Source organism: Somniosus microcephalus, chromosome 2, assembly GCF_052327205.1.
Source record: "Somniosus microcephalus isolate GS21.2 chromosome 2, FLI_Smic_1.0, whole genome shotgun sequence".
Taxonomy (NCBI): Eukaryota; Metazoa; Chordata; class Chondrichthyes; order Squaliformes; family Somniosidae; genus Somniosus; species Somniosus microcephalus.
The window spans coordinates 250,619,571-250,907,928 of record NC_140988.1 but is presented as its reverse complement, the minus strand read 5'-3'; positions in this window follow the sequence as shown (position 1 = coordinate 250,907,928).

Here is a 288,358-nt window from a genome sequence, read left to right as displayed (position 1 = left end):
CTGAGGTGATCAATTCTTTGCTTTTGCGAAATGCCTTCTTACAGTTTTCGCTCCATTCCCATGGTACCCCCTTCTGTAAAAGAGCGTTCAGCGGGTGCAGTACCGTGGATAGATTCGGTAGAAACTTATGGTAATAGTTAATCAATCCTAGAAACGACCTCAACTGAGAGACATTATCCGGAGCGGGAGCCTTTACAACTGCCTCTACCTTGTCAGGAGACTTATGAAGCCCCTCCCGGTCAATGACATGACCACAGTACGAGATCCGCTTCTGAAAGAACTCACATTTCTGCTGATTAACTCGAAGTCCATACTCTTTCAGTCTGTTGAGCACCAGTTCCAAGTTTGCGAGGTGTTCTTCATCACCATCTCCTGTAATCAGAATATTGTCCAGGTAACATTGTGTGCCTGGAATTCCCTGTAATACCTGCTCCATGGCCCTCTGCCAAATTGCTGGAGCCGATGCCACTCCTAAAACCAGCCTATTATACCGGTACAAACCTCTATGCGTGTTGATCGTGAGGTACTGGCGTGACTCTTCTTCAACCTCCATCTGCAAGTACGCCTGCGCCAGGTCTATCTTGGTGAAGTGTTTCCCGCCAGACAACGAAGCAAAAATATCCTCAATCCGCGGAAGCAGATACTGCACCGTGTGAAGCACCGGATTAACGGTGATCTTGAAGTCTCCACAGATGCGAACCTTCCCTGGTTCTCCTGGCTTGTTGCTCGAAGGACGTTTCATAACGGGAACAATGGGCGTAGCCCACTCACTCCAATCTACCTTAGGCAGTACACCTGAACGTTCTAGCGCTTCCAGTTCCGCTTCTACAGCAGGTCGTATTGCATAGGGTACCGGTCTGGCTTTGAAAAATTTTGGGTGTGCATGTTCATCAATCTTGATGTTTGCCGTAATTCCTCTCAGTGTTCCCAGTCCCTGCTGGAACACCTCTTTAGCATCATCCAATATTCTGGACAATCGTTTAGGTTTGACATCTGTTTCCCCGGAATCTACCATTAGTGCCTTTAAGGAGTGCCAGTTCATATTCATTTTCCTAATCCACTCCCGTCCCAGTAGTGGTGGACCTCCTTCAGGTAGCACATATAAATCCATTACTTGGCTTTCTTTGCCCTTGTGGACCACTTTTACCTCTATCTTTCCGATGGGGTACACTCTTTGCCCCGTGTATGTTTTCAATATAATCTCCGTATCCCATAGGGGAATATGTTGGAATAACCTTTTGTAATCTTTCTTATTCATGACCGTCAATGCCGATCCAGTGTCCAATTCCATCTTTACTTGGACTCCTGCTATCTGAAGAGTGACCCAAATTGTCTGGAGATCTGCATCCTTACCAACGTTGTGTACTCTTAAGCTACCCAGTTCATTACTGCTGGCGTCTGAATCTGACTTCTGTTCGTTCGAACTGTTCTTTGTCACCTTGTGTACCTTTATGTATTTTCCTTGCGGTGACTTTTTGTTGCTTGTCTTCTTTCCTGACCGGCATACTTTAGCTATGTGGCCAAGCCTGCCACACGTTCTGCATTCTTGGTTTTTAAACCAACACTGGTTCTGATCGTGCGTTGTCTTTCCACAACGATAACATTTTACAGTACTCAAAACCAATTGATTTGTACTGAGTTCCGGTGACCGTAACTGCATTACTGCCGTGCCTCTCGCTGCGGCTTCGTGTGATGCTGCCATAGTGACCGCTTTCTCAAGCGTCAGCTCATTCTCCTCGAGCAGTCGCTTTTGTGTATCTTCTTTTAATAATCCACACACAAATTTATCTCTTAGCGCATCTGTTAGTCCCGTTCCAAATTGACAGTACTTTGCTAGCTTACGCAATTCCATTAAATATTCAACATTGCTTTCATCTTTCAGCTGCTTTCTGCTGTAAAATTTAAATCGTTCCGCTAGCATCAGCGGCGTGGGGTTTAGATGATTTCTCAGGACAGTAACAATCTCCTCGAACGTCTTCTCCGCCGGTTCATCTGGTGAATAAAGATGTTTCAATTGCTCGTATGTCTTCGCACCCATTAAGTTTAATAAAGTTAGTGCTTTCTCATCATCTGGGATTTTATTTGCTTTACAATAATTTTGTATGCGTTCTACATACGTGGCCCAATCTTCGATGTCGCTATCAAAGGTATTAATGTTCCCATGTTTAGGCATCGTTGCAATTTTTTTTTTTAGTGATTTCCCTTTTTCCAAGATGGCGGCTTCCCGCTCTTGTCTTCCTCCTCCGCCTACAAAATGGCGGTTTCCCGCGCTTGGCGGTCTTTCCCGCGCTCGCCTTCTTCACCCGCTGGCTGCAATGGCGTTTGGCGTGCCGCTGCTGCTCCCCTTTCCCAGCGGTTAGTAACTCCCCCGACGCTGTCTCCGCTTCACCGCGGCTCCCTCGGGCATTCGCGCTTCCCCGATGTCGCGCCTCGCAGCCCTTCTTGCAGCCCGGTTATTAGCACCGGCTGCGTTCGCCTCCACCGCGGCTCTCGCGCCTTCAGTCGCCCCAGACGCTGCGCCTTTTTGGCCCGAATGTGGCCCGGCCCTTATCACCAGCCGCGATCGATGTCCCCGCGTTGCGCCTTTTGGCCCGAATGCAGCCCGGCCCTTATCTCCGGTCGCGATCGATCTCACCGCCCTTATTCCTCCGTCTTCCCTCCCCGTCTGTACAGCCAACGCAGCCGACTTTCTGCTCGCGTCGCTGACCGGCTTACCCACCACCGAGGTAGAAGGAAGATAGCTGACTGCCGCTGATGGAAGCTTCGAGTTCAGGATATCTTCTGCACTCCGGGTTCTCGATGCCTGCCGCGCGACGTGTCTTCCAGCAGGGTGATGAGGGTGGATGCCTCTCTTCGACGCCCGTTCTGTGGACGAAGCCGCCGTGGATATAAACTACCGCAGGGTAAGAATCGGACTCGTCGCCACTGTTAAGTCTGTGTGTTCTAGTTGTATTTAAGATTAATTACTGACACAGACTACAAGAATAACGTTTCAACAGGTCTTTACTAGTTGGAGGTCAGGGCTATACTAACAGCAATATCACTACACAGTACTTATATACCGGTGGTCACCACCGGTATTATGTATACAGCAGCCAGAGAAAGCAGTACATCTCTTAAGGTGGAACAGGCTTAAGTTCTCTTAAGGTGGAACAGGTTACATACACCACAGGTGTGGTCACCACCGGTACTACAATATACAGTAGCTAAGAGAAAGTAGTCCATCTCTTAAGGTAGTCTCTTAAGGTGGTACAGGTTACATACACCACAATGACCAACATGACTACTGCTTTGCAGGGCCTTTCCTCCCAGTCCCCAGGCCTAACTAATCCCCAGAAACATAGGCCAAACAAGTTGCCTCAAATCTTGACCTGCAGTGCTCCCACCACAAACACAGTCATGCCAGGAAACCGGGATGTATCAATATACTCGTCCTACAAGCGTAGTACAATCAAAATCTGCAATGACTTCATAAATATTTACATGAATGCACTGTTTTTGAGAAATCAATAAAAAATGATGATGGAACAAAAGTGTCAGACAATCCAAGAAAATTAATAGATTTACTTTCCATCTGTTGTAATATCCATTTAAGTTCTTTAGAAAGTAATCGTCCCTCCTTTTTGGGTTTCACAAACTTTTGGCAAGTTTGCTTGTCCTTACTGATTAAGCCCTTCCTGACATTTTTGTCCATGCAGTTGAAAGAATTGTAGCCTTGTCTTTAATTGTAGTTTTGAGCAATCTGCAATTATGATTTAAGCATTATTTTTAATTGCTAGTTTAAGGATTTAGACAAAACAACTCCTTTCCAAAAGCAAAATACTGCGGATGCTGGAAATCTGAAATAAAAGCAGAAAATGCTGCTAATGTTTCACGTCGATGACCTTTCGTCAGAACTGAAAAAAGTTAGAGATGTAACAGATTTTAAGCAAGTGCCGAGACAGGGAAAGGGGGGAGGGGAGGAAAGTACAGAAGGGAAGGTCTGTGATAGGCTGGAAGGCAGGAGAGATTAAAAGACAATAGGGATGATGGTGCAAGGCAAAAGGGGATGGTAATGGGACAAGCAAAGGAACAAAAGATGGGTATAGAAGAGGTGTAAATGGGAATAGCAAAATCATCAACAGCTGCCATCTGAAAAAAATGGGGGCAGGTGTAAGATTTGCAAAATTTGTGCATTTCCCCGAAGGTTATTATCGATAAAAGGGACCCTGCGTGGACATTTCTTTTGAAATTAAATAGAGTACCCAAGATGGCGTCCGTGCCTCGTGGCAGAAAGCCTACGGGTCTCCAAAATGGATTCTGCAGCCCAGGCAGTTGAGGTAAATCAACTGCAGGTTGCAGGTTTCCTGTGAAAAGAACTTTGTGTTTTGGGACCCAGGCAACCTGTGAATTAGGCCAAATTAGAGGCAGATCTAAATTCAATGAGGCCTACAGTTAAAGCCATCAAACAGTCTGCATACATAATCGGAAACAGATTAAACACATCCATCGAGGCTGGACAAGCCCATGAAGGACTTTCAGGACAATACGAGTCAATTATCGGGCCGGTAGATGCAATTACCGGCCATCTAAAAACCATCAGTACAGATTGCTACCATTATTTTAACTAGCCCGCCAAAATTAAAACAAAGAACTAACCTGATTTGGCGGACAGATAAGGGTTTTCAATGAAGGTATAACTGAAGGCCCCCAGGTAGCAATCGAAGAAGAAGAAGGAACTCCTGCTCTGCTGCTGTCGGTACTGCCGCTCCCTGGTTCTTCGGCCCCTCGTCCTCGTGACTGCCGCTCTTCCCCCGTCCCGCACTTACCCCCTGGCCTTTGCCCATGCCCTCTCCAACACCGGGTCGGGCGAACACGGGCAATTCAGGCCAGGCGAAGCGGGACGCGACGAGGGGAGGAGGAAGACCACCCGGGGAAGGCCAACTGAGGGTAGGCTTCGAATCATCAGGCCTTCAGCCTCAGCCGACCTGCAAGTATCTTCATGCAAACTCAAGCTGTCGGCGAAGAATCATCCCTGCATGGTAAAGTACCCAAGCAGAGACTGTAACTTTGGGGTACTCGAACCTGGACAATGTCCTTGCAGCACCCGGAGCCCATGTGACGACGGCAGGCTCCAGAGAGCACGAAGAGCGAACCCCGAACCCAACCGCTGTTTTGACTCTAACAAACCCTTTTTGATTGGTGAGCATGAATTCTGACCCCTCATAGATTAACCTAGTTAGGTATAGGGGGTGGGATAAGATTAAGGGGATTGTTAAGATAGTTGTTTTCCCTCGATGTGCCATGTGTTCCCCATTCCCTGTATAAGTATAGTATTATTATGACTCTTTCGTAATTTTTGCCTGTAGAAGTGTACACTAGTAATTTTCCATAAGATTGTATCAAGTTTTTCCTCTTCAATAAAATCTTGGTTTTGTTTGCATCCAACCACCTGTCTACTCAAGTTTTCTCTGTATCGCTGCCTGTATCTAAGTCCGGTGTCCAGAACCCAGGGGGCGAGCGATTCGAACCGCTCAAGGAAGGTAGTCAGAGGCGAAGCTGACTGACCCGAACATGCCTGTGCAAAACCCCCTACACAGGGGTTATGATCTGAAATTGTTGAACTCAATGTTGAAGGCTGTAAAGTGCTTAATCGAAATATGAGGTGCTGTTCCTCGAGCTTACATTGAGCTTCATTGGGACAGTGTAGGAGGCCAAAGACAGAGAGGTCAGAGTGGGAGTGGAGCGGAGAATTAAAGTGACAGGCAACCAGAAGCTTGCGGACTGAACGGAGGTGTTCCTCAAAGTGGTCACCCAATCTGCATTTGCTCTCCCTTATGTAGAGGAGGCCGCGTTGTGAGCAGCGAATACAGTATACTAAATTGAAAGAAGTACAAGTAAATCGCTGTTCCACCTGGAAGGACTGTTTGGGGCTATGGACGGTGTCATTAAACCTGCTGAAAGGATGGCACTGTTGTTATTTAGCGAACGAACCTCTACTATGCAGAGGCTGAAAGCCAACTCTCTGACACCTCCTCCTACCTCTCCCTTGGCCATGACCCCATTATCGAACATCAAGCCATCGTTTCCAAAACTGTCACTGACCTCAGATCCTCTGGAGATCTTCCTTCCATGGCCTTCAACCTCATAGTCCCCCATCCCCACATTGCCTGCTTCTACCTCCTTCCCAAGATCCACAAACAGGGCTGCCCTGGTAGACCCATCATTTCAGCCTGTTTTTGCCCCACGGAACTGAATTCTTCCTATCTCGACTCTATTTTTTCTCACCTTCTCCAGTTTCTTCCCACCTACAGCCTCGATTCTTCCGACGCCCTCTGCCATTTTAACAGTTTCCAGTTTCCTGGCCCTAACCTTCTCCTTTTCACTATGGCCGTACAATCCCTCTACACCTCCATCCCCCACCAGGATGGCCTGAGGGCGCTCCGCTTCTTCCTTGAACAGAGGCTCAACCAGGCCCCATCCTCCACCACCCTCCGCCGCCTGGCTGAACAGCTTCTCCTTTGATTCCACTGACTTCCTCCAAATAAAAGGTGTTGCTATGGGAACCCACATGGTACCTAGCTATTCCTGCCTTTTCATGGGATATGTGAAACATTCTTTGTTCCAGTCTTACTCGGATCCCCTCCCTCACCTCTTTTTTCGGTACATTGATGACAGTATCGGTGCCGTTTCCTGCTCACCCCTGAACTTGAAAATTTCATTCACTTTGCTTCAAATTTCCACCCTTCCCTCACCTTCACATGGTCCAGCTCTGGCTCTTCCCTTTCCTTCCTCGACCAATATTCACGACAAACCTACTTCCTCCCACCCCGCTTCCTGTAAGGACTCTATTCTCCCAGTTTCTTCACCTCGGTCGCATCTACTCTGACGATACCACCTGCCACATCAGTGCTTCCGATATATATTCCTTTTTCCTCAACAGAGGGTTCCCCTCCACTGTAGTTGACAGGGCCCTTGACTGTGTCTGTATCGTTTCCCGAACTTCTGCACTCACCCTTCCCCTCCCTCTCAGAACCACGATAGGGTTCCCCTTGTCCTCACCTTCCACCCCACCAGCCTCCACATTCAACGGATCATCCACCGCAATTTCCGCCACCTCCACCGTGATCCCACCACCAAACGCATTTTCCCCTCCCCTCCCCTTTCAGCATTCAGAAGGGACCATTCCCTCCATGACACCCTGGTCCACTCTTCAATCACACCCAGCACCCCCTCCCCTTCCCCTGGCACCTTCCCGTGCAAGTGGATGAGATGCAACACCTGCCCTTTTACTTCCTTCCTTCTCACTGCCAGGGCCCCAAACATTCCTTCCAGGTGAAACAGCGATTTACATAGAAACATAGAAGCATAGAAGATAGGAGCAGAAGTAGGCCATTCAGCCCCTCGAGCCTGCTCCGCCATTCAATGCGATCATGGCTGATCATCCAAATTCAGTACCCGGTCCCTGCATTCTCCCCATACCCCTTGACCCGTTTAGCCTTAAGAAATATATCCAACTCCTTCTTGAATATATTTAATGAATTGGCCTCCACCGCCTTCTGTGGTTCACCACTCTCTGGGTGAAGAAATTCCTCCTCATTTCTGTCCTAAATGGCCCACCCTTAATCCTTAGACTGTGTCCCCTGGTTCTGGACTCCCCGACCATTGGGAACATCCTTCCTGCATCTAGTCTGTCCAGCCCTGTCAGAATTTTATAAGTTTCAATGAGATCACCTCTCATTCTTCTAAACTCCAGCGAGTACAAGTCCAATCGACCCAATCTCTCCTCATACGTCATTCCTGCCATCCCAGGTATCAGCCTGGTGAATTTTCGCTGAACTCCTTCCATGGCAAGAACATCCTTCCTCAGATAAGGTGACCAAAACTGCACACAATACTCAAGATGTGGTCTCACCAAGGCCCTGTACAACTGCAGCAAGACATCCTTGTTCCTGTACTCAAACCTTCTCGCTACGAAGGCCAACATACCATTTGCCTTCTTAACTGGCTGCTGCACCTGCATGCTTACCTTCAGCGACTGGTGCACAAGGACACCCAGGTCTCGTTGCACTTCCCCTTCTCCCAATCTACTGCCATTTAGGTAATAATCTGCCTTCCTGTTTTTGCCACCAAAGTGGATAACCTCACATTTATCCATGTTATATTGCATCTGCCATGTTTCTGCCCAATCACCCAACATGTCCAAATCATCCTGGAGTTTCTTGACATCCTCCTCACAGCACACACATCCACCCAGCTCTGTGTCATCTGAAATTTGGAGATATTACATCCAGTTCCCTTGTCCAGATCATTTATATATATTGTGAATAGCTGGGGTCCAAGGACCGATCCCTGCGGTACCCCACTAGTCACTGCCTGCCATTCGGAAGAAGACCCATTTATTCCAACTCTTTGTTTTCTGTCTGCCAACCAGTTCTCTATCCAAGTCAATACCTTGCCCCCAATCCCATGTGCCTTAACTTTACACACTAATCTCTTTTGCGGGACCTTATTGAAGGCCTTCTGAAAGTCCAGATATACCACATCCACTGGTTCTCCCTTATCTATTTTACCAGTTACATCCTCAAAAGATTCCAGTGGATTAGTCAAGCACGATTTACCTTTTGTGAATCCATGTTGACTTTGTCCGATCCTGTCACTGTTTTCCAAGTGCTCTGCTATTACATCTTTTATAATGGACTCTAGCATTTTCCCCACTACCGATGTCAATACCAATTCCCTGTTTTCTCTCTACCACCTTTTTTGTATAGTGGGGTAACCTTAGCTACCCTCCAATCCATGGGAACTGTTCCAGATTCCATCGAATGTTGGAAGATGATCAGCAATGCATCTACTATTTCTAGGGCCACTTCCTTATATACCCTAGGATGTAGATTACCAGGCCCTGGGGATTTATCGGCCTTCAGTCCCATCAATTTCCCTAACACCATTTCCCTACAAATACTGATTTCTTTCAGTTCCACCCTTTCATCAGACCCTATGTTCCCCGGCATCTCTGGGAGGTTATTTGTGTCCTCCTTTGTGAAGACAGAACCAAAATATGTATTTAGTTGGTCTGCCATTTCTTTGTTCCCCATTATAAATTCCCCTGATTCTGACTGCAAGGGACCTAAGCTTGACTTCACCAATCTTTTTCTCTTCACATATCTATAAAAGCTTTTAAAATCAGTTTTTATGTTCCCTGAAAGCTTACTCTCATATTCTACTTTCCCCTTTTAATTAATCCCTTTTTCCTCCTTTGTTGAACCCTAAACTGCTCCCAATCCTCAGGATTATTGCTTTTTCTGGCCAATTTATATGTCCTCTTCTTGGATCTTATGCTATCCCTAATTTCCCTTGTTAGCCACGGTTGAGTCAACTTTTTTGTTTTATTTTTATTCTTAACTGGGATGAACAAATTCTGTAGTTCATCCATGCGGTCTTTGAATGTTTGCCATTGCCTATCCACTGTCAACCCTTTGAGTGACATTCCCCAATCAATCCTACCCAACTCATGCCTCAGACCATCGTAGTTTCTTTTATTTAAATTTAGGACCCTGGTCTCTTAGTCAACTACTTCATTCTCCATCTTAATGAAGAATATTACGATCGCTCCGACCCAAGGTGCCTCGTACAACAAGATTGTTAATTAATCCTTTCTCATTACAGAATGCCCAGTCTAAGATGGCCTGATCTCTGGTTGGTTCCTCGACATATTGGTCCAGGAAACCATCCCATAAACACTCCAGGAATTCCTCCTCCACAGTATTGTTACTAATTTGGTTAGCTTAATCTATATGTAGATTAAAGTCACCCATGATGACTGCTGTGCACTTATTGCACGCTTCTTTAATTTCCTTATTAATGCCATCCCCAACCTCCGCCTTACTGTTTGGAGGTCTATATACCACTCCCACTAACGTTTTCTGCCCCTTGGCATTTCTCAATTCTACCCATACAGATTGCGCATCATCAGAGCTAATATCCTTCCTTACAATTGTGTTAATACCTTCTTTAACCAGTAATGCTACCCCACCTCACTTTCCTTTTTGCCCATCTTTCCTGAATATCGAATACCCCTGGATGTTGAGTTCCCAGCCTTGGCCATCCTTGAGCCACGTTTTCGTAATCCCAACCAAATCATATTCATTTACCTCCATTTGCGCAGCCAATTCATCCACCTTATTAGGAATGCTCCTCGCATTAAGACACAAAGCCTTCAGGCTTGTTTTTTTAACGCTCTTAGACCTATTAGAAATATTACTTACTGTGGCCACGTTTGATTTAAACCGTTGATTTCTCTGACTGCCACTTTTGTTTTTCTCCTTCCTATCTTTTGCTTTTATCCTCGTTTCCCTTTCCTCTGTCTCCCTGCTCAGGTCCCCAACCCCCTGCCATTTTAGTTTAAACCCTCCCCCAGAGCACTAGCAAACACTCCCCCTAGGACATCGGTTCCAGCCCTGCCCAGGTGCAAACCGTTCGGTTTGAACTGGTCCCACCTCCCCCAGAACCGGTTTCAATGTCCCAGGAACTTGAATCCCTCCCCGTTGCACCATTCCTCTAGCCACGTATTCATCTGAAATATCCTTCTATTTCTACTCTGACTAGCATGTTGCACTGGTAGCAATCCTGAGATTACTACCTTTGAGGTCCTATTTTTTTAATTTACCTCCTAACTCCCTATATTCAGCTTTTAGGACCTCATCCCGGTTTTTACCTATATCGTTGGTACCTATATGCACCACGGCAACTGGCTGTTCACCCTCCCCTTCCAAGATGTTCTGCAGCTGCTCTGAGACACCCTTGACCCTTGCACCAGGGAGGCAGCACACCATCCTGGAGTCTCGTTTGCGGCCGCAAAAAAGCCTATCTATTCCCCTTACAATAGAATCCCCTATTACTATAGCTCTACCCCTCTTTTTCCTCCCATCCTGTGCAGCAGAGCCACCCCTGGTGCCAGGAAGTTGGCTGCTGCTGCTTTCCTCTGATAAGCCATCCCCCCGAACAGCACTCAAAGTGGTGTATCTGTTTGAGAGGGGGATGTCCGCAGGGGACCCCTGCACTACCTGACTGCACTTAGTACTCTGCCTGTTGGTCACCCCTTCCCTTTCTGCCTGTCCAACCTCTACCTGCAGTGTGTCCAACTTCGTAAACGTGCTATTTACGACATCCCGAGCATCGCAAACGCTCCAGTTTGCATCCAATCGCAGCTCCAGCGCCGCAATGCGGTCTGTCAGTAGCTGTAGCTGGATGCACTTCCTGCACATGTAGTTGTCAGGGACACAGGAAGTGTCCCTGAGTCCCCACATATCGCAGGAGGAGCATTTCACATGGCCGGGCTATCCTGACATGACTTACCCTTTAATTATTTGAAATTAAATCAATCAATCCCACTAATTACACTACAGTTAAATGGTTTACCAACAGTCCCTGCTACACCAGAGAGACCTTAGAAACTATAAACCACAGAGTTAAAGTTTAAAAAGAGAGAAACACTCACCAACCAATCACCTACCTGCTTTCTGGTGACGTCACACTTCAATTACTTTTTACTTCTCTCCCTCCCTCTGAGCTCGGAGATTGGAGACTGGTACGCCTCACCTGAACTCTGGCGCCATTTTCAAACCACCGAGTCTCCCGCAGGTCCGCACTGCCGCCGCCTCCGCTGCTGCTGTGGGGTCTCACCTGAACTCTGGCGCCCTTTTCAAACCACCGAGTCTCCCGAGTCTCCCGCAGGTCCGCACTGCCGCCGCCTCCGCTGCTGCTGTGGGGTCTCACCTGAACTCTGGCGCCCTTTTCAAACCACCGAGTCTCCCGAGTCTCCCGCAGGTCCGCACTGCCGCCGCCTCCGTTGCTGCTGTGGGGTCTCACCTGAACTCTGGCGCCCTTTTCAAACCACCGAGTCTCCCGAGTCTCCCGCAGGTCCGCACTGCCGCCGCCTCCGCTGCTGCTGTGGGGCCTCACCTGAACTCTGGCGCCATTTTCAAACCACCGAGTCTCCCGAGTCTCCCGCAGGTCCGCACTGCCGCCGCCTCCGCTGCTGCTGTGGGGCCTCACCTGAACTCTGGCGCCCTTTTACTTGTACTTCTCACAATCCAATATACTGTATTTGCTGCTTACGATGCGGTCTCCTCTACATTGGGGAGACCAAATGCAGATTAGGTGACCACTTTGCGGAACACCTCCGTTCAGTCCGTAAGGGTGACCCCGAGCTTCTGGTTGCCTGCCACTTTAATTCTCCAGCTCCACTCCCACTCTGACCTCTCTGTCTTCGGCTTCCTACACTGTCCCAATGAAGCTCAACATAAGCTTGAGGAACAGCACCTCATCTTTCGATTAGGCATTTTATAGCCTTCTGGACTCAACACTGAATTCAACAATTTCAGATCATAACCTCTGCCCCCAATTTTTTTTTGGATGGCAGCTGTTGATGATTCTGCTATTCCCATTTACATCTCTTCTAGACCCATCTTTTGTTCCTTTACTTGTCCCATTACTATCACTTTTGTCATTTAATCTCTCCTGCTTTCCATCCTATCACGGACCTTTCCTTTTGTTCTTTCCTCCCGTCCCCATTCCCTGCCTCTGCACTTGCCTGACCCCTGTTGTAACTCTAACTTTTTTCAACTCCTTTCCAAAACTATCTGTTTCTAATAAAATTGACAAGCTCACTCATCATCCTAGAAAACACATCCTGAAGCCTCCAACTTCTTGAAAGAGGAACTTGACCCTGTGAAAGGATGGGTTTAACCCTGATGTTACTGCCATAGGTTTAATTGTTAAATGTCAGCAATGTCAGCAATATTAAAATAAAAGTAAAATACTGCGGATGCTGGAAACCTTAAATAAAACAGGAAATGCTGGAAAACACTCAGCAGGTCAGGCAGCATCTGTGGAGAGAGAAACAAAGTTATACTTTGGGTATTTCTCCTATAGTTACTGGGAAGGAAGTTCTTTCTGTGGAAAATTAAATGCACTCCATCAGATCTCTATCAACAGAATGTAAATAAAACCCTCCTGCCAGTTGGGGATTATGAGCACAATGACCAATTTCTTTGGAACAATCCAATGGTGCACATATTTCTGATGTGCAGCTTAGAGTAGGTATAAAACCTACAAAATCAATGGGCCAGAAATTGGTGAATGGGGCTTGCAGCCCCGTTTCTGCACTTACCCCGCGCTACTGCCGATCAGCTCCAGGGACGCCTGGAATTGGTGTTTCCAGAAGAAGAATCCCGGGCAGCGTATGACGTCACGCCGCCCAGGAGTGCAGCCAGCGCGAAGCCAGGAGCGTGCAGTGCAAGTGAGACACGCCCCTTGAGGTCTCAGTTTCACTGGACACGCCCCCAATGTTTCTGTCTTCTGCTAAGCATTTTTACATGCAAAGCAGCAGTTTAAATAGGTTTTTGGAAGTTTTTTGAAGATTTTGGTAACTTTTATAAACTTTTTAAAATGTTTACATTATTTTGAGTAATCTGAAGTAGTTTTAAACAGAATGAAAGCAATTTAAAGACTTTTAAAAGCCCTAAAAGAATTTTTTAAATTCCATTTATGTATTTAGCAATGTCGTCGTCATACGTGTCTTCACACTGTTCCCTTTGGGGAACTGTATGAAGTGGTGGAAGGATTTATGGCCATGATTAACGCTCATTCCGTGACCGTAACCATCTTTGAACCAGGCATTAGGGCGGTTAGTCCTATGGCGGGAGGGTTTTACGGGCTCCCACAAGCTATACAAGGAGGGGGGGGCCACCCACACCCACGGACGCAAATATCCCACTGGATGTCAACCCAGAATTTAGAGCCGGAGCTCCGACTCCACTTGCCGGGACTGTCTGGAGCGGGGTTCGAAACCCTACCCTGATCTGGCCCAGCGGCGGGGATCCTACTGCTATGACAAAGGCCCAATCCGATTAGCAACGTGAAATGGCAGCATAGGGCTCCAGTCACGGGGAGGGAAAAGGCACAGGAAACGTATGGGTGTCACCTTTTGTGCGGAGTGGGCCTTTTGCGTAGCAGTAAGCATCCCCGCCGCTGGGCCAGAAGGAGTAGGGTTTTGAACCCCACTCCAGACAGTCCCGGCAAGTGGAGTCGGAGCTCCAACTTTAAATTCTGGGTGGACATCCAGCGGGATACTTGCGTCCGTGGGTGTTGGTGGCCCCCCCCCCTCAGATGGGTTGTGGGAGCCCGTAAAACCCTCCCGCCATAGGACTAACCACCCTAATGGCTGGTTCAAAGATGGTTACGGTCACGGAATGAGCGTTAATCACGGCCATAAATCCTTCCACCACTTCATACAGTTCCCCAAAGGGAACAGTGTGAGGATACGTACGATGATGACCTCTTGCGCAATGCACCTCCTTGGACCCTCAGTCACAGATGCGAGGGGGCAAGTCGTGCAATTGTTAAATTTTTCATTTTAATGACATGTAAAATGTTGGCCCAGTAATTCCCTTCCAACTGTGCGAGTACGGTCGGGGTACTTACGCATCTGGCCGGATGAAATGCCGGTTTTCAGCATGCACAGTGCTTTTGGGGAAAACCAGCATTTCCTGTCCTCTGAACGAAGGGGTTCAGAGGCAGAACGCGTGCAACTGCACAGGCAGCGCGTGCGCAGTATAATTTGCCGCTTTCATTACTGCTTTCAGTGAGGTCAAGTCCTTACAACTTACACATGAAAAAAGCATGGGTACAGTTGCTCCAGAGGCTGCGGAGGAAGATATTTCTTATCGTGGAGCTTCTGAAAGTATGTATGTCTGTATATATTCCTTTGCGTGTTATGTATATATTCCTTTACTTATGTGTATGAATGTATTATTTAATTATGACTTTCAGAGAAAGTAACTTATTGGAAAATCATAATTAAAAACATACATTCATACACATTAGTAAAGGAATATAAAACATACATACATATACGTAAAGGAATATATGTGGACATACATACATAACTCATTCTCACATTCCATTCACACAGCCACAATTGCTCCTTCTACCTACCGTTCTGAAAACCCTTTAAAAAAAAAAAATTTTAACTTTAAAACTTACTTAAAATTTCTTAAAATAACTTCCCTCCCTTTCCCAAACAAAAATATTGCATTTCAGAAGCTCCACGATAAAATGTTTCTTCCTCCGCAGCCAATGAACCACTTTACACTTGCTTTTTTCAAGTGTAACTTCTGAGGACTTACCCTCACAGATTTCATGAATGAAATCTATGAAGTTCACTGCGCAAGCGCTGCCTGTGCAGTCGCACGCGCTCGAGGTCTGGAAATGCCGGCATTCCCCGCATGCGCTGTTCATGCTGAATGCCGGCATTTCCAACGGCCAGATGCGTGAGTACCCCGAGCGCATTCACGCCTTTGGCCGCGAATTTCTGGCCCAATGTATTTTTTGTACCCCAATCCTGCTCATATCCCAGGGTTCAAATTCCTCCCTGGCCAAGCCCCTCCCTATTTCTGTAACCTCTGTAACCCTACAACCCTCTGTATGCTTCCTTTTCTGGCCTTTTTGTACATTCCCGATTTCCTTCGCTCCATCACTGGTCCTAAGATCTAGAATACCTTATCTAAACCTCCCCGCCTCTCTACCTTTCTCTCTCCTCCTTCAAGACGCTCCTTAAAGCCAATCTCTTTGACCAAACCTTTGGTCATCTTTACTAATAGCTCCTTATGTGGCTCAGTGTTAAATTTTGTCTGATAACGCTCCTCTGAAGAGCCTTGGGGTGTTTTACTACGTATATAAATGCAAGCTGTTGATTTTGTCCAAGATACTAAAAAATTACTAGTAATCTTCCAAAGTTCTATGGACTCTGGAACAGTTCCCAGGGATTGGCGGGTAGCTAATGTAAACCCACTATTTAAAAAGGTGGCAGAGAGAAAACGGGGAATTGATAGTGGGGAAAATGCTAGAGTCCATTATAAAAGATGTAATAGCAGAGCACTTGGAAAACATTGACAGGATCGGACAAAGTCAACATGGATTTACAAAAGGTAAATCGTGCTTGACTAATCTACTGGAATTTTTTGAGGGTGTAACTGGTAGAATAGATAAGGGAGAATCAGTGGATGTGGTGTATTTGGACTTTCAGAAGGCTTTCGATAAGGTCCCACATAAGAGCTTGGCGTGCAAAGTTAAAGCACATGGGATTGGGGGTAAGGTACTGACTTGGATAGAAAACTGGTTGGCAGACAGGAAGCAAAGAGTTGGAATAAACAGGTCTTTTTCCGAGTGGCAGGCAGTGACTAGTGGGGTACCGCAGGGATTGGTGCTAGGAACCCAGCTATTCACAATATATATTAATGATCTAGACGAGGGAACTAGATGTAATATCGCCAAGTTTGCAGATGACACAAAGCTGGGTGGATGTGTGAGGAGGATGCATTGAAACTCCTGTATGATTTGGACAGGTTGGGTGATTGGGCAGATGCATGGCAGATGCAGTATAATGTGGATAAATGCGAGGTTATCCACTTTGGTGGCAAAAACAGGAAGACAGATTATTATCTGAACGACAATAGATTGGGAAAAGGGGAAGTGCAACGAGACCTGGGTGTCCTTGTGCACCAGTCGCTGAAGGTAAGCATGTAGGTGCAGCAGCGATTAAGAAAGCAAATGGCATGTTGGCCTTCATAGCGAGAGGGTTCGAGTACAGGAGCAAGGATGTCTTGCTGCAGTTGTACAGGGCCTTGGTGAGACCACACCTTGAGTATTGTGTGCAGTTTTGGTCGCCTTATCTGAGGAAGGATGTTCTTGCCATGGAGGGAGTGATGTGCCATCAATAACTCAAAGACAAGGGCCTAGAAATTCAGTTTGGGCCCGCCAGCTCGCTTGCGCCCAGAAGTTACCGCTGCGCGCGGAGCCACTTGCGCCCGCCGGAAATTCAGTTTCAGCGGCCCAAGTCGAAGCCGGCCGCTATTCAAGGGTGTGGCCACCCCCGCTTGGGGCGCTGAAACTGAATTTCGGCGCGCTAGGTGCCGCAGCGCCACCCGCTGCGGAGCGGCAGGCTGCGGTACTGCAGGCCTTCCTCCATCTCTTAAGGGGGAGGTGCCTGCAACAGCGAGATCGCCGCTCGCTAGTGCCGGCAAATGAGCCCGGCACCACGGAGAAGTGCCGGGCTCCCGGAAAACAGCCGGCAATGCCGCGGGGGGGGGGGTGGAGGAGGCCGGGGAAGGAGGTGCGGGCAGGCGGCCGCCGAAAAAGCGGCCGGCCGCACCTCCGCCTTAACTCGCCCCACTAAGGCTGCAGGACGGCCCCGTTTTCAGATCGCTGTTCGCGGCCGCTGCGGAAGAGGCGGCCGCAACTAAATATGGTGGTCGGGCCGGTAGCGGGGCGGTAGCGGGGCACTGCACACACCGATGACGTCATCGGTGGTGGCACAGCGCTACTGGCTAACGCCGCCATTACCGCAGCGCTGAATATCGGCGCAATCTCAGCAAGTGGCGCAAAAGCCCTCTTTGGGCGAAAACTGGGCGCAAAGCCTACTGAATTTCTGAGTTTAAAGGATTCAACTGAAGGCTTTTAATCACTAAGAACATTGCAGGTCTTTCCACATCGGGTTCGTCTGATAGAATGACCCATACAGCGCTTGAAACCTTTATATGACAAAAGACAGGGGCGTAGCCAATACACACAATAGGAAAAAGGGGGCGGTACACACAATACAAAGCAGGTAAAACACAGGGGCTGATGAAGGCATATATTTCATCACATTCACCCCTTCTACAGATTTAGTATGTCTGGGGGTGTGATAGTCCTTCCTGAACGCCGCAACAGTACCTCGGGTTCCGACCGGGAGTCCGTGGTGCCCTCCTGGGCATACCCATGTGTTGGGGGTGTTGCAGGTACTTCTGGGGGTGGTGGTGATGGGTCGTTGTCGCTTCCTGCCGAGGCGAGGTCCTTTATGGACACGGTGTCCTCACGCCCGTCGGTGTGCTTGACGTACGCGTACTGTGGGTTTGCGTGGAGTAGGTGTACTGCCTCCACGAGGGGATCCGTTTTGTGGCCCCTCACATGCTTCCGTAATAGGACTGTCCCTGGGGTGGAGAGCCACGAGGGTAGGGACACTCCTGAGGTTGATTTGCGGGGAAAAACAAACATCTTCTCGTGAGGAGTGGCGTTAGTAGCAGTACACAGTAGCGACCTTATCGAGTGGAGTACGTCTGGGAGGACCTCTTGCCAGCGGGAGGTGGGGAGGCCTTTAGACCTTAGTGCTAAGGTGACCGCCTTCCACACTGTCGCATTCTCCCTCTCCACTTGCCCATTACCCCGGGGGTTATAACTAGTGGTCCGACTCGTGGCTATCCCCTTCGACAGCAGGTATTGGCGCAGTTCGTCACTCATGAACGACGCCCCCCTGTGAGTGTGGATGTAGTTAGGCATGCCGAACGTGCAAAACAGGTTGCCGAGGCACTTGATGACCGTGGCACTGGTCATGTCTGGGCAGGGGTAGGCGAATGGGAAGCGGGAGTACTCGTCCACAATGTTGAGAAAGTATACATTGCGGTCGGTGGAGGGGAGTGGCCCCTTGAAATTTAAGCTCAGGCGCTCGAATGGCCGTGTAGCTTTGATCAGGTGGGCTCGGTCGGGCCTGAAAAAACGGGGCTTGCATTCCGCACAGGTGCGGCAGTCCCTGGTCATCGACCGGACCTCCTCGATGGAATAGGGGAGGTTACGGGATTTTATAAAGTGAAATAGCCGGGTGACCCCCGGGTGGCAGAGGCCATTGTGGAGGCCCTGTAGCTTGTCCCCCTGGATGCTGGCACACATCCCTCGTGATAGGGCGTCGGGGGATTCGTTGAGGGCCCCTGGCCTATATATTATGTCGTACTCAAATGTGGCGAGTTCGATCCGCCACCTGAGAATTTTGTCGTTCTTGATCTTCCCCCTCTGTTTGTTGTTAACCATGAAGGCTACCGACCGCTGGTCGGTAAGCAGGGTGAAGCGTTTGCCGGCTAGGTAGTGCCTCCAGTGCCGCACTGCCTCCACTATGGCCTGGGCTTCCTTCTCTACCGAGGAGTGCCTGATCTCGGGCCCTTGGAGGGTTCTTGAGAAAAAGGCTACGGGCCGCCCATCCTGGTTGAGGGTGGCTGCTAAAGCGAAGTCGGACGCATCGCTTTCGACCTGGAAAGGGATGTTTTCGTCCACTGCCTGCAGCGCGGCCTTCTCAATGTCGTGTTTAATGCTGTTGAAGGCGGCGTGGGCCTCGGCCGTGAGCGGGAAGGACGTTGATTTCAGGAGGGGACGGGCCTTGTCGGAATAATTGGGGACCCATTGGGCGTAATAGGAGAAGAACCCCAGGCACCTTTTCAGGGCCTTGGGAGTGTTTGGTAGGGGTAGCTCCCGTAGGGGGCACAATCGGTCGGGGTCCGGACCGATTTCCCCGTTTTCCACCATGCAGCCCAGGATACAGAGGTGCGTGGTGCTAAAGACACACTTATCCTTGTTGTAGGTGAGATTGAGTCTGAGGGCGGTATTCAGAAATCTCACGAGGTTCGAGTTGTGGTCTTGCTGGTCGTGGCCGCAGATGGTGATGTTGTCTAGGTATGGGTAGGTGGCTGTTAACTGGTTCTCATCGACCATGCGGTCCATCTCCCGCTGGAAGACCGAGACCCCATTCGTTACCCCAAAGGGGACTCTGAGGAAGTGGTAGAGGCGTCCGTTTGCCTCGAAGGCGGTGTATGGACGGTCCTCCGGCCTAATGGGGAGCTGGTGGTATTCCGATTTTAGGTCGATGGTGGAAAACACCCGGTATTGCGCAATTTGGTTAACCATATCCGCTATGCGGGGCAGAGGGTAGGCGTCTAGCTGAGTGTATAGATTAACCGTCTGGCTATAATCTATCACCATCCGCTTCTTTTCGCTACCCTTAACTACTACTACCTGGGCGCGCCACGGGCTGGTACTGCATTCGATGATACCCTCCCGCTTGAGTCTTTCTACTTCCGACGCAATGAACCGTCTATCCTCCCAGCTGTACCGCCTACTCTTGGTCGCTATGGGTCGACAGTTGGGTGCGAGGTTGGCGAACAGAGAGGGCGGCTTGACCTTCAGGGTAGCCAGACCGCACACTGTGAGGGGCGGCTGGGACCCACCATAGGTAAGCGTGATACTTTGGTGGTGGCACTGGAAGTCCAGACCGAAGATCACGCTCACACAGAGATCTGGCATTATCAATAGTTTAAAATCTCTGTAATCAGTGCCTTTTACCGACAACATAACCGCGCAGAAACCTGTAATTTTTGAGGTATGAGTCTTATCAGCCATGGCGATTTTGCCCTGTGTGGGGACTATCGTTAGTGAAAGTCGTTTTACCAGGCTAGGATGAATAAAGCTTTCGGTGCTCCCGCAGTCAATCAAGCATTTAACCTTGTTCCCGTTTACCTCTATGTCCATCATCGATTTAGACAACGGATGCGGCCTGGATTGATCCACTGTGATCGAGGCCACCAGTGGGTCCTGGAGGTCCGTATAGTCGGGGCAAGATGGTGGACTCCATGAGGGTGGACAAGATGGCATCCAAGATGGCCGCCCCCATGGCGCGCACGCGGCGGTGGTGGAGTTGGAGGCGGGGTTCCCTCTGCAGACTTTGCTGAAATGTCCTTTCTTCCCGCATTTAAAACAGGTGGTGCCCTTCGCTGGGCACAGATGCCTGGAGTGTTTGTCCTGGCCGCAGAAGTAGCATTTCGGGCCCCGATGCATCGTGGCAGTAGTGGGGCTCCTGGGTGGGGGCTGGGGCTCCGATGGTGCTGGGCTGGCCTGAGACCTGGGAGGTGAAGATGGCTTCCAAGATGGCGGCCCCCACGGCGCGCACGAGGCGGAGTGGGCCGCGTGGCCTGAGGAACAGGATTCAGAGTTCCTCTGGGCCATATCCAGCGATCGCGCTATGCCCATAGCCTGTTTTAAGTCCGTCCCTCCTTTTCAAACAGTTTCTGCCGAATGTAATTTGAACTGAGGCCCGCAATAAAGGAGTCTCGGGTCAGCTCCTCCGTGTACACGATGGCAGACACAACCTTACAGTTACAGTCTCTGCCCAGTACTTTTAGGCTTAGCATGAAGTCCTCTCGTGACTCACCATGCCGCTGCGTGCGAGTAGTCAGAAGATGCCTGGCATACACCTCGTTTATTGGCCGCACGTAGTCGGCCTTCAGAATGGTGCAGGCATCCCCGTAGCTGGTGGCATCTTGGATGAGAGGGGAGACCCGATGGCTCACCCAGTTTCGCAGGATTCCCAGTTTCACATCTCCGGTGGCGGTTGCGGCTGCTATGGCGGTGGATGAGTTTGCGATGAAAAATTCGAAGCATTGGAACCAGTGTCCGAACTGTGTGGCTGCGTCTGAGGCATGGGGGTCCAGATCCAAGCGCTCTGGTTTCAGGAGTCGATCCATCTTGGTGTTTTAGTGATTAAAATTGATGTGCCATCAATAACTCAAAGACAAGGAGTTTAAAGGATTCAACTGAAGGCTTTTAATCACTAAGAACATTGCAGGTCTTTCCACATCGGGTTCGTCTGATAGAATGACTCATACAGCTCTTGAGACCCTTATATGACAAAAGACAGGGGTGTAGCCAATACACACAATAGGAAAAAGGGGGCGGTACACACAATACAAAGCAGGTAAAACACAGGGGCTGATGAAGGCATATATTTCATCACAGCGAGTACAGCGAAGATTCACCAGATTGATACCTGGGATGGAAGGAATGAAGTATGAAGAGAGATTGGGTTGATTAGGCTTATATTCGCTAGAGTTTAGAAGAATGAGAGGGGATCTCATTGAAACTTATAAAATTCTAACAGGACTAGACAGACTAGATGCAGGATGGATGTTCCCGACAGCGGGGGAGTCCAGAACCAGGGGTCACAGTCTATGGATAAGGGGTAAGCCATTTAGGACTGAGATGAGGAGGAATTTCTTCACCCAGAGAGTAGTGAACCTGTGGAATGCTCTACCACAGAAGGCAGTTGAGGCCAGTTCATTAAATATATTCAAGAAGGTGTTGGATATATTTCTTAAGGCTAAAGGGATCAAGGGATATGGGGAGAAAGCAGCCATGATCTCATTAAATGGCGGAACAGGGGATGAATGGCCTACTCCTGCTCCTATCTTCTATGTTTCTATGTTTCTATTATATATTTCAACTTCAGCACAATTTTAAAGGGGCTGCTCAAGTGCCTCGATCAGTTGGGGGAGCTCTGTAGTATGTGCCAGCGCTGTCTCTAGATTAGTGGTTTCATACTGCATGCTGCAGAATTTTACCCTGTAGAAAGGACATAATATGGAAGGAAGGCAAGCAGTCTGAGAATCAAGGAGAAGCAAAAGATTAGGTGCTGGAATATGGTACTGCAGAACACTCTGCTACAGCAGCCAGAGACAACCACAACAAGCTAATTCTGGAATAAAAACAGAAAGTGCTGGAAATACTCAGCAGGTCAAGCAACATTGGTGGAGAGAGAAACGGAGTTAACGTTTCAGGTCAATGACCTTTCATCAGAAGATTTCTTTACACTGTAAATCAAACATCCATCATTACACTATCTGCTCCTAGCCCTGCTGAAGTACCCTGAGATAGGGAAGGTCATCTCATGAGAAGACTGCCAGTGGACACCCACGCACTATGGGTGCATCTGTGGCACCCATCAGAGGAGATGGGCCAGGAAAAGCAATATGCCAACTGGTGACATCCTGTTATAAGGAGGGCAATATCAGTCATTTTTCCACTATTTTCCAGAGGCTGTGGGGCCAACATCTGCTGTTCAAATGACCGGGTCACTGAGTTCATCCCAGCATCCAGGTCATTGGGCATTAGAGAGGTTGCTGCCATGGGCTGAACTTTTACTGAGGAGTTGGGTCTGGTGTGTGCGGGCCGTGTAGTGGGTCAGGAATGCAATGTTCTCCTCAGCGCATTCTTCAGGGCCACTTTAACTTAATGGCCCCACTTAAAGCAGTTTGTGCGTTTCCCGGCCCAATTAAATGGAGCGGGTATGATGACGTCATTGAATACTTGTTTCCAGTGCCGATATTTAAAGCAGCCTTGTGCTCAACTCATTTGAAGGTTGCTGGAGGAGGGTGGAAGCTGAAATACACAGCCTTGAGTACTGTTCTAAACTATCAATGATGGATAGTCAAAGGCAGAACGCTGCACCATGATTATCTGATGCACCCCTGCATACTCTGGTGGACAGTCTGAGAGCACGCAGGGAGGTCCTGTTATAGAGTCATAGGCCTAGAAATTCGGTATAGCCGCGTTTGGGGCGCTAGCCCTGGTGATGCACAGAGGCTAGCGCCAGGCACAATTTAGCACCACCTAGCGCGATATTGGGTTGCAGCGCCCCTAAAGGTGATTGCGGCGCTAAATCAGGCACTGCACGCTACTCTTAAGGTGCTAACCCGGCGGCACAACCCAATTTCGCCGCGGCGGGGCGCAGCGAGGGTGCTGTCAATAATCACTTTCCCTGAGACACAGTGGCGCCGGCCAGCTCTTAAAGGGGCAGGTCAATTGGCATCACCAGACACACTCACTGACTTGTAGGCCTTCAAAGCGGTGGGAGCCTACCTGTGGTGCACCAGCCTAGCAAGACATGGAAAGGGTGAGGCAGAGGGCGGAACGCCTCACTGATGGGGCATTGGATGCTTTGGTTGGCGCAGTGGAATCAAGGCCAAGGAAGATGGTCGGAATGTGATTTATGTTTTGGACAGTCTCCCGGGTGTGAGAGGCAGTTATGTGTCAGTGTATTAGTTTTGCTTTCTGTTGCCATAGCTTTCTCATGTTTGAAGGAACCACATTTTGTGTAATGAAACACTTTCTTCATTTACAATGGCCATGTCTGCTATTTACATGCATCTTGCCCTTCACAGGCTTGGGGGTATCAAACCGGTTCCATTCCTGTTCTTGGAATGGCAGCAAGCATTCCATGAGAGGGGCCTAGAAGCTACTTCTGATCAGCCTCTGATGCGTAGCCTGAGAAGAGCCGCTCACGTAGAAGTTCAGGCCAGCAGCCATCTTCTCAGCTGCCGACAGAGATGTCCTGCACCTTATCTGAGGCTGCAGATCTGGCTGAAGCAGTTGGCACAGCTCAGTCACCACCTCCTTTCTAAATCGCAGCCTTCTGACACACTGCTCCTCCGGCATGTTCATGTAGGAAAACTGCTGTCGGATAACCCTGCCAGTGTAAGGTCTGCTGTGGCGACGTCTGTTGGCCCTCCTCCGTCTGGCCATGCCCGCCCCCCTCTCCCTGGGTCTCAGTGCCCTTTCCAGATGATTCAGCAGCAGGACGTTCCCCTCCAATGCAGCCCCCATAATAAGTGCCCACAGGAAGGTTCCCCGTTGTCAAGGCTCACCAACAGCAAGGTGATGGTCAGAAGGCTGAAGATCGTCTGCCTGCGCTGGTTCAGTGGTCAAATGGCTCTCAGTGTGCAGCTCAGCAACTCTTTGTAGCTCTCGAGGAAGTTGTGATCCAAAAATGGCTGCCGCTTTTAAACCATACCAGTCCCCTTTAAATAACGCTCCTCCAGCCCGAGAGCGACTTGGTAAGGCCCAGGTAAGCTGTCACTATTAGCGCCAAGCGCTACGGAGGGGGGCGCCACTGAATTTCCGGTCCGGGGCACCCAAAAGGCGTTGCACACTCAAATGACGTTGACACACTCAAATGACACTCAGCCTGCGCCCATGAGCGGGCTCTAAGATTTAGCACCGGCGCTAAATGTATGCTCAATATGGGGCGAGGCGCTTGGCGCCTTGCACCCGCCCGGAAATTGGCTAGCGCCCCACTTCTCGGCCTCTTTAGGCGTTAATCGGTGGCGCTATCAACCGAATTTCTCCCCCATAGAGTTATACAGCACAAAAAGTGGCACTTCAGCCCATCGTGTCCATGCCGGCCATCAAGTCCTGTCTATTCTAATCCCATTTTCCAGCACTTGGTCCATAGCCTTGTATGCTATGGCGTTTCAAGTGCTCATCTAAATGCGTCTTGAATGTTGTGAGGGTTCCTGCCTCTACCACCCTTTTAGGCAGGGAGTTCCAGAATCCAACCACCCTCTGGTGAAAAAGTTTTTACTCAAATCCCCTTTAAACCTCCTGCCCCTTACCTTGAAACTATGCCCCCTGGTTATTGAACCCTCTACTAAGGGGAAAAGTTCCTTTCTATCTACCCTATCTATGCCCCTCATAATTTTGTACACCTCAATCAGGTCCCCCTCAGTCTTCTCTGCTCTAAGGAAAACAACCCCAGCCTGTCCAGGCTCTCTTCATAGCTGAAGCGCTCCAGCCCAGGTAACATCCTGGTGAATCTCCTCTGCACCCCCTCCAATGCAACCACATCCCTCTACAGTGTGGCGACCAGAACTGCACCCAGTATTCCAGCTGTGGCCTAACTAGCATTTTGTACAGCTCCATCATACCCTCCCTGCTCTTAAATTCTATGCTGCGGCTAATGAAGACAAGTATCCCATATGCCTATTTAACCACCTTATCCACCTGTCCTGCTGCCTTCAGGGATCTTTGTACATGCACACCAAGGTCCCTCTGATCCTCTGTCCTTCCTAGGGTCCCACCATTCATTGTATATTTCCTTGCCTTGTTAGTCCTCCCAAAATGCATCACCTCACACTATTCAGGGTTAAATTCTATTTGCCACTGTTCTGCCCATCTGACCAACCCACCTATATCGTCTTGTAGCCTGAGGCTTCCCTCCTCACTATTTACCACTCCACCAATTTTCACGTCATCTGCAAACTTACTGATCATACCTCCTACATTCATATCTAAATCATTAATGTACACTACAAACAGCAAAGGGCCGAGCACCGATCCCTGCAGTACACCACTGGACACAGGCTTCCAGTCACAAAAACAACCTTCGACCATCACCCTCTGCCTCCTGCCACTAAACCAATTTTGGATCCAATGTGCCAAATTGCCCTGGATCCCATGGGCTCTTACCTTTTTGACCAGTCTCCCATGTGGGACTTTGTCAAAAGCCTTACTGAAGTCCATGTAGACTACATCAACTGCACTACCCTCATCCACGCATCTAGTCACCCCCTCGAAAAATTCAATCAAATTGATTAGACATGATCTCCCTCTGACAAAGCTATGCTGACTATCCTTGATTAATCCTTGCCTCTCCAAGTGGAGACTAATTTTCTCTCTCAGAAATTTTTCCAATAATTTCCTTACCACTGATGTTATGCTCACTGGCCTGTAATTGCCTGGTTTATCCCTACTATCCTTCTTGAATAATGGTACTACATTAGCTGTCCTCCAGTCCTCTGGCACCTCCCCTGTAGCCAGAGAGGATCTGAAAATTTGTGTCAGAGCCCCTGCAATCTCCTCCCTTGCCTCACACAATAGCCTGGGATACATCTCGTCAGGGCCTGGGGATTTATTCACTTTTAAGCCCACTAAAACCGCTAGTAGCTCCTCCCTCTCAATGCTGATTTGTTCAAGTATATCACAATCACCCTACCTGATTTCTATGCCTACATCATCCTTCTCCATAGTGAACACAGATGCAAAATATTAATTTAAAACCTCACCTACATCTTCTGGCTCTACACACAGATTGTCACTTTGGTCCCTAATGGGCCTGTAAGGTTTTGCAAGAATTTTGAAAATCTCTACAGCTCCGAAGACTTTTTTTGATTAAAGGAAACGTGGGTGGAATACCTTAAAAATCCAGGGCATCAAAAAATGGCTGTCAGACCTCGTGGCAGGAGACAAAGGGACAGCCTGCTTGTGTGTCTGCAAAGGTTTTCAAAAAAACACCAGCCTGTGCGAAATGCATGAAGTACTTGAGACTGCCAATCAACTGCAGTTCAGGAAGTTTCAAACCGCAGGACAAAGGGGCTATTTGTTTACAGAACCCGCGACAATGTTGACAAAGGCTTAAGTACTTAAAGCTGTCAATCAATTGCGGTTGGACTAACAATGGGTTTGTTTACAAACCACTTAGTGCTATTGACTATTCGATAGATTTTCTGGCCCATTACAAGGCAACTTAAATAAGTATTAGGGGTGGGAATTAAGGGGAATTTTGTTAAAATTGTAATTTTAGTCAATTTTCCCTCGATGTGTCCATTTTCTCCTCCCCTATTAAGTTAAAAAGTGTGCTGCTCTAGGTAAAAGTGCTGTATCAAGTAAAAGAGTGTTGTACTATGCAAAAGAGTGCTGTAGTAAGCAAAAGTGTATTGTGTTAAGTAAAAGTGTGCCGCACTAGGTAAAAGTGCTGTATTAAGTAAAAGAGTCTTGTATTAAGCAAAATAGTGCTGTATTAAGCATAGGTGTGCTGTATTGATTATTTTCAATTTATTTCCTTTTATTTCAATAAATACTGGTCTTCTTTGCACCCATGAGTCTCGTTTTTTCTACATCGCTACTGAATAAGTCCGGCGGTCAGAACCAGAAAAGGGGAGCGATTTGAAACCGTATGGGGCTCTGGAGCAGCTCAGATACTTCTGACTGGCCAGAGGCAATAACCCCAGTTATAACCTCATTTCTACAAAATGGCGACCGTGGCAGGAGCGTCGGCAACAGTGTGTGATGTAGCAGATGGTGGTTTGAGTCTGGAGAGAGCAGCAGTTATTGGTTTTCTTTTTTCTTTTTATCCCACTGGTCTGTTTGTGGTTAGGTGCCCGCAGGCTTGGGGAAGTTACCCGCAGACTTAGGGAATCTAGAGCAGAGAGTTGGGATAGGGAAAGGGAGGTTGAAGAATACCAGGCCAAGACAGAGCGCCTGGTGGTCCAGTTTAGTGAGGGCAAAAGCCACACGAGGCACGAGTCAGAGTACCTGAAGTGCCCAGTGGCAGAGGCCAAGAGCAATGAGATGAGGGTGCGGAAGGAGAATGCCTCATACAAGAAGTAAAAGCGCAGGAGGAAAAGGTTAGGGAGGTAAAGGCAGCGTATAAGCTGGCCTGCGAGCAAGGGTTTGAGGAAGCAGATCATGGCCCCTGTAGGGAAGAGATAGAAAGCTTGAATATGGCTTTAAAGAGGGCAAAGGGGATGATATGTCTGATCAGCCCGAAGGCAGGTCAGTCGGATTTTACCGGCAACCCAAATAAAACCATCCCACAGGCAACACCCAGAACAAGGTTGGTCAGGGAATCAGAGGTCCCACGACCGCCACCCACAGCTCCGAGCTTTCAGGAGCTCTGGCAGCAAAGAGGGGTGGAGGATGAGGTGGTAGAGACAGGAATTTCCCCCGCCTCGGTCGAGTCACTATTGGAGGCAGTGCGGTCTCTTCTGATTGGCCAGGGGAGAGTAGCAGCCACCACCGGTGCTTTGATCCCATCTGCCCCATCCTACTCCCAGCAATGGCTAGAGCCAGCGCAACCTGTTGACCTGTGTCCCCGCGAAAATGCTGAGAGGAGCAGGCCCTATGTTAAGATGGGGGTGAAGACTATTAAATCCGTGTGTTAATGAAGACACGGAATGCAGGAGTTGGTTTAACAAGTCTTTACTGAATGGAGACAATCTGGAAACTGAAACTACAGAAGCCTGCCAGGGCCTTTAATACAGGGATGGTCACTGCCGGTACTGCAGTCTGAGACCAGTTATTCCCTTAAAGGGACATACACAACAATTCCTCCCCTTTTAGATAAACATTACATAACATTCATTTAACAACTAAATAATAACTAATTACAATAACAATTACGGTTGCTAGATACATTAGTTGAAGTTAAGCAATTATAAGTTCAGTCTTTGAGGAGGCTTCCTGATTCTGTCTGGATAACGCCTCTTTGGGATATCAGGTTCTTCTGGCAAGGTTGAGTCGGGATCAATGTCGTTGTTTGGTTCGTCTGCTTCCAATATCACCGATTCTGCGGTTGATGCAATTGGTACTTCGGTTTCATCGCCAGGTGTATCAGATCGTGGTGTGGAGTTGAGGTTTTCCAGTGACTCTAGAATCTGGTCAGCATGGCGTCTTACAATGCTTTCTCCAACGTCCACGGTATACATTAGAGGTCCTTGCCGTGCACAGATTGTTCCTGGCTGCCATTTCTCTGTGCGGTAGTCCCGGGCCAAAACTGGTTGACCTATTTTAAAACTCCTGGTCGGCCTTTCATTCATATTCTGAAACTGCCTGTTCTCCACATCTCTTCTGACGTTTGGCTTAACCAAATCCAAGCGGCATCGTAGTCTTCGATTGAAGAACATCATGGCTGGAGCTTGGTTGGTAACCGCATGTGTCGCATTCCGGTAGGCAAACAAGAAGTTATCCACCTTGTGTTGTAGGGGTATATCTTCATTACACATTGCCTTGATAGCCTTCTTGAATGTTTGAACAAACCTCTCGGCCAATCCATTAGTGGCTGGATGATATGGGGCAGATGTGTAATGCTTAACACCATTGTTCTTTAAGAACCTCCGGAACGCTTCAGACACAAACTGTGGTCCATTGTCAGAGCAAATCTGTTCAGGCAGCCCATTCCTGGCGAATATGGTTCGTAAGACTGTGATAGTTTTTCTGTGGTGGTTGAGGACATTTTTATTACCTCTGGCCACTTTGAATGTGCATCCACCGCAATTAAAAACATCGAGTCCATAAAGGGACCAGCAAAATCAATGTGCACCCTTTGCCATGGAGATGAGGGCCACTCCCATGGATGTAGAGGGGCTTGTGGTGGGGCGTTTTGGACATTCTTGCATCCTGTACAGCTCTTGGTCATCTCATCGATTTCTCTATCGATTCCCGGCCACCACACAAACGCTCTGGCTAAGTTCTTCATTTTTACCCCTCCCAGATGACCATCATGAAGCTCATTGCGCACTCTATCCTTCAATTTGGGTGGAATTACTACTCTGGATCCACACATCAAGGTTCCTCTGCACACTGACAGCTGTTCTCTTCTCGGCGAGAATGCTGGCAGCAATGGTTCGCCATGTGCTGGCCATCCCTTCACCGTTAAATCATAGGCCCAGGAGAGTGTCAGGTCATTTTGTGTTTCCTTTTCTATGTTTGCATTCGTCACAGGGAGACATTCGACAATAGTCGAGTGGAATAACTCCACTGGATCCACTGCCAGTTCTTCTTCCACCGTCGGCAATGGTAGGCGCGACAATCCATCAGCATTCCCATGCTGTTTAGTTCCTTTGTACTCAATGTCATATTGGTGTGCCCCTAGCAAAAGGGACCACCTCTGTAGCCGTCATTATCGGTACGCCCTTCTGAGGGTTGAAAATGGAGACGAGAGGTTGATGATCAGTTAGTAGAGTAAATTTCTGACGGTGCAGATAGTGATTGAACTTCTTCACCCCCCACACCAGGCTGAGGGCCTCTCTGTCAATCTGGGCGTAGTTACGCTCGGCTGAAGTTAACGAGCGTGACGCAAAGGTTATCGGCCTCTCAGAACCATCAAGGAATTTATGTGACAGTACCGCCCCAATGCCGTAGGGAGACGCATCACACGCCAGTCTTATCGGTAGTGATGGGTTGTAGTGAGCCAATACTTCTCTTGAAGTGATTAGGTCCTTACTCTTCTGAAAGGCCCGCTTACATTCATTGCTCCATTTCCATGCTACTCCCGTTCGTAGTAGGGCGTTCAGTGGATGCAGAATTGTGGACAAATTCGGCAAAAACTTATGGTAGTAATTCACCAATCCGAGGAATGACCTCAGTTGTGACACATTTTCAGGCGCTGGAGCCTTAACTACCACTTCAATTTTGCCAGGGGACTTATGCAACCCCTCTTCATCAATCACGTGGCCACAATACGATATCTGTTTCTTAAAAAACTCGCACTTGGGGCGATTGGCTCGTAGCCCATGATCTCTTAGTCTAGTGAGCACCTGCTCTAGGTTGGCAAGGTGTTCGCTGTCATCTTCACCTGTCACTAGGATGTCGTCCAAGTAACACTGAGTCCTCGGAATCCCTTGCAGGACTTGTTCCATCGCTCTTTGCCATATCGCCGGAGCTGATGCTACTCCGAATACCAGTCGATTATACTGGTAAAGACCTTTGTGCGTGTTTATCGTGAGATACTTCCTAGAGGATTCTTCAACCTCCATCTGCAAATATGCTTGCGCTAGGTCAATTTTTGTAAAACGCTTCCCTCCGGATAGTGAGGCGAAGATATCTTCTATCCTTGGAAGAGGATATTGTACTGTGTGAAGGACTGGGTTCACTGTCACCTTGAAGTCCCCACAGATACGAACCTTCCTTGGCTCCTCAGACCTATTGTTTAACGTTTTCTTCATGACAGGAACGATGGGTGTCGCCCACTCGCTCCAGTCTACCTTAGATAACACGCCTGCATTCTTCAGATTCTCCAGCTCTGCCTCGACGGCTGGGCGAATTGCATATGGTACCGGTCTTGCTTTGAAAAACTTGGGAATTGCATTCTCCTCTATTTTTATCGAGGCGGTTATGCCTTTAAGAGTGCCCAGTTCTTGTTGAAATACCTCTTTGGCATCAGCTAAGATTGTTGACAATAGTCCAGGAGTGACGTCGTCATCCTTTTTACCAGCCACCGTCAGTGCCTGAATGGCGTTCCAGTCTAAACTTATCTTTCTGATCCATTCACGTCCCAATAATGGTGGTCCACCATCTTGCAGAATGTAGAGATACAATTTCCGTATTTTCTTGCTGTTGTATTCGACAGGCACCCTTATTTTTCCTCTGGGGTATACTTTTCGCCCCGTATACGTCCTCAAGACAATGGATGTCCCTCTCAAGGGTATGTGTGAGAATAGCCGCTCGTAGTCTCGTCGATTCATGACGGTTAGAGCTGACCCTGTATCCAATTCCATTTTGACTTGAGACTCTGCTATCGTGAGAGTGACCCAAATGGTTCGGTGATCCTCTTTTGCGATTATGTTGTGAAGTTTGAGACAGCTTAGTCTCTTGTTCCCGGATTCACTACCGCTCATCTGGTCTTTGGAACTACTGTCCGTCATCTTTTGTACTTTCCTGTACGGTTCCTTAGTAGCCTTTTTATTGTCGTTGGTCTTCTTCTCAGACCTGCAAACTCGTGCAATGTGTCCCATCTTTCCGCATTGCCTGCATATTTTGTCCTTGGACCAGCAGTCCTTCTGGTCATGGTTTGTTCTGCCGCAGCGATAACATTTTGCAAATCCCCGTGTCATTTCGTGGGTGCCGTATTCCTGTGGCTTTTGCTGTATTTCCACAGCTCCCCTTGCTGCTGCTTCGTACGATACTGCCACGCTGAAAGCCTTATCTAGCGTCAGCTCTTTCTCTGAGAGTAACCTCTTCTGGGTTCCTTCACTCAGGAGCCCACAGACAAATTTGTCCCATAAGGTATCTGCCAGTCCTGCTCCGAACTGGCAGTGCTTTGATAGCTTGCGTAGTTCCGTAAGGTAATCACCATTGCTCTCATTTTTATGCTGATTTCTCCTGTGGAATTTTAATCTTTCTGCTATCAGCAGCGGTGTAGGATTTAGGTGTTCCTGTAGGATAGCAACAATTTCGTTAAAACTCTTCGCCTTCGGTTTGGCTGGAGTAATCAGGTCCTGCAATAGGCCGTACGTTCTTGCGCCCATTAAATTTAGCAATACCGATGCCTTTTTCCCCTCGGCTATTTCGTTTGCCTCGCAATATACCTCGACTCATTCCACATACGTGGTCCAGTCTTCTATTGCATTATCGAAGGCAGTGATATCGCCAGTCTTTGGCATCTTGAAAATCTAAGATGGCGTCTCCCGCGCTTTTCCTTCGTCCCCGATGGATCAAAATGGCGCCTCCCGCGCTTTTCCTTCTTCCCCGCCGAGTTAAGATGGTGCCTCCCGCGCTTTCCCGCCACTGCCGCTGCTGTCAAAGCCGCTCTCCATGGTATTTTTCTTTTTAACTGTTCCCGTCATGGAGCGGACCCTTTGGGACACTTCCCTCCCTCTTCTTAGGTCCGAACGCTGCCCGGCTGCGAAGCACCGGCCGCGCCCTGTGTGCTCCACCCTCTCTCTCGCTCTTTGCTTCCCGACTCGCTGCCCGGCCCCGTTGCAGAGCCACCCGATCGAGCTCTAGCCCGCCGCAGCCCAGGAAGGATCAGTGCACTACCTGCCATCAGCCCGATTAGCTGGGAAACCACAGACTGGGGAACCAAGCCTGGCTCTTGACAGTCTCCCCTGCAAGTTTTCAATCCGATGATTTGGAGGGCGGTTGCCCACGGTCGACGCCCATTTCTCGAGTTTCTTTGGATTTTTTTTTTTTCTTTTCTGGCTACGACCTTCAATAATGTCATCTGAGGTGCTGCTGAGTTGCAGGTAAGTTCGTTTCTTACTCGTCGCCAGTATTAAATCCGTGTGTTAATGGAGACACGGAATGCAGGAGTTGGTTCAACAAGCCTTTACTGAATGGAGACAATCCGGAAACTGAAACTACAGAAGCCTGCCAGGGCCTTTTATACAGGGATGGTCACTGCCGGTACTGCAGTCTGAGACCCCTTATTCCCTTAAAGGGACATACACAACAAAGATGGGGCAGGGGAGATATTCGGTGGACACTGGAGCCTCCAGCACAGTGGTCCACTCGGAAGACCTGACCAATTCACCCCGGTCTAACAAGGTCCCATTTAGCTTAATGGGACCCACAGGGAAACAGGCAGCTGGGAGTGAACCTGAGGTCAGAAATCCTCAGCCCGCAGCAGGTACAAGCTCACAGGCTGCACAGGCAGGTGCTGTGGCTTGTGCTAGGGGAGGAGCCATTCATGACCAGTGTAAGTTGTTCAAGCAGGGGGCAGGGAAGGAGAGTTCTGGGACCCCTGTAGAGCAGGTCCGGTAGCTGTAATCCGGGACAAGGGAGGCACACAGGGGATAGCTTTGGCCCCAGACCAAAAGCAGGTCCAAGCCCAAGATTCCGCCTTTAAGGCCGCCCTGGTAAGGGAAAAGGAGTTAGAACAGAGTTACTGACAGGCTGCTAGTCATATTAAACAATGCAGGTTGTTTGAGTCGGGGGCAGGGAAACAGGCAGCTGGGATTGAACCTGAGATTAGAAATCCTCAGCCTGCAGCACGTACGCACACACAGACTGCACACGTAGGCGCAGTCGCATGCATGAGAGGAGAAGTTCCCCAGCACTTGGCCCGAGCGATTCCCCCTCTCTTGTGGGACTCCGGGGAGGAGCCTGAACCAGGTTTTAGACCTGAAGGGGAAGGCTCTCAGCCACCGGCAGCCGGTGGCAAGTGATTGCCTGTCCCCAGCCCAGGTTTGGGAAGGGAGGGACCCGAAGGAGGAGGTCCCCAGCCAGCAAGGTGTGTGTCCTGAGCTAAGGGTCCGCTCGCCGGGATAGCCCCACCAGCGACACTCCCTAGGAGATCGCTTTGGGTACCCCAGCCCAAGAAAGTATGGTCATCCACTTTCCAGTGGAATAGGGCGGACTCCCGAGTCAGGGAGAAGCCAAAAGACAGAAGTCCCCAACCAGCAGCCATAAGCTGCGAGGGACATTAAGTTGGGATCAATCCAGCCATGCCGCAGGGAGCAGCCTGGGGCAGCCCAAAAAGGGATTAGGCTGGCTGCCCGGAGACGGGCGATGCTTGTATATAGCTTTGTTCAAGTAATGTGTATAAAGGATTAAGATAGAACGTGTTAATTTTAAATTTTATATTGCATATCGGTAGTGTTAATTATTAGAGTATAAGTTTTAAGTATGGTACCATTCCAGAAGTTGTATTATGTGAGCCAAGGTCGCGGGACCTGATCACACTCCCCCGAGCCAGGGGACCTGGCTAGATGCTTTCTTTTTAAAGTCTTCTTCAGAGTTCCGGAAGGTACAGAGGACCATCGTGTCTTTGGATGCTTGAGGAAAGGAGCACCCCTAGCCCACGATGGGAGGGGTCTGCAGGAGGCAGATGCCCACATCATTTAAACTGTTATTGGAGATCCCGATTAAGATTAAGAGTTTACAAAAAGCTTGTTAATTATTTTATATTTTGTATCATGTATTGGTCCCAACTCCAAAGGAAATAAATGTGTGAATTTGGTTCCTAACTGTAAGATTGTACTGCTTGTTTAGAGTTAATTGAACAAATTGCTTATGCCTACGGATTGTCGTGTTTGCAGATTGTAAAATTTGAAATACATTTATGGCTGTAGAATGGTGCCATTTATTAAAGTGTCAGGCTATTGCATTATATAAAAAAAAGGAAAAGGGAAGCTCGTTTTCTTCCATTTGTTTTTTTAACAGATATGTTTTGGCTTGGTGGTAATCCCATTAAAGATGTTGTATCATGTTAAAACTATGTCACAAGTGGTGCAGGGGCATTGGTCCCCTCCATGCTTGAATTATTGTAAAGACTCAGTGGTGCAGGGGCATTGGGCCCCCTCCGTGTTTGAATTATTTTACTAATCATGTTTTTCTGTCGATAGATGCCTACCGTGTACTGCTATTCTCTCTGGGTAGGGGAGATGGAGGTGTTGGGGGATCAAAGATAGATATAGATAAGTATAAGGGAAGGTTGTTTGTGGGGGTTCAGAAATTATTGCTCACCTTTGGACGGGATACTACAAGTAAGTTTTAGTATCCGATGGGAGACTGTAAGGTTTCACAAGAATTTCAAAAATCTCTACAGCTCCGAAGACTTTTTTTGATTAAAGAAAACCTGGGTAGAATACCTTAAAAATCCAGGGCTTCAAAAAATGGCTGTCAGACCTCGTGGCAGGAGACAAAAGGACAGCCTGCTTGTGTGTCTGCAAAGGATTTGAAAAAAAACACCAGCTTGTGCGAAATGCATGAAGTACTTGAGACTGTCAATCAACTGCAGTTCAGGAAGTTTCAAACCGCAGGACAAAGGGGTTGTTTATTTACAGAACCCTCTATAATGTTGACAAAGGCTTAAGTACTTAAAGCTGTCAATCAATTGCGGTTGGACTAACAATGGGTTTGTTTACAAACCACTTAGTGCTATTGACTATTCGTTTGTCCAGCACTTGAGATATCAATAAGACATTTAAACTGAGTGAATACCAGTTTAAACGAATGGGGTAATACATTGAAACTCACCACAGTCAATGGGGACAGATCGATTCCCTTCTGTATAGCCCAGATACATCCGGATTTGGGCGCGAAGACTACGGCTCCCAATTGGGGTATATAGATAGCCTCTCGGGCAGCCATTCTCTCTCTCTCTGCCGCCTCACCTCCGTGCTCTGCCTACAGAAGAACAGCTCAGCAAGCCCGCCCAAAAGAAGTGGAATACCAGCAATTATTTTAAATACTGGGGTATCTCTACTTCGGGGCAGTGAAGAATACAGACCACAGGGGCACGGAGCAGGCATTTCACTGGTGAGCATAGATTTTCTGGCCCATTACACGGCAACTTAGATAAGTAATAGGGGTGGGACTTAAGGGGAATTTTGTTAAAAATCTAATTTAATCAATTTTCCCTCGATGTGTCCGTTTTCTCCTCCCCTATTAAGTTAAAAAGTGTGCTGCACTAGGTAAAAGTGCTGTAGCAAGTAAAAGAGTGCTGTACTACGCAAAAGAGTGCTGTAGTAAGCAAAAGTGTATTAGAAACATAGAGATAGGAACAGGAGTAGGCCATTCGGCCCTTCGAGCCTGCTCCGCCATTCAATGAGATCATGGCTGATCTTCGTCTGAGATCATAGCTGATCTTACCAGTTCAGTACCCCGTCCCCGCCTTTTCTCCGTAACCCTTAATCCCCTTAGCCTTCAGAAATATATCCAATTCTCTCTTGAAAATATTTATTGAATTAGCCTTCGCAGCCCTCTGTGGCAGGGAATTCCACAGGCTCACCACTCTTTGAGTGAAGAAATTCTTCCTCATCTCTGTTTTAAATGATTTGCCCGCTATTTTTAGACTGTGGCCCCTGGTTCTGTGCTCCCCGGCCATTGGAAACATTCTCTCTGAATTCAGCCTGTCCAGGCCTGCCATAATTTTATATGTTTCGATGAGATCCCCTCTCAATCTTCTAAACTCCAGTGAGTACAAGCCCAAACTATTTAATCTCTCTTCGTAGGTCATTCCCGCCATTCCAGGTATCAGCCTGGTGAATCGCCGTTGCACTCTTTCCATGGCAAGAACATCCTTCCGCAGATGGGGCGACCAAAACTGTACACAATACTCCAGATGCGGTCTCACCAGCACCTTGTACAGCTGTAGTAAGGTATTCCTATTCCTATACTCGAACCCCCTTGATATGAAGGCCAACATACCATTTGCCTTCTTAATCGCCTGTTGCACCTGCATGCCCTCCTTCAGTGACTGGTGCACAAGAACACCCAGGTCCCTCTGCACTTCCCCATCTCCCAATCTATTGCCGTTTAGATAATAATCTACCCTCCTGTTTTTACCCCCAAAGTGGATAACCTCGCATTTATCCACATTATAGTGCATCTGCCACGTATCCGCCCATTCCCCCAACCTGTCCAAATCGCACTGTAGCCTCCTGACATCCTCATCAGAGCCCACCCCTCCTCCTAGTTTAGTGTCGTCAGCGAATTTGGAAATATTGCATCCAATTCCCTGATCCAGATCATTTATATATATTGTGAACAGCTGGGGTCCCAGGACAGATCCTTGCGGCACCCCGCTGGTCACTGCCTGCCACTCCGAAAACGAGCCGTTTATTCCAACTCTCTGTTTTCTATCCGCCAGCCAGTTCTCTATCCACGTTAATACTTTGCCCCCAATCCCATGAGCCTTAATTTTGCATGATAATCTTTTGTGTGGAACCTTATCGAAGGCTTTCTGGAAGTCAAGGTACACCACATCCACTGGCTCTCCCCCATCTATTTTACCAGTTACTTCCTCAAAAAATTCCAGCAGATTAGTCAAACACGATTTACCCTTTGTAAATCCATGTTGACTCTGTCCGATCCTTTCCCCATTTGTCAAGTGCTCCGCTATTTTATCCTTAATAATGGACTCTAGCATTCTGCCCACAACTGATGTAAGGCTTACTGGTCTATAATTCCCTGCTTTCTCTCTACCCCCCTTTTTAAATATTGGGGTAACATTAGCTACCCTCCAATCCACGGGTACTGTTCCCGAGTCAATGGAGTTCCGGAAGATGATCCTTAGAGCATCTGCTATCTCCATTTTAATTGTGTTAAGTAAAAGTGTGCCGCACTAGGTAAAAGTGCTGTATTAAGTAAAAGAGTGTTGTACTACGCAAAAGTGTACTGTATTAAGTAAAAGTGTGCTGCACTCGGTAAAGGTGCTGTATTAAGTAAAAGAGTGTTGTACTACGCAAAAGTGTACTGTATTAAGTAAAAGTGTGCCGCACTAGGTAAAACTGCTGTATTAAGTAAAAGAGTGTTGTACTACGCAAAAGTGTACTGTATTAAGTAAAAGTGTGCCGCACTAGGTAAAAGTGCTGTATTAAATAAAAGAGTCTTGTATTAAGCAAAATAGTGCTGTATTAAGCATAGGTGTGCTGTATTGATTATTTTCAATTTATTTCCTTTTATTTCAATAAATACTGGTCTTCTTTGCACCCATGAGTCTCGTTTTTTCTACATCACTACTGAATAAGTCCGGCGGTCAGAACCAGAAAAGGGGAGCGATTCGATCTGTACGGGGCTCTGGAGCTTTGGCCAGATCCTGCCTTATCATATTCAAATCGGCCTTCCCCCAATTTAGAACCTTTATTTCCGGTCCATCTTTGTCCTTTTCCATGACTACCTTAAATCTCACTGAATTGTGGTCACTGTCACCAAAATGCTCTACCACTTGCCTGGCTACATTCCCTAGAATTAGGTCCAGTACCGCCCCCTCTCTTGTAGGTCTTTCTACATGCTGGCTCAATAAGCTCTACTGAATGCACTTTAAGAATTCCGCACCCTCTAAGCCTTTCACATTCTGACTATCCCAGTTAATATTGGGGAAGTTGAAATCCCCTACTATTATTACCCTATTATTTCTACACTTCTCTGAGAACTGCCTACATATCTGTTCCTCTATCTCCCCCTGACTGTTTGGGGGCCTATAGTACACTCCCGCAAAGTGCTTTCCCCCTTTTTGTTTTTAAATTCTACCCATATGGCCTCATTGGAGGAACATGCTAAGATATCATCCCTCCCTACAGCAGTAATTGCCTCCTTGATTAATATTGTGACACCCCCTCCTCTTTTACACCCTCCTCTGTCTCGCCTGAAGATTCTATACCCTGGAATATTGAGCTGCCAGTCCTGCCCCTCTCTCAACCATGTCTCTGTGATAGCAACAATATCGTACTCCCATGTGTTCATCAACGCCTTCAATTCATCTGCCTTACTCACAAGACTCCTTGCATTAAAATAAATGCCACCCAGCCTTGCCATACTCCCTTGTGATGTTATATATTTGCTCCGCCTTCCAGGCTGACTTGTTTTTTCCTCTATATTTGGCTGTGCATCACCCCGTACTATAGCTCCACTCCGTATCCCATCCCCCTGCCATGTAAGTTTAAACCCCTCCCCCCCAACAGTACTAGCAAATCTCCCCACAAGGATGTTGGTCCCATTCCGGTTCAGGTGCAACCCATCCGACTTGTACACGTCCCACCTTCCCCAGAAGCAGTGTAGGGGGTGGTATTTGGGGTCAGCTTCACCTCTGACTTATGAGCGGTTCGAATCATTCCCACTCCCTTGCTTCTAGACCTTGGATTTATTTGGGGATTGTGATAAAAATGCAGCAGACAAACTGATTTTTGGTGCAAGAACTTTGATTTTTATTTGAGAAAGAAAATACAATGCAATAATAAAACTCTAATAAAATGGGGAAAAACTTCATAATCATAATCATCATAATCATAATCAACTTTATTGTCATTGTTAGTGCACAAGTGCAGTACAACGAAATGTAGGCTTGCGGCTCCCGAGAGTGTACATTTAGATTAAGACATTTAAACATTCAACATACATTTGGCTTGTAATACATACACGATGGAAAAATTACAGTAGACAAATCTCCCACCCCTCCCAATCCCACCTTGCTAGCTAAGTTAGTCTCTGAAGGACCAGGGATAATGCTCACCAAAACGACTCCTTGGCAGTTGAGCTGGTTCGTGATTTTGGGGTTCACTAGATGTGTCAGTTGGGGCCTGCCATACCCCGGATGCGGTAGAGGACTTTACCTGCGTAGCTGGTCAGTCTTCGCGAGTCCGCTGATGCAGTAGGGTGCGTATTGGATCTATCAGATGAGTACCCAATTTTCTTTGGTTAGAAATAGGGCCTAGAGTCTTTTTGGATAAAATCTTACCCAGGGGTAAGTCAGGATAGGTTGTAGAGTGGAAAAACTTGCGGATCTTCAGTTTCTTCCAAGTTGGTCGTGGTGGCCCAATATTACCCGGTTGGCTGTGGGTGATATTCGATTGGTTGTTTCATGGGGGCCTTGGTGCCGTGAGGTGTCCGTTGGTGTGTTACTTCTTCGAGAGAGAATTGCTTCAAAATGTTTGCTCCTCGATGGCTCTCCTTGAACTTATTTCTTCTTTTCTGATCGAACTGTGCTGTACTGTTCGACTCTGCCTTGCTGAACTTGAACGTACCGTTTAACTGTTGAACAGGCCCCCAATTATACTAATCGAGGCCTGCTAATCTACGCGCCAAATCTGTTTAGGTGTATTGTTAGATTTTGGCGAGCTTGTTAATATTAAGTTGTGTAAATTGTTTAAGCGGTTTCGGGGTGGCTTCCTGAGTTGTTGAAGTAGTTTGAAAATGTGAGAAGTAGTTTTGGGATGGTTTTGCTGAGCTGTTGAGCTCTTATCTAATTGTATTGAATTATCCTCAAGCTTTGAGTTTCCTGTGGGGCCTGACATTCTTTGTAGGTTGGTGAAATGATTTGGTTTATGCATGTTTTTGGAAGGTTTCTGTGAGGCTGTTCTTCCGTGGGTCTATTGTTAGCATATAAATTTCTTGATAGGGGCTGAGTGACGTTTACTGTTCCCCCAGACAGTTTGATTATCTCGAATACTCAAACTGTCCACTGCAGAGGTAGATCCCATTCTTTGTTGCAGCCTCTTCCCCAAACATGCCTGAACATGTCCCTTTAAAATGCCAAGTCTGTTTTCTGATCTTAAATCTCTGTGTTAGGCCCAACATGCCCTTTTATCAATGCTGAAGTTTTTAGCAAGGGTCCAAAATCACTTTAATAGGGTTTTCTTTTGTAATGGGGGAATCTGTTAATTTTGAGACTCCTACAGCAGACCCAGTGATCCAGAAAACTAAAGCCCTCCCTCCTGCACCAACTCTTTAGCCAGGCATTCATCTGCTCTATCCTCCTATTCCTATACTCACTGGCACGTGGCACTGGGAGTAATCCAGAGATTACAACCTTTGAGGTCCTGCTTTTTAATCTGCTACCTAGCTCGCTAAATTCTTGTTGCTGGAACTCATCCCTCTTTCTTACCCATGTCATTGGTACCAATGTGAACCACGACCTCTGACTGTTCGCCCTCCCCCTTCAGAATGCCTTGCAGCCGTTCAGTGACATCCTTGACCCTGGCACTAGGGAGGCAACATACCATCCTGGAGTCACATCTGCGGCCACAGAAACGTCTATCTGTTCCCCATACGATAGAATCCCCTATCACTATTGCTCTCCCATTCTTTTTCCTCCCCTCCTGTGCAGCTGAGCCACTTGTAGTGCCACGGACTTGGCTCTTGCTGCATTCTCCTGAGAAAACATCTCCTCCATCCGTATCCAAAACGGAAAATCTGTTGGAGAGGGAGATGGACCCAAGGGACTCCTGCACTACCTTCCTAGTTCTTTTACTCTGTCTGGCGGTCACCCATTTCCTGTCTGCCTGTGCACTCTTTACCTGCGGTGTGACCACCTCGTTAAACATGCTATCCACGAAGATCTCTACAGATAGGTGCAGGAGACCGCCAAAAGACACCAAAAGCGCTTGGCTGGAGATAGCAAAGGAAGTCAGCAGCAGGGATGTGGTCAGGAGGACCTGGATACAGTGCAGGAAAAGATTCAATGATCTGATGAGGTCAGGAAAGGCGCGTGCAATGCCACACTCACCTTCTTTCTGAGGTGCTTGTCACCCCAATCCCATCACTCTGCCTTCCCAAGCCTACTCCTGCACATCATTCCTCACACCAACATACCTTGCACTTCCACCCGTCCCTCTCTGTCTATGTACATACTCATATCCTCATCTGACTGACCACCCTTATCTTAATGCAATTATAGCAAGTAACACCACAGAAGGAGGCCTTTTGACATTGGCACCCCACTCCTTCATAGTCACCCTCTCCAGGTGTAACCCATCCATTCCTTACACTCTTTCCATCAGTCTCACACAAACTTCTCTTCTTTCCCTCCTTGCGGGAGAAAAGAGCCCAGAACACGCAAGAGAGACAGAGAGCCGGAGGTGGCCCTCCAGTATTCACCCAACTGACTCCAGCAGAGGAGGGGGCCCTGGAAATATCTGGAATTGCAGAGCTGCTGGCGGTGGGAGATGGAGAGAGGGGGACATCCCAGCAACCTAGTGACAGAATTACATCTCATACAGCCACATGGCATACAACAGTCACTTATGTGGTGACTGATGTCAGCAGCCAGTGAAATGCCATCATGTGCATAATGGTAACGTTACCCATTCCTATTATAACACTTCTAATTCACCTGTTTACTCTCCCACAGGTCCATAAAGTGACCACCCACCCCCACCCCCCACTCCACTGTCCAGCCGGAGGAGGAAGACGACTCCTCAGAGAAAGCTCCAGTCTCTGAGGGTGCACCATCAGCAGACCCAAGCGCACCCAGCACCAGCACAGATACGCACACCTCGGTGGGTCCTGTGCGCCATAGAGTAGTGTTGTCACCTGGTGTCTCACACTTCACAAGTGAGCAAGAGCAGGTGGTGTTGACAGGGACAGCAGTGGAGAGTCTTCACCAGAGGGCGCAGGGCGCTCCAAGCTCTGCTGAGCTACATGCAGACACTGAGCCTCTGGGGCCATCAAGAAAGAGGGTGATCTTGGAGGGGCAACAACAACTGCATGAGGCTCCTGCATCTTTTTCAGCCGCAATATCTGCAAATGTGCAAAGAATGGAGGAGTCCACCATGTCGCAGGTGATGCCGACGATGTGCCTGTTCCATGGAAAGGATGGCCACCTGCATGGAACAGGAAATGCGGCAGTCACATGAGCACATGCTAGCTGTGGACAACTAGGGGTGCCTTCATGGCCACACGTGTGCAGTCGATTACACCCTGCACCTGTGGGAAGTCAGCTAGAGCCGCAAAGCCGAGCGCCCGCTCAGTAACACTGGTGTCATCAGTGGCAAAGTTGATATAATTGGCTGACTTGTGAAACATGGCATTGGTCACCTGGGTGATGCATCTGTGGGCAGCCGACTGCAAGATCCCGCAAATGTCTGCTGCAGATCCCTGGAAGGAACGTGAGGTGAAGGAGTTGAGGGCGGTGGTGACTTTGACAGGCAATGGTAAGGCCTGTCCACCAGGCCCTCTGGGCAGCAGGTCTTGTTCCAGCAAGCTACAAATGTCTGCAATGACCTGGCATAATAGCCTGAGCCTCCTGAAGCACTGCTGCTCAGTCATGTTGAGGAAGCTCATCCTCTGCCTATATACCCTGTGTTGGAGGCATCGCCGCCTGCGAGGTACACTCCTGTGCTGACCACCTCTCTCCTGAGGAGCAGCAGGCTGTTGAGGAGAAGGCTGCAGTTGTGGTTGCTGCTGCTGGTGTTGGGGCTCATCTTGGTCCGATTCTGAGAACCTAGGTGAGATAGTATAGGCGGCACCCATGCTGATGTAATGGATGGCAGGTAAAGTGGAGATCACAGGGTCAATCCCTTAATGTTCTGATACTGAGTAGCAATGTGGTGAGAGTGGCTTCCGAGGTTCCAGAAATGGCCTGCACACTACTGACACCTAAATTGTTGGAAAAAATGGAGTGAGCAAGAGCCTTTCCGTGAGGCAAGTAATGAGGTGTAATGTTATGTATGTGCTCTTCCCAGCTCTCAATGAATGGGCTCACCAATGGCCACTGAGCTTCTGCCTCCCCTTCACAGCTGAGGCACCCAAGCTGCGTGAATCCCATGCTCCTGCAGTAAAAGTCAAAAGCTGGCGTTAAAAACCCTCTTAAGGGTCTCTTACAAGCAGTTAATAGCTTGAATGAGGTCGCCCGCCTCTGCCAATCAGGTCCATGTTACGCCTTCAAAGATGCCCTAGTTAAATGCATGAGGCGGTGGCTTCCCAACATGCTCACAATTTCCTTGATTTTTAATGCTGACCAACCCCCAAACGTGAACGCTCGGCAACGGGAAAATTCCGGCCTTGGTTTGGGGAACAACTGGAGATTTTTAAGTGATTTTCTTTGTTTTTATTCATTTATGGTATGTGGGCATTGCTGGTAAGATCAGCAATTATTGCCCATCCCTAGTTGCCCTCGAGAAGGTGGTGGTGAGCTGCCTTCTTCAACCACTGCAGTCCGTGTGGTGATGGTACTCCCACAGTGCTGTGAGGGAGGGAGTTCCAGGATTTTGACACAGCGACGTTGAAGGAATGGTGATATACTTGCAAGTTAGGGAGGTGTTTGACTTGGAGAGAAACTTGGAGGTGGTGGTGCTCCCATGCGTCGGCTGTCCTTGTCCTCCTACGTGGTAAAGGTCGCGGGTGATGGAGGTGCTGTCAAAGAAGCCTTGGCGAATTGCTGCAATGAATTTTGTAGATGGTACACACTGCAGCCATGGTGTGCTGGTGGTGGAGGGAGTGAATGTTTAAGGTGGTGGATGTAAAGTCTGTGGGTTGTATAGCGAAGTAATACACAGACTACAAGAGTAACTTAAACAGGACTTTACTATTCGAAGGTCAGGGCGAATCTGCCCAATAAATTCTGCCACAGCACTTATATACCGGTGTGGTCACCGTCGGTATTACAGTATACAGCATCCAGGATAAAGTAGTGCCACACCTAAAATAGTTCTCTTAAAGGTGGACGGTTACATACAATAGTTCTCTTAAAGGTAGAACAGTTACATACACTACAATCCTCCCTTTTTAGCTTACAACATACTTATTCCCCATTAAACATAACCTCCTAACATATATCCAACTTTATGTTAAAACAGTTCACAGATGTAATCTCTGCAGAAACAGTTCACAGATTCAGTCTCTGCGGGAAACAGTTCATAGATTTAGTCTCTGCGGGAAACAGTTCACAGATTCAATCTCGGTGGATGCGCCTTCCGTGCTTCTTGACTCGGTCCTGACAATGCCTCAGTGGTGCAGCAGTTCCCCGTGGTGTAGTCGGTTCACGTTGCTGGAGTGACTCATCCAATAGTCCTTCACTGGACTTAACAGCTTGAACTTCCGTCCTTCTGAACCAGCATTGTTGGCTTGTAAAACTTGAGTACCTTGGGAAGTTTTCTACTTCCAAACTGATTTGGCTCCGTTCGCAGGGACCCCGTGCGTGATCTAATAGTGATGATGATGGTCCAGATGATAATCATCTTCTGCTTCGTCTTTTCCTTTTCTGTGGTTCAGATGGTTATCATTTTCTGCTTCGTCTTTTCCTTTTCTGCTTCTTGGAGACTCTCGGGGCTCCATTGTCAGCTGCCAGCTGCCTGCACAGTTCCTCCCGTAGTAGCGCCACCATCTCCCGATGTTCCTTAGACTTTTTGTGATTCATCAAGGTTTCTGCACTTTGGGAGTTTTCATCACAAGCTGGGCAGAACAGGTCCTCGTAATATTCGGTGTCGCTCAACAGGTCATGGGAATATTCGGTGTCGTCCTGAGCTAAGCCAGCGGGAGGGTCTTCTATTTCCTCCTTGCCCAGCTGAACGTTAGCCGACTTTTGTTCTAAATCCCGACATCTGTCCTGAAGAGACTTCATCATGCGTTCAGCTTCATCCCGCTTTTTCTGGGCTTCCTGCAAGTCTTTTACTAATGACCTCATTTATGATTTCAATACTTCAACTTCATTCGGAGATTGATTGATCGGACCATTCAATCCCTCTACTGAAGTAGCTGTTTCAGCATTCTGTTGTTCTGCATTGACGTGAGGCAGCGTACTTTCGGCATCCAAGAGCGGCTCTGCTGCAGTCTTCTCAGTCTGTGTTGCCACCTCAGCTATTTCAATAACCTTTGAGAGTTCCGAACCCCTTTTCTTTGAAGATTGAGGCTCGTGTTCAAGTTTTTCCCATTTCAGGGTCTTGTCCCTCAGCATATGAAGAAGTTGGCTGACTGTTAACTCTTCTGCCATCATCCGTTTCCCATTAGCTGCAGGGCTGTTTATAAACTTGCCCTGGGGCTCCTTTGCTGTTTCTACTTTGCCATCATCCGCAGCCTCCACCATTCGAATTTCCACAAATGAATCGTCCGGTGATGCTGCACCCAACTTCAGTAGGAGCTCGGAAGTCATGTCGACCAACTCAGCTTTTTCTGCCTGCAACCTGCTAACAAGCGCCTTCAGTTGCTGCACATCTTGTTCCACCAGATTAGAGCACGCATCTTCAGAAACCGAATCAGCTTTGATTCGTTTGGCCTCCTCTCGCAGACGGTTTGTGTGCTCCTGCTCCCTTTTCTCCCTCAGCTGCTTCTGTTGTCTTTCCAGATTCTCCCATTCGGTGTCATAGAACTTTTTCATTGCTTTCATCTCTTGTTCGAGACAGCAACTCAATTGCTCTAATTGCTGTCGTAATTTGAAATAAGTTTGAGTTCGAGCTCGGTGTTCCTCAGTAATGTATATGCCTGTAAACTGAACAGACTCAGAATTCTCTGTCAAACTATGTTGTTGTTGTTCAGTGGAGTTCTGTTCTGAAACGTTGTTCTCCTCTGGAGCATAAGCCTTTATGCACGCCTTCGTTTTTCCAACCTTAGTCAGCAAGTCCATTTTAGCCTTGTCTTTCATACTTGGGCTGGACTTATCGTCATCCGTTTCAGAGTCTGAGCTGATTGTCCGCACCGAGTCCTCACTCGTTATTGCTTTTAGGTAGTGCCATTCCATGTCTATTTTCTTGATCCACTCCCGTCCTAGAAGTGGTGGTCCTCCCTCAGGTAGTACATATAAGTCCATTCCTGGGTGTTCTTTGCCCCTGTCTCTCACCTTGACTCTTATCTTTCCCATGGGGTATACTTTATGCCCCATGTATGTCTGCAATACGAACTTGGTATCTCTCAAGGGTATATGTGAGAATAGCCGGTTGTAATCCCTTCGATTTATGACTGATAGGGCTGATCCAGTGTCCAACTCCATTTTTACTTGGACTCCGGCTATTTTTAGCATGACCCAGATAGTTTGTAGGTCAGCTTCCTTACTCACATTGTGAATTCTCAGACTACCCAGTTCCTGGCCGTTTGGGTCTGAATCCGAATTCGGTTCATCTGAACTCTTCTCAGCCACCTTGTGTACTTTGTTGTACTTTTCCTGTGATGGTTTTCTTTGGTTGTTGGTCTTCTTCCCTGACCGGCATACTTTAGCTATGTGACCCAGTTTGCCACATTTTCTACATTCCTGGTTTTTAAACCAGCATTGGTTCTGATCATGTGTTGTCTTCCCACAATGATAACATTTCGTTGTACCCGAAGTAATTTGATCCACACTGAGTACCGCTGCCTTTAGCTGCATTTCTGCAGTTCCTTTCGCTGCGGCTTCGTGTGATGCTGCAATAAGAACAGCCCTCTCAAGTGTAAGGTCGTTCTCTTCGAGCAGTCGCTTTTGCGTTCCTTCCTTCGACAACCCGCACACGAACTTGTCTCGCAATGCCTCTGTCAGATTTCCTCCAAACTGGCACTATTTCGCTAATCTACGCAGTTCGACCAAGTATTCCGCGTTGCTTTCCTCTTTCCGTTGCGTTCTCGCATAAAATTTGAATCGTTCCGCCAACATCAGCGGTGTGGGGTTCAAGTGATCCTTCAGAACAGCAACAATATTATCGAAAGTCTGATCCGCCGGTTTAGCTGGTGATAGAAGATGCTTCAATAACCCGTATGTCTTCGCGCCCATCGAGTTTAGCAAGGTTATAGTTTTATCATCATCTTCTATTTTATTGGCCTCACAATATATCTCGATACGTTCTACGTACGTGGCCCAATCTTCCACCTCGGCATCGAAGTTGTTGATGTTACCATGCTTAGGCATCTTCACTATCTCCCACTATCTTTCTGCGAAACAACAGGATTTCTCTTTAACTTTTTAACTTTTTCTTTTTTTTTCCAAAAATGGCGGGTTCCCGCGCTTGTCTTCTTCCCCCCTACTGGCAAAATGGCGGTTTCCCGCTCCTGACTTCTTCCTCTGGTGGGAGGGGTAAGCTTTGCCCTCGGGCGACGACCGCTGGTTTACGGGGTTTGTAGCCTGTGCGCCGGCTTCAGTTTATTCTGAAGCGCGCGCTAGAAAAGCCGATCGCGTTCCTTGTTCCCCCCCCCTTCTTCTTTTCGGCAGGGGCAACCGGCGCTGGGGACAACCAGTTGGCATCGGACAGATCCAGCTCCTGGTCCTTCACGGCAGCTGCTGCAAGCCGCTGGCCGGAACCTCGCTCGGCCTCTCTCTCGGGCTCTGTCTCTCCCGCTCGCGCGGCTCTCGCTCGCTCTCTCTCGGGCTCTGTCTCTCCCGCTCGCTCGGCTCTCGCTCGCTCTCTCTCGGGCTCTGTCTCTCCCGCTCGCGCGGCTCTCCCTCAGCGGCTTTAAACGCCTCTCCCAGACCTCCCGCAGTCCGGTCCTTTCCTCCCCGGCTGCGGCTGATTCTTCGCGGGTTATTTAGTTATTTATTTATTGATTGCCTCCGCGCCTTATGATCCCGGTCGCAGCGCCTCGCGGCCTCGGTAGGTGCCCGGCCTTTTTCGCTCCAATCGCGCCTCCCAGTCCTCTCGCAGTCCGGTGCTTTCCTCCCCGGCTGCGGCTGAGTTCTCCGTGGCTTATTTATGTTTATATCTTCCCGCGCCTTACGATCCCGGTCGCAGCGCCTCGTGGTCGCGGTATTTGTCCGGCCTTTTTCGCCGTCGCGGTCTAGTCGTCTCACGACGCTCCCCAGCCCGCTTGTACCGCGGCTTCTGCTCCACGCTGCCCCAGTCTCAGCGCCTCTGGGCCCGACTTCTGTCCGGCTCCTTTCCCCCTCGACCGTGGTCGAGTGCACCGCCCTTATCCTCCGTTTATTTGTTTCTATTTTCCCTTTACTCACAGTCACCGTGGCCGACTTGCTTCTCGTGTTGATCGGCTCACTCACCACCGTGGCAGAAGGGACAATCCGTGCCTGTTGCTGATGGAAGACTTCGTGTTTGAAATCTTCCTCCTTTCTTGGTCTGCAGACTCGAGTTTTCTCTCAGCAAAACGACAAGGGCGGGTGCCTCTTCTCGACGCTCGTTTACTTCTTCAGAAGTATTGTTGCCGCAGGGTAAGATCGAACTCGTCGCCACTGTAAAGTCTGTGGGTTGTATAGCGAAGTAATACACAGACTACAAGAGTAACTTAAACAGGACTTTACTATTCGAAGGTCAGGGCGAATCTGCCCAATAAATTCTGCCACAGCACTTATATACCGGTGTGGTCACCGTCGGTATTACAGTATACAGCAGCCAGGATAAAGTAGTGCCACACCTAAAATAGTTCTCTTAAAGGTGGACGGTTACATACAATAGTTCTCTTAAAGGTAGAACAGTTACATACACTACAGTGGATAGGGTGCCAATCAAGCGAGCTGCTTTGTCCTGGATGGTGTCGAGCCTCTTGAGTGTTGTTGGAGCTGCACTCAACCAGGTAAGTGGAGAGTATTCCATCACACTCCTGGCATGTGTCTTGTAGATGGTGGAATGTCGTTGGGGATTCAGGAGGTGAGACACTCGCCACAGAATACCTAGCCTCTGACCTGCTCTTGTAGCCACAGTATTTATGTGGCTGGTCCAGTTAAGTTTCTTGTCAATGGTGACACCCCAGAATACTGATGGTGGGGGATTTGGTGATGGTAATGCCATTGAATGTCAAGGGGCAGTGTTTAGACTCTCTCTTGTTGGAGATAGTCATTGCCTGGCACTTGTGTGGCGTGAATGTTACTTGCCACTTATCAGCCCAAGCCTGAATGTTGTCCAAGTCTTGCTGCATGCGGGCATGGACTGCTTCATTACCTGAGGAGTTGCAAATGGGAACTGAACACTGCAATCATCAGCGAACATCCCCATTTCTGACCCTATGATGGAGGGAAGATTAATAATGAAGCAGCTGAAGATGGTTGGGCCTAGGACCCTGCCCTGAGGAACTCCTGCAGCGATGTCCTGGGGCTGAGATGATTAGCCTCCAACAACCACAATCATTTTCCTTTGTGGAAAGTTTTCCCCCTGATTCCCATGAATCTCAATTTTACTAGGGCTCCTTGATACCACACTCGGTCAAATGCTGCCTTGATGTCAAGGGCAGTCATTCTCACCTCACCTCTGGAATTTAGCTCTTTCTTTGTCCATGTTTGGACCAAGGCTGTAATGAAGTCTGGAGCTGGGTGGTCCTGGCAGAACTCAAACTGAGCATCAGTGAGCAGGTTATTGGTGAGTAAGTGCCGCTTGATAGCACTGTCGATGACACCTTCCATCACTTTGCTGATGATTGAGAGTGGACTGATGGGGCGGTGATTGGCCGGATTGGCTTTTTCCTGCCATTTGTAGACAGGTCATACCTGGGCAATTTTTCACATAGTCGGGTAGATGCCAGTGTTGTAGCTGTACTGGAACAGGTTGGCTAGAGGTGCAGCTAGTTCTGGAGCACAAGTCTTCAGCACGACAGCCGGGATGTTGTCAGGGCCCATAGCCTTTGCTGTATCTAGTGCGCTCAGCTGTTTCTTGATATCACGTGGAGTGAATCAAATTGGCTGAAGACTGGCCACTGTGTTGGTGGGGACCTCAGGAAGAGGCCCAGATTGATCATCCACCCATCACCTCTGGCTGAAGGTGGTTGCAAACACTTCAGCCTTGTCTTTTGCACTCACGTGCTGTGCCCCGCCATCAGTGAGGATGGGGATGTACATGGAGCCTCCTCCTCCCGTTAGTTGTTTAATTGTCCACCACCATTCACGACTGGATGTAGCAGGACTGCAGAGATTTGTTCTGATCCATTGGTTGTGGGATTGCTTAGCTCTGTCTATAGCATGCTGTTTCCACACTTTAGCATGTACGTAGGTAGTCCTGTGTTGTAGCTTCACCAGTTTGGCACTTCACTTTTAGGTACGCCTGGTGCTGCTCCTGGCTCCTACACTCATCATTGAGCCAGGGTTAGTCCCAAGCTTGATGGTAATGCCAGGCCATGAGGTTACAGATTGTGGTGGAATACAATTCTGCTGCTGCTGATGGCCTACAGCACCTCATGGATGCCCAGTTTTGAGCTGCTCGATCTGTTCTGAATCTATCCCATTTAGCACGGTGGTAGTGCCACACAACACGATGGAGGGTGTCCTTCGTGTGAAGATGGTACTTCGTCTCCACAATGACTGTGCGGTGATCACTGCTGCCAATGCTGTCACGGACAGATGCATCTGTGACAGGTACATTGGTGAGAACGAGGTCAAGTAGCTTTTTACTTAGTGTTGGTTCTCTCACCACCTGTCGCAGGCCCAGACTGGCAGCTATATCCTTCAGGTCTCGGCCAGCTCGGTCAGTAGTGGTGCTACCGACCCACTCTTGGTGATGGACATTGAAGTCCCCCACCCAGAGTACATTCTGTGCCCTTGTTAGCCTCTATGCTTCTTCCAAGTGGTGTTCAACATGGATGAATACTGATTCATCAGCTGAGGGAAGGCGGTAGGTGGTAGTCAGCAGGCGGTTTCCTTCCCATACTTGACCTGAAGCCGGGAGTGGGCCTTTGGCGTAGCGGTAGCATCCCCACCTCTGGGCCAGAAGGCGTAGGGTTTCGAACCCCACTCCAGACAGTCCCGGCAAGTGGAGTCAGAGCTCCGGCTCTAAATTCTGGGTTGACAGCCAGCGGGATACTTGCGTCCGTGGGTGTGGGTGGCCCCCCCCCTCGTATGGGTTGTGGGAGTCCGTAAAACCCTCCCACCATAGGACTAACCACCCTAATGGCTGGTACGAAGATGGTTACGGTCACGGAAGGAGCGTTAATCGCGGCCAGAAATCCTTCCACCACTTCATACAGTTCCCCAAAGGGAACAGTGTGTAGACACGTACGACGACCTGAAGCCATGAGATTTCATGGAGTCCGGAGTCAATGTTGAGGACTCCCAGGGCCACTCCTTCCCGACTGCATACCACTGTGCCGCCACCCCAGGTGGATCGGTCCTGCCAGTGGGACTGGACATACTCAGAGATGGTGACGGAGGAGTCATAGAGTCATAGAGTCATAGAGTCATAGAGTTTTACAGCACAGAAAGAGGCCCTTCGGCCCATCGTGTCTGCGCCGCCCATCCCTCCCTGTCCAGTCTAATCCCATTTTCCAGCATTTGGTCCATAGCCTTGTATGCAATGGCATTTCAAGTGCTCATCCAAATGCTTCTTGAATGTTGTGAGGGCTCCTGCCTCTACCACCCTTTCAGGCAGTGAGTTCCAGCTTCCAACCACCCTCTGGGTGAAAAAGTTCCTCCTCAAATCCCCCCTAAATCTCCTGCCCCTTACCCTGAATCTGTGCCCCCTTGTTATTGACCCCCCTACTAAGGGGAAAAGTTCCTCTTTATCTACCCTATCTATGCCCCTCATCATTTTGTACACCTCAATCAGGTCCCCCCTCAGCCTTCTTTGCTCCAAGGAAAACAACCCCAGCCTGTCCAGTCTCTCTTCATAGCTGAGGCGCTCCATCCCAGGTAACATCCTGGTGAATCTTCTCTGCACCCTCTCCAAAGCAATCACATCCTTCCTATAGTGAGGCGACCAGAACTGCACACAGTACTCCAGCTGTGGCCTCACCAGCGTTTTGTACAGCTCCATCATAACCTCCCTGCGCTTATATTCTATGCCTCTGCTAATGAAGGCAAGTATCCCATAAGCCTTTTTAACCACCTTATCTACCTGTTCCGCTGCCTTCAGGGATCTATGTACATGTACACCAAGGTCCCTCTGACCCTCTGTACTTCCTAGGGTCCTACCACTCATTGTGTATTCCCTTGCCTTATTTGTCCGTCCAAAATGCATCACCTCGCACTTTTCCGGGTTAAATTCCATTTGCCACTTTTCCGCCCATCTGACCAACCCGTTAATATTGTCCTATAGCCTGAGGTTTTCCTCCTCACAATTTACCACCCCACCAATTTTCGTGTCATCCGCGAACTTACTGATCATACCCTTTACATTCTCATCCAAATCATTAATGTAGATCACAAACAGCAAGGGACCCAGCACCGATCCCTGAGGTATCCCACTGGACACAGGCTTCCAGTCACAAAAGCAACCTTTGACCATCACCCTCTGCCTCCTGCCACTCAGCCAGTTTAGGATCCAACGCGCCAAGGCCCCCTGGATCCCATGGGCTCTTACCTTCTTGACCAGTCTCCTATGCGGGACCTTGTCAAAAGCTTTACTGAAATCCATGTAAACCACATCCACAGCATTTCCCTCATCCACACACCTAGTCACCCCCTCGAAAAATTCAATCAGATTGGTCAGACATGATTTACCCTTGACAAAGCCATGCTGACTATCCCCGATTAATCCTTGCCTCTCCAAGTGGAGACTAATTTTGTCCCTCAGAATTTTTTCCAATAATTTCCCTACCACAGATGTTAGGCTCACTGGCCTGTAATTCCCTGGTTTATCCCTGCTACCCTTCTTGAATAATGGTACTACATTAGCTGTTCTCCAGTCCTCTGGTACATCCCCTGTGGCCAGAGAGGTTCTGAAAATTTGTGTCAGAGCCCCTGCAATCTCCTCCTTTGCCTCACACAACAGCCTGGGATACATCTCGTCCGGGCCTGGGGATTTATCCACTTTTTGGCCTGCTAAAACCGCTAGTACCTCCTCCCTCTCGATGCTAATATGTTCAAGTATGTCACAGTCCCCTTGCCCGACTTCTATGTCTACATCGTCTTTCTCCATAGTGAACACTGAGGCAAAAAATTCATTTAAAACCCCACCTACTTCATCTGGCTCTACACACAGCTTGCCACTTTGGTCCCTAATGGGCCCTACCCTTTCCCTGGTTATCCTCTTGCCCTTAATATACTTATAAAACATCTTAGGATTTTCCTTTATTTTGCTCACCAGTGTTATTTCATGGCCCCTCCTCGCCCTCCTAATTTCCTTTTTAAGTATGCCCCTGCACCTCTTATACTCCTCTAGGGCTTCCACCGTCTTTTGTCTTTTGTAACTGCCAAAAGCCCCCCTTTTTTGCCTAATGCATTTTTGTATATCCTTTGTCATCCAAGGTTCCCTTTGCTTGTTGGTCCCACCCTTGACCTTTACAGGAACATGTTGGTGTTGTACTCTCTCTATTTCCCTTCTGAAAGCCTCCCACTGTTTTGATGTGGATTTTCCTATAAGTAGCTGCTCCCAGTCCACTTTTGCCAGATCCTGTCTTATCTTATTAAAATCGGCCTTCCCCCAATTTAGAACCCTGATTTCCGGGCCGTCTTTGTCTTTTTCCATGGCCACCTTAAATCTCACCGAATTGTGGTCACTATCGCCAAAATGCTCTCCTACAGACACTTCCACCACCTGCCCGACTACATTCCCTAGAATTAGGTCCAGTACCGCCCCCTCTCTTGTAGGACTTTCTACATGTTGGCTCAAAAAGCTTTCCTGGATGCACTTTAAGAATTCTGCTCCCTCCAAGCCTTTCACACTCTGACTATCCCAATTTATATTGGGGAAGTTGAAATCCCCCACAATTACTACCCTATTATTTTCACACTTTTCTGATATCTGCCTGCATATCTGTTCCTCTATCTCCCCCTGACTGTTTGGGGGCCTATAGTACACTCCCAGCAAGGTGCTTGACACCTTTTTGTTTTTAAGTTCTACCCATATGGCCTCATTAGAGGAACCCGCTAATATATCATCCCTCCTTACAGCAGTAATAGACTCCTTAATTAATATTGCAACACCCCCTCCCCTTTTACACCCCCCTCTGTCTCGCCTGAAGATTCTATACCCCGGAATATTTAGCTGCCAGTCCTGACCCTCCCTCAACCATGTCTCTGTGATAGCAACAATATCGTACTCCCATGTGTTCAACAACAACTTCAGTTCATCCACCTTATTTGCAAGACTCCTTGCATTAAAATAAATGCCTTCCAGCCCTGCCATATTCCCTTTTGCCTTCACATCTTTGCTCTGCCTTCCCTGCTGACTTGTTTTTTCCTCCTTATTTGGCTGTACATCACCCCCTACTATAGCGCCACTCTGTATCCCATCCCCCTGCCGAATTAGTTTAAACCCCCCCCAGCAGTGCTAGCAAACCTCCCCACAAGGATATTGGTTCCCCTCTGGTTCAGGTGTAAACCGTCTGACTTGTACAAGTCCCACCTGTCCCAGAAGCAGACCCAGTGATCCAGGAAACTAAAGCCCTCCCTCCTGCACCATCCCTTTAGCCACGCATTCATCTGTTCTATCCTCCTATTCCTATACTCACTAGCACGTGGCACCGGGAGTAATCCAGAGATTACAACCTTTGAGGTCCTGCTCCTTAATCTTGCCCCTAGCTCCCTAAATTCTTGCTGCAGGACCTCATCCCTCTTTTTACCTATGTCGTTGGTACCAATGTGGACCACGACCTCTGGCTGTTCACCCTCCCCCTCCAGAATGCCCTGCAGCCGCTCAGTGACATCCTTGACCCTGGCACCAGGGAGGCAACAAACCATCCTGGATTCACGTCTACGGCCACAGAAACGCCTATCTGTTCCCCTTACTATAGAATCCCCTACGACTATTGCTCTCCCACTCTTTTTCCTCCCCTCCTGGGCAGCAGGAGCGCCCCCAGTGCCAGGAAGCTGGCTGCTGCTGCCTTCCCCTGGTGAGTCATTCCCCCCCAACAGTATCCAAAACGGTATACTTGTTTGAGAGGGGAATGGTCACAGGGGTTTTCTGCACTACCTGCCTACTTCTATTGCTCCGCCTGGTGGTCACCCATTTCCTTTCTTCCTGTGCAGCCCTTCCCTGCGGTGTGACCAACTCACTAAACGTGCTATCCACGAACTTCTCAGCCTCGTGAATGCTCCACAACCCATCCACCCGCAGCTCCAGCTCCTCAATGCAGTCTGCTAATAGCTGCAGATGGATGCATTTCCTGCACACGTAGTCACCAGGGGCAGTGTCCCTGAATTCCCACATGGAGCAGGAGGAGCACATCACGGGGCTGGGCTCTCCTGGCATGACTTTCCCCTTAATAAATTTAAATTAATTTACTATCACCAATTAAAGATATCTCTAAGGCTCTTGTATAGTCTACCAACAGTACCTGCTACACCAGAAAAGACCCTAGTAACGATAAACTACAGAGTTAAAGTTTAAAAAAGAGAAATACTCACCAACCAATCACTTACCTGCTCCCTGGTGACATCACACACTGACTATTTTTTACCTCTCTCCCCGCTGCAGAGTTGGTAAGCCTCGCTGGTCGTGGGTTTTTATACCCGGCTGCTCCTCCTCTGCTCCGAGTGCTCTCGGGCCTCGCTGGTCGTGGGTTTTTATACCCGGCTGTTATACCGAGGAGTTGGGACATTGGCTGAAAGGTATGATTCTGTGAGTATGACTATATCAGGCTGTGGCTTGACTAGTCTGTGGGACAGTGAAATAAAGAATAGATTTGCCTTTCTAATCTAGGCTTTATTAACTTTAAAAATCCAGTAGCACATCTTTCAACACCAGTCTCCAACCATGACTGGAGAGAACTGAATTTAAGATGGCCACCACAAATCACCTGACATCCACTACCAATGAGTTTACAGCATATATCTCAAGGTAGAAACAAACAACCAATTACAATACTTCTTACTAACACAGAGAACAACCACCCCATTCACCAATCACAATACTTCTTATTAAACATAGGAAATAATCACCACATTCACCCCTCCTTTGAAAACATGCTCCAACCTAAAACAACCTTTACAATTTATAATTAATTTATTTACAACTAAAATACAAATATAATATTTCAACAATTTTAAAACATTACTATCAATTTAAAAGTCCATTTTCAATCGGTCGACCGGATATCTTGTTCGTGTCGACCTTCTTAACCTTGGTGAAATTCCTTGCCCTCCCACACCTGGAGACACCGAAGAATCTTCTGCAGGAAGGCTATCCATATCCCGATTATCAACGGTTTCCGGATTGGAAATCCCATCAGGAAGTAAACTAGGACGGTCATGAACATCCATCAAAGGCTGACTAATAGAAGTATAATTATCTGCAGTAGGATTGGAAATATTCGTAGTATCTGAATCGTGACTATTATTAGTATCCTCAGAAGAGGGCTGGCCACCACAAGGAGCCAAATCTTTAATTGAAACAGTACTTTCTTTCCCAGCTTGGAATCGAATATGAGCATATTGGGAATTTGCCTCCAACAGCTCCACCTCCTCCACTAAAGGATCATATTTTGACAGTCTAACATGGCGTCGAAGCAGCACAGGTCCCTGCATAGTAAGCCATGAAGGTACCGAGTATCCCGTAGTAGATCTCTGCGGGTAATTAAAGAGCCTTTCATGGGGGGTCACATTAGTAGCCGTTGAAAGCAATGATCTAATGGAATGCAGGGCATCAGGCAGTGCCATTTCCCACTGTGTATTCTTAAGGTTCCGGGATGTCAAAGCCAACATAACTGCCTTCCAGATCACCTCATTGTATTGTTCGCACTGTCCATTACCCTGGGGGTTATACGGGGTAGTTCTGCTAGTAGAAATTCCCCGACTCTGAAGGTATTCCTTCAACTGGGAAGACATAAAAGAACTTCCCTGATCCGAATGGATATACGCAGGCATCCCAAAGATGACAAAAAGTTGAGTCAGACATTTGATAACTGTAGCAGCTGATACATCTGCGCAAGGAAAAGCAAAAGGAAACCTTGAAAACTCATCCACAACAGTAAATATGTATCAATTTTGAGTCGTTGAAGGAAGAGGCCCCTTAAAATCAACGCTCAGACGTTCAAAAGGAGAAGTAGCCTTTATAAGATGAGTTCGTTGAGGCTTAAAGAAATTCGGTTTACACCGAGCACAGATAGAACATGATGAAGTCATCCACTTGACGTCTTCAACTGAAAAGGGCAAATTCTTACTGCGTACGAAGTGTATCATCCTCGTAACCCCAGGATGACATAAGGCATTGTGAAGATTAATAAGCGTATCTCCGTGAATCACAGAACAATAAGCCCTCGACAGTGCATCAGCAGCAACATTATCCTTCCCCGGATGATAAACTATATCAAAATGGTAACATGCCAACTCAATCCTCCACCTCATTATTTTATCATTTTTGATCTTTCCAAAATGTTTAACATCAAACATAAAAGACACAGATTTTTGATCGGTTACTAACGTGAAATGTCACCCCGATAAATAATGTCTCCATTTACGCAGTGCTTCTACTATTGCATATGCCTCTTATTCTATTGAAGAATGTCTTTTTTCACTATTGTTCAAGGTACGTGAGAAAAAGGCCACAGGTCTTCCATTCTCATTCAGAGTAGCCCCAATTGCAAAATCAGAAGCATCCATCTCAATCACAAAGGGAACCTGCTCATCAATAGAATGCACAACTGCTCCTAAGATATCCTTTTTAAAATTATCAAAACATGTCCTGGCCTCCCATGATAGAGGATATGTCGTAACCCGAATAAGGGGCCGGATCTTCTGCGAAAAGTTTGCAATCCAATTAGAATAGTAAGAAAACAGTCCAACAACTCGTTGCAAAGCCTTAGAATTAGTAGGATAAGGTAAATCGATCAATGGTCGCAAACGTTCTGGATCTGGTTTAATCTTATTTCCCGAGATAATATACCCCAGTAGATATACCTCAGTAGTCGAAAAGATACACTTCTCTTTATTAAAAGTTAAACCAACTTTTTCCGCAGCTTGAAGGAATCTTTCTAAATTAGAATCATGCTCCACCCTTGATTTACCACACACCGTGATACCATCTAAATATGAAAAGGTGTCAGAGACAGAGTTATCACTTATAAAAGCATCCATTGCCCGTTGAAAACAAGCAACACCATTAGTAACACCAAATGGTATTCGGCAAAACTGATACAGCTTTCCACCAGCCTCAAAGGCTGCATATGGTTGATCCCTCTTAACAATAGGAACCTGATGATAAGCACTCTTTAAATCAATAGTGCTAAAAAACTTATACTGAGATACTTTGTTGATAAGCTCATCAATCTTAGGCAAAGGGTACGCATCTAATTGAGTATACCTATTAATAGTTTGAGAGTAGTCTATCACCATTCGTTTCTTATGTCTCTCATTAGTGGTGACAACTACCTGAGCCCGCCAAGGCGAACAACTAGGTTCAATGATTCCTTCCAATAAAAGACGTTGGACTTCAGAATTAATACATTCTCTATCCTGACTGCTATACCTTCTTGACTTGGTAGCAATTGGCTTACAATCCGGCATCAAATTGGACAAAAGTGATAATGGAGAAATGGATAAAGAAGTTAATCCACAAATGGATAAGGGTGGCTTAGTCCCTCCAAACGAAAGACTGAGAGACTCGTGTAATTTAAGCACATCATGACCAATCAAAATATCCGCACAAAGATTAGGCAAAACAGATAGGCATATATCAGTATACATATTACCCAGAAGAATCATTTTCACAAGGCAACAACCAGCTACTTGTGAAGTAAGGGTCGTCTGAGCCATACACACCTGATAAGTAACAGGCAAGATTTTCAAACACTTTTCCTTCGCAAACTGAAGACTTATAAAACTCTCGGTACTGCCCGTATCTATGAGAGCCTTCACTTCTAACCCATTAACTTGGGCCATAACTATAGCTTTGTTTAGGCCATGAGCAAATGCAGCAGAAATTGATGCAATAAACGCCCTCTCTACAGGTTGAATAGTCACAGAAGAGGAGGTAATTGAACCTAATGATTTACAAACACGTGCATAATGACCTCTCTTTCCACATTTACTACACACAGCCTCCCGGGCAGGACACTTCAAACGAGGATGCCGGACGTTCCCACAAAAATAACACTTCTGAATCCTAGAGGCAACAGCCGCCGAAGTAGAAACTGTTTCAGAATCTAGTAAACCACTCCCATTAAGTCCACCTAATTCTTTTTCATCCGGAACTGCCGAAACCACAGTCGCAGGTCGATTAGAAAGAGCATAAGAATCCGAACTTCTCTGAGCCATATCCAATGTAGAAGCTTGCTCAAAAGCACTCTTGAGATCCAAAGTCTTATTTTCTAACAACCGCTGATGAATTGATCCAGACAGTAGTCCATTAATAAAAGCATCCCGTACCGATTCTTCCTTATATTCTTCGGCCATCACGGCTTTATAATTACAGTTAGCACTAAGGTGCCGAAGTGCTTGTAAATAAGTATCCAAAGATTCTCCCACCTGCTGCCTATGGGCAGATAGAAGATAACGTGCAAATACCTCATTCTTTGGTTTAACAAAAATCTTCTCCAATGTAGAAATAGCCAATTCGTAAGTTTTACAGTCCAAAATATACTTATACACATCCGGAGCAATGTAGTTGATCAGCATATTCAGCTTATTCAGAGACTCTTGTTCCAACACACCCAAAAAGTTTGTAAATGTACAATACCAATGTTTCCATTTATCATCCACTCCTGCAGAATTAGGGTCAGCATTGAATCGTTCTGGTTGAAGATATCGCTCCATTCTGATAAAAAGTTAATAAATTGAAATAAAGAATAGATTTGCCTTTCTAATCTAGGCTTTATTAACTTTAAAAATCCAGTAGCACATCTTTCAACACCAGTCTCCAACAATGACTGGAGAGAACCGAATTTAAGATGGCCACCACAAATCACCTGACATCCACTACCAATGAGTTTACAGCATATATCTCAAGGTAGAAACAAACAACCAATTACAATACTTCTTACTAACACAGAGAACAACCACCCCATTCACCAATCACAATACTTCTTATTAAACATAGGAAATAATCACCACAGACAGCTCTCCCAATTTTAGTGGGGGAGCGTCTACCAAGGCCGACATAAGCCGTGGCCATTTCCATCTTTGAGATTCTTCTGCCCCTTTACGTGTAGCAGTGGAAGTCATCTCATTAGAAGACTGGCAGTGAACACCCAGACACTATGGGGGAATTTTAACCCCAAAAAAACAGGTGTGTTGGGGTCGGGTGGGAGGTTAAAGAGTTAAATATCTGAATCCCGACCAGAACTCGCCTCCACCCCGCCCTCTTCCAGTTTTAACGGCGGTGGGTTGGCACTTTAAATATTATAATGAGGCTCCGTGCCTCATTTAGAAGCACCATTTTAAATTTAACTCTGGCTGGCCGGGTTTTCCAGGCCTCGGGGAACCCGCCAGCAAAAGGAAAGCGAGGAGTGCTGGATCCAGGAAGAAAGTGCCTTTCCACTTAACTACTGGATCCAATGTTCCTTCCTCACCCAGCCCCCGCGATTGGACACCCCCTTTACCCTTGCAACCTCCCCTGCCAATCTCACCCCCCCACACTGAGAGCGGTTTGAACAGAATGCTGCGAGTTGGTTGAGTCAGGGAGTCTTAACTCGTTGCTAAAATCAAACTTATGTTTGTTTCACATTTACTGTTACTGTTTAAAATCTAAATTTCCCAGCTGAAAGCAGGGTTACAAAGGGATATACAAGGCCTACAATTCAGAGCAGCGGAAGGCAGTTAATTAGGGAAACTAGATTAAACTGGTTCTCCTGTAGCTGGGCTCAGCAAGTCTCCTTTGTTTCAGGGCCTATAAAACAGGCTTTGAAGTGTGATTTTGCACGAAGAGCAATTTGAACAGAGTGCTGTGAGCTGGGTGAGTCAGGGGGTTAGGTGTGGAGTGGAAGGAGGAGCTCCCTTGCTTCGCCTTAGTTTTTCCTAACTTTTCACCCTGTAGGAATTGGTTCTTACTTTACACCAAGGAAAGAGTCCGAGAGCGGGAGCAGTCAAACAACAACAACTGTGAAACCGCTAAAGTGACATCACAACCAGGGAAAGAGCTGATTGGTAAGTAGGACCTGGTGAGTATTTCTACAGTCCAGTCATTAAAGTAAAAGTAAGCTCTCTAGTTTAGAGTAAGTAGGCCTAGAAATTCAGTTGCGTTTGCGCCCAATTAGGGGCGAAAGAGTGGGTTGTGCCGGAAGTTGCGTCGCGCCCGAAATTAGGTGGGCCCTAACATCGGCGTTAGCCGGTAGCGCTGCGCCGGCACCGATGACGTCATCGGTGTGCGCAGTGCCCCGGGACCGCCCGAAACCACACCGATCCCCATCTTCAGTAGCAGCCGCCTCTTCCGTGGCGGGCGCTAACAACATCGGGAGACCGGGTCCTTACTGCAGCCTTAGCGGCGCAAGTTAAGGTGGAGGTGCGGGGCGGCCGCTTTTTCGGCGGCCGCCTGCCTGCACCTCCTTCCCCGGCCTCCTCCACCCACCCCCCCGCGGCATTGCCGGCTGGTTTCCGTGGAGCCCGGCACTTCTCCGTTGTGCCGGGCTCTTTTGCCGGCACTTGCAATCGGGGCTCCGGCCGTTGCAGGCACCTCCCCCTTAAGAGAAGGGGGAGGCCTGCAGTACAGCAGCCTGCCGCACCGCATCGGGTGGCGCAGCGGGACCGGGAGCGCTGAAATTCACTTTCAGCGCCCCAAGCGGGGCGGACACACCCTGTACCAGCGCCCGGTTCCGCTTTGTGGCGCTGAAAGTGAATATGGGGCGGGCACAACTGGCTCCGCGGCGGGCGCAAAATTTTCGGCGCAAACGTGCTGGCGGGGCTATACCCAATTTCTAGGCTGTAGTGTTTAAAGGGAAGTAAGGTCACTAGTGTATTTAATATTCTTTAATTTAAAGGAAGTAAAGGGAGTAAATTAAGGGTAGGACATGGCAGGGCAGCTCGGCACTGTGGAGTGCTCCTCCTGTGCTATGTGGGAAGTCAGGGACACTTTCGATGTCCAGGGCGAACACATGTGCAGGAAGTGTCTCCAGCTGCAGCTACTCAAAATCTGCATTTCGGAGCTGGAGCTGCGGCTGGAGTTACTGTGGAGCATCCGCAAAGCTGAGATCTTCGTAGTTAGCACGTTTAATGAAGTGGTCACACCGCATGTAAACAGTGCACAGGCAGACAGGAAATGGGTGACCGCCAGACAGAGTAAAAAGACTAGGAAGGTAGTGCAGGAGTCCCCTGGGTCCATCTCCCTCTCTGACAGATTTTCCATTTTGGATACTGCTGGGGGAGATGGTTTCTCAGGGGAATGCAGCAAGAGCCAAATCCGTGACGCTACGAGTGGCTCAGCTGCACAGGAGGGGAGGGAAAAGAGTGGGAGAGCAACAGTGATAGGGGATTCTATCGTAAGGGGAACAGATAGACGTTTCTGTGGCCGCAGATGTGACTCCAGGATGGTATGTTGCCTCCCTGGTGCCAGGGTCAAGGATGTCACTGAACGGTTGCAGGGCATTCTGAAGGGGGAGGGCAAACAGTCAGAGGTCGTGATTCGCGTTGGTACCAACGACATGGGTAGAAAGAGGGATGAGGTCCTGCAACAAGAATTTAGGGAGCTAGGTAGCAGTTTAAAAAGCAGGGCTTCAAAGGTTGTAATCTCTGGATTACTCCCAGTGCCACGTGCTAGTGAGTATAGGAATAGGAGGATAGAGCAGATGAATGCGTGGCTAAAGAGTTGGTACAGGAGGGAGGGCTTTAGTTTCCTGGATCACTGGGTCTGCTTCTGGGGAAGGTGGGACCTGTACAAGTCAGACGGGTTGCAGGTGAACCGTAACGGGACCAACATCCTTGCGGGGATGTTAGCTAATACTGTTGGTGGGGGTTTAAACTAACTTGGCAGGGGGATGGGATATAGAGTGGAGCTATAGTAGGGGGTGATGCACAGCCAAATATAGAGGAAAAAACAAGTCAGCCTCGAAGGCAGAGCAAATATGTAATGGCACAAGTGAGTATGGCAAGGATGGATGGCATTTATTTTAATGCAAGGAGTCTTGCGAGTAAGGCAGATGAATTGAAGGTGTTGATGAACACATGGGAGTATGATATTGTTGCTATCACAGAGACATGGTTGAGGGAGGGGCTGGACTGGCAGCTCAATATTCTTCAGGTGAGAAAGAAAGTTGTAAAAAAAGAGGTGGTGCCGCAATATTAATCAAGAAGTCAATTACTGCTGTAAGGAGGGATGATATCTTAGCAGGTTCCTCTAATGAGGTGATATGGTTAGAACTTTAAAACAAAAAGGGTCAAGCACATTGCTGGGAGTGTACTATAGGCCCCCAAACAGTCAGGGGGAGATAGAGGAACAGATATGTAGGCAAATCTCAGAGAAATGTAGAAATAATAGGGTAATAATAGTAGGGTATTTCAACTTCCCCAGTATTAACTGGGATAGTCAGAGTGTGAAAGGCTTAGAAGGTGATTCTTAAAGTGCATCCAGGAGAGCTTTTTGAGCCAGCATGTAGAAAGTCCTGCAAGAGAGGGGGTGGTGTAGTGATCAATAGCATGTCATTCTATAGTGGACACTAGGTGGAGCCATAGAGCTGTATATAGCTGTATGTATAAGACTATACTACCCAGCTATATATCATATTAAGACTACATTACCCATGAGGCTAGGCTACCCACAAGGCAACAGTCAAGATGGAAGCCTCTACAGATACTGTACCAGTCCACATGTGCTCAATAAAGGTCTAGCAAAAGCTAGCTGTGTTCATAATAAGAATGTCTATTTATTAATGAACATAACATGGTACCAGGGTGGTGAAGATCTGCTGAAAATTGTGAAAAGCGACATGGAGAATTTGAAGCCACCAGAGCGTTTGAATCTCACAGAAAAAATCAACTACAATTGGCAGACTTTTAAACAGCAATTCGAACTCTACATTGCAGCCATCGGATTCGGTACGAAGCCAGATGCAAGGAAGATAGCATTGCTGCTTACGGTTGCAGGCCCACAGGCGATAGAGGTATTTAATACATTTGTATTTAATCCAGCGGAGAACAGAGAAAAATGAGAAGATGTGCTAAAAAAAATTGATGCACATTGCTCTCCCAAAAAGAATGAGACGTATGAAAGATACATCTTCCGTTCTCGGACACAGCAACAAAATGAGACTTTTGTTAGCTTTATAACTGATCTGAAACTGAAAGCACAGACATGTAATTTCTCTGAGCTCAAAGCATCCATGATTCGTGACCAAATTGTGTTTGGTATTCATGATAAAAAAGTCAGGGAACGTCTGTTGAGAGAAACCGAACTAAATTTGGAAAATGCAGTGAAAATATGCCAAGCCAGTGAGCTAGCTCGAAAACATGCGAAGACTTTCAGTGAAATCAATAATGATGCGATTGTAGTAAGTGCTGCTGTCGGTGCTGTGTCCTACAAAGGGAAGAAACATGGGCAGGACAGAAATGCAAAGCAATCGGAGGATGAAATTTTTAATTGTAAACGCTGTGGTTATAAACACCAGTTAAGACAATGCCCAGCATTTGGAAAAATGTGCACAAAGTGTAATGGAAGAATCACTTTGCCAAACAATGCTTTTCAAAAGTAAAAACAACGAAAGGGCAACAAGTTAATGTGATTGAGGACACTGATTTAAGTGAGACATTTTTTGTAGGAATGGTGTCATGTGACGATATCAAAAAAGATACAGAAAATGTGCAGCCCTCAGAAATGGACAATGCTGAACATAAAGTCAATGCAGTAAAAGTGGACAAATGGATGATCCCACTGCAGATAAATGGAGCATTAGTTACATTGAAACTGGACACTGGGGCAAAAGCAAACTTAATCAGTATGAGTGACATAAAAAATATGAAAGAAAAGCCCAAAATACAGAAAAAGTCAGTACTACTGAAGAGCTATAATGGACAGAAAATAGATAGCTTAGGTGTATGCAGACTTAAAGTGACAGTCAAAGACAAAGTGCATCATCTCATGTTTTCTGTTGTGGCTGAAAGACTTGATTCGATACTAGGTGACAAAGCTTGTGAAGACTTAGAACTGGTCAAGAGAGTCTACCATATAAACTGTGCCATAAGCAGACCAGATGACTCAGGTGATGAAGCAGAGAGCCCATCAAGGATGAAAAGGCCAAAGGGTATCCATGTCTTCAAAAAGCCTAGTTTCTCCAAGAAGAAAGAAAAAGACTTCAAGGTCAAAGAGAAGCCAAAGGAAGAAAAGCACAAAGAGGAAAAACACAAGGAGAAAAAGTCCAAAGATATAACCGCAGCAGATGTTGTTAAGCAGTGGAAAGAGAAAAAGAAAAAGAAGAAGCCTGCACCAGAGCAGGAAGCAGTTCCGGTGGATACTCCTTCTTCCCTCAGGCCAATCTTTGGTGTTCCATGAGCCGAGGCTGCTGAGAGGACTATGCTGTATGATGGGATCCAGCTGCCAGCAGTTTTTCGAGAGTGCATTGATTACATTGAGAGTTATGGCATGAAGAGTGAAGGAAACACTGAAACCCTCTCCAAGCAAAGATCGCAAGGAGACCTCGATCTATACAAGAGCAGATCGATGACAATGCCGCAACTGCATCTTGTCTTTCACCGCCAGAACAATCTCATGAAGACACATCAGACTTACTCGTGTTGAGAAGACCCACACGTGAAGTAAAAGAGCCTGATAGACTTAATCTTTGAGTACAATGTAAAGCTTTGAAAATGTGTTGACTGTTTTGAAAATGTTTATGTTTATAGAGCACTAACAAAAGTATTACTGATATTATCTTTATTGTTTTCTTGAAAGTTGATTGATATTGATTTTGTTAAACCTCAAAGAAAGGGGGATGTAGTGATCAATAGCATGTCATTCTATAGTGGACACTAGGTGGAGCCGTAGAGCTGTATATAGCTGTATGTATAAGACTACACTACCCAGCTATATATTATATTAAGACTACATTACCCATGAGGCTAGGCTACCCACAAGGCAACAGTCAAGATGAAAGCCTCTACAGATACTGTACCAGTCCACATGTGCTCAATAAAGGTCTAGCAAAAGCTAGCTGTGTTCATAATAAGAATGTCTATTTATTAATGAACATAACAGGCGGTACTGGACCTAATTCTAGGGAATGTAGCTGGGGAAGTGGTAGAAGTGTCAGTCGGAGAGCATTTTGGTGACGGTGACCATAATTGGTGAGACTTAAGGTAGTCATGGAAAAGGACAAAGATGGACCGGAAATTAAGGTTCTAAACTGGGGGAAGGCCAATTTTAATATGATAAGGCAGGATCTGGCCAAAGTGGACTGGGATCAGCTACTTGTAGGAAAATCCACATCAGAGCAGTGGGAGTCTTTTAGGAAGGAAATAGAGAGAGTACAGCGCCAACATGTAAAGGTCAAGGGTGGGACCAACAAATCCAGGGAACCCTGGATGTCAAGGGGTATACAAGAATGGATTAGGAAAAGAAGGGAGGCTTTTGGCAGATACAAAGGACTAAAAACAGTGGAAGCCCTAGAGGAGTATAGAAAGCGCAGGGGATACTTAAAAAGAAATTAGGAGAGCGAAGAGGGGGCATGAAAAAACACTGGCAGGCAAAATAAAGGAAAATCCCAAGGTGTTTTATAAGTATATTAAGGGCAAGAGGATAACCAGGGAAAGAGTAGGGCCCATTAGGGACCAAAGTGGCAATCTGTGTGTAGAGCCAGAAGATGCAGGTGAGGTTTTAAATGAATATTTTGCATCTGTGTTCACTATGGAGAAGGACGATGTAGGCATAGAAATTAGGCAGGGGGATTGCGATATACTTGAACAAATTAGTACTGAGAGGGAGGAGATACTAACAGTTTTAGCGTGCTTAGAAGTGGATAAATCCCCAGGCCCAGGCGAGATGTATCCCAGGCTGCTGTGTGAGGCAAGGGAGGAGATTGCAGGGGCTCTGACACAGATTTTCAGAACCTCTCTGGCCACAGTGGAGGTGCCAGAGGTCTGGAGGACAGCTAATGTAGTACCATTATTCAAGAAGGGTAGTAGGGATAAACCAGGAAATTACAGTCAAGTGAGCCTAACATCAGTGGTAGGTAAAAAATTGGAAAAACTTCTGAGGGACAGAATTAGTCTCCACTTGGAGAGGCAAGGATTAATCAAGGATAGTCAGCATGGCTTTGTCAGGGGGAGATCATGTCTAACCAATTTGATTGAATTTTTCAAGGTGGTGACTAGGTGCATGGATGAGGGTAGTGCAGTTGATGGAGTCTACATGGACTTCAGTAAGGCTTTTGACAAAGCCTCGCATGGGAGACTGGTCAAGAAGGTAAGAGCCCATGGGATCCAGGGCAATTTGGCACATTGGATCCAAAATTGGCTTAGTGGCAGGAGGCAGAGGGTGATGGTCGATGGTTGTTTTGTGACTGGAAGCCTGTGTCCAGTGGTGTACCGCAGGGATCAGTGTTGGGTACTTTGCTGTTTGTAGTGTACATTAATGATTTAGATATGAATGTAGGAGGTATGATCAGTAAGTTTGCAGATGGCACAAAAATTGGTGGAGTGGTAAATAGCGAGGAGGGAAGTCTCAGGCTACAGGACGATATAGACGGATTGGTTAGATGGGCAGAACAGTGGCAAATGGAATTTAACCCTGAAAAGTATGAGGTGATGCATTTTGGGAGGACTAACAAGGCAAGGGAATACACAATGAATGGTAGGACCCTAGGAAGGACAGAGGATCAGAGGGACCTTAGTGTGCATGTACATAGATCCCCGAAGGCAGCAGGACAGGTAGATAAGGTGGTTAAAAAGGCATATGGGATACTTGCCTTCATTAGCTGTGGCATAGAATATAAGAGCAGGGAGGTTATGATGGAGCTGTACAAAATGCTAGTTAGGCCACAGCTGGAATACTGCGTGCAGTTCTGGTCACCACACTATAGGAAGGATGTGATTGCGTTGGAGAGCATGCAGAGAAGATTCACCAGGATGTTACCTGGGCTGGAGCGCTTCAGCTATGAAGAGAGACTGGACAGGCTGGTGTTGTTTTCCTTAGAGCAGAGAAGGCTGAGTGGGACCTAATTGAGGTGTACAAAATTATGAGAGGTATAGATAGGGTAGATAGAAAGGAACTTTTCCCCTTAGTAGAGGGGTCAATAACCAGGGGGCATAGTTTCAAGATAAGGAGCAGGAGGTTTAGAGGGGATTTGAGGAAAAACTTTTTCACCCAGAGAGTGGCTGGAATCTGGAACTCACTGCCTGAAAGGGTGGTAGAGGCAGGAACCCTCACAAACTTCAAGAAGCACTTAGATGAGCACTTGAAATTGTTGTGTATGTACCTTTAAGAGAAGAACTGATTCTATACTGCAGTACCGGCAGTGACCACCCCTGTATATAATGCCATAGCAGGCATCTGTATTTCAGTCTTAAGTTACCCTCTGTTCAGTAAATACCTGTTTTATTGTTCTCCTGCAGTCCGTGTATTATTAAGGCGCGGACACTGCAGAAATACCATAGCAGACAAGACTACGGACCAAGTGCTGGAAATTCGGTTTAGAATAGACAGGGCTTGATGGCCGGCGCGGACACGAAGGGCTGAAGGGCCTCTTTCTGTGCTGTATAACTCTGTAATTCTATGACTTCCGACACCCTATCCAAACTCCATCCCGCAGCCTCGCTGACGATCCACAGCCCCTGATCTCCCCTCCAATAATCTGCAGCTACCGACCTCCACTCTAACAATCGAATCCCCGACCTCCCCTCCAAAAATTGAATCTCTGACCTCCCCCCAACCATCGAGCACCCGACCTCCCCTCCAACAATCTAATCCCCGACCTCCGCTCCGACAATCTAATCCCCGAACTGCCCTCCAACAATCGAATCCTGAACCCCCCCTCCAACAATCTAATCCCCAACCTCCCCTCCAACAATCGAATCCTGAACCTCCCCTCCAACAATCCAATCCCCGACCCCCCCTCCAACAATCTAATCCCCGACCTCCACTCCGGCAATCTAATCCCCGACCTCCACTCCAACAATCGAATCCCAGACCTCCCCTCCAACAATAGAATCCACGACCTCCCCTCCAACAATCGAACCCCCGACCTCCCCTCCAACAATCGAATCCCCGACCTCCCCTCCAACAATCGAATCCCTGACCTCGCCTCCAACAATTCAACCCCCGACCTCCCCTCCAACAATCGAATCCCCGACCTCCCCTCCAAGAAAAGAATCCCCGACCACCCCACCAACAATTGAATCCCTGACCCCCCATCCAACAATCGAATCCCCGACCTCCCCTCCAACAATCGAATCCCTGACCTCGCCTCCAACAATCCAACCCCCGACCTCCCCTCCAACAATCGAATCCCCGACCTCCCCTCCAAGAAAAGAATCCCCGACCTCCCCTCCAAGAAAAGAATCCCCGACCTCCCCACCAACAATCGAATCCCTGACCTCCCCTCCAACAATCGAATCCCCGACCTCACCTCCAACAATCGAATCCCCGACCTCCCCTCCAACAATCGAATTCCCGACCTCCCCTCCAACAATCCAACCCCCGACCTCCCCTCCAACAATCGAATCCCCGAACTCCGCTCCAACAATCCAAACCCGACCTCCCCTCCAACAATCGAAACCCCGACCTCCGCTCCAACAATCCAAACCCGACCTCCCCTCCAACAATAGAATCCTCGAGCTCCCCTCCAACAATCCAATCCCTGACCTCCCCTCCAACAATCGAACCCCCAACATCTCCTCCAACAATCTGACCCCCGACCTCCCCTCCAACAATCCAATCCCCGACCTCCCCTCCAACAATCGAATCCCCGACCTCCCCTCCAACAATCGAACCTCCAACCTCCCCTCCAACAATCTAATCCCCGACCTCCCCTCCAACAATCGAACCCCCAACACCTCCTCCAACAATCTGACCCCCGACCTCCCCTCCAACAATAGAATCCCCGACCTCCCCTCCACCAATCGGATGCACGACCTGCCCTCCAACAATCCAACCCCTGACCTCCACTCCAACAATCGAACGCCCGACCTCCCCCCAACAATCGAACCCCCGAACTCCCCTCCAACAATCTAATCCTCGACCTCCCCTCCAACAATCGAATCCCCGACCTCCCCTCCAACAATCGAACCCCCAACCTCCCCTCCAACAATCGAACCCCCGACCGACCCCAACAATCGAACCCCCGACCTCCCCTCCAACAATCGAACCCCCGACCTCCCCTCCAACAATCGAACCCTGACCTCCCCTCCAACAATCGAATCCCCGACCTCCCCTCCAACAATCGAATCCCTGACCTCCCCTCCAACAATCGAATCCCCGACCTCCCCGCCAACAATCGAACCCCCGACCTCCGCTCCAACAATGGAATCCCCGACCTCCTCTCCAACAATCGAACCCCCGACCTCCGCTCCAACAATCTGACCCCTGACCTTAACCCAACAATCCAACCCCAACCTCCCCTCCAACAATGGAATCGCCAACCTCCCCTCCAACAATCTGATCCCCGACCTCCCCCACAACAATCCAACTCCGACCTCCGCTCCAACAATCCAAACCCCGACCTCCCCTCCAACAATCGAATCCTCGACCTCCCCTCCAACGATCGAACCCCCGACATCTCCTCAACAATCTGACCCCCGACCTCCCGTCCAACAATCCAATCCCCGACCTCCCCTCCAACAATCCAATCCCCGACCTCCCCTCCAAAAATCGAATCCCCGACCTCCCCTCCACCAATCGAATGCATGACCTGCCCTCCAACAATCCAACCCCCGACCTCCCCTCCAACAATCGAACCCCCGACCTCCCCTCCAACAATCGAACCCCCGACCTCCTCTCCAAAAATCGAATCCCCGACCTCCCCTCGAACAATCCAACACCCAACACCCCCTCCAACAATCAAATCCCCGACCTCACCTCGAACAATCCAACACCCGACCTCCCCTCCAACAATCGAATCCCCGACCTCCCCTTCAAAAATCCAACTCCCGACCTCCCCTCCAACAATCGAATCCCCGACCTCCCCTTCAAAAATCCAACACCCAACCTCCCCTCCAACAATCGAATCCCCGACCTCCCGTTCAAAAATCCAACTCCCGACCTCCCCTCCAACAATCGAATCTCCGACCACCCCTACAACATTCGAATCCCCGACCTCCCCTCCAAAAATAGAATCCTCGACCTCCGCTCCAACAATCGAATCCCTGACCTCTCCTCCAACAATCGAACCCCGACCACCCCTCCAACAATCGAATCCTCGACCTCCCCTCCAACAATCGAACCCCGACCTCCCCTCCAACAATCGAATCCCTGACCTCTCCTCCAACAATCGAACCCCTGACCTCCCCTCAAACAATCGAACCTCCGACCTCTGCTCCAACAATCTGACCCCTGACCTTAACCCAACAATCCAACACCGACCACCCCTCCAACAATGGAATCGCTGACCTCCCCTCCAACAATCTGATACCCGACCTCCCCCCCAACAATCCAATTCCGACCTCCGCTCCAACAATCCAAACCCCGACCTCCCCTCCAACAATCGAATCCCCGACCTCCCCTCCAACAATCGAGTCCCCGACCTCCCCTGCAACAATCCAATCCCTGACCTCCCCTCCAACAATCGAACCCCCAACATCTCCTCCAACAATCTGACCCCCGACCTCCCCTCCAACAATCCAATCCCCGACCTCCCCTCCAACAATCGAATCCCCGACCTCCCCTCCAACAATCGAACCTCCAACCTCCCCTCCAACAATCTAATCCCCGACTGCCCCTCCAACAATCGAACCCCCAACATCTCCTCCAACAATCTGACCCCCGACCTCCCCTCCAACAATAGAATCCCCGACCTCCCCTCCACCAATCGGATGCACGACCTGCCCTCCAACAATCCAACCCCTGACCTCTTCTCCAACAATTGAACGCCCGACCTCCCCCCAACAATCGAACCCCCAAACTCCCCTCCAACAATCTAATCCCCGACCTCCCCTCCAACAATCGAATCTCCGACCTCCCCTCCAACAATCGAACCCCCAACCTCCCCTCCAACAATCGAACCCCCGACCTCCCCCCCAACAATCCAATTCCGACCTCCGCTCCAACAATCCAAACCCCGACCTCCCCTCCAACAATCGAATCCCCGACCTCCCCTCCAACAATCGAGTCCCCGACCTCCCCTCCAACAATCGAATCCCCGACCTCCCCTCCAAAATCGAGTCCCCGACCTCCCCTGCAACAATCCAATCCCTGACCTCCCCTCCAACAATCGAACCCCCAACATCTCCTCCAACAATCCAACCCCAACCTCCCCTCCAACAATGGAATCGCCAACCTCCCCTCCAACAATCTGATCCCCGACCTCCCCCACAACAATCCAACTCCGACCTCCGCTCCAACAATCCAACCCCCGACCACCCCTCCAACAATCGAATCCTCGACCTCCCCTCCAACGATCGAACCCCCGACATCTCCTCAACAATCTGACCCCCGACCTCCCGTCCAACAATCCAATCCCCGACCTCCCCTCCAACAATCCAATCCCCGACCTCCCCTCCAAAAATCGAATCCCCGACCTCCCCTCCACCAATCGAATGCATGACCTGCCCTCCAACAATCCAACCCCCGACCTCCCCTCCAACAATCGAACCCCCGACCTCCCCTCCAACAATCGAACCCCCGACCTCCTCTCCAAAAATCGAATCCCCGACCTCCCCTCGAACAATCCAACACCCAACACCCCCTCCAACAATCAAATCCCCGACCTCACCTCGAACAATCCAACACCCGACCTCCCCTCCAACAATCGAATCCCCGACCTCCCCTTCAAAAATCCAACTCCCGACCTCCCCTCCAACAATCGAATCCCCGACCTCCCCTTCAAAAATCCAACACCCAACCTCCCCTCCAACAATCGAATCCCCGACCTCCCGTTCAAAAATCCAACTCCCGACCTCCCCTCCAACAATCGAATCTCCGACCACCCCTACAACATTCGAATCCCCGACCTCCCCTCCAAAAATAGAATCCTCGACCTCCGCTCCAACAATCGAATCCCTGACCTCTCCTCCAACAATCGAACCCCGACCACCCCTCCAACAATCGAATCCTCGACCTCCCCTCCAACAATCGAACCCCGACCTCCCCTCCAACAATCGAATCCCTGACCTCTCCTCCAACAATCGAACCCCTGACCTCCCCTCAAACAATCGAACCTCCGACCTCTGCTCCAACAATCTGACCCCTGACCTTAACCCAACAATCCAACACCGACCACCCCTCCAACAATGGAATCGCTGACCTCCCCTCCAACAATCTGATACCCGACCTCCCCCCCAACAATCCAATTCCGACCTCCGCTCCAACAATCCAAACCCCGACCTCCCCTCCAACAATCGAATCCCCGACCTCCCCTCCAACAATCGAGTCCCCGACCTCCCCTGCAACAATCCAATCCCTGACCTCCCCTCCAACAATCGAACCCCCAACATCTCCTCCAACAATCTGACCCCCGACCTCCCCTCCAACAATCCAATCCCCGACCTCCCCTCCAACAATCGAATCCCCGACCTCCCCTCCAACAATCGAACCTCCAACCTCCCCTCCAACAATCTAATCCCCGACTGCCCCTCCAACAATCGAACCCCCAACATCTCCTCCAACAATCTGACCCCCGACCTCCCCTCCAACAATAGAATCCCCGACCTCCCCTCCACCAATCGGATGCACGACCTGCCCTCCAACAATCCAACCCCTGACCTCTTCTCCAACAATTGAACGCCCGACCTCCCCCCAACAATCGAACCCCCAAACTCCCCTCCAACAATCTAATCCCCGACCTCCCCTCCAACAATCGAATCTCCGACCTCCCCTCCAACAATCGAACCCCCAACCTCCCCTCCAACAATCGAACCCCCGACCTCCCCTCCAACAATCGAACCCCCGACCTCCCCTCCAACAATCGAACCCCCGACCTCCCCTCCAACAATCGAACCCTGACCTCCCCTCCAACAATCGAATCCCCGACCTCCCCTCCAACAATCGAACCCCCGACCTCCGTTCCAACAATCGAATCCCCGACCTCCGCTCCAACAATCTGACCCCTGACCTTAACCCAACAATCCAATCCCAAACTCCCCTCCAACAATGGAATCCCCGACCTCCCCTCCAACAATCGAACCCTGACCTCCCGTCCAACAATCGAATCCCCGACCTCCCCTCCAACAATCGAATCCCTGACCTCCCCTCCAACAATCGAATCCCCGACCTCCCCTCCAACAATCGAACCCCCGACCTCCGTTCCAACAATCGAATCCCCGACCTCCGCTCCAACAATCTGACCCCTGACCTTAACCCAACAATCCAACCCCAACCTCCCCTCCAACAATGGAATCGCCGACCTCCCCTCCAACAATCTGATCCCCGACCTCCCCCACAACAATCCAACTCCGACCTCCGCTCCAACAATCCAACCCCCGACCACCCCTCCAACAATCGAATCCTCGACCTCCCCTCCAACGATCGAACCCCCGACATCTCCTCAACAATCTGACCCCCGACCTCCCGTCCAACAATCCAATCCCCGACCTCCCCTCCAACAATCTAATCCCCGACCTCCCCTCCAAAAATCGAATCCCCGACCTCCCCTCCTCCAATCGAATGCATGACCTGCCCTCCAACAATCCAACCCCCGACCTCCCCTCCAACAATCGAACCCCCGACCTCCTCTCCAAAAATCGAATCCCCGACCTCCCCTCGAACAATCCAACACCCAACCTCCCCTCCAACAATCAAATCCCCGACCTCACCTCGAACAATCCAACACCCGACCTCCCCTCCAACAATCGAATCCCCGACCTCCCCTTCAAAAATCCAACTCCCGACCTCCCCTCCAACAATCGAATCCCCGACCTCCCGTTCAAAAATTCAACTCCCGACCTCCCCTCCAACAATCGAATTCCCGACCACCCCTACAACATTCGAATCCCCGACCTCCCCTCCAAAAATAGAATCCTCGACGTCCGCTCCAACAATCGAATCCCTGACCTCTCCTCCAACAATCGAACCCCGACCAAACCTCCAACAATCGAATCCTCGACCTCCCCTCCAACAATCGAACCCCGACCTCCCCTCCAACAATCGAATCCCTGACCTCTCCTCCAACAATCGAACCCCCGACCTCCCCTGCAACAATCGAACCCCTGACCTCCCCTCAAACAATCGAACCCCCGACCTCTGCTCCAACAATCTGACCCCTGACCTTAACCCAACAATCCAACACCGACCACCCCTCCAACAATGGAATCGCTGGCCTCCCCTCCAACAATCTGATCCCCGACCTCCCCGCCAACAATCCAATTCCGACCTCCGCTCCAACAATCCAACCCCCGACCTCCCCTCCAACAATAGAATCCCCGACCTCCCCTCCAACAATCGAATCCCTGACCTCCCCTCCAACAATCCAACCCCTGACCTCCCCTCCAACAATCGAACCCCCGACCTCCCCTCCAACAATCGAATCCCCGACCTCCCCTCCAACAATCCAACCCCTGAGCTCCCCTCCAACAATAGAATCCCCGACCTCCCCTCCAACAATCGAATCCCCGACCTCCCCTCCAACAATCCAACCCCTGACCTCCCCTCCAACAATCGAATCCCCGACCTCCGCTCCAACAATCTGACCCCTGACCTTAACCCAACAATCCAACCCCGACCTCCCCTCCAACAATGGAATCGCCGAGCTCCCCTCCAACAATCTGATCCCCGACCTCCCCCCCAACAATCCAACTCCGACCTCCGCTCCAACAATCCAACCCCCGACCTCCCCTCCAACAATCGTATCCTCGACCTCCCCTCCAACAATCGAACCCCCGACATCTCCTCCAACAATCTGACCCCGACCTCCCCGCCAACAATCCAATCCCCGACCTCCCCTCCAACAATCGAATCCCCGACCTCCCCTCCAAAAATCGAATCCCCAACCTCCCCTCCAACAATCGAACCCCCAACCTCTCCTCCAACAATCCAATCCCTGACCTCCCCTCCAACATTCGAACCCCCAACATCTCCTCCAACAATCTGACCCCCGACCTCCCCTCCAACAATCCAATCCCCGACCTCCCCTCCAACAATCGAATCCCCGACCTCCCCTCCAACAATCGAACCTCCAACCTCCCCTCCAACAATCTAATCCCCGACCGCCCCTCCAACAATCGAACCCCCAACATCTCCTCCAACAATCTGACCCCCGACCTCCCCTCCAACAATAGAATCCCCGACCTCCCCTCCACCAATCGGATGCACGACCTGCCCTCCAACAATCCAACCCCTGACCTCCTCTCCAACAATTGAACGCCCGACCTCCCCCCAACAATCGAACCCCCGAACTCCCCTCCAACAATCTAATCCCCGACCTCCCCTCCAACAATCGAATCCCCGACCTCCCCTCCAACAATCGAACCCCCAACCTCCCCTCCAACAATCGAACCCCCGACCTCCCCTCCAACAATCGAACCCCCGGCCTCCCCTCCAACAATCGAACCCCCGACCTCCCCTCCAACAATCGAACCCTGACCTCCCCTCCAACAATCGAATCCCCGACCTCCCCTCCAACAATCGAATCCCTGACCTCCCCTCCAACAATCGAATCCCCGACCTCCCCGCCAACAATCGAACCCCCGACCTACGTTCCAACAATCGAATCCCCGACCTCCTCTCCAACAATCGAACCCCCGACCTCCGCTCCAACAATCTGACCCCTGACCGTAACCCAACAATCCAACCCCAACCTCCCCTCCAACAATGGAATCGCCGACCTCCCCTCCAACAATCTGATCCCCAACCTCCCCCACAACAATCCAACTCCGACCTCCGCTCCAACAATCCAACCCCCATAACTCCCCTCCAACAATCGAATCCTCGACCTCCCCTCCAACGATCGAACCCCCGACATCTCCTCAACAATCTGACCCCCGACCTCCCGTCCAACAATCCAATCCCCGACCTCCCCTCCAACAATCCAATCCCCGACCTCCCCTCCAAAAATCGAATCCCCGACCTCCCCTCCACCAATCGAATGCATGACCTGCCCTCCAACAATCCAACCCCCGACCTCCCCTCCAACAATCGAACCGCCGACCTCCCCTCCAACAATCGAACCCCCGACCTCCCCTCGAACAATCCAACACCCAACCTCCCCTCCAACAATCAAATCCCCGACCTCACCTCGAACAATCCAACACCCGACCTCCCCTCCAACAATCGAATCCCCGACCTCCCCTTCAAAAATCCAACTACCGACCTCCCCTCCAACAATCGAATCCCCGACCACCCCTACAACATTCGAATCCCCGACCTCCCCTCCAAAAATAGAATCCTCGACCTCCGCTCCAACAATCGAATCCCTGACCTCTCCTCCAACAATCGAACCCCGACCACCCCTCCAACAATCGAATCCTCGACCTCCCCTCCAACAATCGAACCCCTGACCTCCCCTCCAACAATCGAATCCCTGACCTCTCCTCCAACAATCGAACCCCCGACCTCCCCTGCAACAATCGAACCCCTGACCTCCCCTCAAACAATCGAACCCCCAACCTCTGCTCCAACAATCTGACCCCTGACCTTAACCCAACAATCCAGCACCGACCACCCCTCCAACAATGGAATCGCTGGCCTCCCCTCCAACAATCTGATCCCCGACCTCCCCGCCAACAATCCAATTCCGACCTCCGCTCCAACAATCCAACCCCGAACCTCCCCTCCAACAATCGAATCCCCGACCTCCCCTCCAACAATCGAATCCTCGACCTCCCCCCAACAATCCAACCCCGACCTCCCCTCCAACAATAGAATCCCCGACCTCCCCTCCAACAATCGAATCCCCGACCTCCCCTCCAACAATCCAACCCCTGACCTCCCCTCCAACAATCGAACCCCCGACCTCCCCTCCAACAATCGAATCCCCGACCTCCCCTCCAACAATCCAACCCCTGAGCTCCCCTCCAACAATAGAATCCCCGACCTCCCCTCCAACAATCGAATCCCCGACCTCCCCTCCAACAATCCAACCCCTGACCTCCCCTCCAACAATCGAATCCCCGACCTCCTCTCCAACAATCGAACCCCGACCTCCCCTCCAACAATCGAACCCCCGACCTCCGCTCCAACAATCTGACCCCTGACCTTAACCCAAAAATCCAACCCCGACCTCCACTCCAACAATGGAATCGCCGAGCTCCCCTCCAACAATCTGATCCCCGACCTCCCCCCCAACAATCCAACTCCGACCTCCGCCCCAACAATCCAACTCCGACCTCCACTCCAACAATCCAACCCCCGACCTCCCCTCCAACAATCGTATCCTCGACCTCCCCTCCAACAATCGAACCCCCGACATCTCCTCCAACAATCTGACCCCGACCTCCCCGCCAACAATCCAATCCCCGACCTCCCCTCCAACAATCGAATCCCCGACATCTCCTCCAACAATCGAATCCCTGACCTCCCCTCGAACAATCGAATCCCCTACCTCCCCTCCAACAATCGAACCCCCAACCTCCCCTCCAACAGTCGAACCCCCGACCTCCCCTCCAACAATCGAACCCCCGACCTCCCCTCCAACAATCCAACCCCTGACCTCCCCTCCAACAATCGAACCCCCGACCTCCCCTCCAACAATAGAATCCCCGACCTCCCCTCCAACAATCGAATCCCCGACCTCCCCTCCAACAATCCAACCCCTGACCTCCCCTCCAACAATCGAATCCCCGACCTCCTCTCCAACAATCGAACCCCCGACCACCCCTCCAACAATCGAACCCCCGACCTCCGCACCAACAATCTGACCCCTGACCTTAACCCAACAATCCAACCCCAACCTCCCCTCCAACAATGGAATCGCCGAGCTCCCCTCCAACAATCTGATCCCCGACCTCCCCCCCAACAATCCAACTCCGACCTCCGCTCCAACAATCCAACCCCCGACCTCCCCTCCAACAATCGTATCCTCGACCTCCCCTCCAACAATCGAACCCCCGACATCTCCTCCAACAATCGAATCCCCGACCTCCCCGCCAACAATCCAATCCCCGACCTCCCCTCCAACAATCGAATCCCCGACATCTCCTCCAACAATCGAATCCCTGACCTCCCCTCGAACAATCGAATCCCCGACCTCCCCTCCAACAATCGAATCCCCGACCTCCCCTCCAACAATCGAACCCCCGACCTCCCCTCCAACAATCGAATCCCTGACCTCCCCTCCAACAATCGAACCCCCGGCCTCCCCTCCACCAATCGAACCCCCGACCTCCCCTCCACCAATCGAACCCCCGACCTCCCCTCCACCAATCGAACCCCCGAGCTCCCCTCCAACAATCGGACCCCCGAACTCCCCTCCACCAATCGAACCCCCGACCTCCCCTCCACCAATCGAACCCCCGACCTCCCCTCCACCAATCGAACCCCCGTCCTCCCCTCCAACAATCGGACCCCCGAACTCCCCTCCAACAATCGAACCCCCGGCCTCCCCTCCAACAATCGAACCCCCGAACTCCCCTCCAACAATCGAATCCCCGATTGGTTGGTGAGTATTTCTCTTTTTTCAATACAAGCTTGAATTCTGTGGTGTTAAAATTCTGTGGTGTAGTGGGGATAGTTGGTAAATAAAGCGCCCTAGAGCATACCTGTAACTGGGGTATTGAATAAATTTTAAAAATTAATTAAAGGAGTAAGTCATGGCAGGAGAGTTCAGACCCGTGTTCTGCTCCTCCTGCTCTATGTGGGAAGTCAGGGATGCTGCCAGTGTCCCTGACGACCATGTGTGCGGGAAATGCATCCAGCTGCAGCTACTTGTAGACCGCATTGTGGCGCTCGAGCTGCGGGTGGATGAATTTTGGAGCATGCGCGATGCTGAGAGGCTCGTGGATAGCACGTTTAGCGAGTTGTTCACGCCTCAGGGTAGGGCAGCACAGGGGGTGATCATCAGGCGGAGCAACAAGGGCAGGCAGGTAGTGCAGGGAACCCCTGCGGACATCCCCCTTTCAAACAAGTATACCGCTTTGGATACTGTTGAGGGGGATGACTCACCAGGGGAAGGCAGCAGCAGCCAACTTCCTGGCACTGGGGGTGCTCCTGCTGCCCAGGAAGGGGGGAAAAAGAGTGGGAGAGCAATAGTGGTAGGGGATTCTATAGTAAGGGGAACAGATAGGCGTTTCTGTGGCCGTAGACGTGAATCCAGGATGGTTTGTTGCCTCCCTGGTGCCAGGGTCAAGGATGTCACTGAGCGGCTGCAGGGCATTCTGGAGGGGGAGGGTGAACAGCCAGTGGTCGTGGTCCACATTGGTACCAACGACATAGGTAAAAAGAGGGATGAGGTCCTGCAGCAAGAATTTAGGGAGCTAGGTGAAGGATTAAAGAGCAGGACCTCAAAGGTTGTAATCTCTGGATTACTCCCGGTGCCACGTGCTAGTAAGTATAGGAATAGGAAGATAGAACAGATGAATGCGTGGCTAAAGGGATGGTGCAGGGGGGAGGGCTTTAGTTTCCTGGATCACTGGGTCTGCTTCTGGGAAAGGTGGGACTTGTACAAGTCGGACGGTTTACACCTGAACCAGAGGGGAACCAATATCCTTGCGGGGAGGTTTGCTAGCACTGCTGGGGAGGGTTTAAACTAACTTGGCAGGGGGTTGGGGTACAGAGTGGAGCTATAGTAGGGGGTGATTTACAGCCAAATACAGAGGGAAAAACAAGTCAGCTGGGAAGGCAGAGCAAATATGTGAAGGCAAAAGAGAATATGGCAGGGCTGGAAGGCATTTATTTTAATGCAAGGAGTCTTGCAAATAAGGTGGATGAACTGAAGTTGTTGTTGAACACATGGGAGTACGATATTGTTGCTATCACGGAGACATGGTTGAGGGAGGGTCAGGACTGGCAGCTCAATATTCCGGGGTATAGAATCTTCAGGCGAGACAGAGGGGGGTGTAAAAGGGGAGGGGGTGTTGCAATATTAATTAAGGAATCAATTACTGCTGTAAGGAGGGATGATATATTAGCGGGTTCCTCTAATGAGGCCATATGGGTAGAACTTAAAAACAAAAAGGGGGCAAGCACTTTGCTGGGAGTGTACTATAGGCCCCCAAACAGTCAGGGGGAGATAGAGGAACAGATATGTAGGCAAATCTCAGAAAAGTGCGAAAATAATAGGGTAATAATAGTGGGGGATTTCAACTTCCCCAATATAAATTGGGACAGTCAGAGTGTGAAAGGCTTAGAGGGTGCAGAATTCTTAAAGTGCATCCAGGAGAGCTTTTTGAGCCAACATGTAGAAAGTCCTACAAGAGAGGGGGCGGTACTGGACCTAATTCTAGGGAATGTAGCCGGGCAAGTGGTGGAAGTGTCAGTAGGAGAGCATTTTGGCGACAGTGACCATAATTCGGTGAGATTTAAGGTGGTCATGGAAAAAGACAAAGACGGCCCGGAAATAAGGGTTCTAAATTGGGGGAAGGCCGATTTTAATATGATAAGGCAGGATCTGGCCAAAGTGGACTGGGAGCAGCTGCTTATAGGAAAATCCACATCAAAACAGTGGGAGACTTTCAGAAGGGAAATAGAGAGAGTACAACGCCAACATGTTCCTGTAAAGGTCAAGGGTGGGACCAACAAGCAAAGGGAACCTTGGATGACAAGGGATATACAAAAATGCATTAGAAATAAAAGGGGGGCTTTTGGCAGTTACAAAAGACTAAAGACGGAAGAAGCCCTAGAGGAGTATAAAAAGTGCAGGGACATACTTAAAAAATAAATTAGGAGGGCGAGGAGGGGCCATGAAATAACACTGGCGAGCAAAATAAAGGAAAATCCTAAGATGTTTTATAAGTATACTAAGGGCAAGAGGATAACTAGGGAAAGGGTAGGGCCCATTAGGGACCAAAGTGGCAATCTGTGTGTAGAGCCAGAGGATGTAGGCGGGGTTTTAAATGAATTTTTTGCATCTGTGTTCACTATGGAGAAAGACGATGCAGACATAGAAATCGGGCAAGGGGACTGTGACATACTTGAACATATTAGCATCGAGAGGGAGGAGGTGCTAGCGGTTTTAGCAGGCCAAAAAGTGGATAAATCCCCAGGCCCGGACGAGATATATCCCAGGCTGCTGTGGGAGGCAAAGGATGAGATTGCAGGGGCTCTGACACAAATTTTCAGAACCTCTCTGGCCACAGGGGATGTACCAGAGGACTGGAGAACAGCTAACGTAGTACCATTATTCAAGAAGGGTAGCAGGGATAAACCAGGGAATTACAGGCCAGTGAGTCTAACATCTGTGGTGGGGAAATTATTGGAAAAAATTCTGTGGGACAAAATTAATCTCCACTTGGAGAGGCAAGGATTAATCGGGGATAGTCAGCATGGCTTTGTCAAGGGTAAATCATGTCTGACAAATCTGATTGAATTTTTCGAGGGGGTGACTACGGGGGTGGATGAGGGAAATGCTGTAGATGTGGTTTACATGGACTTCAGTAAAGCTTTTGACAAAGTCCCGCATAGGAGACTGGTCAAGAAGGTAAGAGCCCATGGGATCCAGGGTGCCTTGGCGCGTTGGATCCTAAACTGGCTGAGTGGCAGGAGGCAGAGGGTGATGGTCGAAGGTTGCTTTTGTGACTGGAAGCCTGTGTCCAGTGGGGTACCTCAGGGATCGGTGCTGGGTCCCTTGTTGTTTGTGATCTACATAAATGATTTGGATGAGAATGTAAAAGGTATGATCAGTAAGTTCGCAGATGACACGAAAATTGGTGGGGTGGTAAATTGCGAGGAGGAAAGCCTCAGGCTACAGGACGATATAAACGGGTTGGTCAGATGGGCGGAAAAGTGGCAAATGGAATTTAACCCTGAAAAGTGCGAGGTGATGCATTTTGGACGGACAAATAAGGCAAGGGAATACACAATGAGTGGTAGGACCCTAGTAAGTACAGAGGGTCAGAGGGACCTTGGTGTACATGTACATAGATCCCTGAAGGCAGCGGAGCAGGTAGATAAGGTGGTTAAAAAGGCATATGGGATACTTGCCTTCATTAGCCGAGGCATAGAATATAAGAGCAGGGAGGTTATGATGGAGCTGTACAAAACGCTGGTGAGGCCACAGCTGGAGTACTGTGTGCAGTTTTGGTCGCCTCACTATAGGAAGGATGTGATTGCTTTGGAGAGGGTGCAGAGAAGATTCACCAGGATGTTACCTGGGATGGAGCGCCTCAGCTATGAAGAGAGGCTGGACAGGCTGGGGTTGTTTTCCTTGGAGCAGAGAAGGCTGAGGGGGGACCTGATTGAGGTGTACAAAATGATGAGGGGCATAGATAGGGTAGATAAAGAGGAACTTTTCCCCTTAGTGGGGGGGTCAATAACAAGGGGGCATAGATTCAGGGTAAGGGGCAGGAGATTTAGAGGGGATTTGAGGAGAAACTTTTTCACCCAGAGGGTGGTTGGAATGTGGAACTCAATGCCTGAAAGGGTGGTATGGGCAGGAACCCTCACAACATTCAAGAAGCATTTGGATGAGCACTTGAAATGCCATTGCATACAAGGCTATGGACCAAATGCTGGAAAATGGGATTAGACTGGACAGGGATGGATGGGCGGCGCAGACGCGATGGGCCGAAGGGCCTCTTTCTGTGCTGTAAAACTCTATGACTCTATGACTCTATGACTCTATGACTCTATGACCTCCCCTCCAACAATCAAATCCTCGACCTCCCCTCCAACAATCGAATCCTCGACCTCCCCTCCAACAATCGAATCCCCGACCTCCCCTCCAACAATCGAACCCCCGACCTCCCCTCAACAATCGAACCCCCGACCTCCCCTCCAACAATCGAACCCCCGACCTCCCCTCAACAATCGAATCCCCGACCTCCCCTCCAACAATCGAACCCCCGACCTCCCCTCCAACAATCGAACCCCCGACCTCCCCTCCAACAATCGAATCCCTGACCTCCCCTCCAACAATCCAACGCCCGACCTCCCCTACAACAATCCAACTCCCGACCTCCCCTCAAACAATCCAACGCCCGACCTCCCCTACAACAATCGAACCCCCGACCTCCACTCCAACAATCGAACCCCCAACCTCCCCTCCAACAATCGAACCCCCGACCTCCCCTCCAACAATCGAACCCCGACCTCCCCTCCAACAATCGAACCCCGACCTCCCCTCCAACAATTGAATCCCTGACCTCTCCTCCAACAATCTGACCCCCGACCTCCCCTCCAACAATCGAATCCTCGACCTCTCCTCCAACAATCGCATCTCCGACCTCCCCTCCAACAATCCAACCCCCGACCTCCCCTCCAACAATCCAACCTCCGACCTCCCCTCCAACAATCCAACCCTTGACCTCCCCTCCAACAATCGAACCCCTGACCTCCCCTCCAACAATCCAACCCCCGACCTCCCCTCCAACAATCCAACCCCCGACCTCCCCTCCAACAATCCAACCCTCGACCTCCCCTCCAACAATCGAACCCCCGACCTCCCCTCCAACAATCGAACCCCCGACCTCCCCTCCAACAATCGAACCCCCGACCTCCCCTCCAACAATCCAACCCGCGACCTCCCCTCCAACAATCCAACCCTCGACCTCCCCTCCAACAATCCAACCCTCGACCTCCCCTCCAACAATCCAACCCTCGACCTCCCCATCAACAATCTAACCACCAACCTCCCCTCCAACAATCGTATCCCCGACCTCCCCCCAACAATCGAACCCCCGACCTCCCCTCCAACAATCGAACCCCTGACCTCCCCTCCAACAATTGAATCCCCCGACCTCCCCTCCAACAATTGAATATCCGACCTCCCCTCCAGCATTGCAGCTCCGAACTGCGACGCGATCCAGGCCTTCCGACCGTTCCCCCTCTCAGTTCCTCCCTCCCTCATCTCTGCAGCTTGTGCTGCAGACCTACCCACCGAACAGCCAGCCAACCTCTCTATCTGGCTGGCTGCGGGCGGGAAACAGAGAATCAAAATGCTAATCAGGCCCTACTGTTAATTTTTTAGGGCCTTTGGGAAATCCATTCTCACTTGTGTCCCAACTGCTTTCCCACTCCCTACCCGCCTCCAAATTAAATTTCCGGTATGTGGGTGCATCTTGGCACCCAGCACAGGAGACGGGCCAGGAAAAGCGGTACTCCAGCTGGTGCCACCTCTGTATGAGGATTTCATTGAATGGGTACAGGACATTCTGCGAGGGGAAGGGGAACAGCCAGAAGGCGTGGTCCATGTTGGAACCAATGACAGAGGTAGGAAAATTCTACAGGCAGACTTTCAGGAGCTAGGAAAAAGATTAAAGGACAGGACCCCAAAGGTGGTAATCTCTGGGTTACCCCCAGCACCACATGATAGTGAATACAGAAACACGAATATACTGCAGGTGAATGCATGGCTGGAGATGTGATGCAGGAGGGAGGGTTTCAGATTCCCGGGGCATTGGGACCAGTTCTGGGGCAGGTGGGACTTTTACAAGCTGGAAAGCTTACATCTGAACAGGGCTGGGACCAAGTGTCCTCATGGGGAGGTTAACTCGTACTGTGCAGGAGGGTTTAAACTAATTTGGCAGGGGAGGGGCACCAGGACATAGCAGCAGAGAGGAGAGACAAGGTGCACAGAAAACTAAGAGGGGCAAACAGCAACAGAATAAAGAGTGTAGAAAGAGCAGGAATTAGATGGAGGAAAAAAGCAAACCTAACTAGCATGGTGTTAGAATGCATGTGTGTTAATGCGAGGAGTGTTACAAATAAGGTAGATGAGCTACAGGTGCAAGTTGCCACGTGGGTTATAATATACTGGCTATAACAGAGACCTGGCTTAAACATGGGCAGGAATAGAAACAAAATATTCCTGGGTATAATGTATTGAAGAGGGATGGGGAAGGAAAAAAGACATGGGTGGGGCAGTTTGATCAAATATAATATTGCAGTTCTACAGAGGGATGATATACCAGAGGGTTCAAAAACTGAATCTTTGAAGGTCCCTGAAGGTGGCAGGACATATTAACATAGAAACATAAAAACATAGAAGATAGGAGCAGGAGTAGGCCATTCGGCCCCTCGAGGCTGCTCCGCCATTCAATGAAATCATAGCTGATCATCCAAATTCAGTACCATGTCCCTGCCTTCTCCCCATATCCCTTGATCCCTTTAGCCTTAAGAAATATATCCAACTCCTTCTTGAATATATTTAATGAATTGGCCTCCACTGCCTTCTGTGGTAGAGAATTCCACTGGTTCCCCATTCTCTGGGTGAAGAAATTCCTCCTCATCTCTGTCCTAAATGGCTTACTCCTTATCCTTAGACTGTGACCCCTGGTTCTGGACTCCCCAGCCATCGGGAATATCCTTCCTGCATCTAGTCTGTCCAGTCCTGTTAGAATGTTATAAGTTTCAATGAGATCCCCTCTCATTCTTCTAAACTCCAGCGAGTATAAGCCCAATCGACCCAATCTCTCCTCATACGTCATTCCTGCCATCCCAGGTATCAGTCTGGTGAATCTTCGCTGCACTCCCTCCATGGCAAGAGCATCCTTCCTCAGATAAGGCGACCAAGACTGCACACAATACTCAAGGTGTGGTCTCACCAAGGCCCTGTACAACTGCAGCAAGACATCCTTGTTCTTGTACTCGAACCCTCTCGCTACGAAGGCCAACATACCATTTGGGCCTTCTTAACCGCCTGCTGCACCTGCATGCTTACCTTCAGCGACTGGTGCACAAGGACACCCAGGTCTCGTTGCACTTCCCCTTCTCCCAATCTATTGCCATTCAGATAATAATCTGCCTTCCTGTTTTTGCCACCAAAGTGGATAACCTCGCATTTATCCACATTATACTGCACCTGCCATGCTTCTGCCCATTCACCCAACCTGCCCAAATCATACTGGAGATTCTCGGCATCCTCCTCACAGCACACACGCCCACCCAGCTTTGTGTCATCTGCAAACTTGGAAATATTACATCTAGGCCCCTCGTATAGATCACTTATATATATTGTGAATAGCTGGGGTCCTAGGACCGATCCCTGCGGTACCCCACTAGTCACTGCCTGCCATTCGGAAAAAGAGCCATTTATTCCAACTCTTTGCTTCCTGTCTGCCAACCAGTTCTTTATCCAAGTCAGTACCTTGCCCCCAATCCCATGTGCCTTAACTTTACAGGCTAATCTCTTATGCGGAACCTTATCAAAAGCCTTCTGAAAGTCCAAATACACCACATCCACTGGTTCTCCCTTATCTATTCTACCAGTTACATCCTCAAAAAATTCCAGTGGATTAATCAAGCATGATTTACCTTTTGTAAATCCATGTTGACTTTGTCCGATCCTGTCACTGTTTTCCAAGTGCTCTGCTTTTACATCTATTATAATGAACTCTAGCATTTTCCCCACTACCAATGTTAGGCTTACTGGTCTATAATTCCCCGTTTTCTCTCTACCACCTTTTTTGAATAGTGAGGTTACATTAGCTATCCTCCAATCCATGGGAACTGTTCCAGAGTTTATCGAATTTTGGAAGATGACCAGCAATGCATCTACTATTTCTAGGGCCACTTCCTTAAGTACCCTAGCATGTAGATTATCAGGCCTTGGGGATTTATCGGCCTTCAATCCCGTCTATTTCCCCAACACCATTTCCCTACAAATACTGATTTCTTTCAGTTCCTCCCTCTCATTAGACCCTATTTTCCCTGGCATCTCTGGGAGGTTATTTGTGTCCTCCTTTGTGAAGACAGAACCAAAGTATGTATTTAATTGGTCTGCCATTTCTTTATTCCCCATTATAAATTCCCCTGATTCTGACTGCAAGGGACCTACGCTTGACTTCACCAATCTTTTTCTCTTCACATATCTATAAAAGCTTTTACAGTCAGTTTTTATGTTCCCTGCAAGCTTACTCTCATACTTTATTTTCCCCCTCTTAATTAATCCCTTTGTCCTCCTTTGCTGAATCCTAAATTGCTCCCAATCCTCAGGTTTACTGCTTTTTCTGGCCAATTTATATGTCTTCTCCTTGGATCTTATGCTATCCCTAATTTCCCTTGTTAGCCTCGGTTGAGTCACCTTTTTTGTTTTATTTTTATGCCAAACAGGGATGAACAAATTCTGTAGTTCATCCATGCAATCCTTGAATGTTTGCCATTGCCTATCCACCGTCAACCCTTTGAGTAACATTCCCCAATCAATCCTTCCCCACTCACGCCTCATACCATTGTAGTTTCCTTTATTTAAATTCAGGACCTTAGCCTCTGAGTCAACTACTTCACTCTCCATCTTAATGAAGAATTCTATCAGATTATGATCGCTCCGACCCAAGGGGCCTCGCACAACAAGAGTGCTAATTAATCCTCTCATTTCATAATACCAAGTCTAAGATGGCCTGATTTCTAGTTGGTTCCTCAACAGATTGGTCCAGGAAACCATCTTGTATACACTCCAGGAATTCCTCCTCCACAGTATTATTACTAATTTGGTTAGCCCAATCTATATGTGGATTAAATTCACCCATGATAACTGCTGTGCCCTTGTTGCACGCGTCTCTAATTTCCCGTTTAATGCCATCCCCAACCTCCGCATTACTGTTTGGAGGTCTGTATACCACTCCCACTAAAGTTTTCTGCCCCTTGGTATTTCTCAGTTCTACCCATACAGATTCCACATCATCAGAGCTAATATCCTTCCTTTCAATTGTGTTAATCCCCTCTTTAACCAGCAATGCTACCCCACATCCTTTTCCTTTTTGCCTATCTTTCCTGAATATTGAATACCCCTGGATGTTGAGTTCCCAGCCTTGGTCACCCTGGAGCCATGTTTCTGTAATCCCAATCATATCATATCTGTTTACCTCTATTTGCGCAGCTAATTCATCCACCTTATTATGAATGCTCCTTGCATTAAGACACAAGACCTTCAGGCTTGTTTTTTTAACACTCTTACACCTTTTAGAATTATTATTTACTGTGGCCATGTTTGATTTAAACCCTTGATTTCTCTGACTGCCACCTTTGTTTTTCTCCTTCCTTTCTTTTGCTTCTATCCTTGTTGCCCTTTCTTCTGTCTCCCTGCTCAGGTTCCCAACCCCCTGCCATTTTAGTTTAAACCCTCCCCCAGAGCACTAGCAAACACTCCCCCTACAACATCGGTCCCGGTCCGGTCTTAAGCGAGTGGTTAACAAAGCATAGGATCTTGGGCTTCATAAATAGAGGTATTGAGTACAAAACTAGAGAAATTACGCTGAACCTTTATAAAGCGCTGCTTAGGCCACAACTGGAGTATTGCGTCCAGTTCTAGTCACTACACTTTAGGAAGGATGTGAAGGCCCTTGAGAGGGTGCAGAGGAGACTTACTGGAATGGTTCCAGGGATGGGGAATCTTAGCTACAAGAACAGGTTGGAGAAGCTGGATTTGTTTTCATTAGAGCAAAGGAGGTTGCGGGGTGATTTGATAGAGGTGTACAAGATTATGACGGGTTTGAATAGGCTAGACGGGGAAAGGCTGTTCCCACTAGTTGATGGTACAAGGACTAGGGGACACAGATTTAAGGTTTTGGACAAGAGATAGTGGGTAGGTGAGGAAAAACTTTTTTACGCAGCGAGTGGTGAGGACCTGGAATTCACTGCCGACGGAAGTGGTGGAAGCGGAGACACTCTGAGGGAAAAATTTGGTTGCTTTGCGCCTCCCGTTAGAGGGCGCTAATGGGGCACAAACAACTAGTGCCCGGGCGCGGCGATGTTTGCACCGCTCGTGAAATTGACCAGACATTTTGCGGCGGCACTAAACACTACTGCCACGATCTCCTGCGCCCGCAGATCGTGATGTCAGTCGTGCGTGCAACACCCCGGTACCACCCCAGACCGGATTTTGAGTGGCATTCCCTGCCTTACCACCTGCCACTAGCAACAACAGGTTGAGGGAAGCATTTTGCAGTTGGGAAGGGACTGCGGGAGTGCTATTTAAAGGCAACTGCTTGCTGCCTTTTTTTGTCGGCAACATTTTTGCACCATGCATTCTGAGAGAGAGAGAGAGAGAGAGAGAGACTTCTGGAGAGATTCAACACTGTGTGAAGGGTTTGACCTTCCTTGCATCGATTTTAGAAGAGGCTATAGGGGCTGCACTCTGCGCTCTGTCCCTGGGCCTATCCATTGTTCTTTCCAGCAGATTTGATGTACAGGTCTCTCCAGGCCCAGATTCAAGGCTGCAATGAGTAGGGTGTGGATGGAGAGCAAGATTAACCCTCCCCTTTAAGAACTGGCCAGCACCAGTGTATCTGTGTTCCATTGCTGACTGACATCACATGAGCTTCGCCCATGCTCTGAGTTAGCGCCTCACTCCTCGACCTTTGTGCCTTAAGACAGGTGTGTAGCACCTGATTTAGTGCTCCAATCACCTCCAGGGGCGTGTAAGGGGTTTTAGATCGCAGAGGTTTCTCTCTCTGGAGGCCTCTCTCTCTTACACAGTAAAACCTTGAGTGGTTCGACCCACTCGCCCCTTAGATTCTGTACTCTGGACTTTGGGGCAGGAACTACAATGTAGAGAAAACTCTTGCAGACCAAGTTTGATGAAAACAAAATGAAATTTTATTGCATATGGAAAAATAAATCAAATGCAAGCAGATAAGAGAGTACATGGGAGGGAAAAACACAAACAAATCAATACTAACTAAGGCAAATACAGGCATCTTATACTCTACAAAAATCATCATGAAATAAGGAAACACACGGAATATCGAGGGACAACAACTCATGTTAACTGTACCCTTAAATCCACCCCCTTAAACCTATCTAGATCTGATTGTGAAGGGCCAGAAACATGCTCACCAATCCAACTAGGAAGTGCAAGGTTTTGAACCAGTCTGCGTTTGATCCTTTCAGGCGTTCCGTCTCCATGTGGATCGTGGAGCCCCAGCGAGCTGCGCCACACCTCTCTCCTGAGGTGGGGGTCGGGGGCGGCTGGACACCGGCTGGTTCTGGCTGTCGGCGGGGTCGGGGATCGTCGGCTCGACCCCGGTCAGAGGAGCCTTGGGCTGGCTCCCTTCGTTTCTTTTGTTTATTTTTGTCTCTCCTCCCGAGTTGGGAGAAGGCCTCTCGTCTTCGTCAACGGCCCGGGGTTGGTCGATGATCTCCCAATGTGTGACCCCAGGGCGGGACGCCGGCTCGAGCGGTCTTCTTGATGGCAGCTTAGTCTTCTTCGTTTTCCACCGATAGTGGAGAGGAGTTCGCTGATCTTCTCCCAAACCAGCTCCTCTTTACCCAGCTATTCTCCAACAACTCACCTGGCCGACGACTGCAACTGTGACTTCACTCCAACTGTCTCCGCAACTCGGTAACGGTACAACTCCAACTCCTCCAATTATACTTTTCCTTCAGGAGCCTCCACTTCCCGCCCAAAATCAGGTTAGTCTTTGTTTAACTTTTGGCGGGCTGCGAGCACAACGGGGTAGTTATTATATTTTTTAATATTTTAGATGGCCGGTAAAGGCCCATCTCTGGTCTGGAATGACCTTCATTGTTTTTACTGTCCTACTGATCTCGTTATCTAGTCCTGGGTGCTGTTCTCATGAATATGAAATTGTCCCCTTTTGTCTGGGTCAACATTTAGATGGCCTCTGTCTCCAGGCCGATCTTGACTGGATCTGCATCTAATCCATATGTATATGTGTGGGTCTGGTTTCGTTCTCTCAGAAACGGCTTCCAGAACTTACTGTGGGTTGAATCCACAATGCTGTCTGAGGTTTCGCAGGAACCATTTTAAAATGTCCCAATAAGCCGGTCACATGGTATGGCGGCAATTTTGTATGCCCCTTTTTTTCTGGGCTTATTTTAAAACAGTCTTTAAAATCATGGCCTCTTCTGCCATTTGACCCTTTATAATATAAAGTTCTATTTTGCGAATCCTACAGGCGATAAAAGCCAAGTTTGCAGTTGGAGGTGATAATTAGCGCCAAGCGTTAAACTTTGCGCCTGGCCGATAATTGCACCCCAAACAGGGTGATACAAAATTTCTTCCCCAATGATTCTATGGGCTGGATTTTGTGAATGGCGGCGAGTTGGAGGCGGGACTGCTGCATGTCGTGTCAATGTCCCGCCTCCATCCTCGCCTGACCAACCAGAGGGATATTCCCCTGATTGAGCTTGTTAAGCCCACCCTGTGGGCTCAGCAGGCCAATTAGGGAGGAAGTCACTGACAGAGCACGTCAACATCTGACATGTTATCTGTCAAGACTTCTTGAAAGAAGAAATGTCAGCGTTTGACAGCTCTGTGAAGCTGTCAAACACTGACATTCTCCGTAGTTTGATGATATCTTTTGTTCAGGACTCATCAAACCTTTCAACTTTGTTGATTTCACATGGCTGTTGGTTCAGAGGATCCAACAGCCAGTCTGTGAAATCGACAAGGAGGATGTCGGGTCTCCTGATCCAGTGCGGCTGAAGGCTGTAGGAAGAAAACAAGGTAAGTGAACATTTTTAACACTTATCACTCACCTTCCATACTTACCACTCCACACTTGCACCCATCACTCACCTCTACATCTTGCTTCCAGGTGCCTCTGACCACCGCAGACCTCCTTCACATCTCCTCCAACCCAGCGAGGTTCTCCGAGGTCTGGAAGCCTTCACCTGTGAAGGTAAAATGGCACTAATCCTTTTTTCTGCCTGTTAATTACCTGTGCAGGAAGTGTCATCAGCTGGAGGAGTTCAAGCTCCGGGTTTGAGCAGCGGCTGGTGTCACTACAGTACAACCGCAAGGCTGAGAGCTATGTGGATAGCACGTTTCAAAGGTGGTCACCCTGCAGCTTAAGAGTGTACAGGCAGAGAGGGAATGGGTGACTTTCAGACAAACAAGGAGGACCAGGCAGGTAGTGCAGGAGTCACCTGAGTGCATCTCAATCTCTAACCAGTATTGAAGAGATCGCAAAGTCTCTGAAGAATGGATTCAGTCAAGAATATTTTTTTGTGGACTTTATGGGGTTTTTCTGTGGGTATTTTCCCTGTTATGGGATTGCCCTGTGCAGATACGTGAAAGACTGGTTTTGTTAAAACTCCAGAGAACACATGGCAGTTGGCTGTGACAAAAGAACTCATCCAGTATGTATCGGTCCGGCCGACAATCCTGGAAAAAGGAAGTGGGCCATTGAAATAGATTAGAAAAACCACTCTAATATGCAAAGCACTTCTCACCTCCATCTCACAAAAGAAGCAGAACAATGAACCCACTAGCTCACCCAGCAAAGACCAAAAGATATGTCCCAGACTTAGGGCCATTAACCCAATACGTATGGGTCTGAGGAGGACTCATCACAGATTTAGCACCGGAGTGCTCAGAAGCAAATGGATTTTTAAGATTGGTGGGAAAAAGGAGCAGGCAGACTATCTATAAAGAGAGACTCTTTTCCAACATTCTCTCTCTCTCTCTCGCTCCTGCTCCAACAAGACAAGACGTACCAGAGAAAGCCGACGAGCAGAGCAATCGAAACCGGGGTAAGCAAGGTCTCTCAGAAGTGACGTTTTCGGGCTATTCCAAGGGGGGAGCTTCGTTTGGTTCAGCCAGGCGAAAGGGGTTTATGCGACTGGGTAATTCGTTGGTAGGGGTGGAATTATAGTCCACCATAGCAACAAGGGAATTACTGCTTGTTATAGTCTCCAGTTTTGTACTGTATGTATGTTGATTGTAATCTGTTTTTTTTATTCTCCACAGGGACAGTGATTTCGTTTAGTAGTGCATGTTTTAGCCAGTATATGTTAGACCAAATAAATACAAGTTTTATTTTTCACCGAAGCATTCCTGTCTGTGACTTATTTCATTTACACTCTGAATAATAATTCCCGGGTATAGAACTTTCGTAAGGCAGGGGGCAATTCGAACCATCCGTCTAGCAATTGGGCTAGGATCAAAAACCGCTTACATCTCTTGGCGACCAGCGGCAGGGTCTGAGTTAAAGGACCTGGGTTAAAGGAGTGTAAAAACCGCCTACATTGCTTGGCGACCGGCGGCAGAACCTGGGTTAAAGGAGTGTAAATCAGTCACAGACAGTGCTTCTGGCGAAAGATCCCAAATGGAGGAAAGGATTTCTTCTTATGTGTTTAAGAAGGTTAACATCACTAAGAATGGGTGTTAGGCTTGTTGCGTGCTGAGTGTCCGGTGGACGCAGCGGCAGAATGGACGGAAGGCAAGGAGCATAGGCGCAGCATTGAAAAGGCGATATGGCTCGTCTGTCTACAAAGACAAGTGCAACTGCTAGATACGCAGGTTGCTAAGTTGAAGGCAGAGCTCAGGGAGTCCGAGGCACAGTCAGACGCAAGGGCTGTAGTAGGGAGCAGGTTATGCACGGAGCTAAGAGATGAGAAGCAGGGGAGAATAAGCCAGGATGAAACCTTCCGTAACCATAAGAAGTTCCTGCAATGCCAGGTAACTGAGGCAAAGGGGAATGAGGGGGTGGTTAGGGAGGAGAATGCTCGCTTGTCGAGTGAGGTAAAGTTGCTGGGAGAGCAGTTGAAGGATATTCAGGTGACATACAGAGTCGCCAGCACTAGAGGGTTCGATACGGGTAATCATGGTCCTTGCCAGGAGCAAATCTGGAATTTGACCGATGCTCTATCTAAGGCCAAAGGGATGGTCTGCTTGGTAGCTCCGGGAATGGCCCGGGTAGATAAGAAAGAGCAGGAGGGAGATAAGGAGGACTGTAAGGCAGAGGAGGACGCTCGACCACCGCCCGAAGTGCTGGGACCAGGACCCATGTGCCCTGTCCGGCAGCAGAAATACAGTGCGCCCGTAGGTGGTCAAGAGCAAGGAGCACTGCAGAGTGACTTTGTGGTCCCGTATACAACCCCCCAGCTGCAGGCAATGGTCTCTAATCTGACCAAACTGACCAGCACAGGGGACCCAGCTGTTCATTTTACGGGTGTGGAGCAGGTGGGGGGGATCAATAATTGTAACGAAGCTGAGACAGCCAAATTACTTTTATTTTCCCTGGATAAGAGGTTGTACCAGTCGCTCTCAGCGGATAGCAACAGGGGGCAGGGTACGTATCCAAGTTTGCCAATGATACAAAGATGGGAGGGAAAGCAGTGAGTGAGGAGGACATAAAAAACCTGCAAAAGGACATAGACAGGCTAAGTGAGTGGGCAGAAATTAGGCAGATGGAATATAATGTTGGAAAGTGTGAGGTTATGCACTTTGGCAGAAAAAATCAAAGAGCAAGTTATTATCTAAATGGACAGAAACTGCAAAGTGCTACAGTACAAAGAAACACAGAAGGTTAGTGTGCAGGTACAGCAGGTAATCAGGAAGGCCAATGGAATCTTGGCTTTTATTGCAAGGGGGTTGGAGTATAAAAGCAGGGAAGTCTTGCTGCAGTTATACAGGGTACTGGTGAGGCCACACCTGGAATACTGCGTATAGTTTCGGTTTCTATATTTAAGAAAAGATATACTTGCTCTCGAGGCGGTTCAGAGAAGGTTCACTCGGTTGATTCTGGAGATGAGGGGGTTGACTTATGAGGAAAGGTGCAGTAGGTTGGGCCTCTACTCATTGGAATTCAGAAGAATGAGAGGCGATCTTATCGAAACATATAAGATTGTGAGGGGGCTTGATCGGGTGGATGCGGGGAGGATGTTTCCACTGATGGGTGAGACTAGAACTAGGGGGCATAATCTAAGAATAAGGGGCTGCCCTTTCAAAACTGAGATGAGGAGAAACTTCTTCACTCAGAGGGTAGTAAATCTATGGAATTTGCTACCCCAGAGAGCTGTGGAAGCTGCAACATTAAATAAATTTAAAATGGAGATAGACAGTTTCCTAGCAGATAAGGGAATTAGGGGTTACGGGGAGAGGGCAGGGAAGTGGACGTGAGTCTAGATTCAGATCAGCCATGATCCTATTGAATGGCGGAGCAGGCCCGAGGGGCCGTATGGCCTACTCCTGCTCCTACTTCTTGTGTTATGTTCTTATGCACTGCCTCCCATGGTGGAATAGCCCTTACAGTGTGAAGCCCTGATCTTAGCTGCACTGCTTCCCATGGCTGAATAGCCCTTACAATGTGAAGCCCTGATCTTGGCTGAAGAATGGATTCAGTCAAGAATATTTTTTTGCGGACTTTATGGGGTTTTTCTGTGGTTATTTTCCCTGTTATGGGATCGCCCTGTGCAGATACGTGAAAGACTGGTTTTGTTAAAACTCCAGAGAACACATGGCAGTTGGCTGTGACAAAAGAACTCATCCAGTATATATGGGTCCGGCCGACAGTCCTGGAAAAAGGAAGGGGGCCATTGAAATTGATTAGAAAAACCATTCTAATATGCAAAGCACTTCTCACCTCCATCCCAGAAGAGAAGCAGAACAATGAACCCACTAGCTCATCCAGCAAAAACCAAAAGATATGTCCCAGACTTAGGGCCATTAACCCAATATGCATGGGTCCGAGATAGACTCATCACAGATTAAGCACCGGAATGCTCAGAAGCAAATGGATTTTTAAGATTGGTGGGAAAAGACAGGCAGATTATCTATAAAGGCAGACTCTTTTCCAACATTCTCTCTCTCTCTCTCTCGCTCCTGCTCCAACAAGACAAGAAGTACCAGAGAAGCCGACGAGCAGAGCGATCGAAACCGGGGTAAGCATTGTCTCTCAGAAGTGGAGCTGTTGGGCTATTCCGAGGGGGGAGCTTCGTTTGGTTTAGCCAGGCGAAGGGGTTTATGTGACTGGGTAATTCATTGATATGGGTGGAATTATAGTCCATCATAGCAACAAGGGAATTACTGCTTGTTATAGTCTCCAGTTTTGTACTGTATGTATGTTAATTGTAATCTTTTTTTTTATTCTCCACAGGGATTGTGATTTAGTTTAGTAGTGCATGTTTAGCCAGTGTATGTTAGACCAAATAAATACAAGTTTGATTTTTCACCAAAGCATTCCTGTCTGTGACTTATTTCGTTTACACTGAACAATAATTCCCGGGTATAGAACTTTCATAAGGCGGGGGCGATTCGAACCGTCCGTCTAGCAATTGGGCTAGGATCAAAAACTGTTTACATCTCCTGGCGACCAGCGGCAGGATCTGGGTTAAAGAATCTGGGTTAAAGGAGTGTAAAAGCTGCCTACAGTATTCACTACTGATGGTTCCTCTGGGGAGTACAGCCACAGCCAAGTCCACGGCACCACTGGTGGCTCAGCTGTACAGCGGGAGAGGAGGAAGATCGGGAAAGCGATAGTGATAGGAGATTTGATAGTTAGGGGAACAGACAGCAGTTTCTGCGACCGCAGACATGATTCCAGGATGGTATGTTGCCTCCCTGGTGCCAGGGTCAATGATGTCACTGAGCCGCTGTGGAACATTCTGAGGGTGGAGGGTGAACAGCCAGAGTTCGTGGTCCAACGACATAGGTAGAAAGAGGGATGAAGTCCTACAGGCAGGTTTTAGGGAGCTAGGAAAGAGATTAAAAATCAGGACCTCAAAGGTAGTAATCTCCGGATTACTCCTGGTTCCACGAGCTAGTGAGCAAAGAAATAGGAGGATAGAGCAGATGACTGTGTGGCTGCAGAGATGGTGCAGGAGGGAGTTTTAGAATCCTGAGGCATTGGAACTGGTTCTGGGTGCAGGTAGGACCTGTACAAGCCAGACGGGTTGCACATCAATAGGGCTAAGACCAATATCCTTGTCGGGGAGGTGGGGTGCGGGGGGGGGGTTTGCTCGTGCTGTTGGGGAGAGTTTAAATTAGCTTGGCAGGGGGATGGGAACCTGAGAGTGGATTCAGAAGGGAGAGAAGCAAAGCTGGAAATTAGTAAGTGAGTTTGGAATGAGAGGAAACAAAGGCTAGAAAATAGACAACAAAGAGGTTTGGCAGTGCTTAATGTTATATACTTCAATGTAAGAAGTCTAGTGAATAAGGCAGATGAGCTGAGGGCACAGATAGACACGTGGAAGTATGATATTGTAGCTATTACTGAAACATGGCTGAAAGAAGAGCAGGAATGGCAGCTCAACATTCCTGGTTACAGGGTTTTCAGACAAGATAGAGAGGGGAATAAAAAAGGAGGGGGGTCACAATATAGGTTAAAGAAACAATTACAGCTGTGAGGAGCGGTGATATGTTAGAATGATCATCAAATGAGGCCATATGGGTTGAACTGAAGAACAAAAAAGGGGAAATCACACACTGGGAGTTTACCATAGCCTCCCAAATAGTCAGAGGGAGATAGAAGAGCAAATATGTAGGCAAATTTCTGAGAAGTGCAAAAACCATAGGCAGTAATAGTAGGTGGTATCAACTACCCTAATATTAACTGGGATAGAATCAATGTAAAAGGTATACAGGGTATGGAATTCTTTCCACCACTGGGGAAAGCTGGCGAGAGAAACAGAGTTAACGTTTTAGGTCGATGACCTGAAATGTTAGCTCTATTTCTCTCTCCATAGGTGCTGCTTGACCTGCTGAGTATTTCCAGCATTTTCTGTTTTTATTTCAAATTTCCAACCTCCACAGTATTTTGCTTAAGATTAAGATGTATCCTCACAGCAGTAAAAACTGTCTATTAGACAGCTAACTTGAGAGATCTAGCTATAGATGGTGAGGCTATATTCACAGTGATAGTAGTTGCATTCTTGTTATTTTTCATAAACTGAGGAGCATAGAAAATTGACTGTTCTTACGGAGGAAACCCATATATTTTTCATTCATGTATTTATATAAAACTAGCTGAAGTGCCCGGCAGTGCCGAGGGTTTTTTGAGGGCATTTTGTTGTTGGAAGAGAGAGAGAGAGCGACTGGGGGGAAGAGAGAGAGTGACTGGGGGTGAGGGAGGGAGGGAGGGGGGAGAGGAAGGGAGGGAGGGGGGAGGGAGGGGGCAGAGAGAGGGGGAGAGAGAGAGGGGGAGAGAGGGTGAGGGAGGGGGCGGGGAGAGAGGGGGAGGGAGGGGGCGGGGAGAGAGGGGGCAGGGAGAGAGGGAGAGGGAGGGGGCAGGGAGAGAGGGGGAGGGAGGGGGCAGAGAGAGAGGGGGAGAGAGGGGGAGGGAGGGGGCAGAGAGAGATGGGGAGAGAGAGAGGGGGAGAGAGAGAGGGGGAGGGAGGGGGAGAGAGAGGGGGAGAGAGAGAGGGGGAGAGAGGGGGAGGGAGGGGGCGGGGAGAGAGGGGGAGGGAGGGGGCGGGGAGAGAGGGGGCAGGGAGAGAGGGAGAGGGAGGGGGCAGGGAGAGAGGGGGAGGGAGGGGGCAGAGAGAGAGGGGGAGAGAGGGGGAGGGAGGAGGCAGAGAGAGATGGGGAGAGAGAGAGGGGGAGAGAGAGAGGGGGAGGGAGGGGGGAGAGAGAGGGGGAGGGAGGGGGGAGAGAGAGCGGGGGAGGGAGGGGGAGAGAGAGAGGGGGAGGGAGAGAGGGGGAGAGAGGGGGAGAGAGGGGGAGGGAGGGGGCGGGGAGAGAGGGGGAGAGAGGGGGAGGGAGGGGGCAGAGAGAGATGGGGAGAGAGAGAGGGGGAGAGAGAGAGGGGGAGGGAGGGGGAGAGAGAGAGGGGGAGGGAGGGGGGAGAGAGAGCGGGGAGGGAGGGGGGAGAGAGAGAGGGGGAGGGAGGGGGAGGGAGGGGGGAGAGAGAGAGGGAGGGAGGGGGGAGAGAGAGAGGGGGAGAGAGAGGGTGAGGCAGGGGGAGAGAGAGGGGGAGAGAGAGAGGGTGAGGCCGGGGGGAGAGAGAGGGGGAGAGGGGAGAGGAGAGGGGGGAAGGGGGAGAGGGGTGCGGGGGGAGAGGGGGGAGGGGGGAGAGGGGAGGGGGGAGAGGGGAGGGGGAAGAGGGGGAGGGGTTGGGAGGGGGGAGGGAGGGGGGAGAGGGAGGGTGGAGAGGGAGGGGGGAGAGGGGACGGGGAGAGGGGAGGGGTGGAGGAGAGAGAGACAGAGGGAGAGAGAGAGGGGGAGAGAGGGGGAGGGAGGGGGCGGGGAGAGAGGGGGAGGGAGGGGGCGGGGAGAGAGGGGGCAGGGAGAGAGGGAGAGGGAGGGGGCAGGGAGAGAGGGGGAGGGAGGGGGCAGAGAGAGAGGGGGAGAGAGGGGGAGGGAGGAGGCAGAGAGAGATGGGGAGAGAGAGAGGGGGAGAGAGAGAGGGGGAGGGAGGGGGGAGAGAGAGGGGGAGGGAGGTGGGAGAGAGAGCGGGGGAGGGAGGGGGAGAGAGAGAGGGGGAGGGAGAGAGGGGGAGAGAGGGGGAGAGAGGGGGAGGGAGGGGGCGGGGAGAGAGGGGGAGAGAGGGGGAGGGAGGGGGCAGAGAGAGATGGGGAGAGAGAGAGGGGGAGAGAGAGAGGGGGAGGGAGGGGGAGAGAGAGAGGGGGAGGGAGGGGGGAGAGAGAGCGGGGAGGGAGGGGGGAGAGAGAGAGGGGGAGGGAGGGGGAGGGAGGGGGGAGAGAGAGAGGGAGGGAGGGGGGAGAGAGAGAGGGGGAGAGAGAGGGTGAGGCAGGGGGAGAGAGAGGGGGAGAGAGAGAGGGTGAGGCCGGGGGGAGAGAGAGGGGGAGAGGGGAGAGGAGAGGGGGGAAGGGGGAGAGGGGTGCGGGGGGAGAGGGGGGAGGGGGGAGAGGGGAGGGGGGAGAGGGGAGGGGGAAGAGGGGGAGGGGTTGGGAGGGGGGAGGGAGGGGGGAGAGGGAGGGTGGAGAGGGAGGGGGGAGAGGGGACGGGGAGAGGGGAGGGGTGGAGGAGAGAGAGACAGAGGGAAAGAGAGAGAGAGGGTGAGTGGCCCGCGGCCGCAAATGGAGCCAAGCCCCAGGAACGGGCGTGAGCCGGCTTGAGGCTGTGAGAGACAGCCGGGCCCGGTTGCTGGGGTAACCCTTCCCCCCCTTCCCGAGACCCGCCCCCCACCCTCCGGCCTCCTGAGCCCCACTCGCCGCCCTCCCGAGCCCCGCCCTCCCGAGCCAGCTTCAAGACCGCCGATTGCGGCTGGGTCTGCGCTGGAGCCAAGCCCCGGGAACAGGCGTGAGCCGGCTTGAGGCTGTGAGAGAGGGCCGGGCCCGGTTGCCGGGGTAACACTTCCCCTCCTTCCCGCCCTCCCGAGCCCCGCCCCCCACCCGAGCCGGCTTCAAGACCGCCGATTCGCTCGCGCTCCGGGCCGACGTTGACTAAGATGGCGGTGATGGCTACGCTCGCCTCAGTCCCGCGCCGCCAGCCTTTAGAAAGATGGCGGCGATCGCGGGCCGCTTGTTGAGCGGGACGGGAGGTGCGTAGCTCGGGCGTGGCTGGGCAACAGAGGCCCAGGCTTCAAGGCCTGCCTGCAAAAATGGTGAAAGGTAGGAAAATTATAGAGGTTAGAGAACAGATTTACAAATTAATTAACTTTTTTTAAAAACAATTTGTGTTTTAAAAGCAACTTTTTTTTTTGCTGGAAATCTAGATTTGAAAAGAAACACGCAGAAAGTGGGAAAAAGAAATGAAGAGTTTGGAATCAAGATGGCGGCCACTCACCTCAACTCAGAAGCATTAGGCCCGCTCACACACGCACCAATTGGTCAACCGTCAGGTCACTGAACTGTAGGATTGGTCAATCGTCACGGCACTCGACTCTAGGATGGCCCGCCCGCACACGCAATGAACCCGCCCCCGTGATGCAGCAATTGGTCGACCATCGGGTCGCTCAACTGTACGATTGGTCAACCTTCACGTCACTCGATGCTAATGAGCGGATAATGAGCGGAATTTTGAACGTATTTTGGATACCGTCAGCACAATTTTTGTCCGACCAAAAAGTAAATACGCCTATGAGAGTCCCCTAATGATAAGCTTTCTTTTGATATAACATATGTGTAGGTACGCTCTATAACTTTTGATTGTATAGCCGGACAGACAGAGACAGACAGAGAGACAGAGAGACAGACAGAGAAACAGAGAGACAGACAGAGAGACATAGGCCTAGAAATTGGGTTGGGGCGCCAAAGTGGCGCAAAAGTCACCTGAGCGCAGGATTTAGCGCAGCGATCGGAGTAATTCCGATCACCAGAAATTCAGTTTCAGTGCCGCTCGAGGGACACGGGGTGAGGCTCAAGGCGCTCCACGTCCCTCTTAGGGCGCTGAAACTGATTATCGCAGCGCAACGTGCCACAGCGCCACACGCTGCGGCACGCACGCTGCGGTACTGCAGGCCTTCCTCCCACTGTTAAGGGGGAGGTGCCTGCAACAGCGCGATCCCCACTCGCGAGTGCCGGCAAATGAGCCCAGCACCAAGGAGAAGTGCCGGGCTCTCGGGAAACAGCCGGCAATGCCGCGGGGGGGGTGGTGGTTAGGAGGTCGTGGACGGAGGTGCTGGCAGGCGGCCGCCGAAAAAGCGGCCGCCCCGCACCTCCACCTTAACTTGCGCCGCTGCCGGCACAGTAAGGCCCCGTGAACCGGGCGCAGGTAGCGAGCGGCGCAACTGCGGCGTTCGCTACCAAATATCGCGAACGGGGCACGAATGGGGCGCTGCACACACCGATGACGTCATCGGTGGTGGCGCAGCGCAAAAGCCTAACGCCACCATTAGCGCCCCTACTGAATATCGTGGGAGACGCAGCCAGTGGCGCTACAGCCACTGACTGCCTCTTTAGGCGCTAACAGTTGGCGCTACTCACCCAATTTCTCCCCCATACTGTTTTATATATATAGATAAACTAGTGGTTAGTTTGAAGCTGTGCCTCTCTCAATAGAGTGTTTTTTAGTTCACCTTCCATGAAGAGAAGAGAATACACGTTGTAACACGTGAGACATTTCAATACTGGTATATGGAGTAGACTCCGTTCCAATCCTCATGTCATGCTATCATTTATCTAGTTATTGACCAGTAAAAAGTGCACTCCCGATCATAGGGAATCTACGGTCCATCTACAGATGTGAACTGTTACACTGTAGAAAATATCTAGCGATAAAACATGAAAATTGTTACAGATCGTGCAGAATTGGACAACAGCTATCTCACTTCAGTTCTGGTAAAACCAAACCAAAAACCTTTGTTGTGAATAATAGACTGTGGTGTTGCCCACCGATACTCTACCAAGATTACAACCTCTCTTCAGGTAAAAACATCCAGATCCTTGGATTGGCAATTAATGTTAAGCTGCACTCAGGCAAATAAAAGTTAAAACATGGAAATCCACAAGAAACCTTGTCCCCATTTGTTGCTGTTGGGAACGTAGGACTGATTCCCTACCCAGGTGGTCACAGCAAAGAACGACACTCATAAAGAGCCTTGGTCACAAAGTCATGGCCTGTAGGAACGGAGGTTCCTATCAAAAGACTGAGTTCAAATCAGATAATTAAATTAATGAACTTTAATGATAACAAACGAGTTTAAACTGGAAACTACTAGGACACATCAATAACAGGTCTATTCTCTCTGAGGACTCCACGAGGACTGATCCCCTGATCAGGAGAGTGACGTCATGACGTCATCACGTTCTTCCCGCCGTTGGGGCATCACGTGACTAACGGCATGACGTCATCACGTGCTGTAAAGGTAACTGGCATTGTACAGTCAAACAGTGTAAGTAAAGGTACAGGCACAGACAGTAACTACATTGCTGTTAAAGGAATTATGTACAACCGCTCTGAGTCCTTTGGTGGCTCCACCACATGCGCCCCAGAATTGTCTTTAACAGAAAAGGTTAGGTGAGGAGGAGGCCTGATGAGCGTGTCTGATCGACTTCGATACCCTGGTAGAGGAAGCTGACGACCGGTGGACGTGTTGGCAGACGGTGGCGGCTGAGCAGGCGCGGCGAGCGCAGGCGGGATGTCAGGCGGCTTTGGTTGATCAGGTGCGGCGGCCACGGGCGGTCGGCCATGTTTGGGTGGTTGAGCGACTACGACAGGGTGATCCAGGTCCAGGTCCAAGTGAGCCGGCTTCAAGCAGTCCACTGAGATGTGATCCGGTTTCCCTCCGACGTCGACCAAAAAGGATTTGTCACCCAGTTCAATGACGCGGAAAGGACCAGTGTAAGGAGGCTTGAGCGGATCCTGGTGAGCGTCGTGTCGGATGAATACATACTCCGCAGCCTTCAGTCCCGGTGGCACGTAAGAGTTCTGCAAACCGTGATTGGACGTAGGAATCGGGGCAAAGCATCTGGCTGCTTCTTGGTGGCGAACGAGTTGCCGGGAGGCGGACCATGGCTCTGTGGCCGAAGGGAGGAAATCTCCTGGCACCCGGAGCGGCTGGCCATAGACGAGTTCAGCTGAAGACGATTGTAGATCATCTTTGGGCGCCGTACGGAAACCCAACAGGACCCATGGGAGTCTGTCCACCCATCCTGTGCCTTGAAGACTGGCCCGCAGAGAGGCTTTAAGCGACCTGTGGAATCGCTTGCAAAGGCCGTTTGCCTGAGGATGGTAGGCGGTGGTGCGATGAAGCTTGGTACCGAGCCCCTGAGCCACAGCATTCCAAAGATCCGAGGAAAACTGCGGCCCGCGGTCAGAGGAAATGTCCGCCGGTACTCCGAAACGGGCGACCCAACAGGAGATGAAAGCTCTAGCGACATCTGCCGACGTGGTGGAAACCAAAGGAATTGCCTCTGGCCACCTAGTGGTGCAGTCCACTATGGTAAGGAGATGAGTATAACCTTGAGAAGGCAGAAGCGGCCCCACGAGGTCCACATGCACATGGTCGAAACGATGCTCCAGAACAGTGAACGCAGCTACTGGAGCCTTGACATGATGCTGGGCTTTGGCCTTCTGGCATACGACGCAGGTATTAGCCCAGTCACGGACATCAATGTGCATCCCCTTCCAGATGAACTTGGCTGACATAAGCCGTTGCGAAGCCTTCATCCCCGGGTGCGACAACCCATGTATGGCATCAAAAACCTTCCGGCGCCATTCGACTGCCACTATGGGACGAGGGACTCCCATGGAAACGTCGCAAAGGAGCGTGGCACCTGCGTCCTGGAAGACGACGTCGGTCGCTTGGAAGCTGGAGGGAACGGTTTGATATGATTGGACCTCCGAATCCGAAACCTGCTCTTTCGCCATGAGGGCGTAGTCGATCTCCAGGTGCACCGCGTGGACCGTCGCACGGGAGAAGCAATCTGCCACCAGGTTGTCCTTACCAGACACATGTCGAATGTCCGTAGTAAATTCGGAAATGAACGTCAAGTGACGTTGTTGATGAGCTGACCACAGTTCGGTGGCCTTGGCCATGGAGAGCGTAAGGGGTTTGTGGTTGACAAAAGCCGTGAAGGGGCACCCCTCCAATAAAAACCGGAAATGGCGAATGGCGAGGAAAAGGGCCAGTAGTTCCCTATCAAAGGTGCTGTACTTTTTCTCATTTGTTCGCAATTGACGGCTGAAAAACGCCAGCGGTTGCCACTTGCCGTTGACCCATTGCTCTTGCACTGCACCAATGGCGTAGTCTGACGCGTCGGTGGTAAGGGCGATTGTAGCACCTGGAAGTGGGTGCGCCAGCATGGTTGCATTGGCCAAAGCATTCTTGGTGTCACCGAATGCCTGGATCATTTCAGCTGTCCAGTTGATTGTGTCTTTACCGGACTTGCCCTTGAGGGCCCCGAACAAAGGTTGCATGAGTTGAGCCACCTTGGGGACGAAACGGTGGTAGAAGTTGACCATCCCCAGGAACTCCTGCAAGGCCTTGACTGTCGACGGCCACGGGAAAGAAGTAACCGCCTCAACCTTCGTCGCCAAAGGGACGGCACCGTCCGATGTTATGCGGTGTCCCAGGAAGTCAATTTGTTGTAGGCCGAACTGGCACTTGGCCGGGTTGATGATTAACCCGTGCTGGCTGAGGCGCGTAAAGAGGGAACGCAAATGGGAGATGTGCTCCTCCTTGCTGGCACTGGCGATGAGTATGTCGTCCAGATAGACGAAAAGGAAACGCAGATCCTGTAGGACGGAGTCCATTAAAAGCTGGAACGCCTGTGCTGCGTTCTTTAAGCCAAACAGCATCCGCAGGAACTCAAAGAGGCCAAAAGGGGTGATGACCGCGGTTTTCGGAACATCTTGTGGGTGTACTGCAACGTGGTGATATCCACGGACGAGGTCGACTTTAGAGAAGATAGTATTTCCTGCCAAGTGGGCCAAGAAGTCCTGGATATGCGGGATCGGGTACCGATCCGGAGTGGTGGCGTCGTTGAGGCGTCGGTAGTCACCGCATGGCTGCCAGCCGCCGCCTGGTTTCGGCACGATGTGGAGAGGAGAAGACCAGGGACTGTTTGATCGCCTAATGATGCCGAGCCGCTCCATTGTGGTGAACTCTGCCTTCGCAGCTGCAAGCTTGCCGGGTTCGAGCCTTCTAGCCCATGCATAAACCGGGGAGCCAGTAGTGGTGATGTGATGTTCAACACCATGTTTCGTCGCTGAAGAGGAGAAGGTGGGCCTTGTCAGCTCCGGAAACTCCCCGAGGAGCCGCGTGAAATCATCTGGAGGAGGAAAAGCACAGGCAATGGAACGGGCCACGGAGGTACCGTGGAAGCACAGGATCGAGTGGAAGGTGGCCGCGTTGATCAGCTGGCGGTGTCGGACATTGACTAGCAGGCTGTTGGCACACAGAAAATCTGCCCCTAGGATAGGCTGTGAGACTGTAGCTGTGACGAAATCCCAAAAGAAGCGCTGACCGCCGAAACAGACTTCGACCCGCCGCTTTCAGAACGTTTGAATAGCTGCGCCATTAGCCGCTACGAGGGAAAAGCCGAGGTTCCCAGTCTGCGTGTCGAGCTTCGACGCAGGTAGAATGCTACACTGCGCCCCGGTGTCACAAAGGAAACGGCGGCCTGAGAGGGAATCAGTGATATAGAGGAGTTTCCCCGTAGAACCGACGGCCATCGCCACTGCGGAATGCCCGTTAGCTTTGGTCATCCGTCGCCAGGGACGCCGTCTGTGCCTTCTTGTGGTTTTTTTGGGCGAAAAACTGCAGGGGGAACGGCAGCATCGTGCTTTCGCGCCAAAACGGGTGTGGTAGGAGCACCAGCCCGCTGTAGGAGAAGCCGGGACCACGTCTGTGGGGGGTGGGCACCTCGTGGCCGCACAACACTGCTGGGTAACCGTGAAAATCTTATTGGCTTCAGCTGCAAGCTTGGCGCAGTCAGTAATGTCGGAGCTGGCCAGGGCAGCCTGAACCTCTTTAGGCAGTTGGTAGAGGAAAAGCTCCCGGAAGATGAAACATTCCGGTTCAGCACCCAAGAGCGTGAGCATTTGGCTCATGAGCTCGGACAGTTTGGAATCCCCGAAGCCGGGCAGCGTGATGAGCCGGCGAGCACGCTCTGACTTTGATAGCCTGAAAACCTGAAGCAACCGCGCCTTAATTGCATCATACTTGCTGTCTGTAGGAGGACTACCGATGAGGCTGATGATCCGAGATGCAGTTGCGCTGTCGAGGGCGGAGACCACATAATAATAACAGGTCTGATCCGCGTTGATGTTCCGGATGGCAAACTGGGCTTCAGCCTGGATGAACCAGGCATCTGGTTGTTGCTCCCAGAACTGTGGCAGTTTCAGCATGACGGCGTTCGTGTCCATGTCGAACCTTCCACGAAAATCATTCGTAGAAGTCGGGGTCACCAATGTAGGAACGGAGGTTCCTATCAAAAGACTGAGTTCAACTCAGATAATTAAATTAATGAACTTTAATGATAACAAACGAGTTTAAACTGGAAACTGCTAGGACACATCAATAACAGGTCTATTCTCTCTGAGGACTCCACGAGGACTGATCCCCTGATCAGGAGAGTGACGTCATGACGTCATCACGTTCTTCCCACCATTGGGGCATCACGTGACTAACGGCATGATGTCATCACGTGCTGTAAAGGTAACTGGCATTGTACAGTCAAACAGTGTAATTAAAGGTACAGGCACAGACAGTAACTACATTGCTATTAAAGGAATTATGTACAACCGCTCTGAGTCCTTTGGTGGCTCTGCCACAGGCCCCCATTTATATAAATGCATAGAAAAATCAGGTGCTTGGGCGACCGTGATTTTCCATACATCCTACATCTACCAAGTGGAGGAATATTGTGGTCTGGATTAGCAAGAAGCAAAGAAAACCCATCACTTGCTGCTGGACTCAGCACACTCCAAAGGTACATGCAACAGTGCATTTGGTGAGGATGGTCTGCTCCAGAACTAGAGCCATGTTATCATCCATCCTTTCCAATGTCCAAGAAATGTGGCTGGGATAGATCCCGGTATAAGTTTGTGATGGAAACAGCGCCACAAGAGCTGCGAGCACTTAAGGCAGCTTTTATGCCAGAAACTTAAGAGCTGCCACAGATGCAATTCAACATATTAATTCAAAAAGAGTATCAGCAGTGACATTTCACACACTGCTGCTCTTGTTGATGGAATTCTCTCCCAGGCGATTTTGTCACCTGGGACTCGATCTCTTATACACATACGTTCAAATGCAGACTTATCCAGAATTTGCTGAAGCAAAATTGTTAGCGCATACACTAGTCTATGTGAAATATGTGCTTGCTGCTAGATGATAAAAATTGTTTAAGTTTTCATTGTGCTCTCAACAACCATTAGGGTCATATTTGCATCAGGTTGAATTATTTCCACGTGTATCTGTTTGTTTTGCGACCTAATGCTCAAAGAAAAACACCCAAAAAACCTTTTGAGAGGTTTAATAATATTTCATACAAATACATCACCGTGGGGAGTGGGGTTAGGTGGAAGTCAGCCAGACTCAAAAGGTTGATTTTGACTTTGTGCAATAATGTAAAATGGCTGATAACGAATTGTCAGGCCATTTTACATCTCTCCTGATTTTCATTTCATAAGAATTCATAAGAACATAAGAAATAGGAGCAGGAGTAGACCATTCCGCCCTTCAAGCCTGCTCTGCCATTCAATATGGATCATTCATGGCTGATCTTCTACCTCAATTCCACCTTCCCACACTATCTCCATATCCCTTGATTCCCTTAGTATCTATTGCTCTCTGTCTTGAATATACTCAACGACTGACCAACCACAGGTCTCTGGAGTACAGAATTCCAAAGATTCACCACCCTCTGAGTGAAGAAATTTCTCCTCATCTCAGTCCTAAATGGCCGACCCCTTATTCTGAGACTATGACCCCTAATTCTAGACTCCCCAGCCAGGGGAAACATCCTCCCTGCATCTACCCTGTCAAGCCCGGTAAGAATTTTATATGTTTCAATGAGATCACCTCTCATTCTTCTAAACTCTAGGGAATGTAGCCCTAGTCTACTCAATCTCTCCTCATAGGACAATCTGCTTATCCCAGGAATCAGTCTAGTGAATCTTTGTTGCACTCCCTGTATGGCAAGTATATCCTATCTTAGGTAACAAGACCAAAACTGTACACAGTACTCCAGGTGTGGTCTCACCAAGGTCCTATACAACTGTAGTAAGACTTCCCTATTCTTATACTCCAATCCCTTTGTAATAAAGGCTAACATACCATTTGTTTTCCTAATTGTTTGCTGTACCTGCACGTTAGCTTTCCAAGTTAATAAAAATCAAAATCAGAAGAGATGTAAAATGGGCTGCCGATTCGCTATTGCCCTATCACACTATTGCACAAAGTCAAAATCTACCCCAATGTGTCCTAGAGATATGCAATGTAATGTGTAGATGCCTAGTTTTACAATTTTTTTAAATGTTAAAACCTTCAATAAAATCTTAATTTTATTACTGAAATAGTACCATGATCTGTTTCTTTGTGCTCCAGAACACCTGCCAAGCTGAGGTTGTAGAGGAATGATTAATTAAATCCTTAGGGACTTTCCCTGCTTTAACCTGCCCGGCAGGGAGGCAGAACTGTACCATATCATATTGATGACTGGTTTAATTCCACCTTAATTCATAGTGCTGTCTATTGACAATTTAGAAAGACCTAAACCTATTGACTTTTAGTCCTGTCCATCCCATAAATTCACCAATGTTCTTTTGCAGATTACAAACACAGGTAAATGCCACAATATTAGCAACATACTGGAAGTAAGGGTACAGTTGCAATTTAAACCTTTTCTGCACTTCCCATTAGCTAAGGGGGGGGGGGGGCAATATTACAAACTGAATTTAAGCTTTAAATATGTAAAATACCTTGATGACTTGATTGGTAAAGGCAGTGTGCAACTTACCTCTGGAGACTAAAAGGCCCCAGGTTCAATTTCTGTCTGTGCTCAGTGAGCCGATTTTAGAAGAGACATGGTTGGACATGGAGGGGGAAAATCTATTGCAGTTCCCACTTCTGATTGCTATCCAGTGACTGCTGCTGTAAAATTAGTATGTATTAGGTATGTTGATGACGGGTGAGGCTAGGATCAGTCTTGAATGCAATGACCTTCTTGCCCCTGACGCATGGTCAAATCGGCTGCCAATAACCTATTTCGAAATGACCACTGAGGAGGATGTCTATGGATAGCAGTGAATGTCTTCAGGAGATGGACAAGGGGCAGATTGGGGGAGGACAATGTAAAACCTGGTAAAAGTACACTCTGCGACTCATCCAATGTAAATGAACCACATGTACACAAGAGTTCAGGTTCAGAGATCACAAGAGTTCAGGTTTGATCCATCTGTTGAGTTAACCAATCCTCCCCTCAGAGCAACAGGGTGTCATTCTGAATTCAGCTCCTCAGCTGGGTGACCACGCTGCAGTCTAAACCTAAACACCCTAAGCACTGAACGAACCCCACCACTGGGATTTGCGACAGGGGCCAGTGTCGTCAATGTGCTTTGACTAGGAAGCGAGGCTTTGGTCTTGCCTACCTCTGTTAGCTTTGCAAACTTTGTTCAGATACAAATTTGTACAAAGTAAAATATCAGCCAGCACAAGAAACATAAATAAAAGATCTGGAGCAGTCCAACACTGGGCTCATTTTTGCTTCTCATGCCGCAGACATGCTTTAATTACAAAATCAAACAGTCCGACAAATACTGCTCACAGTAGACTTTTTCAGGTCTTCCTTCATGATATACATGAAACTATGTAAGTAAAATATGAAGGAAGCAAAATATTTACAGAGCGCTTATATCTGAGCAAACCTCTAAAACCCAAGCAAATTGCTAAATACATTACAAAGCTTCCTGTATGATGTCACTGGGAACATTAGAGGTTATACTTGGGGACCTTCCAGACTCCCCCAGGTATTCTTCCCAGAGCTTTTCTGGTAGACTCAGAGGGATTGATTATCATTTCTAGGTTACCCCTTGGCCTTTCGACTGGGGGATTTTATCTTTTGCCCCATCAGGGCCTCAGATGACCCTCCTCCCCTCAGAGGGCGACACTCTGAATTCCATGCCACAGCTGGGTGGCCACCCTATTGTGCCGCTACAGCTGGGTTATCGCCCTAAACATTGAAAGGGCCTCACCCCTGGGATTTGCAACAAGGATCAGTGGCTGCTCATAGTGGTGGGCAGAAGACCTGCCCTGCTGCACTTCTGCCTCCTCCAAATAGATTATGGAACTTCTACCCTAGAACTGTTAATTAATCATGATCAATGCAACAATAGTGCAGGTTATTGCAGTGTTAAATCGCAATACCATGAAGAAAAACCCGTGGAATATTAATGAGTTTAATGAGACGGTAGTAACAGAAAAATCCCACATTTCCTCAGAGGCCTTGTAGGGGTTCGCAAAATCCCCTCAACCCTGAAGCTACTGGAGATATTAATCTACATCGTGGAAATTGTCTCTGGGTTGGACAATGTTTTAAAATGTGTCCAGAACCGCAAAAGGCTGCGTTGCAGCACGTGGACAACACTGGAATCGAGGAACTTTGTGGAAAAATTCGCACACTTCAAGTACATTTTATTAATAAAATTGTTCCCTGGAGTTTGGTAAATTACAAAGGGGTTTAAAAATGGCCATCAGAAAAGCATGGTCGAGACAATGGGGCTTGGAAAAGCAGCTCGCAGCTCGTAGATGTCTGTGAAAGTGGGAGGATCAAGCAGTGACAGTCAGATTCTGTCAATCAAAATGGGAGTTTCCCTTCCCTGCCGACAATCGATCTTTATTTACAAGAAACTGCAGGATGTTGACATAAGGGATTAAACCACTTGAGACTGACCGCAGGACAAAGGGCTTCTGTTTACCGAGTAATCCAACCCATTCAAAGCCCCTTACACATGGTGAGACACACCGAAACTCCGGAAAAGGACTTATGAAAGAGAACAGTTGGGAATGAATGGGTTTTTGAATCACCCATTACTCCCTTTTGTTAGCCCAGAAACTCCAGATGTAGGCAGGAACACTTCGGCCCCAGAATGTAGACACATTCAAACCACTCCAAGCTTTATTTGAATCAGCCAATCACAGCCTTTCTCTTGTGTATTCGAACTTTTCGGCGCGAATTTTGCACACAGACCCTTTCAGCGCCAAACAGCAGGAGCTGGCAGGATATAAAGATAGCTCCTGAGAAGCTATCTCTCTCTCTTACTTCCTTGGACCACGGGTGAGCAGGTTTCTGACTCCTCAGCAAGGTAATCTAGTAAGGAGTTAAAAGGGGGTGGTAATTTAAGGGAAATTGCTAAGATTGTTTAATTAACATTGTAGCCATTTATCCCTCATTTTGCCATCTGTCTTCCCCCATTTAAGCAATTGTACAGTGATTACTAAAATCGTGTGGTGTAGTTTTCTTTAGTTTAATAAAGTTTGACTTTCTCACATCCAGACCAGTTGTCCGTTTTAATATATCATTAATTATAAGTCCTCTAGTCAGAACTGGAAGGGTGGGTTTAGCGATTCGAAACCGCTGTTTGGGATTGGTCAGAGGGTAGTAGCAAAAGGCTGCCTGACCAGGTGAATTACTGTAAACCAGGTAAAGGAAGGTAAATTACCGTAAACCATGGAAAAGATGCCCCCCTACAGCCTTTTGGAGGTGGAGCTGGGGCATGGCAGAATTTCAATGGATCTCAAGGAACGCCCTTGACTCCATCCCAAACCCTGAGATCAGGGCATTTGAATGTATTGGACATGTGCCTGCGCCATTGACAGTGCAACTGGGCATTGGCCTCAGGAAAATCAGGGTAGGGGACTGAGATGTTAGGGGGCTGGCCCACAAAAGCTAAGGAAAATAATTTAATGGCATTGTTGAACAGGCTGGTTTCCAGAGAAACCATGGCCTTTTATAATTTAACAGTCTCTGACACCCTTAGCAATACTCAACAAGACCAGGGACGCACAAGTATCCCTTGCACCCAATGCAAATGTGGGAATTAGGCCGTATGATATTATTTCCACATTTGAACACACCCAGGCATTTCATGCATCCACCTCCAAATGGGCTGCAAATTGCAACAGCTGGAAAAAGTGGTGGAGGCGCAGTGTAGTCAAGTCCCAACCCAATTTCCACCCCTTCTCCCCGCCCCACCCCCAGCACCATGAGGACAGTGATATAACACCGAGCACGATAAGGAAATTCAGCTTCAGATTGTTTGGGATGTAAACAGTTTGAGTACTTAAGTGCAGTTGCAGTAGGACGTTTTGGAACATACCACCTGGTCCTTTCATACATGCCCGCCAGCCATTATTGACACAAAACAACAATGAAAACACAATCATATCTGACATTACACATTGGCGAAAGTCCTAGAAACAATTCATGATTCTGCATTGACTAGCAAAGATAGATTTACAAAGTAACATCCCGTTAACACAATCATAATACAGAACTTGACTTTTATACTTGGCACCTTTTAACCTAAATGAAGAATCCAATTCACAAGAGCAAAGCTAACTATTCTTCCTTTTAAAGTGTATAAAATAGCAGTTTGGTGAATGCTACTGATAATTTCTTTCATGCAACTGATCCCACTGTGAATTTTAAGCAGTGCTTGAATTCAATCAGATAAAACAAATTCAGAAGGATTTTAGTAGCACTCTTTTTAATTTCCATGTACATTGTAATTACAAATGAACAACTTAGCAATTAGAATCCCAAATCTATTCTAATTAGCTAATATTTTATTTATGATCAAACATTATTATCACAATAATTAATTGGTAATAAAAATCTAATAATATCCACGTTATTACATTATAATATACAGAGGGTACTCTACTTTAAGAAAACAACAGTGCTGTCACAATAAGCATATTTTGACTGACATGTTGTATCAAACATGTATTCTTGTCTTGTATCAGTAACATCCAAACACCCATTGCCTCACATCTGAGGTTAGCTCATCCAATTGCCATGCCTGCTATTAATCATGAATGAAACAAGGAGAGTAATTACTTTGTATACCTTTGCAATACTTTGGGGGTAAATGTTGTAAGATGAGGCTTCTGGTTTACCCAATTCATAGCACCTCCGATTTTTCCAACATAACTGCATCACCGACCCATGGTAATCTTGTGTTGTAAAGTTTAAGCTCTCGAGTTTGTCCATATCATAATTTTGAGCTGCCAGCCAATTTCCTAGAAATTACTGTTGATGAGTGAACACTTAGCATTCTTGCATGACATTCCTTTACCCTTTATTTTAACACATTTAAATGGATTAACACCTCTGCTAAAATAATAGACAAAGGGATATATTAACCATTGATCCACTAATCTTATACACAGTAATTACCAGGCTCAAGTCTCTGTACTTTTCTTCATCAACCATATTTTGGATTCTGAAAATTATAGAAACTTCAGTATATAGAGAAAGACCATTCAGCCCATCAGCCCATGCCAGTGGGAGCAAAACAGCTGTCCCCAAATTCAACTTTCTCCCTTTTACAATTACATGCTAACAAAAAATTGTACACAATTGTATTCCAGGAAACAAAAACTCCGAGATACAACTATTCAGTGCTTCACCTGGGAGTGGTTGGGGTGGGGGGAGTAGGAAACAAGGGAGGGGGAGAGGTAAATCTGAATAGTAAGATAGGAGAAAGTGGAAAGCAAAAAGAAATAAAAGGAAAATAGAAATGTAACAGAACGTAGGATATTAAAAAGGGAGAAGTGAAAGACAGATAAATAGAAGTAAAAGAGGTACAGGAGACAGCAAGAGAAATAATTCTGAAAGAAAAGTTGGAGAGAACGAAACACCGAAGGGTAAGAGAAGATTGAGAGAAACAAAAGCAATAGAGGAGAGAGATATTTTGGCTGACTTACTGGTACCAGTGTACTTAGCTAAAAAGGTGTGGGAGCTTTTTTTTGGAGCCTGGCCCAAAAAACAATTGCAAAGGTAATGGCTATTGTTAATGAATAAGGGATATGGGGCAAAGGTGGGTATATGGAGTTAGGTCGCCAATCAGCCATGATCTCATTGAATGGTGGTACAGGCTCGAGGGGCTCAATGGCCTACTCCTGTTCCTATGTTCACCTGCCTTACTCGCAAGTAAATCAATGTTCTTCCTACTGCATCTCCGATCTTTTAAAAAGTATTTTGAAAAGTACAAGTTTTTTTATCTTCTCATTCCCCTTTCATCTTATTAATTATTTTGTCTGCAACTCTTATTTTTTAACCATAATATTTTTTAACCAATTCTATTTTTTATGGATGCCAAAGGTACTGCACCAGTAGGTGGTGCTATGAATGTAATGTTACATGACAAATTGAAAACAATGGGGAAGCATCTAACATTGTGGGGCAGCAACTAGTATTATGTGGCAGCCCCAAATGGTATCTTGAACAAACTTCCTGTATTGCATTCCTTAAAAATGCATGATTGTGGATTCCCAAAAGCCTTTAAATTGATTAGAGATGGCTGCAAATCAGAATGTGTGATGAGAATTCAGTTTCTGTTTATCAAAAGCAAATATGAAAGAACTAAAAGTCAATACATGAATGTCAAATTGCAAGCGATAATCAGTTGAGGATATCTGCAGAGGAGCAATAATGGCAAACTGCACAGGGAAAGCAAAAGTGGGACTCATGGTGATACAAAAAGGAAGCCAAGAAGTGGTGGAACCATATCAGAAGCCGAGGAATGGAAGATCGCCAGTCACAATAGCCACACTAGAACCAAAGTGATGAAAAAAGACACGGAATGGAGTGACAATGGTAAATTAAACACTCAAACCAGGCTACTGCCCCTTCCCGCCACTCCGTAGAGCTACAATAGCTGTTCTCCCTTCAAGCAGGAAATGCAAATTCTTCTCCATAACAGAACAAAGCGCAAATAAGACTTCCATTTAATTTTTTTAAATGTCGCCAATGGCTCTAATGGTCACTGTCCAATTGAAGCTGCACCAGACCAAAGACTGCCAAGTCCAGGGTTACAGTAATGTTGCTTTTCTGTCCCATCTGTGGCATGGCATTGATAGTGGAAGAAGAGCAGAAATGTTACTGCTTTGACTGAAGTATCTGCCCCTTTGTGCACAACATAAAAGAAAGACTTGCATTTCTATAGCACCTTTCATGACCTCAGGATGTCCCAAAGTGCTTTACAGCCAATGAAGTACTTTTAAAGTGTAGTCGCTGTTGTAATGCAGGAATCACCCACAAACCATTAAGCAGAAAATAACTTTTAGTAAAAGAAGTTGATAATGTTGGATAGAGCCGCTGCTTCTGAGATTGATGTCTCAACAGCAAAAATGTATCCTAAATGTGGACATCCTTGGGCATGTTTCATTTTAGGAGGAGCATGAGGAAGAAACTGCAGGATTTGTAACAATATTGGGCCTTATTACTCCTATGCATTATTGCTTCATTGAATTATTAGTTAATACTTCCAATCCACTCACAGTTTGGTAATGCTTAAAGCCATAAAACAAATTTAATAGAAATGAGTGCTGCTAAAATTTAAAGTCCAGACATTTTTGTTCATGACATTTTTTCAATGATGCTCTAGTGCAAATTAAAAGATAATGTTGATTACAAAAACCATGTGGTCATGCTTCAGAGGTCATGGAACTCTGTGAAGCATCTTGGGATGTTTTTTCTATGAAAAAGGCACTATATAAATAAAAGCTATTGTTGTGGTGTATGTTGTAATTACATTTACAAAGATGCCAGCCAGCTTGCAGCTACGACAAACTGAGATAAATCAAAGGGTGATCACGGATGGACAAGTTGACCAATTTGGTCAAGGAGTTGGAAGTAGATGAATGGTGCTACGAACCATTTCAACAGTTTCTGGACAGACTGGGTTTATTTGTTTGAAAACTTTCCGCTTCTTGAAACATTGGAACTGATGGTGAGAAACTCAAACTTTTATTGTAAAAGTGTGGATTAGTGAGAGAGTTTTATATTCTGTAATAAGGAAAGGGTATACGTTTCCAGGCAGGGTGAGGCCAGGGTTTCTTTGTAATAATGTTGCTTTCACTTTGTGATACTTAGTAAAACTAGGACACCGCTTCAGGGCTGAACCACAGCCAAAACAATCTGTTCTATTCAAAATATCCCTTTCCACGTTTTATGAAATGATCCATTAAAGTATCTCTAACTATCTTTCTCCAGGAAATCTTTTACTCCATTACCTAATTGTGTTAGCAGGTCATTCAACTTCTGGTCTATTTTCATATGATGTGAAATATGAACCCGAAACATTTGTTTTATTAACACAAGTATTGTTCAGTAGAGCTAATGTTGTTAAATTTTTTTAAAATGTAGTGTTATTCAATGCTGGGCCAATTTAGAGTGGTATATAAGTAGAAGCTAAAACCTACCTCTGCAGGGCTCAATGGGCGAATGGCTTCCTTCTGTGCTGTATCATTCTATGATTCTATATTCTATCTAGGCCTTAGACTTGAGCTACAATCTCCTCTCTATCGGATTGATGGAAGTCCACATCTACCACTTCTTTTCACATGACCCTTTTTATTCCTGCTCCTCATCTTTGTATTTTTTATAACTAAGTTCCACTCCTACTTTTTCTTTTTTTGTTGTCTTTCTCCTTATTTATTTTTAAGCCCTGCACCTGGTAGTTAGAGCATGAATTTCCTTGGGGGCTTCTCCCACTGCACCGTTGTACCTTCAGTAGAAGTTCAGCGGAAAGCTTGGCAATGCACGCCGCAGTTGGAGAGGCCCCAAGGAAATTCACATCCCTAGGAATGCAGCATGCATGGTGCAACAGGATACATTGTATTGGCCCTCATATTTCTTCTTCTTAGGAAGTCCCTCGAAACCGAGGATGACTTGCTTCCACATTAAAAATGAGTTCTCAGGTGACTGATGAGTCCAATGCGGGACCGACGGTCTCTGTTACAGGTGGGGCAGACGGTGGTTGAAGGGGCGGGTGGGTGGGGTGCTTGGGTTGACGTGCGCTCCTTGTGCTGCCTGCGCTTGGCTACTGCTTGCTCCCGGCGAAGAGACTCGAGGTGTTTGGCGCCTTCCCGGATGCTTCTCCTCCACTTTGTGCTGTCTTGGGCCAGGGATTCCCAGGTGTCGATGGGGATGTTGCACTTTTTCAAGGAGGCTTTGAGGGTATCCTTGAAGTGTTTCCTCTGCCCACCTGGGGCTCTTTTGCCATGCCGGAGCTCCGAATAGAGTGCTTGTTTTGGGAGTCTCGTATCAGGCATGCAGACAATGTGACCCATCCAACGGAGCTGATTGAGCGTGGTCAAAGCTTCGATGCTGGGGGTGTTGGCCTGAGCAAGAACACTGATGTTGGTACGCCTATCCTGCCAATGGACTTGCAGGATCTTGCGGAGGCAGTGTTGGTGGTACCTCTCCAGTGCTTTGAGGTGTCTGCTGTACATGGCCCATGTCTCTGAGGCATACAGCAGGGCGGGTATCACTGCTGCTCTGTAGACCATGAGCTTAGTGCCAGGTTAGAGGTCCTGGTCTTCAAACACTCCCTTCCTCAGGCGACTGAAGGTTGCACTGGCACACTGAAGTGTTGGACTTCGTCGTCGATGTCTGCCTTTGTTGACAGTAGGCTTCGGAGGTATGGAAAGTGGTCCACCTTGTCCAAGGCCTTGTCGTGGATTTTGATAATCGGGGGGCAGTACTGTGTGGCGGGGGCAGGTTGGTAGAGGACCTTTGTCTTATGGATGTTTAGTGTAAGGCCCATGCTCTCGTATGCTTTGGTGAAGGTGTTGACGATGGTTTGGAGTTCGACATCCAAGTGAGCGCAGGCGCAAGCGTCATCTGCATACTGTAATTCGACCACAGAGGATGGGATGACCTTGGATCTGGACTGGAGGCGATGGAGGTTGAACAGTTTCCCATTTGTTCTGTAAATTAACTCCACTCCAGTGGGGACCTTACTGAGGGTGAGATGGAGCATTACAGCAAGGAAAATCGAGAAGAACGTTGGTGCAATGACACAGCCTTGTTTGACCCCGTTTCATTCGTGAATTGGGTCTGTGGTGGAACCATTGGTCAGGACCACAGCTTGCATGTCGTCGTGAAGCAGGCGGAGGATGGTGACAAACTTTTGAGGGCAGCCAAATTTGAGGAGGACACTCCATAATCCCTCACGGTTGACAGTGTCGAAGGCCTTTGTGAGATCAAAGAAGGCCATGTACAGCGGTTGGTGCTGTTCCCTGCATTTCTCTTGTAATTGATGTGCGGTGAAGATCGTGTCCATTGTGCCCCTTAGTGGGCAGAATCCGCATTGCGACTCTGGGAGGAGCTCTTCGGCCACTGGGAGGAGGCAATTGAGGAGGATTCTTGCAATGACTTTCCCTGTGGCAGACAGCAGGGAAACTCCTCTGTAATTACCGCAATCGGACGTGTCACCTTTCTTGAAGATGGTCACAATTGCGGCATCTCTGAGATCCCCTGGCATGCTCTCCTCCTTCCAGATAAAAGAAATTAATTCATGAATTCATGTCAGTAGTACTTCTCTGCCATGCTTTAGTGCCTCGGCGGGGATTCCATCTGCTCCTGAGGCCTTGTTGTTTTTCAGTTGTCGGATGGCCTTTTCAACCTCATGCCGGGCTGGGGTTGTGCTGAGATGGAGGCAGGTATCATGCTGTGGGATGGAGTTGAGGACACTCGCGTCGAAGACAGAGTCGCGGTTAAGGAGATCTTCGAAGTACTCCTTCCAGCGGGCACTGACTGCCTCTCTGTCCTTGATAAGTACCTCTCCGTTCTTGGCACGCAGTGGGGTAGGGCCTTGGGTGCTTGGGCCGTAGATGGTCTTGACTGCGCTAAAGAATCCACGCACATCATGGTTGTCGGCTAGCTGCTGGATCTCCTGCACTTTCTCCACCCACCATCTTTTCGTTAGGTCGCAAGTTTTTTGTTCGACCTCGGCCTTCAGGCTTCTGTGGAGCTGCTTTCTTGCTCTCGAGTTCTGTTGCTGTTTCCAGATCAGGAATGCCTTGCGCTTGCGAATTATTAGCTCCTGGATCTCCTGGTTGTTCTCGTCGAACCAGTCTTGGTGTTTCCTGGTCGAGTGACCGAGCGTCTGTTCACAGGTGCTGATTATGGAGGCCTTGAGTGCAGACCAGGCACTGTGGGCACTCTGTGTCTCTGCATCACTGGGTGTCGTCAGGTTGTTTGTGAGGCGCAGGTTGAATAGGGCTTTCTTAGCGGGGTCTTTGAGTGCTCCAGCGTTAATTTTCCTGTGGCATTGTTTCTGTTGCCGCCGCTGTTTTGGGGCTACATTGATGGAGATGACAGAGCGGATTAGGCGGTGGTCTGTCCAGCAGTCATCAGCTCCTGTCATGGCGCGGGTGATGCGGATGTCCTTGCGGTCCATCGCTCGGTCGATGACATAGTCCAGCAGATGCCAGTGCTTGGAGCGAGGGTGCTGCCATGAAGCCTTGTACTTGTCTCTCTGACGGAACAAGGTGTTGGTTATGACAAAGCCATGTTCTAAGCATTTCGACAGGAGGAGGGTGTCGTTGGAGTTGGCTTTCCCTACCCCCTCTCTGCCAATCACACCTCCCCAGAAGTCTGTGTCCTTTCCAACTCTGGCGTTAAAGTCACCAAGGAGGATCAGCTTGTCACCCGTTGGAACTCGGGACAGGGATTATTCGAGGCTGGAGTAGAATTCCTCTTTGGTCTCGTCTGTGGCTTCCAGTGTTGGGGCATACACACTGAGGACCGTAGCGCACTGGTTCCGGGCTAGGGTGAACCGAAGAGTCATGAGGCACTCGTTTATACCACTAGGAGAGGCTCTGAGACGCCCAACCAGTTCATTTTTTAAGGCGAAGCCTACACCATGGAGGCGGCGTTCTTCTTCAGGTTTGCCTTTCCAGAAGAAGGTGTAGCCACCACCTTGCCCTTTGAGCTGGCCTTCCCCTGCCTGCCGGGTTTCACTTAGGGCAGCGATGTCCATGTTGAAACGTCTGAGCTCCCGGGCAACGATAGCAGTATGGCATTCCGGTCTGTCACTTTTGGTGTTGTCCATGAGGGTCCTGACGTTCTAGGTCCTGAACTTCATTTTAAAGGGTGAAAGATGCCTGTGCGTGAATTCTTTTAATGTGGGGTGGCCATTGCACACCAGCTATCACACGGGCTTGACAGAGCAAGGTCTTGGTCCAATGGCAAGGGGATCCAAGACGATTGGAGACCAGGCTCTGCTACAACGGCCGAGCACAAATACACAAACATAATGCTACTGTCCTCCTCTCTCCTTCCCGCAGGTCCTCTCTGCCTAGGTTTTGTAGGATGCATTGTGGTCCTCCCGACCTCTCTGTTGGCTCATGCCACACCTTCCCTGGGCCCTGACCCCGCTGCTGGTCCACTCTGTGCCACTTCTGGGCCTTGACCTTGCTGCTGGGTTCGTCCTCACTCCTGGGTCCAGGCTTTGTGCATTGAGTGCTGCTGGAGTTTTGGTAAGTGGGAGAAAAATCATTTAAGTGTATTTTGTGAATTTTAGTGTATTAAGAAGTCAATTATTTGAAGTAAGTTTAATTTTTTAAGGGTATATTAAACTATTGGGCAGTTTAAACCGGAAGTAGAATCCGGGTATAAAAGGGGAGGGGCTAGTGCTGTGCACGGAGAGCTTTGTGCATTGAGTGCTGCTGGAGTTTTGGTAAGTGGGAGAGTTCGGGCAAGTGGGAGGTGAGGGTGTGTTTTTTGCGCTGTTTTTCCCCCCACTCCCAGGCTTAGACAGCACTGCAGAGGCAGAGCAGCGAGACGAGTCAACCAAACAGGCCCCACAGACAGTATTCAAGGAGGAGGTTGGTGATCAGCCGGTTGGTTGGTTTTCTTCCTTCTCTCCTCTTTTATACCTTTAAGTTGGTAAGTCCTATTGAATAGTGGTATGATATTATCATCTATATCCGGTCAGGGCCTTCATAACTAATAATAAGAAATGTAATTAATTATATAGAATGGAGCAGGTGATGTGTTACTGTTGCGAGATGTGGGAACCGGTGGACCCCATTGAGGCTCACGGTGATTACATCTGCGACAAGTGTTTGCTGCTAGAGGAACTCAAGTTCCATGTTATGGAGCTTGAGACCGAGCTTCAGACACTGCGACACATCAGGGAGGGGGAGAAGTTCCTGGACTCTATGTTTCAGGAGATGGTCACATCTATGAAGTTGTAGTCCGAGGTCAGGGACAGGACGGTGTGACTATGAGTGAGGAAGGTACAGGGATCCAGGATGTAGTGTTGAAGGAGACGCAGCCCTTGCTCTTGTCCAGCAGGATCGAGGTTCTTACTCCCTGTGAGGGCGGGAGCGGGGACTGCAGGGAGGATGAGCAACCTGGCCACAGCACTGTGGTACAGGGGGCCATTCAAGTGGAGGGAGTAAAAGGAAATGTTGTCGTGGTAGGGGATAGTATCATTAGGGGGATAGATAGGGTTCTCTGCAGTCAAGAGCGGGAGTCCTGAAGGCTGTGTTACCTGCCCGGTGCCAGGGTTAAGGACATCTCTCCTGGGCTGGAAAGAAACTTGGAGTGGGAGGGGGAGGATCCAGTTGTCGTGGTCCATGTTGGTACAAACGACGTAGGTAGGACAAGGAAGACGGTTCCGTTAAAGGAATATGAGCAGCTAGGGGTCAAATTAAAAAACAGAACCTCAAGGGTAATAATCTCTGGGTTATTACCTGAGCCACGAGCGAATTTGGCTAGGATAAATAAAATTAAAGAGTTAAATGCGTGGTTCAAAGACTGGTGTGGGAGAAATGGGTTTTGCTTCTTGGGACACTGGCACCAGTACTGGGACAGGAGGGAGCTGTTCTGTTGGGACGGACTCCACTTGGCCAGTGCTGGGACTAGAGCCCTGGTGAATCATATAACTAGGGCTGTAGAGAGGGCTTTAAACTAATTAGTGGGGGGGAGGTTTCTAGAGAGCAAATAATAGAAATGACAACAGAGAAGGTCATAGACATAGGTAGCAGTGGGGGAATTAAAAAACAGAACGTGTCAGGAAGGGACAGAAGGTATGGAGTATAAAGTAAAGTAATAAAAAGGGAAAAAACAGGAACGAAGTGTTACAAAACATATTTGAAAGTTCTTTATCTGAATGCACGCAGCATTCGTAACAAAATGAATGAGTTAACGGCACAACTAACGACATATGGGTATGATCTTGTGGCCATTACAGAAACATGGCTGCAGGGTGACCATGGCTGGGAATTAAATATACCAGGTTATTTAACAATCAGGAAGGACAGGCAGGAAGGGAGAGGAGGTGGGGTGGCTATGTTAATAAAGGAAGGAATCACTATAACACAGAGAAATGATATTGGGTCAAAGGAGCAGGATAGTGAAACAGTTTGGGTGGAGATAAGGAATAATAAGGGGAAAGAAATACTAGTGGGTGTAGTCTATAGGCCTCCGAACAGTTGCAACTCTGTTGGACGGAGTATTAATCAGGAAATAGTTGAGGCTTGTAATAAGGGAACAGCTATAATTATGGGGGATTTTAATTATCATATTAACTGGACAAATCAAATTGGGCAGAGCAGCCTTGAGGATGAGTTCATTGAGTGTATTAGGGATGGGTTTTTTCAGCAGTATGTATCTGAACCGACCAGGGGGCAAGCTACCTTAGATTTGGTCCTGTGTAATGAGACAGGATTAATTAAAAATGTCCTAGTAAAGGATCCCCTTGGAATGAGTGACCATAACATGGTTGAATTCCATATTCAATTAGAGGGTCAGAAGGTTGGATCTCAAACAAGCGTGCTGAGCTTGAATAAAGGAGACTATGAAGGTATGAGAGCAGAATTGATTAGAGTGGACTGGGAAAATAGATTAAAGTGTAAGACGGTACATGATCAGTGGTGTACATTTAAGGAGTTATTTTACAACTTCCAAAAAAAATATATTCCACTGAGGAAAAAAGGGTGTAAAAGAAAAGATAGCCATCCATGGCTAAGTAAAGTAATTAAGGATAGTATCCGACTAAAAACAAGGGCATATAAGGTAGCCAAATCTAGTGGGAGGATGGAAGATTGGGAAGTCTTTAAAAGACAGCAAAAAATAACTAAAAGATTGATTAAGAAAGGGAAGATAGATTATGAAAGTAAATTAGCAAAAAATATAAAAACAGACAGCAAAAGTTTCTATAGTTATATAAAAAGAAAAATGGTGGCTAAAGTAAATGTTGGTCCCTTAGAGGATGAGACCGGGAAATTAATGGTGGGAAACATGGAGATGGCAAAAACACTGAACAATTATTTTGTATCAGTCTTTACAGTTGAGGACACTAAGAATATCCCAACACTGGAAAACAGGGGGCTCTAGGGGGGGAGGAACTAAATACGATTAAAATCACTAAGGAACTGGTACTTGGTAAAATAATGGGACTCAAGGCGGATAAATCCCCTGGACCTGATGGCTTGCATCCTAGGGTCTTGAGGGAAGTGGCGGTAGGGATTGTGGATGCATTGGTAATAATTTTCCAAAACACACTGGACTCAGCAAAGGTCCCGGCAGATTGGAAAACTGCTAATGTAACACCCTTATTTAAAAAGGGTAGTAGGCAGAAGGCTGGAAACTATAGACCTGTTAGCCTAACATCTGTGGTTGGTAAAATGTTAGAGTCCATTATTAAGGAGACAGTAACGGGACATTTGGATAAACATAATTTAATAGGACAAACTCAGCATGGTTTCATGAAGGGGAAGTCATGTTTGACAAATTTGCTTGAGTTTTTTGAGGATGTAACATACAGGGTGGATAAAGGGGAACCAGTGGATGTAGTGTATTTAGACTTCCAAAAGGCATTTGACAAGGTGCCACACAAAAGATTATTGCTCAAGATAAAAAATAACGGGATTGGGGGTAATATTCTGGCGTGGGTGGAGGATTGGCTCTCTAACAGAAAGCAGAGAGTTGGGATAAATGGTTCATTCTCAGATTGGCAACCAGTAACTAGTGGTGTTCCGCAGGGGTCAGTGCTGGGTCCCCAACTCTTTACAATCTACATTAACGATTTGGAGGAGGGGACCGAGTGTAACATATCAAAGTTTGCAGATGATACAAAGATGGGACGGAAAGTAGTGAGTGAGGAGGACATAAAAAACCTGCAAAGGGACATAGACAGGCTAAGTAAGTGGCCAGAGATTTGGCAGATGGAATACAATACTGGAAAGTGTGAGGTTATGCACTTTGGCAGGAAAAATCATAGAGCAAGTTATTATCTTAATGGCAAGAAACTGGAAAGTACTGTAGTACAAAGGGATCTGGGGGTCCTGGTGCACGAAACTCAAAAAGTTAGTTTGCAGCTGCAGCAAGTGATCAAGAAGGCCAATGGAGTGTTGGCTTTTATTGCTAGGGGGATGGAATATAAAAACAGGGAGGTATTGCTGCAGTTGTACAAGGTATTGGTGAGACTGCACCTGGAATACTGCATACAGTTTTGGTGTCCATACTTAAGAAAAGACATACTTGCTCTCGAGTCAGTACAAAGAAGGTTCACTCGGTTAATCCCGGGGATGAGGGGGTGGTCATATGAGGAGAGGTTGAGTAGATTGGGACTCTACTCATTGGAGTTCAGAAGGATGAGAGGCGATCTTATTGAAACATATAAGATTGTGAAGGGGCTTGATCGGGTGGATGCGGTGAGGATGTTCCCAATGAAGGGTGAAACTAGAACTAGGGGGCATAATCTTAAAATAAGGGGCTGCTCTTTCAAAACTGAGATGAGGAGAAACTTCTTCACTCAGAGGATGGTAGGTTTGTGGAATTTGCTGCCCCAGAAAGCTGTGGCAGCTACATCATTAAATAAATTTAAAACAGAAATAGATAGTTTCCAGAAGTAAAGGGAATTAAGGGCTATGGGGAGCGGGCAGGAAATTGGACATGAGTCTAGGTTCGGAATGGTCATGGCCCTGTGGGTAGTGGAGTGGGCCCAGGAGCCGTGTAGCCTGGTTCTGCTCCTACTGTGTTCTAATTCTGTGTTAGATTTCAGGAGATGGTTTTATTCCTGTTCCTGGCTGGGGTGGAGATCGCCTTTACAGAAGTCAAGTACTGTAGAAAATATAGGGACAGAGTGATCTCCTGGAAGAATTTCAATCGCCTAGATGGGTCGGAGAGGAATTTCCCAGATTTTTTTCTCCCAAATTGGCCATTAGGTCTTTATCTGGTTTTTCGCCTCTCCCGGGAGATCACATGGGTTCGGGTGGTTGCAGAGTGATAGAAGATTTGAGGTTAGGATCAGATCAGCCATGATCTTACTGAATGGTGGAGCAGGCTCAAGGGGCCGATTGGCCTACTCCTGCTCCTATTTCTTATGTTCTTATGTTCTTATGAATGATGTTGTCTCTCACAGGATCAAATTAGCAGTGATATTCTCGTGATCCCTGGCCCCAAGCTCCACTCGCGATCCACTAGTCACTAGATCACTAGTCTAGTGGAGAAGCGTAGTCTTGATGGCAGAGGGGTCTGGGAATTTGGGAGCTAAGTTTAAGTGAAGAGCCAGTGCTCACTGAGAACAAAGAACAGGCATGGTCGGGGGATGGGCAGTGGGCTCAGGTAACTTTAACCTTGCAGCTTGAACTTGCAGTTAGGGATAAAATGCACCCACTATTAGAGCCAGGGGAACTTAAACAGCAGAAGAGAGGAGACTGGGGGGAAAAAGAGCAAAAGATGGCAACGGATGATCAAGGATGGCAAAGGAGCTCCCTAGAGAGCTGCCAGCACAGGAGCCAGCTTGGAACCTGATACAGGCATACAGTCCCTCATACAGGCCCTTATACAGTCTTCTGGTGTTATCTTTGGCTCAATAGTAGCACCCTTACCTCTGTGTCAGGAGCTTGTCATTTAAAGCCTGTAGGGGGTGGCGTGTGGTGGTGTTTGGCGCGTACGCCCAGCCAGTTATGCCTCTGACTGTTTATGAGCGGTTCGAATCGCTCCCATGCCCCTGGGTTCTAGACACCGGACTTAGGTACAGGCGGCGATACAGGAAAGACTCGAGTAGACAGGTGGTTTGGATGTAAGCAAAACTCACGATTTTATTAAACAGAAAAATAACAGTCTTATGAGAAGTTACTAGTGTAAAATTACAGGCGAATACAAATAACTATATACTTATACAGGGAATGGAGAACACACGGCACATCGAGGGAAAACAATTATCTTAACAATCCCCTTATCCTTATCCCACCCCCTATACCAAACTAGATTAAGCTATGAGGGGCCAGAATTTATGCTCACCAATCAAAGATCTGCTGAACTCAAAACAGCGGTGGGGTTCGGGGTTTGCTCTTTGTGCTCTCTGGAGCCTGCCATCATCACGTGGTCTCCGGGTGCTGCAAGGGCGTTGTCCAGGTATGAGTACCCCAAAGTTAAAGTCTCTGCTTGGGTACTTTGCCTTGCAGGGAGGATGGTTCCTCTTCCTCGGTCGGCAGTTGAAGTTTATATGAAGATAGTCACAGGTTAGCTGAGACTGAAGGTCCGATCATTCAAAGCTTGTCTTCAATCATCTCCCCAATTCATCTCCTCAATTCGTCTCCTCAATTCGTCTTGCCTCCTCGCCTCGTCGCGTCCCGCCTCGCCTGGCCTGGATTGTCCGTGTCCGCCCGATGCAATGCCTGGGCGTTTCCAGATGGAGTGGGGAAAAAGCACGGGCAGAGGCCAGGGGGTAAGCACGGGATGGGGGAAGAGCAGCAGCCATGAGGGTGAGGAGCAAGAAGAAGAGGCCAGAGAGAGAGATTGCTACCCGGGGCCTTCAATTATACTCCTACGGATGGCCCTTATCTGCGCGCCAAATCAGGTTAGTTCTTTGTCTTAATCTTGGCGGGCTATTTTAATTAATGGTAGCAATCTATACTAACTGTTTTTAGATGGCTGTTAATCGCATCTACTGGCCCGATAATTGACTTGTTTTGTTATTACAGGTAGACTATCCTTTATCCGAAAACCTCGGGACCAGCCGTGTTTCGGTTTTAGGAAAATTTCGGATTTCGGAAGGTGCGCGAAAACACTTCGGTTTTCAGAGTAATTCGGTTTGCGGGAGTGCGGATAAAGGATGCGCTATCCCTTATCCGAAAGGGTGGGGGTCGGCGGAGGGTCGGGGTCGGCGGGGGGGTCGGGGGTGGGTGTCGGCGGGGGGTCGTGTTCGGGGGGGGTCGGGGGTGGGGGTCGGCAAGGGTGGAGGTCGGCGGGGGGTCGGGGGTCGGCGGGGGGTCGGGGGTCGGCGGGGGTCGGGGGTCGGCGGGGGTCGGGTTTGGCCGGGGGGGTCGGGGGTGGGGGTCGGCGGGGGTCGGGGTCGTGCGCACGACTTACGCTGAGCGATTTCGGTTTTCAGAAGTCATGCTTTGTGCCACTTTCGGCTTTCAGAGGTTTTCTGGTTTCGGATGTGCGGATAAAGGCTGGTACACTTACGCTGAGCGATTTCGGTTTTCAGAAGTGCGGAAAAATGCTACACTATCCCTTATCCGGCTAGGCCTGTAAGTCGTGCGCCACTCTGGTCATGTCGTGCGCACGACTTACGCTGACCGAAAAAACCTTCGGTTTTTAGAGGGTTTCGGTTTTCGGAAGTCCGGATAAAGGGTAGTCTACCTGTAATACACCTTGATGGGCCTGTCCAGCCTCGATGGCTTCCTTAAGCTGTTCCCGATTATTTATGCAAACTGCTTGATGGCCTTAACGATAGGCCTAAGCGGGGTTTGATCTGTCTCTGATTTGATCTAATACATAAATCAAAGTCCTGTCTGGTTTTCAAAATGCAAAGTCTCTCTTTACAGAGAACTGCAGCTTTGTTTTCGATTTCTCCACTAGCTGCCTGTGCCGCAGAGTCCAAGTTTTTTAAAATCTCACAGGCTTTCTGCCACGAGACGCGGACGCCATCTTGGGTACCATTTTTGATTTAAAATGTCCACGCAGGGTCCCTTTTATTAATAATAACCTTTGGGGAAATGTGGAAATTATGCAAATCTTACAATCCGCCCTGTGATACTAAAACTTGCTTGAAGTATCATACTTTTAAGGTGAGCAACATTTTTCTGACCCTCCATAGTCAACCTTCCCCTGTAATTACCTATCAACCCTGAAAGGGTTGTGGAGGCTGGAACCCTCACAACATTCAAGAAGCATTTGGATGAGCACTTGAAATGCCATAGCATACAAGGCTACGGACCAAATGCTGGAATATGGGATTAGATTAGACAGGGCTTGATGGCCGGCGCGGACACGATGGGCCGAAGGGCCTCTATCCGTGCTGTATAACTCTATGGCTCTATGACTCTATGACTCTAATATAACCACGACACATGCACTTCCCATTCCACAAAAATGTAGTGTACATAAGCATACATAGGATAAATTATAGACTTCACACACATCCTACACCGCTGCACCACTTGGTACACACACATCTTTATTAAACACGTCGCAAAAAAACCCAGAAAAAACCTTTATTAAAAATAACAAACACAAAGAAACAACAATCTTTAATCAAAATACAGGGAAAAAGACTTAAACAGGCGTATCTCCCTCCACCTTTACATAATGTTCCTTCCAGATACTCTGGTTTCGGAATTCTGACCACTGACCTTTTCCCTTACATTGAATGCAAACTAAATACAACACTATCCCTAGCTGACAAACCATGAGAATTTGGGAAGCCAGCCTGATCCACGAAGGGACCTCTATGTTATTGAAAATGTTCCACCAGGGTGGAATCACAATATCCAGTATCTTAGTCCCTATCTTTACTGTTTTCTGCTCGAGAGTGTAAAAATGTTGCTGTGAAACTATAACGGCTTTGAGTATTTTGGTAAGGTGTTCAGGGAGAGGGGGAATTTCGTAGCCAAAGTGCGCTACGCACTTTTGCAAATTCATAAAATTCTCCTTCACAGTGAGGTGAACAGTGGAGGGTTCAGGAATGGGGACAATTCGCTCCTGGGCCACTTGAGCTTCTGCCTCAGGTTTAAAACAGAAACTGCTGTCACTAACCGGACACCAGCTATGCTGTCCATGCTGGTAGTGGGACGCGCCGGTGGTGACACAATATGTCCCACCTCCTATATATGCTACCTGCGGGAGAACATGGCCTTGTGCCATAGCCTCCATGGTACAATTTATAGGTTTCGCGCCAGCAGCTCTGAACCCACACTGCAGTTTTGAATAGGCATTCAAGTGCTGGGGACACAGGATTATGTGTGCTCCCCGGCTCCGGCACCCTGAGAGGTCAGTACCTGTCATAGCGTGCTCCCACTTTATGACGTAAGGCGGGACCGCTGTGAAACGAATGCGTGCACCCCCTTGAATGACTCCAATGTTCTCCACCCTGTATACCGGCGTGGGTCGGGCTGTCTCACCCATGACCGGCATCCTAACTACTACTCCCATGATTGTGTGGTTGGACCGCCCACAATCAACGGGAACTGGATAGGCTTCAGAGGCTAGCCGGAGTTGGCACGGGCTCAATGCATTCTCAAAAGGTTGGAGGGCTGCGAGGTGCTTGTTGCTAATCCAGGAGGGGACCAAACCCTGTTTTAAATCCTCCAGATTACTGCGGCCCTCGCCCAGTAACAATGCCCCGTATAACACGCACACCTCATTCAGAGCAGCCTGGTCAGAAGCATTTCTGTCCTCCCTTATGAGAGCATTTACCATCTTTGCGTGCTTTTCCAACTCCGCTATGATCTCCTTTAAATGGACCGTCATGGCCTGGTTCTCATGCAACTCTGAGCCCACTACCTTGTTCTCATCCAGTAATATTTTCTTTAACTGTGTTTTTAAGCTGTTTATCTGGGTCTGCAGTTCTATGTCATCCAAACTGTTGATGACAGAGGACCCAGTATTAAACGCAGTAAAAGCATCATTCCATACTCCCCGTCTTTGCCTCCCTGCATTACCCAAAAATTCTCGGTGTGTGGTGTACAGTTTGGTTTTGTCCACGTGGGCAAAATCGAACTCGTAAAACTTCTTGAGCATGTCCTTTAATTGGGCCTGGTATAGCAGCGCTGTTTCTCTGGGGCACCACTCCGGTAAATGTACCTCGGTGAGATTTAAAATCACGGAGGCTACCGCGTAGTGTACCCCCTGGTACAGCATCTGATTGGTGGGGACTAGTACCAACCCATTCCCTGGTCCCTTGGTGGCGGTGGGGAAACCTTCCCTGGATAACCTCGTCGCCTGCGCCATGGGTGGAGCACAAGCTCGGTGGCATTGACTGGGATCGGGGTGTATGGGACCGCACACACCTTCAGGCTGGTATCCCACTTCATCCCCTCCCCGGCGTCTTGCCACTGTCGGTGGAAAACAATGGATATGCCTGCGGGACAGACCTTCTCTGAACCCCACATACAGATATAAATTCCTTGATCCGGTTCCCACCACTTGTCCCAACACACGCTTAATCCTCCATGAGTCCCTGTAATCGTCCGATGGGTGTTGTTCCACAACCGTTCCCACTCGACTTCGAGGTTCCTCATGTCCTTGCTCAACTTTCTGAGCCACCACCACCTATCCAGAGGAATGTGTCCTTTGCACGTTAAACACATTCGCTTTCCAATGGTGAAGCTTGTTACGTCCGTGTAATAATAAGAAAAGGACTGCAGAGAATGGTACAACAGGTGTTTACTCAACGTGGTTCAAACTGCAACTGAAACAACAGATTACTACTCAGCATTATATACAGGTGTGGTCACTGCCGGTACTACGGTATACATGAGCTGTAGAAAGTAGTTCCCCCCTTAAAGGTACATACATTACAATTCCTCCCCTTTTAGATTAACAGTACCATAACACTCATTTAACAATTAAATATCAAACTAATTACAATTAACACTTTTAACATGCAACATTAGCTGAAAATAGTCTATTTATAAATTCAGTCTTTGGGGAGGCTTCCTGATCCTTTCTGGATAGCGCCTTTCCCGAGTGTCTTGCTCTTGGTGCGGAGGCGATTCTGGCCCCCTGTCGTCGGTTGCTTCATCAGCTTCCGATGCTACTGTTTCTGGGGTAGATGCTACCTGTACGTCGGGTTCATCACCAGGCACGTATGGGCGAGGCATGGGGTTGACTCATTTCTGTTACTCTAGGATCTGGTCAACATGGCGTCTCACGATGCTCTCCCCAACGTCCACTGTGTACATTAGTGGCCCCTGCCGTGTGCATATCTTTCCTGGTTGCCATTTCTCTGTTCGGTAGTCGCGGGCCAAGACTGGTTGCCCTACATTGAAGCTCCTTGTCGGCTTCTCATTGATGTGCTGGAATTGCTTACTCTCAACATCTCTTCGTACATTTGGTCTGAGCAAATCCAGACGAGATCTCAACCTTCGGTTAAAAAACATCATGGCCGGGGCCTGGTTGGTGACTGCATGTGTCGCATTTCTGTAGGCTAACAGGAAATTGTCCACCTTATGCTGCAGTGGAATGTCATCATCGCACATGGCCCTTACTGCTTTTTTAAAGGTTTGTACGAACCTCTCAGCCAATCCATTTGTGGCTGGATGATACGGGGCGGATGTGTAATGCCTTACCCCATTGCTTTTCATAAATCTTCGAAACTCTTCGGACACAAACTGTGGTCCGTTATCAGAGCAAATCTGCTCTGGCAAGCCGTTCCTGGCAAAAATGGTCCGTAGGACTGCAATCGTTTTCTCTGTAGTGGTTGAGGACATTTTGATCACCTCAGGCCATTTCGAGTGCGCATCCACGGCTATTAAAAACATTGAGTCCCTGAATGGACCAGCAAAATCAATATGCACCCGTTGCCATGGAGATGAGGGCCACTCCCATGGGTGTAGAGGGGCATGTGGTGGTGCATTTTGGACCTTCTGGCATCCTGAGCAGCTCCTTGTCAGGTCCTCGATTTGCTGATCGATCCCCGGCCACCATACATAAGCCCTAGCAAGGCTTATCATTTTCACCCCTCCCAGATGACCTTCGTGAAGCTCATTGAGCACTCTCTCCCTTAACTTGGGTGGAATTACCACTCGGGATCCACACATCAAGCTCCCCTGGCATACTGACAGCTGTTCTCTTCTGGATGAGAATGCTGGCAACAGTGAGTCGCCATGTGCTGGCCATCCCTTCACCGTCAAACCATATACCCGAGACAGTGTAGGGTCATTTCGGGTCTCCTTCTCTATACCAGCGTTAGTTACTGGCAAGCATTCAATTATGGTCGAATGAAATATTTCGACAGGATCCACTGCTGGTGCTTCCTCCGCAGTAGACAACAGTGGCAGGCGTGATAGCCCATCAGCGTTTCCATGCTGTTTCGTGCCCTTATACTCAATTTCATATTGGTGCACCCCTAGAAAAAGGGACCATCTTTGTAGCCGTTGCGCAGTCATCACCGGAACACCCTTCTTTGGATTAAAGATGGAGACAAGTGGTTGGTGGTCAGTCAGCAAGGTGAACTTCTGTCCGTGCAGATAGTGATTGAACTTTTTCACTCCCCACACTAGGCTGAGGGCCTCCCTGTCAATCTGGGTGTAGTTACACTCGGCTGAGGTTAGTGACCGAGACGCAAAGGCTACTGGCCTCTCCGAGCCGTCCGGGAATTTGTGCGACAGCACCGCTCCAATGCCATAGGGTGATGCATCACACGCCAACCGAATTGATAGTGCTGGGTTGAAATGAGCCAACACCTCTTTTGATGTGATCAATGCTTTGCTCTTCTGGAAAGCTCGTTTACATTCGTCACTCCACTTCCATGGTACCCCCGTTTGCAGTAGGGTGTTCAGTGGGTGTAGTACGGTAGACAAATTCAGCAAGAACTTATGGTAGTAGTTCACCAGCCCGAGGAACGACCTCAGTTGTGACACATTTTCCGGTGCTGGAGCCTTGAATACTGCCTCAATCTTTTCAGGGGACTTATGTAACCCCTCTTCATCAATAACATGGCGACAATACGAGATCTGCTTCTGGAAAAACTCGCATTTGTGGCGATTAGCTCGGAGCCCATATTCCTTCAATCAAGTGAGCACCTGCTCCAGGTTGGCAAGGTGATCACTGTCATTTTCGCCCGTGACCAGGATGTCGTCCAAATAACACTGGGTCCCTGGAATCCCTTGCAGGACTTGATCCATTGCCCTTTGCCAAATAGCCAGAGCTGATGCTACCCCGAACACCAGCCGGTTGTATTGGTAGAGACCTTTATGAGTGTTGATCGTGAGGTACTGTTTCGAGGCTTCTTCTACCTCCATTTGCAGGTACGCCTGGGCCAGATCAATCTTAGTGAAGCGTTTCCCTCCAGATAACGAGGCATAAATATCTTCAATCCGCGGAAGCGGATATTGTACAGTGTGAAGGACTGGGTTCACTGTCACCTTAAAGTCCCCACAGATGCGAACCTTCTTTGGTTCCCCAGGCATATTACTCAACGACCTCTTCATTACAGGAACGATGGGTGTAGCCCACTCGCTCCAGTCCACTTTGGACAGTACTCCTGAACGTTCCAAACCTTCCAGCTCTGCTTCGACGGCTGGGCGGATCGCATAAGCCTTAAAAAACTTTGGGCTTGCATTTTCCTCTATTTTTATCATCGCTGTTATGCCTTTTAGTGTTCCGAGTCCCTGCTGGAACACTTCTTGTGTGTCAGTTAGCATTTTTGACAGTCGTCCAGGTGTGACGTCGTCATCCTTTTTGGCATCTACAGTCAGTGCTTGTATGGAATGCCAATCTAGCTGTATCTTCCGGATCCATTCACGTCCTAGTAGTGGTGGTCCTCCATCTGGCAATACATATAGGTCCATTTTTGGTGTTTCCTTGCCGTTATATATAACGTTCACCCTTATTTTTCCTTTGGGGTAGACTTTTTGCCCTGTGTACGTCTTCAAGACAACCTTTGTATCTCTCAAGGGTATATCTGAGAATAGCCGCTTGTAGTCCCTTCGGTTTTTGACTGTTAGGGCTGATCCTGTGTCCAATTCCATTTTCACTTGGACTCCTGCTATCTTGAGCGTGACCCAGATAGTTTGGTGATCCTCCATTTTGATCACATTATGTAGTTTCAGACAACCAAGCTCCTTGCTTCCGGAGTCTGTATCACTCTTCTGTTCGTCTGAACTACTCTCCGTCACCTTATGTACCTTCTTGTACTTCTCCTGTGGCGATTTCTTGCTGCTGGTTTTCTTTCCCGACCTGCAGACTCTTGCTATGTGTCCAACTTTTCCACACTGTCTGCACACTTTGTCCTTGAACCAGCAATCATTATGGTCGTGTGTTGTTCTGCCGCAGCGATAGCACTTCACTGTTCCGTATGACATTTCATTTGTGCCATATTCTTGCGGTCTCCGTTGTATCTCTGCAGCGCCCCGTGCTGCTGCTTCATGTGATACTGCAATGCTGAAAGCTTTGCCCAGCGTAAGATCCTTTTCTGATAGAAGCCGTTTCTGGGTTCCTTCACTTTGAAGTCCACACACAAACTTGTCCCTTAAAGTATCTGCTAGTCCCGTTCCAAACTGGCAGTGTTTCGATAGCTTGCGCAGTTCCGTTGAATACTCAGCATTACTTTCATCTTTATGCTGGTTCCTTTTGTGAAACTTAAATCTTTCTGCTATCAGCAGCGGTGTGGGATTTAAGTGGTCCTGTAGGATTGACACTATGTTTTCAAAATCCTTTTCTACTGGCTTCTCTGGGGTTACTAGGTTTCGTAGTAAGCCATACGTTTTTGCACCCATTGAATTCAACAATACCAGCGCTTTCTTGTCATCTGGCACTTCATTCGCCTTGCAGTATATTTCTATGCGTTCGACACATGTCGTCCAATCTTCAACTTCATTGTCGAACGCTGTGATACTGCCACTCTTCGGCATTTTTGGGTGTGGTTAGACTGGCTTAAAATGGCGTCTCCCGCGCTTTCCTTTCTTCCCCGCTGCGGCTTAAAATGGCTTCTCCCGCGCTGCTGCCAACGCCGCTCTTGGCGGTCCTCGTGGCAAATGGCGACACCCTGTGGGTTTCGTGCACTGCTCCTGCGCTGCTGCCAGCGCCGCTCTCTGCGGTCCTCGTGGCAATGGCAGTACCTCGCGTTTTCCTGCGTGCCTCTCTCCCCCATTGACGCTGCTCGGCCCTAGAACACTGGCTGCGCTCTGCTCTCTCTCGCCTCTCTCCCCCGTTGACGCCCCTCGGTCCTGAACACCGGCTGCGCCCTGTGCGCTCTGCCCTCTCTCTCTCCGTTGACAGTGCTCGGCCCTTGAACACCGGCTGCGCTCTGCTCTCTCTCGCCTCTCTCCCTGTTCAGGACTGCTCGGTCCGGCATCCCTGGGCAAGCCTTCCGGTACACCGGCCACAGCCGGTCCACAAAAGCCTGCAGGGTTTCCCCTGGGAGCTGGATCGTCTTCTCCACACGGGAGAAAGGACTTCCCTCATCCATCCCCATGGCCTCCAGAACCGCACCTCTAAGCTCCTCGTACCCGCTCTGCCCCCTTTTACACTCGTCAGAGAGGGATTGGAGGAGACTACTCTCCAGGGAGAATAGCAGCACCTTGGCCTTCTCAGCATCATCGCAGTCGTTGACGCTGGCTGTCTGCTCTATTTCCCTGAAGTGGATCGAGGTGTCTCCCTTTTCGGAGAGCTTCGGGATATGGTTGCCCATAGCCCTAAGCTGTTGGTTGTTAAAGGGTAATATGAATTGGTTTTGGAGGGGTCCCTCATTGTCGCCAGTGGTGGGTGGGCCGAGCCTCCGATGCCATGCTGGGCACATTGGTCCCAGCTCCGACCTCTTAGGCGGGGGTTGTTCCACCTCCGCCTCCACCTCTGGCTCCACTCTCGGTTCCACCCCCGCTTGCTGCCAAACCTCGCTGAAACTTGGCGCTACGGGTGGTGGCCGTGAGGTCTCCTCTCTCTCAACCGGGTCATCCCTAAGCACTACCGGTGACGTTGGAACTGTCCTCCCCTCATTCCCCATAAAATCTGCCTGGCCTGCCTTTGGGCTTATGAGGCATACCATGCCTTTTGCCTTCTGGAGGGCCTGGCTCAGATTTTCTATCCTCTCTCTACAGGGGCCGTGGTCTGCCTCCTCAAACCCCTGCTCACTCGCTAGCTTGTTAGCGGCTTTTACCTCCTGTACTTTCTCTTCCGGTTCCCTAATCTGCCTTGCCAAGCGGGCGTTTTGCTCCCACAACCTTAACTCATTTCCCTTGGCCTCGGTGACTGGGCCTTGTGTTCTCCTACTAAATGCACTCTTTCCTGGTTCAAAGCCTGCAAAGCTACTAATAACTTCTCCCCTGCGAGAGCCTTATCCTGGATCTCCAGGGCTGACTCCCTTAACTCGACTGCCTGTGCTGCAACGAGCCTGTCCAACAGCTGGGCCTGCTTTTTAAAACATATCAGCCAAACTGCCTTCTCTAAGGACTTCTTGTGTTCCTTTCCCTCTGTCCACTTAGCTGCTGCATCTACCAGACGCCCAGCCTTTAACAGAGTGGTGATCCACTTCTTAGTGATATTCACCTTGCTAAACACATAATCAGAAATCCTTTCCTCCATCATGGTTTGCTCATCCGAACCATTGTCTACTGTATCGCAACCCTGTTGCCGGTATCCTGCCGTGGTCGCCATTTTCTGTAGGGGGTGGCGTGTGGTGGTGTTTGGCGCATACGCTCAGTCAGTTATGCCTCTGACTGTTTATGAGCGGTTCGAATCGCTCCCATGCCCCTGGGTTCTAGACACCGGACTTAGGTACAGGTGGCGATACAGGAAAGACTCGAGTAGACAGGTGGTTTGGATGTAAGCAAAACTCACGATTTTATTAAACAGAAAAATAACACAGTCTTATGAGAAGTTACTAGTGTAAAATTACAGGCGAATACAAATAACTATATACTTATACAGGGAATGGGGAACACACGGCACATTGAGGGAAAACAACTATCTTAACAATCCCCTTATCCTTATTCCACCCCCTAAACCTAACTAGATTAAGCTATGAGGGGCCAGAATTTATGTTCACCAATCAAAGATCTGCTGAACTCAAAACAGCAGTGTGGTTTGGGGTTCGCTCTTTGTGCTCTCTGGAGCCTGCCACCATCACGTGGTCTCCGGGTGCTGCAAGGGCGTTGTCCAGGTACAAGTACCCCAAAGTTAGAGTCTCTGCTTGGGTACTTTGCCTTGCAGGGAGGATGGTTCCTCTTCCTCGGTCAGCAGTTGAAGTTTATATGAAGATAGTCACAGGTTAGCTGAGACTGAAGGCCCAATCATTCGAAGCTTGTCTTCAATCATCTCCCCAATTCGTCTCCTCAATTCGTCTTGCCTCCTCGCCTCGTCGCGTCCCGCCTCGCCTGGCCTGGATTGTCTGTGTCCACCCGATGCAATGCCTGGGCGTTTCCAGATGGAGTGGGGAAAAGGCACGGGCAGAGGCCAGGGGGTAAGCGTGGGACGGGGGAAGAGCAGCAGCCATGAGTGCGAGGAGCAAGAAGAAGCAGCCAGAGAGAGGGATTGCTACCCGGGGCCTTCAATTATACTCCTACGGATGGCCCTTATCTGCGTGCCAAATCAGGTTAGTTCTTTGTCTTAATCTTGGCGGGCTATTTTAAATAATGGTAGCAATCTATACTAATTGTTTTTAGATGGCCGGTAATCGCATCTACTGGTCCGATAATTGACTTGTTTTGTTATTAATACACCTTGATGGGCCTGTCCAGCCTCGATGGCTTCCTTAAGCTATTCCCAATTATTTATGCAAACTGCTTGATGGCCTTAACTATAGGCCTAACCGGGGTTTGATCTGTCTCCGATTTGATCTAATACATAATTCAAAGTCCTGTCTGGTTTTCAAAATGCAAAGTCTCTCTTCACAGTAAACTGCAGCTTTGGTTTCGATTTCTCCACGAGCTGCCTGTGCCGCAGAGTCCAAGTTTTTTAAAATCTCACAGGCTTTCTGCCACGAGTCGCGGACGCCATCTTGGGTACCCTTTCTGATTTAAAATGTCCACGCAGGGTCCCTTTTATTAATAATAACCTTTGGGGAAATGTGGAAATTTTGCAAATCTTATAAGCCCCAGTCCAGAGGCTTGAGCACATAATCTAGGCTGGCATATCAGTGTAGTATTGAGGGAGTACTGTAGTGTCAGATGTGCTATCTTTTGGATGAGACATTAAACTGTAGACATAAACAATCCCACAGCACTATTCAAAGAAAATACTGGTGTTGATCTGGCCAACATTTATCCCTTAACACAAAAAAAACAGCTGATCTGGTCATTTATTTCATTTCTCTTTGTGGGAGCTTGCTGTGCACAAATTGACTGCCTCATTTCCTACATTACAACAGTGACCGCACTTCAAAGGTACTTATTGGCTGTAAAGTGCTGTGGGATGCCCGTAGTTTGTGAACAGTGCTATATAAATGGAAGTGAAAATAAATTCCTTTTCTTAGGAATGCAGGTCAAGATCATTGCATTTCCCTCAGATTGCTCTGGCTGCCTTCCCCGGGTGACCTGGTTTTGCTAGGAACCTGTCCTTTAGGTTTCTACCCATGTTCACTGTGCCTTCCATATGTGTGAGGGTTTGAAGAATACTGATATTTGGAAAGGGGGGAGTCCTGACTATAGGTGTAAGAGTTGAGCATCATTATCAACCCTTTTGAAGAAGGGTTCGACCCAAAACGTCAACTCAAATTTCTGTCCACGGATGTTGCCTGACCTGCTGAGTTTTTCCAGCATTTTCTGTTGTTATTTCGGATTTCCAACATCCGCAGTATTTTGCTATCATCATTATCAACTCACCAGCTATTTGACCCTTAATTAGGATCTCTGATGATAATTATCTCTAGGTGAAGGGAAGATGTTTATTGATTGCATGGCCCTTCCATGGAGGTGTAGGAGGCAGCTTGTTTTGCCCACCTTGCCTCTTATTGAGGTGAGGCATGTTTCTCATCTCATCCACCTGTTCTGTCTCTAGGAATTTCAGGATTTGTTTTCACTTGATTGGGTGGTTGAGTCCCTTGCTGTTTAATGATATAATTTTGAATGTGCCTTTGGTGTATTTTGTGCAAGATAGTTGTTTTGTATCTATATGCAGGTGTGCCTTCCATGTAAGAACATAAGTAAAACCTGAGTGAGACAGATCCACCCCATCCAGATTACAGAGCATCTGTCTACTAATATAATTTCTAGGTTGCTGTGTGTAACGCGGTAGAATGCTTTTATACATTTTAATAATAAAAATGTTTTGTATCTATAAAATATGAATTAATAAATAAATAAATTATCAATTTAGAGTTCCTCCTGTCTTTCTGATGGATCCATGCTAACAACTTGGTATCATCTGTCAGATGCTTAGCAGAACCAATCAGATCGCTATAGCAGCCATGAAGATAGTCTTGGAGCCAGCCCCTGAGCACCACAAGAAATGCTATGGAAGATTTATTGGTAATTATAAAGAGCATTATAGATATTAATGAAGCCTAAGGGTGAACATTGAAGTTAATTTTAATTTCAAAAATATTAACACTGCACTAAACAAGTCAAAATACTGATGGCATTTTTCTTATATGGCCTTTATTGCAAGGGGTATGGAGTATAAAAGTAGGACAGCTTTGATGCAACTTTTCAGGGCGCTGGTGAGACTGCACCTGGAGTACTGCGTACAGTTTTGGTCTCCATATTTAAGGAAGGATATACTTGCATTGGAGGCAGTGCAGAGAAGGTTCACGAGGTTGATTCCTGGGATGAAGGGGTTGATGTATGACGAAAGTTTGAGCAGGTTGGCCCTGTTCTCATTGGAGTTTAGAAGAATGAGAGGTGATCTTAATGAAACATATAAGATTCTGAGGGGGATTGACAGGGTGGATGCTGAGAGGATGTTGCCCTAATGGGGGTATCTAGAACTAGGGGGCATAATTTCAGAATAAAGGGTCGCCCATTTAAGACGGAGGTGAGGAGGAATTTCTTCACTCAAAGGGTCGTGAATCTTTGGAATTCTCTACCCCAGAGATCTGTGGAGGCGGAGTCACTGAATATATTCAAGGCGGAGATTGACAGACATTTGAACTACAAGGGAGTCAAGGGGTATGGGGAGAGAGCGGGAAAGTGGTGTTGAGGCCAAGATTGGATCAGCCATGATCTTATTGAATGGCGGAGCAGGCTTGAGGGGCTGATTGGCCTACACCTGCTCCTGTTTCTTATGTTCTAAAATTGTTTCAGAGGGTAAATAGTCAAGAATATTTTTGCTTGCATATCAGATTAATGCTTCCCCCTACTGGAGTTCAGCCCCAAATCCAACGCAAGCACTTGGAATTTCAGCTGGGGTCCCCTAGCAGGAGATTTGCAGAATGATGGCACAAATGGCTAAACATGGTCAATTACATCATTTACGTATTCTTCCAAGGTTTTTGCTGCTCTTCCTCCAAAGTCACAGTGGGAGTCTGGGACAACCCCATAAGAATTCTCCCCCATATTGTTGAATTAGTCAGAATTTGGTCTCAGTCTTAATTCAGGAAATCTAAATTTGTTCATATTTTGATTTATAATGCTTATCCTTTTCAAGTAGAACTGGCAGTTCTCCTGTGGCACTCCTCATGGTCAGTTATATTGTTGTAAAGGGAGTTCTGTCGTGTGGACATAGGGAAAGGAAGAGACCTTATTAAAATGCACTAAGCATTATTTGACTGGTTCCTGGAGAATAAAATATTGTTTTCCTTGCTGCAGCTAGAGAAGTTAATAAATTCTATGTTAACTTAAAATTCTTTGGATTTAATATGAAGGAACAGCTCTTATCCTCTTCTATCCACCTGTTTACAGTAGGGGTTTCTAATAGTGAACAGCAAGAAATGTTTGAAACTGAAGAAAAGTTAGAATTAACTTGCATCTTGCCTTCTTTACTAAATCATTCTGCATTAGTACTTAGTGTATTTGTTTGATCAGAATTTTTATTCGGATTTAAATAATGGTACAGTCTTTCCAGGACCTGCTACTGATTTTTGAATACTGATTGTTTGTGAGATCAATAAGCAGAAATAAAAGAAATGCAACTCATTTAACTGTTTAGAAAACAAAACAACATAAAGTCCTGTTTTTAGTTATTCTTGCCTGAGTTCTTCTCTACTTGCCAGCTGTGTGCACATGTAAGAATTCGCAATAATTTACAGTTCTGAAGATCAATTTTTTTGATTAAAGAATCCCTGGGCGTTGTGCTTTTAAATTTCCAGGGGTAAAAATGGCTGTCGCACCACATGGCTGAAGACAAAGGGGCTTGGAAAGCAGCTTTCTGTGTCTGGAAGTAAGGTTCAATGGAGCCAATCAAAGGGGTGTCCCCACCCACCCTGCAGCAGGACAATCGATGCCTGTTTACAAAACATTACCACAGGACAATGCTTTGTTTACAAAGCAATTGAATGCTATTAGCATTTGTTTGTATATCGAGTGGATACATCTAAACTGCAGAAGAGACTTTTGTATCTTGAATGGGAACCGTTTAAGAATTGAATGGGTTTCTAAATCACCTAGCATTCTGGACAATAGAGCAGTTGTATTTCCCTTTTGTTTCAGCCCAGGGAGCTCCGGAAGACACATTAACCCAGTCTAACCACTTTGAGTTAGCCAATCACAGCTTTCTCTTGTGTATTGGACCCTTTGGGCGGGGAATTTTGCACACAGCCCTTGCAGGGCAGAACGGCAGGGGCTCACCAGGTATAAAGATAGCTGCTGAGAAGCTATCTCTGTCTCTCTTTTTACTTCGCTGGACCACAGGTGAGCAGGGTGTTCTGACTCCACGGCAAGGCAACCTAGCAGGAGTTAGGGGTGGTGATTTGAGGGTAATTGCTAAGATTGTTTAAGTAACATTGGAGCCATTTTATCCCTCGTTTTCACCGTCTGCAACCCCCTGTTATATAGTTTTACTGTAATTACTGTGTTCGTGTGGTATAGTTTATTCTTTTGATTGTAGTTTATTTAGGTAATAAAACTTGATTTTTCTCTCATCCAAACCACTTGTCCGTTTTAATATCATTAATTATAAGTTCCTCGACTCAGAACTGAAGGAGGGGTAGTGATTCGAAACCGCTGTTTGTAAATTGGTTTAGAGTGCAGCAGCAAAAGGCTGTTGACCAGGTGAATTACCGTAAACCAGGTAAAAGGTTGGAATTGGTCAGAGCTCAGAGGCAAAGGCTGCTGGCCAGCTAAATTACCATAAACCAGTTAAAAGAAGCCCCCCCTTAAACACATCTCGTACTATACTTGTACTATAATTTTTGTTAATTGTTCAATCGTTCCTGGGGTGTGGGTGTCACTGGCAAGGCAGTGCCTTGCCCATCCCGAGTTGCCCTCGAGAAGGTGGTGGTGAGCCACCTCCTTGTACCGCTGCAGTCCGTGTGGTGAAGGTACTCCCACAGTGCCGTTAGGTAGGGAGTTCCAGGATTTTGACCCAGCGATGAAGGAACGGCGATATATTTCCAAATCAGGATGGTGTGTGACTTGAAGGGGAACTTGGAGGTGGTGGCATTCCCATGTGCCTGCTGCCCTTGTCCTCCTAGGTGGTAGAGGTTGCGGGCTTGGGAGGTGCTGCCGAAGAAGCCTTGGCGAGTTGCTACAGTGCATCTTGTAGATGGTACACACTGCAGCCATGGTACACTGCTGGTAGAGGAAGTCAATGTTTGAGTGGTGGATGGGGTGCCAATCAAGAGGAATGCTTTGTCCTGGATGGTGTCGAGCTTCTTGAGTGTTGTTGGAGCTGCACTCATCCAGACAAGTGGAGAGTGGTCCATCATACCCCTGACTTGTACCTTGTAGATGGTGGAAAGGCTTTGGGGAGTCAGGAGATGAGACACTCACCGCAGAATACCCAGCCTCTGACCTGCTCTTGTGGCCACATTATTTATGTGGCTGGTCCAGTTAAGTTTCTGGTCAATGGTGACCCCCAGGATATTGATGGGGGGGGATTCGGCAATAGTAATGCCGTTGAATGACAAGGGGCGGTGGTTAGACTCTCATTTGTTGGAGATAGTCATTACCTGGCACTTGTGAGGTGTGAATGTTACTTGCCACTTATCAGCCCAAACCTGAATGTTTTCCAGGTCTTGCTGCATGCGAGCATGGACTGCTTCATTATCTGAGGAGTTGCAAATGGCACTGAACACTGTGCAGTCATTAGCGAACATCCCCACTTCCGACCGTATGTTGGAGGGAAGGTCATTGATGAAGCAGCTGTAGATGGTTAGGCCTAGGACACTGACCTGAGGAAATCCTGCAGTGATGTCCTGCGGCTGAGATGATTGACCTCCAACCACCACAACCATCTTCCTTTGTGCTAGGTATGACTCCAGCCAGTGAAGAGTTTTCCCCCTGATACCTATTGACTTCAATTTTACTAGGGCTCCTTGGTGCCACACTCTCCTTGATGTCAAGGGCAGTCACTCTCACCTCACCTCTGGAATTCAACTCTTTTGCCCATGTTTGAACCAAGGCTGTAATGATGTCTGGAACCAAGTGGTCCTGGCAGAACCCAAATTGAGCTTCGGTGAGCAGGTTACTGAAGAGTAAGTGCCGCTTGTTAGTACTGTTGACGAAACCTTCCGTCAACTTGCTGATGATTAAGAGTAGACTGATAGGGCGGTAATTGGCCGGATTGGATTTGTCCTGCTTTTTGTGGACCGGACATACTTGCCCAGCATGATTCCTAAATTTGAACTAATATATGGTAGTTGCCATTTTTTGCTTTCAAAGCTACCTCAAAAAAGTTTGACAAGAAAATTCTGTACTTTGTTTTTTATGTTACATGCAAGAAAAAAAATCAAAATGACTTTAATTACTTCTAATAATGGCTTCCCTGTAATATCCCATTGATACACAGAAGTACAGGAGGGCAGCAAGCACAGGCATGATCGGTGAATCATACAAAATATTTCTGCAACTTATAGGTACAAGTACTGGGAATTGTAACCTGCAACCTGGTGTGTTTATTTAGCTAAAATCTCTGATACTGAGAATGCCCAAGAAGCCCAGGGTAAGGTTTCTCACGTAGGCACCAATACTGAACAGAAAACACTATAACAGGCATGTCACAAGCATGCTGCCTGAAGTGTGACCCCAAGTGTGATGGACAAAAAGTGTGCCTAGCACAACATTTATACAATCATAGAATCATAGAATGTAAGAACTGGGGTTCCTAGCCGAAGAATTGAGATCGACTCAGAAAATCAAAAACAATAAAATTTATTGAACAAACGAAGCTGTACAGGAAACTGTAGGATACAATGCAACTAGGTCTGGTCTGCTTGAAAGCCTCTCTGGAAACTGCTAGAAGGTTCCGAGCTCAACTGCTAGCAGGTTCCGAGCTCTACTGCTAGAAGGTTCCGAGCTCTGACGTCATCACGTTCTTCCCGCCGTTGAGAGATCACATGACGGACGGCATGATGTCATCACGCGGAGTACAGGAAAGAAGCCCTAGTACAGTTAACAGATACATTAAAGGTGCAGCCCCCAGCTGTACTACATTGCTGTAAAAGGAATTATATACAATTGTCCGTAATCCTCTGGTGGTTCCGCCACAGTTACAACACAGAAGGAGGCCATTCGGTCCATCGAGCCTGTGCCAGCTCTGTGCAAGAGCACTTCAGCTAGCCCCACACCCCCGCCCTTTCCCCGTAGCCCTGCAATTTTTTTTTCTTCAGGTACTTATCTAATTCCCTTTTGAAAGCCACAATTGAGTCTGCCTCCTCCACCCTTTCAGGCAGTGAATTCCTTATGTCATCTTTGGTTCTTTTGCCAATCACCTTGAATCTGTGTCCTCTGGTTCTCGACCCTTTTGCTGATGGGAACCGTTTCTCTCTATCTACTCTGTCCAGACCCCTCATAATTTTGAGCACTGCTATTAAATCTCCTCTCAACCTTCGCTGCTCTAAGGACAACAACCCCAGCTTCTCTAGTCTATCCACGTAACTGAAGTCCCTCATCCCTGGAAACATTCTTGTAAATATTTTCTGCACTCTCTCTAAGGCCTTCACATCCTTCCTAAAGTGCGGTGCCCAAAATTGGACACAATACTCCAGTTGAGGCCGAACCAGTGTTTTATAAAGGTTCATCATAACTTCCTTGTTTTTGTACTCTATGCCTCTATTTATAAAGCCCAGAATCCTGTATGCTTTTTTAACTGCTTTCTCAACCTACCTGCCACCTTCAACGATTTGTGCTCATATACCCCCAGATCTCTCTGTTCATGTACCCTCTTTAGGATTGTACCCTTTAGTTTATATTGCCTCTCCTCTTTCTTACTACCAAAATGTATCACTTCGCACTTTTCTGCGTTAAATTTAATCTGCCACGTGTCCACCCATTCCACCAGCCTGTCTATGTCTTCATGAAGTCTATCATTATCCTCCTCCCTGTTCACTATACTTCCAAGTTTTGTGTCATCTGCAAATTTTGAAATTGTGCCCTGTACACCCAAGTCCAAGTCATTAATATATATCAAGAAAAGCAGTGGTCCTAGTACCGGCCCCTGGGGAACACCATTGTATACCTTCCTCCAGTCCACAAAACAACCTTCCACCACTACTCTCTGTTTCCTGTCACTTCGCCAATTTCGCATCCAAGCTGCCACTGTCCCTTTTATTCCATGGGCTTCAACTTTGCTGGCAAGCCTATTATGTGGCACTTTATCAAATGCCTTTTGGAAGTCCATATACACCACATCAACCGTATTGCCCTCGTCAACCCTCTCTGTTAACTCATCAAAAAACTTAATCAAGTTAGTTAAACATGATTTGCCTTTAACAAATCCTGGCTTTCCTTAATTAATCCACACTTGTCCAAGTGACTTATCTTTGCCCCTGATTATCATTTCCAAAAGCTTCCCCACCATCGAGGTTAAACTGACTGGCCTGTAGTTGCTGGGTTTATCATCACACCCTTTTTTGAACAAGGGTGTAACATTTGCAATTCTCCAGTCCTCTGGCACCACCCCTGCATCTAAGGAGGATTGGATGATTATGGTGAGTACCTCTGCGATTTCCTCCTTAACCTCCCTCAGCATCCTAGGATGCATCCTATCTGGTCCTGGTAGCTTATCAACTTTAAGTTCAGACAGCCTTTCTAGTACCTCCTCTTTATCAATTTTTATCTCATCCAGTATCTCCACTACCTCCTCTTTCACTATGACTTTGGCAGCATCTTCTTCCTCGGTGAAGACAGTTGCAAAATACTCATTTAGTACCTCAGCCATGCCTTCTGCCTTCATGAGTAGGTCTCCTTTTTGGTCCCTAATCGGCCCCACCCATCCTCTTACTACCCATTTATTATTTATATGCCTATAGAAGACTTTTGAATTCCCTTTTATGTTAGTTGCCAATCTATTCTCATACTATCTCTTTGCCCACCTTATTTTCTTTTTCACTTCCCCTCTGAACTTTCTATATTCAGCCTGATTCTCACGTATTCTCAACCTAACATCTGTCATATGCGCTCTTTTTCTACTTCATCTTACTCTCTATCTCTTTCGTCATCCCAGGAGCTCTGGCTTTGGCTGCCCTACCTTTCTCCATCATGGGAATGTACCTTGACTGTACTCGAACCATCTCCTCTTTATAGGCAGCCCATTGTTCAATTACAGTTTTTCCCGCCAATCTTTGATTCCAATTTACCTGGGCCAGGTCTGTTCTCAACCCACTGAAATTTGCCTTCCTTCAATTAAGTATTTTTACTCTAGATTGCTCCCTGTCCTTTTCCATAGCTAATCTAAACCTTATGATGCTGTGTTCACTGTTCCATTATACTGTGGTCTCTGAACTGCCAGCATGAACTGTACTCCCCAATATGTAGCTGGCCATTCTGGAAGTGGGAAATCGGGTGCGGGGGGGTGTTTTCGGGAGTGGATGTTAATATGACCAAGGAAATGCTCCCCAGAAAATGTGAAATTTGACATTAAAAACAATGCCTTCAGGTTCATTTTATACATTTTGGCCTCAACATTAACCCCCCGTCCCCACCTACGACAGGTGAGAGTAGGTCAAGGGGTGGGGGTTTAAAGTCTTAAATATGGGGAATACGCCACCAACACACCACGCATATGCCATTCATTGCCTTCTTCACTGCCATCTATTCTCTTCCCTTTTTTATTACTGCATTCCACTTCTACTGCCATCCAATTCCCTTGACTTGCTCCTAACTGAATCAGGTGGCTAATGTATGTAGGTGATAACTTCTGCTCTCACAAGAGTTGAAGAGGATTGGGAGTGAGGGGAGAGGGGCTTTCCAGCGATAATTAAATGCTGACATGCGGACCATACTTCCAAAATGCTGAGTGTCAGTGTGAAGCTCTGATGGTTGGCATCAGAGGAAGTGTGACAACCCCCCCCCCCCCCCCCACTGGTAGGCATTGGGTCACCTCCTCAAACAGTGAAATAAGCACACAGAGGTCAAGGGGGTCATTTTGACTCTGGGCAATAGTTACAAAACAAATGATAATGAATCAGCCACTCATTATGCATCTCTCCTGATTTTCATTTCCAATGAAGTCAATCATCTGATATGGCCTGTTTCCTTCTTCCTAGGCAGTCCCTTGGAACTGAGGATGATTTGCTTCCACATTAAAAATGAGTCCTCAGGTGACTGATGAGTCCAATGTGGGACCTACAGTCTCTGTCACAGGTGGGGCAGATGGTGGTTGAAGGGGCGGGTGGGTGGGTGCTTGGGTTGACGTGCGCTCCTTGCGCTCCTTGCGCTTGGCTTCCGCTTGCTCCCGGCGAAGAGATTCGAGGTGTTCGGCGCCTTCTCAGATGGTTCTTCTCCACTTTGTGCGGTCTTGGGTCAGGGATTCCCAGGTGTCGGTGGGGATGTTGCACTTTTTCAAGGCGGCTTTGAGGGTGTCCTTAAAGCGTTTCCTCTGCCCACCTGGGGCTCTGTTGACGTGTCGGAGCTCCAAGTAGAGCGTTGTTTTGGGAGTCTCGTATCGGGCATGCGGACGATGTGACCCGTCCATCAGAGCTGATCAAGCGTGATCAAAGCTTCGATGCTGGGGATAGTGGCCTGAGCGAGAATGCTGACGTTGATGCGCCTATTTTACACTATTGCCCAAAGTCAAAATTACACCGTAAGATCTCTTTTCCAGTCGGAACTGAGTCAGGCAACTGCTTGAATCAGCATCTGAGGTATTATAAACCAGGCTCAGTACTCAACCTTACAACTTGGAGTAGAACTGTCTAATTGTGCGATGACCTGCCTCTATGTTTCGGCCGACAGTACTCTGCTCGATACTGCTGGCACTCAGCGTGGAAACTCTAAGGCCACAATTTGCTACATTTGTCCCTTCCACCCCAACCCTGTTAAAAAAAAACTAATCTTCCCTTAGTGTTTGTCTACAGCAATGTAGCTTGAATTAGGATCTCTGTGATTTGGGGAACATGGGTATAAACTCACCACACCACCAGCTGTGCAAAATTTGTATTCCAATATTATGTAGCAACACATCGTCCAATATAGACTCTGTCTAATTCTCATGTTTTATTAAACATGCCCTCTTTCCCACTTGAAGGAAAGGCATTTTGGAAACATCAGGCTGCAGAATTTTCTGTTGTTATTTAACAGTTTGTTTTTATCTGAATGTATTTGTCCTTGAAGGTAGAAAGAAGACAAAATAAATCATGTTTGAAGCATAATTAAAAGACTGAAGTGACAATTGTGTAGCAGGCATGGACGATGAATGCGGATGTATGACACTCACAGCTGCTATAACGGATGATCTCAGGCTGGTCACACACTGTGCACGGAGGATGAATATGGCCAATTTTGCTTCAAGGTAAAACAGATTTGCTCAGTCTCAAGGAGTTGACAGGGGAAAAGGAGCTCAGGTGCAAGTAATGAACATGGACAAGTAGGCAGTTTCAGCTGGTGACATCACAATTAAGTGAATTGCACAATTAAAGTAGGGCAGATGAAGCAGCAAAACCACATTCCATTTGACTCTGCCAAATTGTTCAAACCAAATTAATATTGAAATCGAGTTTTGCTATTTAAGTGGACTAGAGGTCAGAAGTCAGAGATTTTAGAGCTTTGGTTGCAGAACTTAATGATTGTGATTTCATCAAACTCTGCCGAGTGCCAGAGAAAACAGGTGTACTCCTTCCGTTCGTTTTCCCACAGCTACAAATTCAAACAAATGGATAATTGCCCCAGCAATACCAGGTAGCCTTCACTAAATCTAATTAATTAACAGTGAATACTGTAGGCCACCAAATAGTGGGAAAGAGAGAGAGGAGTAAATTTGCAGGCAAGTTACAGGAAGATGCAAGAACAACAGACTATTGATAATGGGGGACTTCAATTACTGTATCCTAATATAGACTGGATAGTAACATTGTAAATGGCAGAGAAGGGGAGGAATTCCTTGATGCGCTATCAATAACTCAAAAGACTGGGATTAAGCGAGTAACTAACAGGCTTTTATTAACAAGAGAATGAAGGTGTGCCTCGAGTGGTCAACCGGTCCAGAATACAGAGGGACTGTGGAGCAGTCACCTTTATACCTGGACTCGTGGGAGGAGTCAGCCGAGGCATGTCCAGGCATGTACACAGTGGAATACAAACAGTGGTTTACCACATTCACCTCTTGTTTAAAAATGAGTCCGGCGGGGTGAAGTGTATTAAAAGTTAGTGCATTGTAGTCTCTCCGGAGGTCTTGTCTGCCGCTGTGATCGACGTGGCAACGGCAGGGGTAGTGAAGTTTCCGGCGTCGAGTCCCGCGTAGGCTGGGGCACTGGTGTGTAGTCCTCGTGGGTGTCAAGTGGGTCGTGGGGACCAGGCCTGCCGTCTGCTGGGGCTGGATATTGGATCGTGGGGGGTGGTGGTAGTGGGTTGTGGGTTACTGTGGCCCCCGAGGGTGCGAGGTCTCGTATGGAGACTGTGTCCTCCCGCCCGTCCGGGTAGGCAATGTAAGCATACTGGGGGTTGGCGTGGAGGAGGTCGACCCTCTCGACCAGGGGGTCCATTTTATGGGTCCTCACGCGTCTTCTCAGTAGGACCGGCCCTGGGGACGTCAGCCATGGCGGTAGCGATGTCCCCGATGTGGATTTCCTTGGGAAGACAAACATTTTCTCATGAGGGGTGGTGTTAGTGGCAGTGCAGAGCAGTGACCGAATAGAGTGGAGCGCATCGGGGAGCACATCCTGCCAGCGGGAGGTCGGAAGGCCCCTAGACTTTAAGGCTAGCAGGGCGGCCTTCCAAACTGTCGCATTCTCTCTTTCCACCTGTCCGTTCCCCCGGGGGTTGTAACTGGTGGTCCTGCTTGTGGCAATACCCCTAGCGAGCAGGTACTGGCGGAGTTCGTCGCTCATAAACGATGACCCCGGTCGCTATGGATATAGCTGGGGAAACCGAACAGGGTGAAGAGGTCGTTCAGACATTTAATGACCGTGGCACTGGTCATGTCCAGGCAGGGGATGGCGAACGGGAAACGGGAGTACTCATCAATAATGTTGAGGAAGTACACATTGCGGTCGGAGGAGTGGAGAGGCCCTTTAAAATCGACGCTCAGGCGCTCGAAGGGGCGAGTGGCTTTTATCAGGTGAGCCCTGTCTGGTCTATAAAAGTGCGGTTTGCACTCAGCGCAGGCTTGGCAGTTCCTGGTCATGGTCCTGACCTCCTCAATGGAGTAAGGCAGGTTGCGGGCCTTGATGAAGTGGAAGAACCTGGTGACCCCCGGGTGGCAGAGGTCATTGTGGAGGGCCCGCAGTCTATCGATCTGCGCGCTGGCGCAGGTGCCACGCGATAGAGCATCCGGGGGTTCATTGAGCTTCCCGGGCCGGTACAAGATCTCGTAATTGTAGGTGGAAAGTTCGATTCTCCACCTCAAGATCTTGTCGTTTTTGATTTTGCCCCTCTGCTTGTTGTTAAACATAAAAGCAACTGAACGCTGGTCAGTGAGCAGGGTAAATCGTTTTCCGGCCAGGTAGTGCCTCCAATGACGCACGGCCTCCACAATAGCCTGGGCCTCCTTCTCAACAGCGGAGTGTCTGGTCTCCGGGCCCTGGAGGGTTCGTGAAAAGAAGGCCACAGGTCTCCCCGCCTGATTAAGGGTAGCGGCCAGGGCAAAGTCGGACGCGTCGCTTTCCACCTGGAAGGGGATGGATTCGTCCACTGCGTGCATCGTGGCTTTGGCAATGTCTTCCTTGATACGGTGGAAGGCTAAGCGGGCCTCTGCCGTCACGGGAAAGGAGGTGGACTTGATCAGCGGACGGGCCTTGTCCGCATAGTAGGGGACCCACTGGGCGTAATAGGAGAAAAATCCTAGGCACCTCTTCAGGGCCTTGAGGTAGTGGGGCAGTGGGAGTTCCATAAGGGGACGCATCCGGTCGGGGTCGGGACCGATGACTCCGTGTTCCACAACACAGCCAAGGATGGCGAGGCGGGTTGTGCGGAATATGCACTTCTCCTTGTTATATGTCAGGTTCAGGAGTTGGGCGGTGCGGAGGAATTTTTCGAGGTTTGCGTCATGGCCCTGCAAGTCATGGCCGCAGATGGTCACATTGTCCAGATATGGGAAAGTGGCCTGCAACGCATTTTGATCGACCATCCGGTCCATCTCCCTTTGGAAGACGGAGACCCCATTGGTGACGCCAAAGGGAACCCTAAGGAAGTGATAGAGGCGGCCGTTTGCCTCAAAGGCAGTATACTGGCGGTCCTCAGGGCGGATAGGGAGCTGGTGGTACGCTGATTTCAGGTCAATGGTCGAGAAGACGCAGTACTGCGCGATCTGGTTGACCATATCAGCTATGCGGGGGAGTGGGTAAGCGTCCAGCAGGGTGTAGCGATTTATTATCTGGCTGTAGTCGATGACCAGGCGCTGCTTCTCGCCGATCTTAACGACCACAACCTGGGCTCGCCAGGGGCTGGTGCTGCCCTCAATAATCCCTTCCTTCAGGAGCCGCTCCACTTCGGTTTTAATGAAAACCCTGTCCCCGGCACTGTATCGCCTGCTCTTTGTGGCGATGGGCTTACAGTCGGGGGTGAGGTTAGCAAACAGTGGGGTGACTCTGAGTGTGGAGAGGTTGCACCTAGTGCGCGGCGGGCAATTTTGAAGCTGCTGGCTGCGGACTGTGAGTGGGGGGAGGGGTCCACCGTATGCCATCGTAACACTTTTAAGGTGGCACTGAAAATCTAACCCCAGTAGAACGGCAGCGCAGAGGTGGGGCAGGACCAGAAGTTTAAAATTATCGTACACAGTCCCATCTACTACGAGTGTCACCACGCAGTAGCCGCCAATGTCCGGCGACTGGGACCCGGAGACCATAGAAATCCGCTGGTGTGCAGGCAGGACTGGGAGAGAGCAACGCCGCACCATGTCGGGGTGGATGAAGCTCTCCGTGCTCCCAGAGTCAAAAAGGCAGATTGTTTCATGACCATTTACCTTAATGTCCATTGTGGACCGGGCCAGTTGGTGCGGTCTCGCTTGGTCCAGCGTAACGGAGGCCAGCGTAGGGGTCGGTGTGTCGCTGCGGGTATCAGATGAGGCGGTGTTGGGGGCCTGTTGTGTCCCGGCTGTCGTCCAAGATGGCGGCGTCCATGATCCCCATGTGGCTGGAGGCGTCCAAAATGGCTGCTGTTCCGGTGGTTCGCACATGGTTGGGGAGGTCCAAGATGGCGGCCCGCACGGCCCACACGTGGCGCTGCTGGGCTTCGGGGTGGCTTTGGCTCTGCAGACGCTGGCGTAGTGTCCCTTCTTCCCGCAGCCCGAGCAGATCGCATTTTTTGCCGGGCAGCGCGCTCTGGGGTGTTTGGCCTGGCCACAGAAGTAGCATTTCTGGCCTTGGGGCACTGCTGTCTGGCCTTGGGACACTGCTGCGGTAGTTGGGCCGTTGCTGGGATGTGGCTGGGGTGGCACGGCGCTATGAGACAGCCCTACCGTGTCCCAGGCTGTCGTTCCCCGCGGCGTCCATGGTGCAGAGGAGTAGGCATCCATGCCCCGGTAGGCTGCATCCAATGATAGTGCGAGTTCAGAGGCCTTGTTGAGATCGAGGTCACTCTGCTCCAACAGTCGCTGTCGGGTGTAATTGGACCTATGGCCCGCTACAAAAGCGTCCCGGATAAGTTCCTCTGTGTACACGGCGGCCTTTACATCCTTACAACCACAGGCCCGGCCAAGCACAGACAGTGCCTGAAGGTATTCCTCGGTCGATTCCCCAGGTTGTTGTTTATGACTCCCCAGGAGGTGCCTGGCGTACACTTCGTTCACTGGGCGCGTGTACTGGTCCTTGAGGAGCTTGATAGCATCCGCATACGAGGTCGCGTCCTGGATGACCGAGTACACTCAGTGGTTCACTTTGGAGGTCAGGACATCCAGTTTGTCCTCGTCCGATTTGACCGTTGCAGCGGAGGCGATCAGGAATTTTTCAAAACACCTAAGCCAGTGAGTAAACTTGGTGGATGAGTCTGCCTCCCGATGATCTAAGTCCAGGCATGCTGGTGTGAGGATCTTCTCCATTATAAAAATCTTGTTAATAAAATTGATGCGCTATCAATAACTCAAAAGACTGGGATTAAGCGAGTAACTAACAAGCTTTTATTAACAAGAGAATGAAGGTGTGCCTCGAGTGCTCGACCGGTCCAGAATACAGAGGGACTTTGGAGCAGTCACCTTTATACCTGGACTCATGGGAGGAGTCAGCCGAGGCATGTACAGGCATGTACACAGTGGAATACAAACAGTGGTTTACCACATTCCTAAAATGTGTATAAAAGAACTTTCTTGATCAGTGTGTTTCCAGCCCAACAAAGAAGGTGTGGAGATGCCGGAGTTGGACTGGGGTGGACAAATGTAAGAAGTCACACAACACCAGGTTATAGTCCAACAGCTTTATTTGAAATCACAAGCTTTCGGAGCGTTGCTCCTTCGTCAGGTGAAGTGGAGAAATGCATAAAGACACAGCTTATATAGTCAGAGAATAATGTCAGATGTTTACAGGTAATCTTTCCAACTGCCATTTATCACACCTCGGCAGAGAGATAATCACAGCAATCAAAGGTGTGAATGGTGTCCAAACATGTCAGTCAGGAAAACATTACATCAAAGAACAATGAGGTGGGGTCACAAGGGGTCAAATATTGCAGATGCTGGGATCTGTATGAAAAACAAAAAAACAGACAAAAAACATTTTTTTTGCTGGAAATCACAGCAGGTCCGGCCGCATCTGTGTAGAGAGAACAAGCCAATGTCGACTCGAGTCTGGATGACCCTGCATCAGGTGGGATTACATGTAGCGTGACACGAACCCAAGATCTCGGTTGAGGCCGTCCTCATGGGTGCGGAACCTGGCTATCAGTTTCTGCTCGACGATTTTGCGTTGTCGTGTGTCTCGAAGGCCACCTTGGAGAATGCTTACCCGAAGATCAGGGGCTGAATGTCCTTGACTGCTGAAGTGTTCCCCGACTGGGAGGGAACACTCCTGCCTGGTGATTGTTGCACGGTGTCCGTTCATCCGTTGTCGCAGTGTCTGCATGGTCTCGCCGATGTACCATGCTCCGGGGCATCCTTTCCTGCAACGTATGAGGTAGACAACGTTGGCCGAGTCACATGAGTATGTACCATGTACCTGGTGGGCGGTGTCCTCACGTGTGATGATGGTATCTGTGTTGATGGTCTGGCATGTCTTGCAGAGGTTGCTGTGGCAGGGTTGTGTGGTGTCGTGGTCGCTGTTCTCCTGAAAGCTGGGTAATTTGCTGCGAACAATGGTCTGTTTGAGGTTAGGCGGCTGTTTGAAAGCGAGTAGTGGAGGCGTGGGGATGGCCTTAGCGAGGTGTTCATCGTCATCGATGACATGTTGAAGGCTGCGAAGTACATGGCGTAGTTTCTCCGCTCCGGGGAAGTACTGGGCGACGAAGGGTACTCTGTTGGTTGTGTCCCGTGTTTGTCTTCTGAGGAGGTCGGTGCGATTTTTCGCTGTGGCCCATTGGAACTGTCGATCGACGAGTCGAGCGTCATATCCCGTTCTTACAAGGGCGTCTTTCAGTGTCTGTAGGTGTCCATCGCGTTCCTCCTCGTCTGAGCAGATTCTGTGTATTCGCAGGGCTTGTCCATAGGGGATGGCTTCTTTAACGTGGTTAGGGTGGAAGCTGGAGAAGTGAAGCATCATGAGGTTGTCCGTGGGCTTGCGGTAGAGTGAAGTGCTGAGGTGTCCGTCTTTGATGGAGATTCATGTGTCCAAGAATGAAACCGATTCTGAGGAGTAGTCCATGGTGAGTTTGATGGTGGGATGGAACTCGTTGATGTTATCGTGTAGTCTTTTCAGTGATTCTTCAAGGAAGGACACAGTGCTGGATCTAGTTCTGGGGAATGAAGTGGAGCATGTTTCAGTGGAAGAGCACTTGGGAAACAGTGGTCATAATATCATCAGGTTTAGATTTGTTATGGAAAAGGACAAGGTACAATGAAGCATGAAAATACTTAACTTCAATGAGATCAAAAGGAATCTGGCCCAGGTGATTGGAATCAAAAATTGGTAGGCTAAACTGCAATTGAACAATGGGAGGCCATCAAGGAGGAGATGGTTCGGATATAGAGCAGATACATTGCCATGAGGGGGAAAGGAAGGGCATCCAAAGCTGGAGCTCCCTGAATGACTAAAGATATAGGGAGAAAATTCATGGCTGCCAAGAGAGTTGTCGTGTCATCGGCAACTCAGGTTACTGGCTGCTGAAAATGGACAAAGTGCTACCAGGGAAAAATTTGCGCTGGGGGCTAAACAATTTTAGCCCAACGCTAACTTACCATGTAACACCCTCCTGGTTGCATTACTGCAGACATTTGAGTTGACGTTTCTGTTCTGGAGCAGCGTTCCAACTTCTAACAGCCTCTGTAAGCGAGTCTATGGAGTTTGCTAGGAATTGTGGGAAATTAAAAGGGCAATGCCTTCTGAACTAATAAAAATTAAAATGAGGTGAAAAAATGCAGTTTTCAGCCCTTACTGCATTTTAAAAAAAAATTAACATTAAAAAGAAGTTCCAAATGGGAGTCTTCAGCACTTAAAACTGAATTACCTACCAAACCTAAAAAAATTAGGAAAAATGCCTCAGTACTAACACAAATGGCTCAGCAAGCCAGGGAAGGGGCACCCAGGGTCTCGCACGCAGCACTCCAGCTTTGTGCAGGGGGGTCAACACTGTAAGAGAGGTCCTCTACCCACAGGGGCCAGGAGGCCCTCCACAAAAACGATGTGAGACCACATCACTGAGGCCATCACTGCCAGCAGTGTTGGCCCCACCACCTGGCTCCAGTGCCCAAAGAAGCGGCATGACCTCAGACCACTGGTCAAGGTCAGTGAATGCATCTTCAGAAACCATCTCCTACCAACTACACCACTAACCTCACACACTGCTCAATGCACATCTCCCATTCCTAGCCTCACCTCACCCTCTTGGAGGAGACAGTGCTGGCCATTCTTGGCAGGGGCATGGCTGAACCCATGGCCAGCGGCGGGGAAGAAAGGATACAGGATGCTGGTATCCTCGTATGTTATCCTCCTGCTCGCATGCAGCTCTTGCTTTCCTGCACTCCCCTCATCACAACTCCACCCTTGTGCCTTCCTCATTTCACACACCCAAGAAATGCAGCCTGCTCAGCCAGTGGTTGGAGTAGGAGAAGAACAAGAACAAGAACAAGAAACAAGAAACAAGAAACAAGTCGCCGCCACCTTCCACCAGCCATGCTGCAGCCACTGGGAAGTAGGATCGGCAAAGGCATACACAAGACAGTCACTAAGAGAATGCATAACGGTGATGAGTTGATGTCATATTGGATGGATAGATGTATAAAATATATCAGCTTTGTTTCCAAGAGGACACTGTGATGGTCAGTAACAGAGGGAAGGTAAGGTGTGGGACTAATGTTGAAAGGGGATTTGGGGTTGTGGTCACTTGTACCGCAGGTGGATGGTTCCATAGAAACATAGAAACATAGAAGATAGGAGCAGGAGTAGGCCATTTGGCCCCTTGGGCCTGCTCCGCCATTCAATGAGATCATGGCTGATCATCCAAATTCAGTACCCTGTTCCTGCCTTCTCTCCATATCCCTTAATCCCTTTAGCCTTAAGAAACATATCCAACTCCTTCTTGAATATATTTAATGAATTGGCCTCTACTGCCTTCTTTGGTAGAGAATTCCACAGGTTCACCACTCTCTGGGTGAAGAAATTCCTCCTCAACTCTGTCCTAAATGGCTTACCCCTTATCCTTAGACTGTGACCCCTGGTTCTGGACTCCCCGACCATCGGGAACATCCTTCCTGCATCTAGTCTGTCTAGTCCTGTTAGAATTTTATAAGTTTCAATGAGATCCCCTCTCATTCTTCTAAACTCCAGCGAGTACAAGCCCAATCGACCCAATCTCTCCTCATACATCATTCCTGCCATCCCAGGTATCAGCCTGGTGAATCTTCGCTGCACTCCTTCCATGGCAAGAACATCCTCAGATAAGGCGAACAAAACTGCACACAATTACTCAGATGTGGTCTCACCAAGGCCCTGTACAACTGCAGAAAGACATCTTTGTTCCTGTACTCAAACCCTCTCGCTACGAAGGCCAACATACCATTTGCCTTCTTAACCGCCTGTTGCACCTGCATGCTTACTTTCAGCGACTGGTGCACAGGGACGCCCAGGTCTCGTTGCACTTCCCCTTCTCCCAATCTATTGCCATTCAGATAATAATCAGCCTTCCTGTTCCTGCCATCCTGGATATCCCAGCCAGAAAGGGGCTGTCTGGGTTGCATTCTTCCTTCTCATTCCTCCTCTGCTGCTTCCTACTCTGCTGCTTCCTCCTCTACTGTTTCCTCCTCTTCTGCTTCATCCTCTTTTGTTTCCTCCTCTTTGGCTTCCTCCTTTTCTGTTCCCTCCTCTTCTGTTTCCTCCTTTTCTGTTTCCTCCTCTTGGCTTCTTCCTCTTCTGCTTCTTCTTCTTCTGGGTCTTCCTCTTCCCTGTGTGAGCGGATGCTGTAAATCTGAATTGACAGCATGAAATTCTGGAAATACTCAACAGGTCAGGCAGCATATTGACCTGAGATGAGAACTCTGTTTCTGTAATAGAGCCACCTGGTGGACTACTGATGTATATAATAATAAAGCCATATGCAGTACAGTTCTTAACGTTGTGCTGTTGTATGTATATGCTGTGTCTCAAACAATCACAGAATTGGCGATGAGGATGCGATTGTGGATTCCCTAGCTGAAATTTTTGTTGGAGGATAATTCAACCAATGGAGGGACTGTTAGAGGTCCCTCATTTTGCAGAAAAACTTAAAAATCCGAGGTAAATTTTGAGCACATGTGGCTTAACTATCGACATTGCCAGAGTCCAGGTGACCATGCCTATGGGAATAATAGGGTGCTTGGGTGAGTTCCATCATAACCGAGAGACTTTCAGAGCATATGTGGAGTGGCTAGAAATGTTTTTCACCATGTATAGTATTGTCGAAGTCCCCGATGATGTAAACCATAACCGGGCAGTTTTAGAAATGAAACGGGCTATTTGCTTGACTGAAGCAGGTCCCGAGGTGTATGAGACCCTGAGAAATGTACTTGTTCCCACTAAGCTGAAGGACATGCCACTGAAGGAGATCTTAACCAAGTTAGAACAGCACTACAGTCCTGAGACCCTGGAAATTGCTGAAAGTTATCGTTTTGGAACACGTGATCAATTAAATGACGAGGGTATCATTGTAGCTTTAAAAAAGCTATCTGTAGTGTATGTACCTTTAAGGGGAGAATGACTTTTTACAGCTCCTGCATACTGTAGTACCGGCAGTGACCACACCTGTATATAACCCTGAGTAGGGATCTGTACAGTTAGTTTTAGTGTAACCCTCATCCAGTAAACACCTGTTGATTGTTCTCTGCAGTCTCTTGTTTAGTTATTGAAGGACACACAACATCAAGATACACGGATTTAACATTGGCGACGAGCAGATTCGAACCTACCTGCAACTCTGCAGAAGAAGGCCGATTCCAGAAACACGGGCGTCGACCATCCAATGGCGACTCCAGCGAAACGGGCTGGCAACAGGTACGGCGCAGACCCTTCCCGCACAGCGGCGGCTAGAGCCGACCGACGGCACAGGAAAAGGGCGAGCAGTGTCGACGGGAGCAGAGAGAGGGTAGAGCGCATAGGGCGCAGCCGGTATTCAGGACCGAGCGGCATCGACGGGAAAAGAGAGCGTGTAGAGTGCACAGGGCGCAGCCGCTGTTCAGGATCGAGCAGCGTCGACGCGAGAAGAGAGAGGGTAGAGCGCACAGGGCGCAGCCGCTGTTCAGGACCGAGCGGCGTCAATGAGAGAGAGAGGCGGTGTTCAGGGGGCGAGCAGCATCAGCGAGGAAGAAAGGAAAGCGTGGGAGACGCCATTTTGAGCCGCAGCGGAGAAGAAGGGAGAGCGTGGGAGACGCCATTTTGAGCCGCAGCGGAGAACAAGGGAGAGCGCGGGAGACGCCATTTTGAGCCGCAGCGGAGAAGAAGGGAGAGCGCGGGAGATGCCATTTTGAGCCAGTCTAACCACACCCAGGGATGCCAAAGAGTGGCAGTGTCACAGCGTTCGACAATGAAGTTGAAGATTGGACGACATATGTTGAATGGAGAGAAGTGTACTGCAAGGCGAATGAAGTGCCAGATGACAGGAAAGCGCTGGTATTGTTGAATTCAATGGGTGCAAAAACGTATGGCTTACTACGAAACCTAGTAACCCCAGAGAAGCCAGTGGAAAAGGATTTTGAAAACATAGTGTCAATCCTACAGGGCCACTTAGACCCCACACCGCTGCTGATAGCGGAAACATTTAAGTTTCACAAAAGGAACCAGCATAAAGATGAAAGTAATGCTGAGTATTTAACAGAACTGCGCAAGCTATCGAAACACTGCCAGTTTGGAACGGGACTAGCAGATACTTTAAGGGACAAGTTTGTGTGTGGGCTTCAAAGTGAAGGAACCCAGAAACGGCTTCTATCAGAAAAGGATCTTACGCTGGACAAGGCTTTCAGAATGGCAGTATCACACGAAGCAGCAGCACGGGGCGCGGCAGAGATACAACAGAGACCGCAAGAATATGGCACAAATGAAATGTCATACGGAACAGTGAAGTGCTATCGCTGCAGCAGAACAACACACGACCAGAAGGATTGCTGGTTCAAGGACAAAGTGTGCAGACAGTGTGGAAAAGTAGGACACATAGCAAGAGTCTGCAGGTCGGAAAAGAAAACCAGCAGCAAGAAATCCCCACAGGAGAAGTACAAGAAGGTACATAAGGTGGCGGAGAGTAGTGCAGACGAACAGAAAAGTGATACAGACTCTGGAAGCAAGGAGCTGGGTTGTCTGAAACTACATAATGTGATCAAAACGGAGGATCACCAAACTATCTGGGTCACGCTCAAGATAGCCGGGGTCCAAGTGAAAATGGAATTGGACACAGGATCAGCCCTAACAGTCATAAACCGAAGGGACTACAAGCGGCTATTCTCACATATACCCTTGAGAGATACAGAGATTGTCTTCAAGACGTACGCGGGGCAAAAAGTCTACCCCAAAGGAAAAATAAGGGTGAACGTAATATATAACGGCAAGGAAACACCAAAAATGGACCTATATGTATTGCCAGATGGAGGACCACCACTACTAAGAAGTGAATGGATCCGGAAGATACAGCTAGATTGGCATTCCATACAAGCACTGACTGTAGATACCAAAAAGGATGATGACGTCACACCTGGACGACTGTCAAAAATGCTAACTGACGCACAAGAAGTGTTCCAGGAGGGACTCGGAACACAAAAAGGCATAACAGCGACGATCAAAATAGAGGAAAACGCAAGCCCAAAGTTTTTTAATGCCAGACCGATACCTTATGCGATCCGCCCAGCTGTCGAAGCAGAGCTGGAAGGATTGGAACGTTCAGGAGTACTGTCCAAAGTGGACTGGAGCGAGTGGGCTACACCCATCTTCTGTAATGAAGAGGTCGTTGAGTAATACGCCTGGGGAACCAAAGAAGGTTCGCATCTGTGGGGACTTTAAGGTGACAGTGAACCCAGTCCTTCACACTGTACAATATCCGCTTCCGCGGATTGAAGATATTTTCGCCTTGCTATCTGGAGGGAAACGCTTCACTAAGATTGATCTGGCCCAGGCGTACCTGCAAATGGAGGTAGAAGAAGACTTGAAACAGTACCTCACGATCAACACTCATAAAGGTCTCTACCAATACAACCGGCTGGTGTTCGGGGTAGCATCAGCTCCGGCTATTTGGCAAAGGGCAATGGATCAAGTCCTGCAAGGGATTCCAGGGACCCAGTGTTATTTGGACGACATCCTGGTCACGGGCAAAAATGACAGTGATCACCTTGCCAACCTGGAGCAGGTGCTCACTAGATTGAAGGAATATGGGCTCCGAGCTAATCGCCACAAATGCGAGTTTTTCCAGAAGCAGATCTCGTATTGTCGCCACGTTATTGATGAAGAGGGGTTCCATAAGTCCCCTGAAAAGATTGAGGCAGTAGTTAAGGCTCCAGCACCGGAAAATGTGTCACAACTGAGGTCGTTCCTCGGGCTGGTGAACTACTACCATAAGTTCTTGCCGAATTTGTCTACAGTACTACACCCACTGAACACCCTACTGCAAACGGGGGTACCATGGAAGTGGAATGACGAATGTAAACGAGCTTTCCAGAAGTGCAAAGAATTGATCACATCAAAAGAGGTGTTGGCTCATTTCAACCCAGCACTACCAATTCGGTTGCCGTGTGATGCATCACCCTATGGCATTGGAGCGGTGCTGTCGCACAAATTCCCGGACAGCTCAGAGAGGCCAGTAGCCTTTGCGTCTCGGTCACTAACCTCAGCCGAGCGTAACTACACCCAGATTGACAGGGAGGCCCTCAGCCTAGTGTGGGGAGTGAAAAACTTCAACCACTCTCTGCACGGGCAAAAGTTCACCTTGCTGACTGACCACCAACCACTTGTTTCCAACTTTAATCCAAAGAAGGGCGTTCCGGTGATGACTGCGCAACTGCTACAAAGATGGTCCCTTTTTCTAGGGGCGAACCAATATGAAATCGAGTATAAGGGCACAAAACAGCATGGAAACGCTGATGGGCTATCACGCCTGCCACTGCCTACTGCAGAGGAAGCACCAGCAGTGGACCCTGTCGAAATATTCTATTTGACTATAATTGAACGCTTGCCAGTAACTAACGCTGATATAGAGAAGGAGACACGAAATGACCCGACACTGTCTCGGGTATATGACTTGATGGTGAAGGGATGGCCAATACATGGTGACTCACTGTTGCCAGCATTCTCATCCAGAAGAGAACAGCTGTCAGTATGCCAGGGTACCTTGATGTGTGGATCCCGAGTGGTAATTCCACCCAAGTTAAGGGAGAGAGTGCTCAATGAGCTTCACGAAGGCCATCTGGGAGGGGTGAAAATGAAAAGCCTTGCTAGGGCTTATGTGTGGTGGCCGGGGATCGATCAGCAAATCGAGGACCTGAAAAAGAGCTGCTCAGGATGCCAGAAGGTCTAGAATGCACCACCACATGCCCCTCTACACCCATGGGAGTGGCCCTCATCTCCATGGCAACGGGTGCATATTGATTTTGCTGGTCCATTCATGGACTCAATGTTTTTAATAGCCGTGGATGCGCACTCGAAATGGCCTGAGGTGATCAAAATGTCCTCCACCACCACGGAGAAAACTATTGCAGTCCTACAGACCATATTTGCCAGGATCGGCTTGCCAGAGCAGATTTGCTCTGATAACGGACCACAGTTTGTGTCCGAAGAGTTTTGAAGATTTATGAAAAGGAATGGGGTAAGGCATTACACATCCGCCCCGTATCATCCAGCCACAAATGGATTGGCTGAGAGGTTCGTACAAACCTTTAAAAAGCAGTAAGGGCCATGTGTGATGACGACATTCCACTGCAGCATAAGGTGGACAATTTCCTGTTAGCCTACAGAAATGCGACACATGCAGTCACCAACCAGACCCCGGCCATGATGTTCTTTAACCGAAGGTTGAGATCTCGTCTGGATTTGCTCAGACCAAATGTACGAAGAGATGTTGAGAATAAGCAATTCCAGCACATCAATGAGAAGCCGACAAGGAGCTTCAATGTAGGGCAACCCGTCTCGGCCCGCGACTACCGAACAGAGAAATGGCAACCAGGAACGATATGCACACGGCAGGGCCCACTAATGTACACAGTGGATGTTGGGGAGAACATTGTGAGACGCCATGTTGACCAGATCCCAGAGTCACAGGAACGAGTCAACCCCATGTCTCGCGTACCTGGTGATGAACCCGACATACAGGTAGCATCTACCCCAGAAACAGTAGCATTGGAAGCTGATGAACCAACCGACGACAGGGGGTCAGAATCGCCTCCGCACCAAGAGCAAGACACTCAGGAAAGGCGCTATCCAGAAAGGATCAGGAAGCCTCCCCAAAGACTGAATTTATAAATAGACTATTTTCAGTTAATGTTGCATGTTAAAAGTGTTAATTGTAATTAGTTGATATTTAATTGTTAAATGAATGTTATGGTACTGTTAATCTAAAAGGGGAGGAATTGTAGTGTATGTACCTTTAAGGGGCGAACTACTTTTTACAGCTCCTGTATACTGTAGTACTGGCAGTGACCACACCTGTATATAACCCTGAGTAGGGATCTGTACATTTAGTTTTAGAGTAACCCTCATCCAGTAAACACCTGTTGATTGTTCTCTGCAGTCTCTTGTTTAGTTATTGAAGGACACACAACATCAAGATACACGGATTTAACACTATCCATTCACTGTCATTTCGGAAACTTTCAGGACCGAGCTTTGCGTGACTGCTTTGTTTGTAGATTGAAAAATGAACCTATCAGAAGTAAATTGTTGACAACCCCTAATCTGACTTTTGAATTAGCTTGTCAGACAATTATGTCGATGGGTATGGCCGACCGATACTCCCGAGAGTTTCGCGCCATTTCCAGTCATCAGACAACTGAGGTGAATCGGCTGCAGGCTAAAAGTAAAAAGCAGATGGGCCGCAAGGCCTCAGCAATTAGCCAAGGTAACAGTGCATTGAAATCATGCTATTGGTGCCTGGGACAATACATCACTCAAAGCTGTCCATATGTGAAGGCAGAGTGTTTCAACTGCAAGAAAACTGGGCATCTTGCGAAGGCGTGCCGACAGAAGAGTAAACCGACTGGCAATACTTGAAGTATAAATCGTCAGACACTACATACCATTGAAGAGAAGCAGCAGGATGAGGAGTGTCTGGAGATTAATGTCATCAGGAGCACAAAGGTATCTAACAGCAATTCACGAGGTATCGTCATCCAAGTAGATGTCGCAGGAACCAGGATACCAATGGAAATCGACACTGGTGCATCCGTGAGCGGAGTACCGGAATCACTATATTGTGTTGTGTGATTATCGACTAGAGAAATCGAAGGTAGAGCTGCGAGGCTACTCAGGAGAGCAAATCCCTGTAGTAGGAAGTGTCACCATACCAGTGAAATACAAGGATCAGTGTCAGAGCTTGCCTCTCATAGTACTGGCAGGAGACATGCCTGCCTTGATAAGTAGAAATTGGTTGGGACCACTGAAGCTGGATTGGAATGAGATTTTTCGTGTGGAAGCAAAATTTACATCGAAAGATGATGTCATCAAGCAGTATCCGAAGGTGTTCACTGAAACAGGCAGTCCGATCCAAGATTTCAAGGCATGTGTCAGAGTGCAGAAGGCCGCAAGACCAGTTTACTGCAAGCCACGTCCCGTACCATATGCACGCAAGGAGAAAGTTGAGCAAGAACTCAAAAGACTAGAAACTGAGAACATTATCTCTGAGGTCGATCTGAGGAATTGGGCTACACCCATTGTTTTTGTACCTAAGTCAGATGGTAAGGTAAGGTTGTGTGGCGATTATAAGGTAACCGTAAACCAGATTCTAGAGTGTAATCTACCCAATACGTTGCCAAATGTGGAAGATTTGTTCACACACTGACAGGTGGCCAGATCTTTTCGAAATCAGATCTAACAAACGCCTACCTACAACTTGAGTTAGATGAAGAGTCCAAGTCATGCTTGACTATAAATACTCACTGAGTTCAGTTCAACTAGAGTTCAATATCAGTTCAATAGGCTACCATTTGGAGTGTCTTCTGCCCCCGACATATTCCAGGGGGTGATGAACCAAATTTTGCAAGGGATCGAAGGGGTATTGTGTTATTTGGATCACATACTCATTTCAGTACCAAACAGGCAAATCCATGATAAGGTGTTGAATGAACTGCTCAAACAGCTAGAGAAGCACAGAGTACGTGTGACAGCTCACAAGTGTGAGTTGTTTCAAAACTCTGTGGAGTACTTTGGGCATAGAGTAGACAAAGATGGTTTACATCCAACCAAGGGAAAGCAATCAGCAATTCACCCACCCCCAAGAATGTCTCTGAACTTCCATCATTTTTGGGTCTTTTGAATTATTATGGAAAGTTCCTCCCAAACTTGGCTACATTGTTACATCCACTGAATGAGCTGTTGAGAAAACAGGTCCCTTGGAAGTGGTCAAAAGAATGCGACACAGCATTCAAAGAGTGTAAAAGCCAGTTAGTAGGGAATACCATGTTAGTTCACTATGATGTATCTAAGGAGATCAAGCTAGCGTGTGATTGATTGGTTTTTGGGGTCAAGATGTTTCACAATACCAGTTTGGTCATAAGTTTACCATAGTTACTGACCATAAGCCCCTAACAGCAATCCTCCAACCTGTAGTGTCCGTGTGTTGGTAAAGACACTGAAGACAGGAGTTGGTTCATAGGTGTTGATATACCTATCAATTCGTCCAATGAAAAGCGACGAGTTAAGAAAGTAACTATAGGTTTTTATTGACTAAATAACAGAGCCCACCCTCGTGGGTGATCGGATCCAAGAAGGAGGAATACCAGCCAGTTGACCACCTTTATACCCGGGCAGGTAGGCGGAGCCATGGGCGGAGTCGGCAGTGGTCAGCCCAGGTATAGCAGCATGACAAGAGGCGACCTCGTACAGTGATACAACAATGTGAACAGTGATAACTATAGGGAAACGATCTAACAGTGATAACTATAGTGTAACGATAGTGAACGGTAAAAGTGGTTTACCACATTCACCCCTTGTTTAGATTTGAGTCCGGTGGGGTGAAGTGTACTACCAGTTCTGGTATGTCAGTCTGTCCGGAGGCCTCGTAAGCCTGTCTGATCGTCGCAGCGGCGGTGTTGCGTTCTCCGGTGTTAATGCTGGCGTCTGCGAGGTAGGCGAAGGCTCTTGGGGTTCTGGCGTACCGTCTACCTGGGCTGGAATTGGGGGGGTGGTGGGGGGGTAAGCGGTGGTGTCTCCGGAGTGCCCGAGGGTGCGAGGTCTCGTAAGGAGACTGTGTCCTCCCGCCCGTCTGGGTATGCCACGTAGGCGTACTGGGGGTTGGCGTGCAGGAGGTTCACCCTCTCGACCAGGGGGTCCGTTTTATGGGCCCTCACGTGCTTTCGCAGCAAGACAGGCCCCGGAGAGGTCAGCCAGGTTGGTAGCGTGGTTCCCGTAGTCGACTTCCTGGGGAAAACAAACATTCGTTCATGGGGGGTGGCGTTAATGGCAGTGCAAAGTAGTGACCGGGTGGAATGCAGCGCCGCCGGGAGGACCTCCTGCCAGCGAGAGGTTGGGAGGCCCTTAGACTTTAAGGCTAAGAGGACGGCCTTCCATACCATCGCGTTCTCTCTTTCCACCTGGCCGTTCCCTCGGGGGTTGTAGCTGGTGGTCCTGCTAGTGGCGATGCCTCTCGCTAGTAGGAACTGACGGAGTTCCTCGCTCATGAAGGAGGCGCCCCAGTCACTATGTATATAGTTTGGGAACCCGAACAAAGCAAAGAGGTCGTTCAGGCATTTAACGACCGTGGTGCTGGTCATGTCTGGGCAGGGGAAGGCAAAGGGGAAACGGGAGTACTCATCAACAATGTTGAGGAAGTACACATTACGGTCAGAGGACGGGAGGGGCCCCTTAAAATTGATGCTCAAGCGCTCGAAGGGGTGGGTGGCCTTGATCAGGCTTGCTCTGTCCGGCCTAAAGAAGTGCGGTTTGCACTCGGCACAGGTCTGGCAGTTCCTGGTCATGGTCCTGACCTCCTCTATGGAGTAGGTCAGGTTGCGGGCCTTAATGAAGTGGTAAAGCCTGGTGACCCCGGGGTGGCAGAGGTCGTTGTGGAGGGTCTGAAGTCTATCAATTTGCGCGCTGGCGCATGTAATTCGCAATAGAGCGTCAGGGGGTTCGTTCAGCTTACCAGGCCGGTACAAGATATCATAATCGTAGGTGGATAGCTCGATTCTCCACCTCAAGATCTTGTCGTTCTTGATTTTACCCCTCAGCTTGTTATTAAACATAAAAGCGACCGAACGCTGGTCGGTGAGGAGGGTAAATCGCTTGCCTGCGAGGTAATGCCTCCAGCGGCGTACCGCCACCACAATCGCCTGGGCCTCCTTCTCGACCGAAGAGTGTCGGATCTCAGGGCCCTGTAGGGTCCTTGAGAAGAAGGCCACCGGTCTCCCCTCCTGGTTGAGGGTAGCGGCTAGGGCGAAGTCGGATGCATCGCTCTCCACTTGGAAGGGGATGGACTCATCCACTGCGTGCATAGTGGCCTTAGCAATGTCTCCCCTGATGAGGGAGAAGGCCGCGCGCGCTTCTTCCGTAAGGGGGAAGGATGTGGACTTCATGAGGGGTCTGGCTTTGTCCGCATAATTCGGCACCCATTGGGCATAGTAGGCGAAGAGCCCCAGGGTTCTCTTCAGCGCCTTTGGACAGTGGGGAAGGGGTAGCTCCATGAGGGGACGCATTCTTTCGGGATCGGGGCCGATGATTCCGTTCTCTACTACGCAGCCGAGGATGGCAAGGCGCGAGGTGTTAAACACACATTTCTCCTTATTGTAGGTGAGGTTCAGCCGTTGGGCCGTACGGAGGAATCTTTCCAGATTAGCGTCATGGTCTTGCCGGTCGCGGCTGCAGATGGTGACGTTATCTAGATAGGGGAACGTGGCTTGCAGCCCGTTCTGGTCAACCATCCGGTCCATCTCCCTTTGGAAGACCGAAACCCCGTTGGTGACGCCGAAGGGGACCCTAAGGAGGTGGTAGAGGCGGCCATTCGCCTCGAAGGCGGTATACTGGCGGTCCTCGGGGCGGATAGGGAGTTGGTGGTAGGCCGACTTAAGGTCGATGGTAGAGAATACCCGGTATTGAGCAATCTGATTGACCATATCAGATATGCAGGGAAGGGGGTATGCGTCCAGCTGGGTGTACCGGTTTATGGTTTGGCTGTAGTCGATGACCAGGCGGTTTTTATTGCCGGTCTTAACGACTACAACCTGGGCACGCCAGGGGCTGCTGCTCCCCTCGATGATGCCCTCCTTCAGGAGATGCTGCACCTCAGAGCTAATGAAAGCTCTGTCCCCGGAGCTGTACCGCCTGCTCTTGGTAGCGACGGGTTTGCAGTCGGGGGTGAGGTTAGCGAACAGGGAAGGTGGCGGGACCTTGAGGGTGGATAGGCCGCAGGTGTTACGCGGTGGGCGATTTAAAGGCTGCTGGTTGTCGACTGTGAGCAGGGGGAGGGGTCCACCATATGCTAGAGTGATGCTTTGGAGGTGGGATTGAAAATCCAGCCCTAGTAGGACGGCAGCGCATAGCTGGGGCAGGACGAGGAGTTTAAAGTTTTTATACTCCGTGCCCTTAACCGACAGGGTCACAACACAGTAGCCACTGATGTCTGTGGCGTGGGACCTCGATGCCATCGAGATCCGGTTGCGCGTTGGCTGGACAGTGAGGGAGTAGTGGCTCACCGTGTCTGGATGTATGAAGCTCTCCGTGCTTCCGCTGTCGAACAGGCAGGTCGTGGCGTGGCCGTCTACTTTGATGTCCATCATTGACTTGGACAGCTGATGCGGGCGAGCTTGGTCTAGTGTGACGGAGGCTAGTGTGTGGCTGAGCGGGTCGTTGTAGTCTGTAGGTGAAGCGGTCGTCAGGTCTGGAGGTAAGGTGGCGGTCGAGCGTGGTGGGTAAAATGGAGGCGCCCACGAGGTGGGGCAAAATGGTGGAGAAGATGGCTGCCCCCACAACCCACATGAGGCACTGCTGGCGTCGGTTGCCTGGATCAAAGATGGCCGCCCCCATTGCTCATCTGTGGCCTTGATAGAAGATGGCCGCCCCCACAGTTCGCATGAGGCACTGCTGGCCTCTGCTGCTCTCCCTCTGCAGGCCTTCGCGAAGTGGCCTTTCTTCAGGCAGCTGGAGCACGTCGCGTTTTTGGCTGGGCAGCGCGACCTCGGGTGTTTCGCCTGCCCACAGAAGAAGCAGCCGGCGGCCCGGTCGCGGGGGTCCGAAGTCGCAGCCGGTACCGGGGGTGGCGGTCCCGATCGGGTCCGGGACGCCGACGCTGAGGTAGGTCCCGGGGGCGGCGCTACGAGGGGTATTGCGGTCGGGGTCGGGCCCGAGTCCCAGAGTCGCGAACTGTACCTGGAATACACCTCGAGGTCCCGCTGGGTCACTTCTAGGGAGTAGGCCAAGGCTGCAGCTGTGTTCAGGTCGAGGTCCTTTGATTCCAGCAGTCTCTGCCGTGAGTAGTCGGACCGAAGGCCTTTCACGAAGGCATCACGGATGTTATCTTCAGTGTTTTCTGCAGCCGATACTGCTTTAAAGTCACAGTCCCTGCCGAGTGTTCGTAGCGCCCGTAAAAATTCAGCTACAGACTCTCCTGGCTGTTGCGGGCGGGATCTTAGGAGGTGTCTGGCATACATGGAATTTACCGGGCTCCGGTACTGCTGTTTCAGTAGGTTGATAGCGGCCTCGTAAGTAGTAATGTCCTGGATGAGTGCGTATACTTTAGGGCTCGCTTGGGCGGTCAGAACTCTCAGTTTGGATCTCTGAGGGATGCCGGATTCTTCCAGGTAGGATTCGAAGCAGCACAGCCAGTGTTTGAAGTCGAGGGCTGCGTTTGTTGCTTGTGGGTTTAGATCCAGGTACGGTGGTTTGAGGGCTCGCAGCCAAGCCGGCTGCTGTGGCTGTTGTAGCTGGGCGTCTGGCTGGTCGTTTGGCTGCTCCGTTGACTGGTTGTTTGGCTGCTCAAGTGACGACATTTTAAAATTTAGTCAATAAAATTGATATACCTATCAATTCGTCCAATGAAAAGCGACGAGTTAAGAAAGTAACTATAGGTTTTTATTGACTAAATAACAGAGCCCACCCTCGTGGGTGATCGGATCCAAGAAGGAGGAATACCAGCCAGTTGACCACCTTTATACCCGGGCAGGTAGGCGGAGCCATGGGCGGAGTCGGCAGTGGTCAGCCCAGGTATAGCAGCGTGACAAGAGGCGACCTCGTACAGTGATACAACAATGTGAACAGTGATAACTATAGGGAAACGATCTAACAGTGATAACTATAGTGTAACGATAGTGAACGGTAAAAGTGGTTTACCACAGGTGTTTACTAAGCAAAGTCTGGGGGGGGTTCTAACGGATATACACAATATACAGGCTTATATAGCCCGAGTGGCCATTACCGGCATTACAGCACACCTGGGGCTCTTAAAGGCACATACACTACAATTCCTCCCCTTTTAGCTAACCAGTACATCATATTTTAAGTAATTATTAATTACATGTTATAAGAAAATAATATACACATGGCTGTAGTTAATTAATTATAAGTCAGTCTCTCAGGAGGCTTCCTGACTCGGGGGTGTAGTAGTTTCTGGTGGTGTAGTAGGTTCTTTTGGCAAGGCTGACTCGGCTTGAATGCCAGTGTCGGGTTCATCGGGTTCCAGTATCACCGGATCGGAGGTAGATATGGGTATCTCTACTTCATCGTTAGACGTATAGAGTTGTGGTGTAGGTTGTCCCTTTTCGGATGACTCTATGATTTGGTCAGCATGGCGCCTTATTATGCTTTCTCCGATGTCCACGGTATACATCAGCGGTCCTAGTCGTGTGCAGATAGTTCCAGGCTGCCATTTCTCGGTACGGTAGTCCCGGGCCAAAACTTGTTGACCTATCTGGAAGGTTCTAGTTGGCCTTTCATTCATGCCTTGAAACTGCCGGTTCTCCACGTCCCTTCTGATGTTGGGCTTGACCAAATCCAGCCGGCATCTTAGGTGTCATCGACAGTGGTATCAAGCGGTATCAAGCGGCACTTACTACCAATAACCTGCTCACCGATGGTCAGTTTGGGTTCTGCCAGGACCACTCAACTCCAGACCTCATTACAGCCTTGGTCCAAACATGGACAAAAGAGCTGAATTCCAGAGGTGAGGTGAGAATTTGACCGAGTGTGACATCAAGGAGCCCTAGTAAAATTGAAGTCAATGGGAATCTGGGGGAAAACACTCCACTCATACCTAGCACAAAGGAAAATGATTGTGGTTGTTGGTTGTGGGATTGCTTAACTCTGTCTACAGCATTCTGCTTCCACTGTTTAGCATGCATGTAGTCCTGTGTTGCAGCTTCCCCAGGTTGGTACCTCATTTTTAGGTATGCCTGGTGCTGCTTCTGGCATGCTCTTCTACACTCCTCATTGTACCAGGATTGGTCTCCTGGCTTGATGGTAATAGTAGAATGAGGGATATGCCGGGCCATGAGGTTACAGATTGTGGTGGAATACAATTCTGCTGCTGCTGATGGCCCACACGCCTAATGGAAGCCCAGTTTTGAGCTGGTAGATCTGTTCTGAATCAATCCCACTTGGTGGTCGTGCCACACAACATGATGGAGGGTGTCCTCAGTGTGAAGACGGGACTTTGTCTCCACAAGGACTGTGCAGTGGTCACTGCTACCAATACTGTACAGTCTGGCAGCTATGTCCTTCAGGACTTGGCCAGTAGTGGTGCTACTGAGCCACTCTTGGTGATAGATATTGAAGTCCCCACCCAGAGTACTTTCTGGGTTCTTGCTACCCTCAGTGATTCTCCCAAGTCGTATTCAACATGGAGGAGTACTGATTCATCAGCTGAGGAAGGGCGGCAGGTGGTAATCAGCAGGAGGTTTCCTTGCCATTGCTTGACCTGAGACTTCATGGGGTCTGAAGTCAATGTTGAGTTCTCCCAGGGCCACTCCTTCCCGGCTGTATACCACTGGGCCACCATCTCTGTTGGGTATCTCCTGCCAGTGGAACAGGACATACGCAGGGATGTCTGGTTCATTGGCTGCTATGTACGATTTTGTGAGTATGACTATGTCAGGCTGTTGCTTGAATAGTCTGTGGGACAGCTCTCCCAATTTTGACACAAGCTCACAGATGTTCATGAGGAGGACTTTGCAGGGTTGACTGGGCTGGGAGAGCCATAGTCTTGTCCGAACCCAGGTGGTCCGTCCAGTTTTATTCTTGTTATTGTTTTTCATAGCGGTTTGTTACAACTGAGTGGCTTGCTCGGCCATTTCAGAGGACAGTTAAGAGTCAACCACATTACTGTGGGTCTGGAGTTACATATAGCAAATTTCCTTCCCTAAAGGGCAATAGTGAACCAGATGGATTTTTACAACAATCCAATAGTTTCACCATTACTGATATCAGCTTTTAGTTAATTCCAGATTTATTAAATTAAATGAATTTAAATTTCCTAGCTGCTGTTGTGAGATTTGAATTCACGTTGGATCATTAGTCCAGGCCTCTAGATTACTGGTCCAGTAACATAACCACTATGCTACCGTACCTGCTGTGGGGATGTTATTAGAATCTATAATTAAGGATAGAGTGATTGAGCACGTAAGAGAAATTTGAGCTGATTTGAAGGAGTCAACATGGATTTGTAAAGGGTATGTCAGGTCTAATAAAACTAATTGAATTTTTTGAGAAAGTAACTAAAGTAGTAGATAGGGGATGTCTATGGATGTAGTTTATACAGATGTCCAGAAGGCATTCAGTAAGTTTCCACATAAGGGACTGTTAGCTAAAATTAAAGTTCATCTAATTGAAGGGAAATTGTTGACCTGGTTAGGAGATTGGTTAGGCAGTAGGGATAATGGGTGTGTACTCAAATTGGAAGTGACTAGTGGTACCCCACAAGGATCTGTGCTGGGGTCTCAACTTTTCACTATAGTTATTAATGAATTAGATAATACAATAGAGAACCATATATCCAAGTTTGCCGATAACACAAAGATTATTGGCGAAATAAGTAGTGTAGATGGGAGCATAAAAATTACAAAGAGACATTGATAAATTAAGTGAGTGGGCAAAACTGTGGCAAATGGATTTCAACGCAAGTAAGTGTGAGGACATCCATTTTGGACCAAAAATAGTTAGATCCGAGTATTTTTTAAATGGTGAAAAGCTAGGAACAGTGGAGATCCAAAGAGATTTCGAAGACCATGGGCTCGATTTTACCAGGCCCGAGGAGGCGGGTTTGGAAATGTGTGAGCTGTCAAAATCGCAAAAAATGGTGGGAGGGCCCGATCCCGCCTCCACCCCGCCTCTGAGCAATTTTCTCACATTCGTGGTTTCAGACCCCATTTCCATCCCGCCTCCAAGAGGTGGGATAGGCCATTAAGGCCCTTAACAACCAGTTAATTGACTCTATAATCCCATTTTGAGAGGCCTTTCTGATTTTAACACATTTCCTCCATCCTGCATGTCTCCTCTGGAACACGCCAGTTAATCCTGGTGGCCTCACAAGTGGATTGCTTACTAACAGCTGTAGCTCCACCATTAAAAAGGAGTTTTCATCAATGATCATTTGCAGGTGGCAGAACTTTGTTGTCTCAGGTCTGGGGGAACTTTTAGCAGGCCTACTCATTGTTGTGGAAGTTTGGAGCCTGACACCCATCTCCAGTGTGACCTCCTGGGCAACCCCTCTCCCCACCTTGACTGAGCACTTCCTCAACTGAGGTATATACCAGAAACATGGGAACCATTTATTTCCTTTCCTCCTGGACATTAGATTCAGACGAAGACCAGCCACAGCAGCAGCAGAACACTGAACAACAGCACCACCAACAGCAGGAGCAACAACAGGAGCACCAAGCTGCTGCTCACCCACCTGAAGCTGCACAGGCCAGAAGGCACCAGCGTGCGACAACATTGCTGCCCGGGATGGAAGGGATGCACTCATCTTGGCCAGATTTGGTTAGCTTGCACAATCAAACACTTTTGCCTCGCACCTTCTTAACAGAGCATCAACAATGGCCAAGAACCTGCGGATTCCTATCACTCTGACCACCATACCGACAATTGCAAGTCGCCCTAAGCCCTCAATGTAGAAGTCCCATTTGCAAAATGACACAGGCCATAACTTCAACAGTTTGCCATCAAATCTGTTTATCATAACAATTCAAGGATGGCTTGTCAAAAATCAATACTACAGAACACCCAAGTGACTACCCCTGTGACTACTTGTGCTTTATCTTCCTCTTATGCATGCTCCTACATGGTGCTTCCCCTGTGGCTTTAGCAGATGTGGAGGCTCCTTGCTCACTTTCTTGCTGCTCCTGTCTCAACACCTTTGGCGGCCATCCTCTGGAGTTGCGAACCTGTGACGGCTCGGCAACAGTCTGCTGCTCCTACGGCTGTGCAGGGACTGAGACGTCCATCTCAGTTGGATGAGGACTCTGGTGGGGCTCTGACCGAGGGCTTTGCAGTGGCATGGTCGTGTGAGCACTTGGAGAGGAGCCCCCACTTCGTTGTTGTCTGCCACCAACATCCCTCTCATGGGTCAGCCCCAATTCAGAGCTAGCAAGTGACTTGACAGCACCTTGCTGCACTTCAGTGGGGCCATGAGGACCCATATCTGCACTGGAAGTCCTACTCCAGAGGACTTCCATGAAGGTCTGAATAGCTGACCATTGTCTTCAAGAGATGTCAGTCTATTCTGAACAATGACCATGTTTTCAATACCCTGGTGACTAAGCTCCTCCATGGCCATAGCCATCCTCTCCTCTACCATAGCCATTCTCTCCTCTACCATAGCCAGCCTTACCACAGAGATAGCCATCCTTTCCACGGAGGTTGCCATCCTTTCCATGGTGATGCGTTCATGCGCCAATGCCGCCACAAAGGCTCTGCTCATGTTTGCGATAGACTCCTCCATGCACTTCACACTCGCAGCGACCCTGGAGACAAACCTGCCAGAGACTCCTGCACTTCTTCCTGGAGTTCCAGCACCACTCTCCTTCTGGATGGACCCAGAGGCATAGGGTCGACATGCAGCTGAGCCGAGCTGACAGAGACCTGCACCCTCCGACGAGTACTCTCCACTGCTGTCCCTGTCTCCACCAGCTGCTGATGCTCACTTGTGATATGTGACACACCAGGTGACAACACTACTCTATCTCGCAAAGGTCCGACCGAGGTGTGAGTGTCTGCGCTGGTGCTGAGTGCGCTGAATTCTGCTGATGCTGTGCCCTCAGAGGTTGCAGCTTCCTCTGAGGAGTCTTAAAGCTCAGGCTGTTCCTCCTGGACAGTGCGGACGGGGGCCCTCGATGGTCCTGTGGGGGAGTAAAGGAAAGAGTTAGAGATGTGAGGTAAAGGTTGCATGCACATTGAATTGTGCAGATGATCATAAGTCAATCTGTTAGAGCATCAGAATCACTATCAGTCACTCATGCAATGTCAATGAGAGAGATGCTAAACTATTCTGTCACCAGCTTGCTCTGATGCGCCTGTCTGTCCATCCCCCACTTGCAAATCGTCCTCCCCTCTGGCGATCTCCAGGGCCGCCTCCTCCGAAGTGGTGGGCTGGGCTACTGAGGGTGACCCTCCTCCTGTCCTCGCTCTTTCCCTCTTATTATGAGCTCTCTTTTCCTGCAATGAGGGACACAAGTGGAGTTTGAGTGAGAATGAAGGACTGAGAGTAGAGAATCCATAGCATTGATGGTTAGAATGAGATAAAGGGCCCTCCCTGTGTGTTGTATGTTGTTGTCATTGCATCACAGTGATAGGGAGTGTGAGGGCTGCATGGTCGATTAGTTAAGTGAATGTGACCATAGAGAAGAGAGAGAATGGGTAAGGGTGCAGGGATGTAAGAATCAAGTGGGATGTGGAAGAAGAGGTTGGCAAAGCAGAGTGCTGGTGATGAGAGGCGATGGGGATCAGATTGAGGCTGATGGGAATTTCATGCTCACTTTTCCTGTGCAGAGAAGGTCATGAATGGGAATTCAACATCCAGGGGTATTCAATATTCAGGAAAGACAGGCAAAAAGGAAAAGGAGGTGGGGTAGCATTGCTTGTTAAAAAGATTAACACAATAGTAAGGAAGGATATTAGCTCTGATGATGTGGAATCTGTATGGGTAGAGCTGAGAAATTCAAGGGGCAGAAAACGTTAGTGGGAGTGGTATACAGACCCCCAAACAGTAATGCTGAGGTTGAGGATGGCATTAACTGGGAAATTAGAGATGCGTGCAATAAGGGCACAGCAGTTATCATGGGTGATTTTCATCTACATATACATTGGGCTAACCAAATTAGTAACAATACTGTGGAGGAGGAATTCCTAGAGTGTATACGGGATGTTTTCCTGGACCAATATGTTGAGGAGCCAACTAGAAATCAGGCCATCTTAGACTGGGTATTATGTAATGAGAAAGGATTAATTAGCAATCTTGTTGTGCGAGGCCCCTTGGGGAGGAGCGATCACAATATGATAGAATTCTTCATTAAGATGGAGAGTGAAGTAGTTGACTCAGAGACTAGGGTCCTGAATTTAAATAAAGGAAACTACGATGGTATGAGGCGCGAGTTGGCTAGGATGGATTGGTGAACGTTACTTAAAGGGTTGATGGTGGATAGGCAATGGCAAACATTTAAAGATTGCAGGGATGAACTACAGAACTTGTTCATCTCTGTTTGGTATAAAAAATAAAACAAAATGGTGACTCAACCGTGGCTAACAAGGGAAATTAGGGATAGCATAAGATCTAAGGAGTGGACATATAAATTGGCCAGAAAAAGCAGTAAGCCTGAGGATTGGGAGCAGTTTAGGATTCAGGAAAGGAGGACAAAGGGATTAATTAAGAGGGGGAAAATAGATTATGAGAGTAAACTTGCAGGGAACATAAAAACTGACTGTAAAAGCTTCTATAGATATGTGAAGAGAAAAAGATTGGTGAAGTCAAGCATAGGTCCCTTGCAGTCAGAATCAGGGGAATTTATAATGGGGAACAAAGAAATGGCTGACCAATTAAATACATACTTTGGTTCTGTCTTCACAAAGGAGGACACAAATAACCTCCCAGAGATGTTGGGGAACATAGGGTCTAATGAGAGGGAGGAACTGAATTAAATCAGTATTTGTAGGGAAATGGTGTTAGGAAAATTGATGGGATTGAAGGCCGATAAATCCCCAGGGCCTGATAATTTACATCCTAGGGTACTTAAGGAAGTGGCTCTAGAAATAGTAGATGAATTGCTGGCCATCTTCCAAAATTCTATAGACTCTGGAACAGTTCCCATTGGATTGGAGGGTAGCGAATGTAACCCCACTATTTAAAAGAGGTGGTAGAGAGAAAACAGGGAATTATAGACCGGTAAGCCTGACATCGGTAGTGGGGAAAATGCTAGAGTTCATTATAAAAGATGTAATAGCACAGCACTTGGAAAACAGCGACAGGATCGGAGAAAGTCAACATGGATTTACTAAAGGTAAATCATGCTTGACTAATCTACTGGAATTTTTTGAGGATGTGACTGGTAGAATAGATAAGGGAGAACCAGTGGATGTGGTGTATTTGGACTTTCAGAAGGCTTTCGATAAGGTCCCGCATAAGAGATTAGCATACAAAGTTAAAGCACATGGGATTGGGGGTAAGGTACTGACTTGGATAGAGAACTGGTTGGCAGACAGGAAGCAAAGAGTTGGAATAAATGGGTCTTTTTCTGAGTGGCAGGCAGTGACTAGTGGGGTACCGCAGGGATCGGTGCTAGGACCCCAGCTATTCACAATATATATTAATGATCTAGACGAGGGAACTAGATGTAATATCTCCAAGTCTACAGATGACAAAAATCTGGGTGGGTGTGTGTGCTTTAAGGAGGATGCAGAGAAACTCCAGTATGATTTGGACAGGTTGGGTGATTGGGCAGATGCATGGCAGATGCAGTATAATGTGGATAAATGCAAGGATATCCACTTTGGTGGCAAAAGCAGGAAGGCAGATTATTATCTGAACGGCAATAGATTGGGAAAAGGGGAAGAGCAACGAGACCTGGGTGTCCTTGTGCACCAGTCGCTGAAGGTAAGCATGCAGATGCAGCAGGCGGCTGAGAAGGCAAATGGTATGTTGGCCTTCTTAGCGAGAGGATTCGAGTACAGGAGCAAGGATGTCTTGCTGCAGTTGTACAGGGCCTTGGTGAAACCACACCTTGAGTATTGTGTGCAGTTTTGGTCACCTTATCTGAGGAAGGATGTTCTTGCCATGGAGGGAGTGCAGCGAAGATTCACCAGACTGATACCTGGGATGGCAGGAATGATGTATGAAGAGAGATTGGGTCGATTAGGCTTAAATTCGCTAGAGTTTAGAAGAATGAGAGGGGATCTCATTGAAACTTTTAAAATTCTAACAGGACTAGGCGGACCAGATGCAGGAAGGATATTCCCGATGGCGGGGGAGTCCAGAACCAGGGGTCACAGTCTAAGTATAAGGGGTAAGCCATTTAGGACAGAGATGATGAGGAATTTCTTCACCCAGAGAGTGGTGAACCTGTGGAATTCTCTACCACAGAAGGCAGTTGAGGCCAATTCATTAAATATATTCAAGAAGGAGTTAGATATATTTCTTAAGGCTAAAGGGATTAAGGGATATGGGGAGAAAACAGGGGACAGGGTACTGAATTTGGATGATCAGCCATGATCTCATTAAATGGGGAGCAGGCTCGAAGGGCCAAATGGCCTACTCCTGCTTCTATCTTCTATGTTTCTATGTTTCTATGAAACCTCTTCCTGCACTGCAGCCAGGTTCTGCTGCACATAGAAATTGTGTTTACCTCTTGGGCCACTTGCAGCCACATAGCTTTAGTCTGCTGGGGAGGCTTTTTCCTCCCTGAGGACGGGCAGAGCACCTCCTTATTTGCTCTTGCTCCCTCCACCAGAGCTTGGAGGGAGGCCTCATCGAATCTTGGAGCACACTTTGGTCTACTGGTGGACATAATTGGTGAAAGAAATGCTCAGAACAATGGGCATAAAATATAAAGGCTGAAAAACAAGCAAGGCTTCCTGCCCGCCTTAAATCCAGCAGCATTGGTGACGTCATCGGAGGCGACTTTCTGTATAAAAAGGCTCATTGGGCCAGGGGTTTCCACACGTTGGAAATCAAGTGCCCAATTAGGGCAAAATTGCATTTTTGTCCCACTTCACATCGGAGTCGGGGTCCTGACATGACGACCACCTGACACGCCCCAGCCCGCCCCGAATGGCAAAATCCAGCCCCATGTACACAGGTAAGTGAAATATAGTAGTCAGGTACAAAAAATAATCAAAAAGGCAAATGGAATGTTAGCCTTTTTAACTAGAGGGCTAGAATATAAAGGGGAGGAAGTTTTGGTACAGCTATACAAAACCTTGGTTAGACCACAGCTGGAGTATTGTGTACAGTTCTGGGCACTGCACCTTAGGAAGGATATATTGGCCTTGGAAGGTGTGCAGTGCAAAGACTCCATAATGTTACCAGGACCCCAAGGGTTAAATTATGAGGAGAGATTGCATAAACTAGGTTTGTATTCTCTGGAATATTGAAGCTTAAGGGGTGATTTGATTGAGGTCTTTAGGATTTTGAAAGGAATTGATACGGTAGATAGAGAGAAATGTTTTCCTGCGGGGGACTCTAGGACAAAGGGAGATAACCTTAAAATCAGAGCCAGGCCATTCAGGAAACACTTCTTCATGCAAAGGGTGGTAGAAGTGTGGAACTCTCTCCCACAAAAAGCAGTAGATGCGAGCTCAATTAATAATTTTAAATGTGAGATGGATAGATTTTTGCTAGCCAAGGGTATTAAGGGATATGGAGTTATGGCAGGTGGATGGAATTAGGATACAGATCAGCCATGGTCTCATTGAATGGCAGAACACGCTCAAGAGGCTGAATGGCCTACTCCTGTTCTTATGTTGCTATGAATGCCCATTTAAATTAGATCCAAGAAGGCAGCTGCCACTCATAGAAAGGTATCCCAGAATTAGTCAGCACCCTTAGGAGAGATGAGATCAGGAGAGCAAATCAACGGGAAATTAAATGGCATTTCCCTTGAACATCCCTAGTAAAATAAATTCTGATATCATTTGTGTCCTAACCTCATGATATAATACCACTTCTACATAAACATGAGTGGGACATCCATTGTCGTCTGGCATGATATCCCCATTAACTAAAAAATAAAAATAAACTGAGCACAGAAAAGATTTGTAGCCTTGGAATATACTTCAGAATGCAGTTTCCAATATTCATTATAATGGCCCACAAATTCGGGTCTCCACGGGTGAGTACGCACAGGGTACTCACCCGTAAGCCCAATGGAAGTGCCGGTTTCCTGCATACACTGCGCATGCGTGGGAAACCGGCACTTCCGTTCCCCTGAAAGCGCGCGCATCAAACTTCGTTTTTTTTTGCAAGTTTTCCTGGGAAGGTAAGTCTCCAGAAGTTAGACATGTAAAAAACAGGCGCAAGGCCTGCATTTTACAAGGTAAGTGGCGAATTAATTAAATTTAAACAATTTTTCCACAGGTTTATTATTTTTAAATACTTTAAAGCAAGGTAAGTTTGTTTTAGCCCCGTTAGAAAATAAAATTATTTTTTTCAAAAATTTAAATTATTGTTTAAAATAGTTATTTCATGTAATTTATAGTTTACTTAAAAAATTTGATTTTTAAAAATTTATTTGAAGATTTAGTGCTGTTTTGGGGCCGTAGTATTTATAACTTTTGACAGCTCTTCCTGTCAATCTTATGAATGGAGCATTCCCTGCTCCGATTGGCTCCCCACGGCCCACGTAATCCCAGGGGACGCATCAAACTAACTGCGCCCCTGGGATACGCAAGCACTGCGCGCCGGCAGCTGGACCAGGTCCCGGATCGGAATTCCACGGGGGCCCACAGCTCAACGACCGGCGCGCAAGGTAAGTGCAGGTCGGGGGCTTGCACCCGCGGGAAGCCCCCGACCCAAATTTCTGGGCCAATATTTTTTTCTCAACAGTAAATAAAATGCATGAGATCTTGGCCTAGAAATTCATTATAGCCACTTTTGGGGCGGTAAAGTCGGGCGGCCGCTAAAGTTTGCGCCCGGCGCAAATTCGAGGCCACTTCCCCGATATTCATTAGCTTCGCCCTAAGAGTTTGCTCGAGCGCTAAAACTGGCGATGCACGCCTCTCTTTAGGCGCTAAGCCGGAGGTGCTGAGCGATAGCACCGAGGCCGGGCGCAGCGCAGGTGCGGCCATTTCTTGATTGACAGCAGACACCCTGGCGCCGGCCAGCTCTTAAGGGGGAAGGGTCGACTTGGTCTGCTGCCACGCCCTGGATAGTGGAGCCCTGCAGCTAGGCCTGAACACTGCTGCTGGACCCAAATAGCGCCTGAAACCATGGAGAAGGTCCGTGAACGAGCGCAGCGCTTCTCAGAGATGGATCTGAGGGTGCTGGTTGGTGCTGTGGAGAAGAGACGCCATATTTTGTTTGCGGACAATGGCAGGAAGCCGCCGGCCCGCGTCTACAGAAGAGCCTGGAGGCATGTCGCCACCAAGGTGTCATCCAACAGCGAGGTCCCCAGGAGCGGTGTCCAATGCCGCAAAAAGCTGAATGACCTCGCCAGGATTGTCAGGGTGAGTACCCTTTCCAGTGTCCTCCTCATCCTTGCATGTGCACCTCACATTATGGGCAAAGGGACCTGAAAGCCCTAATGGCCAGCCCTCATGCAGCAGCTATGGGACATTCATGAACATCAATTGCACATTGTGCACTTAACACACTGGCCAGGCTATTCGACCATGGGAGGCAGTGCACACAAGATCAGGGCTACACACTGGCCAGGCTATTCGACCATGGGAGGCAGTGCACACAAGATCTGGGCTACACACTGTACTTAGAGGCCGTCCTTTCTCTTACAGGCCAAGCTGGCCAATAATAAGAGGAGCCGGAATGTGACCGGGGGAGGCGGCCCCCAGATCCAGCCGCTCACCGAGCTGCAACATCGCGTGGAGCGCATCATGGGTGCCCGGGTGATTGGCCCCGTTGCATCTGGAGATGCCGACCCTGTTCTGGGCACGAATGGTAAGGACATCACCTTTTGGACCTCTCTCGTCCCACTTGCGCATCAGATCTACATCCTTTGCCACTGTCCGACCAATGCGCTGAATGCCACCACTCATGCATCCCTCGCTGACGCCCTCTCCTCACTCTAAACTCTTGTGCCTTCCTGCTTTCAGATGGTGAGGAGGAGGTCCGTGAAGTTGCCAGTGACAGCCCCTCAGGAGAGGAGGAGGAGGAGGAGCAAGAGGAAGGCGGCCCATCAGGGGAACCCTCAGCCGTGGCAACCCATGCCAATGTAGGGGACACGTCTTCCCTGGAGGGGTGCGTGGGGGAAGTGTCGGAGGGGAGGGTAGCTCCTGGGACCAGCGGCCTGCAGAAACGCGGGAGGGGGGTGGAAGCTCAGCGGCCTTCTCCCCAGAGGGGGGAAGGGTCGGAGGGGAGTCCAATTGCTGGGCCCAGCGGCATCCAGCAACGCAGGAAAGGTCGGCCAGCTCGGCCGCCTTCTCCCCAGAGGGAGAGTCCGGCCTCCAGTCCGGAGACGGCCAACGCCGAGGAGATGCGCCGCATCGAGGACTTGTCCGCGGACTCGGAGCGCCGGGACTCGGAGCACCGGCACACGGAGCTCATGGGGGTAGTGGCACGGTTGCCTGAGGCCATCGAGTCCCTGTCTCGGAGTGTGTCCGAGTTCGGGCCCTCAGAGGCCACCAGTCGGGCGGAATTCCGGGCAGATCAGGCAGAGAGTCAGGCGGAATTCGGGGCAGCTCTGGCAGCGACTGGCCAGGTGATCAGTGGTGCCGTGCAGTCACTGGCTGCTCTGATGCGGTCACTGAACAGGTCAACACGGGCACTCACTGCTGCCACACTCGCTGTGTCAATCAGGCATCACCAGGGCACCCGGCGCGCTGCAGCAGCACAGCGGTCTGTCCCTCGGCAGATTGGTGCGTATGCTGCAGTGCTGGCCTGGGCGAGTGCCAGTGTCTCAGGCGACCAGCGAGCGCCTGCCATCCGCCAGCTTGCCCCCATTCCTCCAGCCGCCACTGCCACTCCCCCAGTGGAGCTGCCAGGAGCTGCTGCAGCGACTGATGCTGGCCAGCCACAGCTGCAGCATTCACCTAGACGTCGTCTAGGCCGACCCCCAAGGGCATCTGCCATCACGACATGTGCCCCTCAGGAGCCTGCCCCTAGCCTCGCAGCAGCCAATGGCCTCACTTTGAGGAGGAGCAGCAGGGCGGGCAGGGGCCACACAAAGATGCCCAAGGCATCGCCCTCGCGGGCCTAAAAGTAGAATGTGTGGGCAGTTGTGTTTGTTTTTTGAGTCCGAGAATTTGATGTTTGTTTTTTGAGGCCGAGAATTTGATGTTTGTTTTTGGAGGCCGAGAATTTGATGTTTGTTTTTTGAAGGCCGAGAATTTGATGTTTGTTTTTTGAAGGCCGAGGATGTGATGTTTGTTTTTTACGAAGGCCGAGGATGACGGCCATTTTTGTTGCCCTGTTTTGTTAATCCTCTCCAGGTTGTGGGAGCGAGTAATGTGTGTGAGTGTTTTTTGGGGGTTTCGTCTGTTTTTGGTTTTCATGTGGGAAGGGCCCTGAGTTTGTACAATAAACCATTTTATTTATTCACATTGTCCATGTTTGATCTTTGAAGTGTTTGTTGCCTTAACCGGCTGAGGGCTTGCGGAGCGGCTGCAATCATGTTGTTTCATTGGCACAAGCCATTCCCTGACAGGGGGCCTAGAAGTGACGGTCAATAAGCCGCCGACGGGCGGCCCTTGGACCTTCTGCCTCCCTCCTGGGCTGGTACTCCTCATCCTCCTCCTCCTCCTGCTCCTCCTCCTGAGGTGGTGGTCCAACGTGAGGTGGCAGTGCCTGAGTCCTGCGGATAGCCAGGTTGTGCAGCATGCAGCAAACGACGAAGAATTGGGAGACTCGCTCCTGCGAATACTGGAGGGCTCCCCCGGAGCGATCCAGACAGCGGAACCGTTGCTCGAGGACGCCGATTGTTTGTTCTATGATGTTCCTAGTCGCTTGATGGCTCTCGTTGTATGCCTCTTCAGCAGGGGTCGTGGGCGCGCGGAGCGGGGTCATGAGCCAGGTACACAAAGGATAGCCTTTGTCCCCGATAAGCCATCCTCTTGGGGGAGGCTGTGCCTGGAACATGTCAGCCACAGTTGTCTGTCGCAGGATAAAGGTATCGTGGCTGCTGCCTGGAAAGCGGGCATTGACAGCTAGGATGCGCTGCCTGTGGTCACACACCAGCTGTACGTTGAGGGAATGGTAGCCCTTCCGGTTGCGGTAATCCTCGGCATGCTCCAGAGGTGCCCGCAAAGCCACATGCGTGCAGTCAATGGCGCCCTGCACCATGGGGAAGCCCGCTATTCTTGCAAATCCCACTGCACGCTGCTGCTGCTTGTCCAGGGTCATGGGGAAGGAGATGAATTGATGTCTCCTTCTGAAAAGGGCATTGGTCACCTGGCGGATGCAGCAATGCACGGCGAACTGGGAGATGTTAGCGATGTCCCCAGCAGCGGATTGGAAGGAGCCGGTGGCATAGAAGTTGAGAGCCACCGTCACCTTCACTGCCACCGACAGAGACGTCCTGCGCATCAGCTGTGGCTGCAGATCTCTGTGAAGCAGCTGGCAGATGTCTGCAACCACCTCCCTTCTGAATCGCAGCCTCCTAACACACTGCGTGGCAGACATGGTCAGATAGGAGGACTACTGGCGGTATACCCTGGGTGGGTAAGGCCTCACTTGGCGACGTCTGTTGCCCCCTCTGCGTCTAGCCAGGGCTGCCACTCTCTCACGGCGTCTGTAAGCCCTTCCGGCATAAGGCTGAAACTCAGCGTTGGCACCCAATGCAGCCCCCATTATATGCTGGCAAACACTGAGATCTCAATGAAGGCAAAGATAATTGCTAAGCTCTGGCCTGAGCCAAAAATACCTGTCCTAGTGTTGGGCCAAAGCAGTAAGCTCTCCTCCTTGGTCTCTCTCCAAAAAACCGTTGCACAAGAGTGAATGCTGCAAAATGGCTGGCCTTTATAGTGCAGGGTAAGTGCCCTTTAAATTGCGCTTCCTGCGGCCCACCTCGGCTGTGTACCGTTCCACTTCACAGTCGTTAGGGCCGCCCGGCGCACAATGGGGCGGCGCGAGTGAAGTTCCGGTTCCGGGCGCACAAAGGGCGTTGCATGACGAAATGACGTCATGATCTGCGCGCGCAGCAGGGCACGCGCTAAGACTTTGCGCCGGCGCTAAATGTCTACTGAAGTTGGGGCGAGGTGCAGATCGCGCTGCGCCCGGGCGCTAAGCGCCTAGCGCTTGAGATCTACTCCTCCTAAGGCGCTAACGGCTGGCGCGCCCAACTGAATTTCTAGGCCCTTGTATTATTCATACTACGGAAAGCCTTCATGTCAGGTAAACCATCCTTATTTATACTTATGAAACTGCATGATAATCTCTGAACCATTTGCTAAGTGAACAAGTTACATAATGGCACTATGGTGCACTTTCTATAGCCCTAATGTACAATCTTGAAAGCAGGGGATATAACACATGTATGCATTGACTAATATGCACCTTTATTGGCTTTGAACATTTACAATGTACAGACAAAGGGCTAATGTTCACAGAAATCCATTCGCTGTAATCAACTACAGATGAACCCAGTTGTATGAAACTCAGATGTGTCTGAGTTTTCCCCATGTCCCAATTCCTTCACAATAGCCAAGGTTCTTATAAACAATTATTTGTTCAGCCTAACCTATTACACATAATATGGCTCCACATTACAGTAACGTGGACTGAAATTACAAACATATGAGAGCCTCACAACTTTCTATTTAAAACCCTGATAATTACAAGGTGAGTTTTATGACACTCTTATCATGTGTAGACAGTTTAAACTGAATGGTTTACACTGTTCCTTCCTCATCAACTCTGAACCATGGTTCAGAAATTACATTACTAAATTGCACTATTCAGTAGCTCAAATTTCCATTCCTTCTGGCTCTCCTTCTCCCATCACCTGCTCTGGGAGTCTTCTAGTCTACCTGACCTTGTTCATTTTTGACTGTCAGCATTATCTACTATAACTAGGAAAAGAAAGCTGTCAGAGGAGTTGTTCGGATCAACTAGTGTCTAGTAAGTGCTCAGTTGGTTTACCTGGGATGTGCTGACAACAGTCAATAGAGCTCATTTTCATTTTTTTATCTGTCATGTTTTATTACTATCATTAAGAGTCTGTTAAAGCTTATTGAAGTATTACCATTACTGAAGTAAAATTCCAATTATCTTGTTTATAGGAGTCACCAAATCTTGCCGGGTCAGTGCTTTTCTGAATTAACTCGCCCCAGTCAGATTGATGAAACCACACCAGAAATTGAATCCAGCTGTATGCAGAAGGATTTGAGGATGTGTTTGATTAGATAAGGGATGCTGTTCAATATTTAAATGCTGCATAGGAAAATTATTGTAATCAGACTTATCTAACACAGGGTTATATACTTTTGTTTCCTTTATGAAATCAATTTTTCTTATCTACCGTTTCTGATAAATAATCTTTTCGGCTGCAGTTGTTGCTGACCTGGTGATATTTCCATGGCTGAAGTAATGATAGCTAGAAAATAACATGTGTATTATTGCAGTCCATTTGGATGGACTTTCCTCTTTCTGTTGATAGTGAATTTTTACTCAGTCCACACAATATCTTTACGAGTTACATCTATTTTTGAAAGAACACAGAAATTTAATCAGCATAATAAAGACATTTTATCCTTTTAAACTGTGGCATTATAATAATGATTTGATTTACCAATCTTAAAATAAAATAAAAGAACCCTTTACTGTACTTAACATCCATTTCATCTTAAAAATCCTTGATATCGAATCTGCATTAACAACTTTCAATAAATGTAGAAAAATATGTCAAGTCATGTCTCTTTAAATCTAAAATGGCAGCCGGCACCAGACTGGCTGGTAAACCATTAAGGATCTCCTTTAAACTGTCTTGGAATCAAGTTTGAAGTGCTAATTTATGTACTTGTTGGCAAAGGCAATGGTTCTGTGTTTTCAATTGAACCATTTGCTAACCATGGTATAATCATGGTCATAGCTGAATGTTAAAATCATTTGTCTGGAAATTGTAACAGTTAGGAACAGCTGTGCAATCCCAGATTTACGTGAAACAAATGTATTTTGATTTGTGTGGGGGTTGCTTTGTTATGTTGTATCTAACTTTGTCAAGTGTAATATTCGGAGGGTTATTCGTTATTTTTTCTTTTTTTAGTATTCATTGTATCTTTGAAATGCATCTCTGTTAAGGTAAAGCTGTAAGTAGTGCTTCAAAAATAAGTTAAAAACAGGAAGGTTTGGCAGAAGTAGGAAAACAATTTTTGCTGTTGCCAAGTATTTGTATGGGTTTTTGTTGATTGAAAGAGAAGACTTTTAACCATCTATTGCAAGAGTATTCATTTGGAAAGTGTAAATGTAACTCCCCCAAACAATGCTAACTACTTCTAAATTGAATTATTTGATTGCCGAAACCTGATTCTTCATTGTGTTTTATACATCATGAATATATACTGTAGTTACTTTAACCTGTAAATAACTCCTGACATGCAAGAATACATCTTAAAGGATTTAAGAAGGAAAATAAAATAATGGACTCTGAGCAAGGGGGGAAATGGGGAAATGGAGATTGTTGGGTGGGCAATTGAAGACACAATCACAAATACTTTGCGGAGGCCTTTGAAAGCAGGGAAGGAAGTGGATAGGTGGAGGGAACGAGACATGGAATTTCAGAGGGTAGAAAAGCAGTGGTGGAGCAGTGGACACCAACAATTTCAAAATTATGAGGAGCTTTATTGGAGTAGATAGGGAAAAACTGTTTCCATTGGCAGGTGGGTCAGTAACCAGAGGACACAGATCTAAGATAATTGGCAGAAAATCCAGGGGGGCGATGAGGAGACGTTTTACACGCAGCAAATTGTTATGATCTGGAATGCATCGCCTGAAAGGGTGGTGCAAGCAGATTCAATAGTAACTTTCAAAAGGGAATAGATATATAATTAAAAAGGAAAAGTTGTGGGGCTATGGGGATAATGCAGGAAAGTGGGACTAATTGGTAGCTCTTTCAGAGAGATGACACAGGCACAATGGGCTAAATGGCCTCCTTCTGTGCTGTATAACTCTATGATTTGATAATTCAATGGTGGAGCAGAAGGCATGGGCCAGCCATGATCTTATTGAATGGCGGAGCAGGCTCGAGGGGCCGATTGGCCTATTCCTGCTCCTGTTTCTTATGTTCTTATGAGTACAGGATAGATGCAATGTTAGGGGAGCAGACTTGTGTGCAGGATGTAAGACAGCAAGAGATTATGAAGCTGGGGTAAAATGAGGCCCTGCGGAATTTGAAAGTGTGAATGAGAATTCTGCAGTCAATGCACTGGAGCACTGAATCAGATTTATCAAGTAGCATAGGATTATATAATCTTGCTCCCTTTATTAAATCAGTTTTTCTTATCTGCAGAAAAGTAGAGCTGGGAGAGGACAGGGGTAATGGGATTACAGAACTTTATCAAAATGGGGATGTAACTCATGGTGATTTAGATGTATTGAAGTTTGTGGAGAGTTAAAGCAGGGCTAGACATCAGAGAAGTCAAGCGTAGAAGTAATGAAGACATGAACTAGGATTTCAGCAATTGAAGGGACGAGGTAGGTTCAGAAGCATATAATGTTGCAGAGTTGAATGAACGCAGTCTTAGGAACAGATTGGATGTGGGAAAGGAAGCTGAGCATAGTTCAGTAATGTACCAATGTTGCACAGCTACTGACAGCCTGAGATGGTAGCAGTGAGTCAAGGCCAGATGCAGGTAAAAGCTGCTGGGAGTAAAAGGATATTTTTGGTTTTGCTGACATTAAGCTGAAGGAACTTTTGGCTCATCCAGGTTAATATTAGACAGGCAGGTGGAGAATATAGGAACAGTCTTTGGATTAATAGAGGTGGCAGACAGCTAGAGCCAGGTGTCATCTGCATACATATGGATGCTGAACTCATGCTTCCAAATGATATTGTCAAGGTGAAGAGGAGGGGGCTAAGGATGGACCTTGTGATACACTACAGGTCACCATGTGGGCAGAGGAGGCAAAGGTACTGGGGGAAATGTAATCCCTGCATTGTGATAGAATGAATAGAACCAGAAGAAAGGAGTACCATGGAAGTGGACCATAGAGGTAAGATGTTGAAGGATGATGGAGTGTTCAATACTGGCAAAGAGGTCAAGTAGGATGAGGACAGATGGAGAGCAATGGTCATAGTTATTTGTGACAGTACCAAAACGGCTCTCATCAGAGGCTGAGAGTTACGTGGATAGCACGTTTTTGGACGTGGTCACCCTGCAGCTTAAGAACGTGCAGTCAGAGAGGGAATGGGAGAACACCAGTCAGAAGAAGGGGGGCAGGCAGGTAGTCAGGAAAGCCCCAGAGTGCATCTCACGCAACAACTGTTTTCTGTGTTGGAAAACGGTGAAAGTGACGGTTCCTCTGGGGAGTGCAGCCAGAGCCAAGTTCACGGCACTGTGGGTGGCTCAGCTGCACAAGGGGGGAGGAGTACGAGTGGAAGGGCAATAGTGGTAGGAGACTCAATAGTGAAGGGTGCAGACAGGCATTTCTGCGGCTGCAGACATGACTCCAGGATGGTATGTTGCCTCCCTGGTGCCAGGGTCAAGGATGTCACTGAACAGCTGCAGGGAATTCTGAGGGAGGAGGGCGAACAGTCAGAGGTCGTCGTTCACATTGTTACCAACGACATAAGTAGAAGGAGGGATGAGGTCCTGCAACAAGAATTTAGGGAGCTTGGTAGCAGATTAAAAAGCAGGACCTCAAAGTTTGTAATCTCTGGATTACTCCCGGTGCCACGTGCTAGCGAGTTTAGAAATAGGAGGATAGAGCAGATGAATGCATGGCTAAAGAGTTGGTGCAGGAGGGAGGCCTTTATTTTCCTGGATCACTGGGTCTGTTTCTGGGGAAGGTGGGACCAGTACAAGTCGGACAGGTTGCACCTGAACCGGAACCGGACCAACATCCTTGCAGGGAGGTTTGCTAGTGCTGTTGGGGAGGGTTTAAACTAACTTGGCAGGGGGATGGGATATGGAGTGGAGCTATAGTAGGGGGTGATGCACAGCCAAAATCTAGAGGAAAAAATAAGTCAGCCTGGAAGGTGGAGCAAATATTTAATGGCACAAGAGAGTATGGCAAGGCTGGATGGCATTTATTTTAATGCAGTGAGTCTTGCGAGTAAGGCAGATGAGTTGAAGGTGTTGATGAACACATGGGAGTATGATATTGTTGCTATCACAGAGACATGGTTGAGGGAGGGGCAGGACTGGCAGCTCAATATTCTGGGGTATAGAAACTTCAGGCGAGACAGAGGGGGGTGTAAAAGAGGAGGGGGTGTCACAATATTAATCAAGGAGTCAATTACTGCAGTAAGGAGGGATGATATCTTTGCAGGTTCATCTAATGAGGCCATATGGGTAGAACTTAAAAACAAAAAGGGGGCAAGCACTTTGCTGGGAGTGTACTATAGGCCCCGAAACAGTCAGGGGGAGATAGAGGAACAGATATGTCGGCAAATCTCAGAGAAGTGTAGAAATAATAGGGTAATAATAGTAGGGGATTTCAACTTCCCCAATATTAACTGGGATAGTCAGAGTGTGAAAGGCTTAGAGGGTGCGGAATTCTTAAAGTGCATCCAAGAGAGCTTTTTGAGCCAGCATGTAGAAAGTCCTACAAGAGAGGGGGCGGTACTGGACCTAATTCTAGGGAATGTAGCCGGGCAAGTGGTAGATGTGTCAGTAGGAGAGCATTTTGGTGAAAGTGACCATAATTCAGTGAGATTTAAGGTAGTCATGGAAAAGGACAAAGATGGACTGGAAATAATGGTTCTAAATTGGGGGAAGGCCGATTTTAATATGATAAGGCAGGATCTGGCCAAAGTGGACTGGGATCAGCTACTTGTAGGAAAATCCACATCAGAGCAGTGGGAGTCATTCAGAAAGGAAATAGAGAGAGTACAGTGTGAATATGCAAAGGTCAAGGGTGAGACCAACAAGTCCAGGGAACCCTGGATGTCAAGGGATGTACAAGAATGGATTCGGAAAAAAAGGGAGGCTTTTGGCAGATACAAAGGACTAAAAACAGTGAAAGCCCTAGAGGAGTATAGAAAGTGCAGGGGGGTACTTAAAAAAAGAAATTAGGAGAGAGAAGAGGGGGCAAAATAAAGAAAAATCCCAAGGTGTTTTATAAGTATATTAAGGGCAAGAGGATAACCAGGGAAAGAGTAGTGACCATTAGGGACCAATGTGGCAATCTGTGTGTAGAGCCGGAGGATGTAGGTGAGGTTTTAAATGAATATTTTGCATCTGTGTTTACTATGGAGAAGGACAATGTAGGCATAGAAATCAGGCAGGGAGATTGTGATATACTTGAACAAATTAACATTGAGAGGGAGGAGGTACGAGCGGTTTTAGCGGGCTTAAGAGTGGATAAATCCCCAAGCCCAGAAGAGATGTATCTTAGGCTGCTATGTGAGGCAAGGGAGGAGATTGCAGGGGCTCTGACACAAATTTTCAGAACATCTCTGTCCACAGGGGAGGTACCAGGGGACTGGTGGACAACTAACGTAGTACCATTATTCAAGAAGGGTAGTAGCGATAAACCAGGGAATTACAGGCCAGTGAACCTAAGATCAGTGGTAGGGAATTTATTGGGAAAAATTCTGTAGGGGTTCGCAAAAATCCCCTCAGTCCCCGAAGATCGGGAAATATTAATCTACATCGTGGAAATTGCCTCTGGGTTGGACAATGTTTTATACATACCCAGAATCGCAGGGGGGCTGCGTTGAATTGGGCAGCACATGGATAATACCGGAATCGAGGAACTTCGTGGAAATATTCGCACACTTTAAGACAGCACATTTTATTAAAGAAACATACTCTTGAGTTTTGAACTGTGTAAATTGCAAAGGGATAAAAAATGGCCATCAGAAAGCATGGCCAAGGACAAAGGTGTGTATGTCTGTGAAAAGGGGAGGCAATGGCAGTCAAATTCTGTCAATCAAAAAAAAAAGGGAGTTTCCCTTCCCTTCAGAGACAATCGATGTTTGTTTACAGGAAACTGCTACCTTGTTGACATAAGGGATTAAACCACTTGAGGCTGCGGTTCTGAGTGACCACAATGAATGGGGTTCTGTTTACATAGTAATAAAGCCCCATTCAAAACCCATCAGGGTGAATGGAGATGGTTCGAAGGCTCAGCCCAGACTTTTGAAAAGGACACTCAAACTGAGGAAGGGAACAGTTTAAACTGAATGGGTTTGAATCACCCATTCCAGACAATGGGAGCAGTTTGGCCACTGGGAAATAGCCTGTTTGAATCAGCCAATCATGGCCTTTCTCTTGTGTGTTCGAACTTTTTGGCGCGATTTTGCACACAGACCTTTTCAGCGCCAAAACAGCAGGAGCTTCCATGATATAAAGATAGCTTCTCAGAAGCATATCTCTCTCTTATTTTCCTTGGCCTGCAGGTGAGCTCTTCTCTCTTTTTGGACCACAGGTGAGCAGGTTTCTGACTCCTCAGCAAGCCAATCTAGTAAGGAGTTAGAGGGGTGGTAATTTAAGGGAAATTGCTAAGATTGTAAGACTTACATTGTAGCCATTTATCCCTCGTTTTTGCCATCTGCCTTCCCCTGTTAAGCAATTTTACATTGATCATGTGGTGTAGTTTCTTTATTGCTTTGATCGTGTGGTGTAGTTTCTTTACTACTTTGATCGTGTGGTGTAGTTTTCTTTAGTTAATAAAGTTTGACTTTCTCGCATCCAGATCATTTGTCTGTTTTTAATATATCATTAATTATAAGTTCCTCCAGTCAGAACTAGAAGGGGTGGTTTAGCGATTCGAAACCGCTGTTTGGGATTGGTCAGAGTGCAGCAGCAAAGTGCTGCTTGACCAGGTAAATTACCGTAAACCAGGTAAAGGAAGGTAAATTACCTTAAACCAGGTAAAAGATGCCCCCTGAAAATTGGCGACTGCGGCAGGATTGGAGGCAGTTCTTGATATGATGAGTGGTCTGGATCTAGAGAAAGCATCATCTATTGCTTTTCTTGCTTTCAGTCTGTGGGTAGCCCTGCAGAAGTTAGCGGCAGCGTGTAAGCTGACCTATTATGGTATAGGTGGCTGGGTTAAGAAGGGTGAGATGAGGGTGCGGGAGGAGGTTAAAGAGGCCAAGAATCGGGAGTCCGAGTTGGAGAAATGCCAGGCGGAGGTAGAACGCCTCATAAGAGAGATGAATGAGGCCAGAGATAGTGGGATGAGGGTGCGGGAAGAAAATGCATGCCTCACACTAGAGGTCACAAAATGCCAGGCAGAGATAGAGCGCCTTGTGCAGGAAATCACAGTGGCTAGGGACAGTGAGATGAGGCTACAGGAGGAAAACGCACACCTCACCCAAGAAGCTAGCGAGGGCAAAAGCCATGCGAGGCACAAGATAGAGTTCCTAAAGTGCCAGTTTACAGAAGCAAGGAGTAACGAGATGCGACTGCGAGAAGAGAATGCCCGCCTCACCTCAGAAGTAACAGAGCAGGAGGAAATGGTTAGGGAGGTAAAGGCAGCTTATAAGCTGGCCTGCGATCAAAGGTTTGAGGAAACAGATCATGGCCCCTGTAGGGCAGAGATAGAGAGCCTTAACATGGCTTTAATAAGAGCAAAGGGGATGATTTGTCTGATCAGCCTGAAGGCAGGTCAGCTGGATTTTACTGGCAACCTAAGCAAAACAGCCCCATAGGCAACACCCAGGGAAAAGCTGGCTATGGAATTAGAGATCCCAAGACAGCAGCCCACAGCTCTGGGTTTTGAGGAGCTCTGGCAGCAAGAAGGGGTGGACAATGGGGTGGTAGGAGAACGCCAGCAGGTCCCACTAGGCAGGCGGGGACCAGGACCAGTGTACCCCCTCAGACAACGGAGGTATGGTCCGCCCGTGAATGATAATGACGCAGGGGCTGTTCAGCATACTGTAAGATTCGCAATTTTCAGCAAAAATCACGCAAGAAAACTGGATAAAATAAGACTGTGTATTGACCAAAGTAAGCTTGCACAGAAAAACCTTTGATAAAAGGGCATACAAAATGGCCGCCAGGCCCCGTGATCAGTTTATGAACCATTTTATTTCTGTTACTGCAAGCCAGACAGGCTTGTGGATTGAAGACAGTGAGCCCACGAAAGCCAGTCTCTGGGAACCGAAACTCAGAGCAACAGCATACATATTCAATGGATTATAAGTACAGGATGGGGCCCATCAAGATATGGGCGGACAATGTAAAAACACTTATACCCATTTATCGTACAAAGGAAAAACCGTTTAGCAGCCATCAAGGAAAATGTCCGGACCGATCAATATGCGAACCGAGCCACGGTGACAATGCAAAAGACATTGAAAGACATTATCGGCCAGGAAGGCCAGTTTAAGTTATCACCGGCTCCGTTACAAGACAAAGCGCCCCTGCAGAGATTTCTGCCCGCCAAAATTAATACAAAGACAGGACTATGATTTGGCGGGAGATAAGACTGTCCCAAAAGAGTATAACTATGGATTGAAAGTCCATCTAAGTTACTTCGGACTCCGGGTTACTTGAACAACTTCTTCTTCACTGCCACGGTTTCTTGTTGGGCAACTTCAGGCTTCCATTTCTTCAAGAACTTTCTTCTACGAGGAACGAACGAAGGGCGGACGGTGCCCGGATCGGCGCCTCTTCCACTTCGGCAGATCGATGAAAACGTTTTCGTCTTTTAAAGACGGACGGTTTCGGTAAAAGGACAACGTGGTCGGTGTTCAGCCAAACAAGGCTCGGCCACGGCGAGAAGACGACGAGGGTGGCCCGGGTACTGGGGTCGGGAGATCATCGACGACCCAGGCCGACGGAGAAGAAACCCTCTGGAGAACCGGCGATCGATGCCACAAGATTCTCCCAAGTGCATAGCCTGCATCTGGGTCTGCTCCATGAACCCAAATTGACTTAGTGGATCTCAACCTTAACGAGCGCTCATCGAGGCTGGGTCTACCCCACCGCCTCGAGGGAGGAGAGAATATCGACTGCGCCAGATTTTTCCAAATCCACGTGACGACGGAAAGCGGTGCCAAAAAGGCTGCGAACCCCCTTTCTCGCGATTTCGAGAGTGGTGAGCATGATCCCAAGTTCCCCAGGTCGAAACTTAGTTTAGGTATAGGGGAGGGAGTTAAGGGAAATCGTAATGTGTTTCCCCTTTTTCGATGTGCCGTGTGTTCCCCATTTCCATAGAGTCAAGTTCATAAATTTGTGCATGATTGTAGTAACTTTAATCTGTGCCTATGACATGTATTTTGTAATGCTTCAAACTGTTTAAAAATAAAAGCATCCATTTCGTGCTATTCAACCTGGTCTATTGAGTTCTTTCTCTGCACTACTGTTCTCTGCACCTAAGTCCAAGGTCTAGAACCGTAGGGGGGAGTGGGTCGAACCACTCAAGGGTAATTATTGCACGAAGCCTGGCAGGAGACCAGAAAGAGCAAGAGAAACCCCCTACAGAAATGGCGACCGCGGCAGGACCTTGGCAGCAGGAAAGTAGTGTGTTAGATCAAGATCTGAATAAACGAAATGTGATGGATGAAAGAATAGCAGATTATGTTTTCGGAAAAGTCAACCTCACAAAACAATGGATATCTGATCTACTAAGGGATAGGCGCCCGCTAGACGCAGCCATCAAGTGGACAGCGGGTAGAGAGCATAAGAAATCTGTAGAAAAGGCGGTCTGGCTGATGTGCTACAAGAAGCAAGTCCAGCTTTTGGACCAGGTAGTTGCAGCACAGACAGTCCAGATCAACGGCTTGCTTAAAGGCGTGGAGGAAAAGGTTGCGGGAGGTCAAAAACTGATTGAATCGCTTGACGCGCTGAACCAGGAACGCCGCTCTGTAATTCGCTGCCACGAAACCCGGGTAGAATATTTAAAATGTCAGGTCGTTGAGGCCAAGGCCAGTGAAGGTAGAATGAGAGAGAGGTGTTCCCGTCTAGCCAAACAAGTAGATGCCCAAGAGGAAAAGCTCCTGGGAGCCAGGGCAGCATATAAAATGGCCATGGAGGATAGATCTGAGAACACCGACCACAGCACTTGCCGCCGGGAGCTAGAGGACCTGAGAAAGGCCCTAGCGAAGGCAAACGGGTTGGTGTGTCTCATAAATCCACCAGCGAGTCAGCTGTTGCTAGCCAAGGAATCCAAAAGACCGATTCCACAAGAGGCAGTTGGGGTACCAACCCCCGAACCTTCTGCGCCTCCTGCCTATGAGGAGTCTTGGACTCCGGGACAGGAGACGGAGACGGTAGAGGAAGAGAGCCCTGAGGTAGAGCAACCCCAGACAGTAGAGTCGGGGTCGGCGCCAATGTGTCCAACGAGACACCGGAGGATCGGTCCAAATGAAGAAAATGGCGATGACGGACCCCTTGAGAGTCAGATCATAATGCCTCATAGCGCACGACAGCTAAGAGAGATGATAAGTCACATCCCAAAACTCTCCGAGTCAGGAGATCCCTCCGTGCATTTCAGGGACGTGGAGCAGACCGCAGCAGTCAATGACTGCGACGGGGTTGAACAGTCTAAAATGCTGCTGTTCTCCCTGGACAGTTCGCTCCTCCAGTGTCTCCCTGACGAGAGCAAGAGAGGGCACAGGGACTATGAGTTGCTACGGGATGAGATTCTGGAGATCATGGGAGAGTGGGACGGAGCTCCGTTCCTCCGTTTAGAAAAGACAGTGCAGCTGGAGGGAGAACCCCCACGGGTTTTCGCCGACAGGTTGTGGCCAGTGTATCGGCGCAGCTGCCCGGGCGGGCCGGCCCGGGCCGGGCTGGATGGCGAACAAAGGGCTCACTGGCTTCGGTGCCTGGTAGCAGGTTGCCTGCCAGTAGTGAAGGAACAGGCCAAAGCATGGTTTGACCCCACTAACGCCCGCTCCACGGAGGAAGTAGTACTAGATCAGCTCACGATCAGTTATAGAAACAACAAGGGCAAGAAAACGCCTGTTGTGAAAGGAAAGGTGCATGAGGTGAGACCCGCAGCCTCTGCTAAAAAGGAATGGCGTCAGGAGGGAAATCGCCATCCCCAAGCAAATAGCAGTTGTTACGGGTGTGGGAAGGAGGGTCATTGGCGCAAGGACTGTAGGAATCCTTGGAAGGATAAGAGGGAGAGAGCGTTCGCCGCAGCCCAAGATCGAGCCCAAGCCCGAGTCGCCAACGGCCCGAGAGTTTCCCCAACAACAGCACAACCACAAGTGCAGGCCGCTGCCCCAACACCAGTCCAGAACCCAACTGTAGCCTTTGCCCCGAATGAAGGGGGTGGTGCGGTTGTGGACCCCGCGGCGATCGAGTCAGTCTTGGAGACTATGCGGTCTCTGATGACCTGGCAGGGGAAGGTAGCGGTTGCTAACAGCCCTATCGCCCCCGAGACCCCAGCCGAAACACCTAAATGACTGACGCCCGCGCAGCCCATCTACTTGTGTCCGCTCTGCTATGACGCTTGGAGAAGACCTGTGGTGGAGATGGAGGTGGAGAAACAAAGGGGTAGTTACCTGTTGGATACGGGAGCTTCGTGTACCTTGATCCACACGGACAAACCTTTTGCCTCACCTCTGTCCGCCCAGGCTCCATATTTAGTAGCGGGTTTCACAGGTAGAGCACAGGCTGGCGCACACTCCCTCCCGCTCTCCACTCAGTTGGGAGCGCTCCACACCACATGGACGTGCATCCTATTGAAGTGGAAAGAGGGGGGGGGGGGAAGGCATCCTCGGGGCTGATTTCTTGGTGGAACACGGGATCCTCGTGGACCTGAGAAATCACTGTCTCTGGGGAGCCGAGGGCGGTTTAGGTAAGGTAGTCGTAATCCCGGGGAAGGAAGAAAAGGGGGCCCTGTGCACTATGAAGCCATCAGGAGGTTACGATCTCGAGCTCATGATAACAAACGTCCCAACGGACTTGCAGGCGCGTGTGTCAGAAAATCTGACCGCGTTCGCCACCCACAAGCACGACTGCGGGAGAGTCACTGGGTTCGAAGTCAGCGTAGACGGGGACCCCATGATCCGACCCCAAAAGCAGTATAATTTCCCCAAGGTGGCAGAACCCGACATGGAGACAGCAATATCTTCATTGGTACAGCAGGGCGTATTGAGGACGATAGCCACCCACGTGAACTCCCCATTATGGCCGGTAAAGAAACCGGACAATTCGTGGAGAGCCACGGTGGACTATAGAGTCCTCAATAGTAATATCCCAGCCTGCGCGCCCACGGTAGCAGCAGTTGCAGACTTAATAGGGAGTATTCCAGCATCGGCGACCACATTCACGGTGCTGGACATCTCGAACGGTTTTTGGTCCATTCCGCTGCGGCGGGAGGACCAGTACAAGTTTGCCTTTACTTTCAAAGGGCAACAGTACACCTGGAACTGCTTACCACAGGGTTTTCACAACAGCCCCAGCATTTTCCATCAGTGTATGGCGGGGAGTTTGAAAGAGTTCAGCCAGCCCAACCAGATAGTGCAGTATGTGGACGACTTACTCCTGTTCACAGATACAAGGGAGCAGCACGGCCCACTGTTAGCCGAATTGTTGGAACTGTTAGAAAGGAAGGGTTTCAAAGTAAACCCAAAGAAAGCCCAGATCGGCCAGCAGGAAGTTAAATTCCTGGGTCTGGCCATCCGCGCTGGGGAAAGAGCCATAGATAAGGCCAGACGGGAATCTATACAAGATCTGCCGATTCCCAACACAGTAACGGGTGTAAGGTCCTTTTTGGGATTGACCGGGTACTGCAGAGATTTCATCGAGGACTATGCTGCCACAGCGGCCCCGCTACTTCGACTCTTACACAAGGGAGTCGAGTGGTCTTGGGACGAGGGGTGCCAGGCAGCATTCGAGAAGTTGAAAAGAGATCTGCAGACCGCGCCAGCCCTAGGGGCCATAGATGGGGGAGAGGAGTTCTTTCTGGAGGTAGCCGCTAGTGGGGACAGCCTGAGCGCAGTACTGCTCCAAGAGCGGCACGGCAAGCTAAGACCAGTAGTTTATTCCTCCAGGGTGCTCACGGATGTGGAGAGGAGTTTCTCCAATTGCGAACGGCATCTCCTGGCCACGCATTGGGCTGTGAACAGATCAGTGATCTTCACAGGGACCTCTCCCATTACGCTCCTCACCCATCACACCCCCACGAAGATGCTTCTGGATGGGAGGATTAAGGATGGGACCGTAAGCAGCGCTCGGATTGCGCGCTGGACCCTCCTCCTTTCCCAGATGGATCTCAAAGTTAAAGGCCTCTGCGCGCCAAGGCTCGCAGCCAATATGGCATATCCCGGGACAGCCCATCAATGTTCCGTAGAAGGGGTATGGGAAGTTAACATAGGTTTACGGGCCGGGATACATCCCACGGGCCGCGAGATCTACGTAGACGGTTCTAGCACTGTAGCTGACGGCAAGCGACTCACAGGGTGTGGAGTTTATGACCCTGCGGCAAACATTGCCCTGGCAATTAAGCTCCCCAGCACTATGAGCGCGCAGCAGGCTGAACTGTCCGCGGTGGCGTACGTGGTTACCCACCCCGAGATTTTCCCAACCCCATACACGATTTGCTCAGACAGCATGTTCACGTGCAATTCGTGTACGGAGTACCTCGCCATCTGGTCCTGACGCGGGTACACCTCCGCGGACGGGCGGCCTTTAACAGTTAAGCCCTTGCTGGAGAAGATCCTAGCAGCTGTGGGGGAGAAAGGAGAGGTGTTCATCCATAAGGTGAAGGCTCACTCCATTACAGAACCCCGCAGTCAGGGCAACCAGCAGGCGGATGCGCTAGCCAGGGAGGGTGCCCGCAGCGGCATTCTCTGGGACCCATACGAACCCGGACCCGTGGCGGCGATCCAAGGCAGGGAGGGAATTCCCGGGAACACAGGGGTGACACCGCCCCCAGACCTAAAGACCGTCCAAACCCTGGATCCCGCCCTAAAAGCAGTCCTAAAAGCCATCACAGAGGGCAAACAGGTAGAAGGTCCGTACAGTACGGCAGCCCTCACAGTCAAAGAAGGTATGCTGTTCCGAAAGGAGCAGTGGGTTGTGCCGCAGCAGCACCAAAGGGAATTCCTGCAATTGGCCCACGAGGGTCCAGGAGCGGGACACCCCGGACCTGAGGTCACCTGGCAACGGGTGGAACAGGCGGGATGGTGGCCGGGACTTCGGGACGATGTCCGCGAGTTCTGCGCAAGTTGTCTTGTGTGTGCTGCTAACAACCCAGACCCCCACAAAAGGAAGGTGCCCATGGGGCACATCAGGAGGGTAGAGGGACCATGGCAGTCGATTCAGGTCGGCTACATAGGGCCCCTGCCCGCCGCCCAGGGAGGCTATAAGTACTGCCTTGTCCTGGTAGATGTGTTCACCAAATGGGTAGAAGCCTTCCCGTGCAGAACAGCTACGGCACTGGGTACTGCTAAGATCTTGATTCGGGAAGTGTTCTCACGGTGGGGACTCCCCCGTTTTGTAGAGTCCGACCAAGGGAGTCAGTTCACCGGTCAAGTAATGCAGAACGCCCTCAGGCTCTTGGGCATTGAGGGAAAGTGGCACGTAGCATACAATCCCCAGTCATCCGGGATTGTTGAGCGTATGAATCGAACCCTCAAGGAAAAGCTGAGGAAAGAGACAATGGGCTCGCCCCAGAAATGGGCGGAGGTCCTGCCTTTAGTCCTCATGGGGATCCGAGCCAGCCAGTCCAAAAGCACGGGGTATTCCCCGCACGAGTTAATGACTGGAAGGATCATGCGAACACCCACCCATGTGCTAGCCCCGGTGCTCACTGAGGGCCAGCTCCGAGAGGTGAAACGGGACAAATTCGCCCAAACCCTCTTGGAGCGCCTGAGACAGATTTATGGGCAGGCGGCTGGGAACATGGGAAGACAGCACCAGGGAAATAAACTGTTGTTGGAACCTCGGAAACAACAAGAGTGGGTAGTCGGGGACCAGGTCATGGTCCGAAACTACGCCAGGGTAGGGAGTTTTGAACCACTGTACATGGGGCCATACAGCATTGTAGACAAAGCCAGCCCCATGGTTTATGCAGTGAAGACGCCCCGACGTACCAAATGGTTTCACATCAACCAGTGTAAACTGTTTAAACCGGGTACACCAGGGCCACCAAAGGGGACCAGGTCTGAGAACAAAGATCCTCAGCCTGTAACAGAGTCACAGACCACACAGGCTGGAGCAGTAGCCTGCGTGAAGGGAGAGGCCATCCCATTGGAGTGGGAGGTCTCATCTTTTGAATGGGATTTAGGCAGGGGAGTGCCCGAACAGCTCAACCTCGCTTTAGACCCAATCACGGAGGAGGAAGAGTCAGAGGACGGCAGTCCCGCCCTCGACTCAAGCTTGGGGGAGGTAGGGAGTGGGGGTGGAGACTCGTTACCTGTAGGGACAGGTGAGGTGGAGTCGGAAGCCACAGATCCCGACCCCGGGGGGGCGGAGCCTGAGGAAGGGGAGCTGGAGCCGGCAGCTGTGGAGGAACCACAGGCTGTGACGGTAACAGTCACGACCCCAGGTCCATCGGCCCCGGGAGCCCAACCCAAAGCAGCCCCTCGTAGGTCAGCTCGAGCGCCCCAGCCCAGATAATTTTGGCCAGATTCTCCCCATCCTCCCCAACCACGGTTTAAAGCAGCCCCAGGAAGACATGATCCCCGTTCAGCAGCGACAGGCTGCGGGGGATCAAGGCCAAAGATCAATGCAGCCCCACCGCAGGGTGTGGCACACGACAGACCTCACAGGGATTCGGAAAGCCGCCCCACGGAGGGCGGCGCTGTACATAAGTTAAGATAGGTAATTATGGTCATAGTTTAAGGAATGTAAAGTATATGGTGATAAGAGTACAATTTTGAAGTCTGCCCGGTATGTGTGTTTGTTAGGGAGCGGGGTCCAGGAACCCGCGCGTCCAATTAATTTAGGCCAGCACCTATCGGGAGCCCGGCTACATCATTTTGTTGGTTACAGAAACCTGGGATACGATGGAAAGGATTGTCGTCGCGTTCACGGCGATCGGGTGCGGGTGGGCCTACCGAGGCCGCACCAAGGACGTCATCATTTTCGGGTGCTCCGGGGACACGGCCCCCATCGCAACGGATGGGACGGGGGAGCGAGAGGTAGAGGAAACCGCCACCTACTTCCACCAAGGGAGATGGCCAGGTTGGCTGGGAACGAATTCTACGGAATATTCCAGCAATTTCGGTTTTGCCGACCAAGAGACTTCATTAACGTGCCCTCGAGTGAGGATCCTAGCGCCCAGAGTCAGCGTCACCGTGGGAAAGAGGATTTGTCTGGTGTGCAATGGGAACGTACCACCAAGGCGATGGTGGTGGCTACGAAAGCTGGGAAAGGACATGAGAAACTCTACGGTCGAGTGGGAGCGACTGGGTAATAATACCCATCGGACTATTACGGGAACTCACGGACAATTACGTGTGTGTTGGGACAAATGGTGGGAACCGGATGAGGGAATCTATGTCTGTATGTGGGGTTCGAGACGCGTCTGCCCCAAGGGCGTGTCCATCTTCTTCCAGAGGCAGTGGCAGGATGAAGGGAAGGGGATGAGATGGGATGTTAGCACTCGAGCGTGCGGAGCCCCATACTCCCCTATTCCGGTGAACGCCACTGAACTCATCACCCGCCCACGCAAGCCCCTGCCCACGCTTCCGGTAGCACTAGCCCAGAAAGGAGGGTGCCCAACCACCACCAGGGGACCCGGGAACGGTTTAGTATTGGTACCCACCGGTCAGGTGCTGTACCAAGGGGTACACTACGCGGTGGCCTCAGTGATTTTAAATCTCACTGAGGTAAGATTGCCGGAGTGGTGTCCCAAAGAAATGGAACAATTATACCAGGTCCTGTTAACCAGTATGTTTAGACAATTTTACGAATTTGACTTTGCCGACATCGACAGAGACAAATTATACACCACACCGCCAGAAGTTTTGGATCGAGTCGGGAGGCAAAGAAGGGGTACTGTAAATGACATATTCACTGCTTTTAATACCGGGACATCTGTTGTCAACGCTCTAGATAACGTGGAACTGCAGACACAGATCAACGGTTTAAAAGCCCAGTTAAGAAACATATTGACAGCCGAAAACAAGGTCGTGGGTTCTGAGTTGCATGAGGACCAGGCCATGACACTACACTTTAAGGACATAATTGCTGAGCTGGAGAAACACGCGAGAACGGTAAATGCACTCATTAAGGAGGATCGGAATGCGTCCGATCAAGCTGCGCAAAACGAGGCCTGTGTGCTGTACGGGGCGTGGTTATTGGGCGAGGGCCGCAGTAATCTTGAGGATTTAAAACAGGGTTTGGTCCCGTCCTGGATCAGCAACAAGCACTTGCAAGCGCTCCACCCTTTTGAGAATGCATTAAGCCCGTGCCAGCTCAGACTAGCCGCAGAAGCATACCCAGTTCCAGTGGACTGCGGACATTCGAATCACACTATTATGGGAATAGTAGTAAGAATGCCGGTGTTGGGTCCCGCAGCAAAGCCCGCCCCGGTATACAGAGTAGAGAACATTGGAGTCATTCAGGGGGGCGCACACATTCGTTACGCAGTGGTCCCGCCTTACGTCATCAGATGGGAGCGTACGATGACAGGCACCGACCTCTCGGGATGTCGGAGCCGGGGAGCACACATCATCCTGTGTCCCCAGCACTTGAATGCTTTTTTGAAACCACAGTGCGGGTTCAGAACCGCTAGCGCGAAGCCAGTGAATTGCACCATGGAGGCAATGGCAGAGGACCATGTGCCCCCACAGGTAGCATATATCGGGGGTGGGACATACTGCGTCACCACTGCAGCGCCTCAGTACCGATATGGACAACACGAGTGGTGTTCGGTCGGTGATAGCAGTTTCTGTTTCAAACCCAGGGCCGAGGTTCAAGTGGCACAACAACGAATTGTTCCCATTCCTGCGCCCTCCACTGTACACATCACTATCAAAGAGAATTTCACAGACTTACAACGATTTGTCGCGCATTTTGGTTATGTCATTCCCCCTCTTCCCGAACACCTCACCAAGGTTTTAAAAGCCGTTATAGTTTCGCAGAAACATTTCTATACACTGGAGCAGAAGACTTTAGAGATAGGAAAAGACATATTGGACATAACCATCCCACCATGGTGGGACTTGTTCACCAACATAGAGGTCCCCGCCTGGATTAGAATAGCATCCCATATCCTAGTAGTATGTCAGGTTTTGATTGTGATATTTTTGCTCTTCGTGCATTGCAAAAGAGGCAAACGCCTCCAGAGGCACGAGAACACAGGAGAATGGAGAGAACGCTATGTGCAGATGGGGGAAGCAGATACCCCACTCTAAGCTGCTAGTATAAGATTAAGCGTCCCTCCATTTAAAAAAAATTTTTTTTTGATTGTTTTGGGTTATAAGGAAATAAGTATGGTTATGTTATTAGTTGTTAGTAAGTTTTTTGGATTAATAAAAGATGCATGCAGATGGCGCAAAAGGGTATCAACCCCTGCCCATCTGACAGGTGAAGATGTTATAGTTTAAGTTTTGCTGTCTATGATTCCAAATGTGCATGAGGTAATTTTCATTTTCTCCGGAAATGGGAACTGCATGTGTCGTGAGGGGCATAGATAGTTAAGTGCCAGGAATGTTTGGATGTGGGGAATCAGGGAAAATTTGCTCATCAAGGATTATTGATACTTTAAGCAAGCTATCAGTATCACAGGGGGGCCTGTAAGATTCGCAATTTTCAGCAAAAATCACGCAAGAAAACTGGATAAAATAAGACTGTGTATTGACCAAAGTAAGCTTGCACAGAAAAACCTTTGATAAAAGGGCATACAAAATGGCCGCCAGGCCCCGTGATCAGTTTATGAACCATTTTATTTCTGTTACTGCAAGCCAGACAGGCTTGTGGATTGAAGACAGTGAGCCCACGAAAGCCAGTCTCTGGGAACCGAAACTCAGAGCAACAGCATACATATTCAATGGATTATAAGTACAGGATGGGGCCCATCAAGATATGGGCGGACAATGTAAAAACACTTATACCCATTTATCGTACAAAGGAAAAACCGTTTAGCAGCCATCAAGGAAAATGTCCGGACCGATCAATATGCGAACCGAGCCACGGTGACAATGCAAAAGACATTGAAAGACATTATCGGCCAGGAAGGCCAGTTTAAGTTATCACCGGCTCCGTTACAAGACAAAGCGCCCCTGCAGAGATTTCTGCCCGCCAAAATTAATACAAAGACAGGACTATGATTTGGCGGGAGATAAGACTGTCCCAAAAGAGTATAACTATGGATTGAAAGTCCATCTAAGTTACTTCGGACTCCGGGTTACTTGAACAACTTCTTCTTCACTGCCACGGTTTCTTGTTGGGCGACTTCAGGCTTCCATTTCTTCAAGAACTTTCTTCTACGAGGAACGAACGAAGGGCGGACGGTGCCCGGATCGGCGCCTCTTCCACTTCGGCAGATCGATGAAGACGTTTTCGTCTTTTAAAGACGGACGGTTTCGGTAAAAGGACAACGTGGTCGGTGTTCAGCCAAACAAGGCTCGGCCACGGCGAGAAGACGACGAGGGTGGCCCGGGTACTGGGGTCGGGAGATCATCGACGACCCAGGCCGACGGAGAAGAAACCCTCTGGAGAACCGGCGATCGATGCCACAAGATTCTCCCAAGTGCATAGCCTGCATCTGGGTCTGCTCCATGAACCCAAATTGACTTAGTGGATCTCAACCTTAACGAGCGCTCATCGAGGCTGGGTCTACCCCACCGCCTCGAGGGAGGAGAGAATATCGACTGCGCCAGATTTTTCCAAATCCACGTGACGACGGAAAGCGGTGCCAAAAAGGCTGCGAACCCCCTTTCTCGCGATTTCGAGAGTGGTGAGCATGATCCCAAGTTCCCCAGGTCGAAACTTAGTTTAGGTATAGGGGAGGGAGTTAAGGGAAATCGTAATGTGTTTCCCCTTTTTCGATGTGCCGTGTGTTCCCCATTTCCATAGAGTCAAGTTCATAAATTTGTGCATGATTGTAGTAACTTTAATCTGTGCCTATGACATGTATTTTGTAATGCTTCAAACCGTTTAAAAATAAAAGCATCCATTTCGTGCTATTCAACCTGGTCTATTGAGTTCTTTCTCTGCACTACTGTTCTCTGCACCTAAGTCCAAGGTCTAGAACCGTAGGGGGGAGTGGGTCGAACCACTCAAGGGTAATTATTGCACGAAGCCTGGCAGGAGACCAGAAAGAGCAAGAGAAACCCCCTACAATACCTATCTGGCATCCTATGATACCCCACAGCTCAGAGGCCTGGTGAAACATATTCCCCTGCTCTCCGAAAAGGGAGACCCCTCAGTGCACTTCCAAGGGATAGAACAGGCAGCCTGTGTTAACGGCTGTGATGACGAAGAGAAAGCCAAAATGTTGCTTTTCTCTGTAGATAGTAAGCTCTATCAGACCCTTTCAGATGAGGCTAAGAGAGGGCAGAAGGGTTTTGAGGACCTAATGGAGGAAATACTAGAAGCCATGGGTGCAAACGACGGCAATCCGTTCGATCGCATAGGGAAAACACTGCAGAAGGAAGGGGAGACCCCACAGGCATTTGCAGGCAGGCTGTGGCCAGTCTACAACAGCGCGTGTACAGGGGAACAAAATAGGGCACAACTGAACCAGCAGCAGCGGACCCAATGGCTTCGTTGCCTGGTGTCCAATTGCCTGCCCCAGATAAAAGCGAAGGCTGATACTTGGTTTGACCCCCGAGACCCCCTAGCAACCGAAGAGACTGTAATCCGGCAGCTCATGGTAGCATATAGGAATGGTAGGAATAGTGGGACCCCCCAGCAAAAGGGTAAGGTCCAGGAGGTTAAACCTGGGGCTCAATACAAGAAAAAGTGGCGCCAGCAGGGGAACCATCCCTGCCAGAACCAGGTCACTTGTTACAGGTGCGGGGAGGAGGGCCACTGGCACAGGGATTGTAAAAAGCCTGGGAGAGACGATAAAGCCAGGACTCCCGCAGCCCCAACTCAGAAGGCAGAGACAGAAACTCTTCCCGATACAGTCGAGTCCATCATGGAGTCGATAAAATCTTCCTCAGGGCCAATCAGGGAATGGTAGCAGCCATCAGTGGTACTGCAGCCCCCTCGCCCACCTCTGCCTCCCCACAATGACTGGCTAATATGCTGGCCAAGGAGGGTGCACGTGCAGGCACTTTCTGGGACCCATATGGGTCCGTGCCAGTGGCAGCGATTACAGCAGGGATGGGACACAGGGAAAATCAGGAAAATTGTATAAATCTGACCAGACAAGTTCAAGTTCACAGGCTGTAAAGACAGGCACTGTGGCTTGTTCCAAGGGAAAAGTTGTCCGGCCCACCAATTGGGACACTTCCCCACCCCAGTGGGACCTAAGTTTTGGCCAAAGTTTAAATTTGAACCAGTTATTTGGCTCAGAAGCAGAGAAACAGCAGCCTGAGAGTAGAAATCTGCAGGCTACTGCCAGTTCATTCACAGAAAAGACTGCCCGCGCATGCGCAGTCGCTGGTCTGGAGACAGGAATTCCCCAGTCTTTTGAACAGGAGGTTTGCGCAGGCGCAGTCGCCTGTTTGAAGACAGAGGCTTCACAGCCTCTGCCGTGGGACTCCGGGGAGGAGGTTTGCGCAGGCGCAGTCACCTGTTTGAAGACAGAGGCTTCACAGCCTCTGCCGTGGGACTCTGGGGAGGAGGTTCGCGCAGGCGCAGTCACCTGTTTAAAGGGACAGGCTTCCCAGCCCACTGCTAGCGTGGTTCCCCCTATGGTGTTGGACTCTGGGGAGGAAGGGATAGCAATTCCTCTTGCGGGGGACATAAGGAAGTAGCTGGTAACAGGTTTTGGACCAGGAGAGGAAGATTTTCAGCCATCAGCAGCGGGTGGTGAGGGGATACCTGCCCCCAGTACTGGAGTGGGTAGGGAAAGGGAGACAAACCCGAAGTACATACAGTCCGGGCTGTTTGCACCGGGGGAGAAGGTTCCCAGCCAGCTAGAGCTGTGACCCAGGCTCAGGGTCCGTCAGCCAAAGTTTCCCCCACAGAGGCGCCCCTCAGAAGGTCTCTTTGGGTGCCCCAGCCCAAGAAAGCATGGTCACCCACTTTACAGTGGAGTAGGGCGGACTCCCGAACCAGGGAGAAGCCAAAAGGGCAGAGGTCCCCAATCAACAGCCATAAGCTGCGAGGGACCAGAAGCTGGAATCAGTCCAGCTCCGCTGCAGGCAGCAGTAATCTGCGACAGTGACACCAGAGATTAGCCTGGCCATCCGGAGACGGGCGGCATTTGTATTATAGCTTTGGGTTAAGTAACCAATGTTTATAGCTTGCGTTTAAGGTGTTTAAATTGTAAGTTTAGAATTTACTAGTAGTTTTAAGTTTAAGTTTAAAGTTTAAGTTTATAAGTATGCCAAATGCTTGTATTTTGGTCCGAGGCCGAGGGACCCGACCATGTCTCCACCTAAGGCAGCAGGTCAGTGAGAGACCTGGCTGCATGTCCTTTTAAGTTCTTTTGCAGGAGAGTGGACAAAGGAGCAGCCCTGTTCGCCCAGCCCGAGCTGGGCATTGAATGAAGATATGGATACAGAATGTTGGGGATCACCTCGCCACTGGACAAATCCAGGAGGAGACCCCGCAGCGACCTTCGGGAGCAACCGGACAGGGTCCGGAGGAACTTGCCTACTCATCCTACGCAGAAGAGATGGCCCCAGCTGGGTGGGGCACAGCCTCCAACCCAGCACTATCCTGACCGAGGTTCACTTGCAGGAGACCTCGCTATTGAGGAGTCATGGTGGGGAAGCGCGGGCGCCTTGTCAGATTGGGAAACGTTCCCCGGGAGTGGGTGGTGATGGCCCAGGAAAGATTGTAAAGGGGAGGGGGAGACCCAAGAGTCGCGTGGGTGCGTTCGGGGAAGGGAGGAACTCACCCGGGGGCCCACGGGCAAAGTTAGAGTGTAAGTGTGGCTGGGGAGGATGAGTGGGTGGCCGGATCTGGGATCCAAGTTTGCGTGTGGGGCCAGTCAGAGCTGCGACACAGGCACCCATCATTCTCTCCAGCCAGTCGAGGGAAGACGGGAGGGGGAGGGACTTGGAGTCGCGATCCCATACTCCCCGGTCTCAGTCTGTCAAACATGAGGGGTACCCCGCCTCCACAAAGGGACAAGGGAACGGCTCGGGGCTGGTGGATCAGACTGTTCTGTAAAATCCATTCTGTATGTTTTAAAAGTTTAAGACCATTAAAGGGGGGGGGGGTGGAAGGAACATTTACTGCCCGGGTGGGAGGAGCAATACCCAATCAAATTTTGCGACCCATCATTGGCACGTGATGGCCGGGGTTTATTTCAGCATTTTGTTTCAAATATTTCAGCATTTTGTTTCAAATGTTTCAGCATTTTGTTTCAAATGTTTAATGGAGATTTTTGTATCTTGTTTTACAGTTCCAATGGTGCAGAGGCATAGGACCCTCTCCGTGCTTGGAATCATTTTGATTACATTGTATAACCAAGATTGCAACATTTTGTAATATGTTATAATGTAACAAGTGGTGCAGGGGTATGAGACCCCTTGTTGTAACATTTTGTAATTGATGTATCTGTAGATGCCTACCGTACCACGGCTTTTCTCGGATTTAAGGGGAACAGACGGGTCGAGGGAATCAGTGACAGGTAGCTATAGGTAAATACAGGGGATGGTTGTTTGTCGGGGATCAGAAAATTTTGCTCACTTTCTTCAAGTGGATACTACAAGCAAGTTGGAAGTATCCAAGGGGGGAATGTAGGGGTTTGCAAAAATTCCCTCAGTCCCCGAAGATCGGGAAATATTAATCTACATCGTGGAAATTGCCTCTGGGTTGGACAATGTTTTAAACATACCCAGAATTGTAGGGGGGCTGCGTTGAGTTGGGCAGCATGTGGACAACACCGGAATTGAGGAACTTCGTGGAAATATTCGCACACTTTAAGACAGCACATTTTATTAAAAAAACATACTCTTGAGTTTTGAACTGTGTAAATTGCAAAGGGATAAAAATGGCCATCAGAAAGCATGGCCACAGACAAAGGTGTGTATATCTGTGAAAAGGGGAGGCAATGGCAGTCAAATTCTGTCAATCAAAAAAAAAGAGAGTTTCCCTTCCCTTCAGAGACAATCGATGTTTGTTTACAGGAAACTGCTACCTTGTTGACATAAGGGATTAAACCACTTGAGGCTGCGGTTTCGAGTGACCACAATGAATGGGGTTCTGTTTACATAGTAATACAGCCCCATTCAAAACCCATCAGGGTGAATGTAGATGGTTCAAAGGCTCAGCCCAGACTTTTGAAAAGGACACTCAAACTGAGGAAGGGAACAGTTTAAACTGAATGGGTTTGAATCACCCATTCCAGACAATGGGAGCAGTTTGGCCACTGGGAAATAGCCCGTTTGAATCAGCCAATCATGGCCTTTCTCTTGTGTATTTGAACTTTTCGGCGCGATTTTGCACACAGACCTTTTCAGCGCCAAAACAGCAGGAGCTCCCATGATATAAAGATAGCTTCTCAGAAGCATATCGCTCTCTTATTTTCCTTGGCCTGCAGGTGAGCTCTTCTCTCTCTTTGGACCACAGGTGAGCAGGTTTCTGACTCCTCAGCAAGGCAATCTAGTAAGGAGTTAGAGGGGTGGTAATTTAAGGGAAATTGCTAAGATTGTAAGACTTACATTGTAGCCATTTATCCCTCATTTTTGCCGTCTGCTTTCTCCTGTTAAGCAATTTTACATTGATCGTGTGGTGTAGTTTCTTTATTGCTCTGATTGTGTGGTGTAGTTTCTTTATTACTTTGATTGTGTGGTGTAGTTTTCTTTAGTTAATAAAGTTTGACTTTCTCGCATCCAGATCATTTGTCCATTTTTAATATATCATTAATTATAAGTTCCTCCAGTCAGAACTAGAAGGGGTGGTTTAGCGATTCGAAACCGCTGTTTGGGATTGGTCAGAGTGCAGCAGCAAAAAGCTGCTTGACCAGGTAAATTACCATAAACCAGGTAAAGGAAGGTAAATTACCGTAAATCAGGTAAAAGATGCCCCCTGCAATTCTGACAGAAATTAGTAGTCTCCACTTGGAGTAGCAAGGATTAATCAAGGATAGCCAGCATGGCTTTGCCAGGGGGAGATCATGTCTAACCAATTTGATTGAAATTTTTCGAGGGAGTGACTAAGTGTGTGGATGAGGGTAGTGCAGTTGATGTAGTCTACATGGACTTCAGCAAGGCTTTTGACAAAGTCCCACATGGAAGACTGGTCAAGAAGGTAAGAGCCCATGGGATCCAGGGCAATTTGGCACATTGGATCCAAAATTGGCTTAGTGGCAGGAGGCAGAGGGTGATGGTCGAAGGTTGTTTTCGTGACTGGAAGCCTGTGTCCAGTGGTGTACCGCAGGGATCGATGCTGGTTCCCTTGCTGTTTGTAGTGTACATTAATGATTTAGATATGAATGTAGGAGGTATGATTAGTAAGTTCGCAGATGACATGAAAATTGGTGGAGTGGTAAATAGCGAGGTGGGAAGCCTCAGGCTACTGGACAATATAGATGGGTTGGTCAGATGGACAGAACAGTGGCAAATGGAATTTAAACCTGAAAAGTGTGAGGTGATACATTATGGGAGGACAAACAAGGCAAGGGAATACACAATGAATGGTAGGACCCTAGGAAGGACAGAGGCTCAGAGGGACCTTGGTGTACATGTACAAAGATCCCTGAAGGTAGCAGGACAGGTAGATAAGGTGGTTAAGAAGGCATATGGGATACTTGCCTTCATTAGCCGAGGTACAGAATATAAGAGCAGGGAGGTTATGATGGAACTGTACAAAACGCTAGTTAGGCCACAGCTGGAATACTGTGTGCAGTTCTGGTCGCCACACTATAGGAAGGATGTGATTGCATTGGAGAGGGTGCAGAGGAGATTCACCAGGATGTTACCTGGCTGGAGCATTTCAGCTATGAAAAGAGATTGGACAGGCTGGGATTGTTTTCCTTAGAGGAGAGAAGGCTGAGGAGGGATCTGATTGAGCTGTACAAAATTATGAGAGGCGTAGCTAGGGTAGATAGAAAGGAACTTTTCCCCTTAGTAGAGGGGTCAATACCCAGGAGGCAAAGTTTCCAGGTAAGGGACAGGAGGTTTAGAGGGGATTTGAGGAAAATCTTTTTCACCCAGAGGGTAGTTGGCATCTGGAACTCACTGCCTGAAAGGGTGGTAGAGGCAGGAACCCTCACAACATTCAAGAAGCATTTAGATGAGCTCTTGAAACACCATAGTTTACAAGGCTACGGACCAAGTGCTGGAAAATGGGATTAGAATAGATAGGGCTTGATGGCCGGCGTGGGCACGATGGGCCGAAGGGCCTCTTTCTGTGCAGTATAACTCTATGGGCAGGATTTTCATTCAGGAGTCGGGTTGGAGGCGGGAGTACAACTTTCAGGGTTGTCGTCCCGCCTCCATCAAGATGCGGCCAATCCACGCGATTTTAACTTGATTGGCCTTGTTGAGCCCACCCAGCGGGCTCAGCAGGCCAATTAAGGGCCACCCGGCAACAGGTGACATCACAGGCTGAAATTTCATCTGTCAAGAGGTTTTGACAGATGAAATATCAGTGTTTGAAAGCTGTTTGAAGCTGTCAAACACTGACAGTCTTACTTCTAACATGAGTCCTTCTCCACAGACTCAGTTAGAAATCTCTCCTGCGCAGAAAGCTGCAGGCTGTCACTTTTGACAGTTTGCAGATATTCTGCTTTGTGTGCCGGTGAGATGAGGTACTCCCGTGACCTAAAGGAAGGAAGGCTGAAAAGGTAAGAAAAGGTATGTAAAACTTATTTAATCACTTTAGACACACCAAACATACTTACCTTTGCACTCATGCACACATCACTCACCTGAACACCGGCATCTCGACCCCTCCAAGTCCTTCAACCCGACGGCCCGCCTCCTCTAACTTGGCGTGGTTTGGAGCCATCGGGAATCACACACTTCAACCTTAAAAATAGGGATTAGGCTATAAACTGCCTGTTAACTATCTGTTAACAGGCAGTTAATTGGCACTAATCCATTCCCACCACGGGTAGGCGGGTCCCAGTGCGGGACAGGTACCTGCCTCCTTTGAAACTGGCATGGAGGCGGGTTTGGGTGCAGGATGGAATCAGGACCCCTGATTTCGGGATTTTAACCCCCCACACACCTCCAATCCTGACTCCATGGCCCAATGAAAATCCTGCCCTATGACTCTATGACTATGACTCACAAATGACATCCTTTGTGACTGACAAAGGTAAACTATCCCTCCTCATCCTTCTTGAATTTGACACAGTTGACCACTCCATCCTTCTCCAACACCTCTCCACCATTGTCCAGCTCGGTGGGACTGCACTCGCCTGGTTCCATTCTTATCTAGCTATTCGTAGCCAGAGAATCGCCTGCAACAGCTTCTCTTCCCGCTCCCACATCGTTACCTCTGGTGTCCACCAAGGATCTATCCTTGGCCCCCTCCTATTTCTCATCTACATGCTGCCCCTTGGCGACACCATCCGAAAACACAGTGTCAGTTTCCACATGTATGCTCACAACACCCAGCTGTAACTCACCACCACTTCTCTTGGCCCCTACACTGTCTCTAAATTGTCAGGCTGCTTGTCCGACATCCAGTTCCGTATGAGCAGAAATTTTCTTCCGTTAAATATTGGGAAGACCGAAGCCATTGTTTTCGGTCCCCGCCACAAACTCCGTTCCCTAGCCACAGACTCCATCCCTCTCCCTAACATCTGTCTGAGGCTGAACCACACTGTTTGCAACCTTGGTGTCATATTTGACCCAGAAATGAGTGCGGCCTAACTAAGACCACATATATCCACTTCCATAACATCGCCCATCTCCGCCCTTGGCTCAGCTCATCTGCTGCTGAATCCCTCATCCATGCCTTTTTTACCTCTAGACTTGACTATTCCAACGCACTCCTAGCTGGCCTCCCACATTCCACCCTACGTAAACTTGAGGTCGTCCAAAACTCGGCTGCGGGTGTTCTAACTCGCACCATGTCCTGTTCACCCATCACCCCTTTGCTCGCTGACCTACATTGGCTCCCGGTTAAGCAGCGCCTCAATTTCAAAATTCTCATCCTTGTTTTCAAATCCCTCCATGGCTTCGCCCCTCCCTATCTCTGTTAACTCCTCTAGCCCCACAACCCCCTGAGATATCTGTGCTCCTCTAATTCTGCCCTCTTGAGTATCCCTGATTATAATCGCTCAACCATTGGTAGCCGTGCCTCCTGTTACCGAGGCCCTAAGCTCTGGAATTCCCTGCCTAAACCTCTCCGCCTCTCTACCTCTCTTTCCTCCTTTAAGACGCTCCTTAAAACCTACCTCTTGCATCAAGCTTTTGGTCACCTGCACTAATTTCTCCTTATGTGGCTCGGTGTCAAATTTTTTGTCTTATAATAAACCTGTAAAGCGCTTTGGGACATTTTACTATGTTAAGATCGCTATATAAATACAAGTTGTTGTTGTTGACTTTGGCTCATCTGAGTGCCCAGGGTAGGATTTAACCTAGATTGGAGGATCTCAAATAACAAGATGGAAACTACGCATGGAGGGAGAGGGCATGGCTGAGGTTCTAAATCAATACTTTGGGCACGATTTTGCCAGGCCCAAGGAGACGGGAATGGAGGCGTGTGGGGTGTTAAAATTGCAAAAAGTGGTGGGCGGGCCCGACCCCACCTCCAACCCACCTCCAAGCAATTTTCCCAAATGCGTGGTTTCTGATCCCGTCTCCGTCCTGTCTCCAAGAGGTGGGATAGGCCCTTAAGGCCCTTAACAACCACTGAATTGCCTCTATAAACCCACTTTGAGAGGCCTTTCTATTTTAACGCTTTTCCCATGTGATGCACGCCTCCTCTGAAACACGACGGTGAAACCTGGCTGTAGCACAATTAGATTGCTGACTATCAGCTGCAGCTCCACCATTAAATGGGAGATTTGATCAGTCATCATGTGCAGGTGACAGGACTTTGTTGTCTCAGGTCTGGGCAAACTTTTAGCAGGCATAACCATAGCTGTGGAAGTTTGGAGCCTGACACCCATCTCCAGTGTGAGTGTAGAGAATCCATAGCATAGATGCTTAGAAGGAGACAAAGATGGAGTGAGGTGGCAAGACCAAGGGCCCTCCCTGTGTTTTGTAAGTTGTTTTCATAGCATCACAGTGATAGGGAGTGTGAGGGCTGCATTGTCGGATAGTTAGGTGAATGTGACCATAGAGAGAGCGGGAATGGGTAAGGGTGCAGGGGTGTCAGTGTCAAGTGGGATGTGGAGGAAGAGGTTGCTAAAGCTGAGTGCTGGTGAGGAGAGGCAATGGGGATCAGATTGAGGGTGATGGGAAAGTCATACTCACTTTTCCAGTACACAGGTCATGAAACCTCTTCCTGCAATGAAGCCAAGTTCTGCGGATCAGCAACAACGAGTTGACCTCCTGGGCCACCTGGATCCACACAGCCTTCGTCTGCTGGGGAGGCTTCCTCCCTGAAGAAGGGAAGAGTACATCCTTATTAGCTCTTGCTCCCTCCACCAAAGCTTGCAGGGCAACATCATCAAATCTGGGAGCAGACTTAGGTCTACCCCTGCTCATTTTGCCTCCAGGTCCCTCTCACAGCAAAGGCCAAAAGGTTGGCAGTCTGGAGAAGAAGCAAGGCTTCTTGCAGACCTTAAATGCAGCAGCAATAATGACGTCATCGGATGCGAGTTTCAGACTGAAAAATCTAATTGGGCCATGGATTCCCACACGCTGGAATTCAATTGCCCAATTATGTGAAAATCACATCAATCTCCCACATTGATTTGGAATCGGGTGGATAACATGAAAAGTGGATAACACGACCCCAGCCCGCCCCAATGAAAAAATCGAGCCCGTTGCATCTGTCTTTACCAAGGAAGAAGATGCTGCCAAAGTCATAGTGAAAGAGGAGGTAGTGGAGATACTGGATGGGATAAAAATTAGTAAGGAGGAGGTACTGGAAAGACTGGCTGTACTTTAAGTTGATAAGTCATCAGAACCGGAAGGGATGCATCCTAGGACGCTGAGGGAAGTGAAGGAAGAAATTGTGGAGGTACTGGCCATAATCTTCCAATTCTACTTGGAAACGGGGCTGGTGCCAGAGGACTGGAGAATTGCAAATGTTACACCCTTGTTCGAAAAAGGATGTAAGGGTAAACCCAGCAACTACAAGCCAGTCAGTTTAACCTTGGTAGTGGAGAAGCTTTTAGAAACGATAATCAGGGACAAAATTAACAGTCACATGGACAAGTATGGATTAATTAAGGAAAGCCAGCATGGATTTGTTAAAGGCAAATTGTGTTTAACTAACTTGATTGAGTTTTTTGATGAGGGCAATACGGTTGATGTGGTGTACATGGACTTCCAAAAGGCGTTTGTTAAAGTGCCACATAATAGGCTTGCCAGCAAAGTTGAAGCCCATGGAATAAAAGGGACAGTGGCAGCATGGATACGAAATTGGCTAAGTGACAGGAAACAGAGAGGTTGTTTTTTGGACTGAAGGAAGGTATACAGTGGTGTTCCCCAGGGGTCAGTACTAGGACCATTGCTTTTCTTGATACATATTAATGACTTGGACTTGAGTGTACAGGACACAATTTCAAAATTTGCAGATGACACAAAACTTGGAAGTATAGTGAACAGTGAGGAGGATAGTGATACACTTCAAGAAGACATAGACAGACTGGTGGAATGGGCGGACACATGGCAGATTAAATTTAAGGCAGAAAAGTGCGAAGTTAGACATTTTGGTAGGAAGAATGAGGAGAGGCAATAGAAACTAAAGGGTACAATTCTAAAGGGGGTGCAGGAACAGAGAGACCTTGGTGTATATGTGCACAAATCGTTGAAGGTGCAGGGCAGGTTGAGAAATTAGTTAAAAACGCATACAGGATACTGGGCTTCATAAATAGAGGCATAAGGCTTGATTTTAATGCAGCCGACAGGCGGGCTTTTAGGCATGTGGGGGGTTAAAATCGCAAAACCTGGGGGTCGGGACCCCCCAGCCTGGTTCCCACCTCCACGCCATTTTAACCTAGGTGTGTCTGATGGACCCGAATCAGTCCCGCCTGCAACAGGCGGGACTGGTCTTTAGGGCCCTTAAACATCACTGACTGGCCTTTATAATCCCATTTTAACAGGTGCTTGCCTGTTTAACCCTTTTCCCACGTAAAACGCGCATGGTGGGGATCACGCCTGTGAAACCTGGCGTGAACACTATTGGCTTGCTGACTATCAACTGCAGGTTCAACATTAAAGAGGATATTTGATTAGTCATCATTTGCAGGTGGCAGGACTTTGTTGTCTCAGGTCTGGGGCAACTTTTACCAGGCCTAACCACACCTGTGGAAGGTTGGAGCCTCACACACTTCTCCAGTGTGACCTCCTGCGAGACCCCTCTCGCCTCCCTCACTCAGCGCTTCCTCAACTGAGGCATCTACCAGAAGCATGGGAGGCCTTTTTTTCCTTCCCCTCTTGGCATTAGAGGACCTCCAGCCCCATTCACGAAATGACACACGCCACAACTGCAGAAGTTGCCATCAGAATTTTTATGGAAAACAAACAACTGATGGCATTTTTACAAAATACACAGCATTTCACCCAAGTGACTACCTTTGTGACTATTTGTGCTTTATTGTCCTCTTACGCGTGCTCCTACATAGTGGTTCCCCTGTGGCTTCAGCAGATGTGGAGGCCCCTTGCTCACTTTCCTGCTGCTCCTGTCTCAACACCTTTGGCGGGCATCCTCTGGGGTGGCGAGCCTGTGAGGGCTCGCCAGCAGTCTGCTGCTCCTGCGGCTGTGCAGGGGTTGAGATCTCTACCTTCGTTGGGTGTGGACTCTGGCGGTGCTCTGACCGAGGGCTCTGCAGTGGCATGGAAGTGTGAGCGCTTGGAGAGGAGCCCCCACTACCTTGAGGTCTGCCATCAACCTCCCTCTCATGGGTCAGGTCCCCCTCAGTGCCTGCAAGTGGCTTGAGAGCAGCTTGCTGCACATCAGCACGGTGGCATAGTGGTTAGCACTGTTGCCTCACAGCGCCAGGGACCCGGGTTCGAATCCGGCCTCGGGTGACTGTCTGTGTGGAGTTTGCACATTCTCCCCGTGTTTGCGTGGGTTTTCTCCGGGTGCTCCGGTTTCCTCCCACAGTCCAAAGATGTGCGGGTTAGGTTGAATGGCTATGATAAATTGACCCTTAGTGTTAGGGGGATTAAATACGTGGGGTTACGGGGATAGGGTGGGATATGTGTTGGTGTAGGGGTTGCGGGGAATTGGGTGGGATATGTGTCGGTGCAGGCTCGATGGGCCGAAATGGCATCTATCTGCACTGTGGGGTTTCTGTGATTCTGTGATTCTGTGATCAGGGGGGCCATGGGGACCTGTATCTACAATGGCAGTCCTACTCAGAAGGACGTCCATGAAGGTCTGGTTTCTCTGTTCAATAGATGCCCATCACTCCTCAAGAGATGTCATTCTATTCTGAACACTCACCATGTTTTCCATACCCTGGCAACTAACCTCCTCCATGGCCGTATCCCTCCTCTCCTCTACCGTAGCCAACCTCTCCTCTACGGTAGCCAGCCTTACCATGGAGGCAGCCATCATTTGCACGTAGGTAGCCACCCATTCCGTGTTGATGCGTTCATGCGCCACTGACTCGACCAAGGCTCTGCTCATGTTCGCTATGGACTCCTCCATTTGCTCCACACTCGCAGCGACCCTGGAGACAAAACCTGCCAGAGACTCCTGCATCTGTGCATGGAGTTCCATCACCTCTGATCTTACGGATGGACCCAGAGGCAGAGGGTCAACATGCAGCTGAGCTGAGCTGGCAGAGTCCTGCGCCCTCCGACGAGGACTCTCCACTGCTGTCCCTGTCTCCACAATCTGCTGATGCTCACTTGTGAGCTGTGATACACCAGGTGACAACTCTACTCTATGTCCCGAAGGTCCCACCGAGGTGTGAGTGTCTGCGCTGGTGCTGGGTGCGCTTATTTCTGCTGACGCTGCGCCCTCAGAAGTTGCAGATTCCTCTGAGGAGTCTGGCTGCTCAGGCTCTTCCTCCTACACAATGAGGACGGGGGCTCTCGATGGTCCTGTGGGGGAGTCAAGGAAAAAGTTAGAGATGTGATGCCAAGGTTACATGCACATTGCATTTTGCAGATGATCATAAGTCCATATGATGTAGCTTCAGAATCATTATCAGCGACTCATGCAATGCCAATGAGAGAGATGGAAAACTATTCTGTCACCAGCTTGCAGGGATGCTCCTGTCTGTCCTTCCCCAATTTCCACATCTCGGTCAGCCCCGACAATCTCCAGGACGCCTTCCTCCCAGGGGGTGAGCTGGGCTACTGAGGGCAGCCCTCCTCCTGTCCTGGCTCGCTCTCTCCTGTTGTGAGCTCTCTTTTCCTGCAATGGGGGAGACAAGTGGAGGTTGCGTGTGAATGAAGGAGTGAGTGCAGAGATTGCATAGCATAGATACTTAGAAGGAGACAAAGATGGAGTGAGGTTGCAAGACCAAGGGCCCTCCCTGTGTGTTGTCAGTTGTGTTTAAAGCATCAGATTGAGAGGGAGTGTGAGGGCTGCATGGTGGAATAGTTCTGTGAATGTGAGCATAGAGAGGGAATGGGTAAGGGTGCATGAATGTGAGTGTCTAGTGGGATGTGCAGGAAGAGATTGCTAAAGCTGAGTGCTAGTGAGGAAATGCAATGGGGATCAGATTGAGGGTGATGAAAACTTCATACAGTACTTACTTTTCCAGTGCGAAGAAGGTCATGGAATATTTTCCTGCACTGCAACCACGTTCTTCGTGTGAGCCCCAAGGAGTTGACTTGACCTGCCACCTGTAGCCACACAGCCTTGGTCTGACTGGGAGGCCTCTTCCTCCCTGAAGAAGGGAAGAGGACCTCCCTGTGGGCCCTAGCACCATCCAGTAATGCCTGGAGTGAAGCCTCATCAAATTTGGGGGCAGATCTGCCCCTCCCGCTGGCCGTTGCTCCTGCAGGCTCCTGTGCCATCTTAATGGTGAAGTTTGGGTGCCTGCAGAGGAAGCAAGGCTTGCTGTGGACCTTAAAAGCAGCAGCAATGATGACGTCATATTCTGCAACTTTCTGACTGGAAATACTCAATTGCCAAGACTTCCCACATGCTGGAAATCAATTGGCCAATTGAGTTAAAATTGCATCAATCTCACAGACCCATTTAGAATCGTGTGGGAATCACTAAATTCGGGGAACCCGCCAATTCCCCGCACCCGAGTTAAAATCGACCCCATGGAGTACAAAAGCAAGGTCGTTATGATGAACTTTTAAAAAACACTGGTTTGGCCTCAACTGGAGTATTGTGTCCAATTCTGAGCACCGCACTTTAGGAAGGATGTGAAGGCCTTAGAAAGATGCAGAAAAGATTTACGATAATGGTTCCAGGGATGAAGGACTTCAGTTACGTGGACAGACTAGAGAAGCTGGGGTTGTTCTTCTTAGAGCAGAGAAGGTTGAGAGGAGATTTGATAGAGGTGTTCAAAATCATGAGGGGTCTAGACAGAGTAGATAGAGAGAAACTGTTCCCATTGGTGGAAGGGTCGCGAACCAGAGGACACTGATTTAAGGTGATTGGCAAAAGAACCAAAGGTGACATGAGGAAAAGTTTTTTTACGCAGCTAGTGGTTAGGATCTGGAATTCACTGCCTAAAAGGGTGGTGGAGGCAGATTAAATTGTGGCTTTCAAAGGGAATTGGGTAAGTACCTAAAGGAAAGAAAATTGCAGGGCTACGGGGAAAGGGCGGGGGAAAGGGACTAGCTGAAGAGAGCAGAGAGCTGGCATGGACTCAATGGGCCAAATGGCCTCCTTCTGTGCTGTAACCATTTTATGAATCTATGATTCCAAGTGGTGGGAGAGGAAGGTACCTAGCTGTGAGGTAACAATATATTCCAGGACTATGGAAAGAATGGAAAAGCTGCAGTTAAGGTGGTAGTTAGAGAGAACGAAGAGGTGGGTTTCTTGTGGAAGAAGTGGCAATGGCAGTATTAAAGGAGGTGGAGACAGTGTGAGAAGAATGAGACAGGCAACAGTGCCAGTGAGCATGGAGCTGAATGGTGACGTTTAGTGGTCAGGAGCTGGGACAGGAGAGGAACAAGGATGCAGGTGATCGGCTTTATAGATAAGGCGAGTGTGTTGAGGGCTGAGTTGGAGAAACTTCAGAGGAGGAATGGATGAGTGTTTGGTTATGTAGACAGCTGGAGGGACAGCTAGAAGTTGAAGAGAAGTTAGGGAAGGCACTGCAGCTATGCCGATGGCCTTCATTTTGGACACAGAAAATTTCTATGAATTGCTTGCATTTTGAGTCCAAGTTTAAGATGGAGGAAGGTGTGAAGATAGGGGAAGGAAGATTTTTGTCTCACTATCACCCTGTTTACACCTAAATATGAGCAGGAATCAGGAACAAAATCGTGTGGCGGACTGACCCGCACACTTACTGCTGGTTGTGAGTCAGCAATTTCGGGAGGACCTCAATTTAGGAGGCCAGAGCTCCAAACAGAAGGGGGACTCATTAATATGTACAAATAGGCGTCAAATTGTGCTGCTGAGACCCTTGTGTCATTTTCATCTTGTTCATGTTGCTATCACCAGTTCCTGAACCTGTCCACAAACCACACACGGTGCAAGTCAGGAGGCAGCCATTCCAGCAATATTTAAGGAATTCTCATCTGCTCTCAGATAAAGTGCTGGAAAGTTTTGGGATACATTTGGCTTCTATTACATTGTGGGTTTTTGCTACCTAGACTATGTTAAAGTGCTTGTAGTGGCTATACAACATTAAGGGCAACACACTTTATTCTACATGGGGGTCATTCAGCCAGGATCAGCAGAAGAAAGGAATAAACAGAGATACAGCTGTAGGAGAGGTGTGCCACAGCCACCCTTAGCCTCTCAACAGAGTGTATAGGCCCAGGACAACATATCTGCACTTTGTTTTAAAATTTGTTCCTGGAATGTGGGCGTCACTGGCAAGGCCAGCATTTATTGCCCATCCCTAATTGCCCTTGAGAAGGTGGTGGTGAGCTGCCTTCTTGAACCGCTGCTGTCCGTGTGGTGAAAGGACTCTGCTAGGGAGGGAATTCTAGGATTTTGACTCAGTGACGATGAAGGAATGGTGATATATTTCCACGTGTCCAAATGTCAGTCCGGTTTTATTCTTATTATTGCTTTTCGTAGCGGTTTTTGTACAACTGAGTGACTTGCTAGGCCATTTCAGAGGGCAGTTAAGAGTCAACCACATTGCTGTGGGTCTGAAGCCACATATAGGCCAGACCAGGTAAAGACGGCAGATTTCCTTCCCTAAAAGGACATTAGTGAACCAGATGGGTTTTTACAACAATCCAATAGTAATGGTCTCCATTACTGATATTCCAGAGTTCTTTAATTAACTGAATTTAAATTCCCCAGCTGCCGTGGGATTTGTACTCACACCTCCAGATCATTCGCCCAGGCCTCTGCTACCATACCCCACGGAAGGAGACAGAGGCAAAGAGGATGAGGAGCAGTGCAGAAGAAGGATGTCACAGAGCTGTCACCTCCTGCAACTGCCATAGCATCGTCTGTTGCAGTCAAGGTCACTGCAGCCCTGAACTTCTTTGCCTGTGTCTCCTTCCATGCTGCTGCAGGGGATATCAGTAACATCAGTCAGTCTGCAGTTTATGCTTGCATTAAGCAAGTGACTAATGCCATGTTTTCTAGAGCAAATACTTTCATCTGGTTCCTCATTGACAACTGGAAACAGCAGGATGGGACTTTGGGGTATGCACAGTTTGTAGGCTATCCCCAAGTCTAGGGCTTATTTACTGCACCCAGCAGGCTCCATCACATGATCCCATTGCCTAAATCACAGGGGCTTCCATTCCATTAATGTAAAACTGGTGTGTGGTCAGCAACAACGTATCATACAGATCTTTGCTCACTTTCCTGGCAACTGTCATGACGTTTCTGCAATGTGGCAATCTTCCACCCTCTCACTCTTTGCCTCTGCACAGCAAATAAGAGATTGGCTGCTTGAGTACAAGGGCTATCCCTTACACACTTAGCTCATGACTCTTCTCAGGAATCCACACTCGGTGACTGAACTCCGCTACAACCAGATCCATGGGTCAACTAGAGCCCTCATCAAGCAGATCACTGAAGTCTTCAAGCAAACAATTCCACTGCCTGTACAGTTCTGGTGGCTCCCTGCAGCACAGCGCACACAGAGTGGCCCTTATGAGAGTGGTTGCTGTATGGTGCATTAGTTTGCTCTGCAACGGGGACAACACATGGAGTCACCATTTGAAGAGGACCTTCAGCATGTAGAGGGAGATGACACTGATATCAGAAAGGATAGCGAAGCAGTGGGAGGGCTCGAACCCTAGCCTGCAGCCGGATTTGGCTGCAGCTCATTGAAGAACACTTCAGCTGAACAATCTCTGCTCCCCTGCAGTAACAGTTGTGTCCAACATTTCTCTTAGTCCTTCCAACCTCGATTAAACTGCATCTACCCCAAAACCTATATTCATGTCAACTAACATTGCAGGGTCACCAGCTACTACAGGAACATTCTCTGCACACAAAGATTTCAAAAAGATTTATAATTTTACTGGTTTACACAGATTGTTGATGCCATGCACCAGAACCCCACACAAGTTGGTAGCGGACTCCTCCACACTGTGGCATGTTGCAAAAGCACCTTGGCAGGCATAAAAACAGAAAATGCTGGAAATACTCAGCAGGTCAGGCAGCATCTGTGGAGAGAGAAACAGAGTTAACGTTTCAGGTTGATTGCTAGTGCACAGAAAACATCTTTCTTTTGAAGACTTGGCCCCTAAAATCTACATCTCTGTGCTCTGCAGCAGAGTTAGGACATAAGCTGATCTTCCAGTAAGCCTGGTCTATCCTTTCAAACTGCACTTGCTACTATTCACTTGTGCTTGGTACAGACCCCTCTAACTCAGTATCAATGACATGCGGGGTGCTAATTTCTGTGCTGGTGCTTGGAAGGGTAAGAGTGAGTGACACTGCATCTTCAGGAAGGTTTTCCCTCTCAGTCTGCTTCCTGCAGAGCCAATCATCGTAAGGACCTAAAAAAAGGGCAGAGGGACAAGGGTTAGCAGTTAATGGCAAAGGTAAGCAGAAGCAGATGATTGGCAGCAGTAGGTTGTCATGCTGTGTGTATGTGTGTGCGAGAGAGAGTTAAATAGAAAGAGAGAAGGAAAAGTAGATGCACAAACAGCCTGCTTAGCAAAACGGTACCGATTACACAGAGGAGAGTTGAAACATGAAATTCCCTGCCACAACCTGTTGTTGAGGCAAAGTCCATAAATACTTTTAGAAAATAATTAAATAGTTGCTTGAAAGACAGGAGTATTAAAGGACATGGGGAGGGAGCCGGAGAGTGGGGTTAGACTTGTAGTGTATGTACTTTGCAGAAGGAACTATATTCTGCAGCCCCTGTATACTGCAGTACCAGTAGTGACCACCCCTGTATATAAGCCTGTATAGTAACTTTTGCATAGTAGTTCCAGGTTGTCTCCACTCAGTAAAGACCTGTTATAACCAGCTCCTGCAGTCCGTGTCTCAATTACACACTGACATAATACTGGCGACGAGCAGATCCGAACTTACCTACAGTCTGCACCACCTCATGGGGATCCATCCCTGAAGCGAAGTTATCAGAGGTCAAGGCCAGAAGGAAGAAAGGAAAAAAAAATCAAACGAACAGAAGAAACGGGCGTCGACCGTGGGCATCCGCCTCTGATTCATCGGAGTTGAAGATTTGCAGGAGAGGCTGTCGAGAGCGGGGCTTGGTTATCCTGTCGCTGGTGTTTCAGCTACTCGGGCTGGTGGCAGGTAGTACACTGATCCTTCCTGGGCTGCGGCGGTCTAGAGCTCGATCGGGTGGCTTTTCAACGGGGCCGAGCAGCGTTGTCGGGAAGAGGAGGAGAGAGAGGGTGGAGCACACAGGGCGCGGCCGGTGCTACGAAGCCGGGCAGCGTACAGACCCAAGAAGAGGGAGGCAAGTGTCCCGCAGGGTTGCTCCGACGACGGGGAAATAATAAAAAAATTAGAAGTGCAGAAAGCCGCGAGGAGCTGCAGTTTGCTACGGGAACCGCGGAGAGCGGCGTTAGCAGCAGCACGGGGGGAAGTGCGCGAAGACCATAGGGCGTCGCCATCAAGGCATAAAATGCCAGCAACAGCGCTAGCAGCAGCGGAGAAGACAGAAAGCGCGGGAGGTGCCATCTTAATCCAGCGGGGAAGAAGGCAAAGCGCGGGAGGCGCCATTTTGTTAAATCGGGGAAGAAGGCAAAGCGCGGGAGGCGCTATCTTAGATTTCCAAGATGCCGAAGACTGGCAATATCACTGCCTTTGATAATGCAATAGAAGACTGGACCACGTATGTGGAAAGAGTCGAGGTATATTGCGAGGCAAACAAAGTAGCCGATGAGAAAAAGGCATCGGTACTACTAAACTTAATGGGCGCAAGAATGTACGGCCTATTGCGGAACCTGATTACTCCAGCCAAACCGGAGGCGAAGAGTTTTAACGAAATTGTTGATATCCTACAGGAACACCTAAATCCTACACCGCTGCTGATAGCAGAAAGATTTAAATTCCACAGGAGAAATCAGCATAAAGATGAGAGCAATGCTGATTACCTTACGGAACTATGCAAGCTATCAAAGCACTGCCAGTTCGGAGCAGGACTGGCAGATACCCTACGGGACAAATTTGTCTGTGGACTCCTGAGTGAAGGAACCCAGAAGAGGTTACTCTCAGAGAAAGAGCTGACGCTAGATAAGGCTTTCAGCGTGGCAGTATCGTACGAAGCAGCAGCAAGGGGAGCTGCGGAAATACAGCAGAAGCCACAGGAATACAGCACCCACGAAATGACACGGGGATTTGAAAAATGTTATCGCTGTGGCAGAACAACCCATAACCAGAAGGACTGCTGGTCCAAGGACAAAATATGCAGGCAATGCGAAAAGATGGGACACATTGCATGAGTTTGCAGGTCTGGGAAGAAGACTAACAACAACAAAAAGGCTACTAAGGAACAGTACAGGAAAGTACAAAAGATGACGGACAGTAGTTCCGAAGACCAGATGAGCCATAGGGAATCCGGGAACAAGAGACTAAGCTGTCTCAAACTTCACAACGTAATCGCAAAAGAGGATCACCAAACCATTTGGGTCACCCTCACAATAGCAGGGTCCCAAGTCAAAATGGAATTGGATACAGGATCAGCTCTGACCGTCATGAATTGACGAGACTACGAGCGGCTATTCTCACACATACCCTTGAAAGAGACATCCATTGTCTTGAAGACGTATACGGGGCAAAAAGTATACCCCAGAGGAAAAATAAGGGTGCCTGTTGAATACAACGGCAAGGAAATACAGAAATTGTATCTGTACATACTGCAAGATGGTGGACCACCGTTATTGGGACGTGAATCGATCAGAAAGATAAGTTTAGACTGGCACTCCATTCAGGCACTGACGGTGGCTGGTAAAAAGGATGACGACGTCACTCCTGGACGATTGTCAACAATATTAGCTAACGCCAAAGAGGTATTTCAACAAGAACTGGGAACTCTTAAAGGTGTAACTGCCTCGATAAAAATAGAAGGGAATGCAATTCCCAAGTTTTTCAAAGCAAGACCGGTACCATATGCAATTTGCCCAGCCGTCGAGGCAGAGCTGGAGAATCTGGAGAATGCAGGCATGTTATGTAAGGTAGACTGGAGCGAGTGGACGACACCCATCGTTCCTGTCATGAAGAAAACGTTAAGCAATAAGTCCGGGGAGCCAAGGAAGGTTCGCATCTGTGGGGACTTCAAGGTGACTGTGAACCCTGTCCTTCACACAGTACAATATCCTCTTCTGAGGATAGAAGATATTTTCGCCTCACTATCTGGAGGGAAGCGTTTTACAAAAATTGACCTAGCACAAGCATATTTGCAGATGGAGGTTGAAGAATCCTCTAGGAAGTATCTCACGCTAAACACTCACAAAGATCTTTACCAGTATAATCGACTGGTATTCGGAGTAGCATCAGCTCCGGCGATATGGCAAAGAGCGATGGAACAAGTCCTGCAAGGGATTCCAGGGACTCAGTGTAACTTGGACGACATCCTAGTGACAGGTGAAGATGACAGTGAACACCTTGCCAACCTAGAGCAGGTGCTCACTAGTCTAAGAGAGCATGGGCTACGAGCCAATCGCCCCAAGTGCGAGTTTTTTAAGAAACAGATATCGTATTGTGGCCACGTGATTGATGAAGAGGGGTTACATAAGTCCCCTGACAAAATTGAAGCGGTAGTTAAGACTCCAGCGCCTGAAAATGTGTCGCAACTGAGGTCATTCCTCGGATTGGTGAATTACTACCATAAGTTTTTGCCGAACTTGTCCACAATTCTGCACCCACTGAACGCCCTACTACAAACTGGAGTAGCATGGAAATGGAGCGATGAATGTAAGCGGGCCTTTCAGAAGAGTAAGGACCTAATCACTTCAAGAGAAGTATTGGCTCACTACAACCCATCACTACCGATAAGACTGGCGTGTGATGCGTCTCCCGACGGCATTGGGGCGGTACTGTCAGATAAATTCCTTGATGGTTCAGAGAGGCTGATAGCTTTTGTGTTACGCTTGTTAACTTCAGCCGAGCGTAACTACACCCAGATTGACAGAGAGGCCCTCAGCCTGGTGTGGGGGGTGAAGAAGTTCAATCACTACCTGCACGGTCAGAAATGTACTCTACTAACTGATCATCAACCTCTTGTCTCCATTTTCAACCCTCAGAAGGGCGTACCGATAATGACAGCACAACGGCTACAGAGGTGGTCCCTTTTCCTAGAGGCACACCAATATGACATCGAGTACAAAGGAACTAAACAGCATGGGAATGCTGATGGATTGTCGTGCCTACCGTTGCCGACGGTGGAAGAAGCACCTGCGATGGATCCAGTGGAGATATTCCACTCGACCATAGTCGAATGTCTCCCTGTGACGAATGCAAACATAGAAAAGGAAACACGAAATGACCCGACACTCTCCTGGGTCTATGATTTAACGGTGAAGGGATGGCCAGCACATGGCGAACCACTGCTGCCAGCATTCTCGCCGAGAAGAGAACAGCTGTCAGTGTGCAGAGGAACCTTGATGTGTGGATCCAGAGTAGCAATTCCACCCAAATTGAAGGATAGAGTGCTCAATGAGCTTCATGAGGGTCATCTGGGAGGGGTAAAAATGAAGAACTTAGCCAGAGCGTTTGTGTGGTGGCCGGGAATCGATAGAGAAATCGAAAGATGACCAAGAGCTGTACAGGATGCCAGAAGGTACAAAACGCCCCACCACAAGCCCCTCTACATCCATGGGAGTGGCCCTCATCTCCATGGCAAAGGATGCACGTTGATTTTGCTGGTCCATTTATGGACTCGATGTTTTTAATTGCGGTGGATGCACATTCAAAGTGGCCAGAGGTAATAAAAATGTCCTCAACCACCACAGAAAAAACTATCACAGTCTTACGAACCATATTCGCCAGAAATGGGCTGCCTGAACAGATTTGCTCCGACAATGGACCACAGTTTGTGTCTGAAGAGTTCCGGAGGTTCTTAAAGAACAATGGTGTTAAGCATTACACATCTGCCCCATATCATCCAGCCACCAATGGATTGGCTGAGAGGCTCGTTCAAACATTCAAGAAGGCTATCAAGGCAATTTGTAATGAAGACATACCCCTACAACACAAGGTGGATAACTTCTTGTTTGCCTACTGGAATGCAACACATGCGGTTACCAACCAAACTCCAGCCAGGATGTTCTTCAATCGAAGACTACGATGCCGCTTGGATTTGGTTAAGCCAAACATCAGAAGAGATGTGGAGAACAGGCAGTTTCAGAGTATGAATGAAAGGCCGACCAGGAGTTTTAAGATAGGTCAACCAGTTTTGGCCCGGGACTACCGCACAGAGAAATGGCAGCCAGGAACGATCTGCACACGGCAAGGACCTCTAATGTTGTATACCGTGGACGTTGGAGAGAGCATTGTAAGACGCCATGCTGACCAGATTCTAGAGTCACTGGAAAACGTCAATTCCACACCATGATCCGATACACCTGGCGATGAAACCGAAGTACCAATTGCATCTACCTCAGGATCGGTGATATTGGAAGCAGACGAACCAAACAATGACGTTGATCCCGAATCAACTTTGCCAGAAGAACCTGATGAGGCGTTATCCAGACAGAATCAGGAAGCCTCCTGAAAGACTGAACTTATAATTGCTTAACTTCAACTAATGTATCTAGCAACTGTAATTGTAAATATGTTATTTAATTATTAATCGAATGTTATGTACTGTTTAGCTAAAAGGGGAGGAATTGTAGTGTACGTACTTTGCAGAAGGAACTATATTCTGCAGCCCCTGTATACTGCAGTACCAGTAGTGACCACCCCTGTATATAAGCCTGTGTAGTAACTTTTGCATAGTAGTTCCAGGTTGTCTCCACTCAGTAAAGACCTGTTATAACCAGCTCCTGCAGTCCGTGTCTCAATTACACACGGACATAATAAGACTAGGTGACTCATGTGGAGAAAAACACCAGTGCAAATTTGATGGTCTGAATGGCCTATTTCTTACATAACATAGAATTACATAGAAATTACGGCACAGAAACAGGCCATCCGGCCCTACGCTGGTATTTAAGCTCTACACAAGCCTCCTCCCACTCTATTTACTTCATCTAACTCTATCAATGTATCCTATTCCTTTCTCCCTCATGTGCTTATCTAGCTTCCCTTAAATGTGTCTGTGCTATTTGCTTCAACTGCTCTATGTGGTAGAAAGTTCTGCATTCGAACTACTCTGAGTGAAGAAGTTTCTCCTGAATTCCTTATTTGATTTATTAGTGACTATCTTATATTTATGACCCCTAGTTTTGGACTCCTCCACAAGTGGAAACATCTTCTGTGTCTACTCTATAAAACCCCTTCATAATTTTAAAGATCTCTATTAGGTTACCCCTCAGCCTTCTCTTTTCTAGAGAAAAGTGTCCCTGCCTGTTCAGCCTTTCCTGATACGTATATCCTCTCAATTCTGGAATCATCCTTGTAAATCGTTTTGCACTTTCTCCAGTGCAAGAAGTTGTTTTGTTCCAGTTTTTTTGATCATTTAACATACACAAATTTTACTTGCCCTAAGCATAATAACATACTGGATCCAAGTACTGAGCATACAGAGTAGATTTAAATGCACTGTGCTGTATGTTTTTGTGGTGTAACATTCTATGGGGGACTTTTCAATTCACATTGCCCATATAGCCTTGGTAATATGGGCGCCAGACCTCAATATTTTGGGTGGCATTCCATGCTGAAACATGTGACATAAGCAGCATTAATCAATTTTCGATGCACTCCTACATCAAGCTGCTCACGGCTGGGTTCTTTGTCAAAGCAACGACTTTACTGCCTTTCCCTATAGAAGCAGCAAAGCAGGAAGACAGGGCTCTCGGCTTCACTATGATCACAGGCCTCCTCATGATGCAGCTCATCCATCATATGGAAATCATGGGAGTGAAATTGGATAGCCCTGGCCTGCTGGCACAAGCTGGGAACTGGATCAGATAGTCCCGAGGCACACTCAATATTGGGCCTCGGGCCTCATTTAAATAGCGAGGCGAGCTGCGGATGCCTATTGCCCATCCCCAGCTCGCCGGTGAGTGGATTTAATATTTCACCAGCAGCGGCCCTCAGGTAGTACTTGGGCGTGGGAGGATGAGGGGTGGGAGGAGGCGAATGGGTGGGAGCTGAAACGGTCTTCGAGGTTGCTGTGAAACTGGGAGGAGCAGTTGCACATTCTGGTAAGTATTTTTAACAAAATATACTTTTTTGGTGGCAGCCTCCAGTGGTGTCTTTAGGGATTGCCAGTTAGGCCGCATGTAAACTTGGTCATCCTCAATGCAGCAGGTCCAGCACCGGCAGTGTTCAGGGCAGCCCAGTTTTGGGAAGAGGTCCTGAAACAGGCATTAGGCCCCCTATTTGCATTATCAAAGGGTCTAATGCCAATTTCAGGCGCGGGCCCTGGACGCCTATACCTCAACCTTTACCAATATTGCGGGCAGCACACTTCCAGCATGGAATGTGCGCGCACACCTCTTACCATGCTTAGGGGCCCATTTTGCGCCTGTAAAACGGGTGCGGCATCAATGAAGTTCTAGGCCTATATATCATCTGAAGAGGTTGAAAATCACCCGCTATGATTCTAGATGGGCTAATGGTTTGGATGTACATCCTGTATCAGAACATTCTATCCTGTTTTTGATATCATAGCACACTGAAATAATTGTTCGTGTAATATCAGACTCTGAGCAGATTACTGCAATTGTAGGTAATTGCTAATGCTAGCCTAAGGGTTAACTCAAGGCAGGTTAGCAATAAAACTACAGCTTCTGTATTGCAAAGGACATTGGTCCATTTTTGCTAAACTGTTGTTAAACTGCTGAAAGGGAAAGTAGTATTTTTAAATCACCCAAAGCTAACACATGCCTGTAGAACTGATTTTTTAACTGCTAGGGGGTAACATTTCACTGTGGATTCTCCCATCTCTCCTCATAAATGGCCGTTAATGCTTTTTATGACCTCAACCACTCTTCCTGACAACTTGTTTTCTCATGGAAATTTGCTGCTGACAGTAATAGCGAGTTTATATCATACAAAACCACTTCAATAGAAGTGGCTGTGTTTGTCTTGGCTGCCAGATTTCTAGAATCTTCTCCATTTACACTGCAGGGCAGATTCCGCAGCTCATATGGCAACAGAAAAACAACTGCGTTTGCTCAAACTTGTACATATACATTCATTCGAAAGTCATGACCACTACTTTTAGTTCTGGCTGTCAGACTTTCACTGATGACTGAGGAATGTACACACAGCCCAACATTATCAAAAATGTTGGTGCCCTGTCCAGGGGAGGGTGGGGGGTGGTGGTTAAAGAATGGTAGTTAGCACTGATTCTGCTGCCTCAGGAATATAGGTTAAAAACACCTCTAAAATTCACACTCCACTCTATCAGACAGCATTTATGCCAAGGTGAGATTGTAAGTGGCATCAGCACTTTAAGATAAATATAAATAACTAAAACTCTCCATAGAACATGATGTAATAATGCAACTTAAATTGCTTATGAACTAATGGCCCATGTTAGTGTTTTGGATTTATTTCTTGTTGACAATGACTTCCCAATTCCTTCTAAAACACAAACCACTCTTCAGAGCCATAGAAATTTACAACACAGAAGAAGGCCATTTGGCCCATCATACCTGTGTTAGCTGTTTGCCATAGCTAACCAAAAATAATCCCATTGCCCCACATACTCCCCATAGCCCTGTATCTTGCTCTATTTCAGATACTTACCTAGTTTTCTCTTAAAAGATGCAATGGTCTATGCCTGAACCACTCCCCAACTCTGTGACAAAGCGTTCCACGCTCCAACGACTCTGTGTAAAGAAATTTCACCGAACCTGATCCTCACACTCATAGTGGCAATTTTACTGTGATGACCCCCCTCATCATTGACTCCCCAACGAGAGGAAATGGTCTTTCTCTAGACGCAGGTATATAGTGACAGTTTCGTAACACAATATATGAAGCACGTGAATTGATAGATGTGACATGTTTAGCATTTAGCAGTCCACCAAAAATAATTACTAACTTGGAAATAGGTGAATTCTTGAAGATATGTAAAGCGAGGTTTGATTTTGTAAATAAAAACTAGGGACAAAAAAAAAGTCACAAAACAGATGTAGTTCACTTTAGAAGTGCAACCTTTGGGGCAATAAGAGGATGATGCAGGAAGTAGAACTGAAAGCAAAACAATCAAAGACAATTTGATTTTTTTCTGACTACATTAGATGTGAAAAAGAAGTCCATCTCTGTGAGAAAAACACCATGGCAAGGACCACAGTGATTAAATGAAGAAACAAAAAAATACACCAAAAAGAATAATTATTTGAAATGATACAAGGAAACAAAAAGTAATGAGGCCTAGAAATCATGGATCATAATGACTGAAATAGTGATTGAATGAATGACTGAAATAAAACCATTTGTTCCAAACACTGTGTGCAATCTGCTATATTAATTACTCCATTCGACCTCTTTAACCATCTAGGGGAAGATTTTGAAATTTTCTCCATGAGCCCAAATGTAATCTGAAGAAACTGAGAAATATCTATGAAACCTTAAAATTGCCACACAAGCCGGCAGCCTGTCCCACAGGATCCCTATTCTCTGGAAAAGCACCACCTCCTAACATCTAATCTACTTCTGGCCTGACATAACCTTAGGTTGTGACCCCCTGGTCCTCTCTAACCTATTTAGCTGAAACAAACTGTCTACACAAACACAATCTATTCCCTTCATTGTCTTATAAACATCAATCAAATCACCCCTAAGTCTACTCTTCTCTAAAGTGTAGAGTCCCAGCTTTTTGATCACTAAGATGCTTTAAACTGGGTATTAATCTTGTGGCCCTCCTGTGCACCCTTTCCAAAGCCTCAATATCATCCACCAAGTGAAGAAACCAAAACTGAACACTGTATTCTATCTGAAGCCTAACCAAGGTCTTGTACAAGGATTTCAGTTGTATGAGAGGAAAAAGACATCAGATTCTCCAATTACAGAGAGGAAGATAGTGGAGCAGATTTTTCTCTTTGCCGTAATGGCAGTATAACTTTGGCGAGACATGACTTACACCTGGCCAAATAGCTGTACCCTTGACTCCAGTTAATTTTGAATGTCAAGCTCATTTGAATAATTTAGTTGGGAAATGTTGGCAAAAATACCATCATTAGATGCACACCTCATGGTGAAGTTGCCATAGCACCTGCCATAGCACATCATGGCTGGCAGTGCCAGTTGAAAATGTGGAAAAAATAGTTTTTTTTAATTTTAATTTAATCAGTCAGAAAAGCTCCAGCAATAGCTTCTCTTCCTTCCCCCGCTTCCCCCTGGTTACCTCAGCAGACCCCCAAGGATTTATAATAGCAAAATACTGTGGATGCTGGAAATCCAAGAGGAGAGGCGGGAGTGGCTGATTTAAACCGAGCTCCGAGAGCGGGAGAGGCGGACCTGCGAGAGGAGAGGCAGTAGAGGCTGATTTAAACCGAGCTCCGAGAGCAGGAGAGGCGGACCAGCGAGAGGAGAGGTGGGAGAGGCTGATTTAAACCGAGCTCCGAGAGCAGGAGAGGCAGACCTGCGAGAGGAGAGGTGGGAGAGGCTGATTTAAACCGAGCTCCGAGAGCAGGAGAGGCGGCCTGCGAGAGGAGAGCGGGAAAGGCTGATTTAAACCGAGCTCCAAGAGCGGGAGAGGTGGACCTACGAGAGGAGAGGCGGGAGAGGCTGATTTAAACCGAGCTCTGAGAGCGGGAGAGGCGGACCTGCGAGAGGAGAGGTGGGAGAGGCTGATTTAAACCGAGCTCCGAGAGCGGGAGAGGCGGACCTGCGAGAGGAGAGGTGGGAGAGGCTGATTTAAACCGAGCTCCAAGAGCAGGAGAGGCGGACCAGCGAGAGGAGAGGTGGGAGAGGCTGATTTAAACCGAGCTCCGAGAGCAGGAGAGGCGGACCTGCGAGAGGAGAGGTGGGAGAGGCTGATTTAAACCGAGCTCCGAGAGCAGGAGAGGCGGCCTGCGAGAGGAGAGCGGGAGAGGCTGATTTAAACCGAGCTCCAAGAGCGGGAGAGGTGGACCTGCGAGAGGAGAGGCGGGAGAGGCTGATTTAAACCGAGCTCTGAGAGCGGGAGAGGCGGACCTGCGAGAGGAGAGGCGGGAGAGGCTGATTTAAACCGAGCTCCGAGAGCGGGAGAGGCGGACCTGCGAGAGGAGAGAGAGAAGTTAAAAGTAATCGAAGTGTGACAGAAAGCAGGTAAGTGATTGGTTGGTGAGTATTTTTCACTTTCTCGCTTTTTTCCAAGCTTAAATTTTGTGGTTTATAGTTTCTAAGGTCTCTGTTGTGTAGTGGGGACTGCTGGTAAACAAGGGCCCTTGAGTATATAATTTAATTATAGTGTAATTGGTGGGATTGATTTGATTTAATTTAATTTGAATTAATTAAAGGGTAAGTCATGGCAGTACAGCTCAGCGCCATGGTATGCTCCTCCTGCACTATGTGGGAAATCAGGGACACTTCCTGTGTCCCTGACGACCATGTGTGCGGGAAGTGTATCCAGCTACAGCTATGGGCAGACCACATTGTGGTGCTGGAGCTGCGAATGGATACATACTGGAGCATTTGTGATGCTGAGGACATCGTGGAAAGCACGTTTAATGAGTTGGTCAAACTGCAGCTAAAGGCTGCACAGGCAGGAAGGGAATGGGTGACCGCCAGGCAGAGTAGTAGGTGCAGGCAGGTAGTGCAGGGGTCCCCTGTGACCATCCCCCTCTCAAACAGATATACCGCTTTGGATATTGTTGGGGAGGATGGCTTATCGGGGGAAGGCAGCAGCAGCCAACTTCCTGGCACCGGGGGTGGTTCTGCTGCACAGGACGGGAGGAAAAAGAAGGGTAGAGCTATAGCAATAGGGGACTCTATTGTAAGGGGAATAGATAGGCGTTTCTGCGGCTGCAAACGAGACTCCAGGATTGTAAGTTGCCTCCCTGGTGAAAGGGTCAAGGATGTCTCAGAGAGGTTACAGAGCATTTTGGAAGGGGAGGGTGAACAGCCAGTTGTCGTGGTGCATATAGGTACCAACGATATAGGTAAAAAATGGGATGAGGTCCTAAAAGTTGAATATAGGGAGTTAGGAGGTAAATTAAAAAATAGGACCTCAAAGGTAGTAATCTCAGGATTGCTACCAATGCCACGTGCTAGTCAGAGTAGAAATAGAAGGATACTTCAGATGAATACGTGGCTAGAGGAATGGTGCAAGGGGGAGTGATTCAAATTCCTGGGACAGTGGAACCGGTTCTGGGGGAGGTGGGACCGGTACAAACGGGATGGTTTGCACCTGGGCAGGACCGGGACCGATGTCCTAGGGGGAATGTTTGCTAGTGCTCTGGGGGAGGGTTTAAACTAAAATGGCAGGGGGTTGGGAACCTGAGCAGGGAGACAGAGGAAAAGGAAACAAGGATAGAAGCAAATGACAGGAAGGAGAAAAGCAAAGGCGGCAGTCAGAGAATGCAAGGGTTTAAATCAAACATGGCCACAGTAAATAATAATTCTATAAGATCAAAGAGTGTTAAAAAAACAAGCCTGAAGGCTTTGTGTCTTAATGCGAGGAGCATTTGTAATAAGGTGGATGAATTAGCTGCACAAATAGAGATAAACGGATATGATATGATTGGGATTACGGAAACATGGCTCCAGGGAGACCAAGGCTGGGAACTCAACATCCAGGGGTATTCAATATTCAGGAAAGACAGGCAAAAAGGAAAGGGAGGTGGGGTAGCATTGCTGGTTAAAGAGGGGATTAACACAATTGTAAGGAAGGATATTAGCTCTGATGATGTGGAATCTATATGGGTAGAACTGAGAAATACCAAGGGGCAGAAAATGTTAGTGGGAGTGGTATACAGACCCCTAAATAGTAATGCAGAGGTTGGGGATGGCATTAAACGGGAAATTAGAGAAGCGTGCAATAAGGGCACAGCAGTTATCATGGGTGGCTTTAATCTATATATAGATTGGGCTAACCAAATTAGTAACAATACTGTGGAGGAAGAATTCCTGGAGTGTATACGGGATGGTTTCCTGAACCAATATGTCGAGGAACCAACTAGAGACCAGGCCATCTTAGACTGGGTATTATGTAATGAGAAAGGATTAATTAGCAATCTTGTTGTGCGAGGCCCCTTGGGGCAGAGCGATCATAATATGACAGAATTCTTCATTAAGATGGAGAGTGAAGTAGTTGACTCAAAGACTAGGGTCCTGAATTTAAATAAAGGAAACTACGATGGTATGAGGCGCGAGTTGGGTAGGATTGATTGGGGGATGTTACTCAAAGGGTTGACGGTGGATAGGCAAAGGTAAACATTCAAAGGTCGCATGGATGAACTACAGAATTTGTTCATCCCTGTTTGGCATAAAAATAAAACAAAAAAGTTGACTCAACCGCGGCTAACAAGGGAAATTAGGGATAGCATAAGATCCAAGGAGAGGACATATAAATTGGCCAGAAAAAGCAGTAAACCTGAGGATTGGGAGCAGTTTAGGATTCAGCAAAGGAGGACAAAGGGATTAATTAAGACGGGGGAAATAGAGTATGAGAGTAAGCTTTCAGGGAACATAAAAACTGACTGAAAGCTTTTATAGCTATGTGAAGAGAAAAAGATTGGTGAAGTCAAGCGTAGGTCACTTGCAATCAGAATCAGGGGAATTTATAATGGGGAACAAAGAAATGGCATACCAATTAAATGTAAGAAATCACACAACACTAGGTTATAGTCCAACAGCTTTATTTGAAATCACAAGCTTTCGGAGCATTGCTGCTTCGTCAGGTGAAGTGGAGAGATGCATATAAACACAGCTTATATAGTCAGAGAATAATGTCAGATGTTTACAGGTAATCTTTTTAACTGCCATTTATCACACCTCGGCAGAGAGATAATCACAGCAATCAAAGATGTAAATGGTGTCCAAACAGGTCAGTCAGGAAAACATTACATCAAAGAACAATGAGGTGGGGTCACAAGGGGTCAAATGTTGCAGATGCTGGGGTCTGTATGAAAAACAAAAAAACAGACAAAAAACATTTTTTTTGCTGGAAATCACAGCAGGTCCGGCCGCATCTGTGTGGAGAGAACAAGCCAACGACGACTCGATTCTGGATGACCCTACATCAGGTGGGGTTACATGTCATTGGCTTGTTCTCTCCACACAGATGCGGCCGGACCTGCTGTGATTTCCAGCAAAAAAAATGTTTTTTGTCTGTTTTTTTGTTTTTCATACAGACCCCAGCATCTGCAATATTTGACCCCTTGTGACCCCACCTCATTGTTCTTTGATGTAATATTTTCCTGACTGACCTGTTTGGACACCATTTACACCTTTGATTGCTGTGATTATCTCTCTGCCGAGGTGTGATAAATGGCAGTTAGAAAGATTACCTGTAAACATCTGACATTATTCTCTGACTATATAAGCTGTGTTTTTATGCATCTCTCCACTTCACCTGACGAAGGAGCAGCGCTCTGAAAGCTTGTGATTTCAAATAAAGCTGCTGGACTATAACCTGGTGTTGTGTGATTTCTTACATTTGTCCACCCCAGTCCAACACTGGCATCTCCACACCAGACCAATTAAATACATACTTTGGTTCTGTCTTCACAAAGGAGGACACAAGTAACCTCCCAGAGATGTCGGGGAACATAGGATCTAGTGAGAGGGAGGAACTGAATGAAATCAGTATTTGTAGGAAAATGGTGTTAGGAAAATTGACAGGATTGAAGGCCGATAAATCCCCAGGGCCTGATAATCTACATCCTAGGGTATTTAAGGAAGTGGCCCTAGAAATAGCAGATGCACTGCTGGTCATCTTCCAAAATTCTATTGACTCTGGAACAGTTCCCATGGATTGGAGGGTAACTAATATTACCCCACTGTTTAAAAAGGGTGGTAGAGAGCAAACGGGGAATTATAGACCGGTAAGCCTAACATCGGTAGTGGGGAAAATGCTAGAGTCCATTATAAAAGATGTAATAGCAGGGCACTTGGAAAACAGTGACAGGATCGGACAAAGTCAACATGGATTTACAAAAGGTAAATCGTGCTTGACTAATCTACTGGAATTTTTTGAGGATGGTACTGGTAGAATAGATAAGGGAGAACCAGTGGATGTGGTGTATTTGGACTTTCAGAAGGCTTTCGATAAGGTCCCGCATAAGAGATTAGCATGTAAAGTTAAGGCACATGGGATTGGGGGCAAGGTACAGACTTGAATAGAGAACTGGTTGGCAGACAGGAAGCAAAGAGTTGTAATAAACGGGTCTTTTTCCGAGTGGCAGGCAGTGACTAGTGGGGTACCACAGGGATCGGTCCTAGGACTCCAGCTATTCACAATATATATTAATGATCTAGACGAGGGAACTAGATGTAAGATCTCCAAGTTTGCAGATGACACAAAGTTGGGTGGGCGTGTGTGCAGTGAGGAGGATGCCGAGAAACTCCAGTGTGATTTGGACAGGTTGGGTGATTGGGCAGATGCATGGCAGATGCAGTATAATGCGGATAAATGCGAGGTTATCCACTTTGGTGGCAAAAACAGGAAGGCAGATTATTATATGAACAGCAATAGATTGGGAGAAGGGGAAGTGCAACAAGACCTGGGTGTCCTTGTGCACCAGTCGCTGAAGGTAAGCATGCAGGTGCAGCAGGCGGTTAAGAAGGCAATTGGTATGTTGGCCTTCGTAGCGAGAGGGTTTGAGTACAGGAACAAGGATGTCTTGCTGCAGTTGTACAGGGCCTTGGTGGGACCACACTTTGAGTATTGTGTGCAGTTTTGGTCACCTTATCTGAGGAAGGATGTTCTTTCCATGGAGGGAGTGCGGCGGAAATTCACCAGACTGATACCTGGGATGGCAGGAATGACGTATGAAGAGAGATTGGGTCAATTGGGCTTATACTCGCTGGAGTTTAGAAGAATGAGAGGGGATCTCATTGAAACTTATAAAATTTGAACAGGACTAGACAGACTAGATGCAGGAAGGATATTCCCGATGGCAGGGGAGTCCAGAACCAGGGGTCACAGTCTAAAGATAAGTGGTAAGCCATTTAGAACAGAGATGAGGAGGAATTTCTTCATAGAAGGCAGTTGAGGCCAATTCATTAAATATATTCAAGAAGGAGTTAGATATATTTGTTAAGGCTAAAGGGACCAAGGGATATGGGGAGAAGGCAGGGACAGGGTACTGAGTTTGGATGATCAGCCATGATCTCATTGAAAGGCGGAGCAGGCTCAAGGGGCCGAATGGCCTACTCCTGCTCATATCTTCTATGTTTCTATCTATGTTAACAAAAGAAAATGCTGGAAAAACTCAGCAGGCCAGGCAGCATCCGTGGAGAGAGAAACAGGGTTAACGTTTCAGGTCGAAGACCTTTCATCAGAACTGGAAAAAAGCAGGAAATGGAAAGCAAGTTTAGGGGCTGGGAAAAGGGGGAGGGGATGAAAGAACAAAAGGGAAGGTCAGTGATAGGATAGAAAGCAGGAGAGATTAAGAGACATTGAGAGACATTAAGAGATATTCAAGGCAAGATGAGGTGGTAATGGTACAGGTTAAGGAACAAAGGATGGCTCTAGATGCAACATCATCTGAGAACATGGGATCAACTTTCACATGTCCACTAACGACATACAGCTCTATCTCTCTGCCACCTCTCCCAACCCCTCCACTGCCTCTGTGCTGTCAGACTGCTTGTCCGATATCCTGTCTTGGATGAGCCACAATTTTCTCCAGTTAAACACTTGGAAGACTGAAGCCATTGTCTTCGGCCCCCACCGAACATTGTTTCCTGATTGACAGGCTGGCTGCCTGTCTGGCAGCAAAGCCTGTAGCATAAGGTGGCAGCCGGAGAGCAGGGTGGGGGGGTGGGGGGAGGCGGAGAGGGATGGAATGATTGCGGGGAGGATATGGAGGAGATTGCGAATGGGGGTGGAGGTCGAGGTTGGGCTCTTGAGATGCAGGTCGGGGGGGTGAAGATCTTGGAGGTCAGGGAGAAATAGAGATTGGGGGGCTGAGCGGAGTCAGAGATCGGGAGGGGTGGGTGAGTCGGAAATCTCAGGGGGGAGTCAGAGATCGTGGAGGGTGGGGGGTTCAGCTGATCGCAGGGTGCATAAAGAGATAAACTTGTTGGGCCTAGAAGAAACACTCCTGCTCCCCCTGGCCCACAAGCAGTGCTTACCTCATAGATCCAGCCCTTCTTGCCTCCGTTTACCTGCCGGGTTCACAAGCCCCAGGAAACCTGACCTCTATGGGTTAAAAGTAAACATCCTATTAAAATAGATCCATACAGCCTCCTTAAAAGATTATACTGACCGACCCGCCTTCTGAGAGCAGATTGGTCGCCTGGCCCCAAATGACTTTCCACCCATTCATTTGAAATTATTTCCCAAGATGCTCTCCATGCAAAAAACACCTACCAGTGGAAGCACCGAATTGCTTAAAAACTGCTTGTATTCAATTATGACATAGGGCCTTTAAATAACCTAAGTATAATAATGTAACCAGATTAAAGCGTTTATAGTCATAGGTTTTGTAAAGCTCTTAAAAGTCCTCTGTGGTGAATGAATATTGATCCCAATATTTTTATCCCAACAGCAGCTTCATGTGTAGTAGGAACACATGGTGGGGGTATAGTTGGGCCATGTAGCACCTTTTTTTTTATGCGCTACTCGGCCACATAAGGCTCGCAAATGGGGTGTGAGATGCACTCGCACACTTCTGATGAGAAGTGTGCAGGACACCATCTTGTTGAAGGGGTTTGCACGCGTGTACCCAACGACCGCCGGCAAGATGCAGAGCAGCGAGATGATGACACAAATCAATGTGCAACACTGATTTGAAAGCACTGCTGCCATTTTCGAACTCCACACTCCAGCCAACCTCGCACAGCTGAACAGGATGTTAAATGGAATGAAGGACACCCCACCAGCGCTACTTAAAGGTATCGTGAAGTACTTACAGGTTAGTTAATGGATTATTTCTTCTGGCTGCTGGTGGAACTGTACAAATTTTTGGAGCTTTCCTATACTTGGCTAAAGTTTGAATACTCTACAGGGAGTGGTCTGGCTCGTCTTGAAGTTTTTTTTGCCATTTAAAATCTTCTGCTGAAAGAAGTTGCTTCCAGACATGGGTGACCTGGTAGGACTTCCTCTGGGAATTGAAATTGTCTGGGAGAATGAAGAGAGGCCACGCAGAGCAGGACAAGCTGCTAGAAGAGGGAGGAGGAGGGGGAGAAGGGCTCTCAGTAGGAGGCCATATCCACTGTGAGTCTTCAGGAGCAATTCTCCTACCTCAACTTCAGCAAGGACCAATGCATGAGACGTCTTTGCTTCACAAAAAAGGTCGTGAGTGAAATCTGCTGATTTCTGCAACCACAACTGCAACCTGAAAGCAGGGCAAGGACATTGCTGCCTGTGGCTGTCAAGGTGACCATGGCTCTTAGCTTTTGTGTGTCTGGCTCCTTTCAGGCTGCTGCTGGAGATATAAGCAACATCTCGCAGTTTGCAGTGCACTGGTGTATAAAAAGTTCACTGAGGCTCTCTATACAAAGAAAAACACATTTATCTCATTCCCTCTTGCCAGAGGCAAGCAGGCCGAGTGAGCACAAGGGTTTGCATGGATTGCAGGCTTGATGAATGGACCGCTGTGATGCCTTGGAAGCCCCTTTGAACAGTGGTATCCAGAGCCACAATGGCAACAGTCTGAACTTCCACTGCAACACTCAGACCTTTGATGGAAGCTTTTTGTGCTGCAATGGGAGCTGTGATATCGGCCATCAGATTCTGCAGCATGGCTGGTTCCACAGGTGTGCTGATGGAGGTGACCATCCATTCCATGTTGCAAAGGATCGGCTTTACGCTTTGCGCAAAGCCCTGTGCCAAGTTGGAGCCGGACTCCTCCATGCTCCTTAATATGTGCACAAGCTTTCTGGCTGGCTTTCCAGTGCACCAAGCATTTGGTTATGTACATCCATCAGCCTTCTTCTGTAGCCAGGGCCATCGAAGTCCTCATCTTACTCCTCTGCAGCAGAACTAGTGTGCGGCCTTGCCCTCTGGTGAGCTGGCACCTGTGCTATCATCTCCCCCTGCCCTGGCTCCTGCGTACTTGTGCCTGACGTCTCACCACATGCACATCCCTCCTCTATCTCAGCCTCTAAAATACACGCAGTGTCAGCCTATGAGCTGGTGGCTGCGAGTGTAAGATCAAGTGACAGTGTCTCTTCATCATCACTGTCTTCTTCCTCTTCCTCCTCTGACTGCAAAGGTTCCAATTCTTGAGCATCTGAAATGAAAAAGGAATAAGGGTTGGGTTGTGGTGAGAGGAGAGGAGAAAGTAGAAAGTAAGAAGTGCGTGCTTACACCATCTGTAGTTTGTGAGTCAGAAGAGATTGTAGGATGTGGGGGATGTGGGAAGAGAGAAGGAGGATTAGGTAGGCAGATACCCTCATCATCGATCTCTCCAGCGCCACCAATGGCCACAGCCTCAGTGATGCCCCTTCCCATGGTGGCCAGCACAGTCTCCTCCATGGGGGTTAAGACATGCAGGCACGCTTGTCCTCCTCCAGTTCTTTCATGTTGTCAACTGTTATATGCTACCTTCTCCTACAAGAAAGAGGGAAGTGTGTCAGTGAGAGTCCTGCATTATGTTTGGGTGATGTGGTTGTCATGAATTTACCATGCTGCCTGCAACGCAATGAACGGGCACAGGATAATCACGTATCGTGATCCCCACACCCATTTTCGGGAGTTATCCAATTTTACCTCCGGTATGCTTATGATGACATCTTTGTCTAATAAATTGGCAGCTACTAAAGTCCATTTGATATGTGCCTTTATTATGCTCATCAACAAAAGTAAAAACAATTGTAAGTTTCGGTTCTCATCTGTCTGAAAACCACCGTGATCCCAACATCTGCAATTTTAACCTACTCTCCTGAGCAGGCAGTAAACACATGTGCCCAGAGCCAACAGGGTCCTTCTTTAAATTTGCATGTTGCGGCCCGATGACATCATTGAGATCTGACTGTAATTTTAACTCAGGCCTGAGCGGGGAATCTGTCTGGTCAGGTCTGGTAGCTAATAACTGGTATTTTTTGCCATCATTCAGCACTCCATTGCAGTTGTGTTTAGTTAAATTTAAAAATATATATATCACGATAAATAGTAACCAGCCTGTAATATTGCTAGCAGGATTAATCAAACTGGTAGTCCCTGTCCCTGTCATTACTTGTTTCACATTAATTTTAATATAACAATAAACTAGAACTGGTTTATACTGTAGACACAGAAAAACAATAGACTGAAGAAAATAGGGCATTTATGATGGTGAGCAAAGCAACCTTGTTCTATGAAATAGCAGGAAATGATTAACAATCTATTTGTACAAGTGTCATCTGTATCAGTGTAAGTCAGTAAGGCTGACACCAAATATATTTTCTCACTGAAACTGCTATGATGAAAAGTCAAGGTCAGAAGAAAGGTTTCAAAGCTTGACATGAAAATGGGTCATATTATTTCTTTCCACCTTGGTTTACTTTCACTGCAGACAAAAACCTCTTACAGGTGGTGCCATTGTTACTGAACTGAATATACAGAGAAGCAAATAATGGACTGGAATTTGCGGTCTGGATGACGGCAAACTGGCAGCGTTCGCCATCATTCCGCCTTTGAAACTGACCGCAACTTCGGGATTTGGTGCAGGCGCATGCGGAAATCCTGATGTTGCAGTCGGTCATTCACTGCTCCGACACAGGCTGCGCTGAGCCCCCACCACCCCACAGAGCCGGCAATCAGTGTAATCTCTCGAATCAGGGAAACTGGTAAAAACATCGGCTGTTCCACAGTAAATACGCTGTTAAATTCCCCACTAAAAGTTAGATTCAAAGGGATTAGGTGTAACTGGGGTTTTAACAGCGTATTGACTGCCAAACAGAGATTATGGCCCTGGAAAGCTAATTTTAATTTTGTGCAGTGTCAAATTTATCCATTTTAATAAAAATGTGCATTTTTAAGAAACTTTTGTTCATCTTTATTTCAGGTTTGCCTTTTCCCCGTGTGAGAGTCCCAGTCTTTGGACTGGATTTTCCCGGGACCCACCTGCATGGTGCAGTGGGACCCAGGAGATGGCAGGAAACCTGGAAGATCGGGTTTCCCGGCACGCTGTGGAGTTTTAACGCCATAGTGTGCGTGCGTGTGACATCAGGGGCAGGTTACCACCCAGATAAAAGAAAGACTTGCATTTTTATAGCACCTTTCATGACCACCAGATGTCTCAAAGTGCTTTACAGCCAATGAAGTACAGTCACTGTTGTAATGAAAGAAACGCGACCGCCAATTTGCACAATCTAGATAATGACCAGATAAACTGTTTTTGTTATGTTGGTTGAGGGATAAACATTGGCCAGGACACCAGGGATAACTCCCCTGCTCTTCTTCGAAATAGTGCCATGGGATCTTTTACTTCCACCTGAGAGAGCAGACAGGGCCTCGGTTTAACATCTCATCCAAAAGACAGCACCTCCGACAGTGCAGCACTCCCTCAGCACTGCACTGGAGTGTCAGCTTAGTTTTATGTGCTCAAGTCCCTGGAGTGGGACTTGAACCCACAACCTTCTTGACTCAGAGGCAAGTGTGCTACCAACTGAGCCACAGCTGACACTGTCAAATCAACCTGATTGACAGGCTGGCTTCCAGTCATGTGGGAAATTCGGAGAAGGAGGCCGCAGCAACAGGTAAGTGCTGGGCCCAGGATGGTCGGGGAGGCGGGGGGTTCATACCCAGAGGTGTCCTATCCCCCGGAGGGAGGTCCGATCGTCACGGGGGTGAGGATCCAAGCCCGGTGGTGGGGGGAGGTCTGATTACTTCCCCCCCACGCCTCCAACCCATCCATTCTTACCTCTGAAAATTCCGGCCTTTGTTTTACTCTCTAATATTTTTAAAAAGTCAGAATTTTAAGAGCTTACTCACTTCCTTGTTCGCTGTCTGTGAGAATTCTGCATTTTGATTGGCTGCTTAGACAGCTTGTTGACGTCACAGCAGCTCGCACTAGGGATTCCCACTAAACTCCATTGATTTGAATCACCCAAACTTCTCAACACAGAGGTTGGGAGGTTTTTGTGCAAAGTTACTTCGGGGCTAGCGGCGAACGCCTTTGCTTCGCCACCGACCACAAATTCCAAGCCAATAAGGCTGTAACTTGCCTGGATAAAACCACAGTTGTGAATCTGAAATGGAAAAGATCAAAACAGAGAATATGCATCTTGGCACAAGCCACAGAAACTAAATGCAGAAATTAATACATGATCTTTGAACATACATTGCTTTCAAAATGTCTATAAAACAGGAAATGTCCTGTTCTTCCCAGTTGCCATAATCTCCAGGTACTATTCAAACATAATAACAGCTTGCTTACTGAACAAATAGTGTGCAATTATTAGACTCCTTGACAATTGCTCTATGATGGAAAATAACTGCACCTGGCCTTTTCAGAAACCTGGCTCTTTGGAAACCTTTATTAAAAGGGATGCATATTATTAATAAAACAGATGAAAGGCACGTGAATTTTTGCAATGGTTGGCCAGGTCCATTTGACTTTCAGCAGCTGGGTATTATGAAGTCTGCAAGGGAGTCAGAAAAGACTAGTGCAAATGGCATGCACAAAACTGTGTAGGCTTTCCGTGTCTGTGCTAGGGATATACTGTATAGGCCTAAAATGTCCTGGATCCGGCATAAATTTCAGCGTACATGGGGTTGAGGAAGTTCCAGACCATATGCCTTTCATTATTATTGTTGTTACCTAAATGAATGGGAGTAATTTTGACAGAAAGTCAAAATTCCCCCATTTAATTTCCATTGACTTCAATAGGGAAAGATGTAAAATGGACTGCCAATTCGCTATCAGTTATTTCACACCATCACACAAAGTCAAAATTACCCCCAATGTGTTAGGATTAGTATGATTGATACACAAATCTTTTAAAGTAGCAATGAAGGTTAATAAGGCCATAAACAAAGCAAACAATGCACTGGGGTTCATTTCTAGAGGGATAGAATTGAAAAGCAGAGATTATGTTAAACATGTATAGAATCTTGGTTAGACCACGCTTGGAGCACTGTAAAATGTGGCGGTCTCTATATTATATAAAGGATATAGAGGCACTGGAGAAGGTGCAAAAATGATTTACTAGAATGATACCAGAACTGAGAGGTTATACCTATCAGGAAAGATTCAACAGGCTGGAGTTCTTTCCTCTAGAAAAGAGAAGACTCAGCGGTGACCTGATAAAGGTCTTTAAGATGATGAAAGGGTTTGATAAGGTAGAAGTAGAGAAGATGTTTCCACTTGCAGGGGAGCCCAGAACTAGGCGACATAAATATAAGATAGTCACTAATAAATCCAATAGGGAATACAGGAGGTCCTTCTTTACCTAGAGATTGGTTAGAATGTGGAACTCAATACCACAAGGAGTAGCTGAGGGGACTAACATAGATGCATTTAAGGGGAAGCTAGATAAACACATGAGGGAGAGAGGAATAGAAGGATATGTTGATGGGGTTAGATGAAGAAGGGCTGGAGGAGGCTCATGTGGAGCATAAACACCAGCATAGACCTGTTGAGCCGGATGGCCTGTTTCTGTGCTGTAAATTCTACAGAGCTAAAAATTGAGCGGCACCCCATTTGGGCGCCCCAGAAAAATTAGCGACCCCCACGCTGGAACTTCAGTGGTTGCGCCCCAAGAGGGAAGCGGGGCGCTAATGGAAGCGCCCTGCATCCCTCTTGGGGCGCTGCGAGTCAATATCGTGGCACATCGTGCCACGGTATTGCAGGCTTTCCTCCCCTTCTTAAAGGGGAGAGGCCTTGCGCAGCGCGACCCGGGGCCCAACCGGGCCCCAGGGATCGGAAGTGCCAGCAAAAGAGCCCGGCACTCAAGAGAAGTGCCGGGCTCTTGGAGCGCAGCCGGCACTCCGCGGGGGGCGGGGGGGAGCATTCAGGAGGCCAGGGATAGGAGTGCAGGCAGGTGCTGGCAGGCGGCCAGCAACAAAAATGGCCGCCCCGCACCTCGCCTTTAAATTGCACCTTCTGGGCCGCAGGTAGGCCCCCCTGACCCCGTTGGACATATCGTCCGGTGGTAAGTCAGGGGGTGCTCCCGAAGATCGCAGCCGGGGCACGAGCGGGGCGTTGCGCATGGCGATGATGTCATCGCCAGTGGCGCAGCGCCACGGGGTGCTACCGGTTAACACTGCCGCTAACCTCCCGCTGAATTTCGCCAGGCGCTAGTTGCTTTGCAGTACGTTAGCACCCTCTTAGGGCGCTAACGGGAGGTGCAAAGCAACACAATTTTTCTCCCATAGAATCATAGAATAGTACAGCACAGAAGGAGGCCATTCAGCCCATCAATTCTACACTGGCTTTTTCGAAGAGCAATCCTGTTAGTCCCACTCCCCTGCTTTTTCCCCATATCCCTACAATTTTTTCTCCTTTGAGTATTTATCCAATTCCCTTTTGAAGGCTATTATTGAATCTGTTTCCTCCACCCTATTAGGCAGTGCATTCCAATTGCGTAAAAAAAAAAATTCTCATGTCGCCTCTGCTTCTTTTGTGAATCACCTTAAATCTGTGCCCTCTGGTTATCGACCCTTCAGCCACTGGAAAGAATTTCTCTTTATTTACTCTATCTAAACTCTTCATGATTTTAAATACCTCTCTCAAATCTCTAATGAGAGCAACCCCAGCTTCTCCAGTCCATCCACGTAATTGTAATCCCTCATCCCTGGAACCATTCTGGAAAATCTCCGTGTACCCTCTCCTAAAGTGTGGTGCCCAGAATTGGACACAACACTCCAGCTGAGGCCGAACATGTTTTATGTATGTTTAGCATAACTTCCTGGCTTTTGTACTCTATGTAAGTTATGTTTTTGACTATAAGTCAAGCATTCTGTAAATATGTGACTCATACTCACTGGGCTGGATTTTGCTAGGGCCGGGGAGGCGGGATTGGAGGCGTGTGGGGGATAAAAATCGCAAAACTGGCGTGCGGGCCCAAACCCGCCTCCATCCCGCCTCCACGCAATTTTCCTAAATTCGTGTCTGCTGGTCCCGACTCCGTCCCGCCTCCAGGAGGCGGGATAGGCCCTTAAGGCCCTTAACAAGCCCTCAATTGGCTCTATAATCCCATTTTCCTAACCACTTGCAAGTTTACTCGTTTTCCCACGTGAAACACGCCTGGTGGGAAACACACATCTGAAACCTGGCAGGAGCACAACTGGCTTGCGGAGTAGCAGCTGCAGCTCAACCATTAAATGGCAGATTTGAACAGGCTTTAATTGCAGGTGGCATAACTTTGCTCTCTCAGGTCTGGGGGATCTTTCAGAAGGCATACCCACAGCTCTGGAAGTTTGCAGCCTGACAACCATCTCCAGTGTGACCTCCTGGGAAACCCCTCTCGCCACGTTCACTGAGCGCTTCCTCAACTGAAGCATCTACCAGAAGCATGGGAGCCATTTTTGTCCTGCCCTTCTGGATATTACATGAGGCCGCCCAACAGCAGCAGTAACAACAGTTGTGCCAAGCTGCTGCTGCCCCACCTGAGGATGCACAGGCCAGAAGGGGCCAGCGCATGGAAGGCCGTCGGCGCAGGAGATACCCCCCAAACAGGGTCTACAGATGCAGGGTCAGCTATCTCAACATGTCTGAGCAGCAGTGCCAAAGGCGGCTCCGACTTTCACGAGAGATAGTGGCTGACATCTGCGCAATGCTGCAGCAAGACCTGGAGCCCAGAGGAGCAGCTGGACACCCCTTATCAGTGGCCGTCAAAGTCACCACCGCACTCAACTTTTTTGCCTCAGGCTCATTCCAGGGATCAGCAGCAGACATCAGCGGCATCTCCCAGGCGGCCGCACACACCTGCATCAAGCGGGTAACTGATGCCCTCTTTGCCATCGCGCACAATCACATCCATTTCACCAAGGATCGAGCAAGTGTCATGGCGAGAGCGGTTGGATTTGCTAATCTTGCAGGCTTTCCAAGGGTGCAGGGCATCGTTGATTGCACACATGTGGCCCTTAAGGCTCCCCATCGCAATCCTGGTATTTTTGTCAACCGCAAGGGCTTCCACTCCCTCAACGTTCAGCTGGTGTGTGACCACAAGAAGGAAATTTTGCATGTTTGTGCCAAGTACCCTGGCAGTTGCCATGACTCCTTCATACTGCGCCAGTCTACTGTGCCTCCGCTATTCAGTCCGCCACACCAACTTAACGGATGGCTACTTGGAGACAAGGGCTATCCCTTGAGGATGTGGCTATTGACGCCGCTGAGGAGCCCATCCAACGCAGCTGAGGAGAGCTACAACTCCAGCCACCTTTCCACCAGAGCCATGATCGAGCAGACCATTGGTCTGCTGAAGATGCGCTTCAGATGCCTGGATAGATCAGGTGGAGCCCTGCAATACTCAGCAGCCAGGGTCTCCAGAATCGTTGTGGTTTGCTGTGTGCTTCACAACATGGCACAGCGTCGTGGCTTGCAGATGGCCGAGGACCAAGTGGCTCCTGACATATCCTCCTCAGATGAGGAGGAGGAGGAGGGGGAGGAGGAGAGCGAAGACGAACATCTTGCAGAGGCTCATCAACCAGCGGCAGCAGTGCGCGAGAACATTGGTGGCCGGCATGCAAGGAACGCGCTCATATTGGGCAGATTTGCTGAGCCTCGCCCATGAGGGACTATTGCCTCGCATCCTTTTACCTGAGCACTGACAATAGCCAGGAACCAGCTGACTTCTAGCGATGTGACCACCATACTGACCTCAAAGTGAAAGTCCCATTCGCGAAATGACACACGCCACAACTACAGCAGTAGCCAACAGATGATTTATTAACATTATTCTGATGGCTTTCAACCATAACACATTAAATTCCACCCAAGTGACTACCCTTGTGACTATTTGTGCAGTTTCTTTCTCTTACGCGTGCTCCTACGTAGTGGTTCCCCAGTGGCATCAGCAGATGTGGAGGCCCCTTGCTCACTTCCTTGCTGCTCCTGTCTGGACACCTTTGGCGGGCGTCCTCTGGGGTTGCGAGCCTGTAAGGGCTGCACAACAGTCTGCTGCTCCTGCGGCTGTGCAGGGGTTGAGACGCCGATCTCACTTGGGTGCTGACTCAGGTGGGGCTCTGACCGAGGACTTGTCAGTGGCATGGAAGTTTGAGCGCTTGGAGAGGAGCCCCCACCTCCTTGTTCTCTGCCACCATCATCCACACAGCCTTGGTTTGCTGGGGTGGCTTCTTCCTCCCCGAGGAGGGGAAGAGCACCTCCCTGCTCTCTGTCGCTCCCTCCACCAATGCCTGGAGGGCTGCCTCATCAAATCTGGGGGATGCCTTACTCCGATGTGTTGCCATGATTGATGATGGTAGCAGCAGCTGCCAGGGCCAGAAGCTTGGCAGTCTGCTGAAGTGAGCAAGGCTTGTGGAAGCCCTTAAATGAAGCAGCAGTGATGATGTCATCAGAGGCGAGCTTCCCACCTGAAAAGCTCACTGGCTAGGGGTTCCCACACGTGGGGAATCAATTGGGCTATAAAATCAAAATTGCATCAATTTCCCACATCGTTCAGGATTCGTGTGGGAAACACGAAATGTGGGGAACACGACCCCAACCCGCCCCCGTAGCAAAATCCAGCCCATTGATTCTGAACAAAATAGAGAAAGAGAATAAACAATCATTTTCAATTTTCAGTAACTTCACAGTATATTCTCATTTTATAACTTGCATCTTTTCAAAATAAAATACGCCTCACTCAGACAGTTGTGTACCTCATGTCTCGAGAACAATAGCATATTGCCATCACTAAGGCTATTACCAAGGAGATTGCATGTGGTGCTATGTTCAAGCCATCCACTTGAAGAGGCCTTTCATCTCGATAGTCTACAATGGTCTTTGTAGGTAAATGGTAAATAGGGCCACATGTCTGGCTAGCCTCATCCTTGAGTTACTTTGGATAACAAGATGAATTAAAAACAGACCATGAAATGATTTCATTCGGAAGTCATCCTGGTTTATCCACAAAGGCACCTGTAGTGTATGTACCTTTAAGAGAGAACTACTTTTACAGCTCCTGTACACTGTAGTACCGGCAGTGACCACACCTGTATATAAGCCTTGAGCATGCCTCTGTACCCCCAGTCTTGAGACTACCCTACTCCAGTAAACACCTGTTGATTGTTAATTTACAGCATCCGTGTAGTTATTGAAAAATATCATACTCTCAGAATCACGGATCTAACAGTGGCGACGAGTGTCGATTCGAATCTACCTGCAACTCTGCATTTCCCTTTGAGGATTCGCTCCGGGAGGGCGGTGGAAGAAAGTTGAGGCCAGAAGCACGGGCGTCGACCACGAGCAACCGCCTAGTCATTCGGCAGAGCGTGAACATCGCAGGGGAGGCTGTGGAGAGCCGGGCTTGGTTCCCCAGCCACGACGATCAGCAACAGACTGACGACAGGTACAGCGCAGACCCTTCCCGGACAGCGGCGGCTGGAGCTGACCGACGGCAGAGAAAAAGCCGAGCAGCGTCGATGGGGTAAGAGAGAGGGTGAAGCGCACAGGGCGGAGCCGGGGGTTGAAAACTGAGCGGCGTCGAGGAAAAACAAAACGGAGAGAGAGAGGGTAAAGCAGCAGCCGGGTTCAGGACCGAGCGGCGGAAACGGGAAAGGCACACAGAAAAAAAAATGCACAGAGCACAGCCAGGGCTCAAGGGCTGAACAGTGTCCATGGGGAGAAGAAGGGAGAGCGCGGGAGATGCCATTGAGCCGCGGAGAAGAAGGAAGAGCGCGGGAGACGCCATTTTTAGAAGCCACAGCGGAGAAGAAGGGCGAGCGCGGGAAGAAAGGAAAGCACGGGAGATGTCATTTTGTGCCAGCGGAGAAGAAGGGAGAGCACGGGAGACACCATTTTTGACAGTTAAATCACACCCAGGGATGCCGAAGAGTGGCAGTATCTCTACGTTCGACAATGAAGTCGAAGATTGGGTGACATATGTGGAACGTATTGAGGTGTACTGCAGGGCGAATGAAGTGCCAGATGCTAGGAAAGCACTGGTTTTGTTAAATTCCATGGGTGCAAAAACTTATGGGTTATTGCAAAACCTAATAATCCCAGAGAAGCCCGTGAATAAGAATTTTGAAAGCATAGTAGAAATCCTACAGGACCACACCGCTGCTGATAGCAGAAAGATTTAAGTTCCATAAAAGGAACCAACATAAAGACAAAAGCAATGCTGAGTACTTAACGGAACTACGCAAGTTATCGAAACACTGCCAGTTTGGAGCGGGACTAGCAGATACGTTAAGGGACAAGTTTGTGTGTGGGCTTCAAAGTGAAGGAACCCAGAAACGGCTTCTATCAGAAAAGGATCTTATGCTGGACAAGGCTTTCAGCATAGCAGTATCACACAAAGCAGCTGCAAGGGGCGCTGCAGAGATACAACGGAGAACGCAAGAATATGGCACCAATGAAATGGCCTATGGAACAGGGAAGTGTTATCGCTGCGGCAGAACAACACACGACCAGAAGGATTGTTGGTTCAAGGACCAAGTGTGCAAACAGTGTGGAAAAGCAGGACACATAGCAAGAGTCTGCCGGTCTGGGAAGAAAACCAACAACAAGAAATCTCCACAGGAGAAGTACAAAAAGGTACATAAGGTGATGGTCAGTAGTTCAGACGAACAGAAAAGTGATACAGGCTCCAGAAGCTCATGAAATATTCCATTCATCACTCATTGGTATTCTCTGCCTGTGAATGTGGTTGGTTTCAGTTTCATTTCCCTTACCTCAGTTCCGTTTCCTCACCATTGTATTGTACTGTGTGTAGGGTTCCGCCCATACCTGGCCCCTATGTAAGCTGGCCCAGCCTGCATCACATCCAGTATGGCAGACCTCTGGATGGAAGATACCTCTCCTCTGTGTGTTACCTTCTAAGTCAATAAAAGCCTTGTTTTGTTTCGCTAACATCGAGTCTCGGATTTATTGAGGCACATCACTGGGTTGTCTGAAACTACATAAGGTAACCAAAATGGAGGATCACCAGACTATCTGGGATACACTCAAGATAGACGGAGTCCAAATGAAAATGGAATTGGACACAGGATCAGCCCTAACAGTCATAAACCAAAGGGACTACAAGCGGCTATTTTCACATATACCCTTGAAAGCTACAGAGATTGTCTTGAAGATGTATACGGGGCAAAAAGTCTACCCCAAAGGAAAAATAAGGGTGAAAGTGATATACAAAGGCCAGGAAATACCTAAAATGGACTTATATGTATTGCCAGATGGAGGACCACCACTGCTAGGACGTGAATGGATCCGGAAGATACAATTAGATTGGCATTCCATACAGGCACTGAAGGTTGAGGCCAAAAAGGATGACGACATCACATCTGGACGACTGTCAAAAATGCTAACTGACGCAAAAGAAGTGTTCCAGGAGGGACTCGGAACACTAAAAGGCATAACAGCAACGATTAAAATAGAGGAAAATGCAAGCCCAAAGTTTCTTAAGGCCAGACCAGTGCCTTATGCGATCAGACCAGCCATCGAAGCAGAGCTGGAAGGGTTGGAACGTTCAGGAGTACTGTCCAAAGTAGACTGGAGCGAGTGGGCTACAACCATCATTCCTGTAATGAAGAGGTCGTTGAGTAATACGCCTGGGGAACCAATGAAGCTCCGCATCTGTGGGGATTTTAAGGTGACAGTAAACCCAGTCCTCCACACGGTACAATATCCGCTTCCACGAATTGAGGATATTTTCGCCTCGCTATCTGGAGGTAAACGCTTCACCAAAATTGATCTAGCCCAGGCATACTTGCAAATGGAGGTAGAAGAAGCCTCGAAACAATACCTCACGATCAGCACTCATAAAGGTCTCTACCAATACAACCGGCTGGTGTTCGGGGTAGCATCAGCTCCGGCTATTTGGCAAAGGGCGATGGATCAAGTCCTGCAAGGGATTCCAGGGACCCAGTGTTATTTGGACGACATCCTGGTCACGGGCAAAAATGACAGTGATCACCTCGCCAACCTGGAGAAGGTGCTCACCAGATTAAAGGAATATGGGCTACGAGCTAATCGCCACAAGTGCGAGTTTTTCCAGAAGCAGATCTCGTATTGTGGCCACGTTATCGATGAAGAGGGGTTACATAAGTCCCCTGAAAAGATTGAGGCAGTAGTCAAGGCTCCAGCACTGGAAAATGTGTCACAACTGAGGTCGTTCCTCGGGCTGGTAAACTACTACCATAAGTTCTTACCAAATTTGTCCACGGTATTACACCCACTGAACACCCTACTGCAAACAGGGGTACCATGGAAGTGGAATGACGAACGTAAACGAGCTTTCCAGAAGTGCAAAGAATTGATCACATCAAAAGAGATGTTGGCCCATTTCAACCCAGCACTACCAATTCGTTTGGCATGTGATGCATCACCCTATGGTATTGGAGCGGTGCTGTCGCACAAATTCCCAGACGGGTTGGAGAGGCCAGTAGCCTTTGCGTCTCGGTCACTAACCTCAGCCAAGCGCAACTACGCCCAGACTGACAGGGAGGCCCTCAGCCTAGTATGGGGAGTAAAAAAATTCAACCACTATCTGCATGGGCAGAAGTTCACCTTGCTGACTGACCATCAACCACTTGTCTCCATCTTTAATCCAAAGAAGGGCATTCCAGTGATGACTGCACAACAGTTACAAAGATGGTCCCTGTATCTAGGGGCGAATCAATATGAAATAGAATATAAAGGCACGAAACAGCATGGAAATGCTGATGGGCTATCACGCCTGCCACTGCCTACTGTGGAGGAAGCACCAGCAGTGGACCCAATCGAGATATTTTATTCGTCAATAATTGAACGATTGCCAGTAACGAACGCGGATATAGAGAAGGAGACGCGCAATGATCCGACGCTGTCTCAGGTATATGATTTGACGGTGAGGGGATGGCCAACACATGGCGACTCACTGTTGCCAGCATTCTCATCCAGAAGAGAACAGCTGTCAGTATGCCAGGGGACAGTGATGTGTGGATCCAGAGTGGTGATTCCACCCAAGTTGAGGGAGAGAGTGCTAAATGAGCTTCATGAAGGTCATCTGGGGGGAGTGAAAATAAAAAGCCTTGCTAGGGCTTATGTGTGATGGCCAGGAATCGATCAACAAATCGAGGACCTAATCAAGAGCTGCTCAGGATGCCAGAAGGTCCAAAATGCACCACCACATGCCCCTCTACACCCATGGGAGTGGCCCTCCTCTCCATGGCAACGGGTGCATATTGATTTTGCTGGTTCATTCATGGACTCAATGTTCTTAATAGCAGTGGATGCTCATTCGAAATGGCCTGAGGTGATAAAAATGTCCTCAACCACTACAGAAAAAACGATTGCAGTCCTACGGACCATATTTGCCAGGAACGGCTTGCCAGAGCAGATTTGCTCTGATAATGGACCACAGTTTGTGTCCGAAGAGTTTCGGAAATTTATGAGAAGGCATAACACATCCGCCCCGTATCATCCAGCCACAAATGGATTGGCTGAGAGGTTCGTACAACCCTTTAAAAAGGCGATAAAGGCCATGTGCGACGATGAAATTCCACTGCAGCATAAGGTGGACATATTCTTATTCGCCTACAGAAATGCGATACATGCAGTTACCAACCAGACCCCGGCCATGATGTTCTTTAACCGAAGGTTGAGATCTCGTCTGGATTTGCTCAGACCAAATGTGCGAAGAAATGTTGAGGATAAACAATTCCAGCACATCAATGAGAAGCCGACAAGGAGCTTCAAAGTAGGACAACCAGTCTTGGCCCGTGACTACCGAACAGAGAAATGGCAACCCGGAACGATATGCACAAGGCAGGAGCCATTAATGTACACAGTGGATGTCGGGGAGAACATGGTGAGATGCCACGTCGATCAGATCTTAGCGTCACAGGAATGAGTCAACCCCATGTCTCGCATACCTGGGGATGAACCTGACATACCGGTAGCATCTACCTCAGAACCAGTAGCAGTGGAAACCGATGAACTAACCGACGAAAAGGGGGCAGAATCGCCTCCGCACCAAAAACAAGAACCTCAGGAAAGGCGCTATCCCGAAAGGATCAGGAAGCTGCCCCAAAGACTGAATCTATAAATGGACTATTGTTGTTTAATGTACATGTTAAAGTGTTAATTGTTATTTGAATATTATGGGTACTGCTAATCTAAAAGGGGAGGAATTGTAGTGTATGTACCTTTAAGAGAGAACTACTTTTACAGCTCCTGTATACTGTAGTACCGGCAGTGACCACACCTGTATATAAGCCTTGAGCATACCTCTGTACCCCCATTCTTGAGACTACCCTACTCCAGTAAACACCTGTTGATTGTTAAGTTACAGCATCCGTGTAGTTATTGAAAAACATCATACTCTCAGAATCACGGATCTAACAGCACCCAAACTGTATTTATAGCTCTAATCAGTGGCAATGCAAATGTAACTGGTAATAACCCATTTGCATTGATTTGTTAACAAAACAAATGGCTTGATAGGTTTTCTGTTTTGTTTCACGTAATTTAGCAAGGGCGCTACAGATCATGAGCTAGTGAACTAGTTAACTGTTCAAATATCTTGATAATCTGAGGCGCTTCAACAAAATTTGTTGATGTTGATGACAATATTTAAAACAGGAATAGTGATATATCACTGCTGCTCAACTTCCCCCTGCTCTCAATACAACATCAGAATACTGCAGATATTGAAAATCTGAAAAAAAAACAGAAAATGATGGAAATACCCAGCAGGTCAGGCAGCATCTGTGGAGAGAGAAACAGAGTAAATGGGGGTGATTTTGCCGGGACTGCTGCTTGTCGGGTTTTAGTCCCGCCTCCACCGACTTGTGGCCAACCCACGCTATTTTCCCTTGATTGACCTTGTTAAGCCCGCCCAGTGGGCTTAGCAGGCCAATGAAGGGGAAGCCAGTTACAGAGAACGTCAGCGTATGACGTTTCATCTGTCAAAAATTATTGACAGATGAATTGTCATCATTTGACAGCTCTGCGAAGCTGTCAAACACTGACATTCTCTGTTGTTTGATGAGTCCTTGTATTCAAGACTCATCAAACCTCTTTTGAGAGCAGAAATCAGATGGCTGGTGCACGGCGAATGCAGCAACATCTGTCATCTCTGCCATTGAGATGCGAGAATCTCCGCATCCCCAACTGTTGAAGCCTGCAGGAAGAAACAAAGGTAAGTACACATTTTCTATCACTTTTCACTCACTTCACATATTACCTCTCCACACTTGCACCCATCACTTACCTCCACAGCGCAGTTTTGCACCCCTCCGACCCACTGCTCACCTCGGTGACCCTGGCGGGGTTTCCCGAACCCGCACCTCTGGTGGAAAAATGGGGTTAATCCTCTTAACTACCTGTTAACAGGCAGTTAAGTGGCTGTAATCCCCTTCCCGCCTCGGGGAGGCGGCTCCCAGCGTGGGTTGGCTACCTGCCTCCTGGGAAGATGGCACAGAGGCGGGTTGGGGGTGGGATGGGTACCCGCCCCCGGATTCTGCCATTTTCCCGGCAGTCCTGCCTCCAAACCCGCCTCCCTAGGGCTGGCAAAATCCAGCCCAACGTTTCAGGTCGATGACCTTTCATCAGCAGTTCTGATGAAAGGTCATCGACCTGAAACATTAACTCTGTTTCTCTCTCTACAGATGCTGCCTGACCTTCTGAGTATTTCCAGCATTTTCTGTTTTTATCCCCCTGCACTCTGTGGATTTAGGCCAATTAAATTATCTGATGCTCTAGCCTAGATTTTAACAGCCAGCAGGTTTCTGGTGGGAAACTAAGTTGGCAAGTTAATTTCCTGGCACAATGAGACCTAAATGATTTTAACAGCCATCATTCACTTAAATCTCGCCGGCCGACTTTCCATCTGTTCTGGGTGAGAAGGCGGCAGGAAATGGTGGAATATTGTGTGCTAGAAGTTGCCCTCCGACACCAGGTAGATGGCGGGATCAATTGCCGGCTCCAACTCGTGGGGGGAGGGTCCTGTAATCGGGAAGGGGGCGGGGGTGAGTTTCCAACACTCCAGCTCCTCCCGGCCCCGCAAGAAAAGTAAAAAAGCTTACCTGTTTGGGCCTTTCCTGGCTCCAGTACTCTTCCCCAATGTCTTCACCGGGTGGGAAAGCCACTGCATCCTCCCGCTCAGGCCATCCAGTTAAAATAGCAATCGGTTCCCGATGACATCATTGGGACCTGACATGTGTATGTAAAGTAAAGGACCCCACCAGCTTTGGGCAGTGGGAGGGGAGGTGTGTCCTCACCACCTGCTCAGTGGAGCAGCTTAAAATTGGGAATGGCCATCTCCCAGTGGCTCCAGAGTGGGTAAGTATTCTTGCTCGCTACCACAGGGAGTGGTTGAGACAAATAGTATAGAGTCATTTAAGGGGAGACTAGATAAGCATATGAGGGAGCAGGGAATAGAGGGTTATGCTGATAGAGTTAGGTAAGGAAAGACAGGAGGAGGCTCGAGTGGAGCATAAACGCCAGCATGGACTGGTTGGGCTGAATGGCCTGTTTCTCTGCTGTATATCCTATGTAATGTAGTCCAATGTAAGAAGGTTGCCACTGCCCACTTGCCTGATTTCTGCCAGGTAAGTGGGGTTAAAATTGCACCCATCCACCCCCCCCGCCTCCCGTGCTTCTGCCAACCCATCCGCTTTTCTCATACCCTTTGTTGGATCATGCCAAAGTTCACCACCACAGCAGAGCACACAAGACAGTTTACATGTCAAATGCCTGAAATACTAATGGGGACTGAGAGGCAAAGCACTGAAACAAAGCCCAGAAGTGAAAAGAATCAACAGCTCCTCTCTCCTAAAGGCTGCTAGGCAAAAAAAAACTGTCTACAGTGCTCAGGTGGCATGAATCCACAATTCAGAACTGTGTAAACAGGGCACTTAATTTAATAAATTACCAAAGAGCGCAGCATCTGGCTACGGTTGTTCCATGAGCTAAAAGTGAATACATTTTTTGTTGACTAACTTATACCTTACAAAAGGATATTAAATGTGGCCAAGACATCCATATCAAAACCATTCTATGCTTTGAATGGGTAAGGTTCCTGTTTAAAGCAGGAATTTGGCTAACATTATAAACAAACATTATACTAAGAATTAGGGATTCAATTTCTTAGTCAAACAGGCCAGATCAACAAATCGGTCACATGAAGATGTGTTCTAAGCACATTTATTCTGTAATTGATTTATTTCACATCCTTTGACTTTTTTCACAAAGTACTGCAGTGGTTATGATTTTCTGTACATGGAAATGTTTTACGTTTCAAACCTCTCCCATTTGTATCTATAAAATTAGGAAAAAGAAAGCATTGAAGGAGAGTGGCAATGGCTCACCAAGCCTACTCCTTCCACAGACTGTGTACAACCTACCCTGTCACAGACTCTAACTCAACCATTTCATCTCCTAGGAAAAGGTTCCTAATAAATATTACCTGTGCCCCAAGTTAATCATGGAATCATAGAATAAAAAGCATAAACATGTGCTGGCTCTTTGAAAGAGCTATCTAATTAGTCCCATGCCCCTGCACTTTCCCCATAGCCCTGCAAAATGTTTCCTTTCAAGTACTTATCCAATTCCCTTTTGAAAGTTATTATTTAATCTGCTCCACCAGCCTTTCAGGCAGTGAATTCCAGATCACAACAACTCGCTGCATAAAAAAAATTTCCCCTCATCTCGCCTCTGGTTATTTTGCCAGAATTCCAGAATATTCATTCCTTCAAATGTCCCCAATATTCAACCATGACCTGCAGCCCTTCACAAACACTATTGCGCCTCCCCCATTAGTATCTGTTAAATTCAGGGATATCACCATCTTGATATCGTCGTTACAGTACAGGAAAGCATTGACTGTACTCTACAAGAAATGGATTCTCTTCCCAACCCCACACTGTTACCTCTGGAGTCCCCCATTGGTCTTTTCTTGGCCTCCTGCTCTTCCTCATCTTCATGTTGCTCCCTGGTAACATCAGCCAATGACGTGGCCAAGTTCCATATGTACACTGATGACACCCAGCTCTACCTTTGCCCACCTGTGCTGACCCTTCCACTGCCTGTATTCTCAGACTGCTTGCCTGACATCTAATCCTGGGTGAGCCACAATTCCCCCTAGTTATGCATTGGGAAGACCAAAGCCATAATCTTTCACGCTGCCACAAACTCTATACACTCACGACCGGTTCCAGCCCCCTTCCTGGCCACTGTCTCGGGTTGAACCAGACTATTTGCAACCTCAGCTTCATATTTGCCCTGAGCTGAGCTTCCGACCTCAAAGATCACCTACCTTGCCTCCAACATTGCCTGTCTCTTGTCTCAGCCTATCTGGTGCTGACAAACTATCTATGCCTTTGTCACCTCCAAGACTCGACTATTCCAAGGCTCTCCTGGCCAGTCTTCATCCTCCATGCTCCATAAACTTCAGCTCATCCAATATTCTACTGCCCATATCCTACCTTGCACAAAGTCCCATCACCCCTGTCCTTACTGACCTACACCGGCTCCCAGTCCCCCAACGCCTCAAATTTAAAATGATCATCTTTGGCTTTAAATTGTTTCATTCCTCACCCCTCTCTATCTCTATAATCTCCTCTGGCCATGCCTTCAGCCATCTAGGCCTTACACCGTGGAATTCCCTCCCTAAACCTCTCCACCTCCCTCCCTAAGGCCGTCCTTAAAGCCCACATCTTTGACCAAGTTTTTAGTCAACCCATCTAATAGCTCCTCCTTTGGCTCTGTGTCAATTTTTGCCTGAGTGCACCACTATGCAGTGCCTTGGGAAGGTTTTCACATTAAAGGTGCTATATAAATACAAGTTGTTGTTCAGAATTGGGTAAAGTCTGTAAAATTTCTTTTATTTACATATATATGTTTTAGCAAGTGTTTTAAATATGCCACTTATGATCCTTTCCAGCATGCTGCTTTGAATGATGTCATGTCATACCGGGATTATTAACAAATGAGGTCTACAATTACCCTCAGCACCCAGGAGCATAAGGACTGGAAAATTGGACAGGGTTCCCTCTCCTAATCACATTCCAGCGACTTGCTGAAGTCATGTGTGTGGATATTGGGTGAGGGCAGGCTCAGACTTGGATTTGATGCTTATAGCCTGCTGATGCTCATTGCCTAAGCTCACACATGAAGAGTGGCCTTCAGGAGAGGATGGGAAGAATAAGTGGAAAAATGGAAGAGAATGAAAAAACCTTACAAAGATGGGGCTCAGGTATGTAGTTGCAAGGTGACCAAGGTTGGGAACTAAATATTCCAGGGTACTTGACATTCCGAAAAGACAGGCAGACTGGAAAAGAAGGGGGAGTAGCCCTGATAATAAAGGGTGACATAAGGACAATAATGAGAAAGGATCTTGGCTCAGAAGATCAGGAAGTAGAATCAGTATGAGTGGAGATAAGAAATAACATGAGGCAGAAAACACTGGTCAGAGTAGTTTATAGGCCCCAATACATAAGTTATAACATTGGACAGAGTATTAATCAATAAATAATAGGAGCTTGTAACAAAGGTAATACAATAATCATGGTGGACTTTAATCTTCATATAGACTGGGCAAATCAAATTGTCAAAGGTAGCCTGGAAGACAAGTTCATGGAATGCATTCAAGACAGTTTCCTAGAACAATACATCGTGGAACCAATCAGGGAACTGGCTATTTTAGATCTTGTATTGTGTAATGAGACAGGGTTAATTAGTAATCTCATAGTAAAGGATCCTCTGGGGAAGAGTGATCATAATATGATAGAATTGCACCTTGCATTTGAGAGTGAAATAATTAAGGCCGAAACTAGAGTCTTCAACTTAAGTGAAGCAAATTACATAGGTATGAGGGGAGAGTTGGCTAAGGTAGATTGGGAAATTAGATTAAAAGGTATGATGGTGGATAAGCAGCGGCAAATGTATAAAGGAATATTCCAAAATTCTCAATGAATATACATTCCATGTAGACATAAAAACTCCACGGGAAATCCGTGGCTAACTGAAGAAGTTAAGGATAGTATTAGATTAAAAGATGAGGCTTATAATGTTGCGAAAAATAGTAGTAAGGCTAAGGATTGGGAGAGCTTTAGAAACCAGCAAAGGATGACAAAAAAATTGATAAAAAGGGAGAAAATAGATTATGAGAGTGAAGTAGCAAGAAATATAAAACAGATTATAAGAGCTTCTACCAGTACGTAAAAAGAGAGTAGCAAAAGTAAGCATTGGTCCCTTAGAGGCTGAGACAGGAGAAATTATAGTGGGGATAAGGAAATGGCAGAGACTTTAAATAAATATTTTGTATCACTCCTCACAGTAGAAGACACAAAAAAGCATATCAAAAATAGTGAGGAACCAAGGGACTAATGAGGAACTTAAAGTAATTAATATCAGTAGAGAAAAAGTACTTGAGAAACTAATGGGACTAAATGCCAACAAATCCCCAGACCTGATGGCCTACATCCTAGGGTTCTAAAAGAGGTGGCTGCAGAGATAATGGATGCATTGGTTGTGATCTTTCAAAATTCCCTAGATTCTTGAATGGTTCTTGAAGGTAGCAAATGTAACCCTGCTATTCAAAAAAGGAGGGAGAGAGAAAACAGGGAACTACAGCCAGTTAGCCTGATATCAGTTGGCAGAAAAATGCTGGAATCCATTATTAAGGAAGTGGTAACAGGGCACTTAGAAAATAATAATTTGATTAGGTAGAGTCAACATGGTTTTATGAGAGGGAAATCATGTTTAACAAATGTATTAGAGTTTTTTGAGGATGTAACTAGCAGGGTAGATAAAGGGGAACCTGTGGATGTAGTATATTTGGATTTCCAAAAAACATTTGCTAAGGTGCCACATAAAAGGTTGCTACACAAGGTAAGGGTTCATGGGTTGGGGGTAATATATTAGCATGGATAGAGGATTGGGTAACGGACATAAAACAGAGAGTAGGGATAAATGGGTCATTTTCAGGTTGGCAGGCTGTAACTAGTGGGATGCCAGAAGGATCAGTGCTTGGGCCTCAGCTATTTACAATCTATATTAATGATTTAGATGAAGGGACCAAGTGCAAAGTATCCAAGTTTGCCGACGATACAAAGCTAGGTGGGAAAGTAAGCTACGAGGTGGACACAAAGAGCCTACAAAGGGATATCGACAGGTTAAGTGAGTGGGCAATAAGGTGGCAGATGGAGTATAATGTGGGGAAATATGAGGTTATTCACTTTGGTAGGAAGAATAGAAAAACAGAATATTTTTTAAATGGTGAGAAACTATTAAATGTTGGTGTTCAGAGAGATTTAGGTGTCCTCATACAGGAAACACAGAGTTAGCACGCAGGTACAGCAAGCAATTAGGAAGGCAAATGGCATGTTGGCTTTTATTGCAAGGGGGTTGGAGTACAAGAGTAAAGAAGTCTTGCTACAATTGTACAGGGCCTTGGTGAGACCACACCTGGATTACTGTGCACAGTTTTGGTCTCCTTATCCAAGAAAGGACACACTTGCCTTAGAGGTGGTGCAACGAAGGTTCACTAGATTGATCCCTGGGATGAGAGGGTTGTCCTATGAGGAGAGATTGTGTAGATTGGGTCTATACTCTCTGGAGTTTAGAAGAATGAGAGGTGATCTCATTGAAACATATTCTGAGGGGGATTGGCAAGGTAGATGGTGAGAGGTTGTTTCCCCTGGCTGGAGAGTCTAGAACTAGGGATCATAGTCTGAGGATAAGGGTCAGCCATTTAAGACTGAGATGAGGAGGAATTTCTTCTCTCAGAGGGTTGCGAATCTTTAGACTTCTCTACCCGAAAGGGCTGTGGATGCTCAGTCGTTGAGTATATTCAACGCTGAGATAAATAGATTTTTGGACTCTCGGGGAATCAATGTATATGGGGATCAGGCGGGAAATTGGAGTTTAGGTCCAAGATCAGCCATGATCTTATTGAATGGCAGAGCAGGCTCGAAGGGCCATATGGTCTACTCCTACTCAACAACAACAACTTGTATTTATATAGCGCCTTTAACATAGTAAAACGTCCCAAGGCGCTGCACAGGAGTATTGTAAGACAAAAAATTTGACACCGAGCCACAGAAGGAGAAATTAGGGCAAGTGACCAAAAGCTTGTTCAAAGAGGTAGGTTTTAAGGAGCATCATAAAGGAGGAAAGAGAGGTAGCGAGGCAGGGAGGTTTAGGGAGGGAATTCCAGAGCTTAGGGCCTAGGCAACAGAAGGCATGGCCACTAATGGTTGAGTGATTATAATCAGGGATGCTCAGAAGGGCAGAATTAGAGGAGCGCAGATATCTCAGGGGGTTGTGGGGCTGAAGGAAATTACAGAGATAGGGTGGGGCGGGGCCATGGAGGGATTTGAAAACAAGGATGAGAATTTTGAAATCGAGATGTTGCTTAACTGGGAGCCAATGTAGGTCAGCGAGCACAGGGGTATTGGGTGAACGGGACTTGGTGTGAGTTAGGACACAGGCAGCCGAGTTTTGGATGACCTCAAGTTTATGTAGGGTAGAATGTGTGAGGCCAGCCAGGAGGGCATTGGAATAGTTAAGTCTAGAGGTAACAAAGACATCATTCCTAATTCTTATTTTCTTAACTGGAGGCCCATAGCTGCTGATTTGCGTTCTGCTGAAAACAGATTTTTAAAAAACTTTTCTGCCCCTCACTACTTTTCCTTTTGTTGTCTTCTTTCACTTTCATTTTGCATTTTTAGTTATGATTTATTTCCCTTCTTGCTGAGGAGGTAACTACCCTTCCCATTCTTTTTACTTTCCCACTTATTTCTGTAATCCTACATTTTCTTTTCCTCTTTTTATTCATCACAACAGTGGGGGTCACATCATGGTCATCCCCTCTACATACAACTAAATAACAAAGGAATACTTATTTGAACATTAGCACAAATCAATTAAAACAGTTGAATCAATTATTTTGATAATGTGCTATTGCACCATATAGGCCACAAAGGATCCAGGTCTGATCCTTTTTCTGTGCTGAGTTAATTGATTAGAGGAGTGGGGTTTGCTACAATTGAGCTGAAAGTTCTATGGGAAAATAATCCAAGGTTTCCGCTCCTAATTATCATCCAGTGACCTTTGCTGGAAAGTGTGCGTGGGAGTGTACATGGCTGAGGGCAGGATTGGTTTCAACTGTGAAAACCCAGTGGTTAAATAAACTCACTGACTAGGCCTGCAAGTGAGGAATGGCCATTTTAGTAAGATACCAGAGAGCTTTATTATTAATCCCCTTCAGAAGTGATGTGGGCGCGGGATTAGCGGGGGGGTGGGGGGGTGGGGGTGGTGGTGGCGCGGGTTTGGCGGCGGTGGAAACTGGGGAAACAATAATGGGCACAGTTGCTTCTAACCTGATAATTTCAAAATGTAATTTAAAATGTTTTGCATCAAGTCAATATTTTTCTCAATAATCAGTATTCTATATTCATATTCATCTTCAGCGAGGTGTGAAATTTCACTAGTGAAGCATTCCATTACCCGTCCTTCATTCTGTAATAGTGGAGATGAGCTTCCGACCACATATCCGCTCCATTAGCAAGACTGCTTACTTCCACGTACATAACATTGCCCGACTCCACCCTTGCCTCAGCTCATCTGCTGCTGAAACTCTTATCCATGCCATTGTTACCTCGAGACTTGTCCATTCCAACACTCTCCTGGCTGGACTTCCATCTTCCACACTCCATAAACTCGAGCTCATCCAAAACACTGCTCCCTGTATCCTAACTCACACCAAGTCCCATTCACCCATTACCCCTGTGCTCGCTCACCTACATTGGCTCCCGGTCCGGCAATGCCTCAATTTTAAAATTCTCATCCTTGCTTTCAAATCCCTCCATGGCCTCACCCCTCCCGATCTCTGTAAACCTCCTCCAGCCCTACAAGTTGTCGCTCTGAGATCTCTGCACCCCTCTAATTCAGGCCTCTTGCACATCCCTGATTTTAATCTCTCCACCATTGGTAACCATGCCTTCAGCTGCCTAAGGCCAAAGCTCCGGAATTACCTCCCTAAACCTCTCCGCCTCTCTACCTGTATCTCCTCCTTTAAGACACTCCTTAAAGCCTACCTCTTTGACCAAACTTTTGGTCATTTGTCTTAATACCTTCTTATGTGGCTCGGTGTCTAATTTTGTTTGATAACTTCCCTGTGAAGCGCCTTGGGATGTTTTACTATTTTAAAGGTGCTATATAATTGCAAGTTGTTGCTGTTGTTGTTGACATCTAAAATATGGAATGGATTTGAAAATGTGCCTCAACGTAGATTATCCAAATAACATTTTGTTTTGATTTTAGCAGTTCTCAGACTATTCCAAACTAGTTAAACTGAAGAATATAGCTTGAAATTCACAGAAAGCTGTATTGCAGGATTTGTGGATGTGGTATCACCAAAGAGGCTGTTAATGAAGTGCCTGAGGCCAATAGATCATCTGGACAGAGAGCCTGGAGATTATGGGGATAGAACCAAGTGATGTAGAGGGATAATAAAGGAAAGAATCAGTAAAAAGCTGATGCAAACAAATTGAAATAATAGATAGATAAACACAAAAGAGAAGAAAAGCAAGAAATCATGAGAAAATTAAAGTGAGACTGAGAAATGAAAAAAGAACAGAGCAACCAAAACAAAGAAAATATTCAAGTAAACTGTGATGATAAAAGAAAAATACGAAATAGAGAAAAATTGAGTAAAATGAGAGAAATAAAGAAAAGGGGAGTTAATGAGGGCCACAGTTAGGGCTCATTATGGACTGCTGCAAGCTTTGCTTGTTACCTCTATTTCTCTTTAAAATATTCAGCATTAGCTTTGGACAAGTTAGGCGAGGGGAAACTTGTGTTTTACACAAAGGAAAGATAGTTCAAATGATCTTAGCCAGTACAGTGTGATAGCTATAGTGAGAACAAACCAAGCCATGCACAAAATGATGACTTAGAAATAATAGAAAAAACAAAACTAAATTACATACCAAAAATCAAATGGGACAAACAATTTCTACAGCGGTGAAAGGGTTAACTGCTATAATGCAGGCATTTCACGACATTGTTAAAAAATTTTTTTTTTTTTAATATAGTTTTCATTCCTGTCATTCATTTAAAGCACATTTGGACCCCTTTCATTGACATCCACCTTTACACAAGCTGAAAGAACATTCCTCTGGAAAGCATTAACCTATACTACTGTTTAAAGTTATCAGTTTTTTTTATGCAAGTATCTTCAGCCCTGCTTGGCAGCCTAGGAAAGAAGTGCACACAGAATAAGTGCAAGTCAATGAAAATGTTATCAAAATTGTGAAACAAAATGAAGCAGAGCTTAAAACCAATTAGAGTTCCTGGTCATAATAACCAGAAAAAGAAGGGGTTAAAATAAAACAGACTAAATAGATTTTAAGGCTAAGTATTGCCTCAAAAAATTCTGGCAAGAAAGAAATTCAGTGAAACCAGTCGAGGGTTATCCAATATGGCAGCAATCATGGAATTTTTACATTGAAATTGTAACAAGCTGGACACATTCAGCTCAAAGCAGACTACTTGACTTCAAAGTGAAAGACAACATTTCTTTTAAATTACAGAAAAGTCAGCGGGCTACATGACGACTCTACTATCATCCCCTGACAACAGGAAAATGGACAAGGTGGGATCTTCAATATTAATTTCAAGGCACTATCTCGCTCACTTATATGATCGACAAACTACATACACATGTATCGATTTCAGATCTCTAAAGTCTTTTAGTTCTGTTAAAATAGGGGTTTAACCAGAAAGACTATGTTGTAATCTATTGTTAACAGATTAGTCTCTGCACCACTAGTTAGAAGTACTCCCTTTTCTTCTGACTCTTGTTATTACAAGCTACTGCACATAACACCAAAATTACTGGAGGCCACAACCCACTCATGGCTTATCCCTGAGGGAGGTTAGGCTGTCAGCTGACTTCCTGTTGCAAACAAAATGCCATGAAAGTACTTTAGACTTTCAATTTACAGGAGGATGCTACAATTTATGGCCGAGCTTGATCGGTTTGCTAACAGATGGTGAGAAGACATCACAAGGATTTGTCTGTAAAGTCTGGGGCCCTGTATTCAACCACTGTCTGGAGAGCAAAGGACCTATAAAATAATGCAACTGTATCAATTGCTTGGGACATTCCAATTAAATTGCTTTATAACATATCCCATGTATAGGGTGTCTTTTTAAAAAATATATATTTTCCTTAACATTTTCTCCTTAAGACATTTCTCATTTTCAGTAGCATGTTTAGATTAAGTTCAGATATGTAGCAGCATTTCCCCCCCAGCTCCCTTTCTGATGCACGGCACCATAACAGCTGCATCTGGTATCAGCTGCTCAACAAATATTTGACCCCAGGTACCAGCCGTCTCTGGATTGCTCACTTTCTTCAGATCCAGTTAAGCCCCAATATCTTTTGATTGATTTCTGATTGTTTGCAAATGTGAAAAACAGTCTTCATCTCCCCCCCCCCCACTGCCCCCTCAAGTTTTGCGCAAAGATAAAAAGCATGTCAAAGCAGACTCGTAAAAGGGGCCCACTACTTGCAAGCCGCACATTTTCTGATGACAGCTTGCTGTGATTACTCCTCTGTGGTTTTCCAATAACACAAAGTATCACTCCCACTTCCTCTGTCCATTCTCTTGCACATTGAACTTTTCATTAATTCCATTTTAGGAACAGCTAATACAGTTGGCACAGTATTAAATATCAATTTGTTTTAAAGCCAGGTGTGTTTTTGTATTCTATTACACCTTAGATATAAGCCTCTTTTATGCTTTTCGGTTCAGATCAGTTGATCAGCAATGTGCTTTTTTCTGCACAGTAACCTCTTTAGATAAAAGGCACTGTGAAGTTAACACTTTCAAATCCGTGGATTCTTAACAGTCTCTGCTGATACATATCTGCATATTTTAATTTGCTCACCTCACCTGCTTGTTCTTTTGTACCACTGATGTAGAACAGGGATTTTAACTTTTAAAAAAATTACAGGAGAATTTGTGGTTAACTGATCACACAGAAACACCTGTCCTTTTGCTGTTATGCAGTTCCCAGCTATTGCACATCCATTCCGCACTGCCAAAAAATCTTCTCTAGATTATGCAGTCAGCTGTTAAGTGTGTAACTGATTTTCCATAATTTTTGATATTATTAAAAATCCACACACACATGAAATATAATATAAAGCATGTCACAATGCAATTATTTAATTAATTAGGAGAAATACTGTTTTGGATTGATGATAAGCTTGTTGAAGACTGCTGATACAGTTTAAAGTATGACACACACTCTGACAACACTTAAAGGAATACTCTAGGACAGAGCTATGGGGCTGGATTTTGCCATGGGACGGGCTGGGGTCATGTCATCCGCTTTTCGTGTTATCCCCCCGATTCCAAATCGATGCGGGAGATTGAGGCGATTTTCATATAATTGGGCAATTGAGTTCCAGCGTGTGGGAACCCATGGCCCAATTCGTTTTTTCAGTCTGAAACTCGCCTCCAATGACATCATCATTGCTGCTGCATTTAAGGTCTGCAAGAAGCCTTGCTTCTTCTGCAGACTGCCAACCTTTTGTCCTTTGCAGTGAGAGGGACCTGGAGGCAGAATGAGCAGCGGGAGACCTAAGTCTGCTCCCAGATTTGATGACGTCGCCCTGCAAGCTTTGGTGGAGGGAGCAAGAGCTAGTAAGGAGGTGCTCTTCTCTTCTTCAGGGAGGAAGAAGCCTCCCCAGCAAACGAAGGCTGTGTGGGTCCAGGTGGCCCAGGAGGTCAACTCGTTGTACCTCATCCGCAGAACCTGGCTTCAGTGCAGGAAGAGGTTTCATGACCTTCTGCGCACTGGAAAAGTGAGTATGACTTTGCCATCACCCTCAATCTGATCCCCATTGCCTCTCCTCACCAGCACTCAGCTTTAGCAACCTCTTCCTCCACATCTCACTTGACACTGACATCCCCATTCCCTCTCTCTCTATGGTCACATTCACCTAACTATTCAACTATGCAGCCCTCACACTCCTTATCACTGTGATGCTATGAAAACAACTTACAAAACACAGGGAGGGCCCTTGGTCTTGCCAACTCACTCCATCTTGTCTCCTTCTAAGCATCTATGCTATGGATTCTCTACACTCACTCCTTCATTCTCACTCAAACGCCACTTGTCTCCCTCATTGCAGGAAAAGAGAGCTCACAATAAGAGGGAAAGAGCGAGGACAGGAGGAGAGCCACCCTCAGTAGCCTACCTCACCCCTTGGGAGGAGGCGGTCCTGGAGATCGTGGGACTCGAGGACGATGCGCAAGTGGGGGACGGACAGACGGGTGCATCAGAGAAAGCTGGTGACAGAATAGTTTTCCATCTCTCTCATTGACATTGCATGAGTTGCTGATAATGATTCTGAAGCTCTAACAAATGGACTTATGACCATCTGCAATATGCAATGTGCATGTAAACTTGGCCTCACATCTCTGACGTTTCCTTTACTCCCCCACAGGACCCATCGCAAGCACCTGTCCCCACTATCCAGGAGGAACAGCCTGAGTCTCCAGACTCCTTAGAGGAAGCTGCAACCTCAGAATTCAGCCAACCCAGCACCAGCGCAGACATTCACACCTCGGTGGGACTATCGCGAGATAGAGTAGTGTTGTCACCTGGTGTATCACAGCTCACAAGTGAGCATCAGCAGATTGTGGAGACAGGGACAGCAGTGGAGAGTCCTAGTCGGAGGGCACAGGACTCTCCCAGGTCAGCTCAGCTGCATGTCGACACTTTGCCTCTGGGTCCATCCAGAAGAACAGCGGTGCTGGAACTTCAGGAACAGGTGCAGGAGTCTCTGGCAGGTTTTGTCTCCAGGGTCGCTGCGAGTGTGGAGCTAATGGAAGAGTCCCTTGCGAACATGAGCAGAGCCTTTGTGGAGTCATTGGCGCATGAACGCAGCACCACGGAAAGGATGGCAACATCCGTGGAAAGGCTGGCTACGGCCATGGAAGCAGTAAGTCGCCGGAGTGAGGAAAACATGGTGAGTGTTCAGAATAGACTGACATCTCTGGAGGAGCGATGGTCAGCTGTTGAACAGAGAAACCAGAGCTTCATGGAAGTCATTCTGAAAAGGACTGCCAGTGCAGATACGGGTCTCCATGGCCCCCCTGATGTGCAGCAAGGTGCTCTCAAGCCACTTGCAAGCGCTGAGGGGGACCTGATCCATGAGAGGGAAGTTGGTGGCAGACATCAAGGAAGTGGGGGCTCCTCTCCAAGCACTCACACTTCCATGCCACTGCAGAGCCCTCGGTCAGAGCCCCACCAGAGTCCCCACCCAACTGAGATCTGCATCTCAACCCCTGCACAGCTGCAGAGCTGCAGACTGTTGACGAGTCCTCACAGGTCCGCAACCCCAGAGGACGCCCGCCAAAGGTGTCGAGACAGAAGCAGCAAGAAAGTGAGCAAGGGGCCTCCACATCTGCTGAAGCCACAAGGGAAGCACCACGTAGGAGCAGGCATAAGAGAAAGATACTGCACAAATAGTCACAAGGGTAGTCACTTGGGTGAAATGTTGTGTTTATTTTTAAAATGTCATCTGTTGGTTATTGTAAATTAAAATTCTGATGGCAACTGTTGCAGTTGTGGCATGTGTCATTTCGCAAATGGGGCTTCCACATTGAGGGCTTAGGATTACTTGCAATTGTCAGTATGGTGGTCAGAGTGCTAGGAATCCTCTGGTTCTTGGCCATTGTCGATGCTCTGGTAAGAAGCTGCGAGGCAAAAGTGCTTGATTGGCTAGGCTAAGCAAATCTGGCCAAGATGAGTGCGTTCCTTGCATCCTGGACAGCAATGTTCTCGAGTACTGCTGCCGCTGGTTGATGGGCCTCTGCAAGATGTTCATTTTTGCTCTCCTCCTCCTCCTCCTCCTCATCTGAGGTGGATATGTGAGGAGCAACTTGGTCCTCAGGAACCTGCAAGCCACGACATTGTGCCATGTTGTGAAGTGCACAGCAAACCACGATGATTCTGGAGACCCTGGCTGCTGAGTACTGCAGGGCTCCACCTGATCTATGCAGGCATCTGAAGCGCATCTTCAGCATGCCGACGGTTTGCTCAATTATAGAACTGCTGGAAATGTGGCTGTAGTTGTAGCTCTCCTCAGCTTCATTGGATGGGCTCCTCAATGGCGTCATTAGCCACATCTTCAGGGGATAGCCCTTGTCTCCAAGTAGCCATCCGTTAAGTTGGTCTGGCGGACTGAAGAGCGGAGGCACACTAGACTGGCACAGTATGAAGGAGTCATGGCAAGTGCCAGGGTACTTATCACAAACATGCAAAATTTCCTTCTTGTGGTCACACACCAGCTGCACGTTGAGGGAGTGGAAGCCCTTGCAGTTGACAAAAATACCTGGATTACGATGGGGTGCCTTAAGGGCCACATGTGTGCAGTCAATGATGCCCTGCACCCTTGGAACGCCTGCCAGATTAGCTAATCCAACCGTACGCGCCATGACACTTGCTTGATCCTTGAAATGGATGTGATTGTGCGCAATAGCAAAGAGGGCATCGGTTACCTGCAGGATGCAAGTGTGAGCGGCTGCCTGGGAGATGCTGCTGATGTCTGCTGCTGATCCCTGGTATGAGCCTGAAGCAAAAAAGTTGAGTGCGGTGGTGACTTTGATGGCCACTGGTAAGGGGTGTCCATCTGCTTCTCTGGGCTCCAGGTCTTGCTGCACCATTGCGCAGATGTCACCCACTACCTCTCGCGAAAGTCGGAGCCGCCTTTGGCACTGCTGCTCAGTCATGTTGAGGTAGCTGATCTTCTGTCTGTAGACCCTGTTTGGGGGGTATCTCCTGTGCCGATGGGCTTCCATGGGCTGGCGCCTTCTGGCCTGTGCAGCTCCTGTTGTTGCCACTGCTGTTGGTGCTGCTGTTGTTCATGGTTCTGCTGCTGCCGCGGCTGGTCTTCGTCCTCATCTGATGTCTAGGAGGAAAGGAAATAAATGGTTTCCATGCTTCTGGTATATACCTCAGTTGAGGAAGCGCTTAGCCAAGGTGACGAGAGGGGTTTCCCAGGAGGTCACACTGGAGATGGGTGTCAGGCTCCAAACTTCCACAGCTATGGTTATGCCTGCTAAAAGTTCCCCCAGACCTGAGACAACAAAGTCCTGCCACCTGCAAATGATGACTGAGCAAATCTCCTATTTAATGGTGAAGCTGCAGCTGATAGTCAACAATCCAATTGTGCTCCCGCCAGGTTTCACCGTCGTGTTTCAGAGGAGACGTGAATCACGTGGGAAATGTGTTAAAATCAGAAAGGCCTCTCAAAATGGGATTATAGAGGCAATTTAGTGGTTGTTAAGGGCCTTAAGGGCCTATCCCGCCTCTTGGAGGCAGGACGGAGACGGGATCAGAAACCACGCATTTGGGAAAATTGTTTGGAGGCGGGATGGTGGCGGGGTTGGGCCCGCCACTTTTTGCAATTTTAACACCCCATTCGCCTCCATTCCCACCTCCTCAGGCCTGGCAAAATCCAGCCCATGAAGTCCAGTTTCCTTATATAGAACACAGCACCGAGTTATGGAGAGGAAAATTGGCCATGGTTGTTCTTCATCACTACGGATTGACTCCTGCTGGCAGTGCACATGTGGGCGTTGATGGACAGGATTCTCTATTTAAGGTAGCTTTTGAACACTCGCTGGCCATATAAATAAAACAGAAAAAGTGTTTTCAGGATCTCAAAAGTGTGTTGGCTCACTATTCAATTAAATGTTGGGTGTTTGATGAGCGACAACCAGCAGTAACATAACTGCAGATTTCAGCTTAATATCCAGTCAAGTTGAGTTGGCCGGAGTCACTAGGCCCAATAGTAATGGGGAGATGGGATGGTGTATGGTAGCACAGGAGAAACCGGCAAGGCTTGGGAGGTGGAGGCTCTGTCACTCTTAACGGCAGGTCATCACTTAAATAAACTGCTTTAGATTCCCGCAGGAGGTTGCAGATAGGGAGGGGCGGGAGCATTTCTGAGGTCTGGGACGGGAGGAGGCGGGTGTAGCCCAGTGCAAGGGAGGCCCAAGGCTTCCTTGTGAGGCCTGGAGGAGCACTCCTGCCTCTCCTGCCTCACAAGAAAACCCCAAAGCATAAATTGAAACTCACCTCCTGGGCCTTTTTTGGCAGGTTCTGCCTGATGGGGGAGTTGCCCCCCTGCTTAGGCTTCTGGTTGATATTGCAGATCCGATCACCGGACACAATCTGCATATTTAACACAGGCACAATAGCAAAATACTGCGGATGCTGGAAATCTGAAATAACAACAGAAAATGCTGGAAACTGTTAAGTCTGTGTGTTATATTGCGAATTACTACACAGACCACAAGAGTAAACTTTAACAGGACTTTACTGATTGAAGGTCAGGGCGGAACTGCCCAATATATCATTACACAGCACTTATATACCAGTGTGGTCACCGCCGGTATTACAGTAAACAGCAGCCAAGATAAAGTAGTGCAACTCTTAAAATAGTTCTCTTAAAGGTGGAACGGTTACATACAATAGTTCTCTTAAAGGTGGAACGGTTACATACACTACAGAAACACTCAGCAGGCCAGGCAGCATCCGTGGAGAGAGAAACAAAGTTAACGTTTCAGGTCTGTGACCCTTTGTCAGAACTGGAAAACGTTAGAGATGTAACTGGTTTTAAGCAGGTGCAGAGGCAGGGAAAGAGGGGGGAGGGGAGGAAAGAACAAAAGGGACGGTCTGTGATAGGGTGGAAGGCAGGAGAGATTAAATGTTGCAAATGGGGATGATAGAATAATCAACAGCTGCCATGTGAAAAAATAGGTACAGGGGTTATACAGGAAACTTTGTGCTATCCAGAAGTTGAATGTCTGGCAACTTTGATCTAACGGCAGAAATCAGCAGCCGTTTTGGTTAGGTTTTTTTTCTGCTTTTCACAGGCAGGCTCTGGAAAGCGCCTTTGTCGCTTAGCAACAGCTTCAGAGACGCTTCCAAGCTACTGGGCCGAGTGTTTACAAGCTGTTGCTGAGCAACAGTGTTTGTGGTCAGACACGCAGCTCTAGAAAGCGTCTCAAAATCTTAGCAACAGCTTCAGAGATGCTTCCAAGCCACGGGCCGAGTGTTTACAAGCTGTACAGTGTTTGTGGTCAGATACTGCGATGAAAAGCTCCTATCTGATAACATTGACGCTGGTCTATCCGGAGCTTTTAAAAAAACGGCAGTAGCTCGGTCCCATGGGTGCCGGATAGCACAAAGTTTCCTGTATTCTGAAATTGTTGAACTCAATTGTTGAGTCCAGAAGGCTCTTTACACTTTACAAGGCCAGCATTTATTGCCCATCCCTAATTGCCCTCGAGAAGGTGGCGGTGAGCTGTCTTCTTGAACCGCTGCAGTCCGTGTGGTGAAGGTACTTCCACAGTGCTGTTAAGTAGGGAGTTCCAGGATTTTGTTCGTAGCGGTTTGTTACAACTGAGTGGTTTGCTGGGCCATTTCAGAGGGCAGTTCCTTGATTTTGTACTCTATGCTTCTATTTATAAAACCAAGGATCCCGTATGCCTTTTTAACAGCCTTCTCAACTTATCCTGCCACCGTCAAAGACTTGTGTACATACACCCCCAGGTCTCTCTATTCCTGCACCCCCTTTAAAATTGTACCAATTAGTTCATATTGCCTCTCCTCATTCTTCCTACCAAAATGAATCACCACACTTCTCTGTGTTAAATCTCATCGCCGTGTGTCTGCCCATTTCACCAGTCTGTCTATGTCCTCCTGAAGTCTGTTACTATCCTCCTTACTTTTTACTACATTTCCAAGTTTTGTGTCATCTGCAAACTTTGAAATTATTCTCTTTATACCCAAGTCCAGGTTATTAATATATATCAAAAAGAGCAGTGGTCCTATTAACAACCCCTGGAGGACACCACTGCACACTTTCCTCCAGTCTGAAAAACAATCGTTCACTGCTACTCTCTGCTTTCTGTCCCTTATCCAATTTTATATTCACACAGCCACCTCCCCTTTAATCCTATGTGCTTCAATTTTGCTAACAAGTATATTATGTGGTACTTTATCAAATACATTTTGCAAGTCCATATACACACCATCAACTGCACTACTTTGGAACCTAAAGCCTGGAATAGCCTTAAAGAGTGCTGGACTTAAAAGAGGGCCTTTGGAGCAGAGTTTTTGCAGTGCACCTGGACAGGACTGATCTTACCTCTGACAGCCTGGAATTTGGGAGCCCACCAGGATATTCTTTCACCCTAGCAAATAATTATGAAATTCCCAGTGGACATTCCCATTTTTGCTAGTTTAATGGAGGAGGAAGAGCAGTACAGGATAGAGGAAGAGAGAGTAAGGCAGCATTTGAGGAGGATGTGACCTACAAGATACTGTTTACCTCTCCGCCACCAAAGAATATACATGTCATGCAGATCTTATGAAGACCTCAGTGAGGAGGTCTGTGCGAAAAGAGTCTGCTTCACCAAAGAGTCTATAGGTCAGTGCTGCCACCTTCTGCATGAAGACCTGCAGCTAAGATCATCTGCCTGGACAGCTCTGTCTGTGCCTGTAAATGTCAGCACGGCACCTGAATTTTAAGTAACTGGCTTATACCAAGCAGCGGATTTATGAAGTAGCACCCAGGGTGCCATCCGAGCATGCATTTGTCAGGCCACTGACACTACTTTTAGGGAAGATGGGGAATTGTTTCAGTTTAGCATAACTATCAGGCTGCAGCGAGATAGGACTATCCAGCTTTATCAACTTGTTCGGTTCCCCAGAGTGCAGGGTACAGTTGATGGCACTGATGCAACACTGCAAGCTCTGACTGTAAACTTCCTAAACTTTCTGAATAGAAAGGGATTCCACCGATGTACAGAACATGTGATCAGATCCAAAGAATTCTGCATCTCAAGAACAGATTTGTTGGATGCTTTTGTCCTCAGGAAGAATCTGAAATAACCAGATGGCTTGTGGGGAAGAAAGGGCTGGATTTTGCCAATGGGGAGCTTTTGGAGGCGGGACTCCCACTTGTCAGGTTTCAGTCCCACCTCCATCAACTTCTGGCCAACCCACGCTATTTTCCCTTGATTGACCTTGTTAAGCCCGCCCAGCTTTTTTGATAGTTGAATTATCATTTGACAGCTCTGTGAAGCTGTCAAACACTGACATTCTCTGTAGTTCGATGAGTTCTTGAATTCAAGATTTATCAAACCTCTTTATTTAGCAGAAATTAGATAGTTGCTGCATTGGAGAATGCAGCAGCCATCTGTCATCTCTGCTGCGGAGGTGCGAGACTCTCGGCATACCCAACTCTTGAAGCCTGCAGGAAGAAACAAAGGTAAGTAAACTTTTACTAACACTTTCCACTTACATCACATACTCACCTCTCCACACTTGCACCCATCACTCACCTCCACAGCGCACTTTTGCATCCCTCCGACCCCCTCCGACCCACTGCTCGCCTTGGTGACTCTGGCGGGGTTCGGAGCCTTCAGGAAGCCCGCACTTGTGTGGGCAAAATGGGGATAATCCTCTTACCTGTTAACAGGCAGATAAGTATCACTAATTCCCTTCCCGCCTCCAAGGAGATGGGACCCGGCGTGGGTCAGCTACCTGCCTCCTGGCAAGATGGCACGGAGGTGGGTTGGGGGCGGGTTGGGCACCTGTCCCCAGATTCTGCCATTTTCCCGGCAGTGCTGCTTCCATACCTGAAATGAAGAGTAGATTTGCCTTTCTAAATCTAGGCTTTATTAACCTTAAAAACCCAGCAGCACATCTTCAACACCCAGTCCCAACCAAGGCTGTAGAGAACTGAATTTAAGATGGCCACCACAAATCACATGACATCAACTACCAATGAGTTTATAGCATATATCTCAATGGCAGGAAACAGACAACCAATCACAATACTTCTTACAAAACAAGAATAATCACCACATTCACCCCTCCTTTTAAAACATACTCCAACCTAAGTAGCCTTTACAATTTACAATTAATTATTTATAACTAAAACAATACAAATATAATATTTCAACAATTTTAAAACATTACTATCAAATTATTTTAAAAGTCCATTTTCAATCGGTCGACCGGATATCTTGTTCGTGTTGACCTTCTTAACCTTGGTGAAATTCCTTGCCCTCCCACACCAGGAGACAAGGAAGTATCTTCTGCAGGAAAGCTATCCATATCCCGATTATCAACGGTTTCCGGATTAGAAATCCCATCAGGAGGTAAACTGGGACAGTCATGAACATCCATCGAGGGCTGACTAATAGAATTATAATTATCTGCAATAGGATTGGAAATATTCATAGTATCTGTGACGACATCCACATTATCTGAATCATGACTATTGTTAATATCCTCAGAAGAGGGCTGGCCACCACAAGGAGCCAAGTCTTTAATTGAAACAGTACTTTCTTTCCCATCTTGGAATCGAATATGAGCATATTGGGAATTTGCCTCCAACAGCTCCACCTCCTCCACTAAAGGATCATATTTTGACAATCTAACATGGCGTTGAAGCAGCACAGGTCCCTGCATAGTAAGCCATGAAGGTACCGAATATCCCGTAGTAGATCTCCGCGGATAGTTAAAGAGCCTTTCATGGGGGGTCACATTAGTAGCCGTTGAAAGCAATGATCTAATGGAATGCAGGGCATCAGGCAATACCATTTCCCACTGTGTATTCTTAAGGTCCCGGGATGTCAAAGCCAACATAACTGCCTTCCAAATCACCCCATTATATCGTTCGCACTGTCCATTACCCTGGGGATTATACGGGATAGTTCTACTAGTAGAGATTCCCCGACTCTGGAGGTATTCCTTCAACTGGGAAGACATAAAAGAACTTCCCTGATCCGAATGGATGTACGCAGGCATCCCAAAGATGACAAAAAGTTGAGTCAGACATTTGATAACTGTAGCAGCTGATACGTCTGCGCAAGGAAAAGCAAAAGGGAACCTTGAAAACTCATCCACAACAGTAAATATATATCGATTCTGAGTCGTTGAAGGAAGAGGCCCCTTAAAATCAACGCTCAAACGTTCAAAAGGAGAAGTAGCCTTTGTAAGGTGAGCTCGTTGAGGCTTAAAGAAATTTGGTTTACACCGAGCACAGATAGAACATGATGAAGTCATCCGCTTGACGTCTTCAACTGAAAAGGGCAAATTCTTATTGCGTACGAAGTGTATCATCCTCGTAACACCAGGATGGCACAAAGCATTATGAAGATTAATAAGCGTATCTCCGTGAATCACAGAACAATAAGCCCTCGACAGCGCATCAGCAGCAACATTATCCTTCCCCGGATGGTAAACTATATCAAAATGGTAGCATGCCAACTCAATCCTCCACCTCATTATTTTATCATTCTTGATCTTTCCAAAATATTTGACATCAAACATAAAGGACACAGATTTTTGGTCAGTTACCAATGTAAAATGTCGCCCCGATAAATAATGTCTCCATTTACGCAGTGCTTCTACTATTGCATATGCCTCTTTCTCTATTGAGGAGTGTCTTTTCTCACTATTGTTCAAAGTACGTGAGAAAAAGGCCACAGGTCTTCCATTTTGGTTCAGAGTAGCCCCAATTGCAAAATCGGAAGCGTCCATCTCAATCACAAAGGGAACCTGCTCATCAATAGAATGCACAACTGCTCCAAGGATATCCTTTTTGAAATGATCAAAACACGTCCTGGCCTTCCATGATAGAGGATATGTCGTAACCCGAATAAGGGGCCGGATCTTCTGCAAAAAGTTTGCAATCCAATTAGAATAATAAGAAAACAGTCCAACAACTCATTGCAAAGCCTTAGAATTAGTAGGACAAGGTAAATCAATCAATGGTCGCAAGCGTTCTGGATCTGGTTTAATCTTGTTTCCCGAGATAATATACCCCAGTAGATTTACCTCAGTGGTCGAAAAGATACACTTCTCTTTATTGAAAGTTAAACCAACTTTTTCCACAGCTGGAAGGAATCTTTCTAAATTAGAATCATGCTCCACCCTTGATTTGCTACACACCGTGATGTCATCTAAATATGAAAAGGTGTCAGAGAGAGAGTTATCACTTATAAAAGCATCCATTGCCCGTTGAAAACAGGCAACACCATTAGTAACACCAAATGGTACTCGGCAAAACTGATACAGCTTTCCGCCAGCCTCAAAGGCCGTATCCCTCTTAACAATAGGAATCTGATGATAAGCACTCTTTAGGTCAATAGTGCTAAAAACCTTATACTGAGATACTTTGTTGATAAGCTCATCAATCTTAGGCAAAGGGTACGCATCTAATTGAGTATACCTATTAATAGTTTGAGAGTAGTCTATCACCATTCGTTTCTTATGTCTCTCGTTAGTGGTGACAACTACTTGTGCCCGCCAGGGCGAACAACTAGGTTCAATGATTCCTTCCAATAAAAGACGCTGAACTTCAGAATTAATGAATTCTTTATCCTGACTGCTATACCTTCTTGACTTGGTAGCAATTGGCTTACAATCCGGCATCAAATTGGAAAAAAGTGATAATGGAGAAATGGATAAAGAAGTTAATCCACAAATAGATAAAGGTGGCTTAGTTCCTCCAAAAGAAAGACTGAGAGACTCATGTAATTGAAGCCCATCATGACCAATCAAAATATCCGCACAGAGATTAGGCAAAACAGATAGGCGTATATCAGTATACGTATTACCTAGAAGAATTAATTTCACAAGGCAACAACCAGCTACTTGTGAGGTGAGAGTCGTCTGAGCCATACACACCTGATAAGTAACAGGCAAAATTTTCAAACGCTTCTCCTTCACAAACTGAAGACTTATAAAACTCTCAGTACTGCCCGTATCTATAAGGGCCTTCACTTCTAACCCATTAACTTGGGCCGTAACTATAGCTTTATTTAGGCCGTGAGCAAAGGCAGCAGAAACTGATGCAATAAACGCCCTATCTAAAGGCTGAATAGTCGCAGAGGAGGCAATTGATTTACAAACACGTGCATAATGACCTCTCTTGCCGCATTTACTACACACAGCCTCCCGAGCAGGACACTTCAGACGAGGGTGCCGGGCGTTCCCACAAAAATAACACTTCTGAATCCTAGAGGCAACAGCAGCCGAAGTAGAAACTGTTTCAGAATCTGGTAAACCACTCCTATTAAGTCCACATAATTCCTTTTCATCCAGAACTGCCGAAACCACAGTCGCAGGCCGATTAAAAAGAGCATAAGAATCCGAACTTCTCTGAGCCAAATCCAATGTGGAGGCTTGCTCAAAAGCACTCTTGAGATCCAAAGTCTTATTTTCTAATAACCGCTGACGAATTGATCTAGGCAGTAATCCATTAATAAAAGCATCCCGTACCGATTCTTCCTTATATTCTTCTGCCGACACAGCCTTATAATTACAGTTAGCACCAAGGCGCCGAAGTGCTTGTAAATAAGCATCCAAAGATTCTCCCACCTGCTGCCTACGGGCAGATAGAAGATGACGTGCAAATACCTCATTCTTTGGTTTAACAAAAATCTTTTCCAATGTAGCAATAGCCAATTAGTAAGTTTCACAGTCCAAGATATAAGAGGAGGGGGTGTCGCAATATTAATTAAGGAGTCAATTACTGCAGTAAGGAGGGATGATATATTAGCAGGGTCCTCTAATGAGGCCATATGGGTGGAGCTTAAAAACAAAAAGGGGGCAAGCACTTTGCTGGGAGTGTACTATAGGCCTCCAAACAGTCAGGGGGAGATAGAGGAACAGATATGTAGGCAAATCTCAGAGAAATGTGCAAATAATAGGGTAATAATAATGGGGGATTTCAACTTCCCCAATATTAACTGGGATAGTCAGAGTGTGAAAGGCTCAGAGGGTGTAGAATTCTTAAAGTGCATCCAGGAGAGCTTTTTGAGCCAGCATGTAGAAAGTCCTACAAGAGAGGGGGCGGTACTGGACCTAATTCTAGGGAATGTGGCCGGCCAAGTGGAAAAAGTGCTAGTAGGTGAGCACTTTGGTGATAGTGACCATAATATGGTAAGATTTAAGGTGGCCATGGAAAAGGACAGGGATGGGCCGGAAATAAAGGTTCTAAATTGGGGGAAGGCCGATTTTAATAGGATAAGGCAGGATCTGGCCAAAATGGACTGGGATCAGCTACTTGTAGGAAAATCCGCATCGGAGCAATGGGAGGCTTTCAGAAGGGAGATTGAGATCATACAATGGCAACATGTTCCCGTAAAGGTCAAGGGTGGTTCCAAAAACCACAGGGAACCTTGGATGTCAGGGGATATACGAGAATGGATTAGGAAAAAAAGGAGGGCTTTTGGTAGATACAAAAGGCTAAAGACGGAGGAAGCCCTAGAGGAGTACAAAAAGTGCAGGGGGATACTTAAAAAAGAAATTAGGAGATCAAGGAGGGGCCATGAAATAACACTGGCAAGCAAAATAAAGGAAAATCCGAAGATGTTTTATAAGTATATTAAGGGTAAGAGGATAACTAGGGAAAAAATAGGGCCCATTAGGGACAAAAGTGGCAATCTGTGTGTGGAGCCGGAAGATGTAGGAGGGGTTCTAAATGAATTTTTTGCATCTGTTTTCACTATGGAGAAGGACGATGTAGACATAGAAATAGGGCGGGGGTACTGTGATATGCTCGAACATATTAACATCGAGAGGGAGGAGGTATTGGCGGTTTTAGCTGGCCTAAAAATGGATAAATCCCCAGGCCCGGATGAAATGTATCCCAGGCTGCTGTGTGAGGCAAAGGAGGAGATTGCGGGGGCTCTAACACATATATTCAGGACCTCTCTGGCCACAGGGGATGTGCCAGAGGACTGGAGAACCGCTAATGTAGTACCATTATTCAAGAAGGGTAGTAGGGAAAAACCGGGGAACTACAGGCCAGTGAGCCTAACATCAGTGGTAGGAAAATTATTGGAAAAAATCCTGAGGGACAAAATTTGTCTCCACTTGGAGAGGCAAGGATTAATCAGGGATAGTCAACATGGCTTTGTCAAGGGAAGATCATGTCTGACTAATTTGATTGAATTTTTTGAGGGGGTGACTAGGTGTGTGGATGAGGGTAACGCAGTGGATGTGGTATACATGGATTTCAGTAAGGCCTTCGATAAAGTCCCGCACAGGAGACTGGTCAAGAAGGTAAGAGCCCATGGAATCCAGGGTGCCTTGGCACATTGGATACAAAACTGGCTTAGTGGCAGAAGGCAGAGGGTGATGGTCGAAGGTTGTTTTTGTGACTGGAAGCCTGTGGCCAGTGGGGTACCACAGGGATCGGTGCTGGGTCCCTTGCTGTTTGTGGTCTACATTAATGACTTGGATATGAATGTAAAGGGTATGATCAGTAAGTTCGCGGATGATACAAAAATTGGTAGGGTGGTAAATAGCGAGGAGGGTAGCCTCAGTCTGCAGGACGATATAGATGGGTTGGTCAGATGGGCGGAACAGTGGCAAATGGAATTTAACCCGGAAAAGTGCGAGGTGATGCACTTTGGGGGGACTAACAAGGCAAAGGAATACACAATGAATGGAAAGACCCTAGGCAAGACGGAGGGTCAGAGGGATCTGGGTGTGCAAGTACACAGATCCCTGAATGCGGCGGAACAGGTGGATAAGGTGGTAAAAAAGGCATATGGGATACTTGCCTTCATTAGCCGAGGCATTGAATATAAGAGCAAGGAGGTTATGATGGAGCTGTATAAAACACTGGTTAGGCCACAGCTGGAATATTGTGTGCAGTTCTGGTCGCCACACTACAGGAAGGATGTGATCGCGTTAGAGAGGGTGCAGAGGAGGTTCACCAGGATGTTACCAGGGCTGGAGCGCTTCAGCTATGAAGAGAGACTGGGCAGGTTGGGTTTGTTTTCCTTGGAGCTGAGGAGGCTGAGGGGGGACATGATTGAGGTGTACAAAATTATGAGGGGCATAGATAGGATGGATGCTGAGGAGCTTTTTCCCTTAGTAGAGGGGTCAATAACTAGGGGGCATAGATTCAAGGTAAAGGGCGGGAGGTTTAGAGGGGATTTGAGAAAGAACTTTTTCACCCAGAGGGTGGTTGGAGTCTGGAACTCACTGCCTGAAAGGGTTGTGGAGGCAGAAACCCTCACAACATTTAAGAAGCATTTGGATGTGCACTTGAAATGCCATAGCATACAAGGCTACGGGCCAAATGCTGGAATATGGGATTAGATTAGACAGGGCTTGATGGCCGGCGCGGACACGATGGGCCGAAGGGTCTCTATCCGTGCTGTATTACTCTATGACTCTATGACTCTATGACTTATACACATCCGGAGCAATGTAGTTGATCAGTATATTCAACTTATTTAGAGACTCTTGATCCAACACACCCAAAAAGTTTTTAAATGTACGATACCAGTGTTTCCATTTATCATCCACTCCTGCAGAATTAGGGTCAGCATTAAATCGTTCTGGTTGAAGATATCACTCCATTCTAACAAAAGGTTAATAAATTGAAATGAAGAGTAGATTTGCCTTTCTAAATCTAGGCTTTATTAACCTTTAAAACCCAGCAGCACATCTTCAACACCCAGTCCCAACCAAGGCTGTAGAGAACTGAATTTAAGATGGCCACCACAAATCACATGACATCAACTACCAATGAGTTTACAGCATATATCTCAATGGCAGGAAACAGACAACCAATCACAATACTTCTTACAAAACAAGAATAATCACCACAATACCCACCTCTCCAGGGCTGGCAAGATCACGCCCAAAGTGTATCCCCTGTTGTCATAGATAATGACCCCTCTGCTAGTTGCAAGAACAGCAGCTGAGGAGTGTTACCACAAGGCACATGCATCTACTAAAGTCCTAATTAAGAGAACTCGAAGGACCTTAAAGGTGTGCTTTTGTTTCCTTGATAGATCTGGAGAGGCTCCACAATATGTTCCCAGGCATGTAAAAATAAACAATGAACTTGCATTTATATAGCACCTTTCACGACCCTAGGACGTCCCACAGCGCTTTACAGCAAATATTTTTGAAGCAAAATGTAGGAAACACGACCGCCAATTTCCACACAGCAAGGTTCTACAAACAATGTCCTAATGCCTCTGAGTCAGAAGGTTGTGGGTTCAAGTCCCACTCCAGGGCCTTGAGCACAT